Source organism: Cotesia typhae, unplaced genomic scaffold, assembly GCF_013202065.1.
Source record: "Cotesia typhae breed Kobodo isofemale line unplaced genomic scaffold, CoteBio_Ctyphae contig_69, whole genome shotgun sequence".
Lineage (NCBI taxonomy): Eukaryota > Metazoa > Arthropoda > Insecta > Hymenoptera > Braconidae > Cotesia > Cotesia typhae.
Genome location: NW_027423763.1, coordinates 1,089 through 227,236, shown reverse-complemented (window position 1 = coordinate 227,236; position 226,148 = coordinate 1,089). Strand labels below are relative to the sequence as shown.

The window sequence follows — 226,148 nt, the reverse complement described above, 5'->3', positions numbered from 1 at the left end:
ATTTGTTAGTTTATTAAATAATTGTTTTTATACTTTTTAAATAATAAAAATAATAAACACTGGCGTGCAGCTTTTATATTAAAAAAAAATTTTAATTGGTAAAAATATAATTGTTCATATCAATTAAAAATTTTATTATTTTTTGATTGCTGTCAAAGTAGAAAATTTTTTATTTTTGGAGCAGATCTGATTCAAAGCGGTCCCATCAGTACCCATATTTTATAACAAAACTTTGATAATAATAAAATTTGATTTTATTTTTAATTGATCATTATTAATTATCAATTTAATTGATGAATTTATTGAGTAATTATTTAGGAATTACGCTTATTAAAAAGTAAAAATAAAAAAATTTTTCTCGATTAAAAAATTGGACTTTAAGTTTAATTAGTATTTTAGTTTTTAATTTAATAAACTTTGGAAATTGTACTTGTACTCCATTAAATTTTTTTTTTTATAAGTTAAAGTAAATTTTTATAGATTTTCTAAATTTAAGTTAGTACTATTAATATCTATAAGTTTTACGGAATATTTATTTGTAATTTTGATTAAGAAAAAATGTTATTCAAATTCCTATACTAATTTGATTATTATTTCTTTCTAGGTAAATATACAATTAAGTATTTTAAATACTTACTCCAATTGCTGAAGCGAAAATTTCCGAAAAACTGCACTAGTAATAATAATAAAAAATGCCGCCACCACAACCACCACCACCGGACCCGGTGACACAGATGAACACCTACAGATCATACGTGACCATGTTAGCAGACCCAAACTCCAAAGACGAGTTAAAGCTGAAAGCTGCCCAAGAATTATCCGAAAACTTCGAGGTGATAATGTGTTCATCGCAGTACCCGGCGTTCTTGGACCACATGATGAAAATCTTCGTTAAAATCCTGCAAGAAGGTGAGCCGCACTTTATTTCAGAATATAACATCCAGCAAGTACGCAAGCTGATTCTAGAAATGATCCACCGCTTGCCTACCAACGAGCATTTGCGTCCTTACGTAAAGCCGATCTTGAGTTTGATGCTGAAGCTCCTCGAGACCGAGAACGAGGAGAACATTCTCGTTTGCTTAAGAATAATAATCGAACTCCACAAACAGTATCGCCCGACTTTCAACCCTGAGATCCAGCACTTCTTGCAGTTTGTAAAATCAATCTACAGTGAATTACCGAAAAATTTGAACAAAATTTTCGAACCAAGACCGCCGATCAAAGTTAAAGATCTGAGTGAGCTGAACATCGAGTCGCTGTTGCGTGAAACTTTCACGATAACGCCTGTTCAGAGTGAAAAAAAAGCAACCGATGGTACTATTATAACATACAACCTCATTCCCAAAGCCGTCTTGTCACTGAAAGTGTTGCAGGAGTTACCGATAATTGTCGTGCTGATGTATCAGATCTACAAGCAGAATGTCCATCAAGACGTCGCTGACTTTATACCATTGATAATGACAACAATAACTCTGCAGCCGAGTTTGCAACATCGAAACGCTCCTGGCTTCAATAAAGAAGTGTTCGTAGACTTTATGGGCGCGCAAATCAAGACAATTAGCTTCTTGGCTTACATAATCCGGATTTACCAGGACGTTGTCGCGACGCACAGCACCATGATGGTGAAAGGGATGCTGGGACTGTTGACGCTCTGTCCTATTGAAGTAACACACTTGAGACGTGAATTGTTGATCGCTGCTCGTCATATTTTGGCAACTGATTTAAGAATAAAATTTGTACCTTACATGGAGCGTCTTTTCGACGAACAAGTATTGCTCGGCAACGGTTGGACTACTTACGAATCTCTGCGTCCATTAGCTTACTCAACTCTAGCGGACTTGGTTCACCACGTTCGTCAATTGCTGTTTTTGCCTGACTTGGCACGTGCCGTTCATCTGTTCAGTAAAAATGTCCACGACCAAAGTTTGCCTACGTCAATACAAACAATGTCTTGCAAACTGCTGCTGAACTTGGTCGAGTGTATTCGAACGCGCAGTGACACTGACAACAGTAATCAAGGCCGAGAATTGTTGATGCGCATGCTAGAAGTGTTTGTTCTTAAATTCAAAACTATCACCAAGTTACAGTTACCTATTTTACTGAACAAAGCTAATAACGCAAAAGCCATTGCTGCGGCTGCTGGAACTGGAGTTGCTGCTGGGTCAAGTACACCTGGAACTTCAGCTACCGGAGCGACAGTTGAAATAAAAACAGAAGACAACAAGCCTCCGTTGCTGCAAGAAACGGAGCAAGAAAAAGAAGCCAGCAAATCTAAATTTTTAACTCCTCAAAATCAGGCGTCATCTCTGGTAAATTGCAACGTCTCTGATTACCGCAGTTTGATAAAAACTTTGGTATGTGGTGTCAAGACAATAACTTGGGGCTGCGCTAATTGCAAGTCGACCAACAGCGCTGGTGATGTTATTCAGTCAAAACAGTTTCAGCCTCGTGAAACATTGGTTTTTATTCGTCTCGTTAAATGGGCGCTTCAGGCCCTAGATATTTATACCATTGGACCGCTAATGACAAATCCAACTTTATCGACCCAACAGCACCAATACCACGTGAGAGCTGGCGCCCAAGCTCAGCCTCCCCCACCACAGACTGTCAGAACAAAGGAAGAAAAAGAAGTGCTGGAACATTTCAGCGGGGTGTTTTCAATGATGAACCCTCAGACTTTCCAGGAAATATTTTCTACTACAATCGACTACATGGTTGAAAGGATATTCCGCAACGGAGCGCTGCAGATTGTTGGGAATTCATTTTTGGCTAATCCCACGACATCACCGATTTTCGCAACCGTTTTGGTTGAATACCTATTGGAGCGCATGGATGACATGGGCTCCAATGTAGAACGCAGTAATCTGTACTTACGGTTATTCAAACTAGTTTTTGGCAGCGTGTCGCTCTTTCCAGCAGAAAATGAACACATGCTACGCCCGCATTTACACCAGATAGTTACGCGCTCAATGGAACTAGCGATGTCCGCTAAAGAACCGTATAATTACTTCTTGCTACTGCGAGCACTGTTCCGCTCTATCGGCGGTGGATCGCATGATCTACTGTACCAAGAGTTTCTTCCACTTCTTCCAAACTTACTCGAAGGCTTGAATCGCTTGCAATCAGGTCTCCACAAGCAGCACATGAAAGACCTGTTTGTTGAACTGTGTCTCACAGTGCCAGTGCGGTTAAGTTCGTTGCTGCCCTACCTACCGATGCTGATGGATCCGCTGGTATCTGCGTTGAACGGAAGCCACAATTTAGTCAGCCAGGGCTTGCGTACTTTGGAGCTCTGCGTGGACAACTTGCAGCCTGATTTTCTCTACGAACATATTCAGCCAGTTCGTGCTGACTTGATGCAAGCGCTTTGGCGAACTCTGCGCAATCCAAATGACCAAGTAGCGCACGTTGCATTCCGCGTGTTGGGTAAGTTTGGTGGTGGAAATCGTAAAATGATGATAGAACCCCAACGTCTTGGCTACAACGACCGCGATGGAGTCAATGGAAATGAATCGCCTGCGATTATCATTCATTTTCCGGATTCACCAACATCGTCTGTAAAGTTGCCCATCGAAATGGTCATCGAAACAGCTTTTACAGCTTTAAAATCAAACACAACTGACTCATTCTACAGAAAACAATGCTGGCAAGTAATCAATTGCTATCTAGCAAGTGTCCTGCAATTAAATTCTGATACAACTACTGATAGCTCTGATGCAACTGATGAAGCGACGCGTCTAGCGCTTAATAAATTATTCACATCTCTCAGCTTCAAGGAAAATAATCTTCCGTCTTTGCAACAGCAACAACAGTCCCAGTTGCAGGAAATTAATTATAAATACGAGAATGTTGTTGCTAGAAATGTTTTGCAGACAGCATTGACTGGGTTGTTCGTAGCCGCGGCTATCAAAGAGCTCAAACAATCCGTTATAGCAACGATGGTTTCATTAGTAAGACATTACACGATAATTGCAATAGCTCAGCAAGCTGGACCCTACTGTCTGACTGCAGACAAGCAGCCGAATGGCTACATCAATCGTTGCCAAGATCCCCTGGTGCTAATAGACGCCCTGGCGACGATAATGGGCCACGAAGAAAAAGAACTTTGTAAACCCGGGCAGTTAGCACTTATTTTGACCCTCGAAACCGCAACTCAGATTCTTGGTAGCAAAGAACGTGCTTGCCAATTGCCAATGATGGAGTATCTGGCTGAAAAAATGTGTGCGCTCTGCTACGAACGCGCTTGGTACTCGAAACTAGGTGGTTGTATCGCTATTAAATTTTTGTTTGAGCGCATGGCGACCAAGTGGGTGTTGCAGCACCTGTTTCAGTTTTTGAAAGCGCTGATGTACGTGATGATGGATTTGACCGGTAAGGTTTCAAATGGAGCCATTGATATGGCCAAGGAAAATTTGGAACAAATGTTACGTGTGTATGTGCATCCTGATATAATTACCGCGACGCCAGAGCTTCTGGATGTACAAAACAAAAGCATTCATGACGTGACTCATGAATTGGTACGACAAGTAACGTCACCGCATACATTAGTGCGTGAACAAGCAATGTCTTCGCTTAGATTGTTAGCGGAGATTCAAAATAAGAGCGTCACACAAGTAATGGAACCTCACAAAGATGTTCTAGCTGATATGATTCCACCAAAAAAGCATTTGTTACGACACCAGCCTGCTAATGCGCAAATTGGTCTGATGGATGGTAACACCTTCTGCACAACTTTAACTCCACGGTTGTTCACAATCGATCTGAATATCCATGAGCATAAAGTATTCTTCCATGAACTTCAGGCTCTTTGTGATCACGAAGACTCTGTTTTGCACAAGCTGCCTTGCTACAAATCGGTGAGTAATTTAATACCACTTCGTAAATCGGCGCTGAGAGCGCTAGCGGCCTGTCATTACATAGTTAGTCTCCGAGAAAAGATCTTCAAGACCTTGTACCACACATTTGAACGGCCAAATCCCGAATTGCAGCAAGCTGCTTTCGAGTGTATGCAGAAATTCATCGGGGGCTTTCAAATGGACATGGAAACTGTTCATACAACGATGCGTCCGATGTTACTGATGCTTGGTGATCACAGAAATTTGAGTTTAAACTGCGTCAAACGATTGTCGTATCTGACCCAATTGTTCCCAAGCACTTTCAGCATCACATTGTGTGAACAATTGCTTCTACATTTGAAGAAACTGCTCGAAAACTTGATCCAGACAAACCAAACAACGCAGCAGCACAAGACGACTACGAATAGCATTAAATTCGACGACGATTGTAAGGAAAAAATATCATTAATAATTGGAATTTTCCACTTGATTCCTGCCGCAACGCCTAAATTCATTGATGTCCTGTGCAGATTAGTTCTGCAAACTGAAAAGTCATTGCTGATTGAAGCCTCCAGCCCGTTCCGACGGCCACTGATGAAATTCTTGCTGCGCTACCCTACGGAGACGCTTACGCTATTTTTGCATGACAACAATATCAAGGACCAGCAGTGGAGTCGGTATCTTGAATATCTAATCAAGCAGCCTGTTGATGGCAAAGCGTTCAGAGACGTTCTGTACATGAATACAAACTGCACTGGAAGGTTGATAACAATGCTACTAGCAGCGATTGCTTCAAACTCATCACTGTCAATGACACTAACAACTTCTGCTACCAGCGCGAATTTGACCGCTGCAGACAAATACGAACTCCAGCATCAGGCAATCAGAATAATCTCCGTGCTTATTAAATACGACGAGCAGTGGTTGTCCTCTCAAGGCCAAATTGTCGCGGCTTTGAAACAACTGTGGTATCAAGACGGGTATCTCGACATACACAAACGGGTCGAAAACGTCGACTTCAGCCGCTGGAAGGAACCTAAATTAGTTGTTAAGATTCTTCTACATTACTTCAGCCATCATCCAACGGACATTGATCTTCTGTTCCAACTGCTACGCGCAACTTGCGACCGATTTATTCCAGACTTCCAATTTCTGAGAGATTTCTTGGAGAACACAGTAGCGAAAGAGTATGGAGTCGAATGGAAACGCAGCGCATTCTTCCGATTCGTCGAGCATTGCCCTGAAGTAACATCAATGTCCACAGGAGTTCCCAGTACAGCATCAACATTGTCCGAAGAATTAAGAGCGAAAATACTTCAGCTGATAATAATCCCAGCGTTTGCAATAAGCTTCGAACGCGGTGAAGGTGTTAAGCTAGTCGGTGGTGCGCCAATGCCCTATCAAGACAATCCAGAGAATGTCGTCAGTGTATTCATAACCCGAGTCATCGATCCTGAGCATCCTTTCGTTTCTGCGGATTGCCTACGCATTTCTTTGCTGCAGTTCTCGTGTCTTCTAGTTGAGCAAGCGTCTCAGCACATCCACGACGTAACCAACAAACGACAGGGCAACAAATTGCGACGTCTGATGACTTTTGCCTGGCCTTGTTTGCTGGGCAAGAACTGCGTCGACCCTGCAACTCGCTACCACGGACACTTGCTGCTCTCTCACATAATTGCCAAATTTGCAATCCACAAGCGAATTGTTTTGCAAGTGTTTCACAGCCTGCTGAAGGCCCACGCAGTTGAAGCGCGCAGTGTCGTAAGACAGGCATTGGAAATTCTTACCCCAGCGATGCCAGTTCGCATGGAAGACGGCAACACTATGCTGACTCATTGGACAAAGAAGATAATTGTTGAAGAAGGACATTCTATGCAGCAACTGATTCACATTCTGCAGCTAGTTGTGCGTCACTACAAAGTTTACTACCCGGTGAGACATCATCTGGTGCAGCATATGGTTAACTCAATCCAACGCTTAGGGTTCAGTCCTAATGCTACTTTGGACAATCGACGTCTTGCCGTTGAATTGGCAGAAGTTATCATCAAGTGGGAGCTGCATCGCATCAAAGACGAAGCCGCTGGCCAGCCAATGGACACCAGCGACCCGAATCTCACTTTGAATGAACTGATGGCCAATCCAGTGAATAGATTCCCTGGAGAACCTAGTGCTACTAAGCCAATTGAACGCAATCACGCTGATTCTATTCTCAACTTCTTGCTGCGTCTTGCCTGTCAAGTAAACGATGGAACTTCTGGAATTGTCACCGCTGCTGGAGCCGCTAGTGCTGCTGGTTCGGCTACTTCAACGGCAACACCTGCTGCTACAGCTGCTGCTATTCAGTCCTCAGGAAATCCTGGAGAGCTGCTGTCCCGTCGCTGTGTAAATTTACTGAAAATGGCACTTAAGCCCGATGTCTGGCCCAGTTCGACCCAGCAACAGCAACCTCCGCCAGATTTGAAGCTAAACTGGCTGGACAAAGTGTTTGCAAGTATTGACAGCGCGCAGCCTAATTACGGGAATATTTGTACAGCTTTGGAGCTGCTGACATTCTTGCTAGGCGTGATGAAGCGCGAGCAAATTTTAGCTAACTTTAAACTGCTCCAGCGAGGTCTCAGCGCCTGTCTGACGTCAAATAATACCAAGGTAATTCGTTTGATGCACGCGTTGATGTCTAGACTGATGTCAATCTTCCCAACGGAGTCAATTGTAGCTTCAGGAGTAGCGACTCCAGCTTCGAAGTACGACGAATTGAATACCTTGTACACCGCAGTTACTAATTTCATAACCGAGGGATTGACTGCTTATGAAAAGAACACCGGGTTGCTGTCTAGCACCACTGGTACACCAGCTAGCAGTATTTCTACATCTTTATTCGGAACTCTGATGATCCTCAAGGCTGCTTGCATCAACAATCCGAGTTATATTGACAGATTCATCGCACAATTCGGCCGTGTGCTTCATCGAATGACCAAAGACCACTTACAGCTTAGCAGCACTGGTGTGACCTCGGAATCAACAACTTCAACTACTCTCGCAGACTCAAATCCAGTGAACAGTGAGCTGCTGATACTAAGTTTAGACTTGGTTAAAAACAGAGTCGCTGTTATGAGTCCTGACATGCGTAAGTCTTTTATCTCGTCGATATTGATCATCTTAATTGAAAAAACTCATGATATTAAGATAATGAAAGCGATAACGAGAATGCTGGAGGAGTGGATGAAGAACAAGAACCCAATTGCTGTAAATCAGGCGCCTAGTTTGAAGGAAAAGTCAATGCTGCTAGTTAAAATGATGCAGTGCGTAGAGAAGAAATTCCCCGATGATCAAGAACTCAATGGACAATTTTTAGAGCTTGTTAACTATGTCTACCGCGACGAAACCCTGAGAACAACAGATCTAACGTCCAAATTAGAACCTGCGTTCCTGAGCGGATTGAGGTGTACACAACCGCACATTCGCGCAAAGTTTTTTGAAGTCTTTGACAGCTCAATGCGCAGAAGATTGTACGACAGATTGCTCTACATTATTTGCAGCCAGAGTTGGGACGCAATGGGGCCTCATTACTGGATCAAGCAGTGCATTGAGCTTGTAATTGTAACAGCCAGTGCATCAACGCCAATGAAGCTTGCGAATCAAGACAATTTGTTGCCATCATTGAATTCTATTATAAATACATCAAGATTCGCGTCAACATCGCTGATTTCAAATGACGAAGCCGACTTGTTCTTCACGAGGATAAAAAAAGAACCGGGCCTGGATGAAGAAATGACTGATGACTTTGTAGGAAATTTGGACTCTCTGGTTTCTATTGTCAAGGACGATCTTATGGATATGGATTTGGGTACAATCAGCGCAGACATCAGCATGGAAATCGACAAGAAGCCTGTAATTGAGACGACAGAGACGATAAACCAGTTGATAATCAAACAAGATGAATTCTTACAGACTGCCAGGAAAGTAAAGACCGAACAATTTCTTTTAGCAGCAGCTCAGCTCTGTCATATGGATACTAATTTAGCGGAGAGAGTGTGGTTGGATATTTTCCCTAGACTTTGGGGTATTTTGGATGAAACGCAGCACGCAGCTCTGACAGCAGAAATAGTTCCATTTGTTTGTTCTGGCGCCCATGTTATTCAAAAGGACTGCCATCCGTCAGCAATAGCGACTTTTGTCGAAGCGATTTCACACTGCGACCCTCCAGTACCGATTCGGCCACCGTTGATCAAGTATCTTGGACGCTCGCACAACTTGTGGCACCGAATGACACTCACTCTAGAGAAGATGGCTTTTGAGAACGGAGACTTGAATAACGGGAGTGATTCTGGAGTTGGTGCGAATAACAATGCCAGCGTGAATGCTAATAGTTCTAGTCTTTTTAGCGACAAGCGTGATATGATTCCAACACAATCAGCGTTTGACTGCTATGACTTTGAGCCTGCAGACGCAGTGACTGCAGCGAACAATCCGCATGCTCAGATTCTTGATTCTCTGGCGGACATGTACGCGCTGCTGTGTGAAGAAGACATGTGGTGCGGATTATGGCAGAAACATGCCCACTACAAGGAAACGATTCAGGCGACTGCATTGGAGCAGCAGGGATTTTTCGAGCAAGCTCAGGTGGCTTACGATCAAGCGATGACTAAATTCAAGCAAGATTACATCAGCAGTCCAGCGCCTTTCAAGATTCAAAGAGAGACGTTGCTGTGGGAGCAACACTGGATCAGGTGTGCTAAAGAGTTGAACCAGTGGGACCTTCTCTTGGAGTACGGAGGCAAAAAAGCTGAAAGAAATCCATTCCTGGTGCTAGAAAGCTCTTGGCGTGTTCCCGAATGGGTCCAGATGAAAGAAGCACTCGCTCAAGTTGAACACAACTGCCCGAAAGAAATGGCTTGGCGTGTGAACCTCTACCGAGGGTTCCTCGCTATTTGCCACAACGAAGATCAACATTTGAACACAGTAGAGCGGTACGTTGAAATGGCGTCCAGTTTGTGCATGAGAGAGTGGCGCCGTCTGCCGCCAATCGTCAGCCACATTCACTTGCCGCTTCTGCAAGCTGCTCAGCAGATAATGGAACTTCAAGAAGCGATGCAAATCCATCAAGGATTGCTGCATGGACGATCAACTGCTTCGTCTCTGCATGACATGAAAGCGATTGTCAAAACTTGGCGCAATCGGTTGCCAGTTATTGCTGATGATTTGAGCCACTGGTCCGATATATTCACCTGGCGACAACACCACTATACCTTCATTTCCAGCCACTATGACGCCCAGCAGCAGCAGCAGCAGCAGCAGCAGCAACAGCAACAAGACCCAGCCAATCCTCAAGCTGCCGCTGCCGTCACTCCCACTGTGACAACCAATAACCATTCAATGCTCGGTGTCCACGCGTCTGCTCAAGCGATAATTCACTTCGGAAAGATAGCGCGCAAGCACAATTTAACTGGCGTCTGCTTAGACTCCTTGTCACGGATCTACACAATTCCAAGCGTACCAATCGTCGATTGCTTCCAGAAAATCCGACAGCAGGTCAAGTGTTACCTCCAGATGGCAGCAGTCAGCGGAAACAATGAACTTCAAGAAGGCCTGGAGGTTATCGAGTCGACTAATCTGAAATACTTTACCAAAGAAATGACCGCTGAATTTTACGCACTCAAGGGAATGCTTCTCTCTCAAATCGGACGCTCGGATGACGCTAACAAAGCTTTCTCTGCCGCTGTACAGCTCCATGATACTCTTGTAAAGGCTTGGGCGCTCTGGGGAGACTACCTCGAGCAAATATTCACCAGAGACTCGCGCCAACAAATCGCTATTGGTGTTTCAGCGATTACTTGTTTCCTCCACGCTTGCCGACACCAAAATGAATCAAAGTCCCGGAAATACCTGGCCAAAGTTCTCTGGCTTTTGACTTACGACGACGAAAAGAACTTGCTGATGGACGCAGTTGAGAAGTATGCCGTTGGAGTACCGCCGATCCAATGGCTGCCTTGGATTCCACAGTTACTGATGTGCTTGATCAGGCACGACGGCTTGGTTATTCTGAATCTGCTGTCACAAGTCGGACGTATGTTCCCGCAAGCAGTTTACTTTTCTATTAGGACACTTTACTTGACCCTGAAGATCGAGCAACGCGAGCGGTACAAGAGCGCGGAATTACAGCAGCAACAATCGGGTACTTCTTCGAATATGAGCTCGAATCAATTGAATTCATCTACTTCAACGGAAACTGGTCCGATTAGAGCTACTCCTCCGATGTGGAGATGTTCTAAGATCATGCACTTGCAAAGAGATATCCATCCGACTATTTTATCCAGTCTTGAGGGGATTGTTGATCAGATGGTTTGGTTCAGGGAAACCTGGTACGAAGAAGTTCTTAGGCAGTTGCGTCAAGGTTTAGCCAAGTGCTACGCAATCGCTTTTGAAAATCGAGGGGCTGTTTCAGAAGCAACTATTACGCCTCACACACTTAACTTTGTCAAGAAATTGGTTGCTACTTTTGGAATTGGAATTGAAAATATTTCTTCCACGTCCTCGCAGGCAACTCCCCAGACTTTTGGATCAGCTGCGTCTGAATCGTTGGCAAGGCGCGCTCAGGCGACGGAAAAGGACCCGGTTTTTAAGAGCATGAAAGGTAAGTTCTCATCAGACTTTGATTTTACTGAACCAGGAGCCAAGTTGCTGCACAATTTGATCAGCAAACTGAAGAAATGGATCAAGATACTGGAAGGCAAGACGCGTCAGTTGCCCAAGTCTTTTCTTATTGAGGAAAAGTGCAGGTTCTTGAGTAATTTCAGTTTGAAAACGGCTGAAGTTGAGCTTCCAGGTGAATTTTTGCTGCCTAAGCACTCCCACTACTACGTGAGAATTGCGAGATTTATGCCAAGAGTTGAAGTAGTCCAGAGACACAACACTGCTGCGAGAAGACTGAGGATTCGCGGGCACAATGGAAGACTTTATCCATACCTGGTTGTCAATGACGCGGGTCTAGGAGACGCAAGACGCGAAGAACGTGTCCTCCAATTGCTCAGGATGCTCAACTACTACTTGGCCAAGCAGAAAGAGACTTCCAGGCGGTTTTTGCACTTTACTGTTCCGAGAGTCGTGGCAGTTTCGCCGCAGATGCGACTGGTAGAAGACAACCCTGCATCTACCTCACTGCTGGATATTTATAAGCTTGGCTGTGCTAAAATTAATAACGGAAGCAATGAAGGAATGGAACATGATGCACCTATTGCCCGTTACTATGAAAAACTGGCAGTGATGCAGGCCAAAGGGGCTCAAGCGAGCCATCAAATGCTCAGAGATATTTTTAAACATATTCAGTCAACCATGGTGCCCAGGACTATGATGAAGTCTTGGGCAGTCAAGACTTTCCCGGTCGCTACTGACTACTGGACCTTCAGGAAGATGTTTACGCTCCAGTTGGCTCTTGCGTGCTTCGCTGAGTATGTTTTACATCTTACGAGACTTAACCCCGATATGATGTACATTCATCAAGATTCGGGGTTGGTTAATATTGCCTACTTCAAGTTTGATGTTGATGATATGTCTGGAGAGTTAGACGCACAACGACCAGTACCATTCAGACTTACTCCAAATATTTTGGATTTCATCATGACAACTGGTAAGTTTTTTTTTTTTTTTTTTAATTGTGTAAAAATGTAAAATCTGATAAATATTTCAGGTGTATCAGGCCCATTGACAGCATCAGCGATAGCAATAGCTAGATGTCTAGTCCATCCTTCCTTTAAAGTCCACACAATTTTACGAGCGATTCTGCGCGATGAAGTAATTGCTGATCACAATCGAAAGCAGGAAGACATCGAGAACGCGTCTCAGGCACCAGCAGACATGAAAGGCGAATTACTAATTACAATGGTGACACGCGCAGTCACTGCTATCATGACAAGACTCAACTCTCTTGCCAATTTTGCAGACAATGGCGAAGGCAACAAAGTCACTACCCTCGTCGCTGCAGCAAGCAGTCACGATAATCTTTGTCGTATGGATCCATCTTGGCACCCATGGCTATAATTTTTTTTCTACATATTTCTTCTGTATATAACTTTAATTAATATTGATTCAGTATAAGTTTTATGAATAATGATGTAAAAGTATTAATTCATTTTTTTTTGTAAATTAGATATTTTTTATTGTGTCCAATAAAAATTAAAATATAAAAATATATTCCATATTTATCAATATAATTTTATTAATTATGTTTATTGAGGCTGAAATTCAAATATGAAAAAAAAAAAATCAAAATTTTCAAAAGAAAATTTCATTAAAAAAAATGAAAATTAAAACGATGGACCCTACACGGAAAGAACAAGATGACACTGGATATCATCCCAGATTACAATGAGTATAATCCAGATTACAACGAGTATAATCCAGATTACAATGAGTATAATCCAGATATTACCTAGTACAATCTGGATTATACTAGCTACTATCTGCAAATTTTTTTTCACCACAGATATCACTGAGTATAATCTGGGATGATATCCATTGTCATCTTGTTCTTTCCGTGCAATTGTAAATAATTACCAAAAATTTTTATAAAAAATATGTACTTGACAAAAAATTTTAAACTAAAAAAAAAGTTAATTTGAATCTCATTTCCTCAACCACTAAAAATTATCATTAATGCATATACTCATACTTATAATTACTTAACGGAACAAAAGTTTCTTTGATAGCCTGAGGCGACGACCACCTGTGTAAATAAATAGGTCCACCAGCCTTGTCATTGGTTCCGGACTTGCGATGTCCACCAAAAGGTTGTTGTCCAACGACCGCACCAGTAGACTTGTCATTAACATAGAAATTTCCCGCAGAATACTTGAAGTGTTCAAGAGCTTTGGCAGCCCATTGAAGATCTTGGGCAAAAATAGCGCCTGTGAGGGCGTAGGGGGTGCTTTTTTCCACGAGCTGCATCGTCGCATCGAGATCGCAGTCCTGGTAAACAAAAACAGTGAGCACGGGGCCAAATATTTCTTCCCACATCAGTTTGTCCATGGGATCAGTCGTGACAATGATAGTGGGACGTACAAAGTACCCGGTGGAGTCATCGTAAGTTCCTCCAGCGATCACTTGGGTATTTGGAGAAGATTTGGCGTAGTCAATGTACGAAGTGATCCGCTTGAAGGCTGCAGCGTCGATTACTGCGCTGGTAAACACTGAGAAGTCATCTGTAGGTCCCAGCTTTAGTTCCTCTGCGACGGAGACCAAGCGCTCGCGGATTTTCGGCCAGAGAGAGTCAGGTACGTACATTCTGCTGCATGCTGAGCACTTTTGCCCACTGTACTCGAAGGCGCTTCTTATTGTCGACAGTGCCGCGTGTTCGGGTTCGGCTGATGGGTGAATGAAGTGATAATTCTTCCCACCGCATTCTCCGGATAACTTTGGGTAATTGTTGTAGGCCTGGATATTGGCGCCTACTTGGGACCAGAGTCTGTTGAAAGTTCCCGGAGACCCGGTGAAGTTGATCCCGGATAAATGTCGAGACTGAGTGATGGTGTCTCCAAAATCAGGACCGTCGGCCGGAATGAAGTTCACCACTCCAGCTGGTACTCCAGCTTCCCGGCAGATTTTGAAGATCGTCCAGCTGGACAGTATCGCGGTGTCTGAAGGCTTCCACAGCACTGAGTTCCCCATCAGAGCTGGGGTGTAAGCCAGGTTCCCGCCAATAGCAGTGAAGTTGAACGGCGAAATTGCCGCGATAAATCCGTCGTGCCCTCGGTGCCTCAGGGTGTTGATCGACTCGTTTGTTGAGATTGGACGGTACTTCAGCGACTCACGGAGAAAGTACGCGTTTATACGGAAGAAATCCACCAGCTCAGCTGCACTGTCTATCTCTGCTTGGATCACTGTTTTACTTTGGCCTAGTATGGTGGCTGAATTCAACTCTTGGCGGTATTTGCTGGACATTAACTCCGCGGCTTTCATCCAGATGTCGATTCGCTTGTCCAGCGGAACTGAGTCCCAGACTCGCTGGGATTTTACGGAGGTTTCTATGGCTTTTTTTATGAGATCAGGACTGGCGTGATAGAATTTGACGATTTTTTTACTGTGGTTGTGAGGCTGTAAAATAAAATTCCTATTATATTTTTTTTCCATGTTTTTGATGTATTTTTTTAAAAGCACATAAAAAAAAAAAAAAAAAAAAAAAAAAAAAAGTTTAATCACAATTTTCTAAAAATTTGTAAAATTTGTTTAAATTGTGATAATCAACTTTTTTTTTTAATTGTTCATTTTTTTTTAGGTATTTTTCAAAAAAAAAAAAAAAAAAAAATATATCAAAATTTTCAAAAAAAAATTTCGTTCAAAAAAATTAAAAATAAAATTGTGGATCTCACTTATAAATAATTACCTACCGGAATTTATAAAATTTTAGTACCAAAATTACACTAAATTTTATAAAAAAAATTTCCCAGAAAATGTACAAAAAAAAATAAAATTTTTCACGAAACATTAATATTAATTCAACAGTTTTGCCTTGTATTAAAAATTAAAGATCTTAAGTGTAAATTTTTCAAAAAAAATCTATCAATTATAAAATTGTTGCCATTTAAATCTAATCTTAAAAAAAATTCAATTACCATAACTTGATACTTGATTCGATCGGTGCGTATTTCTTCGTCGCCAATAACAATAGGTATATCTTGACATTCTGCCGATTTAGTTTTCAACGCTTCAATCAAATCATTGCGTTCCTTACTATCTTTTTTATAACTCAACATAGGTTCATTAACTAAAGGTATTTCCCTAACATTAACATCCTGAACAATTGATAAATTTTTTCCTTGACTTAGACATCTTGCTCCGCATCTGAAAAAACAGTAGATTAATCAATAATGAAAATTAGTTACAAAAATATTCAACATTCATACTCAAATTTATGCGTGGGCGGATGCCATACGACTTTATTTTTAAATGCGAAAAAAAATTAGACAGAAATTTTTCAGTTAAATTAACACTATAATTATAAAAAATTAAAGATACTTACTTGGAAACAAAACAATTAAGAGAATGTTTAACACTCAACATTATAAAAAAAATTAAATACTTTCTGTAGATAAAACTAAAAATTTCAGCGGTGCCGGTAAATTAATTAAATATTTGCATACGGGATACGTCGAACAAACACTTGTACAACAGTTACATGTTTAAATATATAGTATAATTTTATTCCACGCAGCCGTCACAATTTTTTTTTTAAACTATAGTAATTTCATAGACAAATTCCAGACTACCAGTATAATATTGAAGATGAAAATTCTTGTTAAATTTAAAAACAGAATTTAGTGTGTAACGTAACGGCACATCAAACCGGTCCCTTAGATTTTAACCCAGCGTTGCTTACAAATGACTTAAGAGACCTTACACATACACACACATAAATACACATGATTCTTTTATTTTATATTTATGTTTAGTAGAAGCGTTCACGGTGCGTATGAGAGGAAATCAAGAATAATAAAAGAGAAAGATGAAACGTGGCAAGTAATTTAAACGCCAATGACTCCAATTGTCAAATTAATTTTATCCTTGTGATAAATAACTCGTAAAAAATTATTTTAACTGAGCGATAACTTGAAATTTCTAAAACTTTAAAATCAATAAATTTTTTTTACCAAAAAATTTCTTAAAAAAAAAATTCTCAAATATTTAACAACTTATAATTAAAAAAATCTAATTAAAAAGACATAAATTCTTAATAATTAAATTTATTGACATCTAATAATTAAAGATGAGCATGATAAAAAAAAATCATCTTCCATGACATAATAATTATTTATAAATACAAATTTAATTGTCTTCCTGCTGCATTTGTAATTCCCTCAGTAATTGAGCGCGTTTGTTCTCCAACTCATCTTCGGACAGTTCCTGGTGTTGAGACACTTCCTTGTGCCCACCATTAGCAGGAGCTTCAACAGCAGCAGCAACCGCAGAGCCAGATCTTGCCCGCTTTTCTTCCTTCCTCTTGCGCTCACTGGGCGGCGTGTCTTCCTCCGAAGACGGCATCCTCGAATGGGACCTAGAGTGACTGCGAGCGCGTTTCTTCTTGCTCTTTCTAGGACGCTTGGACCTCTTGCTGCTGCTTTCAGCAGTGGATTCCGAGCTGTCCTCAGACTTGCTCTGAACACTCAGTGACCTGGACTTCATTCTCTTTTTCTTCCCCCGCTCATTATCATCATTAGCAGCAGACTGCTCGCTGTAAGGGCTCCTGGACCTGGACTTCCTCTTGACCTTCTTGGGTTTCTTCTTCTTGCTCCTGATATGGTGATGACTGCAGCTTTCCTCCAGCTCATGCTGGTACTCCTTGAATATCCTCAGTCTTTCGCTCTCGCTTCCCACAGCTTTGAAATCAGTAGAGTCTTCAATCTTGGGCCTGACATCGTCTTCCCAGCTCATCTGGTAGTCAACCGGTAGACTCTTCAGCAGAGTTTTAAAAGCAGCCTCCAATTTCTTGAACTTCTTAGTTTCTTCTTTAACCCGTTCCTTTTCCCTTGCCTCGGCCTTCTCCAGCAGCAAATTGTAAGTCAGCTTGACATTCCCGGCATCGAGAGTCGCGGATTTGCGGTCCTCGCACACGACAGTCGCGAATTCTTCAAAAGTAGTGTTAACCTGAACATCAAAGCCCTTGTCCTTGAGTATCTCACGAATGATCTTCTTCTCATCATGGAACCTTGACTTCAAATCCTCGACATAAAATTTGAACAAGTCCAGCGGCGTTGATCCAGGTTGCCCGAGCATCGTCGAGAACCGAAGATCTGCCGACAGCATGGGATATAACTCCACCCAGAGTGACATAGAAGTAAGCTTACCTTGCTCATGAAGCTCATCGAGCAAACTGATGAACCCATCACGATTTTTCCGCTCCTGGCGTTTTCTCCTTTTTTTCTCGCGCTCCTTTTCCTCCTCCTCGTCCTTCTCCAGCTGCCTTATATGATTATCAAAGACCTGGAGAGCGTCCTCCTTGTCCATCTCCAGCAGATGCGCGTCTTCTGCAAAAGGCGAGTATTGCAGCAGCAGAGCTTGAGCTTCTTGCCAGGTTGTGCGATAAGTAACATCAGTCATAGTGTCCAAGACCTGGGCCAGCTTCTTGATGTTCCGCTTCTTCAGCTGTTTAGCTTCCTCTTTCTCACGCTTGGCCAGGTTGAAGACAACGTCCTCATAGATATCGCGTCGGTCTGGATCACCAACAGCACGCCATATTTCCATCCCGCCGTACATTTCTTCGCACTTGTAGTACTTAGTGTAACTAGTCATCTTGTCGTTGTCTAGCAAAAACTGTTCGAGGTCTTCCTTGGCTTTTTTGAGTCTTAGTCTCTCCTGCTCCCGTTCTTCCTTCAGCTTCTGGGTCTTGTAAGCGTTAAAAGCCTGCTTACGCTCATTCAGCTTCTTCATTTGCGGATATCGTGGGTCGTTCTGGATCATTTTTACGGCCTGCTCCCAGGTAGCATTAGAAGGAACATCGCGTTCTTTGAGAAGTTCTTTGAAAGCTTCGATCGCTTCCTTCTTGTCTTTGAACTGCAATTTAGGTTCTGGAGTGCTCGTGCGACTCCCGGCACCGCTGGCTCCGTTGGCAGAACCCTTGGCAGAGTTATTGCTGTCCTCATCTGCAGCTACTAATTTACTAGATGGTGCAGTAGAAGTCGTGGCAGCTGTCGTTGAATTAGCTGTTGTTGTGCTGATGGTATTCGGAGGCGTGGGAATATCTATGGCGGCTAAGGTTGCTTCTATGGCTTGATCAATAGCTGATTTATTACCATTGGTGCTGTCCTGGCTGAACTTACTAGTCGGCAGCGGTGCGTCTCCATCAATCACTGGCGCTGATTTTGTACCAGCGTTCGCTTCGTCGGCGATTATTTTGTTCTTCAAGTCTTCCAATTCGCTCGGAATCGTCCATCTTGACTCTTTTGTCGCGACATTATGGTAATAGATCTTACCATTCTCGGATTTGTACTCTTTCCAGGGGCACTGGGACAGCAGAAGTTCGTTCGGAGTCTTTAATTCGTCTGGTTTTTCCCACAGAGATTGCTTTGTGGTTGCGTTGTAGTAGTAGGTTCTGCCGTCTGGTGCTTTGTGTTCAGACCAGTCCCTTTTTTTGACTGTTGCTGGTACTGATGAGTCTGGAACTGCTACGACGGGAACTGTTGCTGGTACGGAGAGGTCAACTGCTACTGATGGTGCTACAGGATTTACGATCGCGCTTGGAGTTATTTGTGGAGCTGGAAATTTTTTAATTGCATTTTTATTAGTAACACAGTCATTTTTATTTATTTGGGTATTGCTGCGGTTGAAGAATATTTTGAAATAATTTTTAAATATTTGGATAAAAATAAAAAATTGGTTAGATTTATGGAGTTATAATTTTAAAGCAAAGATTTACAAAAAAAAATTATTTAATATCATTAATTAAATTATTAAAAAAAAATTTAACTAAAAAGTTTCACATGTAAAAATTAATAAAAATTATAAGTGAAAAATTTTAGAAGCATTTTTTTATTATAATTAATTTGTAAAAAAAATTTTTTTAAATTAACAGCTGACCGCTAACTTCAGTATTATAAAAACTTAATAAAATATTCTCTTGGCACTAATTTATTTTAAAAATAGTTGTGTCTGCTGATTTCAATATCACCATTTGTCTAATCAAAAACCTAAGATTGACCACAGCAATACCCACGAATTTACTAAAAATAAAGCATACCTATAACACCAGCTTCGTGATGATGAACATGGTGAGGTGTTGCGCCCATCGGGAATCCGTACGCAGGGGGCGGAATCGAATACTGCGAAGGTATGATACCCGTAGGTCCAGAGGTAGAGTGAAGCGACGGTGGAATAAAAGACGCTGCGGGTATCATGGGCGCTACAAAACTCGGAGTTGCTGTCGGGAACCCAGGAGGCTGTGGTATCGCGGCTACAGGAGCAGGATTCGGAGATATGCCTTCACTTGACGACTGAAAATAAATGCTATTGTAATTTTTTTATAACCTATAACTACAACTGGTACTTGACATAATTATTTTTCTAACAATTAGTCCGTAGTTTTTAAAAATAAATCAAATTTTAAATACTCACCATTTTTTTCCAATTATTAGCTAGGAAGTTTTAGTCAAAACATTTAAAATAAATAAATAATCTTTATTTTAAATAAAATATATTCAAGTTTCTCTCTCTGGGTTGTTTTTGTAATTTGTACTCACGGGGTCCCCACGCTTCAGATGTCACTAGGGTCTAGGGAATAAAAATATGAGATCACACTGAAGTTAACAGATATTAAAAATTCTTTTAGAATTTTATAGCAATTAAATTATAATATAAAAAATTTAATTAAAACTTTTACCTGTGAAAATTGATGATATTTAAGTTAGCTGTCACTTAACCATTTTTTTATTTTATTTAACAAAAAAATTCGTTTCGAAAAATTATTTTTAAAAAATTGCATTTTTAATTTATTAAAATTTTTCTAATTGTCCATTTTTTTTTTTTTCATTTTTTCAATGCAGTAGTTTATTTATTAGAAAAATTTTTATTTTAAACATCTGCTAAATTAATTTTCATGAAAATTAATAAAAATTACAAGTAAAAATTTTCAGAACCATTTTTTTATTGTAACTGATTTGTTATAAGAATTTTTAAAATTGACAGCTGACGGCTAACTTCAGTATTATGATCACACTATAGATAAGTTTGTCATCAATATATCAAACTACTTATTAAAATTATTCTTATTATTATTATGATATGGGTATAGTCAATATCAAATAGTTATTTAGTTTTTTTATAAAACTGTACTTACGTACTCTAAATTAAATAATTGAAATAAGTGTAATGAAAATTATTATTTTTTTTTTATTATTTTTAAATGTTTTAATTTTTTATACTAAAAATATATATATATGAAGTTATTTTAAAATTTTGTTATTGTTTATTTAATTGTTAAAATAATTACAGTTGTATACGTGTAATAAATGTATGTCAAATCCCACACAGCAGTAACGATAATTTAGATAATGATTTTTTATATCAGTTTTATGAAATAGCCTTTTTAATTAACACGAAATTAATAGAACACCACCGAGGATCAAAAACTAAGTGTTGATAAAATAAATAAAAATGTTTAAAAAATTCAAAGACAAGTTAACTGAAGAAATGAAACAATCGCCTGCTAGATTTCAGGCTGGTATGCAACATTTAGCTCAGGTAAATTAATTTCAGCTTACAATTTTATTAGTTTTTAAATTATTTCAATTTTTGTTTTTATTTTTCAGGCGGTGTCACCAGGTATATCTAACTTGTCACTTACTGGTTCCGGAGATCAGGCGTCCTTTAAAAATTCTAATGACAATTTTAGTCTTACTGACACTGATGATCTTGTGACACTCACTGACGATCGTAAGCTACTATTACTATTGCTATATTGATTAATTGGTTGGTAATTTATGCGGGTAGATTGTTGATATAATAGTTGGGTTGATTTGTCAGTAGGAGCAGCCAAAAATAATAATAGTCCCAGGGAAAATTTGAATTTTCAAAATATTGATTTAACATCACTGTCATCCTCGTCATTGTTGTCTAATAATACCACTGGTTTGTCGAGATCATCCAGTGTCAACAGTGTTACCAGCAACGATACGCAGTCGGGATTGTTTCCGATTTTTGAAAGCCCTGGAAATATTTATCAATTACAGGTTAGTGTGTTATTGATTATTTTCAGTTGAATAAATATATTTATTTTTATGCTCTGTTTTTTTTTTTTTTAAATTTTGAGATGAAAATAAAATTAAAAGACATTTGAAAATTTTTAAAAATTTCTTATTAAAAAAATTAATGGAAGAAAAATTTGACATGTAGAAAATTTGAAAAACTATAAGTGCAATTTTTAAAAAATGTTTTTTTAGTTTTAATTTAATTAATAAAATATAAAAAAAAATATTTAAAAATTTTTCAAGTGAATTTATTGAAAAAATTGATCGTATAATATTTTTATAGTTTTAAAAATTTTAAACGAAGCAAAAAAATTTTTTTCTTAATAAAACATTGTAAATATCAATTAATTATTGTTATTACAGTCAGACATGGATCAATCGGCGAGTGAAGCTGATGATACTGTGACGAATCATCAATTCGATGAGCTGACAAAAGAAGAAATTTATTCAGCTTACCGTAAATCACTTAAAAATACCACAAATATCGCGGAAGATTCACAGATTTAGTTAATCACTACCGCGAAATGGAGAGAATAAAAGTTAAATTAGAAACATTGCTGGTTGAAACTCAGAACAAAGCATTGAAGCGAATTGGTAATTTGAAAGAGCAGTGTACATTGGAGCAGCAAGCTAAAGCACATCTTGAAGAAGCTTTGAGAAATGATATGGAAGAGAAAGATCATATTATTGATACTCTTAATACCAAAGTAATTTATTTAGATTATTGTAAATTGTTAAAATTATTTATTTGATTATTTCTTTTTTATTCATTTCAGATAAAATTGCTGCAGGCTAATGGAAGTAAAATAGATTTGATGCAGCTAGAAAATGATCCTGTAGATAAAAATGAAAACGAGTCTAATTCTACGGATCAAAGTGAGGTCGAATTGTTGAAGCAACAACACCAACAATTGTCAGCGGAGAATGGTTCGTTGAAAAATAAAGTAGAAAAATTTGAAACTTTGGTTGCTAAGTATAAAGAAACTTTGAAACGAAGTAAAGAAAAAATCGGCGAATTGGAGCAAGAAAAATTCACACTTGAACGAGACTTTGAATCTATACAGAATTCTAATTATGAAAAGATAAAATCTCTTGAAGAAAGTTTAGTCATCAAGAACGACGAAATTTCAAACTTACAGAGTCAGGTCACTGCAATTCGTCTGCGTGAGGAAGAGTCTGCTATTTCGTTGGCAGAAAATAAATTGGCTATCCACCGGGAAATGGAAATTAAAGAAGAGCAAATAAAACAACTCACGGAAAAATTAAAAGACTTACCTGTTGTTGCTGTTAAAAACACACAAGAGTTTTCAGTGCAAACTGATGAGCTCGTCGATCCTAATGATAAAATTATTGAAGAGTTTAAATTGAAGTTAGACAATACGCAAAAAGAAATTGTTGCTCTGCAAACAGAACTCAGTAATTGTAATTCTATTATCACTGAAATTAATAACAAAAATGTTTCTTACGAAAATGTCATCAGTAGTTTGAATAATGATAAAAAATTAATTTCAAATTGTATTATTAATTGCAGAAAAAATATTGGTAGCTTTAAATCTGAACACTTTAAATTAAAACAACAGTTTGTTACTGATTATAAAAATATTATTGATAATAATATGTCCAGTGTTTCGCAGTTGATTTTAGAAATGATTTCTAATTGCGGTGAACGTGAAATTGAAGAAAGAAACAAAATTAAAGAAGAATTTGAGGCTAAATATAATGAATTGAAACAAGAAACCGATAAATTGTACTCGGAATTAGAACAAGTCAACTTTGAATTGTTTGATTATCAAAAATTGTGTGGCGAAACGCAAAAAAAACTAGAAAAACTTGAAGAAAGTAAATTAATTCAAGAAAAAAATTTTAATGAAGACTCGAGTAAAGAAATTGAAAGACTAAATAAACTGATTGAAGAATTAAGAGAAGAAATGGTTTTTTTGAATGAAAAATGTCAAAAAAAACAAGAACAGCAATTAGAATGTATAGCTCATAATGATTGTATAGATATTATTGATATTAAAAATAAATTTGAGGCATTAATGGATATAATTTCCGCTAAAAATGATTTTATTGAATCATTAAAGTCGAAATACCGCGAGGTGCTTTGTAAAGATAAAATTAAGTGTAAAAAGTGTTCGGATATTAAAGTTAATAATGATCTGGAAATGTTAATGGACATTATTTATACTAAAAATGATTTAATTGAACAATTAAGATGTAGAGTGAGAGATAATTGTTCTGTTATTGATAAATTGAATGATAATATTAACGCTTTATGTGAAAGAAACAAAGTTGTAAGTGAAGAAGACAATTCGCTCAAAATTAAGTTGGCCGATTTAGAGAAAATTTTGTCCGAACTTAAAAGCGAAAACGTTAATTCGGCAGAAGAAAATGATCATTTGAAGAGCAGTGATGATGACCGTGGAGAAAGAATTAGAGAATTGGGAAGAGAGTTGATCGATTTAAGAAATCAGAACGAGGAATTGAAAACAGTAATTGGAGGACTGGAAGAAAGAGTTGGGGAGAAAGATGTTTTGGTTTTAAGGCTAGAAGAAATTGAGAAAGAGAAAGCATTGGTTGAGGAACATGTTAAAAAATTAGTTGATGATAATGAGAGTTTGAAGAAATCTTTGGAAGAAGTTAATGACAATTTGAGAGTAACTTATGAAGAGATTAAGAAATGTAATGGAGTGATAAATGCGCTAGAAGTACAAAGTCAAAAGTATAAGGAAGATATTAAACAACGGAATGATAAAATAGAAGCGCAGGCTGAAGAAATGCAGACGAATTTAAATTTAGTTAAGAATCAAAGAGAAGAAATAAATAAGTTGTCTGAAGAAGTAGAGAGAAGAAATGAAGAAATAACGAAAAGAGATGATATTATTACTAAGAGGGATGAAGAAATAAGAATAAGAGATGAAGAAATAACGACTAGAGATGAAGAAATAACAAAAAGAGATTATGAAGTTATGAAAAGAGATGAAGAAATTAATAAGTATAATGAAGAAAAAACAGATTTACTTATTAAAATTGATGAATTGCAAAGTTTATTAAAAGAACATTCCAATGAAAAAGTAGAATTAAAAGTACAAATAGAAGAACTAAATAAATTAAATAAGTCTTATGACGATAAAATAAAAGCATTTGAGAAGAAAATAAAAGAAGTTGAAGAATCAGCAAACAATAATAACAGTGTTGAGCTTGAAAATTTGAAAAAATTAGTCAAAGAACTAGAAGTTAAATTGAATGATGCTGAAGTAAAATTACGGGATGCTGAGAGGACGGTGACGAATTATAAAACCAACGAAGCACAAATAGAAAATATCAATACGGACTTGAAAGATGAAATGGACAAACTGAAAGATCAGTTGGCGATGGGCGAAGAAGAGCAGCGGGTAAGAATGAAGCAGTTGGTTAAAGAATTTCAAGCCAGGCTTGATGATAAAGATCTTGAGTTGCAAGCTGCGCTCGATCAGAAATTTGGTATTTATTTATTTTTTTATTTATTTATGTACTTAGGTAATTAAGTAATTTTTTTAAATAATTTTTTGGTTGTCTTTTTGTAGATCGGCAGAAAAATTATGAAAGTGACTTGATCCAGCAGTACAAAGAACAGCTGAAAGACTTTCAGATAGAATTGACAGCCAAGTCTGAAGAGATTGAAAGCTTAAGGACTGAACAGCATTTATTGGTCGACGCAAAGAGTAAACATCATGATGAGGTGAGTCGGTTGCAAGAGACGATAGATAAGCTGAAAAATGATGCTGATCAGATGAAAGATAAATACATTCAGGAAAAAAATAAAATTATTGAAGAAAGTAAAAAAGTTCATGTAAGTATAATTTATAAATCATTTTTATAAAATGAACATGTTTATTCATACGTATAAGAGCTCCTAATTTTTTTTATATTAAAAAAAATTATATATATTTACAGACCGAAAATACTTTAAGTAACTCTACAACCGATTCATTACATCATATGCAAAATACCTTAGTAGCGCAACGTCGCGAGCTAAGTGAACTACGTAAACTCGTTAAATTCAGATGTGAAACGTCATCTACCTTAGAAGATTCAACAGAAATCGAGTACCTAAGAAATATCCTCTACGAGTACATGATGGGTAAAGAAACCCTTGTACTAGCTAGAGTAATTGCTGCCGTAGTTAAATTTGATCAAGAACAAACTCACAAAGTTCTTGAAAAAGAAAAAGATAAATTAACATTAGTGAGTACTATTAAATATTTATTTATATTCATTATAATATAATAATAATTGAATAATAAATTTATTTTTATTTCAGTTGGGTTCGCTGGGACTAACGTCATAATTAGCTAATGTGTAAAATAGAGTGGAATTAAATTAATTTACCTTTGTAATTGTAGATTTTTTTGTAATTTTAATTATCATTAAATACAAATATTAATATATACTTTTCGTTGATTACTTAAAACTTCAAGCTCTAATAAATTATTTACAGATTTTTATAAAAATAAAATAAATTTAAAGTTTATCAGCCGAACTATGGAATTGCTTAACAATATCTTCGAAGAAAAATTTTCTCTGAGTATAAGGCAGGTGTTTTTGACGGAAGAATGAGTAGTCGTTACCCATGGCGGTGTAGAGTTTGTTGCCTCTCTCACCGAGCAAACTCCTCAGAGCAGTATTGCGCTGCAAAGTCTTATCATAAAATTCAAGTCCACCTCTAACGTACTCTGAACCGAGTTCAGATAATTTTTTGTCAGCAGCAAACTCGTAGTGCCGAGTCAAAGCATCTCTCTGCATGGCCCAGATTCCCCAGTAAAACGCAGCAAAGCAAACGTAAAAAAAGGCACGAATGCCAAAAGGCTTTTCCAGGAGATTCCTAATTTCATTCCATTTGGAAGCAGTATGATAACACGCAAAGAATAAACCACCGTTAGCGGCTGACTCTAAGTAAACAAATCGATTATTGACCATCATTATTTCACGGGCCATCGCGTACTTTTTGGCCTCGTCCGACAAGATTAGAGCATTCAGCAACTCTTTGGCATCTTTGCGAGTCCAGTCTACTGGGTCATCGTTGACGATTATACTGTCTTTGTCTATAGAAGACACATTTTCGTAGACGAAGTTCGTTGGAATTCCGACTAATGCTCCAAAGCGAGAGTACAGGCTTCCGGCGTGCCAGGAATCGTATCCGAAGACCATGAATGGACGTAAAAGCTCTTTGTGGTAATCGCTTATTTTTATATCTGTTAATACTTGGTTCCATAGTTTTTCGAGGTTTGATGTTAACGGTATTGGACTTCCCAGTCTGGTGAAAAAAATTATTTGTTTAGTTTTTGTAGCTTAACTTAAAAATTATTTATTCAATTCTGAGACGTTAATTTATTTATTTATCAAATTTTTGTTTCTTTAAAATTTTTTGTCGCTCATAAAAATACTTTGTTTGTTCATATTTAATTGACAAAAGTCATTAAAATAAAGTAATTAATTAAAAAACAAAATTACCTCCGCATTGTAACTATTTCAAAGTATTTATTTAATCCCAAAGTATGTGGAACAAATTGCAAACCAAATAATGCAACTGTTGTAAAACCTGCTGTGCCCATCATAAAAATTCGTCCTCTTTGTGTGACGAACCAAGAAACTGAAGTCTCCTTGCGCATTTTTTCGAATAATCCGATTCAGATTAATAATTAATTTTTAATTAAATATTTTAATTCAACAAATTTACTCCAATCGGCAAGATTAACAGAACATAACCATTCGATTTTTTTAGACTGATTTAAAATCCAAGATAGAGGGCGCGCATAAAATTTAAGCGGCAAATTCAAATTTTCATTTTTTCCCAATCTGAAAAAAATAATTATTTATTTAAAACAAAATATATTTTACTAACTAATTATTTAATAAATAATTATAAATAAAGTACTTTATTCAGTAATTAATAAATTGAAGTAAAAAAAAATAACCAATAGCAGGAAGCATTTAAAAAGACGCAGCCAATAGAAGCGCGAGCTTATTTAGCAGCCAACAGATGAAAAGTTCCAAGGGACGAACCAATGCGCGGTTATTTTACAAACTCAGTAGCCAATAAAAAAAAAGATATTGATATATTTAGACAGACCAATCGATGGTGTCAAAAAAAGACAATTCATTCTCCGTCTCTGTCTTTGTCAATCTCCTCTACCCCCAGTCGAGTCACTTCGTCATTGCTGTACAATTGCAATCTTGCGCATTTATATACTGAGTACACAAAAACAACTTCACTAAATTGAAACGTCATTAAAATTATACTTTTTGTTATTAACAGTGAATAATAAAAAAAGTAATTGCATCAGATTAAGTGCGAACACGGAGAGTTAATTTTTGGGTTGCTAAGTTTTAATATTATTTGTTGATAAAATGAAATTTCAGTATAAAGAGGAGCATCCATTTGAAAAGAGAAAGGCTGAAGGTGAAAAAATACGTAGGAAATATCCTGATCGAGTTCCAGTGAGTATACGTCATATATTTATTTATTTATACTCATATTTATGTTGGTTCATCAAATGGCTGTCATGTTGAGAAAAGAGTTTAATTTTTTAGGTATAACATGGGTGACAACAAATCAAATGACTTTTAAAATTATTTAATAACCATTTTTTGTACACACCTACATACTAGTGACGACATACTTGTATATATAATTATATATATAATTACACTACAAATATACTCAGGGTCTTATTTTTTTTACGCACTAATCTGTTTATTATTATTGTTGTTATTACATTTTTATTGATTGTCATCCTCGATTTGGTGAAAGTTATTTAGCAGAGATGTTTTTATATTAATAGTGTATAATTGCAGGTGATTGTCGAAAAAGCACCGAAAGCTAAAATCAGCGACCTTGACAAGCAGAAATACTTGGTGCCTTCAGACTTGACTGTAGGTCAATTTTACTTCTTGATCCGCAAACGCATCCACTTGCGTCCTGAAGATGCACTGTTTTTCTTCGTTAACAACATCATCCCACCCACAAGTGCTACCATGGGCTCGCTTTATCAGGTAATTCGCGCTACATTTATTTGTTTTTTATCGCTAGTTTTTTTTTTTTTTTTTATGTTTATTGAGTGTAGATATTTTCTTTGTCGGGTTTAAGTGTTTAATGATTCATTGTAGTAGTAATATAATATAATGATAATAGTATGTAAATATGTATAACTGTATTTGATTAATCACCAGACTTTTATCGAAATTTTAATAGATACTTACCTGTAAACTCGATAAATTTTTTTCTATAAAATATTTTCAAGTTTTTAATTAGCTATGGATTAATTTAAAAATTTTAATAACAAATCAATTACAATAAAAAAAATGCTTCTAAAAATTTTCACTTGTAATTTTTATTAATTTTTACATGTAAAATTTTTTAATCAAATTTTTTTTATAATAATTTAATTGCCATAAAAAATTCACTTATTTTAATACATTTATATTGAATTTTTAAATCAGTTATTTAATTGTAAAATTTTAATGAAAGTTATTTGAGTACTTTTTTAAAAAAAAAATTTTTATAAAATATACATAATTTACTACAAAAAGTCGTACATAAAGTAAAATATTACTACAAATAAAATCATAAACTTAAAATTGTCATAAAGTCTTGAAAAAAAAAATAACTACGGAAAATCAGCTGTTGACATCTAATAATAAATTAAAGTCCCCTCAAACAAACAGTAGTTGGTAAATAAAAAAAAAAAAGTTGTGCTTATCTGCTTACATCACAAATTTTTATCAAAATAATAATCACGTACTTGATTTTAAAGAGTTCTTGAATTTTAATTTTAAAAAAATTATTAAAAATTTATCAAAAGTTAACAAAAAAACATGTAATAAATTTTCACTTCCAAATAACATAAGCCGCTTCGCATTTTATTTTTTGAGGTCAAAAAATATTTAAATATATTTGACATCCTTCAAAATGAAATAATCTAAAAATACTGGATCATTTTTCGCAATTTTTTTCATCACAACTTTATTTATTGAAGGACACTTTTTAAAATATAAATTACTGGGATTTTAAATGTATAATAATTTATTTTTTTTTGTCCAGGAACACCACGAAGAGGATTGCTTCCTTTACATAGCGTACAGTGACGAGAATGTTTACGGGAACCATTAAAGAAAACCAATTATAACTACTCAACTCTATTATAATTAAATGTTCACTGAGAATGTATTTCTCAATAGAATTCACAGATAACTAAAATTATATGAGACAAAAAAAAAGTAATCGAATCATAAGAAAGAACATTTTGACAGCAAAAATAAATAATAAAATAATAATAATAATAAATAACAATATTATTAATATTAATACTGCATAACATTATCATTCCTCGTGGATGTTTAAAGCATACTTTATTATTTTTTATCTATCTATTACGTTTTATTTAAATAGCTCGAATTAAATATAAATTCCAATGTTAGTGAATTGTTAATCATAATTGTACACGCCTAAATAATTTTCCTGTTTCTTTGATACAAGGATCAATTTCCCGTGGAGTTTTTGTGCGATGAATTATTGAATTTATTAGTAGCTTGCCTTTGTGTAATCATGAATTTAGCCAAGCGGTTTTTTTTTTTTTTTTGATCGGGTGATTATTTATTATACTAAATTATGTTTATTAGTAGACTAATGTGTATCGATAAATTATTATATTAATTAAGATGTGCAAAAATAAAATTTACGTCAATAAAATTTAATTATTATTATCGATAATTTAATTATTGTAATCCACTGCAAATTTTTACTGAAAAAACTCGTTTATTTTCAGATATAACTTCGGGGAGGTCTTCAAATTATTTCTTTAATTTTTTTCTTGTCTTCTTTTGAAGTATTTTACAGCAAATAGCACCAGAAAAAACTAAAAATACATAAAATCTTTCTACGCATTACTAATTCTCTTTGAAGACGATATAAAAAAATAGTAAACTGTACTAAGGAAGAAGATTATCAATTATTCTGTTTGTTATTCACATGAACACTGTCATGTCGTGCTTGCAAGCCTATTTGACAATTAAATATTAACACAAGTTTATCTGGGTGGTTTAAAAAGACAAATAATCGTTCACTCGTAACTTGTTCTTTTGCTTGCATTCACCTCTGCTCATGTAGCTGAGTAATTTAAATATTCTTCCTAATGGAAACCGCGAGCCCTAATGACAGTGACACATCAAATGGAACAATTTATATAAGTTCGCAATTTAATATCGGCAAGGAAGACAGCACATGGATAGTGAGCAACTCCTTCATCATCTTCACAATGCAAACAGGATTCGGAATGCTGGAATCCGGGTGCGTTTCCCTAAAAAATGAAGTAAACATTATGATGAAAAACATCGTCGACATCGCGCTGGGTGGACTTACTTACTGGATTTTTGGTTTTGCGATGAGTTTCGGGTACGGACCGCCTACTAATCAGTTCATTGGTACCAGTGGATTTTTCATTGATCCCACAGTTGATGATCAACTTATGGGTCCTATTTGTGCGGCATTTATATTTCAGTTAAGCTTTGCTACTACTTCTACGACAATTGTCAGCGGTGCTATGGCAGAAAGGTAATTATGATGATATATTGCGTGACAAATACCAAAAAATTAGATGATACTGAATTTAACAGACATATTTAAATAAATTTCAGATTTTTATAACAATAAAATTATAATAAAAGAAATTTAGTAAAAAAATTTTACATCTAGAAATTTTAAAAAAATTTTTAAATTCCTTGAGCCAAAAGGGCGGGAATTTTTAGATATACGTCCTTTTGACTTTTCAAAATTTTTTTTTCATTTTTAATTTTAAAATATATTTGCCAAGCAATTGTAAAAAAAAATTTTTGTAAGCCTTTTTGGCTTACCAAATTTTTTTTTTTAATTTTTAAGCTTAATGATAATTAAAATAATTTTTTAAAAACAATTATTTTATTGTCAAAAAAAATTTTTTCTTTACACCCTTTTGAAATTTGTCACGTGATATTTAAAAAAACACTTTTTTACTAGTTACCTACATTAAATTTCCCCAGATGTAATTTCAAGGCTTATTGCCTATTTTCCTTCCTCAACACCATCGTGTATTGCATACCAGCAGGATGGGTATGGGGTGACCACGGTTTCCTCTATAACTTGGGAGCCGTCGATATCGCCGGATCAGGACCAGTTCATTTGGTCGGTGGAATATCAGCGCTAGCTTGTGCAATAATGTTAGGACCTCGTCTTGGTCGCTACGACTACGGTCTGGATCCTCTACCGTTGGGATCTCCAGTGAACGCGATCCTGGGACTCTTTGTGCTCTGGTGGGGCTGGCTAGCATTCAATAGTGGAAGCACTTACGGTGTTACAGACGACAAATGGAAGTATTCAGCCCGCGCTGCTGTTTCTACAGTCATGGCAAGTATTGGCGGAGGAATAGTTGGACTATTTTTCAGCTTGTCCAGTTCCCAGGGAATAGACATTCTCAGCCAAATAAATGGTATCCTTGGTTCTCTGGTTGCGGTGACAGGCGGCTGCTTTTTATACAGAGCCTGGGAAGCTATAATTGTTGGTGGAGTCGGCGGATTTATTACCTGCTTCTCCATGCCACTGTTTGATAAACTGAGAATTGATGATCCTGTTGGCGCTTCGGCTACTCACGGTGAGTTATAAAATTTACAATAAACTAACCAAATTTTTAATTTTCAGCGGAAATGCCCAAACTAAGCTTCTGCTAAAAAATTGAACAAATTAATATAATTTTAACAATAATTCAAACTTTTATTTCTTTCAGGCATTACTGGCATGTGGGGAGTGATTGCAATAGGCCTGTTTGCTGATAATCCATGGCCTCTAACCACAACAAGCGGCAGAAGTGGACTTTTCAAAGGCGGTGGATGGTATTTATTAGGAATCCAAAGTTTCACTGTTCTATGCTTAGCAACGTGGTCCTTTTTTTCTTCAATTATTCTATTGTGGATTGTTGATAAAATAATACCTTTAAGAATGTCGATGCGTGAAGAACTACTGGGTGCTGATTTAGTTGAGCACAAAATCAAACATTCAAAGGTAATAGGAAATTTTATTGATTTAAATTATTAATTATAATTTAAAATATTCAGTCAGTTAATATTGTTTTATTAATTTTTATTTTTTACTTGGTTATATAGATTGGAGTGAGCAGAGCAATGTCGGCATTAAGACCTTTTACAGGAGAAAAAAAATTGACTGATATTTTAGACATTGGTGTCAATCCAGGACATGATTTTTTTGTTAATAATTATCGTAAATCTAAACGTATGAACAATTTTATTAAAATAATGGCCCGCAAAAAATCTAATCGTTCACCATTGGCGGTTAATACTATTAATCAGACGCCAGTTATTAATACTCTAGCATGGGTTAATTAATTAAGAGCTTACTATTGAGTATTTTTAATTTTTTAAAACTATTAATATGAATATTTATAATTTAATAATTAACAAAAAATAATCTAAAAGTCTAATTCTACCAAAAATTTCTAAATATCTTTATAATAAAAGCAATAAATAAAATAATACTAATAATAGTCTAGAAGCATTTTAACTAACGAATGCCCTGAGTATACATCACCAATTACTAAATTAGCAAGGTGATTAAATATCAACATTGTCTTCAGTATAAAAATGTATTCTTTTTTTAAATAATAAAATAAATAATATTTACTTAGATTTAATTTTAATTTACAAGGTATTATTGAAAGTGACCCATTGCGACACTTCTGTCGGCAATCCAGGGTAATTTTTAGCAGCTTCAATAATTTGTTGCGATGTGACGAGTAACTTGAAAAATTGATACTCTTTTTCGGATTTTAAGTAACTTCCGACACCGCTGCTGTTGACTGGAGTAAGTAACTGGAGATTCTAAACAAAATTTATTTATTTATTTATTTAATTAAATAAAAATCTTTTTGTGATGATAGTCAAATAAAAATTTCAAAATTACCAATATTCTTAATAAATAATTACCTTAATATGTTCAAAAGCCTTCATAATAACTGGCCTCTGTACGGAGTGAATCGAGGACAACTGATTAGCAAATTTAACATAACGATTTAAAATCGCCTCGAAATTAAACGGCTCATCGTATATCTCAGTTTCATGTTTCATTGCAATGATCTAAAAAGGAAACACAAAAAAATTATCAACAAAGTCAAAACAAATATATAAATCCATATATTTACCAAACTGAACTCCAGCACAGAGAGACCTTGCAGCATCAGCAGTTTATCATCCTGAACAAATATTTTGCTGGCGTCAACAATATCATTAACGACTATCTTGCAATGCTGATCATTGAGCCCCGAGACAATAACAAACAACAAGTTTTTCAGCAGACGCTCTCCAACATCAAGCTGGTAGAATCTCTGCAGCAACTTTTGTACCGCCGGGTTGGCTACTAGACTGTCAATATTTTTGTTCCAAGCAGCTGCAAACTGCTTGTCGATTTCTCCATCATCACTGTCATCATCATCATCATCCGTGATACTCAGCAAGTAGTGAAACAGTTTAACAATGTTGTCATTACCTCCTTGCTCCTTGGTCTCGCTACCAGCAAAAATGAAGATCTGGCGATGCGAGAACCGGGACTTTACCCGTTTCTCCAGCAGCTCGATGACATCTAGCCGGCAAGTTATTCCTAGGACGCAAATTGGAGACTGCGCTGACTGAGCAATGTCGAATAAATTGTACAGCAAAGTCTGATTGTGATGCTGACAAAACAAGTCAAACTCGTCTATCAAGAATATACACGGCTTGGAGGTTTTCTTGTCCCCGGACTTGAGACACTCCAGCAAAAAGTGCAAGTTTTCAGCGAAAGTACCAAACACTTTGTTTCCTACCACGTTCTCTAGCTGCATCTGTCTGGTTGCGTCCCTGAGTGCCAGCCGATCATCAGTGTGGATCAGTCCGTTGAGATTGACAATCAACGCTGTTGATTTAAAGTCCTTTAGAGAGCTGGACAGTTCGTTTAGAACAGAGTTTATCAAGGACGTCTTGCCAGAGCCACGTGGACCTATCAATAAAGCTGAGTTACTCTCACCTGATTCTACAGTGCGACGAATTAAGTCATAAATATGCTGTCTTTCTTTCGTGTAGTATTGATTGTTGATGTAATACTTATCATTTGTGTTCATTATTTTCTGCTTTAGATATTTTTTCGTCCGCTGGATCATGGTGCTCTCATTGATCTCTTGGTTAAACAAGATGTCCAAGTTTTTTTTACGGCTCATTTTGGTAGGCCTTGGTTTTTGCTTTTTGGTCACTTATTTGGTGGTTATTTTCTTTCAAAACAAATGTTTTTTATAACTAACTGCTTGTAATTTTTGTTGTTTTTATTTTTATTAATTTTTGGAGCGTCGCACTTGCTGTTTACTGTTTATGCGGACATGACAGCTGACTTGCGCGGGAAATTTTGTCATTTTATGAAGATGGCGTTACAGTGAGATATTTAAATCAGAAAAATTCTGATAATTTTGTTGGATTTTATTAATAAATTAGTAAAAAAAAAAATTTCATGTAGAATTCTTACAAAATTTTTTTTTTGCAATCCTAAAAATTATTAAATTTTTTTGTACTTTAAAAATTTCATTTTTATTATTTAAAATATTTAAGAAAGCACAGTGCAATTTAACAAAAGTCATTATTTAATAAAGTAAAAAGAAAATGTCCTTTTTTTATTTAAAATTTTGAAATAAAATATCAATAAAAATAGAAAAAATTATTTTTTAATAATTATTACAGAAATTTTGATTAAATAGTGAAAATAATCAATTAAAATAAATAAAATTTGAATTTCTCAAAATTTCCCGCCATTAATTTAGCTACCCCCTGGCGTGAAAAATTTAAAGCTCTCCACCCGCCGCCATGTTAAATTATAAAAAAGAAATAAAGATGTCGACGTCATTGCATCTAAGACCAAGACGATAATTTATTTATATCATTGACTGTCACTAAACATATTTTTCAGTACACGCTTGGTTGTCATTATGACAAGTTACATAATTACTTATTAATAATAACGTGCTCGCTTAATTTTTAACGAAAAAAATACACGTGTAATACTAATTGTCATAATATTTAATGTATGTTCATAATCTTTTTGTACTGCATAAACAAGCAATCAAGAATTTTTTTTTTTTCACAAAAAAATAAGACGAACAAATGGATTTAAACCGCAACAGGCGATTTTGACATATGATTCAGTATTAAAAATGGTGGTTAAACAAATTTTATTTATTTATTTATTCAATCATAATGTTTAAATAATTATGTTTTAAACTAAATAGTACGTAGTTATTCGTATTATTTATTGTAATTAATTTTTATTAATATGGATACAAAATGTATTTGCCGTCTCTGTGGTAAACAAGTATCAAAAACACTTGTTAATATTTTTGATCCTGATAATAATTTCGACAAGCAAATAAACGTACTACTGCCAGTTTATGTAAGTATACATTTATTTTTTTACCGGGTACTTATAATTGTGTGTGAGAAAATTTTTTTTTAATTAACATAAAATTGCAAGTGTCAATAACTGGGTCTTTTATCTTATGTGAAATTTTATATTTTATAGAAAGTTGGATGGTTTACTGAGAATGTCTATGGTGAAATCTTTACAAGTTACCGTATTACTTGATATCTCAGAACTACAAATTGTCAAGAAATTAAATTTTTCAAAGCAAAATCAAAATATTCTCTAGAGTTGATTTTTTACTAAAAAAAATTGCTTTTTTTAAATAATTCATTTCAATTACTTGTTACGAAAGATATTGCAGGAGTTTAAAAAAATTTGCAATATTGACTCAGCATATTTTTTGGAATTAATTGATATCTACCATTTTTAAAAGTAAAAAATTTTTAAAAATAAAAAAAAAACTTTTGACTTGATTTAAATATTTTATTATTTAAAAAATGCTTTTATAAATTAAAAAAAATTTCATCTTAGTAATTTTTGAAATATAGATGCTAGTTAAATTCATAATTTTTTAATTTTTTTCTAAACGACAATTTACTTTAAAAAAAAAAAAAAAAAAAAAAAAACGCAAGGATAAAAAATTTAATAATATTTAAAAATTAATTTACTGAAGAATTTTGATTTTCAGGTCCACGAAGATGATTGTCTTCCAAAATACATGTGTAACGATTGCCACGACAACGTGCTAAAATTTCACAAATTCTACCTGACAACTTTAGAAACAGACATCGAATTAAAAAGCCAACTTCCATGGATGCAGAAACAAGTCGAGGAGACACACGACGGCATTCCGATGGTCCAGTACCTGAATAGCAAGACTCTAGCGATAGCAACAGAGTTAGAAAATTACAACTGCTATAGCACAAAACTTCCAGAGTTCGATTTGATAAAAACAATAGATTCAAATCTTGTATCAGTAAATTCCTGTCCATGCTCCTACTCGTGTTCAAGCTGCCTGCATGTTAACATCGAGGACCCTAATGCTTTTGATTCGAATATCGACGAGCTTTCTGATTCCAACAATGAGATCGCGCTCGATCCGCTGGCTCCAGAGATACCGGTCGATGTCAAAAACCTTGGTCCTCCGAATAATGTTATTTGTACCGAGAGCAAAGTCGATGTTGAACCTCCCGACGTGAAACCAACGGAGAGCTTTCATCGCACTTTGAGACCTCGCCAGAAATCAACCGAATTACCTCCGAAAAAATCGTCGTTCAAGTCTAAAGTACGTAAGGGCAAGAGAAAAGTCCATTTTTCTATAAATTCAGTGATACAAAACAATTCCAAGGATAAAAATTTAAAGATTGATAGCAAAGTATGGCAAAGAGTTGAGATTAAAACAGAGAGACTGGATAAGAATTTCAAGTTTGATGATAAAAATTTACGTAGAAAAAATAAAACTGAATCGCTGGTAACAAATAACAGTGTAGTCAAAGTTAATGGAACAGTCAACTGCGAGGAATTGAAATTAAAAAATGATCTTGATAACGAAAGAATAACGAATCATGGCCATATAAATAAATTATTTGAACGCACTGATAGTCTTAATAAAACGATTCTTAATGATAGTATTATTAATAGTAATAGCAATGATTTGACGGTAAAACCAAACTTAACGAACAAACCTATTATTATTAAGAAAGAATGTATGAATGAGTTGAATTTAATGGATGTTAGTGTAAAGTTAGAAAAAATAAATTTTAAGAATGTAGACGATAAACGAGAGTTAGAAAAGATTCGACGACCGTCAGTTGAAGTTAAAAGCAATTGCAAAGAGGCTAAAGTCGCTAGAAGAAGTTCAGCTGGCGGGAAAAAGCGCAAGAGAAAGAGAAAAAAACTTAACAAACAATTGACTAGTAATAAGAAAAATATTGTTAAAGTAAATATTAATAATTTGTATGAGACTCTTAATTTATCTTCGTCTTCCGGGAGAGTAGAGTGCGATCTCTGTAAAAAATCATTTGCTACTCGTGAAGTATTTAATTTACATTATTGTTGTAATAATTGACTCATCGAGATTAATTAATTAATTTGTTGTTAATTGTACGAAGCTTTATTTTTTTGGACAAAAAGTTATTTTGAATTGCATCAAGTGCTTTCAAAGTTTATTTTAAAGTTTCTCAATGAATTTTTATTTTAATGTTTAATATAAGGTATACTTTTTTTGTGTACAAAAATCAGAACGCAGGTGATGAAATATATAATAGACGAGTAGAGCTCGAGTACGGTTAGATTGTTACGAAACATGTTTTTGTACGTAAAATAACACCTATTTTTTTTTCCTTAGTTATGTTTATTAAAAATATTAATTTTAAAATTAATAGTTAATAATTTATACTTATAACAAGCTTTATTATATTTCTGCTTTATTTACTTGATTTAAATTTCTGTGATGGATATTTTTGTCGAATTGTTTTTATTATAAAATGATAATTAAATCTTTCTGTTAATTTGCATATGTATCTAGTAATAGTTAAGGAATAATTATTTTGGCATACTTATTTTTGATATCATTGATTGCCATAACAACTTGGTGAATTTTGTGAATTCACTTATAGAAAAAATTAAAAATGTCAAGTTTTGATGATGTATGCGAAGAGTCACTTTGTAATTTAACTGATATAACCTTTGAACAAGTGTATAAAATTACCGAGGTATAATGTTCTACTTGCTACATTAAATTCTATTAATTTTTTACTTAACTTCAGTGTTTTTTTTATCCTATTCATTGTAGGAGTATTTATTTATTTTAAGAGATTAGTCATTACTTATTAACTTATTATAAATAGCACAATATGTATTCTGAGTAAAATAATATGATTTTATTTATATAATTGTTTAGCTAAGCTATAAAAAAAACTATCAAGCGAGTGCAATAATTTTTTTGCTGACATTGACTTTGACAAATGTTCTACATTACTATAATAATCTAATCCGTAATTTTTACTAATTATTTCAGAATTTTTTACACACAAGCGACAGATTTCGATCCAATGTTTTGAATTTCGGGTATGAAATGTTTAATCGCAATTGCTGAGCAAGTTTTAGCGTAAAATTTAATACAATTTATTATTTATCTGGAGTATTAGCTTTCATATTATCAGATCAAAATGATATTCATATTGTATGAGGCTATTGAATTGCTGATAAGAACGATGATCCTCACAAATGATGAGCCGTGTGGGCGGTGAAAGGTAATGTAATCCACACTGAGAAAAAAAAAATTAATAACAAAATCAGCATTTTTATAACGAGAAATTAATTCGTTGAAAATTTTATTTCTTAGCTGAAGAAATAAAAACTTTTTAATTTTTAAACAAATCAATTTCTTGTTACAAAATTGCCTATTTTTTCAGGCAAACAAACTTATTCAGGCTTTCTTATTCTATCTGCAAAAATGTGCTTTAAATGTGTTTTTCACATTTAAAAATTAATAAAAGAAAATACGTTATTTTTCTAAAATAAATATTTCTAAGAAGAAAATATCTAAAATATAAAACTCAAAATTTTGTAACTGGGATTCATTTTTGCTTAGAGAATCCCATAAAATCAGTAAGTACAAGCGAGGGTTGTTGATCTGTAACAGAGATAACATTAGCTAATAAGAAAGACAACAATGTTACAAAATATATTTTTGAAGATGATCATTCGAAAGATATAGTTTGTGCTATAGCTATCCTTTTCACTCGATAGTCCTGTTTCTATCACAAACTATCGCTTATTCGCTTTCACTCATGGTTATCTTCTTTTACTTGGCTAGTTTATCGATCATTTCTGAGGGACTATGTTGCCAAGGGTCTAAATTATTTAGAATTATTCTATTTTAATTAGTCTTTTTTGGTATTTCATTTTTAAAACGTAATAAACATCCTTAGAAAAACTTAAACATAAAAAGTAAAAAAATTGTAATTGAAAATTATAATTTTTATCTTTATCCAAGTAATATTAATTTTATGACATGTTTAAATAAATAATCAAGGATTAAGGTAAAAGACTGTTATTGACACGTGCAATTTTATTGAAATTAAAAAAATAAAATGTTCTTTAAAAAACAATTTTTTAAAATTTATATTTGTTGATTTATTAGAGTTAATTTTTTTTTTTAATGACAATAAAATAATAAGTGTCAATAACAAGGTTTTTCATATTGTCTATTAAACACACAGAATCAAATGGTTGAGTTATAATTTCACTTAATTAGTTTTTGTGCAGATTAGGTATGAGTTTAATTCTAGATATTTAATTATAATCATAAGATGAGTAAATAATTATTAATTATTACTGGCTAGCTGTTTAGGATTTATTAGATATTCAAATATCTGTCCTATCAGAGAAATACAATTAAACATTTACAGAATATAAAGCATGATAAACTTTATAATTTTTTACGTATTGAAAAATTTGGTGGCCCTGAAAAGGGCCGTTTGATTTAATAAAATTGTTATCTCAATGTTATGAAATTTGCTTAGAGCTGGTGTACTTAGTTACGGCCTTGGTTCCTTCACTGACGGCGTGCTTGGCCAATTCACCGGGCAACAGAAGACGAACAGCTGTTTGAATTTCCCGGGATGTAATGGTGGATCTCTTGTTGTAATGAGCCAGTCTTGAAGCTTCAGCAGCAATACGTTCGAAGATATCGTTGACGAAGCTGTTCATAATGCTCATGGCCTTGGAAGACACACCAGTGTCAGGATGAACCTGCTTCAATACTTTGTAGATGTAGATGGCATAACTTTCCTTCCTCTTCTTCTTGCGGTTCTTCTTGTCAGACTTGGTGATATTTTTTTGGGCTTTGCCAGATTTTTTCACGGCTTTTCCACTAGTTTTAGGCGGCATAATGAGATTTGGTATGAATTTTTACCAAGATAATCAAGTAGGAGAAATAACGAGATATGAGAGTTGAAATGCGACTATGAGCTGCCGGAGGTTGGGTTTTGTTTTAAAAGAGAAAGGAAGGAAATTGACCATGCGTGGAACGCGATGGCAGCAAAGTGGGGAGAATATACGCGTCCTAATTCATCCGCGGTCTTCGATCATAATAACAACAATCGTAACGCCAATTGGAGCTCCCGGGCCAATGAGATTAGAGTCATGACTCCCCTCTTTTTCCTACACTGTTCGCTCAAGCGCGAGCTCTGATGGAAAACGAATATAAGCATTGACTCGGAGTGACTAGGTTATAATACCTCTCGGAGTTCGCTCTAAACTTTCAACTTCTTACCGTCAATACTTTTACTTACTCATCATGTCTGGTCGTGGCAAAGGAGGCAAAGTTAAGGGAAAGTCAAAGACCCGTTCAAGCCGTGCTGGACTCCAGTTCCCGGTGGGTCGTATCCATCGTATGTTGCGTAAAGGAAACTACGCAGAACGTGTTGGCGCTGGTGCTCCAGTCTACCTCGCCGCTGTTATGGAATATCTGGCTGCTGAAGTCTTGGAGTTGGCTGGTAACGCCGCTCGTGACAACAAAAAGACCAGAATTATCCCACGTCATCTTCAGTTGGCTATCCGTAACGACGAGGAATTGAACAAACTTCTCTCTGGAGTTACCATCGCTCAAGGAGGTGTCTTGCCGAACATCCAAGCAGTTCTCTTGCCTAAGAAGACCGAAAAAAGCAGCTCTTAAATTCTTAAATTTATTTAATTCAAAACAAACGGCCCTTTTCAGGGCCACCACATTTTTCAATACGTAAAAAATTTTAAGTAAATTTGTGTATCCTAATATTAAATTACAGGTAATTTTAATTTTCACTTCCATATTCTTCAGTACAATTAATATTAATCTTATAAGGTTTAATTAAGAAATTATATTGATTATTAAAGTGAAACTTTATCAGTGTATGAGATAAATTTATAATGTAAAAATTTTTCTTATGTTTGTAAATTGACTAGTCTTTAGATTAAATAATGACAAAAATGATGATTCCATGATAATTGATCCCTGGACAAAATATCTACAATAATTGATATTAAACAGACAGAATTTATTAATAAAACCATATTGTAATCGTCTTGCGCCCTTTTAACATGGTTTTTGTATGTGTTATTCGATATTAAATAAACGCAGACGCTTTTAACCTATACTATATGTGTATATAAGATTCCAATAATAATTGAGATCTTAACAGCCGATTTAATTTTTTTTACCGTTATCCCCGGCGAGAAACGGTACTACTGTCCTTGTTGCACTCGTGATAATAAATTTTATTTTTCTTCTAGAAAAATTCGGATTTTGAAAGAAACGTTCAGATTTAAAATAGATTATTAAAAAACCAATTACGTAGCAAAGAATTGATTTTAAATATTGTTTTAACGAAACCTTAATAAGATTTTTTTTACCCACTTTTCCCTAGTCACAAATATTAAATATATATACATATTGTCAATATTAATCTAGGTAGAATTCTAAAATAAATTAAGGCTCAACGATGGATATAACTTGATTATAATTTGAAAAATAGTAAGAATAAAATATAATTATAATAAAAAAAAAAAATTTTGGTTACTTAGAAGATTTGAAAAGCTTCAATTATAAAAATAGACTTTTAAATTTTATTAATAATAACCAAGTATCAGTCGTGTGAAGATTAATTGTTATTTAACTTAAATAATTTTCTTAGTATAAAAAATTTGTGGCCCTGAAAAGGGCCGTTTGTTCAAAAAAAAAAAATAATTCATAGATGATATTTAAGCACGTTCTCCTCGGATACGTCGAGCCAACTGAATGTCTTTAGGCATGATGGTAACGCGCTTAGCATGGATGGCGCAGAGGTTGGTGTCTTCAAAAAGACCGACAAGGTAAGCCTCACTGGCCTCCTGAAGAGCCATCACAGCTGAGCTTTGGAATCGCAGATCGGTCTTGAAGTCCTGGGCGATTTCACGGACGAGACGTTGGAAAGGCAATTTACGAATCAACAGCTCCGTACTCTTTTGGTAACGACGAATCTCACGGAGAGCAACAGTTCCCGGACGGTAACGGTGAGGTTTCTTAACTCCTCCAGTCGCTGGTGCGCTCTTACGGGCGGCTTTGGTAGCGAGTTGTTTGCGAGGAGCCTTGCCACCAGTTGACTTACGAGCAGTTTGCTTGGTTCTTGCCATTACGACTTAGTAAACTCTACAGTTGACTTGTCAGCACTAAAGTTGCAGCAGAAATGATAACTTTCCCCGCAGACATCGACTTTTTGTCAACTTTGGAACAAAGTGCTCCCTGGTGGGAGAATTTTTGTGACTTTGGAGGGGGAAAGTTACAATTCTAACAATCTGATTGGTTTGAAATATAAAAAAGAAGTGGGTAGAATTGTTCTATCCAAAAGAACTGATCTGATTGGTTTAAAATACAAGTCAGTAGTGGGGGTAAAAAAATTTTAGTGGAAGGAGAAAGTTCAAAAAAGTGTATAAATATCTCTACTCTAATCAGCAAACAGCATATTCGTCTGAGTTCTCGTCGAAGTCGTTTTAAACCAATTTTAAACTTTTCAACATGACTGGTCGTGGTAAGGGAGGAAAAGGATTGGGAAAAGGAGGAGCCAAACGGCATCGTAAAGTTCTTCGTGATAACATCCAAGGTATCACCAAGCCAGCTATCCGTCGTCTGGCTCGTCGTGGTGGAGTCAAACGTATCTCCGGTTTGATTTACGAAGAGACTCGTGGTGTCCTCAAGGTCTTTCTTGAGAACGTAATCCGAGATGCCGTCACCTACACTGAACACGCTAAGCGTAAAACTGTCACCGCCATGGATGTTGTCTACGCTCTGAAACGTCAAGGCCGTACCCTTTACGGTTTCGGAGGTTAAATTTTTTCGTTCCGTCTCTTCCCAACAAATAAAACAAAACGGCCCTTTTCAGGGCCACCATATTTTTCATACTAAGAAAATTATCCTGTCAATATTCAAGTGACTGGTTCATTTAACAAATTTTATTATAATGTTTAAAATTCTAAAACTTTTGTCTTTGTGATCGTAGAAATTATTTTAAATTTTGTATTCTGTTACTTGAAACACTTGATAAAAACTTATATTAATAATTTATCTAAATTTTGATTTTTGTTATCAATCATATTCTTTTTTTTTTATCAAGGTAATTAGCCCCAGTACTTTCTTAGGGATCAGTGTCTGTTAGCTCCATGTATTTAAGTACCTATAAGCTATATTCACAAATACAGATAACCAATTCATTGGATGAGCAGGTAGTAAGTACATTCTTATCTTATCGTTACTATTGTACAGCACAGAATGACAATGTCATTAAAAAAGAAAGAAAATAAATAATAATTTAAAAAAAACTAAAAAAACACGCTTCTTATAGAAAATCGAACTACAAAATTAAGTTTTAATAAATTTAAATTAAGAATAGTGTTAAAAATTTCAATAAGAATAAATTAACAATAGGGTAAATAAAAAAAATGTATTTTTTTTTCTTAAGGCGTGGGATGCATGGGTCAATAGATATAAATATTCTATTGACAAACATGAGTAGAGTGATTATTATTTTTGTAATATCTTAAAAAGCACCATACGCTTTTTTTAATTACCTGAATCACTTCCTGATTTAATTAAAGTTATTAAGTAATTTTGTACTGAGTTGTACTAAATACAAATGCAAACCGATGTAATAAATACAGAATTATTTAAAGGGTTTTTTCACATTTTTTACCCAAAAAACTGTATTGAAACATTAAATAAATCAACATACAAACTACATACTAAGAAACACAAATTAAACTGCGTAAATTGTTTAAATAAATAGGAACAGATAAAGTAAAATTGTAACACATGTAAAAAACAAAAGATAAATAGAGATTTTTAAATTAAAAAAAAAAAATTAGATGGTTTTGAGGGAGCTTAGATTCTAGTCAATAAAATTTTTCATCTGCTCATCTATGATAAAAAATTTTTTAAAATAAATAAATCAAATTAAATGTAATAAATAAAATCTAATTAAAAGAAATCAATATGATTTAAATGAAATTTGAAAGTGTTTTACGTATAGAAAATTTTGGTGGCCCTGAAAAGGGCCGTTTTTTTTTTTTTTTCAATGTTAAATGATAAAATAAAAAGATGTTAGTCAATTTATTTTTTAGCAGCGACTTTTTTAGCGGGAGCTTTTGCGGTTTTAGCAGCGACCTTCTTAGGCTTTGGAGACTTTGGCTTAGCTGTTGGTGCCTTGGTAGCTTTTTTAGCTTTGGGAGAAGCAGAAGCTTTCGGCTTAGCAGGAGCTTTGGCAGCGGGCTTCTTGGGTGAAGCAGGTTTCTTCACAGAAGCTTTTTTGGGTCCAGCAGCTTTCTTCACCGGAGATTTGGGCTCTCCAGGAGTCTTCTTAGCGGCTGGTTTCTTCACTGCAGCTTTCTTGGGCGCAGCTTTCTTCTTATCAGAAGCGGCCTTAGGCTTCGGTTTGGCAGCAGCTTTGGCGGCTGCAAGCTTGAAGGACCCAGAAGCTCCCTTTCCTTTGGTTTGGACCAAAGTTCCCTTGGTAACAGCCGACTTGAGGAACTTCTTGATAAACTGGGCCTGCTTCTCAACGTCAACTCTGTAAGTTGAAGCGATGTACTTCTTGATGGCTTGAAGTGAAGATCCGTGACGTTCAGCGAGGTGTTTGATGGCTGCCGTGACCATGTCAGAGGTGCTGGGATGAGTCGCCTTGGCTGCTGGTTTTTTAACCTTGACTTCCTTTGCTTTTTTCGGAGAGTCGGTCCTTGCGACGACCCTCTCTTCAGCTGGAGCAACTTCGGTGTCAGTCATCTTGGCGATTGAATAGCTTAAAGTTTTTTATTGTACAGATCAAGTAGTTTCAATAACGACCGTTATCAAATGATGGCGCCAACACCGTCTCGCGAGGTATACCGCGGTTCGCGCGGACCGCGAAGAGAGACTGCTCTACTTGTTACCTAAATCTTGTTGACAAATTCTACGCACTGGTGTTCGAACATATTTTTAATAAAATGTTTTTTAACAATTCATCTCAGAATTTATTAAAAAAAATTATTTCTTCTTGATTAAAAATGTTTGAAAATTACTTTAAATAAATTCTTAATCCAAAAAATTCTAATCTACTTACTTTTATTCGCGTTTTTTCAAGACATTACGGCGCGAAAAGCCATAGATGTATCAACATTATTGTTAATAAACAATAAAATAATCATTTTCTTCTTGAAGAAATAATTTTTTACAACTCTTTAATCTTCATTGCTTCTATTAAAATTGAAACATAAATTTAATTATTGTTTATTTCCAATGTATGTCGGTTTTTATTCAGGTCGCTCAAGCAAACTCATGGATTTTTGCCAGTTTTGTGTCGTTATAACAAATTATTCGTTTTCAATAGTGAAAAGTATCATCAATAATTTTAATAATTTTTTTAAACGTTTAAAACTGAAAAGTATCACTAAAAAAATCGCAATTATTGTCGAAGATTCTTTTACAATTATATGCGTCTCTTTTAGCTGGTCTGGCGCTCTAACGGAGACTACTTCTGTATTTAGCAAAATTCATTGATTTAATTTTAAATTTAAGTAGATATTTTTTTTTATTTATTAAATATTGATTTTTTTATATTTTCTTATGTTTAATCATTTATCAAAAATATCTTTTTCAATTCTGATATTTAATCAACTTATTTTCTGGTGGAAAATATTGATAATTGTTTAGTTTTACAGTCATCTGGTTTTATTAAAATAAAAATAGAGAAATCCAAATTTTTAAACTTTTTTTTATTTTATTTCACGGCGGATTTACAATAATAATAATAATGGAAATAAATTTTTGTAACTGAATTCAAAGCTTTTAATGTTAATGAAAATTTTATAACGACAAAAAAAATGTTTATAAAGTTTTTATACAGAAACTTTGTTGATTTTGTAATATTTTGTGTTTAAATACAAATAATTCGAAAATAATTTTTTATAAATTTATCTAACAAATGATTTTTTTTTAAATTTATTCTAATTTTTATGATATTGAAGAAAAAAGTATTTTTTCATAATAAAAAACATGTGAAATAAAAATTTAATAATTAAATAAATAAATAAAAAATTTAAGATAATTTTTAGACTAAAAATTTAGAAAAATAAAAATAAAAATGAAGAAACATTTTAATGTACAAAAATATCAATATTTATTTAATTATTTATTCAATCCATGTGCCAAGAACTAAGTGACAAAAATACATAATAATTTTATTATCACATTAGTAAAATGATTGATTAATATCAAATTTAATTAAGTAATTTAGAGAGAAAGAACTATGAGTGATCAAATTACATTAAATTATTTACAGTTTTAATCTTTAAAAAAAGGAAACCTTTAGTATCAAGTTAAATCAATATGATTCGATATAAATTTAATTGACTAATTTATTTATTTATTTATTCATTCATTTATCTAAGAAATGCATAAATAAAGAAATTAAAAAAACCGTTGAATTTTTATTCCTTACTGCGTATTTATGTTAGATTTTTGTACGCACATAACAATACACAAGACCCGTAACTGCGTAGAAATCATTCGTTAGAGTGGGGAACGAGCCCGACGTTTTTAACGGGCATTCGATCTTTTATTTACATTTGTTATGATGAAAAAAAAAATGTAAAAATGTATATAGTGACATTTTAGAATAATAAATCTTAAAATGTCTTCCTAAAAATTTCTGGCCTTTGAAAAAATTTTTTGTCGATCATATTTTAACGCGTTCTAGAGGATTAGTTACAATTAAATATTTTTACAACTTTCTTTCTTTCTTTCTCTGCAACTGACTTTTTTTTTGTCCAATTTTCAGCCCTCAACCGTCAGCACACGTGCTATGAGATTTTTATAAAGCATCAATGAACGCTGCAGGGTTAAATGCTTATACCATATGATAATACGGTCAAAAAATTTCGGGAATAAGAAAAAGAAAAAAAAGCATACGTAAAAAAATTTGCACGTAAAAATAAATTATTATTAATTAGATGACTTAAAAATTTAATTAACAATTAAATTAACGATTTTTTATTTTTAAATATATTGAAACAATAAAAATATACACTATGTGAAGTTAATGTGTTAAAAAATTGTTAAAACGTAAAAAATGTATACAATACAAAAATTAATTAGTCATTCTTCAGGACAGCTCTATGATAACTGAAGCTTATTTACTATTACCTATTTAAAAAGAGATTTAACACCCTCACTCTTACTAATTGTCGTAAAAGAGATTAACAGGACTGTTAATTTGGGTCATAGCAGGTAAAATTTTAACACTCAGGTCAAAATTGCAGGTATGGCGCCGGCGTCTTACCCGAGTTTTATTTGAGAGCCGTAATACCCGTAATGGCTAATCCTCAGGTATAATTTCGAAACCTAAATAGAGCCTTTTACTTACTTTTCTTTAAGAAGTCTTAAAAATTAAATAAATACATATACATATTGTTAACATTAATTTATATAGAGATCTAAACTAAGTTAAAGCCCAACGATGGACCAGGAATTATTAAATAAAGATTTATAAGCTGATTATAATTGAAAAATGTAAAGAATCAATAAAATATAATTATTAGATATAATTTTAAATAATTAAACTGAGAAATATTAAATTTTCTTTTAATACTGAATTTAACAGACTTCGTACAGCTATGTAGATTTTTATTACAATTAAATTATTGTGAAAAAAATTCCACAGGTAAAAATTTTAAATAAGTTTAAATTGAAAAAAAATTTTTTTTTATAATTAATTGCTTATAAAAATTCCAAGAGTTGTCCGATATTTACCAAAAATTTTTCAACTCCAAATTTTCAACATATTTTGTCTTGCATTCAATCATTTTGAAAAAAATTCTATTAAATGTTGTCTAACTTGACCTTAAAAATTAAAAAAAAAACCTAGCAAATCAATAAAACTATAATCTAATTATTCCGTCAAATTTCTATGATGCGTATGAATATTTTTTACTCAGACAATACACAAAAGACTTGGATACAACGACTCAGAAATACTTGGTTTGGAGAATAGAAGGGGAAAATCCGAACTTGTGGTAAAAAGTCGAACATTCCCGACTTGTTATTTTAGTGTTAAAAAAATGTAAACAGTGTCTTCCTAATATAATAGTAGTAAAGTATTTTTCACCATTAAATGACCAATTATTAACAGTAACTTTTCTATCTATAATAACTCTTATCAAATGAGAGATAAGAAATAGTAAACATTTTTTATTAAATAAAATCACTCAGTGATAAGTTATACGTAAAAGAATTTAATAATATAACCTAGCGCTTTTATTAATGAAAAAATTAAACAATGGATCGTACACGAAAACGTAAGTAATTATTATTATTATTATTAATTTAAATGATTAATTATATTTGTTAATAATAATTGATTTTAAAAATTTTTTTAACAAATTAATTACAATAAAAAAATTCTAAAAATTTCCACTTGTAATTTTTTTTCAATCTCTAAACTTGTAATTTTTTTATTAAAATTATTTTACAATGATTTATAGTATATATATTACACACCGAGGGAAGTAAAGTAAGAAATGTCTCAGATCACATGTAATTGTTGGCCGAGGCGAAGCCGAGGTCAACAAACATGTGATCTGAGGCTTTCTTATTTACTTCCCGAGGAGTGTATGCTATTTTTTTGCTCGACAAAGGCAGAAAGTGGCAACTTCGTTTAGCGCAGCGGGCCGAAAGTTGACGCTTTCTGCCCGTCGAGCAAAAAAATTAATTTTACAGACAATCATTTAGACATATCAGAAAGTGGAACGTATGCGTACTTGTCAATTTGTTCTATTTCTCTATCGGAGCTGTTTCCTGGTGAATGGAACCACGAATTCAACATAAAATATATAAAAGGTCTGTGCAAGCACCTAAATGCTTCTGAAAAAGTAGCAGCTGTGATGTTGGTCTTGGTTGACGGTAACTCTGGACATACGGTTGAGCCTTATATTGAACTTTTACTCCAAGAACCAAATTTAAATAAAAAACCTATTCTGATTGTCCAAGATGCTGTACTTTATGCTGTACAATGTGGTAAGGATGAATAATCAATCGATTTATTTATACGTTATATAATTTATGATTAATTAAAATTAAAATTAATATAATTACTATTCGTAATGAATACGACTTCCAGGAATGATATCAGGTACAATTTAAAAATTATGTAGATGTCACGAAAAACTGTAATTTAAAATATTGATCTTTATTTCAGGTGAATATGACGCACGACAGAGAGTCCTTGCTCGTCGATTAGCGGAATTATTAAATGTTCCATTTGATTTGATAGAACTGTATGAACATTCGTTGGTTGAATTATTGAGTAAAGATGATAGCGATCGTGCTGAGTAAGTTTAATCAATTATTTTTACTGTTTTTAATCAATAAAATATACGGTTTGATGTTCTGTATAATATGAAAAGAAGAACAATGTAGGAATTACAAGACAAATTATTTAAAAAATTTTTAGGCTTCTATAGTAATATTAATTAGAATTAAATTTATGAAATTATTGTATTGATTTACAATGTCAATTAAATCAACAGGGAAAATGACGCAGAGTCAAAGAGACGGGACAAGATACGTAAAATAAAACGGTACACGTCAATAGGAATAGCAACGGTTGCAGGAGGTACCTTAATAGGACTAACTGGTGGTTTAGCAGCTCCATTCATCGGCGTAGGAGTCGGAACAATCTTGGGAGGTGCAAGTGCAGCTGCATTGACAAGTACTGCAGGTGTAGCAATAATAGGTTCAATTTTCGGAGTCGCGGGTGCTGGACTAACCGGTTACAAGATGAACAAGAGAGTAGGAGAAGTTGAAGAATTTAGTTTCGAGCCACTGTCACGCTTCTGTGATACGGACCAACAGTTGCACGTCGCGATAGCTGTGACAGGTTGGTTGAAGACTCAGGACATCGATAACGTGAGAAAACCCTGGAAGTGTTTGGCTATTTCTCGGGAACAGTACGCGCTGAGATACGAAACCAAGTATTTAGTTGAAATGGGACAAGCGCTGGAGTACATACTGAGTATGGCGGTGTCATTTGCTACCCAGGAAGCTCTCAAATACACAATACTCTCGGGAATAATGAGCGCAATAGCTTGGCCAGCTGCTTTGCTGTCAATCGCTTCAGTGATTGACAATCCTTGGTCTGTTTGCTGTCGCAGAAGTTCTGAGGTTGGTAAACATCTTGCTCATGTCTTGCTTTCAAGGGAACACGGCAAACGACCAGTTACTTTGATCGGGTACAGTCTTGGTGCCCGGGTTATTTTTTACTGCCTCAGAGAATTGGCTGAGGTCGGAAATGCCGAAGGAATCATTCAAGACGCCATCATGTTGGGCGCCCCGGTGACTGACAAATCAACTCAATGGGAAAAATGCTCACGGGTCGTCGCTGGTAAAATTATCAACGGGTATTGCAGCGTTGATTGGCTTCTTAGATTTTTGTACCGCACTTTATCCATGGCCACAGGTGTTGCTGGTCTTGTGGAAGTTAAGTGTCCAAGGGTCACCAACATCGACCTCACCAGCATTATTTCTGGACATACTGAGTACTCGGATAAGTTGTTTGAAATAATGGAATTTGTTGGTGTCAAACCCCGGTCTGCTGATGTTTTAGATGATGAAGGCGTTCTGAAAAAGTCTACGTCTGATTACACTAAAATGGGGCGTTCTTGTAAAAGTACTTACAGTAACACGAAGCTTAAAATCAGAGCTTCGAAATCCGATGAGTGCCTCAATATCCTTCCAATGTGAATATTTTTATATAATTGTTTTTATATCATATTAACCCTAGACTGGTCAACAAACAAATTTTTTTTAGCAATTTAACATTTTCAAAGATGTTTGAAAAAATTATTAGTATATTCTAAAATGTTCAAGGAACAAAGTCAAATTTTTTTGAATAATTTTAGTAAATATTAAAGATGTCATAAAAAAATATAATTGAGCGCAGCGTCACGCTTATACTTTGACCAGTCTAAAGTTAACAATGTCTTTTTGGCCTTTGTTAGTGTTAGAATTAAAAAGAGACTAAGTACCTTGATAAGTCCGTCCTCGATAAATTCGTATTTGAGGATTTTGGTATTCTATCGTGATAGTAAATTGCTTCATAGCAAATACGTAAATGACCAATTTATTCACTTTTTTAAATATAAAGAGAATTAATTAATTATTGTTATTTATTCGAATATTTTAATTTATCCGCTGGCGGTAATGCACATTGCGATATATTTATGAAAAATTTTTTATATAATAAACATCACAGTTTTTATTATTAATTGAAAGTATAATAGATTTATTATATATAATATATTACATATATTTTATGTATATTGTTAAAATACTGTATAAAAATTACATTATTCCAATGTATAAAAAAAAAGCTACTGACTTTTTATTTTATAACTTTTATCACAGTATTACATCGATTGTATAATAAATAATCTCTTAAAACGAATTTTTTATGTTATTAATGATTCCCGTGTAGAAAAATGCTGAGAAACTGCTCACTTTAATTATAAAAAACTGCTTTTTTAATATTGGTTTTTCCTGTAAAGCAATAGTGTAAATTTTCTGACAATTACAGGAATCAAGCCTCAAATCAACTTCAATTACCGTTTTATATATTGCTTATTAAATTTAAACTAATTATATTTATTCTACACCGACTTATAATCAGTTACAATACTCTTCAACCAATACTTCATTGTGTAAATTAATTATTCTGATAGTAAAAATAATGAAACCGAAATCAAGACATCTTACAATTTTTTACATTTTTGTAGCAAATTATTGATGATAAAAAAAAAATGTTTTAAAATTTGCACTTGTAATTTTATTAAATTTCTTCATGTGGAATTTTTTGAATAAATATTTTTCATAATAATTTGTTGTAAAAATCTAAAAAATTATAAGATGTCTTGATTTGAGTATCATAAAATAAAAAAGCCAGCAGTTTCTTCCAAATAAAATATATAAATACTAATTAAATTATAGAGTAGTTGATGTTACTGCATTAAGCCCATGAACAAGAATAGTAGGCGGCAAATCAGCCGTCAGTTCAGTAAGAATTTGTAGATACTGTTTGTACAATTCATCTTGATTCCAGTTATTAGTAACCGGAGGTTGAGGAAGATACAGAAAAGTAGCAGCCGTTTTAGCAGAACTGTCCCGAATCAGTTGATTGACACCCAGAATATAAGTCTTGGCCAAGTTACTCAACTCCTGCGGCGTGTCCTGGGAATCAAAACTTCCCGTCTCGATGATAGGTCTTCCCTTCAACCCAGAAAATTGAGCTCCCAGTCCAGGAATTTTCTGTATTGTCGCGCTTATTCTCAGCATATTCAACAACTTCTTCAGACGATATTCCGTAGACGCGCGAGGAAACTCAATGCTGGTTGAGCCCTGGGACTCAGTGATGCTCAAGCTCGCGGAGTTGTCCGACATTTCGCAGTAAAAGACTCTTAACTTCAAGTTGCTCCACCCACGCACCATGTTTATAATACAAGCCAACTGCAGCATAAACAGCGACGTAGTATCAAAGGGATCTTGATCGCTCGGCTGGAAAAAGTTAACCGGCCACACGTCGACAAATTCAACATTGGAATTTTTGTTTATCGATATTTTATCAAGGGTTGAAAAATGCCGGCAGAGACACAAGTTCTTCTTCATCCTCAGCACATCAATACACATTCCTACGTACTGATGGGCATCGACAATTTTTCCTTCGTTTTGCCTCAACGTGAAAGTCATTCCTCCTCCATTTATGCCGCTGTTATCATCGAACATAGCAGTCGCATACTTTGACTCGTGGAAAAAATCTCTAGGCATTTCGTCATCGTAAAATCCTAGAATAATAGTATTTGGTTTCATAGCACCCATCCCCGAGATACGAATCAAATGCTGCAAGCCTTCTCTCACAGTCTTGGTGATTGTCAGTTCAACGAAAGCTTTTACTTTCAGGTGGTCAACAAGACTCAGCCACTGCGGGTACTCGTCCAACGTCGGATCCAATGTTTGTCCGGTCTGGTTGAAGTCTCCAACTTTAACATGTCCTATAACAAACAGCCCGCCTTTCTTCAAATTATTTATAAAGTCTATCAGCGGACATGCCGATCTTGGAGACGCGACCATCAGTAACATCTGTGGTCGCCAAAATTTAACGTGGTCTTTGCGCGAGTCCAGCATCAGCAGGTACTTTCTCACTTGATGGAATATCAAAGCCTGGGAAATACTGCCCCAGGCGGCATTTTTGCTCGGGGAAAACAAATGTAACACAATTATTAAAACTAAACAGACTATAATACTTATTGAAGCGTAAATACTGTTTATGACGAACATCATTACCAGAGTACCCAGCAAACCAATTGTAGCGGTATGCCAAGTGAAGTAATTGAATGTTGGCCTGAAGTTGGGCGCGCTGGCCAGTTCGAGACCCAAGCAGGCGAGATTCGTCGCTAAGTAACTCAGCAAAAACAGTACAGAGTTTATTTGTGCGATAGTGTTGAGGGATCCGATCAGCAGGATTATTTGCACGAGGCACCAGGAGGTACAAACGGCGGCTATGGGGTTGCCTTTCCAGGTTCCTCGGCAAATGAAGTTGAGACCTGATCCGAAGATATTATCTTTGGCGAGAGCTTCCAACACGCGGCTGGAGCCGATCAAGTTGCTGAGACTGGCGCTGAATGTTGCTGTCAGTATGCCGACGGCAACAAACGGTGGCCAAAGATTGATGGGCATCATGTAGATGAAATTGTTCTGCAGAAGAAATCTGCTTGATGTCGCTGCGGTGAGAATTGAAAGAACGATGTAGCAGATGAATGTGAACAAAACCGCTGACAAAGTCCCCCGAGGAATGTTCACACTTGGATTCTTCAGCTCTCCAGACATGTTTGCACCGGCCATTATTCCGGTCACGCCGCTGAAGAGGACACCGAAGACACTGGCAAAGTCTGACATCCGTCCATCGCTCGAGTAGTCGGCGGTGTAATTTGAGTACAAGTTTCCTTGCAAGGTTGTTGCTCGCAAGCCGGTGTAAGACGCGTTTAGCTGCTCGGTTACGTTCTTGACGAGAGTGTTTGCGTCGGGAATAGGAACATCCATGGGCTCTTGAGTCAGGAAACTGAGGAACACACTGCCCAGACAGATGCAGACTGTTGCGAAAATCGCAACGCTGGTTTTTGCGAACATTGAAGCGCCTATCAGGCAGACTAACAGGTTTGCTGTGTTCAGGACCGTGCAGTAGAGAAATCGCCACCAAGGACTGTCTGGGAAGACTGAGGCGCTGCCAACCAAGTATCCGTTTGGCCCGAAATTTTCTACTATTCCTTCAGCGCAACCTGTGATACACAAGGCGCTTGATACTATGTTCGCCATGAAAAATAATGTTCCGATTGAACCGCCAAATTCTGGACCCAGCGTACGGCTTATCATGACTGAGTTTCTAGTTAAGGAATTTTTTTTGTTTTGTTTTTCGTAACTATTCAACATGGAATAAAAAAACAAACTTATGAATATTAGACATATTAATTTCTTTTTATAAGTTAAAATTTAAGTTCATTTTTTAAGAAAATTTTGTAAAATTACTCTCGTAAGTAGTAAAAGCCATTAAAAAATTTTTTTTCTAATTAATTATTATAAAATTCTTTAAAATGACACTCTTATTTCAGAATTTTTAAAAGAATAAAAAAAAAGGATACAATATGCGCCTCCACCTTCAACAGCTCCATTTGTCGAAATAGCACACACAGACGCTACCGTGAATACTAAAATTCCATAAGCTATCATAAACTGTGTCAGCGTTACAAGTAATCCAGCGTTACCCACAATATATCCTGCAAAACAATACTCATTAAAGATTAATCATAAAATGATGATTTTTTAAACATTAAATTATTAATTGATAAAAATGAGAATAAATTATTAAAACAAAGAATGAATGTCTTACCCATTCGTATAAATATTAAGGCACTGAACATAGACAGAGTAACTGGACTGAATACGCCAGCAAAGGTACCAAGTGTCCGGGTATTGTCAACCCCGAGGCTGCTAAACTCAACATACCCATCGGTTTCAGCATTCGACGACTTTCCCATTCCAAAAAAACTTCCTAGTCTACGGAAGACACTTCTTCCGTTAATCAAGGGTGCTTTTTCGCTGGATATCCTCACGCTAACTCGATCCGCGTTCGTCGAGCCCGTATCCGGAGCTATCATAGTGAGCTGGAAAATATTAATGAGTCACTTGGAACTTTATAACTCATTTAAACTTTATTAGATAATCAAAGAAACAAAGAAAGTTATCTCAGGAAAAGAATAAAAATTTTAATGATAACCTCTTGAGAATAATTAATATAATTACAATAATTACTCACGTCTTTGATGATGTTGAGTGTCTATGATGAAGTTTTTTAGATTTTGACAGCTGAAAAATATGTAGGCGGGTTTTTTCAATGATAAGTTTGTGTTGATGTCATATATGGAATGGTGAATTAAATAGTTTTATGTTTACTCTAAAATGTCAAATAAATACATTAAATATGTTAATAAATTTATATAGAAGCTATGATGTACATATGTTATAAAAAATACTTACACATACTTGCTTCTTGCTTGTATTTATACAAAAGTAAAATAATTATGACACTGAAGTTAACTGATATTAAATAATACTGAAGTTAGCGGTCAGCTGTTAATTTTAAAAAATTTTTTAGCAAATAAATTATTATGAAAAAAATTCCGTATGTAAAAATTAGAAAAAAAATTTTTTTAAAGTATTTTTATTGTTGTAATTGATTTGTAATAAAAATAAAAAAAATTGACAGCTGTCAGCTAACTTCAGTATGATAAAAATAATTACAAATAAAAACCCGCCTTTATTTGAATGCACGTGCTTGATGAAAATTAGCCTTTAACTTGTTTGTCTCAAATCCTCTCAACTCAGATGCACTTCATGTGTGTAGTTAGAGGTTATATGTAGTGTGTATAGATGAATTAAGTAATCGAATAAGATTAATGAAAAAGAACTAACAGTAAGCATTAAGGTTCAAGTTGACAAAAGAAAGTTATTAAATAAGTATTTGTTATTATATTATCTATTTTATTGAATTTCTACTGTTGTAACTGAACTTTACTGTTATTGCGTCCGTGCCAAATATTAAGTTTTATAAGATTATTTTATTCGATATTATTACATTTTAAATTTATTGTAATCATAACTATTATTATTATTATTGTTGTTGCTGTTATTATTATTATGGATACTGTTAACGACAAATGTAAAAAACGTATGTCTAATACGTACGAAGATGAAGAAGAGCGAAAACATTTTCAACGAATTGTTTCGGCTTTCAAACATTATAAGTAATTATATATATATATATTTTTTTATATGTCATATTTGATTGTATTATTTTTTATTTTATATAGGTCATAAGTTGATAAAAATGTATACTTTTTACTTGAACCGAATTTTATTTTTTTTTTTCAGAAATTTTTTTTTATATGTTGCTAATAAATTAAAAATCTTTAAAAAAAAAAAAACTTTAGCCTGTAATTAATTAAAATGAAAAATTTGTAATTTTTTATTTTTATTAATTTATAAAACTAATACTCAAGACTTTTTTTTTAATAATTAATTTTTTTTTATAAAAATTTATAAAAAATAGAATAAGATAAAGTAAAAGTTTTTCTTTTTAAATGTCAATTTTTTTTATATATCAATAAAAAAAAAAAAAAATTACCATTAAACTTTTAGCCGATACTAAAAATCATTTTTCATTTTATAATATACCTACAGCCTTTAAATTAAATGAAATTTTTTTACAGACCGCATTCATTACAACGAGTCCGTAAGACAGAGAATTATTTATCAACGTTACCTCAGCACCACCAAAAATTTCTTATAAATTACCGTGAGCATTTGCAACAAGTTAAAGTTTGTATTGAACACAACGCTGAGATAATAAAACTGATAACACGTGGTGCGTCGAGTATTTTTGAAAATGTAAATCCACTTGATGATCACGATAATGTAAGAACAATTTCAATATACTATTTTTATTTTTTAATGTTTGATAATTTGTATTATTTATTACTAACACTAATAATTAAAACTTTTATTTTCATGGATCTTTGTTTAATAGATTCCTAAAATAATAAAATAACTACAAAAAAAATTTCTTGTCACATTGACATACATAGGTCGGTCTAATTGCAGACATTAAATTCACGGCCAATTCTAGCTGATCAAGAAAAAGTCCAAGCAACTATCAAGCAGCTGATCCGTGATTGGAGCATACATGGGATTGAAGAAAGAAAAACATGTTACCAGCCAATTATTGATGAAATAATTCATCAATTCCCTTCTGACGAATGGTAAAATTTTTTTTTTATATAATCAACACACTTAAAATTATAATTATCAATAACTGCTAAAATGAATCTCAATTACTTTAGTGATCCTTCCAAGATAAATGTCCTTGTACCTGGAGCTGGATTAGGACGACTAGCATACGAAATAGCCAAGCGTGGTTACACTTGTCAAGGAAACGAGTTCTCGTTATTTATGTTGTTCGCTTCATACTTTGTTTTAAATAAGTAATTGCATACCATATGTCTCTATTAACTTTATAATTAATGATTTGAATTTAAAATTATTTTATTGTTTATTTTTTTACAGGTGCAGAGAGGTTAATTCATTTAAAATTTATCCTTGGGTGCATCAGTATATGAATAATTTATACTCCTCGCATCAGACGCAAGATGTATCATTTCCCGATGTTAATCCAAGCGACTTGCCAGAGAATGCACAATTTTCCATGACTGCTGGAGATTTTTTAGAAGTAATTTTTTCGGTTAAAAAATTTTAAGGGGCACAACTAGTGTGACTACTCTTTAAATGGCTGTAATTTAAAAATTATTTAAGATATCGATTAAAAATTTTAGTATGTTATTTTTAAAGGTATAATCTATCGAAATATGAAAAAAATTAATTTTTTGAAAATTTCACACTAGTTATGCCCCTTAAACCGCGGTTTTAAGAGCGATTTTGATACTTTAATATGTCAAATAGGTTTATCATGAACACGATCATTGGAATTGCATCGCCACATGTTTCTTCATTGACTGCGCGAATAACGTAGTCCAATTCATTGAAACAATCTACAAAACTTTAAAACCCGGTGGAATATGGATAAATTTGGGTCCACTTCTCTATCACTTTTCTGACATGCCTAACGAAGATTCAATTGAGCCCAGTTATGAAATCGTTAGACAAGTTATTTTAGGCTTTGGTTTTAAAATCGAGGTACGGCTAAAATTATTAATTATAGTATTTATTTATATATAGTTAAATAAATTAAATTAAATTTGATTTCAGAAAGAACAAACGCAAGTTAAAACTCGTTACGCGCAAAACATCAACAGTATGTTGCAATGTGAGTACAACAGCGTGTATTTTGTATGCAGAAAGCCAAATAAGCAGCTAATAGTTGATAGCAAAAATGATATGTTAGATATCAATGGACAGTCCGACAACATTAAAATCGATTGTGATAATGATCATTTAAACAACCATGATACTCACGAAGAAGCAATTTAACATAAATAAACATTTTTTTAAATCTCTTATAAAAAAAAAATTTTTTTTTTCTTTTTATTTGATTTGAAACAGTATAATTTTTTTATTTCAATGAGATTAATGCTTTAGAAATTTTCTTAAGGTCCGAGTAATTATTATGAAAGTAATAATTAAAAAATGGTACAAATTAAAAGACAAATTTACTAGCGTAGACAGAAAATTAATTAAATATAAATTGTAATATTTTTTATTAAGTAAATAAAAATAATAGTGCCTTCATTTATTTAAAATTCCGGTGATTGTGCAGTTTAGACAACTGCTGTAGTCATTAAAATTTTTGCTGAAGTTCTTTTGTAATTTTTAAATTTAGGCGCGTTTTAAAGTTGATAAGAAAAATATTAAAATTAATTTATGTTCTCAATTCTTGACTCAAAAATTTCATAAGTTAACTGAAAAATATTAACTTGAAATTTTTGTTATAAATATTTTTTTCATTAATTTAAAGATCAAATAATTTTTATTATAAAAAATAATTATTAAATTGCATAATTATTTAGAGTATAAGTAATTGAATATTATCAGTTTATAATTGTGTAATAATTAGATAAATATTTTAAATGTAAAATTATTTACAAAAAAAAATTGTAACTACAAATGTATTAGAATAAGGAGAACTATTAATACTTAGACTGAAATATTGTGACAACTATAATAGTTATAAAGTACAATTTTTTTTTAATAATTAAAGTATAATGATAATTTTATTTACAATAGAATATTAAATAGTTTATAATTGGAAAAGTAATATGTAATAAAGAAAAATCAAACTCTTTGTAATTATAAAATATGTTAAATAATTTTTATTTCGTTGAATTAAAAAATTATCCTAAAGTCAATTAGTAATTTTAATCATTATTAACAATTACATATTTGAGTTGAGGTATTTCACAAATAATAAAGGAATTTGATCCACTTCAACGTGGTGCATTTTGCTGTAAGTTAAAAATTGTCTCCGTAAACGATTTAATTGACCAGCATTTGCCCCTTGGTCGACTGACAGGTTAAATCGTGAAAGCTTAATGTCATTTGTAATTCCTAATTTTTCAGCGTTAATTATTTCCTTAAAAAAAAAAAAAAGGATGATACTTCATCACTAATCATAATTTATATAATTAAATGAAAAATTCTTACGTTTATTATTTCCTGTGATATCCTATCGAGTTCATACAAGTAATTCGTCGATGAAACTTGTGGCTAGAAGAAATGATTAAAATATATCAATTGAAAAAAATTTAGCTGTCTAGAATTTTTAAAAAGTTTGAAAAATTCAAAAGTGCACGCCTTATAACTTATTTAATTTTTAAGGAACAAATAAATAAGGCAATTTAATTCTAGTTTTTTATTAATTACAATTGAGGCATGCAATAAAATAATATATATATTTATTTATTTTTTCCAAAAAATACTTACTATCTGAGTACTCATATTAGGTTTAGGTGGTTTAACTAGGTACAATGAATTATAAATTTCTTCTAATTGTAATTTGTCTTCTTGCGCTACTGAAAATAATGGAGAATCCCATCTATTTTTACTGTCAGGCATTTCATACCTTAAATAAAAACCAGCAAAATTAATTTCAATATTTATCAATTATACTGAAATTAACAGACATCTGTCAGATTTTTGGATTTTTCTAACAACTTAATAATTATTAAATAATTTAAATAAAAAAATTCAACATTTAGAAATTTTAAAAAATGACAAGTGTAAATTTTTTTTTATAATTGATTCAGATTAAATATTAAAAAAGTTGTCAGATGTTTGTTGATTTAAGTATAATTATTTCTCAACAATAACTGAAAAATAATAAAGAAATTTTTTAAAAATTACCTCATAACTAGTGCGTCAAAAATTTCTTGTGAATACTTATCACAATCTGGTCGCTGTTGGTTCAATAACCAGGCACGCTCAACAGGAATATCACAGTAAACAGTGCATTGTGGTGTTTTAAATGATTTAGACAAGCAATACAGTTCATATCGATATCCTTTTATGTAATTACTTCCGTCAAGTATCAATATGTCGTTTGAATTTAGGAGATGCTGAGTACTGGATCTTATGTTATTTCTTACCGCTTTTTCTTTTTTTGAATCTGTAATAATATTAATTATAATAAATTATCCTAAAGTTAACAGACATTTGTCAATGACATTCAAGTTAGCTGTCACTTGATAATTTTTTAATTTTATTTAACAAAAAGATTTATTCCAAATAATTATTTTTAAAAAATTGCATTTTTTATTTTTTCTAATTTCTAGATGTCATTTTTTTTTATCTTCTATAATTAAATTACTATGGAAAAATTTTAACGAAAAAATTCCACATCTAGAAATTAAATAAAATTACAAGTACAAACATGATACTGAAGTTGACAGATGTTAAAAATTTTTTTAGAATTTTATAGCAATTAGATTAATATAAAAAAAAATTAAATTAAAAAGTTCCACATGTAAAAATTAATAAAAATCACAAGTGAAAATTTTCAGAAGCATTTTTTTATTATAATTAATTTATTAAAAAAATTTTTAAATTAACAGCTGACGGCTAACTTCAGTTTTATGTGCAAACTTTTTAAAAACAGTTTTTTTTTATAAAAATTAATTTAAAAGTCAGCTGATTAATTAGATATTTAAATATTTAGTTATTATTTATTATTAGTGATGAAAAATAAAACTGACCTGCATAAAATGTGTTTTTATCATAACCTGCTTTAATAATAGCCTGAGCTTCACTTATTATTTCAACTTTTTTATTTTGAACACTTTCAAAATAATTTTTTAATTCTGTTGCTCGGGTAGTTTTTCCACTGTTCGGTAAACCTGTTAAAATAATTAACGGCATTTTTCTACAAATAGATAAAAAAAATTACGAGTTTTGATTGTTAGTACACTCCACAGGTTAGAGTCAAATATATAAATAAACACGTGTGAACAGAAAGAGTAGAAAGACAGAGAAAGACAGAGTGGTAAAACAGTTTACTATTTTTTGACAGATCATTTTTTTCAAAAATTTGAGATATCTTCTTTTTCAAAATTATATTTTAATAAATTTATGATAAATAATTATTACAGAATTTTATTAAAAATTTCTTTTAATTGTATTTCGGATACTGTTTTTTTAAAAACTTTAAAATCAGTTATTTATTAAATATCTTATTTTTTTTATTTTACACATAATTTTTTCATGACATTAAAGTTAACAATTTTTTAATTTGATTTATCAAAAAAAAATTGTTCAAAAAAATTATTTTTAAAAAATTGCATTTTTATTTTTTAAAATTTTAACATGTCAATTTTATTTTGCCATAATTTGTTATAAAATTTTTAAAATTATTAATTTTCATAATTTTTTCTCTCATTTGGTGAAACGAATTTTTTAATAATTTTATTCATTATTATTTTAATGGATTTGACAGATATTTAAATTGATTGAAAAAAATTAAAAAAACAAAAAAATTGATTTTTTAAAAAAGTTAATTTCAAATTTGAAAAAAAAAAAAAAAATTTCATCATTTCTATGCATTTAAAGTAAAAATACGTTGTTTCTCGAAAAAAATTTTTTTTGTGCGCCCTTGTGCCTTTTCAAGGGTATTTTTTTCGGGATACGCCCTTACAGCATCAGTAACTTGATAAAATTTGTATTCGCAAAAAATTTCCATCACTCACAACAAGGAATGTCATTTTGTTGCATAAACCAATATAATTCTGTTGATTACAATTCGCTGCGTATTCTTGAATTTATTTATAACTGCAATTTTTATTTTTTTTTTTTTTTTTCATTGCAAAATTGACTTGGCTGAAACATTTTTAAAACATCATAAACGACCCACATCCGTCAATTTATCATTAAAAATTTTTTTCAAAGTGTGAAGAAAGAGGGTCACTACCTATTGAGTTATCATAAAGCAATAAAACGTTAATGACACTGAAGATTAAAAAAAACCGATTGTACAATAAAAAATCTTTTAATAACAAGTAGATAAGAAATCGATTCGAGTGTGATCACTTCCAATAATTTAAAAAAAAGGCCTCAAGGTCTAAAAATTATTCAATCAGCAAAAAATCTCTGGCAGTATAACACAAAATTAATCAATTTCAAAAATGTTCGTACCAGTGATAACAATTGCCTTAATAGTAAATTCAGTCAACGCATGTTCTGACGACACTAATAGATTTTTGGACCGAAGCCGATTTCTGTCGAATTTTCCAAACAATCATAAGCTCAACAATGTATCGCTAATTGGCACAATCGGTTCAGAAACGTACGTCCGTCTAAAACACGAAAGAACTCAGTCTTTGAATATCAAACAGCAATTGAAGCATGGTGTTCGTGTTCTAGATCTGGGATTAGCTGCAAAGTCGAACTGATTTGCTCTGCACAGCGATCCGATTAATTTAGGATTGCATTTCGATGATGTTATGAATAATGCTGAAGATTTCTTAGACAGAAACCCACGTGAGTTTGTGATTATACTCGTCAGAGAAGAGTATGCATCTGCGGAAGACGTTACGATGGACAATTGCAAAATAATGGAAACTTATGTGAAGAAATCGAAGCGGATTGTCACCAATTGGAAATTGAACAGCATTTTCAAAAAAATTAGGTAATTACGATGGTAATTACGGTGTAATCAAACGGAAGCACTTGTATGAGTATTTTTTTTTTTTTTTAATGTTAATTGCTAGTTATTATTGATAATAATTATGTATTTTTCTTATATTTATAGAGCTTGAAATTTTTTACTGTATTGATTGGCGAATAAAAATTTTTTAATTTTAAACATGTCTTCATACTTTTTTTGCTATTTTAAAAAATTTTATTTCTATATGAAGGTAATGAATAATGCTTTTAAATTTTTATTACACTTATTCTATTAATAAAATTTTCGGTGGTCCGCTAGACCACCGGATCCCTTCAATAGTAAAAAAAATAATTATTTAAAGGAAATTTTGTTTTTTAAGTAATATATCATTTTGCACATCGCTAATTTTTTCTACTCCATAAAAATATGCTGCCGTACGACGTTCTATGGCTTGTTCATCGAGAATTCAAATTTTTTATCAAACATTAATGATTTAAAATTTCTTCTCAGAAATAAAATTATCTAAAATTTTTTTCCGGAGAAAAAAACAATTGGAAAAATTTTTTTTTGGTCTAATTATTACATCAAGTTACAATAATGAAAATTAAACTTAAAAAATCACAATAAAAAATTTCATTGTGTAGAGTGTTAAAATTTGTGTGAAGGATATTACACTCTAGTGTGTAAAATTTAACATTTTCTTTTTTTTATATTGCAAAGTAAATTTAATATTTTAACTCTTATATCTTGCAATTAAAATTTCTAAAAGCTGCTCTAAATATTTAACACGTAACAGAAAGGGTCTGTTTATCTAAATCAGCGGAAGTTTCAATAAATAAAAACCAATTGCTCTCAATTGTTACATAAATTTATAACTAAATTTTAATTCTCAAAAATCGTCTAATATTTTCAAAAAATGATTAATATTTTTTTAAAATCCAAGACAACAACTTCGCCAAGGATATTTTGAAAAGAGAAAGTATTGAAAGTAACATTTTTTTTTTTTTCCCAGCATAACAGGTCTTTCTCCCTCTTCTCTTCTCAGGAGCAGTCAATTCAATTCATTATCGTGAGTAAAGTCTACTGAACTCCGTTATCTCGTAAAATTTATACACAACTCATCACAACGCCAATGAAAATAACGTCTTAGATGTTTGTTAACATAAAAATTTCTTTTCAATGATAAAAATAAATCCTCGCATGTGATAAAAATATAAATTAACAATTTTTATGATTAAGACTGATCTAATATTTAGTTCTTTTAATTCTTAAGTCAGTGGCTGTGTGAGTCAAGTGCGACAAATATTGAAAATTAATATAACTTATCAAATAAATTTTCTATTTATCGCATCTGGTTATTTATTTGTTAAGAAAACAAACAGTCATTGAAAATGTATAGATTTGTCATCATTCTGTGTGCGATTGTTTCTTCACTAGCCATTCGAGGTATGCAAAAATTTCATTGACCTTTAAATGTTAGACTTTCTATCTATTGATAGAAATATTAAGAAAAATTTTCTTTTATTTAAATTTAAAGTTTTTCTCAATTTTTCCAATAAACTTTTTTTTTCTCTTAATTTGTCACGCTTTCTTTATATTTTTTATAGAATCTTCAAGGCCAAGACACGACAAGATTGTTGCTTGTTATCTAGCGTCTTGGGCCCAATATCGTCCTAGTAAAGGTCAATTCCAATTAGACAATTTACATCCTGAACAGTGCACTCATATTATTTACTCATTTGCTGGGTTGAATGCGACCTCGTGGACTATCAGGAGTTTGGATCCTTGGGCTGACTTGGAAGAAAATTATGGTAATTTTTTGGTACTTTTCTTCAACGCATAAATTTAAAAAAAAAAAAATTTTTTTTTTTTTTAATAATCTACTTGTACAAAAAACTAAATTTAAAAAATTTTTAATAGAAGAACAATAATCTGTTGAGATAAATCCAGTAAATAAATTTACCGTAATCTTTGATAAAAAACAGATAAATTTAAACTATTAAGAGTTTCTCCGAGTGTAATTTAGAACTTTTGCGACAAAAATATTATTCTTATCAATAATTTAGAAAGTTTATCTTGATACAATACTGAAACTAAATTTTGTAATTATAAAAACAACTTTTATTTAAAAAAATAGAAGAAATTTACCCTTTTTATAAAAAATAATTCAATATGATTTACAATGTCAATTATCCATAAAAAAAAAATTCAAAAGTTTTTAAAATATTCAGAAATTTTGTAAATAATTTAAATTTCGTTACTTCCAATACTTTTTAGTTAGTTTTTTAAAATTAGGGATAATGTAAACGTTATGTAAACTACAATTAAATTGAATTAAAAGTTTTTTTACCCACAGATGAAGACAATGTGTATAGGTAGGATATTTCACACCGTTTAACTCTGAAATAAAAGAAAGTAGAGTTGTTTTATATATAATTCTTAGAAAAAAAAAAATTTTTTTTAATTAAAAATGATGTACTCTTTTTTTTTTTTTCATACAGGCGTTAATTTTTATAAAATTTTATTATACTTTTACAATTTTTGCAGATACGAGAATTTATTTTTTTTTTTAATTTATAAATATTTAAAATATTGAAAAAAAAATTCGAAAAGATTTAAATAATTTTTTTTTTTCAATTTATTATAATAATTAATTAAAAAAAAAAATTATCTGATACTTTCAATTTCATGAATTTTTAATAATTTATTTTTGTTATAAATTTTTTTTTTTAAACAGAAATTGATCATAAAAATAAGAAAAAAAATATTTGAAACATTTATGACATGAAGCTTATATTTATTTAATAATGAAAAAAAAATTCATCAGTATAATAGCAAGAAATAGTGAATAATTTAATAAATAATAATAATTTTTTAAAATAAATTTTCATAAAAATGTTTTACAAAAATTATTATGAATTTTTTTTCTGTAAAATAATGTTATTAACGTTAATATAATTATATTAACGATAACGACAAAATTACTAACGTGAGCATCTAAAATTACACATCAATATAAATTATTGTTCTAGTAGAATAAGTCGATTAACCATTGTAATAACTTACAGGTAAAGGTTCTTATAAAAAAATAACAGAACTCCGAAGAACAAGTCCAGGATTGAAAGTAACGCTGGCAATCGGTGGATGGAATGAAGCCAGTGCAAATTACTCAGCTTTAGCATCTTCACCAACGCGCCGAAATGTATTTATCACCAGTGTGGTAAACTTCCTAACGTAAGTTAAAAATTACGGAATTTAAAAAATCAGGAAGAAATAAAAATAATTAAAAATTCATTTCAGAACTTACAACTTCGATGGTCTCGACTTAGATTGGGAATTCCCAGGAAAACGCGGCGGGGCGCCGTACGACAGGAAAAACTTTGTGAGCTTGGTTGAAGAATTGAGCCAGGAATTAAAACCGCGTAATTTATTATTAACCGCAGCTATTAGCGCCGATAAAGCGACGATCGACACAGCTTACAATGTGTCAGAAATATCGAAATATCTGGACTTGATTCATGTTATGGCTTACGACTATCACGGAGCTTGGGACAAAAAAGTGGGCGCCAACGCACCCTTGAAATGTTTAAACAATGACAATCTTTGCGTTGAATCTACGATTGATTATTTAATACAATTAGGAGCTCCAGCAGATAAACTTGTCCTGGGGTTACCGATGTACGGACGTACTTTTATTACCACTAGTGTTTTGAACGGCACTCAGAGCCCGATGGGCGCCGCTGCTTTGGCCACTGGGTTCCAGGGGAATTTCACTCGAGAAGATGGGTTCATGGGCTACAATGAAATTTGCAAGGAGTTAGTTGTCAATCCAATGAGCTGGAGAACTGGCTGGGATGATGATACTAACACTGCTTATGCTGTTCATGATGATAAGGTTGTTGTTTATGACAATCCCAAAAGTTTTATGAAAAAGGTATTTATTTTTTTATAAAGAATTTTTATGTGAAAAATTATATTAATTCTACCTGATTTTGTCTCATAGTAGGCTACTATTAAACCAATAGAATTATAACATTCGATGCTTGTAAAGATTAACCATCTTGCCCCACCGTTCATCTTACGGCTTAAAATAAATTTTATTATTTTTATAAAGAATTTTTATATGAAAAATTATATAAATTATAGAAAAAACTATTTATGGTTTATGTAATTGGTTAAAAAAAAAAAAAGAATGAAAAATTAATTCTTCATAAATGAAGAAATTAAAAAGTATTCCTTAAAAAATTTTGTGTCATTGCGTATTGAATATTTAACACTTTTTTGTGTTAATTTTCTTAAATCAACACAAGAAAGTGTTGAATTAAATGTTTAATACAAATTTAATCAGAGGTATCAAGAATAATCCAAATTTTGTCATTTTTAATACTTTTGAACTTTTTTTAAAATCACGATAAATTTTAAAATTAATTTTTTGACCGGTAAGATTAAAAATGTAACTTTCTTCTTATTGGTACGATATCTTCTTTTAGTATTAATATTAATTTCAATTTTACGATTTTATAAACGAAAAGTTAAAGAATTTTTAAATTTCTAAATTTGGCGTTTCTATTTTTTTTTTACCATAGTTGGGAGGTTTTTTTTTTGGAAAAAAAAAAACAATGTAGATTTTTATCTAAAATGGTATTTTCTAAATCTACTGTAGTAAAAATTAACATTTCTTCAGCTAAGAAATAAACTAGTTTAAAATTTTCAAAGAATTAATTTTTTGTTACAACAATGCTTATTTTTTTTCAAATAAATTTTTTCTCTGTGTATTGAAAAATTTCTTTCTATAATTGAATTCAGTTTTTTTTTATTTCTTCATGTTGACTATTATTTATTACAATTGACTTTTTTCACTATTTAACAAAAATTTCTTCTTTGAAAAATTTTATTATTTCTTCAATTCGAGTTCAAATATTTTGAATAAAAATTAAAGATTGTTCCGACTTTTTTCAATTTAAATATTTTATTATAAATAATTATTTTTTTTTAATTTTCAGATTGAATACGTAAAACAAATGAGCTTAGCCGGTGTAATGGTATGGAGCATCGACACTGATGATTTTCGAGGTGACTGCAAATCATTGCACACCGAGTATTTAGATCCATTACTCGGGTCAGAGTATCCACTGATGCGAGCCATCAACCTTGCCTTCACCAAGACACAAATAGAAGACAATAAAATACCGAATGTTCATTCATCAGCTTCATTTATTAATTATTCTGGTCTTTTATTATTACAATTTATTTTTATACTTTTAAAATAATAATATATATATTTATTTTTTTTCTATTTGTTTTTAAATTTTCAAGAATTTTAATAAAAAAACAGCTTATTCTACAAAAAATTTTTTATAAATTTATATAGCAACATTTTAATAATCTTAAGCACTTTTTCTAAAAATTTAAACGCTTTATTTTTCTACAAAACATTTTGTTCTGCATTTTCAATAGTTTAGCCACAAAATTGAAGTTTAAAAAAAATTTTAGTACAGTTCAAAATTTTGCAAGCTTTAATTTTTATTTTTTTATTTTTAACTTCAGGAAAAAGTCAAAAAGACTTCAGGAAAAATTTATATTCAGAAAGTTTAAAATTTTTTTAACAATAAAGAACTCGATAATTTTTTTTGTAAATATTGATTTAGACATATAGAATTTAAAAAAATGATTTAAATTATTTGATACAATTTTTAATATTTTAAATATATTAGTCAACAAATATATTTACTGATAGTAGATATATTTAACTGTAATTATTATTTACAATATATTACGAGACAAAAATATATTGCGATGGAATTTGCTTTATATTTGGTACTTTAGGCCTTACTTTATTTAATGAACATATAAGTTTGTTTTAATAATTTCTAGAGGAATGTTTGAACTTTTAAATGATAACAATAATATGAGATATTAATTGAACATGTTAAATGATATTATTTCAAGATATGCTTTAGGAACTTTTCCACGTTGCAAGCCTCGGTATCCCATAACATAATCTTCATCTCCTGGGATGGATGTTACACATATTACCTAAAAAATTTTTGAATTTTATGCTAAATTAATTTTATTTTATTTAGTGTAAATTTTAATATTTATAAATTGGCAATTTTTTTAAAATATGCATACTAAAATTTCATGCAAAAAAAAATTTTAAAGAATTATAAATAAAATTTTTTCACAATAAAAAAAATTATTCATTAAAAAGTTAAAATTAAAATTTCTTTATTGCTTAAAAATTTGAGCTTTAAAGAAATAAATGAAAAATTTTTTTACGATTGTAAATAAATTTTTTTTAAAGTTCAATTTTTTTTTTTTCTAATTTAAAATAAAGAAAAAAAAAAGAAATAATTTTATTACTTAGTCTAAACATGCAAAAAAAAAATTGGAAGTAAAAAATAAATTAAATTAAATCTACTTACAAAATATACTCCGATAATTATATACATCTATACAATCAACAATGACAAAAAATAAAAATATCCAAGCAAACTTAAAGTATAATATTTATTGACTTAAAAATAAAAATACATGCACATAATATATATAAATATTCAATAAAATAATTTTACAGTTAAACAAAATTTAATAATAAAATTTACAAGTAAAAAAGATATATTCTATTGAGTATAAGTATTTAACGCCAATAAAACGATTATTTATTTTAATTACTAGACTTAAAATTTTAAATAGAAGTAAAAAAATGATTGCTTTTAATAATGTATTCAAGTGTAAAAAACTAACGTAAATTTTAATGAGTAATTTATAAATTAATGCATTTTGATCGTTAATTGATAATAGTTTACAGTTTTTAATTTCTGTAAATATTTTTTTTAGTAAAAAAAAAAAATTAACATACAGTGTAAAGTAAAATGAGTATAAAAAAAAAATTCAGGCGTTAAATTTCAAATTTATTTACCTCATCTTTCATGAGATTAAGCTCACTTGGATCTCGTGGTTCGTAATCACAAACAACGCGGGCTTTTTCTTGATCACTATTATTTACCGGTTCTGTATTCTGTTGATTAGTTCTATAGGAAGAAAATAAATAAATAAAAACAAATTACACATTTTCGATGAATTAACAGGATGAATTAACAGGAAAGAAAAAAATTTTTTAATACGTGATTAACTCACAAAATAAAAATAAAAAAAATGATAAAAAATTTTTTAGACTTCAATTAAAGCACAGAGTAAAAGGAAAAATATTTATTAACAATAAACATGCATAGTCCAACACCATTATATCTAAAGGATATTTATTAAAACTAATAAGCTTAATTAATAAATAAATGTATTGATATAATTAATATTTATTATAATATTTTAATAATTAAATAACAATAACAACGACGGAATACTAAAGCCTATATTAGCGCTTAATAAATAAATAATATTAGCTCTGTTTAAAATATTTAATTATTCATTAAAATTCTATTCACTATCAATTGCGTTGATAGAATAATTGACTATTGACTATAGACGAGTGGATAAGTTTTCAATAAAAATAAGAATCAGAATTAGAATAAAGATAATAACAAAATTATTTTTTATACTTTTGAAGTATCGTTTGTTTCAAAAGTAGCTGTTACATAGTTAGATGTCAAAGACTGATGGCTAGGTGAGTTTTGTGTATTTGTTGATGAAGGAGTTAATTCAATGACGTCTTCACTGTTGACTCTTAGAAGAGGACTTGGTTGACGTTCCCTGTAAGCCCACAAATGTGTGGATATTCCATTGGATATTTGTAACAAACTTACTTTAGAAATTTATTTTAATAAAAAGGTTTAAGCAGAAAAATAACAAGCATTAACAATTAAAATTACTACGAAAGCTCTTATATACATAAATCAATTTAGGATAAGATCAAGTTAATTTTTAAATTTGATTGCCAAAAATGAGTAATGACGCTAAGCATCTCTTCCAATTACATTTACGTTTTTGACTAACAAATTAGGATGCATTAGCAAATCATTACTCACTTAAATCACCAATCGAGAGTTGGATAGCTTGTAAATAAATAAATAAATAAATAAATACATTTTCTACGTGTGACAAGTACTTTAATGAAGTCTAAAAAATGCTTTTTTATTAATTTATTAATTAATTAATTAATTATTTCAATATATTTTTTATAGTAAAGATTGTGATTAACTTACCCAGCTAATTCACGTTGCAACTCTTGCATTATTGCATGACATTGAGCATAATGACGGGCTTGGGCTTCCACAAACTCATGGAGACAGCGTAAATGTCCAGCTTGCGAGCTTGCGACTCCTTCTAATAGTAATTTTGTTATCTCAGCTTGTCTATCGAACTCTGACTGCGCAACTCTCAACTCCCTCTCTGCCTTTTGGTTTTAAAAATTTTAATTATTATTAATATTCTATATATAATTTTTTCGAGTAATTATTTAGTTTTTAAAAATTTTTTTTAAATTATTCTATTTTTAATTAACTTAAAAAAAAAGGCCATTTAAAATGTTAACGAAAAAATTTTTGATCATTTTTAAAAATATAAAAAAATTCAAAATGAAATCCTTAAAAAAATTTACCAACCCTTTGGCTTAAAAAAAAAAATTATCTACGTGAATTTTTAATTCTAAACTTAAATATAAATAACTGTAATACCTGATCAAGTAAAACTTCTGGTGATACACCAGAGTCCTATTTAATGTAGCATTAAAAAATAATTTTTTTTTATTATAATATAGAATTTAATAAAAAATATTTAATATAATTTATTAACTTACACTCTGTTGTCCGAGCATACTTCTGGCTTTTCTTACACGATTTTTACAAGCATCCAAGTCAAGCCTAAAATTAAAAAACTTTTAGTGCTGGATAATTATTTTTAAACAAAGTAAATTTTTTTTAAATAAACCTTTTGGATTCTAAAATATGCATTTCTTTGCTGACGGTCTTCATTTCTCCTTCAAGGAATTTTCGGAGTGGCTGAATATAACAATTAGCCGCTGTTCCAATAAAATCACGCTCTATTTGACCCAATTTCTGCTGGCACTGGCCAACTTTTATTAAGGCACTGCCTAAAAGCAGATAAAATTGTTAATAAAATTACTAAGAAGTGTTGATAATAATAATAATAATAATAATAATAATAATAATAATAATAAATAATTGGATATAGTATTTACCATAAGCTACGCCAGAACCGAATTCATTCCCCGCTTCGATCATATCGATACCAACGTACTCCAAATTACTCAAACGATTTGGTTTCTTCTTGTCGATTTTTTCGTAAAAGAAATCTTCGATTCTGTTACCTAAATTTCAAAAAAAAAATGTAACTTCAAATATTGGATATGTTTAAAATCTTTAACATAGCTATTGGCTCTTAAAGAGGATAGCCATAGATAAATTAAAAATTTTTTTTTTTATTAAATAAAAGTTTATACAATAAAAAAAATGTAAAAAATCATTTTTTATCCTTTTTTTTTTAATTTTAAATTAGACAAAAAAAAAAGTGAACTTTAAAAAAAATTTTTTTTAATAGACAAAATTTTTTTACAATCGTAAAAAAAAATTTTATTTATCTTTTTAAAGCTCAAATTTTTAAGCAATAAAAAAATTTTATTTCAACTTTTTAATTAATCCTTTTTTTTTATTGTGAAAAATTCAGATAAAAAATTCAAAATATTTATAAAAATTTCATCTATAAGTCTGTAAAATAAACAAAAAATATAGAATTACAATTACCAGGATTTGGTGTTAACATAGCTTCCATATTGCGTAAAATTTTTTCGGTCCACATCTTGGTAGTGTTAGCACGTTCTGATAAATGCTCAAAGTGTGCATCGAGCTCCGTTTTTTCTGATGTTCCGAGTGTTTCTTCTGTTAACTGATTAAAAAAATTATTATTAAAAAAATAGATTATACAATTTATTATATTTTGAGTATTGAATTTAAAAGTTAATAAGTACAACAATATATAATTCAGAGAGAATACGTGTTGCAATTTATAATTAATGAGTAAAGTTATAATATCTTTGAAACTACAGAACTTGCGCAAAAAGTCAATAGAAACTTTTTTAGTGAAAAAAATTTTCTATAAGAAAGGTCGGAATGAACTTTTATGTAAAATCAATAGTTTAAAAGTAATTTTAACTTACGCATACTAATAAATTAAGTAGCTTGAGTCATAATGTTAATAAAAAAGCAAAACTTTCTTAGAGATAATGAAATTTTGCAAGATAATTGCATGTAATAATGTGTCATAGACGTTAAAATATCTTCAGTAATTAAAATAGAATATTCATGTTTTAACTTGAATAATACTGTACTCTTAATTGATCTAATTAGCAAGAGTAATTATTTGAATTAGTTTTTACTCACAGCTTAATTTAAAACATTAGATATAAAAATATTATTTTTAGAAATTTAAGATACTAAAATACTTTTGTAAGTTTTAAAATTTCAATAGAAGTCATAATTTTTGATTTTTTTAATATTATAAACTACAAAAATGTTTTTTAATTGATTATACATTTTAAAAAAATTTTCTAATAATTATTAATCTGTCAAATTTCTATAAAAATAAATTTAACAGACACTTGATAATTTTTTTTTAACAAATAAATTATGGCAAAAAAAATTAGAAAAAAAAAATTGACATTTAGAAATTTAACAAAAATTAAAAATGCAATTTTTTAAAAATACATTTTTGGAACTAATTTTTCTGTTGAATAAAAATTAAAAATTCTCTAATGACTGCTAACTTTAATGTCGTCAAATTGCTTCTTATCAAAAATTTATTCAAACATTTCTAAAGATTTTATAAAAAAAAAAAAGCTAACAATAGTGACAGCAATTAAATTTCATTATGATGATTATCATAGTATGGGGTCAATTTATCTTAACCTTATTAAAAAAAATAATTTATCTTATAATTATAGTTAACCTCAAGAAAAATAAATTATATAAATAATATTAATCACAATGAAATAATAATAAGAATATTAATATTGATATTAATATTGACGATAATAATAATAATGAAAAAAAATGAAATAACACGAAGCCCTATGAACATAAATGATACATTAATAAGTCATAAAAATAATAATTTCATGATAAAAAAAATGTAAATAATAATAAAATACCTGGACAACACGACTAAGCGCAGCACCAGCATCTTTAACTAATTTTTTAACATTAAAATCCATTTTGACAGTATAAATTTAATTACTAACAATTTAATGTTTATTTATTCAAACTCATTGGCTGAGGCTGACTAATGTCTAAGCTATGAAACACACCGAATAACAATAACAGTAAAATATAATGATAAATTTTCAACGAATTCCTACTAGAAAATTTTTCTAATAACTTCTAACGTCAGCCACCAGTGGCGCTAGTGTTGATTAATAATTATGGAAATTATAAAAATAATAAAAAAATTATTTCAAGATCACAGTGCTGCCATCTTTGAAAATATTTAAAAATTTGTGAATTCATTTTAATGATAATCGATATTTTATTTTTTTCTTTTTTCACAAAAATTAAAAGTAAAACTATCAAAAAATTTATTAATAGTTTCAACTATAATTAGAAGAAATAAGAAAAATTAATTTTTTAAACAATTGTTAAGATGAAGATGATTGACACAATTATTACCTGGACAACGCGATTGAATGCAGTTCTCACTCCTTCTTTCATCAGTTTCTTCACGTTGAAATCCATTTTTTGTTTAATTCACTAATTGTTTTGATCAAGAAGATGTTTATTTTAATTATAGACTAATTATTTATTAACAAATTCATTTATTCATTTATTCGCCAACAACTCGAATTTTACACATAATAACTTATCAATATCGATTACTATTATTTTAAAAGGTGACCGTCAGCGCTGGTGGTTGAATTAGATCTGAGGTAAATGTGGCCAACCTTTACTTATAAATATGCAAATTTTAAAATGTTTATAAATTTATTTATTTTTAATTATTGAAGAAATTTTTAAGAAGAAATAATAAGAAATTATTTTATTTATTTAAGTTAGCTGATAATTGTCAAAATTCTCATAACAAAATAACAATAATAAAAATTTATCCTAATAATTGTTTTTAATTTTCAGATGCAGGATTTTTTTATTCAATTTTTTTAATAATAATTTCATTGCTAGGGTAAGTGTGCGTATTACTGCAATTTTTTTATTTCAATTATAAATAAAATTTTTTCTGATTGATTTAATAAAATTCAAAATGATTTTTTTAAATCAAGATTTGTGTTTCAAAAGAAACAATTTTTTTAAATAATTGATAAGTTTATTTAAAATTTATAAAAATTAATAACAATTTGTCATGAAAACTCAGGAACATTTTTTACAAAAATATACCTTCAAATAAATTTTAAAAGAGCAGTTAAATTTGACTAAGAAAAAAAAATTTATCGTGACACAAAAGTAGAGATGCTTTGATATCGATCATTTTTAAAAATGTATGATCTTGTTTACATACTTCGTCAGATTTTAATGACTAATCTCCACTAACTTAACTGATAAATAATCTCAAAAATTAACAGTTGATCCTTAAATAAACCAAGCATAAATATGAATGACTTTATTCCCATTTATTCCACCAGTTTTATGAATAAGTACACAACTTATTATTGATTAAAAGTAAATGCAAGTCTGAAATGAATGAATAAGCACCCCAGGGAGATGGTATGGTCAATGCAGAATGCTGATACAAGAACATTTTTCAGATAACCGTGTTTAAAGTTATGACTAAGCCCAAAAATACTTTAAATTTGATTTTTTAAGGTATAGCAAACAATTTTAGATAATTTTTTATTTTATACAGAAAAAAGAAAAAATTAGTATTTTTTCTTTGAAAGAAAATATTATTTAATACAAAAATAAATTTTCATAATTGTAAAAAAATTCTAAAATAAAGAAGAAATAAAATAAATTAGAAGAAGAGTCAGGAAAATTTTTTAAAATAATTATTTGAGAATTTATTAAAAATATAATTTTAGATAAGAATTATGCAAATACGCGTGCGCAAAAAAAAAGCGGGAAAAATTTCTATTTACCGTTAAATAGTCTTTATTTATTTATTTACGGTAATTAGTGAGTGATTAATATAAAAAAGAAGTCTATTGAGAAAAATTTAGGTTGAAAAAAGATAAAAGGATTCTGGTACTATTTTTTTAACGGTTTTAAATTGATGAGTCACGGACCTTTAAAACGGTAAGACCTTCGAAATACCTCAATGTCATTATAGTTTTCCCGGAAAGAAGACTAAGTTTTTCTAAGGCATAAAAGATTTTTAGAGAAAGTTTTTAACCTGACGTTGACACATGAATCCTTAGAGAGAATGAGATCCTTTTATTTTTTCAGCTCATGAAATTTCGGACACGTGCAAGATGAAGATGAAACCGGTCAGTATTTAAAGGTCCTCTGGTGGGTCAACATCTCTGCGCGCTTTAGTTTTTTTTCTTAATAAAAATTTATTTCTTCAACGAAAAATGTTTGAAAAATTATTATCGGTAATGAGAAGACTAAATAAAATAAAAATAAAATTTTTAATTTGGATTTTAATGTTTTTAATTGTGTTTTAGTTTTTCAAAAATCTGAGATTAAAAAAATAATTCACTGACGCAATTAACGCTGGATGAAAAATGTGAGCTGAAGAAATTGCAGTCGGTCCCTAACTTAAAGGATTACGGAAAAAAGCATTGTAATTTTTATACCTTTGTACCCATAAGTTGTACGGGTAAGTAATATATTGTCACTAAGTAAGCGCCTGGTTCTTTCATATTCTCATAGTCAAATTTTGGCTCTCTGCAGGTACAAATGACGGTTACGATGAAGCGATAAGCGACGAAGAAAATGTTGTGGACAATGGGATTCGTAAAAAATAATAACCGACGGTCTATGTAAAATTTGCTTGGAGTCTCTGCAGTTGAGGAGAATATTTTCTTGTATTACGTGCAACAAAATGGTCTGCGCTAATTGTTTCAGTAAATTGCGACATTGTCCGTATTGTCGCAATCCAACTATTTCAAAACGCGAAAGAAATCTTGAACAGTTTATTAATTCTTTGGCGTTGCCATGTAAGAATTTTAGGTTTGTTTAAAATTTTATAAATTGTTTATAAAAATGTATTGTTTGATAAAAAAATTTTTTCATAATTATTTTTTCACAAAAAATCGGTTATTTTTTATTGAACTAAAGTATTCGTGAGTTTAATTAACATAAATAGAAATAAATTAATTTTTATAAATATTAATGAAATTTAAGTTGAACATTAAATCTTAACTTGTGATATTTTTTCTTTAACATAAATTAGATTCAAAATTTAAATAAGATTTTATTGAAAAATTATATTTAGACTTTAAATTGTTTTACAAAAATTTCTAGACAAAAAAGATGAAATTAAATTTTTTTAGTTATAAAATTTAACTTTTACTTTGATAGAAAAATTAATTTAATTTAAGAGAAAAATTTTTATCCAAGAAAATTATTTTTAATAATTTTATTGTTTCAAAAATTTTTTCCTAGATTTGAATTTATTAATTATACATAATAATTTGAATTTTTATAAAAACTTTATTTGTAAATTTAAATGACATTTTTATTGAATTGAAATTCGCTCAATATTTTAAATTGATTAAATTTTATTTGACTTTTTTATTAAAAAAAAAAAAAAAAAAAAAAAAAAAAAAATTAAGTTAAAAATTATACTTGGTTAATATTTAAATTATTTACACTGCGCACATGTGTCATTAAAAAAACTTTTTAATTGCCAACAATAATTTAATAATTTAATTAAAAACATAATAAAAAAATATTGATTTACAGCAATGGGTGTAATAAACTTATAAAAAGCAATAACCGCAAAAGTCACGAGTCAGCTTGCCGGTACAACGACTTGGGCTGTCCAATTGGTTATAAATCATGTAAATGGAATGGAATAACTACCGAATTGTTGTCGCACTTAAAAGAGCAGCATCTCATTACTCCAACCAACGGCTATGGTTTAACGATAGTAATAAATGATTTTGGAAGAAAATGTCATTTAAATCAGACATTGAGCACAAATTTTTGGAATGCTACAACCAATTGTTTTACTTAAGATTAACATACCAAGGAGGCGTGCTAAGTACGTCCATAAAAAAACTTATTTCAGTAAAAGAAACTTTGAAACAATTCAATGTACACGTGACAATAAAAACAGATAATACTAAAAAATATGAACAATTTTACCGGATAAAAGACAAAAGAAGCTCTAAATTTTTCATTGATTGCGGACGATTGCTAGCCGATGATATTTTTGATTTTATTAAAGTTGAATTTAAAATTTTGTTGACTGATTAGCATTTTAAGAAGTATATAGCTTTATTTAATTGATTGTCTTTATTGAAAAGTCATACACATATTTAGTATTTTATTGATACTTTTAACTCACATTTAATGTGAACATCCTAGGTATTATTGTTATTATTATTATTAAGATTATTATCAGCAATAATTATTATGTATTAAATAGTAGATTAAAAAAATAAAAATATTGTATAAAAAATTCATTCACGTTATTAAACAATAAATAGTCATTATTTAATTAAATTAATTCACGTAAATATTTTTATAAATAATTAAGTAATTATTGCTTCATTTAATTCATGTTAGGGAATTTTAAAAATAATTATTTCGAGTTTTACTTTTTTATTGTCTGACAATACTATTATGTTTATGTAACATTATTTTAAATCGATATAAAAAATAGTGAGAATTCAAACTAATTTAAAAAAAAAATCGGAATACTTTTTTCTTAAAATTGAATACATCAATTCTTCATTAAAATTAATTTTTTTATTTTTTCTAACAACTCAAATTTATTAAATCACAACTAGTGTTTTCTGTCCTATGTAAAGATTAAAATTAAATTTAATTAGGAAGCCATTTTTTAAAAAAGTAAAACTCGAAAAAAATCATTTTCAATTACTTAATTCCCTAAGTAAATTATTTTAACATTAATAGTCAACAAAAATCTTATAAAAATGACAAGTTAAATTTAACTTTACAATATTTCAATCTATTTTTCAATAGATTTAAAAACTTCAACTTAGATTTTTAAAAATCTCTAATAACTGCAATTATCAAAAAAAAAAAAAAAAAAAAAAAAAAAAAAAAACTCTAATTTTTAAAATAAATAAAAGTGTCTTTATTTATTGTCGGCCCACTGGGCAACCATCAGACGTCATTGTGATTTCATAGAAACTAGTTTTCTTGAGCGTGCTCTAGCCTCTGTTCTTATGTTCGTATACTCGAACCACAACACATTTGGTATCAGGGTTGAATCACGTATTAATAAAAATTCAGACAATCGCCTTAAAATAATTTTATAAATTAATAACGATCTTAAATAATTATAGCAATGAATATTTTAATGGTAAAGAGACTTACCACGACACAATAATTGGAAAAATGGCGCTAAGACTAGATGAGTTATAAAAACCATGTAACACCCATTATAATTCCTACAACAAAACCACATAGTACCTGTGATATTGTATGGTATTGCAAATAAATACGACTATATGACACTAAAAAGGCAACTGTTGTACAGCCACCGATGATTGTCCATCTCCAAAATTTTTCTACAACTGTACTGTTATTGTTTTGATGCATTCTGTAAATAAAAATGTAAATTATAATTATTATAACAAAATAAAAGTTTTAAATATTTTTAAAAAATTCAGAAAGGTCGAAAAAAAATGTATTATTTTTTCAAACAGCCGTAATTTAGCAAAAAAAATTTTTTTCTCCCTTTTTTCTTAATTAGTACTATAATATAGATTATTTTATTTTTAATTATTTTATTTATAATAATATAAAATAATAATATTTTATTTAAAAAATGTTAGATTATTATTTGGCTGTTAATTTATGAACATTTTTTTATTTAAACAAAAAAAAATTTTATTAATTTTAAATTTATAAAAATGAAAATTTTGTTTCATTTTTAAAAAAACTCTTAATTTTTAATAACTTTGGTATCATGTACCAGTTAGAATTTTTAAAAAATATTTAATTAAATCTTGATCATATATTAATTCGCTGATTGTTCGGCTAACTCGGAACAGATCTATTTATTAAAAATTGAATTGAAAAAATTTCCAGAAAATTATAAAAAATAATTACCTCAAGCATACAAATAACGCAGTATAAGTTGCAAAAAACCACATCAACAACGAATGTGTCGACGGCATTCCATATTCAACATAAACAACATCACGTTTCATCGGTCTTGCTTCTTTGATAGTATATTTTAAAAACAAACCAACAATATCCGTGACAATTACTCCGATAAAAAAGCATATCTATAAAAAGAAACATTTTGTTTTTTTATTAACAATTAATATTTATTATAAACTAAACAAATAAAAGCGTTCATTCACCTACCGTATGTAAATCACGTCGGAAAGCAATGAGAGTGATAAATCCTACTATTAACGCTAATGGCATCAAACTTATCAGGGCTAACCCAAGTCCTAATGAGTCTCCTGAAAATAAAAATAAAAATAAATAAATTTATAAAAATTTGCGGGATGTTAAATCGAAAATAAAAATATTTATCGCTACGTCGACAGTACCATAACCTCAAAAATTGAACGTAAGTTTTAGTTTGTTATTGTGATATTAATTTGTGGAAACAAGTGATAAATAAATAATACTGACCTTGAGGATACTCGACAAGTGATACTGACAATGGAATCCATTTAATATTTTGTTGGTAATTGTTATTTACAATATTTGACGATACGTGATGTAAATACTCGTCATCAACCGCCGCCATTATTGTGCGTTAACGTTTTATTATCATAACATAATGGTTGGTTTTTCAATATTTTAATTTATAATTAATTGAGTTGGTAGAATTGCTTTTTTTTTTGTTTTACACTAAAATCAGCTGACCAGCTGAGAACTGATAATTTCTTAAATTTTTTACAATAAATCAATTATGATAAAAAAAATATGACAGGTATTTGAAAATTTTTGACACTGAAGTTGACAGACAAAAATTTTTTTAGAATTTTTAATTTATGAAATTATTATAAAAAAAAATTTCAGTAAAAAATTTCACATGTAAAAATTAATAAAAATTACAAGTAAAAATTTTTAGAAGCATTTATTTAATAATACTGAAGCTAAATAAGATAGTTGATAATCTTAAGAATTTTTGGAACAAATAAATTATTGCAAAAAAAAATCTACAAAAAAAATTGACATCTAAAAATTAAAAAAAATTAAAAAATGCAATTTTTTTGGAGCAAATTTATTTGTTAAAAAAAATTAAAAAATTGTCAAGTGACAGTTAACTTTAATGTCATTGAAGTTATCGGTCAGCTGTCAATTTTCAAATTTTTTTTTAACAAATTAATTACAATAAATAGTAAAATTCTTTGAAATTTTTTTTTTTTTTTTTTTTTTTTTTTAGTAATTTAATTTATTACAAAAATCTTAAAAATTATATTTGATCTGTCAATTTTACTGTCTTTATTTTTCTCATTAAAAATTTGTTGGTTTTTGTCACATAATTTAAAAGTTTTTAAAATTCAGTAAAAAAAAAAGTGTTGTAGGTAATAAATGGAGAAATTAAAAAAATTAATTGTCAAAACAAAAGATTGTTTCTGCTCAGGTTCGAACTGAGGACCTTCTGCGTGTTAGGCAGATGTGATAACCAACTACACCACAGAAACCAATGTGGGACGCAATGATTTAAAGAACTCTATGAACTTAGACTACATCCTTTAAATTACTTGATTTAATTTAATATTAATTAAATATTTTTTGTTTAAAAATAAAGCGGGAAATTTACAATTTCATTTTCAGAAAATTGTTTTTAAATTGCAAAGTTTTATAAAATATTAACATAAATTAAAATATCAAAATTCAGAAGAAAATAAAAAAAATTAAGATTAGAATTATTGAAAAAAAGCATAATAAAATATAATTATATCTAATAGACTGCAAATAAACATAAACAAACACTAAAAATATAAAAAACAGCACATGAATTTTATATTTCATCATATGAAACATTAGACCAACTGTGTTTTCGTGGTGTAGTCGGTTATCACATCTGCCTAACACGCAGAAGGTCCCCGGTTCGAACCCGGGCGAAAACAGTTTTTTTTCCTCGACAACTTTTTTATTTCAGACATACTTGATTAATTCACCCAAATAATTTCAAGTAATTATTTTTATTAACTTCAGCCAAAAATTCTGACATGAGGACCAATACAATAGTTAGATTTCTATAAAATCTAGTAAAAACGTGAGTTTTTTTAATTTTTTTAAAATTATTTTAATAATTCAAATTTTACAAATATCTTAAAAAAAAATATTTACAATATTTGAAAATAATTTTCTACTTTTAAATTTTGTTTCCCGCTAAAGCGTACTTTTTAGTTATTTAAATATTATTTATTATTTAAAAAATGTAAAATCCTGACGATTTATTGGTCAAGAGAAGAGATTTTGTGGACACATATTGTCAGCGATCAAACGAGTGTTTGAGTTGCATTTACAGTGATAATCAACACAAGAGGAATTTATAATTGTAATACATTGTGTGTCAGCCCAGCACAGTCCGCCGATAAGTGGTAAGCATGTTGATTTGTCAATAAGCATACTTTTTGTATTATAACCATATTTTTTATTTTCCAAGCATTTTGAGTACCATGGATCTCCACAATCTGTATCAAATTTACACGAGAATAATAAATCATCTGAAACAAAAAGTTTAGATTAAAAAACACCCTTATAATTCTACACAGTAAAAAATTTTTGTGTTAAATATTGAACACAAAAAAGTGTCAAATATTTAACATAAAAATTTTTAACACAAAATTTTTTGACGCAAAATTTTTTACTGTCTGGAGAAAAAAAATTAATTAATACTAACTTTTCACACACACTGTAAATGGGACACAGCTGAAAAATTTTTTTGGCATTGACACTGATTGTCTATACATACTGAAGAATGTACTATGCAATCATCATCATCCCTACATGATTCATTTATAGAAGGTCCGCATGAAAATTCAGCATTTAGCATTTTTTATTGTGTCACAATCTTTATGAAATTTACAAGGTGCGCCCAATATCATTGTAAAAGTATCAAAATGATAAATAATTAATTTTTTTAGAAATAAATTGAAAAATTACCACACTGAAATTAAAAAAAAAAAAATTAGTAATGTAATAAGAAGTTAATTTGTTGAGAATTTTATTTTTAAGCTGAAGACATCAAAATTTTTCTAGATAAAAAAAAAAAAAATTTCGATATATTTTTTTCAAAATCAAAAAAATTTTTTTCAACAAAAATTTTTATTTCTTCGGCTTAAAATAAAATTGTTTAAAATTCCAAGATTATTTTTTTGAGTTAAGAATTTTTCTCTTGATACAAGTTAATTTTTTTTTCTGTGTATTATTAAAAATTATTTACTTTCAATGCATTTTATGTTAGAGACCGCTGTAAAACCAGGAGTGCATTGACACTTATTGTCTACACAGTGAGAATTTTGTGAGAAACAATCCGCGTTTTCAAAGCAAATCCCGTTCAAAATTGGAAGACATCTAATTTTATCTATTGCAGTTGTGTTGAACGAACAATCACATTTTTTACTTTTTGTACATTTTGCAAATTTAACTTGTAAACAAAATTTATCATCGTCACAATTTTCACCAATAATATCTGAAAAAGAAAAAAAAATATTTTATCAGTTGTGTTAAACAGGATTTTTTTTAAGGTGACCCTTATTAAGAAAAATAATTAAAAACAGTTTGCATGGATTGAATCATTTGAAAATTGTTTTTCTTGGTACCGGCTCTTAAAAGGTGTAATCTAGTTGGTCACTTTTAAAAATTTAATTTTTTTTTTTACATTTTTCGAATGTACCCGTGTAAAAAAATCGTTTTAAAATTGTCGTTTGTTTAAAATCTTAAATGTAACACAAACCAGGACTTTTTTAAGACGCAGAAAAAAATTTCTGAGAGCAGATTTTTTAAATTTGATTCTCGAATTTATTATGAAAATTAAGTTTTAGACAATTTTACGACTTTCTAACCGCTACATTTTTGAGTACGCTCTTTTTAAATTGAATTTTAAATTGTTGAAAACTTATTTAAGACTTTTTTAAAACGTTCCGTTTAATTTTAATATTCTGGGGCTCTGTCGCTGTTAGCTCATCTTAAAATAGTCTCGAAAAAATTTTTTTAAACTTTTTTAATACTATTTTAAGATTTTTTTTAAGACTATTTAAAAATTTTTTTAAAACTATTTTAATATTTTTTTCAGACGATTTTTACACTATTTTAAGACTCTCTATAATACTTTTCCGTCAACACATAAAAGTGTTAAATTAACACAAAAAATTGTTAAATATTTAACACAAAATTTTTTGACGCATAGACGCAAAATTTTTTGCTGTGTAAAAAATCCGCTAATTTTTCAGCCGACAAACTACAACTCTTAACAAGAGTACTTACTTAACATGCATTGATTGTCGGAGAACTGAGAATAGCCATTTTTACATTGACACTTAAGGCTAATGCATTCGGAATAAAGGGTTGCACAACTTTGATGATTATGCCAACAAACACCTCCTAATATGGGTAAACATTTATTATTCCGATAAATGTTTTTCGGCTTGCAAACACATTGTTCGTCTTTGGAACATTCTGCATGAAGCGTGAGCACATTTTTGTTTTTTGGTTTTACTATTTAAACTGATAGTTTGTTGGAAAATTAAAATTAACGCAATAAAAAGAAAAATATTAATTCTTCTAGCCATATTTGAGTAAAGAGTAAAAGAAATGTTTTATAAAAAAAATATATTTTTTTAAATTGATATTTTTAATTATCTATTGCATGAAATTTCGAAATCATTTGAAGTTGTAATAAAATAAAAATAGTTACGCTATATTGAGCGATGTTCTTTCCAAACTTTCCACAATCTTATTTAGTAATTATATAATTATTACTCTAAAGTGGGAGTCCACCTATTTTTGGCAATAAAAAATCATTAAATTTTGTTTTTATTCTTTCCAGCCGCGTGATTTATGGATCTATAGAAGTAAACTCATAAAATTAACTTTTGACATAATTGTAATATTTTTTTCTTTAATTGTTTCATTTTAGATTAAATTTCAGAACAAAAATATGTTAAGAAGGGTTTATATCTTCTCATACTTGTACAACAAATGGAGTCTTAATTATCTATCGAAGAGCGAAGCGTTCTTATTTTATACATGAGCAAAACACGTTTGAAAATTAAAAATGATCAAATCAATTTTCGATAATGAAAATTAAGTGAGCTGACATCTAAAAATTTTTAGAATTTTTTTTTTTATTGAAAAGATTATTACAAAAAAATTTTTTAAAAAATTTCATTTGTAAAAAACTTCAAAAATTATAAGGGTAATTTTTTTTTTTAAATATTTTTTAGTTATAATTTAATCAATGATAAAAAATTAATGTCGGCTTTCTTTTATTAATAGTATTTTTGTTATTGTCAATAGAAGAATTTATAATTCTTTAGTATATGAAAAAATTAGGGATTAGATTTTTTTAAGGCTTCGAAAAAATTTTTATTTTACAAAAAAGGTTTTTCAACTGTTTAAGGTAGTTGGGGTCTGTAAGGAATATTTCTATAAAATTATTTATTTATTTATTTAAACACCAATCGGCAATTATACAGAATAGTTACATATAATAGTGTAAAGTGATATAAAGAACCAATATCTACACAACAGAACTCGGAATCCACATAAACAAATTAAAAAAAAAGAAAAAAATAAATTTAAAAAAAAAAAAAACAAATTAAAAAAAAATTTTAAAAAAAGAAAAAAAATTTTTACTTTAATTATTTTTATCAATCAATTAACTAATAATTGTTACCAAATAACCCATGTTAATTTATAGGAAGTATCAAAAGCATGAGTGTCATTATCTTTTATCCAGCGAAGAAGAAAAGGAAGAAGATATCAATTGCAATACCAGAATCAAGCGAGTCCCGATAAACAACAACTCATTTACATTCAAACACAAAATACTAATACCTAAGATGTATCACAATAATCCTTCATCAACTTGCTATTCCAAACAGATTGACTTGGTTTGGAAAGAGTCCTATAACGATGTTCAATACAGCAGGAGCTCCAAAACAATATGCATGGAATTTGTGGATGATGATGAATTTATTTACATAACAAAATTATCGTTAACGTTGTTTAAACACAAAGAGTTGACAGCAATCAAGAGGATAATATTTATCACATCATCTACCCGGATTGTGTCGTGGTTCGGCAAGTTTTTGGCTTGGAGATTGCAGGTTCCTAGTGATATTGTAAATTTGTATAGTCTTGATAACAATAGAACAGCTGATGACTGGAAAGAGTGGAAACTCAATGGAGGTGTTTTCTTTGTTGATTTTAACGCTTTTTAACGGAATCAAACTGAACTACCCTTGTATAATCTTATCAATAGCCATAGTCCGGATTTACTTATTATTGATTTGAACCTTATTCCACTGGATGGTGATGTGCCTGAGGATATTAAAAATATTATTAATGATATGTTCTGTTCGCTTAAATTAATATTGCAGACTAGTGTAAATAGCTCATTCATTAATAGAAAAAAAATTTCTTTTGAAAAAAATGAACAAAGTTTTAATAACGAATGAATTTGTTCAAAATTTTAAACAAATTTGTTTCTTAGCTGAAGAAATAAAAGTTCTTCTCACCGTAACTTGTTGAAAAAAATTTTTCTAGATTTGGTGAGTAAAAAGTTTGGATAAAAACTCGCAAGTTTTTTTATGTAAAATTGATTTTTTTTCTAAATCAAAAAAACATTTTCTTTTCAGCAAAAAATTAAAACCGTTTAAAATTTTGAATTAGTTTCTTGTCACAAAAATACTCATTTTTTCTCTCAGTGTAATTGAAACACTTTTTTTAAACTTTCTAGTTTTATTCCTTACTCTCGCATTAATTTTTGAATTTATCAAAAATAATTAGATATTATTTTAGGTTAATATTAAATATTTGTAAGATAGTAAAAAAAATTTATTTATTTTAATAATAAGCTTAAATAAAATATAAATTGATAAAAATATATTAAACAATTATATTTACAAAAAATGTTAATAAATTTATATTTTAAAAAATCTGTAATTATTTGAGGCAATTGATAAAAAAAAAATAAGAATTTGTAATTAAAATTTTTTAATAATTTTCACGCTGGCAAAATTAAAAAAATCTTTCTTACTGAAGAATATTATCAGCGTAATGACTAAAAAATTTTAATCAAAAGTGACTATTGTAATTATTATTATTTAATGAGGTAAGAAGACTTTTTTATAATTAAAAAAACTAATGAATATTTAAAAAAGTTTTCAATAAATAAATAAATAACTAAAAGATAACTGTTAATATCGATTGTAAGCATAGATAAGGTTTCAGGGCAGCCCCTGGACACATCATGAAGCCTATTTGTAAGAACCTCAACTCAGTGTGTCATATCAACCCCCCAGCTTCCCCTTCTGCTGACTTAGCACTGTCCACGTCCATAGTACAGGTGAGAAAAGTAAGCAAAAAAAAAAAACAAAACTGAAGCTAACAGAGAAAGGTTTAGTTAAAAAGAAATAACAAATATATTCACTCTTATAGGGAGAGGCCGACAAAATGTGTATGAAGAAAAAAGAAGAAAAAAATATACCAAGCATTTGAACGATAGCCAGTAGTGCATTACCAACTCGTGATTCAATTACTCACCGATATTTACTTTCGGTTGTTTTTGTTTAAATTAATCTCGATGTTGATTGTTTTAAAATTTTTTTGCACTTATGAGATTTGAGAAGAAATAAAAATAAAAACTGATCAGCCGGTTGACAACCGGTAAAAAACATCAAAAACGGATCATCAGGAGGAAGACAACAGTCTTGGAGAAGATTTTTTCCCGACAATGGATCTGAAAGCTGAAGACGATGACAATGTCGTTGAAACTCGTGAACTTTACTTAGTAAACACACCTCGTGACTCTTTGGTGACTACGGACGTTATCGTTACCGATAATATTAATGAAGATATTAACAACGACTTGTCATCGAGTACGATAGCCGGTCTTATGGCTGGACAATCAGCCGTTTGCTTTCCAACTAAATTCAGTAAGTTAATATTGTATTTATTGCTTATTGTATTAGCTTTTATTTAATTTTTGTTTTTAAATATACGTCAATAGATGTAGCATTGCAGGTAGCTGGTTTTAAAACCGTCTAACTTGTTATATTTTATCTAATTAACTAACTTTCTCCTTTACCTCGGGGCTTGATGGTACCCCAAGTTGCCAACACTCTACCCCACTCAAATTACGTATAACGTAATTTAGGGATTCAATTAAATTATTGTTAAATACATTAACTTATTGAGAAGTTAAGTTTCTCGATTGTTTCCCTTTTTTTTTATTTAAACTTTGAAAATTTTAAAGAAGAAATAATTTTTTTTCCTCTTTCTACTTTTTTTTTTTTTTTTTTTTTAATGTAATTACTTTTTAGATTTTCAGTTTTTATAGTTTAATCTTCAGTGCAATTAAAATACTGATTTTAAAAAACGCGCTTTAATTACTTAATTATAAAAAATAATTAATTGTTAATAAAATGAATTTAAATATTTTTTTTTTTTTTTGGGGGAAAAAAATTCAATTTTTTAATGAATTTTTTAAAATAAATATGTATTTATTTTTTAAATTAAACGGTTCAATTGAAATTATTTGGAATAAAATAGGTAACTTGTGCGTTATTGGATTATAAATATATAGCATAATCTCAAATCAAGGCCTTAGAACTTTGCTAGTCTAGAAATAGATATATGAGTAAAGTAAATGTTGAAAGAAGAAATATGTAAAAAATTTGATAAATACTTCCCCGTAAATATTCTTTTAAATTTTAATTATTCACTCAATAAAAATGAAAAAAAAATTTTCTGTAAGAAGAAAATTTTACTATTTTAATAAAATAGTGATTCTTCTTAGAATTTTATAAAAATGAACCATTTTCATGAGAAATTTGTTTTTTACACTGGGAAGTCACATTTTTATTATTTGCGTTAAAGTGCTTATAAGATTTAAACATCTTTATTTAAATGATTTAAAGTAAACAATCGCAATATTTAGAATCCTAAAAAAGAACTTTATAAAATTATTTTAAAGACATGTCAACTTAAATAATAATTTGATAAAAATGTTTTTGAAGTAAGACTCAACGAAAAAACCGCAGTAATATTCACACTTACCCTATTGTTATTTCTTCATTAGAATTTTATTCTGCTGGTAAAAAATTACTAAAAATATCCTCTAAATTAAAATACATGATAGTCTTGAAGTTAGTCAAAGGTCGAAACTTGGAAAAATCGGACTACGATTCATTATTGGTTCAAATTTAGGCGCGCTTTATTGGTTCAAATTTAGGCGCGCTTTATTGGTTCAAATTTAGGCGCGCTTTATTGGTTCAAATTTAGGCGCTCTTTATTGGTTCAAATTTAGGCGCGCTTTATCTTAAGTTCTAAAAGACTTCTTCAGAGTTTTTGAGAGAAAAATCCGAAAAATTTTCACCAGGGTGACTTTTAAAAAAAATCAAAATTTTGTATTTTCAAAATGCACATATATTTGAGTATATTTTCTAAAAATTTCAAAATCAATCTGAAAAAATTTTTTCTTAAAACATTATTTAAAAGTTGATTAATTTCTTTAGTAGTCTTTCGAGTAAATAAATTTTTTATAATTTTTAGATGTGGAATTTTTTAATTAAATTTTTTTATGACATTGAAGTTGACAGACATTAGAAATGATTTTATAATTTTATGGCAATTAAATAATTATAAAAAAAAACTATTTCATGTATGTTACAATGAAATTTTACAATAGTCTACCAAACAATTTAAAAATGTTATGCTTTAAAAATTTAAAAGTTACACAGTAAAAAATTACATCTTTAAAATAAGTATTTTAATTATTAAAGTAAACAATTAATTTTTTATTTAAAATAATACTAAAATTTCTAAATTAATAGCATACGATTTTTCATCGAGTCCTGGAAGCGAAGAACGTCACCAAATAACAATCGGAGTTGGAAAAAGAAAACAACGAAGGTACCGTACAACATTTACAAACTTCCAATTAGAAGAATTAGAACGCGCGTTTCAAAAAACGCATTATCCAGATGTCTTCTTTCGTGAAGAGCTGGCACTGAGAATACAGTTGACTGAAGCTAGAGTCCAGGTAAAAAATAAATTCATCATATTAATTAATAATAAATAATAAATAATAAATAATATATCTAACAGGTATGGTTCCAAAACCGGCGAGCCAAATGGCGCAAGCAAGAGAAGCAATGTAAAGTGGGCATGTCATCTCACATAACAGATGCATGTCAAGAAGTCCAGCAACATCATCAACAGTCAACACACCACCATCACCACCACCATCATCACCACCAGCAGCCGCAGAATACTGATCAATTATTGTTGGAAACTCCGCTTGGCAGTCCGCCGTCCATTTACTTGGGTATGGAGTGGGCTGGCTTTTCACCGTTTACCAACGTTACCACAACCTCGCCGCTCATTATTAATGGGCTAACTAAACCTCCAGAGAGTGATGATAATCCACTTTTAGATCCTGATTTATTGCAGCTCAAAACTCCAAGATCATAATTATTTTTTATGACTATATTAATAGTTTTTTATTAATTTCAAATAGTTTTATCGTTGATATTTATATTGAGGCTTAATGATAAAAAATTATCAATAGTTTTTTTGAATATTCCAGTAATTTTTAGAAAATTTATTTTTAAAAATGAATCTAACTTAAAATTTTACTTTGGGCGTTTTACTAAAATTTTTTTCAACCGGTTTATAAAAAAAATAATTTTGCTTAATTATTTTTCCATTTTAACTATTCTCTCAATATATATATATATATATATATATATATATATATATATATATATATATATATATATATATATATATATATATATATATATATATATATATATATATATATATATATATAAATAATATAATAATTATTATATAATAACAAATAGAATAAAATAGTAACGTTTTCTTTATTTCAATGTGCATATATTACATTTTTTTAATTGTTTATTTTATTTTAATTATTTATTATAATTAATTAATCAAACGATTAATCAATTAAATATTGTTAACTAATCAATTTGTAATATAAAATTAATGAATTAACATTTTTTTATTTATCTCTTTAAACTTACGAGCAATCAAGCATTTTATAGTACCCCGTAAATGTAAAATTATATTTTAAATCCACGATAAAAATTAAAAACTTCCCTGAATTTTTGTGATTTTAAAACTCTGAGAATGGCAGGAGTATTAATTATATCATTTTCAGTTTTATAATTTTGAATTTAAAAAAACTTAACAAATTTTAAGTTAGATGAGAAGAAATTTAACCAATATTTGATTTTTGATGAATAATAAATAATAATAATAATAATTTTGAAATAAAAAAATTATCCGTCATTATGCAACGTATGAATACTCGTCAGCACTATTCTGAGTACGTTCGATGTATTGTTTATCAATCAGTGCTTCAATACATTTTTTTATCATACTTATTGTTGGAGCAAATTTCACTTTTGATTGCCCTAGTATCTGAAACAGAAAATTTATTTATTACTAAAAATTTTACATTCATTTTAATGATACTGCAATTTATGGAAATTAATTTAACCGTCTAAAAATTAAAAAAAATTTTTTTTTTAAATAAAATGTTCATCAATGAAAATCCGACTTTTAATAATGGTTAAATTCTATAAGCTTGAATTGACAAAAATTGAATTTATCAAAATTTTTAACTTTGTAAATAATCAAAAAAAAGTTCGGAAAATTTTAATGTGCACGCTTATTTATTTTTTAAGAAAAAAATAAATTATGTAATTGTTTGGAAAAAAAAAGTAATTTCTTAGAGTATTTTTTTTTTTTTTTTAAAAAGGTCCGCTCTCAAAATATCAATTTGTTCGGAAGTAATCATTGGTACATCCAAAATGATACATCCATAAAATTTTTTTCGAAACTTTTTTTTTTTTAAATAGCAATATGTAATAATTTTAGAAAGTAAAAAATGGTATAATTTAAGAGTTTTCTCGGTGTACATCTTATACTGTTGTATAAGTGCAATATGATTGTGATAGAGGCATTTAAAGATCACAAAATTACTTGACCTTGACGAGTCAAGTAATAAAAAAATTCCTTTTAATCTTCTCAATAACAAGGCCTAAAAAAAAAGGCTTTGTTATAGGCCTACTCATAAAATTTCTACTTAATCAGTCGAGTAGAAATTTTGCTGTGAGTAGACCTGTAACACAGCTAAAAACAGCATAATAACAATTTTCATGTTGAAAAAAAAAAAAAAAAAAAAAAAAAAATTACCTCTTGAACTAACTGATTATGTCTCAACATTTTCCGACTCTTCAAAATCCTCACAATAGCAGCTTGGATGTACAACTTGCGATCATCATCAACACTTCGCCTGGTAGCTTCCATCTCCGCAGGTACGTCCTTCTGGAGGGCTCCAGTAACCCTGAACTTGGTACGCTTATTGTAATACTCTAAATTCAAAATGAGCACAGTGTCCTCTTCAAGGTCTCCTTCATCGCCAGACCTCTTGAGAATTTTGCAGTCAACCAAGCTGGCGGCGTGCTTCACCAATTGATCATGAGACAATCTGAGAGAAGCAGCGGCTTCGCGACAAGACATTGAGTCGCATTGTTCGAAGAGCAACAGTAACGCCATCTGGTAAGTCTGAACCGTAACTAAGTACGGCTTCCTCAAGTAATTGAACTTAAGTTCCCCCTGGCAGAGGGGATGAAGCCAGGTGAGCTTGCGGCCGCTGAACTGGGCGTGGTAAAAGCTCTCGAAGGCCTGAATGGAGCGTTCCAGTTGCTGTGGAACGTGGAACGGGCCCAAGGAGGGGGGCAGACTGAGCGGCCAAGCGCCAGCTTGGAGCACGTAAACGACGAACCCGATTCCCAGTTGGTTCTCGGCGTTACGTTCTCGCAAGCTGCTCGTGAACTTAGTGTTGAGATCCATCGACACCGACATGTCAGTGAACATACGATGCAGTTTATTTGTGAATTCATACCCGCAAGTTTGCTTCAGCCGGTCAATCATTGTCTCCTCCGCGTCCATTGACTGGGATTGCTGATGAATCAACCTTTTAGCCAGCATCCGGGCGTAGAATTTCTGAAAAACGTCTTTGTCGTCGACGTATTTGAATACAATTATCGACTTAGCTAATTTGTCGTCGATCTCCGACTCAGAAATTCCTTTCGCGGATTTCTTCAGCAACGAGTCGCAGTACTTGGCCAGGAGTTCTGGTGCGCGAGTTGGTTGTCGATCATGACGATGATTAACCGCCGCGGAACAAGCCTTGTCCAGGGCGGCAATGAACGCCTGGTCGCGCTTGAACACTTCTTCGATCATCCCTGAATATTTAGAGTGAACCGCAAGCATTCCTTCGACAAACTGTATGTGGATAGTGTCGCCTTGGAGGTGACCAATCGCGTTAAGACCTTGCTGGATTATGTGCTGAGTGAGCTTCTGGATCACCGGAGTCAAAGCACCTGGAAGAGGACGCAGAAGCGGATAAAGAAGCGACAGATTACGGCGATGCTCTTGCTCCACCATGGACTCGGCCTCAGTGTGGAGCCAGGTCACGTGAGCCGCGATCATCTTTTCCTCGCAGCACTGCCGGACTTTGCTGACAGAGCTGTGATGTAGGAATTTTCGGGCTCGAAGCTCTTCCTGACCGAGCCGCCAGGTGACGCGCTCCATGTAGACAGTTACGTCGGCTTTCTGAAGGTACTCTGACGCCTCGCAGACGAAGAACTCACCGGAGGCTTCCAGGAAAGGCGTCTCGAAGATCTCCTGGTACATGTCCAGCTCGCCTTTCATTTTATACGCCTCAACGCTGACAAAAGACTGGATCACCCCGCAGATTACGTCCGATGTCGTCAACTCAGCCTTTCCGATCCTGTCGGCGTGGATCCCCTCAAGCAGCAGGGTCACCAGAGACTTTCGCAGAGGAGTTATCATTTTCTTCTTCCAGATGTCCAGACCCAGCTCTCCGATCTCCATCTGCTCTTGGTACTCCGCTGAGTTTGTCGAAGCCGAGCCGTATATTATTTCTGCTTCAGTTAACTTTTGCTTCTTTATGTGCTGCTGATTTAAGTATAAGTAGAGGCGGTGGAGGTAGTTTATTCCTTGAGAGTACTCCTTCCATGCCTTATGATACGCTTGCAGGAGACCTACTTCTCCCTGATTGCTCACTTGGGTCAGTAGCTCTGACACGTGGTTGTCCAGGAATATTTTTGTTTCATTGTATAGTTGGTCTGCTAGGGGCTCTGGATATGCTACGCACAGCGAGTAGACGTCACTGTTGATAAAAATATTCAAATAATTTTTTATTTATTTATATTTTAAATTAAAAATTTTTGTTTAAATTAAATCTTAAAAACTTATTCATTTAATTTTTTATTTTTAATTTGTCAAAGATATTTTGGACGGTAAATTGATAAATATTTTAAATATTTAGCGAATTTTAACATTATTAACTTTATTTTCTGTTGTTGAAATTTTTTTAAATGATTAAAAAATCTAAAAAGTGTTAGTGAGAATTTTTATCATCAAAATTTCAATTTTTTATGTCAAAAAAATAAAATAAAATAAAAATAAACAATTACCGAAAACTTTTCTTTTTTTAAATTAAAAATTTAAATTGCTCTGTAATAAAAATAATTTTTCTACATAAATATTTTTAATTAATAATTTAAATTAAATAAAAAATTATTTTTAAAAAATACTTTAGCTATATTATTTTATAACACGCAGTAATATTAAGAGACAGCAAATTACATTTCATCCAAAATATCCTTGATTTATTTATAGCAAAAGTGTATTCAAAACTCCAGGTCAAGACCAAAAACCCTGACATTTAAAAAAATCTCAAGATATTTGAATTTTTCTTTGATGATGATGTTGACAATTAACACCATACCTAAAACGATCATTCCAAGTCGATCTCGGCACATCACCAAGTGTAATCACACCTTTCACAGTTTCCTGCAGAACTCCCCAAGTTTGTCCAAAATCAACTTTCCTCGGTTTCAAAGACATCGTTACTTTTCGGTGACCAAACTTCTAAATGCTGAAAAAAAAAAAAAAAAAAAAAAATTAAAATAACAAATGAAAAAATAAATTCAATTAATACCACCAGCAATTATTTTGATAATTGATAATAATATATTTATAAATAATTAAAACGTATTTTTTTAACATGATTTAGCATTGAACAAGCTGGCAATGATCCAAATCTTCAAATTTATACAATTCATCTTGTTATTTTATAAAAATATTAAAAATCTATTATTCATTTTTAAAATCACAAAATTGCTTTAAAAAAAAAATTTTTTTTAATTTCTTCCCAGTAATAGAAAATAATAAATAATAAATAAATAAAAAATGACAATTGACCTCGTGTTCCAAGTTAACCAGCTGATTAGATGACTCAATAATTTTCCAATATTATTTTAACTGAAAAATTTTTCTGGACACAATCAAATAAAATAATAAATTATTATGTTAAATGTTGTGTGCAAAAATTAAAAATATTAGAAAGTTCTAGAATGAAAATTTAACAAGTTGACATGTACTTACAATGAAAATAAAAAATGAACAAAACCTAATTCTTTATCTTTCAAAATCGCCAATGAATCCTTCGACTACGTGCCACTTATTTATCAAATAACAGCACATTACTTATTAGAAATAAATTAGACATTTATAATTTAACTTCTTCACTCCCATGCATTGTAAATTTGCAAAATAATAATATGTATTATTTTATTTATTATTTTTTTTCTTCAGTTGAAAATTCTTTAAAGACAGAACGACCAATTTTTTATTGTATGTTTATTATTTTATCTTCCAAAGATTGTTAAGAGTTTTTGTGGGATTAGTCTTATTTATTTGTTGTTACGATTGTTAATTTTTATTTTATTGTAAAATATTACTCGCTGTTTATTATTTATTATTTATTATTATTTTTTTTTTAGTTAAAAACACTGATACAACCTTTAGTGCAAGAGTTGTCTTACGTTAGAAATGGACAATAACATGCGGCCATCTTTTTTATGATGGTAAGGAAGATATTTTAACAATAAAGAAAGATATAGTAGTAATTTTCATTGCCGGTAATATAGAGTATCAAAAATAACTAGAATTTGAATTTGCGCGCGCTTTAATATAGAGTTTAGATATATTTTCATATTTATGATATCTGAAATTTTTTCTTTTAATTTTTTTTAAAATAACTTTTCAATAAAATAAATTATCAAAATTTTTAAATGTCGGCTAACTTAATTAATCTCTCAGTGATATCTGTGGTAAAAAAAATTTTCAGATAGTAGCTAGTATAATCCAGATTACACTAGGTGATATCTGGATTATACACATTGTAATCTGGATTATACTCATTGTAATCTGGATTATACTCATTGTAATCTGGATTATACTGGGTGATATCTAGATTATACTGGGTGATATCTGGATTATACTCATTGTAATCTGGATTATACTAGCTACTATGTGAAATTTTTTTTTCACTCAGTATAATCTGGGATGATATCCAGTTTTATTATGGAAAAAACATTGAAAACTATTCTAGCCTTCGGTTCTGGAATTTATACGTTAGATTGAATTTTTTTTTTTTTAATAATAATAATCAAGTCATATAATTTTAGTATCAATAAATAACATTTTTAATTGTTGATTAAGGAAAAACTATAAAAAAAAAATTCCAATAAAAGATGTTTACAAACACGTTAACTGAAAAAATTGTTTTTATTTCCGTGAATATTAAATTTTTACATTAAAATTTAATAGAAATAATTATTTTGTTTTCGTAGAAATAAAACTTATTATTAGATATAAAAATTAATGATGTAATTCTCTTCTTATCAAATAACTAGTGCTGGATATTTTTTTTTTCTTAAATGATAAAAATTGAGTTTTCAAGCTACCAATTAAATATTTTTAACAAATTTGAATTCTAATTCATATCAGTCGATTGCCACATTGCTTGGAGTACATTTGAGCTTAACTAGTTGAATAAACTAAAGAAAAAAAATTATAGTTTCAATAAAAATTGAAATGAAGTCATTAAAGTTAATAATTTTTGTGGCGATTGGTATTGCAATGATAAGTGTAATACAAGCTCAATACTGTAGTGATAAAGGCATGACGGTATGTATCAGTAATTATATAATTTATAAATTTTAAATATTAATTAAAATAATTAAATTAAAAAAAAATTTTTTTTCATTTTTCTAGTGTACGGTTGATCGAAGCAGTAAATGCTGCTCTGGTTTGTGCGATTTCGAACCTGGCCAATCTTTCTCACTCGCATGGAAATGTCAATAAAAAATAACTATAATTTAAATAAATAGTATTTAAAGAAATAAAATTTTTAAAATTATTTAATCTATTTATCAATTTTTCATATATTTATATATATTATATATATATGTATATATGAAAAATATATAAAAATGCATGTGGGTACTCAAATGAAAGCTCTTGATGAGTGTAACATCAAGATGAGCTTAAATCTTTAAAAACTTCAATATTTAAGAAAATACAGGGCATTTTAATAAATATCTCATGAATTATTGAAATTTTTAAAGATATAAGCTCATCCCGATGTTACAGTCATTAAGACCTTTCATTTGAGTACCCACATCAATTTTTCATATATTTTATATATTTATATATATTATATATATGTATATATGAAAAATATATCAAAAATGCATGTGGGTACTCAAATGAAAGCTCTTGATGAGTGTAACATCAAGATGAGCTTATATATTTGAAAACATCAATAGTTAAAAAAGTACAGTGCAATTTAACAAAAGTCATTATTTAATAATCTATTTTAGAAAATCATATGAAACATTGAAAATCTATAAATTCAGGTCGAAACTTTTCTAATGATACTAAATTTAATTAAAAAAATAATTTATCACATAAATACACCGGCGGCAAATTTTTTATTCTTTTAATCATGTAGATAAGAGACAATATATAATCATTATTTAATTACTAAAGTAAAATCAATATGTAATCATTATGAAATTACCAATATAAAATTTCAATTTACTAATCGATGGACTTGAAAAAAAAAAGTTAAAACAAATTAAAAAAACTTTTTAACTTAATAATCCTCCTTTCCTTGGTCGCTAAATAAATAAATTAATAATAAATGTAAATAAATATTTTATTTAAAATTACATTTTTTTTCCAAGTCATTATTTTTAACAAAATTAAAAAAAAAAAAATTTAGTGCAAATATTGCTGTCAAATAATCGATCAATTTGATAAAAAAAAAAATAATTTATAAAACTTTATAACGACCGCGGGACGCAGTATGAGCGCCAGAGGATTGCAGTTTTATCAATTCTTCCTTGATTAGCCGAGATACTTCAGCTTTAGCTTTGCTGACGGCCAATTCACTGGTGGACTCGATGGCCAAGTACAACTTCCTTTCACCCTCCGGTGGGCTTTTTCCAGGCATAATGTAAGTACCTCGTACAGTTAACCCAGCCTCGGAGTACTCTGATATTTGTGCAAGCGCTTCCTTGCTAGTAACTCGCCAACGCGCTTGCTGTGGGAAGTCATTTATTTCCAATTCTTCCTCGTATTTTTTGAAAGTCTGCTCGCCGATTTCACCATCACCGTCTAAAAGATCTTCTTCACGCGGTTGGTAGTTTAGTTTGGTATTGAGCTTGGCTGCCAGTTGCTCAGCGACAGTCTTAGCCTGTAAAATAAGAAAATTAATTAATTTTGTTTATTTAATAATCAAAAATTAAAATTAAAAAATAATCAAAATTTAATAATCATTTCTTCAATAAAAAAAAAAATTTTTTTTCTCAAAAATCTTTATTTTTCCAATCAGAGATTAATTTTTCAAAAAAGTTGGAAAAAAAAAAAAAAAAAAATTTTAATTTCTCCAAAAATTAATCTCTATGATTGAAAGAATTAACTCAATTTTTTCTGACCGCTGCAACTGCCTTAGTTTTTTATATCCCTTAATTTTTATGACAAGTGTAAAAAATAAATTTTACATTATTGCCTTTTAATAACGTGTTTTTTTTTTCAATATTTAAACAAGAAATCTACCTATCCATTTGGGGTGTAGCCGAATGGTTTTTTTTTTTTTTTCAATGTCTGCCATTTTGTTATTCAAATAAAAAATTTTGAGTTCAGTAAAGAATAAAAAAAAGAATAAAAAATTTGAAAAATAAAATGAACTATACTTACAGTAATAAGATTAGTAGGTCCGGCGCCTTTGAGGATAGCTTCAGCAGCCTGCTGAGTGGCACCTTTAGCTTCAGCGCCCAAATTCTTAGCAATATTAATTTTGGACGCCAACTTCCTAGCCAATTCCAACTTGTCAGTAGCACTGGGCTGGGGTTGACTAGTGAGACCGAGGCTAGCAGCGGCAGGCCGGGTAATTTCCTTGATACTCCTCTTGGGAGCAAGCATGATTTCAATCTGCTGATCGATGTCATTCTCAATATCCTCATCATCAGAATCCTGCAAGCCTAGTGCAGCTTTTTGGAACTTCTTTTTTTCATTAGCCAGCGCGGCTTCGGACTCATCAAACTTAAAGCCCTTGCCACTGAATCCACCTCCAGTGTGGACTTTCTTGCCATCAGCAGCCAAACGGGCCCGGTAGCGATCCCACAAGATTTTTAATTTCTCAGGAATCGGAACGCCAGCGAGTTCATACGCGCGAATAATGTCCCCGGCGTACTTCTCCTGCTCTGGAGTGATGAAGGTATACGCGTAGCCTTTGTTACCAGCCCGACCAGTGCGACCACACCGATGGACGTAGTCTTCATAGTGATTAGGACAGTCGTAGTTAATCACCAGAACCAGCTGCTTGACATCGAGCCCTCTTGCCGCGACAGAAGTCGCAATCAGGAGCTTGGTCCTTCCAGCCTTGAAGTCCAGGATCGTCGAGTCGCGGTCACACTGGTCTATTCCTCCGTGCAAAGACATGCAAGAATACGAAGCCTTCATCAAGTCCTTCAGCAGCGTGTCAGCGTTCTCCTGCTTGTCTACAAAAACAATTATCGAGCCTTTGTCCTGGTAATGCCCCAGAATCTCCAAGAGTTTATAAAACTTCTGGTCCTCTTCCAGGACAACAACATGCTGCTCGACGTCCTTGCAAACTACAGACCTGCCTCCTACCTGGACCTCCACTGGCTTGGAAAGGATTCGCCTGGCCAGAGCTTCCATTTGCCTCGGAAAGGTAGCACTGAAGAGGACCGTCTGTCTTCCAGGCTGGACATTCTCCATTATCCGCATCACCTGAGGCTCGAATCCCATGTCAAACATCCGGTCGGCCTCGTCAAGCACCACATAGGTAACTCTCTTTAAATTGGTGACCCTGCCGCTGTTTGCCGCCAGCATGTCAATCATCCTACCTGGAGTACAAACGATTATTTCAGCTCCGCGTTTCAGCTCCGCAATCTGCTCTGAAATTCCCGTCCCTCCATAAACACAGACATGACTAAGACCCAGAGATTTCGTGAATTTCTTCGAGTCACGGCCAATTTGCATGCACAGCTCGCGAGTCGGTGTCATAATCAGTGCAATGGGTCCATCGCCGTCGGCTAGAGGAGGTTGGTCGAGAATATGCCGGAACATAGGCAGCAAAAATGCCAGAGTTTTTCCACTTCCCGTTTTGGCGATTCCTATTAAATCACGACCGGACATTATCGTGGGAATAGCTTGGCACTGAATAGGAGTCGGTTTTTCGTAGCCGAGCCTTTTCAGCACCTCAAGCTCTTTCTTTGTGACTCCACACTGGGCCCAAGATTTAATCGGCTTGGGACTTCCTTTGCCCTTAACTCTAATTCCCTCCAGCTCTTCTTTGTACAACTCAACTTCCTCGTTGGTCATTCTCGCTATCTCCGGAACTTCAACGTAAAAAGATTTACGGAACGGCAAATATTCGGTGTTTGCATGATCGACTTTAGCTAATTCGCGTTTCTGCTTATTAGCAATTCCTGCTGCGGTTTCGTGCAAATTTTCGCTCTCTTCTTCACTGGAATATTCAAGCCCGTCCTGATTCTGTTCTATCAGCTCTCCCTTCTGTTTTTGAACCTTCTTTTTGGCGACTCCGGTGACGATAACGACTCCGCTACTAGAATTAGAGGTTGAGTTACCATTGGTGGCAGACTTGGCCTTGGGATCGACTTTGTTGACCTTCCTAACTTCTTCCTGGACTCCAGCCATGTACGCATCAAGAGGGTCGATTTCTTCTTCGTCTAAAGAAGCTACTGGCTTTAACTCAACGGCTTCTTCTTTAACGTCGCCCTCCTCACCCTCCTTGGTGCCAGTCGTCGCCACGGGGACAGTTTCTTCGTCGCTGTCATTCTCCAAAGACCACTTCTTCATCGGCAACTGGAGATTCGCGAGAATTGGCTTTCCGTCTTTTTTCGTAGCTTCCAATTCGTTTTTCTTCCGCTCAGCTCGCCAGCGCTCGATTCGCTCACGGCGCTTCTGCATTTCCAGCTCCAGCCGCTTCTGCTCCTCTTCTTTGTCCAGTCTCGTGTGGTCGAATGGAAGATCCTCCTCATTTTTCTCCTTGTCCTTCTTTTCTTTAGAACGCGAGCGCTTGCGGTCTTTCGTCGAACGCGACTTCGATGAATCCGAACGCTTCTCCTTGCTGTCACCGCGCTTTCGGTCCCGATCTCGATCGCGGCGATCTCGGTCCCGGTCTCGAGAACGGCTTCGTCGGTCCCGGTATCTTTTTTCCTTGTCACGCTCACGATCGCGGTCACGATCTCGGCTTCGGGAACGCCGACGTTTTTTTTCTGGCGTTACAGACCGCGATCGAGACCGGGATCTTGATCTTCTTCTGTGATGCCGGTCTCTGAAAAATATTATTATTTATTAATATATTATAATTTAATTTTTTAAGTACAGAATATTTATAAGAAATTGGAATGAATAATAATTAGCGGTGGTTCCTAAAATTTTTTTCAAGATCATTGCTTGCAATAAATAAAAAATGTCTTACAAATTATAAATATAATTATTATATCTTTCATGTAGGGGTCGTAGTATAATATATAATAACTAGAATCATTAGTCGTAAAGTAATGACGGCTAGCTAAAGAAAATCAATATTTGCAGTAAATGATAATTTTTAAAAAATGAAAATTGTAATTTTTTTAATTATTTTTAATCTTTTTTATATAAAATAAATCAACTCATTAAATGCACACAAGTTGCATGCAATTTTTTGTTTAATATTTATTATCTAAAAAAAAATTATAAAAAATTATTAATTATTAAAATAAATTACAGAAAGAAAAATTTAAAAAAAATTCTATGTTTGGAAGCTTTAAAAAATTATAAATGAGATTGTTTAAAAATAATTTTCTATGCTTAAACTATTTTTCAAGAAAAATAAAAAAATGATCAAGTATCTGCAAGCTTCAGTGTCATCAACTGTTAGAATTTTAACAATTTGAAATTATATGAACTTTTTCATAACTATTTATTGAATTTAAATAAAAAATATTGATTTAAAAAATAAAATTTTTGGAGTTTATTAAAATGCCCTTAAACGTCAAATTGTTTTAAAATTTCAGTAAGTGTTCTTATTTTTTCAATTATTAAACCATTTTTACAATAAATGATACATCTAATTAACAAAATAAACATATTATTATAAATATACATATGTTTACTATAAATATAAACTTAACCTGAAAATACTCACTTATCATTACTGCGTCTCATTTTTATTGAATTAAATATCCTTTAAAAATTATTTATAATATTTATGTACAAATTTATATATATTTTGGTAAATATATGTATCATAAATTATTTAAAATAATACAGATTTACCATCTGTATTATAAATTAATATTTGATTTCAGATCACAGAATTACATACACATTCGTTTACAATTAGACATTTATTATTATGATTATTATCATGGCAGAAAGTATAAATTTGATTGGCTGCGTCGAAGCTATGAAAACCCGCCTAAAAGTACACCGCGCCATCTATAAAAATAAATGGCGTCTTTAACTTTGAGAGCGGCAAATTTGAAGTTTGTTAAATTATAAATAAATTTTAAAATTGCCGCTAAAAAATAAAATATCATTTGCGTTAACCATTAATTAATTATAAAAAATAATTGGGATTAATATAAAATAAATAAAAACAATGAAATAATGTTTATTGTAATTATACAATTTATTTATTGTTAATAAATATAATTTAACATAAAAATATAATTATTAAACTACAACAATAATTAGCAAGCAGAGACAAATTTGTTTGAATTACTTAACACAGTTATCAACTGATTAATTAATAAATAATTTATTTATTAGTTTCATTTTGTCGCTGGAATGTTTCAAAGTAATTTTATTCATTTAGTTTATGTTTACCATCAGTTTATTTAAATAGTTTTTGCAGTCCTTAAATATATACTTTTAATGACTAGAATCAATTACTGAATGTTCTTTATTAATAATTAAATTCAGCTTTTAATACCATAATCCATAATAATAATAATAATAATAATAATTATTAATTAAAAAATGTCAGGTTTTATCCTTTTTGCATTCATTGTTTGGTTAAGTATGTTACCGTTCGGTTTATGGTAACCATAACCTCTTTTGGAACAATGCTAAATGTTCGAGCAATTGAAGCTTTAATACAAATTGTTTGTTAACATTAATTATTACATTGTAATTGATAATAATTTAATATAACTATCAAACAATTTTGACTCTTGTTATTTTTAAAGAAACAAAAAAATTTATCATTGTTCTGTTTGAGGTTGTGATACAATAAATTATTGTTCGCATTTAAAATTATATCATAGAAAATTATTCTTATATAAGTTAATAAATTTTCAATCAATTGTAAGGGTCAATTGATAATATTTTTAAAATTTCATCACAATTAATTACCATTGTTCTGTTTGAGGTTACAGTACGATCAATTATCAAAATTTAAGGTTACAATGTAATTAATCAATACTTTCATGAAAATTATACTTTATTTAACCATAAATTTTTCAATTTTGCAGAACAATAAATTTTAAAAAATTTTAGCGCAGTTAATTATTGTTCTGATACAAGATTACAATGCAATTAATTATCATTCTAATTTCAGCTCAAAATCCAATTAATTATTTATAGTTTTACATTGAAATTACCTCACAAACAATCTTTACTCAATTTATAACCTAATTAAAGGTTCTAGAAACAACCGTTGTCTACTTAACCTCAATCAGGGCCCAAACAAAGTAACTTCTAACTAAAACCTGAACCCATAAAAATTTAATTATTAATTATTATTACTCCTAACAAAAAATAACAAAAAAGCGTGCTTATCTTTTTAATCTTAGAATCTATTCAATTATTATTTTTGTAATAATCGTCTTAACGTATTAGTTGTTGTTGTTGTGGTTGTCTTGTCACTTTTTTTTTTTTTTACCATTTTCATTTATCATTTTTTACTTGTTCATAATATTAATAATTAGTTTTTCAGTTAATTATAATTTATTATTTAAATATTTTTTAGTATATACAACTCTAGACTATATGCGATCTGACATTTTAAAAAGCCTCGATCTCTTCATTGTTAATTTTAAAATTAAAATTAATAATAATAATAATAATATAATTATAATTTGTTATTTTTTCATAAATATCACTGTATATGTCGTGTTTAATATATTAATTTTTTTTTTCTGTTCATTTCCAGCAATTATGTCACGATTAATATGTATCAGTACTGCAACACACAAAATTGTTTTTGTTGCCAGTTACAAAACAATAAAAAAAAAAAAAAAAATTAATAAAAAAATTATTTATACACAAAATGGATGAAAACAAATTATAAATACCCCTATCTTAAATTTATCAACATAAATAATCATCTATGTAATCAACTAACAAACAAATAAATTGACATATTTACTACATAACAACTACAATAAAAAGCTCTTGTATTTTTTTTTAATTATTTATAATAAATTAAAAAAAAAATTTTTTTTTTCTTCATCCAATTGATTAGATATTTTTACACTTTTATTGCGTTATTTTTATCCATCCAATAAAATTTAAAGATTTATATAGGTTATTTTCAAGTAACTCGTCCGAAGAAAACGCTTTTTTATTAAAACGTTCGGAGAGTTAATAATTTATGATTAATAATGTATATGTTTATACTTTAAAAAATTATTCAAAAAAGATGGTTAGTCGAAATCTACAGTCATCAGTAGGTTGGATAAAAAAAAATTTATGTTTATTAATTAAATCCTTGGATTTATTAGTGACCATAAGTAAGTACTGATTAATAATATCCGTGACTCACTTATTATTATTATGTCCTTGATTATCCGTTGACGCTGAAATAGATGTCGTGGTGGTAGTTGTTGTTGAGGTTAAAGATGACGTTATTAATGAAGTTGATAAATTGATTGCGGGATTATTGGTTATTGGTAGTTTTCGTGCTAACTTAGACCTTATTTGTCCGGCTAAAAGAGGGTTTATTGCATACAGCCAATCGTACACTTCTTTGTCGCCCAATGTTTGCAGTAAGTAACCGCGATGTTTTGTGACAACGCTAAAAAATAATTTAAGAAGTTTAGAATTTAAATTTAATTAATATCTAAAAAAAAACAACGTACCTGAATGTGTTAGGTACTTTAACCATAGCAAGCTGATCTTCGGAGTATTCAACTTGTGCTGTAGCTAAATTGATCAGTGCCCTTTCAACTGGGTCTTTTTCTTCTCTGAATATGAAAACATACGGTCTGCGAACAGCCTGTAAAAAGAATCAACCAGTAGATTGAAATCCTAAATTAAAATTAAATAAATAAAAAAAAAAAAAAAAAAAAAAATAGAAAACACTTACCACCCATCGTTTCTTCCATCCATTGGTTTTGTGCTCCAGGACATTGAGGTACCCCTTGCGTGCGATCACCGGGCTGATGCGAATCTCCTCGACCTCAGGAACGTACAGCACCAAGCTCTCCTTCAAGGGGGAAGTTGAACCCAATGGAGCCGGTGCCAGAGAAGACTGGCCAGACTCTCCGGCCATCATGCTCTCCTGTAGCTCGTGGAGTCTCGCTCGCTCAGGAGAACTCAACCTAAATATGCAGGACTTAGAACGTCGAACAATAATCCCGGCTGGCTGTAAGTAACACTCGTTTTTTACCCGTAAAACGTTACCTAATGCGGTTATCCTTCATGTTAAAATAATAAAACAGAAACAAAATAAAGAATTTTAATTATGCAAGCCGCGGATTATAATCAAAGACTAGCATCGCATCAAGCAACAAGCGTCAATTGATGAAGGTGACGTGGACAACCGCTAGTAAGCGTTTACAGGCATACAAGTGTTACCTGGATCTCACAGCTATTAGACAAATGTGTTACTGACTCTTGGGATGAAGAAGACATCACCGAGGACATCATCGAAGCTGACATGTCGGTCGCAGTGTCTTCTCCAGGAGACACGTCACTCAGGACCATTGGCTCCTTGCTGGGAATCCTGCCCTGGATCAGTTTGATGTACTTGGTGGCGATCTCCTTTTCGCGCTCAGTCATCTCCCAGGGCTCATAGACGTCCTTGCTTATTGATTTCTTTAGCTTCACCGGGCTCGCGTGCGGTTCGTTGGTCGCCTTGGCCACCATGTTGCAGACTTCCTGGATATCAAAAGTTCGAAACTATTGACGTCATTACTCGTTTTGTTAAAGTTAGATATATTAAAAGTTAGGTGGCTGATTTCAATCGCCAGGCGGTATCCCGGCAAAGGTAAGGTTCTTTAATCGAAGATTATTTCTTTAGTTTAGTAGTATTGAATTTGGACAAGATTCTTCAGCAATATACTTGAACATCATTTTGGTTAAAATTCGGACAGTTCTTAAAGTTTACCAAGATTCAGTTTCTGCAGCAATTCTTTGATAATTTCATTTTATGTGTCCTATAAATTGAATTTGTTGATCAGATTATAAACAAGATTTCAAATGATTACCTGTCTTGACATAGAATCTTGATTAAATGCCTTGCTCAAAAATTGTCCAATTCTTTACAAAAAACTTTGCAAAGTACTCAAGTAGTCAAGAGTCTTGTCTCAGATCAATATCACTAAAGGGCTAACGAGACAAATTAACCCTATTAGCAATTTGGTTCAAGTCTTGGGTAAGTCTGATTTAAGTATCGTGATAAAGTATCTGTTTAAAGATTTTTACAATTCTGAGATAAGAAACTTACGGTAGATAATTCTTCAAGAATCGTTGAAGAATCGCTCCAGATATTTGACCAGATTCTTCAGCAAGACTGGGGCCAAAATTTGTCCAGAAAATGGCCAAAAATGGTGAAGCTCTCCACCACCACTTTTTCATTTCTCGCGCAAGTCTGGACAAATTTTGGCTAAAGACGTCACTAAACTCGCCCAAGATTCTGTTTTAAAATCTTGTCCAAGTCTGAACAAATAATCTTGACTAACTGTCTGGCTAAAGAATTGCCTGAGTCAATTTTCAGGGGTTAGTCAACTATCTGACTAAAGAATCTTATCCAAAACCAATGTAACTAAGGTTAGATTAATGTTCTTCAACCCGGATACCGACTGTCGATAAAAAAGCCACTGGCCGTGTACAGAAATGAAAAAATGACGTGAAAACACAGTCGATGATCGCATTAGTGCATTAAAAAACCTACCAAACAATTCCATACCTTCTCGCTCTTAGTGAAATCACACTGTGTCTTATTACAAACGGGAACTTTGTCAATGCCAAGTTTCTCCCTCAGCAGCAGAGTATGCCGGATTTTCTCAACCTCTTCAAGACGCGTCAGTTTCTCGAGCTCCCACTGGTGGTCGAAAATCAAGCTATCGCCACGCGGCCGCCATCCGTGAAGATTCTCCTCCCCGCGAACATAGGTGGAGCTGGTGTCCAGAACTCGTCGCTGACGACGTTGGACTCCAGCTTCGGAGGCGCGCCTGAGGACGAGCTCGTAGACGCCGCTCAGCCGATTCGCCTCCTGGTTCCTGTAGCTCCCGCTAAAGAGGTGCTTGAGCGAACGCGGGCCGACGCGGGCGTCCCTACCGTAGATTATCATGCTCAGATCCTTGGTGACGATCGCAGGTCTTCCGCAGTTCTCCAGTTCCAAATACGCGGAAATTGTCATGAAAATCTGCTCGCCGTAAGACGTCACACGGTTCAGCAGCGGGGAGTTGTGGAGAGAGCTGTCCCAGGCGGCTTCGAACCGGTACATGCACCGGTCATCTCCAGGAATCTCCAGATACTCTCCTGGGAAGAGTCCCAGGGATAATACTGATGAGTCGTTGTCTTCTTCCTCGGGCTCCGGAGTGTTGCGAATTCGTCCGACTACCAGCTCACGGACGTCTTTCCAGCGCAGCTCCTGGGCGTGCTCGTGGACAATCGTGATGCGGATACGACGTTGAATACCCTGGTGCAGGAGGAACAGCCCGCGACAAGGAAGATCGTCGCTGTGGTCAACTACTGAGGGAACGTACTCGCCGTTGGGCGCCAGTTCGCAAATTTCGAACCAGACCAGGACGTCGTACTTTGCGTGAATGTGGGAGGAGCACGGGGATGGTAATACTGAACCGAATTTAGGGGATCGCACGGGTTGGCTGATTGGGATTGACGGTGGTAGCATTCGTTTTGGTGGTTGTCGAACGCTGGAAGGTGAACAAAGTTTTTATGTTTTCAACAATTTGTTGAAAATTTAAAACAATTTTAATTTTTAGCTTCTAAATGAAAAAACTAAAAAATATGTAAAATAAACAAAAAATTAACTTACTAATCGAGTTTAGCATCTTTGTGCAAAGGATGCTGCTGATAGTGTCCAAAAACTTCGAAAACAATCGGCTGAGACTTCAAATAGTCCAGGAATGACTTAGTAACGGTGACTGTGATATTCTGAACGTGATAAAACCCAGGTGGGTTTCCTTTTCCAGTGTTTTTGACTGGTTCCGTAGAGAAAGCTTCATCATGGCGATGCAAGAAGTTGAACTGACAGAAAATGTCCGCGTACTCTGTGGAAATTCCCATCGCCTGGAGAACAGTAACTCGGAAAGTGAATTCTACCCCAGGTTGGAGGTGATCTGGCAGCTCTTCCTCTTTCATGTCGCTGGCAACGGAGCTATCTCCACGTCCACTGTCACCATCACAGACTTCTTCCTCGTCTTTGATGTTCTCCTTCCCGTCAGTCTGGCCCTCCACCACTCTTTCTTCAAGCATAATCATCTGCTGGCTCTTTTCCATGTTGGTTAGTGCAGCTCGTTTGCCGTGCCGCTGGTTGTTACTGCCGAACAGGTCATCTTTAAAGGATATACGAGCTGATTGACGGACTCCGCTTGAGTATTCACTGTTTTCCTCTTCTAGAACAAGGATTGGTCAAACAAAATCTCTCCAAAAAAAGTTGTTTGAAAAATATAACAGAGATGTCGCTGTCTTTATTTTTCAGATTCTCTAAAAATCTAATTATTTAAAATCACTGTTCTAATTTTTATCACATTTAAATTTGAGCAGAATTTGAGCAGAAAAATTCTTGAACTAAAAATTATTTTCTTGGTTCAAGAATATTTTTCTTAATTTTTATTCAAATTATTTTTTTTTTTTAGTGCATAAATTTTTGGTAAAAACAATTGTCATATATCCAGATTCAAAGAATCCCAATAGAAAATTTTAAACGGTACGTACCAATAACGGCTTGAACGGCGACACGTAGATAACCTTTAACATCTCCTTTTTCATTGACAATGGCAACTTTATGTATGAGTGGCACCGGGTACATAAGATTGCTCAGATAAACGAATGAGCGTCCAACCATGCGGAACCAGGGGAATCGGTCGTAAAATGGATCACCGCCTGTTATGCTCTCAATGTTGTAATCCGGGGATGTTGGTGATAACTCGGCTTCATTGTGATACATTTCACGCATCAATTCGAGACGTTGTCTACATCACAAATTTTCAGGTTAGTTTTGGATTAAGTTTTGTCATCAAGAAACCTCTACCTTTGGAAAAGTTTTCATTGTTGCAATAAAAAATGTCTATTAAAACTTAAATGATCAAGTTAGTACTAAGTTACCGTAAACTATTAATCGTGATGACATCTGGTGTCATGTTCTGCAAGACTTTATGTTGTTTTAATTATTTTAATTCAATTTTATAGGTTATAGTGACAATTTTAAGAGGTTAACTAGGTAAATGTTAGATTAACTACTTTCTTCAATTTTTATAAATCAAAAGTAATGAAATTTTTACTAAATTAATAGTTATCAAGTCTACAATAATTTATTGAATGAGTAGAAACGAATTTACTAATTTTCCACAATTAAAAAAATATGTAAATTAATAATATTGAAGTTAGCCGTCAGCTGTCAATTTTAAAAATTTTTATAACAGATCAATTAATGACACTGATAGTAGCAGACGTCTCAAAATTTTGTATTAATTAAATTAAAACTAAAAAGATATTTCTAAAAAATTACACTTCTAGTTTTTCAAGTTTTTTACAGGTGAAATTATTTTTTTAATTGTTTAATTGAAGTTTTTCCAATAAAAATTTTTTAAAAATTTTCACTTGTGATTTTTACTAATTTTCACATGTGAAATTTTTTAATTAAATTTTTTTATAATAATTTAATTATTAAAAAACTCTAAAAAATTTCTAATGTCTAATGTAAATTAATGATAACTAAAAATGTATATAAACTTTATATTAGTTATATATCTTGAATCAAGAAGTAAAATTCAGGGGATGAAATTTTTTAAGCGAGACAACCGGTTATGAAAATAACTATTTTTGTCTTTCCAAAGATAGTGGTTGCTTTCAGTTTGAAACAAATAACTTGAAGTTAAACATACACTTAATAAAAACATTGTCAAGGAAATGTGCAAGCCGTGCACGACAAGACATAAGCTTGATAATATATAAATATATATATTTATAAGCCTGGATTTATATATATTTGTAATATTTGTTATAAATGGGGAAAACGCGAACCGAAAACCAACCTCGAAGGCAAAAGATTTGCGAGTGAGAACCTCGAATACAAATGGAATATATCATCCTCCGGTGGCAGAGTCTCGGGGAACAGGTCTATGCTTACATCTTCATTGTACACGTGACGCATCAATTCCAAGCGCTGTCTACAATTTCATTATACAATATTTTATTCATAAGTTGCTTATTTTTTTTTTCTATACCAATTAAGCTTTCCCATCAACCCTAGTCCTATCTTTTGCCTTTGAGATTATCAAAATTAGAATTCAAGTTATATCACACCACACCATGTTCTACCAAATTCTAAAGGTTTTATGTTTAAAGTCGGCTACTAAAAAAAAAAACCCAAACCAGAAAGATAGTTACCGAAGTTTGTCCAGAGTCCAATAGTGAGTCGCGCCATTTTTAGTGTCTTGAACTTCAACGGCGACGATTGTTCGCGGGAACGGCCGTTCTTCGTCTTCTTCGTCGTCCGCTGGTAACAAATCGGGAGGCAGAGGTGAGTAGAGAGCGTCTGTTAGTAGAGTAAATTGAAATTGAACCTAAAAATAATCTTTGATTAGTGATCGAATTTATTTTACAAGCGTCGAACCAAACTCAGGTGGAAAAAGTTTGGTAAATTCAAATATTCATGCCTTAAGCGCTCGTGTCCGGCATAAATTTATTTTTATTAATAATTTTAATGGTATTTTTAATTCTTTAATAATTTTACATCAAATGTAGTTAGAAAAAAAATTATATAATGTGTATTAAAAGAATAATTTTAATAATTTATATTATTAAGAGAATTGAAAGGTTTAAAATTTTCCCGCGGAAATTATTTTTTGTTTTACAAATTGAATGTTCTCTTCTGTTTTAATGTGTAAATCATAAAAAAAAAAAAAAACAATCAAGGATAAATAATTAAGTTACATTAAAAAATAAATTTTTGTAAATGAACAAAAAATTTCTCCAATTTTCAACCGAAAAAAATTAATTATAATTAAACAAAACAATATTATGCTGCAATTTATATTTTACAACTTTTCATAAGGCCGATGAAGAGATACTTTTGCGCTCGCGCTTAAAGCATGTAATATAATTATTTCAAAGATTACAATCATTACCTTCTTCTTAAGCTCGACAGAAATAGCGTTAGCTTCTTTGAGAAATATAGCATTGCCCCATAAATCATCCCGTAGACTTGTGAACTGATGATACTTCCATTTGCGAAATGCCCAACCTGCCAGCTGGAATTCGCGCTCGCTCCAGTTGCTCTCTGCGTCAAACAATGGGTTGACTGAAATGACAAGTCATAACCGGGCAAATAATGTAGCCAAGCATTGTTATTAATTTTTTTAAGTATGTTGTTGTTATTTTTTTTTTCATTTTGCGAGGTTGTAAGCAAAGTGAGGATTGTTGGTGACTCATTCAATTTTAGGATAGTAACTCACCGAAAATGTCTTCCTCGATGTTGTTGAAGTCTTCAGGGGTGTAACTACTGTACATCGACATAGTCATACTTTGCTCTTCAACTTGTTTCTGTAGGGCGTCAATTCGAGCTTCGAATTTCTGGAAATTTGAATTTTTTATCTAAATACTTGATTTAAAGATTATACAATAGTTATACGAAATTTTATCTTCAGAAAGTTTTTATGAAGGTATTACGGTCCACCTTATGGAGCCCGCAAATTTTTTTAGCTTCAAGTTTTATAGAATAAAGAAAAAAGTTGGAAAAAATGAATCTATTAAAACAAAAAAAAAAAAAATACTTAAAAATAAAAAATAAAAATTTTTTATAAATTTTACAATTGGAAGCAAACAAAGAAAAATGTTACCTTGCGCTCTTCTTCGAACAATTGATCAGCAGTTTCCTTTTCCTTGCGGAACTGTTCCTCGAGAACCAACAGACGTTTCTCCATTTCAACTTTAAGATCAATTCCTTGTTTTTCAAGTAATTCTATTTGTGCAAAGTTCCAGTCGACTGTTTCTCCATTTCCTGGTGTCTCTGCAGGGGAATTCTTTTCACGCCTTACTCTTACTGTAAGTAGATAAAATTATTGTTAATTTATTGTTATAAGTGTACCAATATCTTCAGTAATACAAAATCTATTGAACAACAAAACAATACAAACCTTGGTCAGGGTGATTAAATCTGAAGACATGGTTGCGGCCGAGGATTACACGGGATCCCGTTTTCAGAATAATTGGCTCAGAAACTTCGCGACCGTTAACATAAATCAGAGCACCAGCAGTGGGGATTAACTTGATAATCCCCTCGTGGTTCTCAAAGATACAATGCTCGCTCAGAATGTGCGGTCCGCATAGCTGTATGTCCTGGGGAATATTCGCCTCAGCGGAGCCGACTCGCGTGTACCCGTCTTTTATGTAATAAATCAAGCACTCGGACATCAAAGGATCTTCGTTGAGGTTGACGAGGTGAGGAGTCTTTTTCGGTGAAAACACGCCGACAGTTACGCCATCTTCTTTTACAGCGACTCCCATTTCGGCGAACACTGCTTCTCGTTGCAAGCGTATTGATTCTGTTCGCTTTAATTTTTCTTCCCATGTTTCGTTCAATTCTACAAAGTTTCAATTTAAAAACAATTTTTAATGAAAACCTCTATAATTCATTTAGGCAATTAAAAGTTAAATTAGACCTTCGATGCAGTCCAAGAAAGTATAAAAAATTTAGATAAATTTCGAGAGTTGAAATTTAATAGTGAATTAACATTAAATTTGTTAATGTTAAAGAAATTTTTAGGGGCCTAAGTACATAATAAATAGAATTTTTTAAAGTCTAGTTTTAAACAGCCCGCCTCGCTTGAAAGAAACTGTACATTCCGATAGAAATGTACTACCGCGCCACCTTCTGGTCGTTTCGAACAATACAACTGATCGAAGGGTAGAAGGTTGGGCCTTATTGCCGGAAGAAATATATTTATTATAATTGAACAAAACAATATTGAGCTAAGATTTTCGAAAGGATTCTCCGCAGTGATCAGACGAAAAAATTAAAAAAAAAATTAAGGTAAAAAATCGGATTTTTAAAAAGTTGCACTGTTTACAAGCCCATTAATTTTTGAGAAATCAACGTAGTGGGTTTTCAAAATAGTTATTTTGTACAAAATCTTAATTAATTGATTCTGAATTTAACTTGAAGATAAATTAATGCTTTTATAAAAATAAAATGTAAACAGTTTGAATTTATTATTCAGATATTAATTAAAAATTAATAAAAATCTTACCTGCAATAAGTTTCTCGGATGCTTGCAACTGATCAACGGCTTCCTCCGCTGTCTGATGTGAAGGAAGTCGTTGGCGTACTTCTTTGAGATCTTCTTCGCGTTTCGAGGGCTTTATTATCGCACCTTCATCTCCTAAAAAATTAATTTGCAAAATTAGATTAGCTTTTTCCGATCAATCTTTAGATATTTGAAAAACTCGAGTTTGTTCTTGATTAAATTTGTTGGTTAAGCCGAAGCTTAGTGTAAAGCTAGATGCTTTCATTAAAAAAAGCTCTGCGTGGTGATATTTGAATTTCGTTTGAAGCTTTCTGTGCAAATTTACTGCAAAGCATTCTTAACTTCGTTTGTATTAAGATAGAGGTGCTACAAAAAAAAACTTTGACGATTTCGCGTATATATATATACAAGTTTTACACCCGACCGCCATTTTTTCGGCCCGAAAATTCGATTAAAAAGACCAACGAGAAAAAGCTCTGCTGAGATTGCAATTGAGAGTGAAATTCAATCAGAAACTGTCGTAAAAAATTTATAGTCTTGTTATCCACGAGGGCTATAACACAAAAAGCAATCGAATTTTCTTGTTCCGTGTGCCGTGAAATCTCTACATATCATTTTTATTGCAAATGGTGGCCAGCGATTGTTCCTGCGACATGCGAAAAGCTTCAGATCAAGCAGCAGGACTAAAATTTATTTTCTTATTGCAAAGCTCCGGAAGTTAATGAAAACTTTAACGAATCGATTAAACCTGGACGAAAAATAGAAAATTACGTTTTCAATTTTTTGTTACCAAAAAAATAAGCTGAAGCTTCGACATACTCGTGATGCTTTTACCCAAGCCGTGCTTTTAAAGCACTTGTGTTTTTACATTCAATTTAATTTAATAAATGAACTGATGAATAATGGATGGACTGAGAGAAAAGTTTTGTCAGAAAACTGCTTGCAACCCGAACTTTAAAGATTGTTTAATGACGTATTGTTGATAGAATGGCGCGCAGCTGCCATCTTACGGATAAATTTAAAACTGGGCGCTTGCATGATGGCGGACGCAACTGTGAACAGCTGTTTGTTAATAATCACTTAATACATCAATTTTATTGTTTTTTTAATGTTTATTTATAAAAAATGAGTTAAAAAGGTAATTATTTAATTGTTGCAATTTTATTATTGCTTTTAAAAAATTGTTATTTTATAAACCTGACATTTTTTTTAGGTAAATAAAGGAGATCCAAGTACCCTCCTAGTGTAAAGAATGTCTATAAAAAATAACACGTGGAAATACTTTTTTTTAAGCATCTTAAAATTAATTAATAACTAATTAACTCATTAAATAATTATTTACATTTAATTGACTAATAAAAAATATAGCACTAAATATTTATTCTGACAAAATTTTTTTCTCCATTTAAATAAAAATGAATTAATGGACGACTCAAAATATTAATGTGTTATTTGTTTTCGCGTGTCTATATTTTTGTTCTGTTGTTTTGTTCTTTTTGAATCTTTGTCTATTACTTACTAGATTCTTTCTTTTCATACGAAATTTTACCATCGGGGCCTACGTTAAGCATAAAAAAATAAATTTTTTCTATAAAACCGACCGATTTCCAAAATATTCATTTTTTCGAAGGATTCAAAAATATTTACACAAAATATTTATACATATAAGTTACAAAAACAAAAAAAAACAAAAAAAAAAAGAACAATTACCTTCTTGGAAGTCGATTCCTTCCTGCTTAAGCAGCTCGCGGAGCTTCTGGATTTCTTCTTTGAGCTCGCGGATGAGTTTCGCGTTGGCGTCCTCGTTTACCACCGCCTTGCAGACGATCTGTTTCGCGCGGTCTGCATATCTCAAGGTCGAAAGTGTCTCGTCGTAATTAATGTCCGCGGGACTGACGGCCGCAATCATCGCAGTTTTTGAATTGCCGCCCAAATTTTCTCGGAGCAGCCAGGTTAATACTGAGTCACGGTACGGAATGAATTCTGCTTTTTTCTTCTTTTTCGTTGCCTGTAATTTCGAATTTTAAATAGTTGGTAAGTTATTACTTGTCTAAAATCAATTTTTGAAAATTTTATTTTGGAAAAATTCTTACCGCCTGTTCCAAAGATTGCAGGACAAAAAATTAATTATTAGAGAAATTTATTAAAAATTTGTAATTTTATTTTAATAAAAATTAACTTAAATTTGATTAAACAACATGAAAAAATTTTTTCATCTCTTAAAATAAAAGCATCAATTATTAAAACTAAAAATAAATATTAATCGGTTACTTATCGTCCAAATTATTAATAAAATTTTTGAAATAAAAATTAAAAGTTTGAATTTTTATAGCAATTTTTAGATCTCTAGTTGCCGTAAGGCTTGGTATAACATTTTTTTTTTTTTTTTATTTTAAAATTACAATCATTTAATAGATTGTAAATATCTAATTCTATTCCTTTTATAAATTAGCTTTATTTATTAAAAAAATTTTAATGTAAATTGATAAAAAAATTAATGAAAAATAAGTGTTTGAAAAAGATTTTTATCTCATAAAAATAATTCGTGAATTTGATACTCATGAGCTGTTTCAATTACTTTTGCAAGTTAATTTTTCTTTTTTTATTAATATTTAATATTTTTCATAAATTAATTTTTTTTAATAATTTTGATAATAAAGATTGTAAAAAAAATACGATGTTAATTAATATATTAAATTAAATAAATTTAAAAATAGAATAGGGTGTCAATAATTCTTGACTGGAAGAATAATTCTTGGTGGAAGAAATTTTTTTTTCTGTGTAGTTTAAGCTCCTATAAAGCAAATATTTTTCTACTGTAGTCAATAAAAATAAAAAAAAAAAAATTTATGATTTTTTATAACTAGGCTCAAGTTTTTTTTTTTTTTTTTTTTTTTTCGTTAAAAATTTTGGTAATTTAAAGAATTGCAAAAGTTCAGGCTTTATTGGTGAGCATATAATTATTATTTCAAAAAAATACTCACAATCTCAGCAAGAGCGCTGATGACCTTCCCGAGAGTAGTAAGACTCTTGTTAATATTAGCGCCCTCCTTCAACCTGGTGCCCTTAGCGCCAGTGGAGTCAGCCCTCTCGCTACCAGCCAAGTCCACCAGGGAAATCTTGCTGACCTTCTCGGTGGCCAAGCCGGTGGTGGGATCGTATTTCTGCTGTGTGAAGAAGATGGTGAAGACCGCGTGAGACCTGGAGGAAGTCTCGTTCATATTAGTGGCAGCAACGGTTCTGGCCTTATTTCCCTCATCGATAAGGTCGTGGATGTCCTCGTAGGACATGACAGCCAGCTTTGACAAGTCCTCGACGTAGGGCCCCAGAAGAGGATGCTCGCGGACCCTGAGGTTCCCCTTGTTCTTGGGGTTCAGCAGATCTCTGACCCTTTCGCAGTAAATCTCCATGTAAGAGACCTCAACCGAGTGTTTAAGGGTGTCACTCGAGTTCTTCCCGATCTTGCGGAACAAGTCCTTGCAGATCTGCGGGATTATTCCCTCCTGGCCGTCCTCCTGCTTGCCCATCATCGTGTAGGACTTTCCGGCCCCGGTCTGGCCGTACGCGAATATGCAGACGTTGTAACCTTCGAAGGCGTGCAAAAGCATCTCTTCACCGATGTCCTTGTAGACCATTATTTGGGAGGAATAGTTATCGTCGTTCGGGTCCATTGAGTGGTAAGAGTAATCGTAGTTGAAGCTTTTTATCGCTTCTTTTGTGTTTGGAGGAGCTTTTGGGTTTATTATCGAGGTTGTGTTGCCGGCCATCTCGATTATACACTGCGCTTCACGCAAAATTTCGCGGTTGTTGAAGGGCCGAACCCTCACTGCTACTTTTACCGACGACATCTTGATTAGATTTTGTTACGTCGCTCAGAATTTACCAATTTTTTCTGGAAGAAAAGAAGGAAAATTTATATTTCAATTTCTGAAAGGTACAGTTTTTATTACTTCACGAGTTTACTTCTAATTTTGTAGCAGTTCTCTGAAAAAAAAATTTTTTTTCTAACCAGAATACAAAATATTTCTATCCAAGTTTTTTTTTTATCCAATATACATTTTTTAATATTAGAAACTCGTATTTTTTGTTTGTTTACATCATCGAAAAGTTGGGCTGATTTATTAATATTTATATTATTTTCATTTTGATAGATTAAGGATTATGCACACGGAAAAAAGAAAACTCGAAAAATTACAGTATAAAATGTAAAATCAGTCCCGTCGTAATTAAAACTAGAAAAATTACAGTTTGAAATAACATTTTTCTAAATTCAATTTTTTGATTTAATATTCAGAGCTTTCAATGTAAATATTACATTCCACAATAAAATACTTATAAAATCTGTAATAATTACATTTGAAACTGTTATCATGAAGCGCCACGTTGCATTATATCCTGTAATTTTTCGAGTTTTTTTTTTTTCGTGCAGAAGTAATATCTTCATTACTTTTGATTGTACAATAGCAGAATTTAATTAACATTTCGCTTCATATCATAATATGAATTTGGTAATAAGAACACGTTTTTATAAAAAAATAGATAATCAAAAATTAAATTGAACATTTCTTTAAATTTAAAAAATTTTAGTGACTTCATCATTGGATAAGAATTATTTTGTGATTTATTATTGTCAAGAAATTACATAAAATGTGAAAAAAAGCGGATTAAAAACCAAAAAAGGGAAATTTATGTCAAATTCCAACTTTGGATATCTTAAAAAAAACTTCGCGGTGTTCAATTTAATTAAAAATAGCCAATAATTAAACTTTGGCCACAAATTAGTTTTTAAGTTTAAAAAAGGAAATAAGTTCAGTGTTAAAGTTCAAATTGCCACGATATTAATATTAATGAACTAAATTTTTACAAGCTTTTTGTTTCGTTTTAAACTTTTTGTTAGGAACATTATAAATATCTCCAGAAAACCAAATTAGTTAATTAGTTTAATTAGTTAATCTGCGTTTCAATAAAATAAAAAAAATTTTTTTAGCTTACGATAAAAAAATATACAAAAAAAAATTTTCAATTCCAAATTTTTGGGTCAATTAATAATAACTCCTAAACCTTCAACCCGATTGAAAATCCCGCAAGCTCACTTGTAATATACTTCATTGCGGTCCCATCTACCGAAACCATATTGAGCTTGCAGACTTTGCCTCACACAAGCTCAATTACAGGTCATGCAAAATGGAAACAATTCCAAATAGCAACCTACAACAATGAACAGTGAACGACTCTCGAAACAATATCCAAAATTAGATCTTCAATAATCAGAGATCGAATATTCAAAAAGCTCAGTGACGCTATAGTTACTGACGCATGAATTCTATCAACTATCAACTATCAATACATCCCACGTGTGACGACTCGATAATATCAACCATAAATAATTCAAGCTTTGTTCTCCACGACTGAAAGCTCCGATACCCGAGCTTGCGATGAATCCCTAATATTCCAATAATTATTGAAATCAATGCCGAGAGCTTTCGCCCCGAATAATTTCGTGAAAGCTCGCAACCCATTATGCAGAGCTAGACTTGTTTTTCTGATTCATCACTTTTTCGTAAATTATTCATCTCCTCCCACGTGTAATGAGCTTGCAAATATTTGCTCAAGTCTCACAAGCTCTAAAAGGTTCACCCACACCTAATGGATTTTTCTACGTCCTAACTGATGTATTGATACGTCGTAGAGCTTGCAAGTAGCCTTCAGCCATAAAAGCTCCCTTTAAAAAAGAGCCACTAAACAATGCTTTTGTTGAATTGATAATAATTGTCACTATTTAATTATGTCAATATAAAAAAATCAATACAAGACAAAGAATTAGTTCAAGGATTTCCATTTGAATGAGAAAAATCCTGTGCAGCTTTGAACACAAAGCTTGCGAAAGCTCCAGCGATATTGAGCCAATTGGTCGCCAAATTAAGGAATTTTGAAAATTAACTTTAATTTTTCCTTACAAGCTCACCAGAAGAACTTACCTATTAAAGCTCTTTGTCCTTCTAGAAGACTATTAACTCAACAATCACCAAATAGAGTGTTGACAATACCAAAAAATCTCACTGCACAAATTATTAGTTTTTATAAACATTATCACACACACACAAAATCATATAAATAATCGTCAATAAGTTTGTTATTCAAGGTAACCCAGCGATTGATGACAAACTACTATTGGAGCTGCCTGAATTTTTACATACGAAACTTGCGACAGAAGCGCCACCACCGGAGCTTCTCCGTGCAGGTAGTATAAAATCGCGGTGATTCTGCGCTGTTAGTCACGTGACGAGTATAGATGGTGAACTGACGACACGATCAGCCAATTGGAAACTTTAGTATACTTGTATATGGAAAAATCAATACGCAAGGTGCCGCTGTGACGTCATGTGGCAATACGATCGACCTATACAACCCACGGGCGGCGCCGGCCAATTCCACGTCTCACTCAATCAATATCATAAGAAAAAGTTACTCTTGCACTAGGATATAGCCTTGTCCTTTGCAACTATTTTTCTTATAATTTTGTCGATAATTGTAATTTTTAATACGGAGCTTTTTTGTAAAAAATTTTACTTTTTATCGAGTGATAAACTAAAACATATAAAAAATGATAAAGTACACGAGCTTGCGGATTTTTTTGCCCGAGCGTGCAAGCTCTCGTTCAAAATTTCTCAGCGGGCATATTTTAAATCATAACTTGATCGCAGAAATAAAAGCTCGGATATTGGACTCGGAAATAACAGAAAATAAGCTGAAAATGGGAAAAAGCTTTGTATAGAAAAATCGATTATGCTCTTCCAAGCTCGGAAATTTAGTATGTATAATCGTATTATCCGTGTTCTACGATTGGAATGAAATCGAATTGGAAAGTGAGTCACGAGGGAATAATTCGTGGTTCGAATAAAGCTTTTTTGCGTCAGAGCTTTTGAAATAGGTAACTGACTATAAAATTACTCCCTTGTGCAGGATTAGTAACGCAACTATCCGTCAACTAGGTGATGAGTAAGAAATATGAAAGTTTAATTGGAGAGTCGGGGTGACTAAAGCTCCGAGCTTGTATAATAGATTACAGTGTAGAACAAAGTGGGCTTAATGGACCAATGTCTAATCCACGTCATAGTCAACACGACGCCAGAGGTGAGCCGTACGGCGACGAGAACTTTTATTAAAGCTCGTTAGCTCACGTAATGATATTCCGGTTTAGTTATCGAATTAATTTCGTAGAACCGCTATTAATGGTATTATCGTTAACTAGCCTGTCTAGAAACAACAGCGGAGCTTTTTAGTTATTTCGTGAAAGCTCAATCAACAATGGCTTTTTTACGGCAAAGTAGTAATAAGGGAAAAGTTTACCGACTATCATCTACCGGCATCTGTTCGATGGAAATTGAGGGAATAAAAACACGCAATGAAATTTACAGGAATGACTTTTTACTTACGTAGCAAACACGCAATGTACATCGTTGCAAGCTCGATTATAAACTACTGGTTTTACAGACCGTAAATTTAATTGAACTTTGATCTCCGGGTTTTATGTTTCCCATCTAAATCTAAAACCGCTTTTATGGATTACTCAATTGATAGCTTTTGTCCACAGAGCTTTCATGCTTCACAATAAAAATTCGACACGGATACTTCAGGTTATGAAACGTTTCTGTGACATAATTATGCCCGGGAGCTGTGCCGTGTTAGCAGAAAATAATTAACGGAGGATGTATATTGGAGGAAGCTCGCTGGAGATAAAATTTTATGCAACTAATGATCACGCAACCTTGGTTTAAAAAATTCGATGCATGTAGTCGCTAATTAAGTTCATTGAATTCGAAGATATTGTCAAGCACAAATTGATACGACTATTTTAAGCTTGCGGTTGAAAGCTCACCGGTGATATAATGGTTTAATATCCTAGCTATCCCGAGAATCTGTTACATATTCATCACTAGAAACATTACCGCACTGTGGAGCTTAAAAGCTTCGATTAAAAATGAGTTTCCTTATTATCCCTGCATCATATTTATGCTTTCAAATATTTATTACGACATATTCTTAATGTTCAGTACAGGGAGAGCTTTCGAGTGGCACGTCCTCGGCATAAGACAATTTATCGTCAGAACACGATCCAGCAATATCGTACAGCCAGTAATATGGCCACGGAACTTAATACATCAACTTGCAAGCTACCACTGCAAGCTCGTATGATACGCAGTATGAACGCTTTTATACTCTATACCCATGCCTGAAAAAAAGCTCCACAAATTACAGAAGAATATTCTTTTGCCGGAGGGTGAAATGCTGAATTTTGCAAGCTGCAAGCTCGGGGGTTTTTTTGACGTTTATTTTTCCGAGTTGAAGTCTCTCACTCGGGAACTTTGATGCTGGATAGATTAAAAACCGAGCTTTCAGTTCAGATTCCAAGCTCGGGTGTTTTATTGATTTACTTTATTTAAATTTTTAGTTTACCACTTCCATTAGCGTTACTACGAAAGTTATGCTGGGAAAATTGCGTTTAGGCGCAGTAAGTAATGAGCAATAGTCAGATAATTTGGAATATAGGTCAGAGCTTTCGGCGAAGGACAACAGTGCGAGGGTGAAAGAATGAATAATAAATTAAAATACTGTTCCAGCAAGGGCGAAAGAATAATACTGATACCACAAATATGTTAAAATATCTTCTCGGAAAATTTTTAAACGTAAATTGAAAGCTCAAGACTTTACGACCCGATACTAGAAACATGTAGCAGGACACCTGAATTATTAGAAAGTCTTTGAGTTAGTAATTTATTTCTTTCACAGTTAACGTAAAAGAGGGGGAGATTTACTGCTTCGCTAGTCGATAAAATAGGAAACAACTTAATAAATTCATGAAAATTTCAAGCTTCAGCGTAATATAGCTTACAAAAACGGAAAAAAATTTTCAAGTGTAATATAATTAATATTGATAAAAAGCTCGATCAATTAATTTAATAAAGCTTGATTTTAATCAAAACTAAAAGCTTCGATCTGACAAAGGCTGAATAAAAGAAAAAGCTCCAAATCTCCGGAGAGCTAGAAAGCATCTGTGGTCGCCGTGTTATGAAATTACGCTGTGCTGAAAAAAAAATTACACTTGTCCTTTGGAAGCTCGGGGTCGAGCTTTTGACATGGACGTTCAGATTTTAATCAGCGGTTGAGTATTTTAAAAGTTCATGTTATGAGCTTTAGTTTTATTTCTAGAAAAAATTGAAAATAAAAAGAAATTTTATGTGGATGATAGTTTTGAAAAATTTTTTTTTAAGTGCTAAATTTTATGCGAAGGTGAGAGAATTTTTTAAAAACATCGGCATTAATTAAACCATCTGTTTTCATTGAATAGCGGATAATTAATTGTTGCAGATAATTTATAGTGATTGATAAATGATAGGGAGATTAATTTGATCAGTTTAAAAAAAGGAATCTTATCTCTGAGTGTGTTTGAATAGAAATTAAATACTTTTGTCAATAAATAGAAAAAAAAATATTTTTGATGAAAAAATATATAAATAATGAATTCTACAGTAAAGATAAAACCATACGACACCTAATATAAAGCAAGTGAAATACCGTGTAGCAAAGATCGATGACGTCTGGGACATAGCAAAAGCTATCGTTACTTGACGCCACTTTATTCATGTTCTATATTACTTTTCTATCTACATCCACATCTACGTACAACCACATACATGTATATTTATAGATATTCAAGCGCTTAGAGACAATGAAACATTTTTATTAACTCTATATAGAAATTAGTAAAATAGCAGGTTAATAAAATTTGAGTTTTAAGTATTAAAAATTTGCATGCTTCAAGCGTAAAGGCGAAAGGATTTCTATTATCGCCTAGAGATCAAAATTTCAACATTTTGTCTTTTTAAATTGCACCTGACTATCATAATGTAGATATAAACGAAACAAGAACCACAATGATTTTTTTTTAAATCGATTGATTAATATTTTTACATAAAAAATCGGTTGAATGAATTGGGAAGATTTTTTTAATTTTTATCGAGGGGGTTAACAAGATAACTTTTTGAAAAATTGATTTTTTAGCTCAATTTATTTTTTAATCAATTTAAAATTTGGATTGATCTCAAAACTAATTAATATTTGTGTCAAAATATGAATTTCAATCTTAAATTCATTTTGAATCAGAATTTTTTTTGCATGGGGAAGTTTCAGATTAATAATTACAGCTCAATATTGTACACTAAAAGAAAAAAATTAATTTTTAAAAAAATTAATTTTGTGACAAGAAATAAATTTGTTAAAAATTTTCAATAATTTAATTTCTTAGCTGGCGATAGTCTAAGTTGATGCTTTTTATATAATTCACGGATTGCAACGAAAGAGGGCGTTGAATTCATATTTAAAAAGTACTATTTGCGGGAAAATTTAAACGAGCTTTAAAATTGAATTGTAAAGTATTAAAGTAGTTGGTAAAATTTTTTCTTTTAACCGATTGGTTAATAAGAGTGATTAATAAAAATAAATCTACTGATTAGTCGATTACGTACTATCCTGAGGCTGGGTCAGTGCAGTTTCTTTCGGTTGGGCGCCAGTTTAGGGACAAAAAAGTTAATTTCAGTTGAAAAGGTATTTTATCTATTTCTGATATTCTCTTGAGGAGAATTAGACTTAGTGTCAGAATTACCACGTATATAACCAACTTTTTTACGATAAAATACATAAATAGTTAATGTTTTATGCATGAGACATCAATAGACAAATATATATGAATTTCGTTGTGAAAATAAAGCAAAATTGGATTTTATATTTGAACTGGTGTCGATGTGAGAGGTCGATGTCTCGGGAGTTTTTATAAATATAAGAATATATTTATTTCTCTCGAGGGCATCAATCTAATTATAACTTATCAATAATATCGCATTGGAAATAACATTAAAATTATAGTAGAAAAATGTGACCAATATTTTGAATTTTTATTTACTTGGTCTATTTTAGTTATTTTTTAAATAAAATATCAAATAAGTAATGTGGCTTTTAATTAAAAATATTAATTAAACAGTAGCACTCAAGAGAGCTATAAAATGTCGGGTTTTTGTGATGGGGTGAAAAATGAAATTAAATATACAGCTAAGGTTGCTAATGACTTGTTGGAGGATTTTTAAATAAATGTTTTTGTGTAATTAATTTTACGTTTAATTATTTACTAAATGGAAAAGTAAAAAATGAGGGAGATAATAGATTTTTATTCTTTTTTGGTGTTTGGGATTCTGTGACCCAATTAAAATTAATTAGAGGAAATTTAATTGGAAAATTTGTAAGTGACAATTTTTTTGGCAGAAAAAAATTTAACTTCAAGAAATTTTCAATTTTCTTTAAGATTTTCTATATCACCAGGCATTAATCCTATCTCTTTTTTCTCACCTTATGTACAGAAAAATATTTTTGTCTCTATGGGAATCATACGTAGTTATTTTGTACGACTATGTATGTAATTTTGGGAAGTAAATAAATAAATAAATAAAATTTAACCAAATCATCAAATCTAGAATATTAAAATAAAAGTTTTAATTTTCCGACGGACTTTTTAGAGAACGTTGCTGTTTCATTGATTATTCACATGCATTACATGGAACTTACAATATTAATAAGCCCACCTAAATGAAAATCTATTTATCAAGATAATCTGGAAGAAATATCAAAACTAAGCTACAAAATTCGTTCCTTGAAAAAATCAATGATTTTATGAATGACACTGATGATTAATTTTTTATTTTAACAAAGGGCTGAAAACTAAATCAATAAATCTCAGAAAAATTACTTGAAAAAAAAAAAAAAGTATGTAAAAATAATTTTTAAGGTTGCAAAGAAGAAATGTAAAATTTGAAATTCGACGAAGAAATAAAGAAGTATAAATAAAATTAAAAATTGTGGATAACAATGACAATAGAATCGATACTGAGATATTTATATTACCGACATGGCGTCCAGAATATAAATATAAATATTAAAGTGTGAGTTAGTTTCAGTATAAAAAAATTACATGAAGAATAATCTGTCACAGTTAGAGCAATAAAAAAAGAAGTAATGATTCAATTTGTGAATGTAAGTAGACATACTTAGAAATAATAATTAACTTATTAATCAGAAGTATCAACGATAAAACGTCGGAGAAGTAAAGATGACCGCGGTGTCAAATATTCGAATGTTATCTTCTTGATAAATGGCGAACGGTGAATAAAAATGAAAAGTAAAACAAACATAAAGCATAATGTGTGAACTTTGACTTACCAGATATTAGACAGGAGTAGAAAGAGCCGTAACACAACAGCCATACTACTGTTTTCTCTTTCACTCGTTCACTACGTGGCTACGCTCTCGTCTACTCTGTGTTTCTCTTTTCTCCCTCTTTCTTTCTCTTTATTATTATTGTCTACTACCGCACTAGTTCCCTCTACCTTTTGCACTCAAGATTATATTCATTGATTTCTTATCATACTCCAATTTAAATTGTTACTTGGACGTACTACTTATAAACTATTTATTTAAACATATAGGTATCTCTATTCATTAAATTACTCTAATAAGAAATTAAGATCGTGGATAGTGATGTTATTTTTAAGAGTTATTATTCAATTCAAAATATAAGATAATCATCTTTTTTTTCTTTTAATTGAATAATAATAATAATAATAATAATAATAATAATATTTAGAGAATATCTAAAAAGCGAAATTTTTTTCCAGTTTCTGTTTGATGATCTCAACGAAGAGTCATATATTTATAATGATTTATTGAGAAAATAAAATTTATTATGAAATTAAAATTCCAAAAAAAATATTACGGTAATAAAAAATTATTTTCAAGGAGACCGCAGCCTGTAAAATGAAGAAAAATTTATTTTAGTTAGGATAAAAATGTGCTGGGTGTTTGAAGATTTGTCGTGCGAAATGATTTCGACTATTGTTTGTTTGATACTTTACATATTTTTCAATTCTAATACTTGAAATTTAGTTTTATAGAATCCAAAAACTGACGAAGATTAAAACTTTCAAAACCAATCGTTCAATATTTAAATATCACCATTATCACTAGTGGTAATATTTATAATTTTCTGCAAAAGTTTTTTTATAATTCAAAGTACTTTATCTGAAAAAAAAAAAAAAAAAAAAAAAAAAACGGATAATTTGTCAGTAACCTCATGAAAAAAAATTTTATCTAACTAGTTTTTAGTTCAAGTTGAATTCAATACTAGTAGCGCTGGATACCTGCTTAGAGTAAGTAAGTCCGCCATTTTGAATTATAACTCTCACCAGAAAAATTATTTCTCTAATAATATTTACCTTCTAATTTATAGCAAGAATAATTACACATATTTCGAATCTACTCGGTGGTAAAATTATAACCAAGTTCTCAGTTTCCTGATCAGAAGAAAAATAAAACAATAAAATTACCACAAAAATTGACACTCTACAATAACCGTATCAGTTAAAAAGGTAGAGGGCGCGACCTAATCTAGACATTAAAGTCCTGAGATATTTTTGACGAAATCTCACAGTGGGAAAAAATTTTTAAGCTACTTGAAAATTATTTGTAAATAATTAAAAATTTCTTCTTTCAAAATTTTAAAATAATTTCATAATTTTTTACCTTCACTAATTTTATTCAAATCTATAAAAGTTTATCATGGTATATAATATTAGTATTAATAAAAATAAAAATAATAATAATAATAATAATAATAATAATAATAATAATAATAATAAAATTACTTATGAACCGCCAGCTTGCTTAAGTCTAGCACTGACATCATTCCAATTAACGATATCAAATATAGCTTTAACGTAATCCGGCCTGACGTTTTTGTACTGCAAGTAATAAGCGTGTTCCCAAACGTCGATACCTAGAAGCGGGACCAAGCCAGTGGTGGCTTGCAGTGGATCTTGATTAGCACAAGTCGCTATCTGGAGCCGTTTTTCCTTTTGGTTGTATCCAAGCCAACCCCATCCGGAGCCCTGAATAGCGACTGTTGATTCAGACAAACGTTTCTTCATTTCGTCTAAGCTCGAGAAGTCTGCTTCGATTTTCTTCATCAGTGCAGCTGCAATTTTTATTTATCATTAATTATTACTTCGGTAATTTATTTATTAGCTTGGAATTGAAATTTACTATCGGGCTTGCTGGAACTGGGTGATAAATTGTTCCAGAAGATAGAATGATTCAAGTGCCCGCCTCCGTTGAATTTAATAGCAGGAGCCAATGCTATTTGGGTGTTAACGTCTCCCTTGGCAACCGCTTCCTTTAATTTTTCTTCAGCGACGTTCAGATTGTTAACATATGTGGCGTGGTGCTTGGAATGGTGGAGCTGCATTATTTCTGCGCAGATTATTGGCTCGAGTGCTTTGTAATCGTATGGTAGGTCTGGTAATGTATGCTTCTTTCGTAAAACTATTCCTGTACGCCTGAAAAAAAAAATTTTTTGTTCCAATTAATAAAAAAAAAAAAAAATAAATAAATAAATAATAATAATAATTATTATTAATATAAAAAAAATAAAATTTATAAAATAAATGTTAATTTAAGATTTAAAAATTCTTCTTAATTTTTTAAAAAATTAAATAAAAAAAAAAAATTGAACAAGTAAATTTTTTATCATTTTAAGGTTAATTACATAATTCATAATTGAGTAACTATCCGTAAAATTATATTTTAGGATATTTATAAATGATTACTTACGGAATTGCTGCGGCAATTCGTTTAATTGCGAACATCTTTATTAAATTCAAAATTTCTCCTCAAAAATAATAAATTGATTATTTCTTTTCTCCAACCGGTGATTATTTCTCTCGACTTCCACCAAAGTATTGTTATTGTTTATAAAAAAAAAAATTCCCTAAACAAAAAAGTCCCTATGATTATCTTTCAACGGTAAGTTATCATTATACTGATACTTCATAACCGACGACTGATAACATAGTTTCTAATTTAAAAAATAAAATTTATATAAATTTTTTTTTGCATTTCTGCTTATTTCGGACAGAAATACGTAAATTTCCGAAAAAAAATTTTTTCATACGCCCTTATGGCTTCCCGGAGCCACCTTGGATGCCATAAGGGCGTATAATAAAAATTCTGTTTTTTTTTTAAGTTCAAAAAAAATTTTTATATAGAAAAAAATTTTTTTTTTCATTTCTCTTAATAAAATATAGTATAAAAACTTTTAGATGTCAGCTAATGAAATAAAAAAAAATTCCCACCGATTGAAAAATTAAAAATGATAAAACAGGATTCTCATTCCAAAATTTCTTCATCTATATTTACATTTTATAATCTGTAATAAAAAAAAATTTTTTTAAATACTTAATCTTTTGTTTACTTGTGAGTATTTACATACTCTAGTACATACCGATAATTACTACGACAATCATCTAGCATGTAAAGCAAGTATTTGGATGATAGTCAGTAGTCAGTTGTGAGTCTCATGCTCGACAAGATGGAGGCATCCGGAGAAAATGGAAGCGATTCAATTTCAGCAGAAAATAATTCCGGGAAGACGCGAGTATCGTGTGATCACCGACGTTTTTCATTAACGAGTAACAAAAGTAATATCAACGATAGTTTTGCATCCGCCAGATTAAAAAATGGTGAAGTAAACGCAGACACCACGGCGCTGATCTGCATGCTGCAGTCGGTGGGATTCCAGCTGAAAAAATTTGATAAAGTTTCGAGTGTTAATGAGCTGAAGAAAAGCAATTGTAGTAATGAGCTTGTGCGTGTTACTATTGAGTGCGAGGCCTCGGGAATGCGCGCGGACCTGGAGTACAGAAACCCTCAGTGCACGTGTCCGAAGGAAGATACCAAAGCGTCTTTGTGGAACGTCAGCGGGAGCGGTACATTTCATACTGGAAGTTCCTCGAGCATCAACAACTTGGTCGCGGATGAAAAGTTCATCGAGTCGGGAAGTAATTTGCTGCCTCCGCTGGACAAAGAGACGGTTTCGCAGCTCAGAGAGTCGATGGCCCTCTTGATATTCTGGGTCAACAATCACGGAAAGCACGCTCGACAAGATGGCGAGCTTGAGGAAGATGGCGGCCAGGCTGCAGAGACATCTCTCGGGTTTCAGAGTAACTTCGATGGCAGTTTTCAGCAGAGTTTTCAGGATTTGTCCTGGTCTACTGGTGTAACGCGCTGCTATACTCAGCCGGAGTTTTGCATCAGCGATGAAGTAATTTCTATTAATAGTATAATCATAATTGATAATTGGTAAATTAAAATTGAAGTAATTTTTTATACTTACTTGCAGGTAAGAGACAGAAGATTTTCCCTAAACCCATGCGTGCCGAGAGTTCTGAAAACTCAGCCGTCCGAGGAGAAATCTGCTCCAGTGCTGATGAGACAGTCAACTTTTGAGTTCAAGGATGCTTTTGGAGAGCCGAGGAAGTCGCCGCCGAAGATTTCGAGCTCGCCGGTTACTGTTTGCTCTTCTTTGGGCCAGCTTTCTTTGCCAAGCGACGAAGAAGATGCTGGAAATTACAAGATAGGGAAATGTCTTGAGAAAGCTGGGTTCTACTTGGAAAGGGCCCGCAGGTTGTACTCTACTAAGTACATCAATGATGAGTGCTCGCCGATTGAATTCAACAATTCGCCGAGAGGTTTGTGTTTTTGGTTTTTGATTGAAAATTGAAGTTACCTCAATTTTTTAAATTTTTTTCTTCAAATTTCTCTTTTAAAAATTATTTACTTGAAATTTTTGATAATCTTCCTTATAAATTTCTTTCTGAAAAATGTTTTTCAACATTTTTTGTCTTAAAATTTCTTCTTTAAAAATTTTTTTCTTGAACTTTGTCTTTAAAAAATAATTTTTTAATTTATTTTTTATAAATTTCTTTCTTCAAAATTTTCCTTGGCATTTTTGAAATTTTTTAACTTAAAATTTCTTCTTTAAAAATTTTTTTATTGAAATTTATCTTAAAAAATTATTTATTTAGAATTTTTGAAAATCTTTCTTTAAAATATTTCTCAACATTTTTTAACTTAAAATTTTTTCTTGGAAATTTTTTTCTTGAAGTTTGTCTTTAAAAAATAATTTTTTAATTTATTTCTTATAAATTTTCTTTCTTAAAAATTTTCCTCGGCATTTTAAAAATTTTTTAAGTTAAAAGTTCTCCTTTAGAAATTTTTTTCTTGAAATTTGTTTTTAAAAAATAATTTTTATAAATTTATTTCTTCATTTTTTACTTAAAATTTAATCTTTTAAAATAATTTTCTTCAAAATTTGAAATGATTTCTTATAAAATATTTCTCAAAATTTTTGTTTAATGTTTAACTTAAGATTTATTTTTTAAAATTTATCTTCTAAAAATTTTTTTTAAAATTTTTTTCTTTCAAAATTGACTAATTATTTAAATTTCTTCTTTTTATAAACATACCACTCTCGCAAATAAAAAAATAATAAAAAATATTTTTTCAGACGATGTATTTGTGAGACCACGGGATTTGTCACGAAGCTCATCAATATCAAACAGACACAAGAGCCCAGTAACAGTTCGCAAAAAGAACCAATCCGTTAGCAAGAGTCCTTCTGTAGCAAAAATTTTAACAAAGTCAGAAATCCGTCGCAGCCTGAGCAGTACAACAACAACCTCTTCCTTACGAAAGCCAAATTCAGTGTCGTCCGTCGGGACGGGAGTATCTCCAGTAACATTGGTTCACATAAATCAAAATACAACTCCGAATCTACCTCCAAGAACACGCAGCTCAGGAACACCCTCACCGACCCAGAGGCAAGCTCTGGAGTTCGCTCAAAAGAGAACGTCACAGGCAACTTCCAGTAAGTTGGCTGCTCCAGGAACTAGAACTCTGTCCAGGCCGACAACGTCTGGAGCTAAAATAGCTGTTCCTGTAGGACCTAGAATCTCTCGTCTTGCTAATCAATCAGCTACTGCTTCTACTTCTGCTGGGGCTAATGAAGAGAAGAAATCATATCTTCCTTCTTATTCTCAAGGTCTGAGGAAGAAAAACTCAATGAGTTTTATTGAAAGCGATTCATTAAAGAATAGTAACCCTCCTTCTGTCAAAGATGGCGGCAAAAAAAGTTTTAGTTACGCGGCAACTTTTGGGTTGAAGAAATAAAAGTTTTTTTACTATTTCTTCATTCTAGCTATAATTAATTGCTTATAAAAAAGCTTATTAATAAAAAATGATTGAGTTTTTTTTTTTTTAGATAATTTATCGTGAATTTTAGAAGACATTTAGTAATTTTTTATGAAGATAAATATTAAACCATAATTGTCAGATTTATATTTTTATTTTTACATACTTTTTTATACAATTTTAATTAACCAATTTTCTAGATGGAAGAATGAAACTATTGGACAGTATTGTAAAGTTATGAACATGCTTTTTGGATTTTCGTTTTTTATAAATTGCAGATAGTATTAATCTTCCGCTTAATGTAATTATGTACGATTGCTGTAATTAATAGTTTGTAAGTTATTTAAAAAAATTTTGTATTTTCTTGATTGATAAATAATTTAAATAAATTTAATTGTATTATTAATAAGTAGTTATTGTATCTGTGAGTTAATATTACTTATATTTTAAATTTTATCATATTTGAAAATTTTTTTATTTTATTTCTTTTTCTAATCTTCGATTAAATTTTCTTAAAATATTATGAAATTCAATTTTTCATTAATTTTACCCAATTAATTTATGATTTTTAATTAAATTTGATAAAAGAAAATTTTTTTTTATAATTTTTTCACCAAAAATTTTTAAATGTCGGTTAACTTAATTTTTATTAATAAAAATACTTACAACAAATTTCACAAATAATTTTTTTTCATTTTCACATATGTCAAATTTTTTTCTAGCAATTTTATTGTCATGAAATTATTAAAAAATTTTATGACATTAAAATTAGCTGTCACTTGACAATTTTTTGATTTTCTTTAACAAAAAAATTATTTAAAAAAAATTGCTTTTTTAATTTATTAAAATTTCTACAAGTCTATTTTTTTTTTTGCTATAATTTATTCGTTAAAAAAAATTAAAACAATTGTGAAGTGACAGCTAAAAATTTTCAATGTCTATAAACTGCAATGTTATGTTTTTAATAATAGATTTTTAATAAAAAAATTAAAAAAGTCAGATGTCAGCTGATTTCATTATAAAAATTCTATTGGATAATTTAAAAAAATTTTCCCACATTTAGTAAGCGCCATTTTGTAAGCGCTAGTTTCCAAGCGAGCAGCACGCAAGCGGCATCTCTATGAAAATAGTAAACGAAATTTTTTTCCGGTGAGTCGTTGATCTTTCGCTCACAATAAATGTGGTTATTTTTTCAGTCCAGTCCAAGTGATAATTTCAATAAATCATAATAAAACAATTAAAAAGTGATAATTAACAATAACCACCAGGTAATGTCAAATTGAATCTCAATAACTTAAATGATAATCCAGTCTTGAATAATTTTTTTCATTCATTCACCTATCATTATTGGTTTAAATTCACCATTATTATTATTGCAACCATCACGGCACATAATGTAATTAAATCCAATTGTTTCTTTGAATGATCACAGTGAATTAAAAACTACGTCTAGTCGCTATCAATTTAGATTAATCAGTCATACAAACAATTTGTTCTTACCAAATACATAGTTATTAATCCAGTTAATGATTACGAGGCCATTTTGAAATTATGGCGTCTCATTTTTTTTTTTTTCGATTTATTGTTTATCGTTAATTATTATTAGTAACAAGTGACTGCTATTGAGATTTTTACTTTAATTAAAATTATTACACTCAAATTTCCAGACACTTGATAATTTTTTTTTTTTTAAATTTAAAAAATAAGTAAGTACTTGCAGAATATTTTTAAATAATTGTTTTTATAGTTTTTTTTACAATAATTTATTTTCAAAAATATTAAAATTAATTTAGCAGATATTTAATAATTTTAAAAAATGTTAAAAAATAAATTACAGCAAAAAAAAATTTACATGTAGAAATTTTAATTAATTAAAAAGACAATTTTTTTAAAATTATTTTTCAAATCAAATTTGCTTGTTAAATTTTATAAAAAATTATTTTAAACACTTGAAGAATAATTTTTTTAATTGAAAAAAAATTTTTTGAATTTTATACAATAATTAATTTTCAAAAAATTAATTGAAGTTTAAATTTAAATTTTTAAGACATTAAAAAAATTTAGATTTAAAAATAACAATTTTAGAGATTATATTATTATTATTATTATTATTATTATTATTGGTAATAATAATAATAATAATATTATATAATTTTTCTCAAATAAAAAATATTTAATTTTAAAATTAAAAAAAATTTTTTTTTTTTTTTTCATAAATAATTTTTTTTTTTTTTAGGTCAATGTTAGGAAATTAAAATAAAAAGGCTAAGTAAAAAAAGCCTTAGTGGATCAATCACCAATTGCTTAAACTACACCACAATTGGATAATTAAACAAAAACAATGGCTGAAGAGAGCACGGGGGACAGTAAGCAGGGTCAATTGTCACCACGAAGTCCTTCGGGAGCTGGAGTTGCCGGTGGAGTGGTCAATAAGCCGACTAGTCCAAGATCACCGGCAGCTAAGCCGACGAGAAGGGTCAGGTTGACGGAGCAACAGTTGGAGGCTGCCAGCAAGGAAGAACTTGCTGGAAAATGGCGTGAGCAGGAATCCTATATTGAGATACTGGAGGCTCAGGCTTCTGCCCAGGAAGGTACTGATTTTATTTATATATACTGGTAATATTTTAGAACTGTTATTAACTCAATATGTTTTATTTTTTCAGGAGAATTGGCGAGCTTAAAAGAGTCTGAAGAGAAATTTCGTCAGCAGTTTACAGAAGCGTCTTACCGTGAAAAAATTTTAGTAAGAAGACTTACGTCCAAGGAACAAGAGTTGCAAGATTATGTTGTAAGACTTGGTTTATTTAAAAACTTTTATTTTATTTATTTAAAATAATTTTATCAATAATTACAATATATTTTATTTAGAGTCAAATAACAGAATTAAAAGCTGCTCAAGCACCATCAGTATCTTCATTGCGATCAGCGTTATTGGACCCAGCGGTTAACATTTTAATACAAAAGCTTCGCCAAGAGTTGATAACGACCAAAGCGAAGTTGGAAGACACGCAGAATGAATTGAGTGCATGGAAATTTACTCCCGATAGGTAAGAATTATTATTTTTTATCTATAAATATTTTTTTTTTTTTTATTAAGAGGCACAACTAGTGTGACTGTCTAAAAAAAAGGCGATTTTTAGGAATTAAAAAATTGACAAAATGGCGGCATTTTTGAAAAAAAAATTCTATCATTTTATTTGAATAAACCAAAGCTGTAAAAAATTAAATAAATTATAGTTTTATGTAAATATTTACACTATATAAAATTTAATAAATTTTAATTGCTATTTTACAGTAATACTGGTAAGCGCTTGATGGCAAAATGCCGTCTGTTGTATCAAGAAAATGAAGATCTAGGACGCATGATTTCAAGCGGACGAATTGCAAAGCTAGAAGGTGAATTAGCGCTACAAAAAAGCTTCAGTGAAGAAGTCAAAAAATCACAATCAGGTAAATCTATATTATTAAGAGATTAAAAAAAATTTTGTCTTCAAAATAATCATATAAACGTCAATAGTTAAGAAAGTACAGAACATTTTAACAAATATCTTGTGAGCCAATGACATTTTTAAAGATATAAACTCACCTTGAAATTATAATCATCGAGACCTTTCATTTGAGTACCCACATCAATTTTTTATATATTTATATATATTATATATATGAAAATATGAAAAATATATGAAAATGCATGTGGGTACTCAAATGAAAGGTCTTGATGAGTGTAACATCAGGATGAGCTTATATCATTAAAAATGTCAATAGTTAAAAAAGTACAGTGCAATTTAGTAAAATTCATTGTTTAAAAAAAAAAAAATTATTTATTTATCTTTAATTATTTACTCGATAAATAAAAAAAAAAATTATTTTTAGAACTGGACGAGTTTCTCCAAGACCTCGACGAAGACGTCGAAGGTATGCAGTCAACCATATACTTCCTGCAGCAAGAGCTGCGTAAAGCTCGTGAGTCAGTGACACTGCTCCAGCAAGAGAACTTGGCACTGAAGTCGCTGCCGAACGAGAACAATCTGTCAAACGGATTGTCCCCTCACACGCCGCCGATAATAAAAAAAGAGGAAGAACAAGACGAGCTGGAGAACGAAGTAATAATGAGCAAATCGCTGGCGATTGAGCCGGAGGAGTACAAAGAGGTGGATGAAGATGGAGCTTGCACCCCGCCGCTGAAGAACCAGGTGGCGATCCCAGCGACTCAGGAGAACGACGAGAGCTCCAGTGATTCCGCGGCTTTGATAATAAAAGTCGAGAACGAGGAACTGACTGATCGTGAGAACGAGGAGGATGAGAGTAAAAGTGGGAGGACGTTGAGAAGGACTAAGGGTGCTAAATGTTGTAGTAGCGGTAGTAGTAGTAGTGCTGGTGATAAAACAAATGGTGATGACTCGACCTGCTCTAGGACTACTAACGCCCTCAGGCTAAGAGACAGGGGTGATTGCCGGACCGTTGACAGTAGGGGGGACCGGGAGAGGACTAAACGCGATAAAAGTGCACATAGTAGTGATGAAGAGCAGCATCACCAGATCAGAGACTGCGGTAGGTTAAAAAAGAAAAGACGTGAAAGTATTTTGTCTATTGATTACAATGACGCTGACGATGATGCGATTGTTTTAACAAATGGGGAAACGTTACAGAGCGATCCCGAATAGTTCTGTTTAAATTATATTCATGGAATTCTTAGGTAACGCCCTCTACTTTTTAACTGATACGGTTATTGTAAAGTGTCAATTTTTATGATCATTTTATTTTTTTATTTTTCTTCTGATCAGGAAACTGACAACTTGGTTGGAATTTTGCCACCGAGTAGATTCGAAATATTTGTAATTATTCTTGTTATAAATTAGAAGGTGAATATTATGAGAGAAATAATTTTTCTGGTGAGAGATATAATTCAAAATGGCGGACTTACTCACTCTAAGCAGGTATCCAGCGCTACTAGTGTTGAATTCATCAACTTGAACTAAAGACTAGTTAGATAAAATTTTTTTTCATGAGGTTACTGACAAATTATCCGTTTTTTTTTGGGATAAAGTACTTTGAATTATGAAAAAGATTTTGCAGAAAATTATTAATATTACCACTAGTCGTGCTTCGAGTGAATAAGTAATTGATAATTTATAATAATTTTTAATTTATCTACGTTAGTTTTTTTTAATTGGTTGTTTGAATATTGTAATATAGTAGTATTTCGATATTTAAAAGTGAGGGCGTTGTCCAAGAATGACTTTTAGAAACTGAAATTCAAAATGGTAGTTTTTAAAACATGATTGATTATTTTTTTGTTATGACTTTGGAGCAAAATTTTTATTTTATTGATTGTTGAAAAAAAAATTCGTGAATGTTTTGTAATAATATAAATTTTTCTTTTATTTTAAATTTTAATAGTTGTAAGTTCAATTTTTTTTTTTTTTTACTGAAGTGAGTTTCGTAGGCATGAATTTTGCAGATTATAATTTGTAAAAATTTGTTGAATAAGTAATTTAATTTGTCTAAAAAAAATTAACTTTTGCAAAATAGCCTTTTGAATTTCAGATTCTTAATTATACACTTCCAAATTATAAAAGGAGACCGCAAGCTTTTAAATTTTGTCAATATTAGGATAAATAAAAACAGATAAAAATTTTTTCGACTGGTGATGATTTAAATATTAGACGATTGGTTTTGAAAGTTTTAATTTTCGTCACTTTCTGGATTCTATAAAACTAAATTTAAAATATCAGAATTCAAACAGCCAGCACATTTTTATTCTAACTAAAATGAAGTTTTCTTCATTTCACAGGCTGCAGTCTCCTTGAAAATAATTTTTTATTATCGCAATATTTTTTTTGTAATTCCAATTTCATCACAAATTTTATTCTTTCAATAAATCATAGATATATTGCTCTAATAAAATTATCGTCATCACCATTTTTTATTTTTTTTTTTGATAATTGCTACTTTTGACTGGAAGTCTTGAAATGTAAATTTATAAATAAATATGAGATTAAATGATAATATTACATAAATTTTCAATTATATGTATAATAAAATTTATTGAAAAAAAAAATGATACTGTATGATAATAATTATTAATTATTAAAGTTAATTAAATAAATAACTAATTGATATTAATGTATAAAATTCGAGGGCAATCAGAATAAAAAACTACTTATTAAAAAATTAATTAGTTAATTAAAATGAATGATTGCAATTTTAATTATTGCGATTTACTAGTTTGGTGTATAGTAAAAAATTATCTCGACGTGAAGATTGAAGTAATTAAGTTTATAAATTTATCGTCCATTTGTAATTTTGAATGAATGAAATTTTTGAAAGAAAAAAAAAATAATTTTTTTCCTTTCAAAATCAATTTTTTTTTTTTTTTTTTTTTAGTTTTTGTGTGTTTCGATTTTAAAGATCAAAGAATGTACAAAATATGTAAATGCATCAATTTTATAAAAAAAAAAAAAAAAACGTAATTAAAAATTTTTTACTTGTTTTTCTTTTTTTGCATGTTATATAATTTTATAAATTCAATTTTAATTATGTAAATGATTAATATTACCCAACCGGTGTTTTTTTATTATTCTACTAATTTTTTAAATTTTTTTAACAAGTCAATTGTTATAAAAAAATTTTTTTCTTAAATTTGCAATTATTATTTTTTTAAATTTCAGTATGTAGCATTTTTTTGCTATACTTTTTTTTATTGTAATTTAATTATTATAATTATATCATTATTATTATTATTTAATTATATAATTATAAAAACGATAATACTTACAAAAATTAAAATAAAATAACACTCACAGTTTTTTAAATTTTTTAGAAATGAAATTTATTTTTTTTAGTTTTTTTGTAATAATTTTTTTCAAAAAAAAATTTGTAAAAATTTTGAAATGTCGGCTGCCTTAATTTTCATTCTAAAAATTTTTTTCAATTTTCATATGTGAAATTTCGCGCTAATAATTTGATTATTAAATTTTTTTAAAATTTCTATTTTTCAATTTCAGTGTCATCCATCCAGTCTTATAATTTAGATGAAAAATATGAAAATATATCATGTAAGCAAACTATTGATAATGTGATTGGTTAAATATATCATAAGCATAAAAATATATGCAAACCCTAAAATTTGCGCGCGCAAATTTGAATTCTAGTAAAAAATTGATTTAAATTTCTACGCATGCGGAGTCTAAAAAAATTTAGTAAAATGGCCACCTAGCGGCGCTGTGTTTGAAAAATCATAACCTACAAACAACCAATAATCAAAACAATTTAAACTCTACTTCTCTAGTGAACCGTGACAAAAAATATCTAATCGTCTTGTAAAAAATGTCTCGTGCTCTGAGTAACTTGTTTATAAGAACCGTGAAAACTAATTCCGTGTACAAAAAAAGTATCTCGCGTGATTTCAGTAAATCTTGTCAACAAAAAGGACGCGCGTTGATTTACACCGAGTACGGAGATCCTGCAGAGGTTCTAAAATTAACAGAAGTGCCTGACAAGAAGCCAGAAGCTAACCAAGTTGCTGTTAAATGGCTTTTGTCGGCGGTAAATCCGGCAGATATTAATACACTGCAAGGTAAATACCCAAGCCGTCCTTCCTTGCCTGCTATCGCGGGGAATGAAGGTGTCGGAGAGGTCGCTGAAGTCGGAGGGAATGTTACTGATTTGAAAGTTGGCGATCGCGTGGTTCCTAATGCTAACAATATCGGTACTTGGGCCATCCGCGGGACCTACGAACCTGATGTTTTGATGAAGGTTTGTAGCTTTTTTATTTTTGGTAATTTTACAGTGAATTTTAGATTTAAGTTCACCCGTTTTTATTACTTTGAAAAATAAATAATCCAGGTAATACAATCTTCGTGAATTTACATTCAGCCAATTTAGTGAACGTCGATATGGCGTAATATTTATTATTATAAAATTTGAATGTATACTATATATTGTATGTATTAAATGTAATTTGGAAGGCCCCGAGGGGCTTAGACTCCATGGTCTATAAATAAAAAGATAATAATGTTCATCACGTCTCAAATTATAAATGAATATAAATTTGCTTTCAAGTCTTTTAGATAAATCTACCAGGACAACTGAACAATAATCAATAATTTGAATTTCATCATTTTTAATTCTTTTCAATCAATATTTTTAAACAAGATAGTATCGTGGCAGAGACAATTAATTTGTACAATTAGCCTTTCTTTATTCCATTCTTATAATTTAGATGAAAAATATATCATGTAAGCAAACTATTCGTAACGCGATTGGTCAAATATATCATAAGCATGAAAATATATGCAAACCCGAAAATCAGGCGCGCGCAAATTTGAATTCTAGTTTCTTTAAAATTCTTACTGGGAGCAAATCTTTTTGATAAGTAAAAAAAAAGTATAAAGTGTCAAAAATTGGTACTGATAATAATTTATAGCGGAAAAAAAAATTCTTAACTTTTAAAAATCGATTAAAAAAATGGTAATTATTTAAGGTCTATTACCGGATTATTCTTAAAAGTTGAAGGATGAATAGAAGTTCAAAATAGCAAATTTTTAAAAAAATCGAAAAATACACAAAATTTTAAAAACACGATTAAAAACTTAAAACTAAAAAATTTCGATTAAAAATACTTTGAATATTTTTTTTATCTCTTTTTCTGAAAAGGAAATTTAAAAACGAAAATTTTGAAAAAAAAATTGAATTTCAACCATTATTAAAGAAATTACGAGCAAAAAATTAAAAAAAAGTTTATACGTTGTTAATAAACCGTTTAGTTAAACAAAAACAACCATTAGTAAAAGCGAATAAGGGATTGGTCTATGAGAAAGGTAGCACTAGCGATTGAAAGTGAAAGAAATAGCAAAGTATAGTCTTTGGCGTGATTGAGCTACCTTACTAATGAAATGAGTGGTTTTTCTTCAGATTCCCAAAACTTTGGGCGCCGTTGAAGCTAGTATGTTCATCGTAAACCCTTGCACTGCCTACAGAATGTTAAAAGACTTTGAAAAACTCTCGCCAGGTGACACTGTGATTCAAAACGGTGGAAATTCCGCGGTTGGCCAACTGGTCATCCAGCTTTGCAAGGCTTGGAATCTTAATAGCGTAAACGTTGTCAGAGACCGTGAAGATATCGAAGTTTTGAAGAAAGATCTCAAGGGCATTGGGGCCACTGAAGTTCTGACAGAAAGCGAATTGCGGACTACAGATCTGTTCAAAAGTAAGAAACTACCCACGCCAAAATTGGCCCTCAATTGCGTCTGTGGTCAGAATGCTGTTGATGTTCTCAGGCATTTAAGGGCTGAGGGCACAATGGTCACTTATGGAGCTATGTCCAGAGAACCGCTTACTGTTCCTGCTTCAGTGTTGATTTTCAAGGTGACTTTTGTTTTAGCGTTTTGATATTAAGAAACGCGAGGTTAATTTTAATTTCTTCTTTTAGAATATTTCGATTAAAGGATTCTGGATGACGGCTTGGAAAAAGGCGCATGGAAACTCGGAGGAAAATACTAAAATGTATGAAGAAATAGGAAAATTATTTGAGGCTAAAAAGTTACAACCTCCGCCGTATAAAATAATTAAGTTGTCCGACGAAAAAGCTATCGCGCAGGCGCTCAAGATGGACGGAAAAATTGGGGTTAAATTTATTATTGATCTTACGGCTTGATTAAGTACTTTTATGACAACTTTTGTAATTAATAAGTATACGATAAGTTATTTTTTAAAGACGGATTTTGAAGAGACATGAAAATAATTATTTTGGTTTATAATACTTGTTATTAGCCAATACAGATTTAAGGTTATATAGAGACAAGTTGTAAAAGGTTATTGCATTTTCCGTGTAGAATTTCATTTATAAGTGTATTTGTTTTTTATTATGAAAAATAAATTATTGAAACAATAAATAAAAGGTTTTAAAAATTATTATTTAAGATTTTTTATAGGGATCAAGCGTCTAGAAAAAATATTAAACCCTAACATGTGATTTAATGTTGATTAAACAGTTAGTGCACGACCCCTATTACTGTTCTCTTTAACCCTTCAATGTATGAATTTTGAAGTTTTTTTTATATATATAATGACCCTATATACTTTATTGTAATATTAAATATATTTTCTTCATATATTTACCATAAAAAATACAATTTTTTATCACTTTCATTAATTAGTATGAAAAATTGAAGAAATACTAAAGATGTATTAATTAACTGCAAACATAAATTACTAGTGAAAGATATAAAATATAACGAATAAAAATGAAGCAGTTGATAAATAAAATAATAGAATAATACTGATTGACAATAAAATTGAAGTAAAGTGGATAAAAAATTAAACAATAAAACCAACTTATTAATCTCAAAACAAAAAAAAATTAAACACTCTGATTAATCATTGAGAATTTTCATCAAGAAGCTGCAAAAGATTTACTTTGTTCTCGATACCGTCTTCAGTGAGAAAGTCCGCGCAGATATTCTCCAATTTGTTCTTGTACTCATCGTTAATCTTTATCATATCATTAATTTCGTGTTGGTCATCATCTTCTTTAGTGTCAGAAGTTTTATTGCCCTGGTCCTCGGTTTTCACATCAATATCATCGAACAAATCGAGGCTGAAGGTCCTCGTAGAAGATGTATCCTCAGTTCCCAATTGGGCTGCTAGCATTCCAAGTTCAGCTTTGGTTCCCTTGTCTTTTATGAACATCTTGTTCCTGTTAGAGGGCGGTAATTTCTCCTTCTGCGGCTTTATTGTTACAAATGAGTAGTTCATTGTATATCTGTAGCCGAAAAATCATGATTAGGTAATATAGTTTTCAAAAAATTACAGTACCAATTAATCTGAAATAAACTACTATACTACTCACATATTTCTTCCTAAAAATGTAACGCGCTCCCCTAGTAGTTGCAAAGACCCGACTCTTAAATTCTGCGGAATTTGCAGCAATTCAATTGACCCTAACTCTTTGCTCATTAGATCAAACTTTTCGTTGTAATTCCGTGCATTAATGTTAAAACTCGTGTCCTCATTCTGCAGGCCCAATTTCATGAGAATTGACACACGGACATTGATGTCACTCAGTAAGTCCAAGCACTCATTTCGCGCTTCCCATATTTCGTTGCAGGTTAATTTACCGTACTTCTACATGAAACAGTTTATTAATTAATGTCATATATCAAGGCATCAATTTCAATAATAAAAACTGCTAATCCCATAATAAAATTGAGATGAAATGTATGTGACATCAAACTATTCGTAACGTGATTGGTCGAATATATCATGAGCATGAAAATATATGCAAACGCTATAGTAAGGCGCGCGCTTGCGCGCGCAAATTTGAATTCTAGTCTTAATATTAAAATAGAGATTAAATGTATGTGAAACCAATTTATTCGTGATATGATTGGTCGAAAATAACTATTCTTATTGTGATTGGTTGAAAGTGAATATAATATACATAAATTACATATAAATATATCATGACAATAAATATGAGGCGCGCGCTTGCGCGCGCAAATTCAAATTCTAGTCTAGCAAAAATTTGTCCAGATGGTTGGTAAAAAATTTTGAACCAGACTCGCGTGAGAAACGAAAAAGACTAACAGAAAAACTATCTTAATTATTTAAATCAGTAATAATTATTACCTTGATAATTAGTTCGTGGACGGCAGTGATTTTTTCGTGAACTCCATTGCGAGAAATCATGTTTCGTAAGGCATCAACATGGTTTAATGTTAACAGAATGACTTCTCGAGGTCCCGTAGCTATTGATAACTGAAATTTCACCATCATCATCATCAAGTCAAACAGTTTGTTCATACTGTCCTGGTCCAAGCGCATTATTGAGCATAAAGCAATCTTCTCCAAAGTCGAACGAATCCAACTTAAACTTGAAATCGGCGAATCGGTGAATATTGCTGATATTATTTTTGGGTCAACTAATGCAGCTGTTATGTCGTCTATAACTAAATAAATAAATTGACGAAAATATATATAATTTCTTATGGACTAGAAATTTAAATAGCGCGCCTTAATTTCAACCAATAAGGAATCAGGTCCCATTTTTTTGAGAGTTTCGACTATTGACTAACTTCACACACTCATGCATTTTTATTGTCGGGTAAGTATACAAAATAAATTACAAAAATTAGATTTAACTGTACTGAAAGAAAGAGAGTGAAAAACTTAAAAATTTTAATGACTTTATTAATTTTAATAATTGGGCCTGAAAACTCTACAGTTTTATTTAGTTGAAATCTAAATTGAAATGGGAATCAAAAAATTTATTTTTGAAAATCTCGATATCAGCCGCACGCAATAAGTCAGCAGGATGTTCTTCCCATAATCGTATAGCAGTAACACATAATAAATTATTATAGTAATGTATAATAAGGAAAATTTTTTCAAATTTATTAAAGATTTTTGATTTTTGATTTCGACAATTGTAATTATTACATAATAGCACACATTTTTTTTCTTTTTTACCTGTAGAAGTTTTGCGTGAATTTATTTTCTGCGCCTTTAGCCTTTGTTGCAGCACATATAACATTTCACCACCCATATTCAAATAAATTAACGGATTGCAATGGAGAGACATTTTTTTATTAATTTTTGACAACAACGATAAATTTCTTCTATTAAAACGAAAAAATTGTCTGAATTTTTAGCCGATTAATATATTTTGACTCTACGAATTTTTAACAATAGCGTCACAGTTTTGGAAGTTAATTTCATTATGACCTAAAATATCAAGGAAAAGAAAATAAAGAATTGATTTGTTGTTACTGTTATTACTATGGTGACTTGTAGCGACTATGCGCATGAATTGCTTCGATTCAACGATCAAGGTCTTTATGGACATACGTGCGCATTAAGTACACGTGCTATTTAATAAATTGTTTTGATACAATGGATAGCTATCGTCGCCAGCTGTTGGATAAAATTTTAAGAGATTGTACTTTAAAAATTCTGTAAAATTTTACTGAATTCAAGAATTATGATTTCGTAAAATTTCACCGAAATTTTGATAAATTCGCTAGAATTATTTATTAAAATTTTATAAAAATTTCAGTTAATTCGTTAAAATTTTCTCTGAAGAAATTTTCGGGAAAAAATTTCTTTGGATCAAAAAATTTGATCGGTTTTGAAAAAAATGAAATTTTTTTATAATTCAAATTTTTCATTTGAATTTTGACATTCAAAAATTTATAGTCAAAATTTTTTGAAGCACCAGAATGAATTTTATCATCAAAAACAGTATAAAATTTTAATTAAAATTAGAAAACAAAACAGATAGTCCTACAAATCGATTAGCCAAAAAAAAAAAAAGATCAAAATTTTTGCCCGAATTTTTCCGAAAACATAAATATCATAAATATTTAATGAAGAGTTTTTCAAACTGAAAAAAAAAAAAAGATCGAAAATACTTTAAGTAAATCAAGAACGTTAAAATTTTTTTACAACTTCGACCAGATCATCAGTTCCAGATTATTAAAGTTAAAGTTTTAATTTTTGAACCGGGAATCTTGTAAAACTTTTAAAGGCTATTTTTTCGTAACTTTTTTTCCATAGAATATCGATAAAGTATTTTAAATTACAAAAATTCTATCCCTTAAAATGAAAGGAACTATCTTCATTCCCATGGCATAGAATAAACATCTTACACTTTAAATTTAGACATTAAAGTCTCCCGAAACACGTGTGTCCCATCGCAAACGTTGTTCTAAAAATACTTAACGTCAAATCTCTCGAGCTTCAGTAAGTCAGTCATCTGTTTCGCTGCCAGTTTGGTACAACCTACTCTCTACGTACGATCTTTAAAAACTAAAATTTTTCCAAACGCGATGATAAAATGGACGGAATCCTTGAAGTGTTGAGTAAAAAATTGACCGATAAAAAGAAGCATGGTGAGTGTTTTGAGCGTTATTCCCAGTTAAAAACCGACGAAGAACGCGTAATATTCACCCTAAACTTGCTGATAGACTACAATATAACTTTTTCTATAAAAAGTGAAGAGAAAAACTTGTTTCAAGCCCGTGAATTCAACACCAAAGCAACCAAATTGCTGATAGACAACCCCTTGAATTGCGACTTCGACCTAATAATCGAATTATACACAAAAAGCATCGCGTATGCGCCCGGGTCATGTGAGTTGTCTCTGGCGTACGCCAACAGATCGGCTACACTGTTCAAGGCGCATTTGTATGAAGACTGCCTTCGCGATTGTGAACGCGCTTTGAAGTTAAACTACCCGGACAAGTGGAAGGCGAAGTTATTCGCGCGAAAAGCGCTATGTCTGAGTTACCTAGCGGGCCCTGGTGAAAGCTCAGACCCAAAAGTAGCGGAAACCTTGGAGCAGGTGCGCTTGTGGCTGCCCAAGATGGACGGAAAGGACTCGGGAGTGAAGTTGGTCGAGAAAACCCTCAACAGCTTGCATCTGATGAGTCAAAGTGAGGCTGCGTTCATCAAACTTGAGGACGAGCGCCATTTACCGAGCATCAGTGCTGATAATGAAGAAATCTGCGGAGCTACATCCGCGGTAGCTGTGGAATTCTCTGAGCAGTATGGAAAATATGTTCGGGCTACTCGAGACATTAAAGTTGGAGAAGTTTTGGCTGTCAACGAAGGCTATGCGACTGTTTTGATGCTCGATAAGATTTACACGCACTGTACGCATTGCTTGAAGCAGACCTGGTCCGCCATTCCGTGCAATTTTTGCGTCTACGCGGTGTTTTGTAACGAAGAGTGTCGGAGAGACGCTTGGGAAGGGTACCACCAGGTGGAGTGTCGAGTCACCGGCCCGATTGTGGCTATGGAGATGAACCACATGGCACTTATGGCTCTTAGGTTGCTGGTCTCTGCTGTGAAGCAAGCTGGAGATCTTCAAGCTCTGAAGGATTTGTTGATAGGAATTGATTTCCAAACTGGTAAGAACTTTCTGGTTGTTATTGATTCTGACTAGCTGGATGGAGACTGATTGTCCTGGGCTTTTCAGATATCAGGAAGAATGGGTTCACAGATGGTAAGCTAGATGGCAGCAAGTATGCTAGTGTCTACACCTTGGCGAGGAATACTGAACGAAGGTCAGTGCCTGATTTATTTGGTAGGTCGCTCAATGCAGCCTTCATTACGTATTTATTGGCGACGGAGAGTTCTATCCTGGGGGAGCACTTGAAAGGCGGCTTGCCGGAGGTTTTGAGTCATCCATGGGCCACTTTTGTTGGCGGATTGGTCATGAGGCACCTCCAAATTATTCCTAGCAACGTTCACAGTGTAGGTTTTGCACGCCTCATAACGCGAAACAATTAAGGTAGTGGTTTACTCCTTTGTAATGATGATTTATGAATTTTAGGTGACTGAAGATAACTTAGATCAATTACCAATCGACAGAGCAGCTGCTCTCATGCCATTTTACAGTCTTTTTAATCATAGCTGCAATCCGATGGTCGACAGACGATCGTTTGGCAAAAAAATTGTTATGATTGCTATAAGCCCGATTAAAAAAGGCGAGCAGGTAATTTTTACATTGCCAATTAGGGTTTAGAATTGAAAAATTAATTTTTTTTTCCTTTCTAAGATTTTTGACAATTACGGCCAACATTATGCGATAACTTTGAAGGCTAAAAGAAGACAGAAATTGTTACAGCAGTACCATTTTACTTGTTCCTGTCAGGCTTGTACTGAAAGTTGGCTTCTCTACGGTAGCTACAAATCTTACAAGGTATACACCATGTTTATTGTAAAAATTATTATAAAATACACAGTTATGAAGATAAATAATTGATGAATAGTTTGAGAAAGTTTGTGAATTGATTAATTGAAATTTTGAATCTTTTACAGGATCAAGAGCTGTCAAAGACCGTAAAAAAAGAAATTTCAAACGCATTGACGAAATTGGATGAATATTACGCTCTAGCGGCTAGAGGAGACGTCGAAGATAAGCCAGAAATTATTGACAACTTAGGTAACATGCTGAAAATTCTCTACAAACACGTCAAGTTACCCTGCACGGAGGTTAACAACGTCGTAGAAATTTGGAAAAAAGTTTACTCTTTGCTCGGCAATCGCTTGCAATCGCTAAATAGTGATACCATCACCACTATTATCAATATTTAAATTCTATCATCGATATTTATAAGACGCACTTACTTCTAATGGAGATCTTATCGATAATTTGTATTGTTTTTGTATCTAAAAATTTTTCAAATAAAAAAGTCATTTTTTCATAGATAAATTGAGTGATAATCTAATTCCTACACGGAAAATAGTACATTACACCCCTGGGGAAGGAAAATAAGAAAAGCTTCAAATCACTTTTGTCCCGCTGCGCTAAACAAAGTTGCCGCTTTCCGCCTTCGTCCGACAAAAAAATAGTATACAGTGTAATATACTAATTCTTTCCTTACGTAAATATATCCAACACAGAACATTATTCAACAATAAATAAGTATTTTAAAAATCTGATTCAACATTGGATGTTACAACATACACTGATCTTTAATACGCTTTTTATATAGCTGCATAAAATATTTTGTAAAATATTAGTCATAAACATCGTCTAAAATCAAGCTCTCAAAAATATGGCAATATGATCTTCAAAACCCGGGACTCATGGTAAGCCTATTTATATAATAAATAATCTTCAAATCGAAAACATTTATTTTGTTGAAGATATTTGGTAACCTTTTAAAGTTATAATTTAGAAAAATAATTGGAAAAGCTATTAGAGCTTTACATAAATCATTATATTAGATACTTTTAAGCCATGCGCTAGACGCAATTAATTCTTTACTTAAATTTACTCGAAAAAATTTTGCCTGCTAAGCAACGCTCATTTAGTTGGTGGAGGGGGTATCCGGCACGTGACCGTCCATGATAAAAAGATGGATAAAACTTGATTAGATTTGGGATTTTTGTGACACTGCGTCATCAAATTTCCTAGTTTAAACCAATGATGATACAGGAAATTGTATGTACTTATCACCGAATATTTTTGGTGCGTGTAGGTATTTTCAGTATGTGTCTTGAAAAAACAAAATTAGGAATGAAGATAAAGGGATGAAAATTTATGATGTATGAGCCTGCGAAGCTCCCTGAGGTTCTTTATAGATACAAACATCTAAGTCTGATATCTAAGTCAAATATCTGATTTGTATAGGAATCTATATGGGAAGGTTTCATGAAGAAATCAATGAGATTCAATGTAGAAAAGTATACATTTATTTATAAATTCACATACGAAGATAGGAAAATGATCAGCAAAGCTATTGGCGTGTGTCAAAGATTTGAGACTCCATAAGTTAAATTTGATGTAAAAATTATCAATACAAGTTCCTCCTGAGTCATTCGGTCTAGTTACACCACTGAAATACGGAATATAACCACCATCTAGAAAATTTGATAAGAGATATTTTCTTGATCTAAGAATTTATTTTGGAAGACAAATGATTATTTTGCTTTAAGAATTTCTTGTCTTGATTTAGATTTTCTTGGCTTAAGAGCTATATTATCTTCAATCGATAAATTTAGTTTTTGAACCAAAATAACATTATCGTTTAAAAAACTTAAAATAATTCATCAAAGTATATTTCAAAAACTAAATAGTCTTTAATTGTTATAGCGAAAAAAAATTATTTCTTGGAAATAAGTAAATTAATGACTCAAAAAAAAAAAAAAAGCCATTCTTAACACAAGTCGGTAACATCTTGAATCAATGTTATCGCCTATCTTGAACCAAGAGACAAAAATTCTTGAAAGAAATATATCTATATCTAGTTTCAAGAGTTCAAATTTTGAAGAAAAAAAGTTTCTTGAACCAAGATTGTTTTCTATTAGTGTAGACATCACAAAGACTTCTTTAGTCACATTATGACTACGATACCCACCCGATATTTAAGAAACTTTATCATCACTGAGTTTGACCTTGGCAGAAACAATTTAATGCAAATGATTAAAAACAAATTAATTTTGCCAATACTAGAGTTTATTGACTAATACTTATCAAATATTAGGACATCTTACACTTGTATTCTTTAGATAAATAACCTTACACTATTTAATATCAACGATTCTTCCCTCAGAACCTTAGGAGTCTAACTTAAATCTATAGTAGCCTCAGTCAGATCTAAGTTTTGTTTTCTGTAGTCATAAATTTATCTACTGTGATAAAAGTTTGATCTGCACTATCTTTTTCTTGGGTAGCTTTGCGCGGGACACAGTACATTTTATATAAAGTGAAAATAATGACCAATAAAATAATATCAAAGATTGATATGACAATACTTATCGTGCATGAAGTAGCTTGATCAGCGCTTGCAGCTTTTTCAGTGGCATCTTCGTTTGCAACAGTAGTCGATGCATATGTTTTTCTTTTCTCATTAGATAGTGTCTTATTTTCATTATGTGAGCTTGAATTATAATTAGTAGATGATGAATTTCCGTGATTGTCGGTTGCATTCCACTCCGCAGAGTTTATTTGAGTCGTTGTGTTATTTGTTGTGTTCATTCTAGCTTCTGAGTCATTGCTGGAGGGATAAAAGTTCCCGCTTTGATGGATAATTGGCTTCAATGCGTCTTTGTTATTTTCTATCGATTTCGGATAAGTATTGTTAGATTGATTGATAATAATTGCAGGAAAGGTTTCATTTTCGGGATTTTCTGAGTAGGTATTACCAGTCTGAACGACTACACCAGTGTAGATATCATTTTTCCCAGGATGCTCAGGATATCTGTTACCAATTTGCGTAACTCTAGCTCCGTATTGAGCACTTTTATGTTTTCCTCGATAGGTGTTATTCTGCTGTACGAGAATAGGTCCATACACATTCGTTCCATTAGGATTATCAGAATAAGAATTGCCAGTATTGACGTCTCGGGATCCATATACTACATCTTTATCATCAATTCCCTCATAAACGTTGTTACTTTCGTAGGTACGGGAACCAAAATAATTTACTTGTCCAGTTTTGTTCGAGGGAATGTCAAAGTGCCTTAATTTTTCCTCGAGGCTCTCCCTAGAATTATCAAAGTTGGACAAGTCTCGTCGTAACCTAATCCCGCTTTGTGATTCTTCTACATGATTTTTCTGTTTTACGTATGATTCTGGAACAATGTTGAGAGTGTCTCTTTTCTGTAGTTTTAGGGCTTCAATTATATGTTTGTTTGTATACACGGATGTCTGGGTTTCACTGAATTGCGATTTTCGGTCTTCTTGCTCCTCTGCTTGTATCCCTTTAACAAAAAAAAATATTAATTAGATTTTTTTGAAACAAAAAAGGACAAAATTTCGGTAAACAAACAATACAAAGTACTTACTTGAAATAACATTACTAGTAATGAGCAACGTTAGTATAGTAATAGACGACATGCCGGCTACAGTGTGCCTTCTATACTGCAGTCTTTCTATGCCAGCGCCGCTTTTTATAGAGGCAACTCCCACATCGTGCGCATGCGACAACATTCTGTGGACTGTTTCATGGAATTAACAGTAAAATAAATTAGTTTAATGATTCATTATACCAACTGCGTGTTGATAATTATCCAGTGATCCCACGTGACGTGTTTACGCTCCCCATGACTCACCCAAAAATAATAATCGACATGGTAGTGACGTCAATGAACACACGAGAACGAACTCGTGACGGCTTCAGACGGTTAGTACTACTAATACCTACAGATTGGTACTTAACCGTCTGAAGCCGTGACAAGTTCGTTCTTCTGTGTTCACTGACCTAACGCATGTTCGAATGATGACTATCCGTAGGTATTTATTCGTTGTTATTCAGTACATCTGTATCAAACAAAAGAGGAGTGGCATTCAAGGTCAAAGACTCATTGCTGGGCCATATCGGATCACGTGATGATAATTATTATTATTATTATTATTATTAAATTTTTGGGTGAGTCATGGAGGGCGTAAATACATCACGTGGGATCATTAGATAATTATCAGCAAGCAATTAGTATAATGAATCATTAAAATAATTTATGTAACGGTTTATTCCATAAAACAGTCTGCGAACTCATTTCGCATGCGCATGACGTAGGTTGCCTCTATAAAAAGCGGCGCTGGCATAGAAAGACTGCAGTATAGAAGGGACACTGTAGCTGGCATGTTGGCTCTTACTATATTCACGTTGTTCATTACTAGTAATGTTATTTCAAGTAAGTACTTTGTATTGTTTGTTTACCGAAATTTTGTCCTTTTTTGTTTCAAAAAATTCTAATTAATATTTTTTTTTGTTAAAGGGATACAAGCAGAGGAGCAAGAAGACCGAAAATCGCAATTCAGTGAAACCCAGACATCCGTGTATACAAACAAACGTATAATTGAAGCCCTAAAACTACAGAAAAGAGACACTCTCAACATTGTTCCAGAATCATACGTAGAGCAGACGAATCATGTCGGGGAATCACAAAGCAGTATTAGGCAGCGACGCGACTTGGATCATTTCATGTCCGACTTAAGTAAAATGTGGAGTTCCTCTAACATGGACTCGACCAAGACTGGAGGAGAAATTTCTTATGGTTCACAAGTCTATCAAAAAAACAACGTTTATGCCGCAGATGATAGGAACGGCGCCGTCTATGGAGTTGATGACGTGAATGTTGGCAATACTTATTCTGGCAATTCTAATGGAACGAACGCATATGGACCTATTCTCGTACAGGAGAACAACATCTATCGAGGAAAAAATAACAATGCTCAACACGGAGCTAGCGTTACGCAAATTGGTAACAGATATCCTGAGCATCCTGGGAAAAATGATATCTACACTGGTGTAATCGTTCAGACTGGTAATACCTACTCAGAAAATCCCGAAAATGAAACCGTTTCTGCAATTATTATCAATCAATCTAACAATACTTATCCGAAATCGATAGAAAATAACAAAGACGCATTGAAGCCAATTATCCATCAAAGCGGGAACTTTTATCCCTCCAGCAATGACTCAGAAGCTAGAATGAACACAAAAAATAACACAGCGACTCGAAAAGACTCTGCGGAGCGGAATCCAACCGACAATCACGGAAATTCGTCATCTACTAATTATAATTCAAGCTCACATAATGAAAATAAGACACTATCTAATGAGGAGAGAGACGCAAATACAGGGAAGCATACTCAACCTAACAGACAAATGAGTTTGTCATCTAATATATCTTACTCAGTTTTATATTCTTTGATAATATTGCTCAAATATTCTTTATTCTAGTATCTAACACTGAGTGTTATTTAAAAGTTTATTAAATGAAGCTTTTATACCTTAATACCCGTTGAATGTTTTCATTTATCCCTCACACATGTCCTTTTTACACGGTAAAAAAAAAAATCACGTAAAAATTACAATAGTAACATCGTAATCCAGGACTAGATTTTCAATATCTTGATTTTTATAATTTTAGAAGTTAAAAAATACTATTTGCTTATGAATTTTCACGATGCGAACATTGTTATTTTAACAAATAATGTAAGTAATAAATAACATAAAAATTCTTACGATGCCCTGCGATTTACAGAATACAATTTGAATTATTTGAAATTACGACTTTATTTAGTAAATTTTTTTTCCGTAAGAGTAAGTGAATAGAGACGTATGCTATCCACTGTAAAAGTTGGACCCAGAGACTTTTACACCGCCGTGTATGTGTGAAATGTCAGTGTAAAATTTAGACGAGTGAAAATTTCACTCGGAGAATGACGGTCTGTATAAGACAAAAGAAAAAGACTATCACCTGTTAAAGACACAAGTAAAATCAAAATTGTTGCTTATTTTTTCCCAGGCAATTAGATTTTTTAGGTACGAACTTTCTGACTTGAAGACTACTGATGTCCCAACTTATCTCTCAGCTGATAGGATTTTATAAGTTTCATTAAAATCCCTATCTCTTCCAAGTTTACCGTAAGGAACTTTGTTCTAAAAAAAAGTCATATTATTTTAAAAATAAATTTTTATTGTTTCATCAAAATACAAAACTTTTTGCAGTTTAACAATAAAAGTTGTATGTAAGTTTATCCAGTTCAATTGATTACTTATTTAAGTAACGAGATGCATAACTATTCATTTGAATCATCATTTTCATATGGGTTACAATTCCACTCAATCCTCGTATTGTGAATCCATGGTTGATCCAAAATAGTAGCACTACAAGCTTTGTAAGGACGACTTTCATCTAGCTTGCACCTTGGACTGAGCTTATTTTTCCGACAATTGCTCTCACCAACTCTCAAACGAAGGTAATACTTGATTCCGGCGACAGCTTGGTACTTTCCTTCTTCAATTTCGACTAGAATTAACGATCTTTCACCACGATATTCTCGGTTTATCTGCCTCATGATGGTATCAGCGGCGTTTTTTACCTCTGGATCGTCAACCGAAATCGACTCCTTTCCTCCCACGAAACTGTGTCTAGCTTCTGCTGCTCGCAGTGCCAGAGCAAGGAAAAGAATAAACAGCATTCGATATTCCTTGCACATTTTGTCAGAGAATAATAATTATTATTAATATTTAGGATTTGAATTTAGTAAAACTTTTTACTGAAGTTCGATACTTGTAAGTTAGTTCACTGTTGGCGATAAAATATGAGATCCATCTTCGAGTGGTGCCTTTTATATGGTTAGATCATCGGGAAATACATATACGTCACTGGCGATGAAGCATGTGTTCATTGCGTGATCATCACAGAACAATCACGTAATGGCGCAGGAAAACAACAAACTGCGTAGTATTTTTGGTATGTTTTTTCCTCAATTACATCAACACTGAACTATCATTAGCTTATTTTTCATGCTTTTAATATTTAACCATCAGTTTAGGTCATTTACTAAATTAAGTTATCATCAAAAGAGAGAGCAATTATATTGTAATTCATGCTAATCATTCAACTTATCAAAGGTCAAATGGTTAATTAAACTGTATATTTGGAATTGTATATTGAGATTGTAAACTATTTCTGTAATTGATAACAAGTAGACAAACAGTCGATAGCCACTGTTGCAATTCACCCATAAAATGTCGATTATCATAAAAAAATTATTTTTCTTTCAAAAGGCGCTGAGTAAAAGAGCAACCTAAGCTTCAAAAATAACACATGTTTTTAGCGGAACTAGGAGTTCAAGACGAACTTTTAGGTATCTTAGGTACTTCTTGAATCATCTATGGTTGTTAATAGTGGAAAGCGCTTCATGAAATATGTAATTCTGTACCACGTATTGATTACGAATTTTTAAATGATCAGTAATACTCGATTACCATGATATAGAGCTATGGAAAATTTCATGACTCACGAACATTTTTTTTTTGTTTATCTTGGACATTTGTTCACTACTTCAGTTCATTATTCGAAAAGCTATTGAAATAAGTTGTTTAAAAATCATTGTTTTGGTTGTTTTCTTGACTTGATGATGAATTGGCGGGAAGTTGCAAGGATGGCCTTCAGGGTCAACCGTTTTCCTAATTTTTTTTTTTAATATTATCCAGATCGATTGAATTTAGTAGCTGATCTAATTGAGATCTCAATATGGTTAAAATCATTGTTAATCAATTATAGAAAAAATAATATATAGCTTTCTAAATGATGAACAAAAATAGTGAACAACTCTCCACAACATGTCAGTATTCAAGATTAGGAAGGAAACATTTTATCATTCACTTTAAGGAGTGTTTAATGTTACCTAATGTGCTAATAATAATAAAGAAACAGGAAAAAATTATAGTTGTCCCAGAAACTATGACTAACGTCGGCTTATATTAAACGTTATAGCAACATATTTATATTTCCTTTCAACATATTTATATATTACTTATAGAGCCGAATAACCAGTGTAATTTTAAAAACAGAACCGATTGATAATAAACAATGATATTCAGTCATGTTGCCTGAATGTATGAATTTTGAATACAACTATCATAAGGTATCACACACATTGTTTGCAATTGAATATGATACGAAGGAGATGTGTTGGGGATAAATAAAAAATTTTCAACAGGTATTTAAGTACAACTGCCTTATTTAATAAACTTTTTTTTTTTCGTGTAGGAAGAACATGTTTGTGGGATTAATGAAAACTTTCAACGGGTATTAAGGTATAAAAGCTTCATTTAATAAACTTTTAAATAACACTCAGTGTTAGATACTAGAATAAAGAATATTTGAGCAATATTATCAAAGAATATAAAACTGAGTAAGATATATTAGATGACAAACTCATTTGTCTGTTAGGTTGAGTATGCTTCCCTGTATTTGCGTCTCTCTCCTCATTAGATAGTGTCTTATTTTCATTATGTGAGCTTGAATTATAATTAGTAGATGATGAATTTCCGTGATTGTCGGTTGGATTCCGCTCCGCAGAATCTTTTCGAGTCGCTGTGTTATTTTTTGTGTTCATTCTAGCTTCTGAGTTATTGCTGGAGGGATAAAAGTTCCCGCTTTGATGGATAATTGGCTTCAATGCGTCTTTGTTATTTTCTATCGATTTCGGATAAGTATTGTTAGATTGATTGATAATAATTGCAGGAAAGGTTTCATTTTCAGGATTTTCTGAGTAGGTATTACCAGTCTGAACGACTACACCAGTGTAGATATCATTTTTCCCAGGATGCTCAGGATATCTGTTACCAATTTGCGTAACTCTAGCTCCGTATTGAGCACTTTTATGTTTTCCTCGATAGGTGTTATTCTGCTGTACGAGAATAGGTCCATACACATTCGTTCCATTAGGATTATCAGAATAAGAATTGCCAGTATTGACGTCTCGGGATCCATATACTACATCTTTATCATCAATTCCCTCATAAACGTTGTTACTTTCGTAGGTACGGGACCCAAAATAATTTACTTGTCCAGTTTTGTTCGAGGGAATATTAAAGCGCCTTAATTTTTCCTCGAGGCTCTCCCTAGAATTATCAAAGTTGGACAAGTCTCGTCGTAACCTAATCCCGCTTTGTGATTCTTCTACATGATTTTTCTGTTTTACGTATGATTCTGGAACAATGTTGAGAGTGTCTCTTTTCTGTAGTTTTAGGGCTTCAATTATACGTTTGTTTGTATACACGGATGTCTGGGTTTCACTGAATTGCGATTTTCGGTCGTCTTGCTCCTCTGCTTGTATCCCTTTAACAAAAAAAAATATTAATTAGATTTTTTTGAAACAAAAAAGGACAAAATTTCGGTAAACAAACAATACAAAGTACATACTTGAAATAACATTACTAGTAATGAACAATGTGAATATAGTAAGAGCCAACATGCCGGCTACAGTGTGCCTTCTATACTGCAGTCTTTCTATGCCAGCGCCGCTTTTTATAGAGGCAACCTACGTCATGCGCATGCGAAATGAGTTCGCAGACTGTTTTATGGAATAAACCGTTACATAAATTATTTTAATGATTCATTATACTAATTGCTTGCTGATAATTATCTAATGATCCCACGTGATGTATTTACGCCCTCCATGACTCACCTAAAAATTTAATAATCATAATTAGCACGTGATCCGATATGGCCCAGCAATGAGTCTTTGACCTTGAATGCCACTGGTCCTTTGTTTAGTACAGATGTACCGAATAACAACGGGCAAATACCTACCGGTAGTCATCATTCGAACATGCGTAAGCTCAGTGACCACCCAAGAACGAACTTGTGACGGCTTTAGACTGTTAAGTACTACTCTGTAGGTATTTGCAGTATAGACGCAATGAATAAGTCAAAAGAAAAGGACTATCGCTGACGGACATAAGTAAAATTAAGATTGTAGTCGACTATATCCAAGGCACTTGGTTGTTTTAGGTATGAACTTTCTGACTTGAAGACCGATGATGGTTCATGTTATCCCTTAGGTGATAGAATTTTGTAAGTTAAACTTACTTGACGTGCCGATGATGAGAAAAAATAAGAAGATTTAGTTTTTAGCGATTCGATAAATTCTAATAGTCGACAAATAATAGATTCTCTAATGCAAGATGTCATCATCCTTTTTAGCCACGTGGCAATGAGTGATGATGTATAAGGATCAATTCCCGGCAAACTCACAATAAAATCTACATAAAGCGGTTCGGTGTAACGGGAACTCAATGACGCTCAGGATAGGGTACGAAGAGGCCATCTTTATGTGCCAAATAATAAGCTTAAATAGTTTGTTGACCGTGTTTTCCAATGCCTAGATGTCGGCGAAATGATATTACTTTCAACAGAAACCGATTTATCAATAATAAAATGTTGCGTCCGTTAGATAACACTTGGTACATCTGTCTGTCATCGGAGATGATGTAAACTACTTTAAACAAACACTCGAACTCTACAGTCAGCTGAATATTGCCACGACGTTGTCTGAAGATGGATATAAAATTGGTGCCACCACCAAATTGAGTAATATTATCGATATTCTCGAAAATAAAATTGGCGCAACGGTGGGAATTGACTATATTCACCATCAAGTAAGTATTTACAATACTTTGACGTCATCATATTTTCATAGATCTTGAGTATCAATCAATGTATATTTATTGTTTATTTATTTTTTTTTTTTTTTTAGCACACTGGAGAAAACTATTTGATGGAACTTTATGTTTGCTATGACATATATCTCAAAGTAATGGACTGCCCAAATGTACATCTTTCTGATGAAAGATTGGAGATAGACATTAGGTATTTGGATAAGCTGCCACGCGCGTAAAACATATCGTTCTTTTTTTTTTTATGTGATTTTCGTTCCAAACAAGTATTGGCAAATAAATATAATTTTATACGATTAATTATTAATCAACCGTAATTTTATTATTGACTTTTAAAAAATGAGTGCGTATAAGCATGAAAAGATGTTGAGATTATGCTATTATTTCTACTAAGGAACGAAATGAATTAAAGTCGTTAATTGAGTTTAAAACTTACATTTATTCGTTTGTTAAAATAAAAACTTTTTACAGTACATAAATTATAGTTTATACCAAGTAAATTCATAGAAAATTTCTTAAAAATTAATTACATTATTCTAACATCTAAATTTTACGTTCGATCATTAGCTAATAACAAATATTTATATCGCAAATACACAATGGAAAGTATGTGCGTTTTTCATAAGTTACAATTATGTATTCGTACAACGAAGAACATATTTAGACTATAAACAGATTCAAAAAATTCAATATTGAGCAGAGCAGAATCAATTATTTTGCAAACGACTCAAAATTGTCTTGAGAATTACAAACTAGCATTATGCTTCAATTAAACCGGTTATTACTTTGAACCAAGGTTGATCCATAAGAAATTGAACCATCTATATTATAATTACGATAACGATTGTTTTTGTTGTTAGTGACGGATCCGTAGATTATTTGACGTTTGCCTCCAGATTGTTGATTTGAATTCGAATTAGGCATGATATTCTGAAGCAAATTCATGACCGATCTTATACCATCGACTGTCATTCCAGGCATCTTCCCAGGCCTTGCGTATGCAAGCCCTGTTGAAGTACCATTTGGAAACATTATGAAAGAAAAGTGAATCTTAATAATGATTGCTCACTGATACTGTCTATTGCGTCAGTCCCTGAATCGACCACTTGGCAGAATAGCATACGATGAATATTTAAATTATAATATCATTGAAGTGAACAGTTTTCATATTAGAAAATTCTCAAACACAAATATTTGATGATATTGAAACTTACTTAACGTTCCGATGATGAGGAAAAATAAGAAGATTGACGTCTTAGTGTAAACCATGGTTGTCAGCTTGTAAAGAATGATTGAGTGACTGTGGATGTGAGCTCTATCCCTTCTCGAATTTAAGTGTGTCATCAAATTTCATCATTGGTTATATACGGCTCGTGACGTATGTGGAATATTCAGCCAATCAGAAGCTATCGTCTCAACTGGGGTTTTCTGGACATTTTCCGGTTAGATGTGGTTTTATCGCAATGCGACATTTCATTATCACGTATGGTGATCTGGCGATGACGTTTATTTACCTATATGGGTTAATTTCCATAGAAAAATATCGAATTCAACACATGAACAATAACAGGAACTGATAATAAAGTGTATATAAAACGATTTTGTCCCAAAGGAGCATTTTTACGCTGAGGACAGCGTAAGAAAAAGTCGTCTTTGAGTGGCAAATCATAAGTTTATATAATTTGCTTATTGTGTTTTTCAAATAAAAATGAAGTGTCACAAGCGGTTATTAGTATTTCTGATATTTCAGGCATTACTGATAATCAGTGAAGCTGGAAGGAATTCCAAACCGAAAAATCCCAAGTTTTCACTCCCGAGGTAAGTAATTTTGAAGCACCAAATGTTCGTAGTTATCAGCAAAACCTTGATGGCAAGAGATTATTCTATAACACAATGCTTTTTCATTTATGTGCAGGTCGGATCATGGTACTAGAGGAACTAGTCCAGTGCGATCTAATTCTGGTAGAGTGAGCCCTACTCAAATTAATGGAGGAAATCAATTTTCAAGTGCATCACACCCAAATAGATCTCCAGTCCAACCCTCACCAGTTGGGGCTCCATCTCGGTTCAACTCGCAACCTCCTGCTAGATTATCCTTGAATAGACCTCAAGCTTCTGGTCCTCTTGATTGGTCCAAGCTGCGATTTCCAGGAACTGGATCCCAGGTCAGACCTCATCATCCTGGAACTGGATCCCAGGTCAGACCTCATCATCCTGGAACTGGATCCCAGGTCAGACCTCATCATCCTGGAACTGGATCCCAGGTCAGACCTCATCATCCTGGAACTGGATCCCAGGTTAGATTTCAAGCTCCTGCAATTGGGCCCCAGATCAGACCTTATAATTCAGGAACTGGAGCCTGGTTCAGATTCCAGACCCCAGGAACTGCACTCCCGGCCAGACCTGATCATTCAGGAGCATCAGTCTCACGTGCACCACAAACTCCAATACACTCTCCAGCTGGTTCTCCTTCAATTGGTTATTCCCAATCTTCTTCAAACATGAATTTCCCTTCACTAGCATCAAAGCCTACTGATTTCGGAGCTGAGATAGGAAAATTAGACAGATCGCCTTCAACTTCCAGCTCAAGTTTAGGATATTATTCAGGTAGTAGATCATCGATATCTTCAATTGGTAGTACTAAGGTTGAACCCGTTGGTCTAGATGCTCCTAAAAGTACTGCAGTCATGAAATCAGTTGCGCACCCAACAAAGTGTGTGGATAACATAAAACGGACGCCACAGACTATTGCACCTGCCGAGCACTGCTTTGACTACTTTAACTTCGCTGTATCTTGGAATCCAGGCATGGCGTACAAACTACGGGCCACAAACTACAAAATTCGTACCGATAGAATTCGCCCGTCATGGGTCATTCACGGTCTGTGGCCAACGATGTTTGCAAGATCTCAGCACCCAATGCCTGGATGTCAGCGATTTGATGTTACGTTTAATAAGTACCGATTTGTTAATCATAAAATATTGGGTGTGTTAGACAACGTTTGGGACACGGCTCTTGATAAAAAATGGAGCGACAATAAGAAATTCTGGGAACACGAGTTCTATAAGCATGGAAGCTGTGCTTCTCGTTCGAGTATCATTAAAGATGATGTGGGCTATTTCAAAAGATCACTCGAACTATATGCTCAGCTGGACATTGGTATGACGTTATCCCGAAGAGGAATTAAAATTGGTGCTATTACGACATTGGGAAATATTATTAATGTTATCGAAAACAAAGTTGGCGCAAAGGTCAAAATTGACTATGTTCAGAATACAGTAAGTGTTTACAATACTTTGACGTCATTATATTTTCATAGATCTTGGGTATCAATCATTGTGTATTTATTTATTTATTTTTTCAGCAAACTGGAGAAAATTATTTGTCGGGACTGCATATCTGCTATGATACACTTCTTAGAGTGATGGACTGCCCAAATGTATATCTTTCTGATGAAAGATTGCAGACAGACATCAAGTACTTGGAACACCTACCAAAAGTGTAAAACATATCGTTATTTTTATTTCTTTGTGCATTTTTCTGCGTTTTTCGTTCCATACGAATATTTCTAAAATCCTTCATGTAAAATTATTCTATTCAGTGTAAATCTTTTTTGATGCAATAAATTTATTTTCAATTATGATAAGTTATTATTAATAAATAGCAGCGTTGTTTCCATTTTTTCCCACACACTAAGAACGTTTTGAATATCAGCAATGATCAAAATTTGAACCTTTTAACCTTTGAAATTGAAATGATTTCACAATTCAGAGCTTTGATTCACACATCAGCAGTGTAGCGTTTCAAATGTTCAATTGATTTCAACTCAGAAATCTATCTTTTTGGATGAGTTTGTTCCCGAGACTTGTTGGGCTTAATTTTACTCTTATCTAATCAAATTTCCTGCGGAACATGAACTGTTATGTTAAAGTCGACTATTTTACAGTTAGTTTTAACTATAACATGCTTTTTTAGTTTTTTTACATCTGCGCTGGGATTTATTATCGCAAGAAATTATTGTAAATTCTTAAACTTCATGCACAACCTTTTTGGTACCGAAAACCTTAGTACCATAAAAACTTTTTGAACCTAATAAAGTTTTGTATTCCTTCGCATTAAATTGTAAGGTTTAAAATAGCAAGTCACTGTTGTTCATAATGAAAAACTCCAAATTATCGATCATGGAATACGAAATCATAATGCCAACATTTATTATTAGCTATCTCATGAATAGGAATGAGGCAAACCGGTCTTATTGAGATAGCCTACCATATAATGACTCACAGATAAATTTACTTTACATTAGTATTTGAACAACCGGTCAGCGTGTTGACTTCAAGTCAAAATGTTGAAAGTCGCTTTTACCTCATTTCAGAATCAACGTTATTGTCAATCGCAATCAAAACGGTATCTCTGAAAGTATACTTACGCATTACGTTTCATGACCTTCTCCCACTCTTTAGTTTCAAGGTCACCGTATTCTGTTTAATACGGCTTGCACGCCTGCGCACGCCTCATTCAAAGTTGAACCTTCAAGTTAATACCACTTATTTATTCATAAAGAAATATTGATACATTACAATAATTAAATCGATAAATTTTTTATTAACCGAAGTATTTATAATTGTTTCAGATGAAACGGAATAATAACTTTAGGCGAGCGTTTTATGTTGTTCAGTTCATAGAATTACCTTTTGAAGGTATTGATGATTACGTATGCGTGCCGTGCACTTGGCTGATACAATTTAATACGATAGATCAAAGAGCTGTCGTCACGTACCCTAAAGACGAAGATCCTTTTAACACCAGAGATCGCGTTAAGAGAAAAGAAAGATACAATAATGAGTGGAGATTTTATATGGCAACAGTCAAATATGAATCAGGTGAGTTTAAATCGATGTATTAGTTAATTAATTACGCATAGTATAGTCGAAGTTTATTTGGATCTAGATAGTCTCAGAAATTAGGAGAAAGTAATATTTTTTTTTTATTTCTTTCAGATAGTTACAGAGATGCAGAATATTGGATTGCGACGAGAAATGATTATGGACCTTTAGTAGAAGAAGAATTAAAAACAATAGGTGAGAATTAAATCACTTCATTAGTTTCAACGATTTAATTTCCATTGTGAATTTATTCACAGATACCACTTATTTCAAATTTCAAGCCTTTCAAATAATAACCAAACTTTTTATTTCCAGATACAGAACCAAAGTTCCCGTTAAACAAGAAACTGCGCATTGCCAACCGAAACCATTCATCGAAATTAAATAATAATCCGCGGAAACGGATGAATCTGGATGACGCTGCTCAGTCATCTAGCACTGTTGTTACAAACGTTAATGCAGAGCCCGGATCTTCAAGACAGGAACAATCGATTATAGTCCAAGACAATCAACCAATAGAATCTGCTCAGACAGGAACAACTGCTAGTGATTTTAACCGTACATCGAGTTCCTCTCAGCAGAAAAATGAAAACCTCCACGAGTCGTTACCAATACAAGAGCAACAAGAATTGAGTATACCGCCCAGAGACGTAGAAACACCAACCCTTGTTATAGACGACGATGAAGAAGTCCAACCTACCAGTATCGAGGAACCGCCGGTACCTTCTAATCAAGCTACCTCACAATTTACGGAACAATCGGAACCTGTTCGAGAACCTCAAATTTTAGTGGTCCCGTCAAGAGAGATGACTAGCAATAATCAAGGATCCCAAAAGGATGACATCTTAAATAACGGACTTACTTCGCATCAATTAGGAAATTCACCAAAAATTTCTGCTCAACTACATCGTCAAATGAACGAGGCACGGCGTTTAATACCGACTCAAAAACCTGTTGAGAAAAAAATACGTCCAATGAATAATACAAGAAATTTGGCCATTGCCGAACAGAGCCCATTAAATTTAATGGACCAAACTGGATCTTTATTGACGCGCTCAGTGCCAACTCAACAACGACATCACACGTCGTCTTATCAGAATCAATATCTACCGATTAATCGAAATAACTTTGAACAAGACTTAGTTAAGAAATCTGCAGAGTGCAACAATTACCAACAGCGATCTAACTTACGAGATATCAGCATGAGTACTCCATCTATTGGACAAAATTCAATTAATCCTTCCAACCCGTTTTATCAGACCTCCGAGCTTCCACAACCGAGACAGTCGCGGCCAACTCAACAAGACTCACAACAGCAACGACAACGACATGACCTCGCTTCCACAACCGAGACAGTCAAACTCAACAAGAAACCGAAAATACATATTGGTATTTCTATTAAATCAAAAATACCAGGCAAGAACCTACTCTTCAAGGAATCACGAAGAAAGCGCCACCACCTATCTTGACAAAGGTTTTAAATTCGTCACGACAAGCACTATCAATTACTCATAACCAATATCTTCTGAACAATCAGCAATTTCAAGAAAATCAAAGTGAACGTGCACCTGTTAATGGAAATCATCTGAACGAAATTGATAATACGATGCGAACAGATGAGTGGGTGGAAGAAGAAACTCCGTCATTGCATCATGGGGCAAATTCAAATTCCGATACTGTTAGCGATCATGAAGGAATCTCGGGTCATCAGATGTCTGCAGATGAAGCACCTATTGAAAGAACGAATAAATTTTATGGCACTGGAATCACATCTGAAAGTAGCTACGCAAACAGACCGATAGATGCACAAAATTCTGCGAATCATCAGATGCATTCTAAAGTTGTATTGGAGCAACAAATGTTGGACAACTTCGGTGAGCTTTCCACTCAAATGGGGTCTACTTTGCGTTATACATGTGATATGTACAACACCTTACGGAGTTCGATCCTTGACACTGCTCAAACATACAAAAATATATTGGGTGCAGTCGAACAATTTAACTCAACGCAAAATTCAGCCGGCAGTGGATCGTTTTCGATTAACTTGAAACCAGGAGTCCGTCAGTCTCCTAAAGAAAGACAAACTGAAGTAACAACTAGTACTAATTCTGGTACTCAGAATCAACAAAGCAATGACGATGCTAACAAACCACCGAAGAAAAAACATAACTCATGGCGTTTTGTTCTACCACCGGAATATGATCCTCATGATACTAGATGGACATTGAAGTATCGAACAAATCTGCCAGGACTCGTAGAACTTATGCCTCAAAGTGGTGTTTACGTCAGCTACGGAGACTTAATATACTGTCAGCAAGTATCAAAAGATTGCCAATCGTTAGCGCGCCGATTATTATTAGCAGTATTCAACCGAAAAGCACTGAGTGTTTGTTCAATAATAACTGAGAAAGCGCAGGCTTCTGATGATGTTAGATCTAATATAACGTCAGAATTAGATGGTCACGCGTGGTCGGCACTGTTACGTTTTGTTATAGAGCACGGATTCCAACGCGGTTGGAATGTTGATCTAGAACCTATCCTCAGCACTTTATACAGTAAGATTCAAGAGATTCGGTTAAAATACGGTGTAGTAGTTCAATGTTAACCATTGTGGTTATGACTTATTAGTCATGAGTCAAGTTATCTTATGTTTTCCATCATAGAAACTTATTGCATTCCATCTTTAACGCTCAACAATTTTATATTATAGTATTTAGTTCTTTAGAAAAATGTATAGTACAAATATCATGGCGAGCTATTATTTTTAGTGAAAAGTGTCTCTGTCCAACTATTTTTAAGATTTAACTATGTATTATTTACTGCAGAATTATTTATCATAGCAGAATTTAGGTTGATGATAGTATATTAGTTGAATTTTTCGGATTTTTTACGGGTATTAATTATTATTATTTTCAAGACTATAAGTTGAGTATTACAACAATATTAAGATGCAACTACAGGTATAATTAATATAAGAGAATTGTTAATAAATCTTTTGTGTTATTCATCAGCCATTTTTATTGATTGAAAACATACATTAATGTCTCAAACCTTATTCAAGAGCAACAACGATTTATTTTAAGCCTCTGTTGGGCTTTAAAAATATATTATGAAGCTGTTCTCTTGTTTTTGGAAATACCACAATATTTTCGACATAATAATTGATCTAAATGAAATTACATTACGGTTAAAATTATTGTAAATCATTAACAAAAATCATAAACTAATAGCTTTCTTTTTCCAACAGAGTATTAAGTTCTCTGTTTATTATTATGTCACAGAGCTTGTAAGCCACGTGACGAATGATGTCATCACGATTGGAATTATATAATTAGAAATGAATTAATGTTACTGTTAAAATTATTGTAAATCATTAACAAAAATCATAAACTAACAGTTTTAAATAATGAACAAAAATTGCGATTAACTTGCTAGAACCTATCGCTTTTTTAATTTTCACACAAGACGAACTGCATTGAAAATTGTAAAATGAATCAAAATTCTGTTACAGACGTGACGTATGTGGAACATTCAACCAATCAGAAGCTATAAATTTGAACTGGTTATTACTGGATTTTTCCGGTTAGATTTCGTTCTTCCCGATTTGATGAATTCCACCAGTCGATAAACAATGGATTTTCCAATGGACGATTTCATCGTCACGTGGCGATGACTTTTGACCTATATGGATTGATTCTCGTAGGTACATGTCAAGTTCAACACGTGAACAACAACAACCGGAAACATCGAATTCTGTCGTTGATTAAATACGATAAGACGTGACGTTTGTGGAATATTCAACCAATCAGAAGCTATAACCCAACTGATTATAACTGGGTTTTTCCGGTTAGATTTGTTTTTTTTTTTTCCAATTCGGCGATTTCCAACAGTCGATAAACAATGAATTCTCTGAAACAACATGTTGTTGTGCATATATAAAGCGCTCTAGTGTCCCTGGAGCTTCATAACGTTCAGGCTACCATACGAAGAGGTGGTCTTTGTGTGACGAGTAATAAGTTCATATAGTTTTTTTTTTTGTTTGTTTTAACGTTAAAACAAAGTGCAGTTAACGGTTATTAGTTACAAACATTGCTAATAATTATTGAAGCTGAAAAAAAATCTAAACCAAAGAGGACCACAGTCTCTATTCCCAAAGTAAGTAATTTTGAAGCATCAAATATTCTTAGTTCTTGATAAAAGTTAGATAGTCAAAGAAATTTTATTAACAGATTGCCTTTTCACTTGGTTACAGGTTGAGACCCGGTCATTGACGATACAGCCCTAGATAAGTCAATTTTGGTCGACTAAGTTCTAGCTCAAGCAATGTCGGAAGAAAAGCAGATTGTGGTGCATCGATACCAAACAAGGCTCCAGTCTGCCTTAGACAGCCAGAGGTTCAAGCCTAGCTCAACTCTGAACTTTTCGATACCGTCGCCTTACTTGGATCTCATGCTCCCAGTATTCCAACTTGGTGCAGGTTCCAAACTCCAGGAATTCCGTCCCGACTCTGAACTTCGTCTCCAGCTCCAACATCAGAAACTTGATTCCGAGCTCCAACACGAGGAACTTGAGCGTTATTTTTTCCTCGAGCTCCAAAAACTTCGTTTGCAGCTTGCACTCCAGAAACGTCATTTCGTCATTCAAATTCATAAACTTCGTTCCCAAGTCGGACACCAGAAATTGCGTTGGTGTAGGCTTCAACGTTCTAAGATCAAACTTCAAAAACGTAATTTCCAACTTCAAATCCAGCAACTCAAACTCAAGACATTGATATCTAAAATTGGAATCGTACTGTTAAATGGTAAACATACAATCCAGCAATTTCCTTTGAGCCTCCAAGATGAATAGCTTCGTTCCAATCTCACACTGAAGAAACTTTGTTGAGCCATCAATCTCTTAACCTCACTTATTCTGAGTCTGAGAAGCAAGGGATTGAAATTTTTAAATCTTATGTTCAAGCTATATAAGCGGGGAAAGTTCAAGGACACTTAATATTTGGAGCCGCTGCCAAACGTACAAAACATGTCATTTTTTTTTTTTGTTTTTTTATGTATTTTTCATTGCAGAGAATAATCTGTCTGTATAATAATTTTACTTAGTGTAAGTGTTTTTATGTAAATAATTTATTTAAAATTATGATTAGTTATTAATAAACTGTTATTTTATTCTTATAGCAGCGTTGTTTCCATTTTTAGGACACACACCCAAAAAGTTATAAATACTACCTCACTCTGAATTTATGAACTTTTTGACAGTTTTTTTAGAAAAAGTATATATTTAAACCTAGTTTTGATTAGAAGATTATATATTGGTATAATAAACTGTACTAGCATGGGTATTCTCTGTGGTTTCCCCATCGCCACTATTCCAACAACCGATCGAAAAGGGTGAGGAATAGGATAAATGCAGTACAGAAAGCACAAGTCGGTCCACAGCCGCATGGAGAATAATGAAAGATATGTGCAGGTATTTGAAAGTGAGAGCAGATATGTGATTATAAAAGAAAAAAAGACGTTTAATGTTGTGAATATGTTGATAATAAAAAAGTGGAGAATATATGGGTCGAACTCTATAGCCATGAAAGTGATAACTTAAACAACTGATAACAAAGGTTCCGATGACTTCTCTGCATTAACGTTTGTAACAACAGTGCTAGATGACGGAGCAGCGTCATCCAGATTCATCCGTTTCCCATCAAGTTGTTTGTTCGGTTCTGGTCGCTTGATTAATATTCTCGACAGTGATTTCCGAGGATTATTATTTAATTTCGATGAATGGTTTCGGTTGGCAATGCGCAGTTTCTTGTTTGACGGGAACTTTGGTTCTGTATCTGGAAATAAAAAGTTTGGTTATTATTTGAAAGGCTTGAAATTTGAAATAAGTGGTATCTGTGAATAAATTCACAATGGAAATTTAATCGTTGAAACTAATGATGTGATTTGATTCTCACCTATTGTTTTTAATTCTTCTTCTACTAAAGGTCCATAATCATTTCTCGTCGCAATCCAATATTCTGCAGCTCTGTAACTATCTGAAAGAAATAAAAAAAAAATATTACTTTCTCCTAATTTCTGAGACTATCTAGATCCAAATAAACTTCGACTATACTATGCGCAATTAATTAACTAATACATCGATTTAAACTCACCTGATTCATATTTGACTGTTGCCATATAAAATCTCCACTCATTATTGTATCTTTCTTTTCTCTTAACGCGATCTCTGGTGTTAAAAGGATCTTCGTCTTTAGGGTACGTGACGACAGCTCTTTGATCTATCGTATTAAATTGTATCAGCCAAGTGCACGGCACGCATACGTAATCATCAATACCTTCAAAAGGTAATTCTATGAACTGAACAACATAAAACGCTCGCCTAAAGTTATTATTCCGTTTCATCTGAAACAATTATAAATACTTCGGTTAATAAAAAATTTATCGATATCGTCAAAAAAACGCCAGTCACGTCACTCTACAAATAGTCATCACCCAAGCGGGCCCCATTCGTCCACAGACCTGCCGCGTGGAGTTTTCCATTCATTATTCTACGGTATCATCATTTGTATATAACCTCAAAAAAATTAATTCTAAAACTTACCATTTTGATCTTTGTATCTATTTCATATATGAATTCCAAACATTTTCACCATTATCTTATCTTTTTCGTAAATAAATTAGCCAATTTCTTCTACTTTTTACCCATTTAATCTTCGAATAGATAAGTTGTTTCACGTCTACAGCTAATATTTGAATACCGTGTACGCCGTTGCGCATGCTATATTTAAAGAAGTCTGGTGACCTCGAAAATCGAGAGAGGGGGAATTCTACTTTGCGTGACATCTATACGTGTTATTATTGTACCGTCACGGTTATTATCACTGTAAATCCAAGTGTTTTAAAAGTGACTACAATGCTTCTAGATAGAAACAAAACACTTGGATTTACATGTGTATTTCTTAATTATTGACATTTTTAAAAATATAAGGTCATCTTGAAGTTAAGCTCATCGGAAATGTTCATTTGAGTACACACACGATTTTTTTCATATATTATATATATATGATATTTCTCATATTTGTGAAATTTATAAAATACATTTAAAGTTCGTGTGTGTATTTAAACGAAAGATTTCGATAAGTGTAACTCTATGAAGAGCTTTTAACGTTAAAAATATATCATCAATGCAAAAAATACAACTTCATTACTTAATTATTGATATTTATGAAGATATAAGATCATCTTGATGTTGCGCTCATCGAGACCTATCATTTTAATACCCACACGAATTTTCTCAAATATTTTATAAACATTTTCCATATTTGTGAAATATATAAAAAACATAAAAAATTTCTGTGGGTATTCAAATGAAAGCTGAATAAAAATGTTTTTCGCAGATGCATTGGGAATTTTACTCCATCGGGATCCTGGGTTAATGGGATTATACCGTTAATGGGATTATTTTATTAAAAAAGACTATATGTGGAGACGCTGAGACAATCAGCCTTGTAAAAGCCAGAAATGGTATACAAGTAAAACTTATAATAATAATAATAAATATTGGCATAATATATATAAGAATTGTACTATAATTCTGTTTTCGTTTACGAAATAATGACTTAAAATGTCATTTCTTGCAATTACGTTAGAATCAGATGATAAGTTCAGTAATGTTCTTGTTATTTATGGTTATCATTATCTAGAAAGCGTTATTGATGCCACGTTAATTGAGGAGTTATAGTGAGAAAAAAATGTGTAGACAATAAAACACTATATTTGTCAAACAGTCTGTTTATTTCCTGATTTTACAGAATAATTACTCTTATTATTACTTATTGTTTTTTGACCATGAAGTCATAAGACTTTGTTGGTCTTTACATCGGATGACGTAACGTAACAAATATTATACTTACTACAAACATAAAAAATTTATCAAAAAATAACGATAATAATTGAAAATATAGATTTCACATTCAATAATTAGCTGATTAAAAATATCCATATTGGAAATGAAAGTATTTACATTTTTTATATGATACAATTATTTATTTGTACAACAAAAAACATAAGCTATAAAAAATTGATTAAAATTATTATTCAGAACGTCAACTTTGATAAAAAGTTGAGATCCATCATAGTGCAAATAGTGATAATAATTCTACAGTGGAGGTCCATCTAAAGTGACTGAGTCACCAATATTCTTATTAAAATAATCGTTGTTTTCGTTGATAGTGCTTGCTCCGTATATTATATAAATAGTAGGGTCCTGGTTGTTTCTGGGTTGGTGAATCGGTCGATGCAAAATATCTTCCATGGTATTGTAAAGGTTTAGTCCATTCCAAATAGTTAGTAAATTTACAGATTTCGCGTATGCAAAGCCGATTGAACTACCATTTGGAAACACTATAAAAGAAAAGAGTATCTCATTAAAGATTGCTCAACGATACTGGCTCATACGTCAGATCCTGAATCAACCATTTGGCAGAATAACATAGATCGAATTGTGTTCGAATTCGTTTTAACTGTGATCGTTGCAAAATGTACAAGAAAAAATCATAATATCACTGAAGTAAATAACTTCCATACTAGAAAGTTGTAAAACACAAATATTTGGAAATATTAGAACTCACTTGATGTGCCGATGATTAGGAAAAATAAGAAGGTTGACATTTTGGTGTAAACCATGGTTATCAGTTTGTTGAGGACGATTAAGCGACTATGAATGGTAGCTCCGTCACTGCTCGGATTCAAGTGTGGCTCATCGAATTCCGTGGTTGCTTAAATACGATGAGACGTGACGTATGTGGAATATTCAACCAATCAGAGGCTATAAATTTGAACTGGTTATTACTGGATTTTTCCGTTTGGATTTCGTTCTTCCCGATTTGATGAATTCCGACAGTCGATAAACAATGGATTTTCCAATGGACGATTTCATCGTCACGTGGCGATAACTTTTGACTTATATGGATTGATTCTCGTAGGTACATGTCAAGTTCAACACGTGAACAACAACAACCGGAAACATTGAATTCTGTCGTTGATTAAATACGATGAGACGTGACGTTTGTGGAATATTCAACCAATCAGAAGCTATAACCCAACTGATTATAACTGGGTTTTTCCGGTTAGATTTGTTTTTTTTTTTTTTTTTCCAATTCGGCGATTTCCAACAGTCGATAAACAATGAATTCTCTGAAACAACATGTTGTTGTGCATATATAAAGCGCTCTAGTGTCCCTGGAGCTTCATAACGTTCAGGCTACCATACGAAGAGGTGGTCTTTGTGTGACGAGTAATAAGTTCATATAGTTTTTTTTTTGTTTGTTTTAACGTTAAAACAAAGTGCAGTTAACGGTTATTAGTTACAAACATTGCTAATAATTATTGAAGCTGAAAAAAAATCTAAACCAAAGAGGACCACAGTCTCTATTCCCAAAGTAAGTAATTTTGAAGCATCAAATATTCTTAGTTCTTGATAAAAGTTAGATAGTCAAAGAAATTTTATTAACAGATTGCCTTTTCACTTGGTTACAGGTTGAGACCCGGTCATTGACGATACAGCCCTAGGTAAGTCAATTTTGGCCGACTAAGTTCTAGCTCAAGCAATGTCGGAAGAAAAGCAGATTGTGGTGCATCGATACCAAACAAGGCTCCATCTGCCTTAGACAGCCAGAGGTTCAAGCCTAGCTCAACTCTGAACTTTTCGATACCGTCGCCTTACTTGGACCTCATACTCCCAGTACTCCAGCTTGGTGCAGGTTCCAAACTCCAGGAATTCCGTCCCGACTCTGAACTTCGTCCCCAGCTCCAAATGAAACTTGATTCCGAGCTCCAACACGTGAAACTTGTGCATAATTTTTTCCTCGAGCTCCAAAAACTTCGTTCCCAGATTGAACTCCAGGAACGTCATTTCCACATTCAAATTCATAAACTTCGTTCTCAAGTCAGATACCAGAAATTGCGTTGCAGTAGGCTTCAACGTTCTAAGTTCCAACTTCAACAAAGTAATTTCCAACTTCAACGCCAGCAACATCATCTTGAACTCAAAGTCGAGAAATTGTTACCTGAACTTGAAATCCTAGAGTTAGATATGAAACATATAATCCAGCAACTTCCTTTGAGCTTCCAAGACGAATAGCTTCGTTCCAATCTCACACTGAAGAAACTTTGTTGAGCCATCAATCTCTTAACCTCACTTATTCTGAGTCTGAGAAGCAAGGGATTGAAATTTTTAAATCTTATGTTCAAGCTATATAAGCGGGGAAAGTTCAAGGACACTTAATGTTTGGAGCCGCTGCCAAACGTACAAAACATGTCATTTTTTTTTTTTTGTTTTTTTATGTATTTTTCATTGCAGAGAATAATCTGTCTGTATAATAATTTTACTTAGTGTAAGTGTTTTTATGTAAATAATTTATTTAAAATTATGATTAGTTATTAATAAACTGTTATTTTATTCTTATAGCAGCGTTGTTTCCATTTTTAGGACACACACCCAAAAAGTTTTAAATACTACCTCACTCTGAATTTATGAACTTTTTGACAGTTTTTTTAGAAAAAGTATATATTTAAACCTAGTTTTGATTAGAAGATTATATATTGGTATAATAAACTGTACTAGCATGGGTATTCTCTGTGGTTTCCCCATCGCCACTATTCCAACAACCGATCGAGAAGGGTGAGGAATAGGATAAATGCAGTACAGAAAGCACAAGTCGGTCCACAGCCGCATGGAGAATAATGAAAGATATGTGCAGGTATTTGAAAGTGAGAGCAGATATGTGATTATAAAAGAAAAAAAGACGTTGAATGTTGTGAATATGTTGATAATAAAAAAGTGGAGAATATATGGGTCGAACTCTATAGCCATGAAAGTGATAACTTAAACAACTGATAACATAGGTTCCGATGACTTCTCTGCATTAACGTTTGTAACAACAGTGCTAGATGACTGAGCAGCGTCATCCAGATTCATCCGTTTCCCATCAAGTTGTTTGTTCGGTTCTGGTCACTTGATTAATATTCTCGGCAGTGATTTCCGCGGATTATTATTTAATTTCGATGAATGGTTTCGGTTGGCAATGCGCAGTTTCTTGTTTAACGGGAACTTTGGTTCTGTATCTGGAAATAAAAAGTTTGGTTATTATTTGAAAGGCTTGAAATTTGAAATAAGTGGTATCTGTGAATAAATTCACAATGGAAATTAAATCGTTGAAACTAATGAAGTGATTTGATTCTCACCTATTGTTTTTAATTCTTCTTCTACTAAAGGTCCATAATCATTTCTCGTCGCAATCCAATATTCTGCATCTCTGTAACTATCTTAAAGAAATAAAAAAAAAATATTACTTTCTCCTAATTTCTGAGACTATCTAGATCCAAATAAACTTCGACTATACTATGCACAATTAATTAACTAATACATCGATTTAAACTCACCTGATTCATATTTGACTGTAGCCATATAAAATCTCCACTCATTATTGTATCTTTCTTTTCTCTTAACGCGATCTCTGGTGTTAAAAGGATCTTCGTCTTTAGGGTACGTGACGACAGCTCTTTGATCTATCGTATTAAATTGTATCAGCCAAGTGCACGGCACGCATACGTAATCATCAATACCTTCAAAAGATAATTCTATGAACTAACGATATAAAACGCTCGCCTAGAGTTATTATTCCGTTTCATCCGAAACAATTATAAATACTTCGGTTAATAAAAAATTTATCGATATCGTCAAAACAACGCCAGTCACGTCACTCTACAAATAGTCATCACCCAAGCGGGCCCCATTCGTCCACAGACCTGCCGCGTGGAGTTTTCCATTCATTATTCTACGGTATCATCATTTGTATATAACCTCAAAAAAATTAATTCTAAAACTTACCATTTTGATCTTTGTATCTATTTCATATATGAATTCCAAACATTTTCACCATTATCTTATCTTTTTCGTAAATAAATTAGCCAATTTCTTCTACTTTTTACCCATTTAATCTTCGAATAGATAAGTTGTTTCACGTCTACAGCCAAAATTTGAATACCGTGTACGCCGTTGCGCATGCTGTATTTAAAGAAGTCTGATGACCTCGAAAATCGAGAGAGGGGAAATTCTACTTTGCGTGACATCTATACGTGTTATTATTGTACCGTCACGGTTATTATCACGTATCATGATACTTATCTTTGTAACGTAGGCGATTCCTCACAGTGTAAGTACAATTGATGCGAGAGTAATGTCCGCGCCCTTTGAAAAAACTCTGCTGAACTATCACTGACGATAGTGTTGATATTGATGTTAGATTAGATTGACTTTGAACATTCCTACTTGAAAATATAATTAATTTTTTTAGGCATAAATGATCTTACCTTGCCTGATAAGGGCATACCAAGTCACATCAGGAAATATAGGGACATAATAAATTTTGATACAGCCAAATTTGGGTATATCAAAAAATTTTTTCGTGAAATCTTAAATAGTATAGGAATAGGAAGTTTCAAAATGAAAGAAGTTACAATTATAATTTTATATCTACTTTATTTCAGTGATAGATACTTAACATATTGCCATGAGTCACAATTATTCTAGTGGTATTAAAAACAAACAACAATGTCACTTTTAGTAAGTTGTTGAGACACTTAAAAACTAAAACACATACTAAACAGTTAAATTAATTAATTATAAAACTAATCTATAAGTAAACAGTTATTCCATCGAAGAATGTTGACAATCTTCTTTGGCATTCTTCCACTCATTTAACTCTTAAAAATAAAATTCAATAGTTTACGATACTGATGTCATTTGAATTTTCTGTTCGATATGAATTTCCTTTTGAACGATATGCTATTATATATGCTATTTTAAACCTTATAATTTAATGTAGAGCGAAGAAACACAAAACTTTAGTAGGTTCTAGAAGTTTTTATAGTACCAAAAAAAAAAGGGTGACGTAAAGGGTTCAAGGTTACATCAGAAATAATACAGCATGTTGTGTATGAAATTAAGGAATTTACGATAACGTTTTGCAATAATTAATCTATGCGCAGGCGAAAAAAAATAAACAAGCATGTTAATGTTAAAACTAACTTAAAAATAGTTGACTCTTGCATAACAGTTCGTTCCGCTGGATATTTGATCAAATAAGAGTAGAATTGAGTCTAACAAATCTCAGGGATAATCTCACGAAAAACTGTAGATTTCCGAGTTGAAATCATTTGAGCATTTGATCGATTCACAGTTGATAACTAAATATAAATTTATAACATAAAAATGCATAGAAATATTAATTTAAATATTTTTCTTTGAAACAAAAAAAAACATAAAGAAACAAAAAACGACGAAATGTTTTACCATTATGGCAGCTTATCCAAATACTTGACGTTAATATTCAAATCATCATAACGTCGATGAAGCACGTCTGGGCAGTCCATCATTCTGAGATGTGTATCATAGCAGATAAACAACTCCGACAGATAGATTTCTTGGGTATTCTGAAAAGAAAAAAATTAATGAACACATAGTTACACAAAATATATGAACATGTGAAAGAGTCAGAGTATTGTAAATGCTTACGTCATTTGTAACAAGGTCAAATTGAATTTTTGCGCCAATTCTATCTTCGATAGTATTGACAATATCTTTCAAGTTGACGGTGGCTCCAACACGAATTCCATTGGCGTATAATATCGTGCCGATGTTAAGCTGATTGAATAGTTCGAGTGTTCTTTTGAAATAGTTCACATCATCTCCAATAACACTCGAACGAGAGGCACAGCTTCCATGCTTATTAAACTCATGTTCCCAGAATTGATTATTGTTGCTCCATCCTTTAGCAAGTACCGTGTACCAAGTGTTTTCTAACGGACCCAATATTTTATGATCGACAAATCGGTTCTTATTAAACGTAATGTCAAATCGCCGACATCCGGGCATTGGGTCTTGATATCTTTGAAACATCGTTGGCCACAGACCGTGAATGAACCATGATGCGTGGATTCTGTTACGAATGTGTAGGCCCTTTTTCCGTTCCTTGTACGCGAAACTTGGAGCCCAACTTACAGCCAACTTAAAGTAGTCAAAGCACTTCTCGGCAGGTGCAATAATCTGTGGTATCGTTTTTGTCTTGTCTTACACGATTGTCGGCTCGCTCTTGACGTCATAGATGCTGTACTTTTAATAACATTCAGGCCAATGGGTTCTGGTCGGTTCAAACTGCTGCTGGAACCGGAAGAAAAACTACCCGATGAAGTTATTGAAGATCTACCACTACCCGAGTTATATCCCGAATTTCCGCTGCTTATAGAGGTAGAACTTGACGATTTAAGAATTTCTGATCCTCGTTTCGCAGCATCAGCATGAGTGAACTTTGGTGTTGCTAATGTAGGAAAATGATTCCTTGTAGAAGGTTGAGCATGATCAACGGAAGATTGAGGTCTGGATGGACCTGCATAAACAGGAGATTGATGTCTCAATGAACCTGGATTAAGAGGATTTTGAGGTCTTGATAAAAGAGCTGTAGAAACAGGTCTAGTGGAAGTTCCTGGAGCTCGAAATCTGAACCAAGGTGAAGGAGCAGAAGCTTGAGGTCTATTCAAGGGTGAAGTAGCAGGAGGTTGCGAGTTGGCCCAGTGCCCAGCTCTAACTGGCGGGGGTTGGACTGAACCTCTATGTGAGTGCGATGGACCCCAAACGTGATGTCCTCCGACATTGGCTTGAGTAGGACTCACTCTACCAGCATTACTTCGTCCTGAACTAGTTCCTCTAGTACCAAAACCCAACCTGCAAATGAACAAAAAAAATGTGTTACAGAAAAATCTTTTGCCATCAAGGTTTTATCAAAAACTAAGACCAATTGATGGTTCAAAATTACTTACACCGAGAATGGCGACTTTCGACCGTTTGGTTTGGAATTTCTTCCAGCTTCACTAATTATTAGTAACGTTTGAAACATCACACATACTAGTAACCGCTTACTACACTTCATTTTTAATTGAATAATACAATAAGTAAATTATATAAGCTTATTATTTATCCCACAAAGACGACCTTTTTGGACCTTATTCTGAGCGTAGAAAAACCTCCTACGACACCAAAACGCTTTATATACGATATATTATCAGTTTTTCCGATTGTTGGTGTTCACGTGTTGAACTTGACATGTACCTACGAGAATCAATCCATATAGGTCAAAAGTCATCGCCACGTGACGATGAAATCGTCCATTGGAAAATCCATTGTTTATCGACAGGTGGAATTCATCAAATCGGGAAGAACGAAATCCAACCGGAAAAATCCAGTAATAACCAGTTCAAATTTATAGCCTCTGATTGGTTGATCATTCCACATACGTCACGTCTCATCGTATTTAAGCAACCACGGAATTCGATGAGCCACACTTGAATCCGAGCAGTGACGGAGCTACCATTCATAGTCGCTTAATCGTCCTCAACAAACTGATAACCATGGTTTACACCAAAATGTCAACCTTCTTATTTTTTCCTAATCATCGGCACATCAAGTGAGTTCTAATATTTCCAAATATTTGTGTTTTACAACTTTCTAGTATGGAAGTTATTTACTTCAGTGATATTATGATTTTTTCTTGTACATTTTGCAACGATCACAGTTAAAACGAATTCGAACACAATTCGATCTATGTTATTCTGCCAAATGGTTGATTCAGGATCTGACGTATGAGCCAGTATCGTTGAGCAATCTTTAATGAGATACTCTTTTCTATTATAGTGTTTCCAAATGGTAGTTCAATCGGCTTTGCATACGCGAAACCTGTAAATTTACTAACTATTTGGAATGGACTAAACCTTTACAATACCATGGAAGATATTTTGCATCGACCGATTCACCAACCCAGAAACAACCAGGACCCTACTATTTATATAATATACGGAGCAAGCACTAACAACGAAAACAACGATTATTTTAATAAGAATATTGGTGACTCAGTCACTTTAGATGGACCTCCACTGTAGAATAATTATCACTATTTGCACTATGATGGATCTCAACTTTTTATCAAAGTTGACGTTCTGAATAATAATTTTAATCAATTTTTTATAGCTTATGTTTTTTGTTGTACAAATAAATAATTGTATCATATAAAAAATGTAAATACTTTCATTTCCAATATGGATATTTTTAATCAGCTAATTATTGAATGTGAAATCTATATTTTCAATTATTATCGTTATTTTTTGATAAATTTTTTATGTTTGTAGTAAGTATAATATTTGTTACGTTACGTCATCCGATGTAAAGACCAACAAAGTCTTATGACTTCATGGTCAAAAAACAATAAGTAATAATAAGAGTAATTATTCTGTAAAATCAGGAAATAAACAGACTGTTTGACAAATATAGTGTTTTATTGTCTACATTTTTTTCTCACTATAACTCCTCAATTAACGTGGCATCAATAACGCTTTCTAGATAATGATAACCATAAATAACAAGAACATTACTGAAAAATTATCATCTGATTCTAACGTAATTGCAAGAAATGACATTTTAAGTCATTATTTCGTAAACGAAAACAGAATTATAGTACAATTCTTATATATATTATGCCAATATTTATTATTATTATTATAAGTTTTACTTGTATACCATTTCTGGCTTTTACAAGGCTGATTGTCTCAGCGTCTCCACATATAGTCTTTTTTTTTTAATAAAATAATCCCATTAACGGTATAATCCCATTAACCCAGGATCCCGATGGAGTAAAATTCCCAATGCATCTGCGAAAAACTTTTTATTCAGCTTTCATTTGAATACCCACAGAAATTTTTTATGTTTTTTATATATTTCACAAATATGGAAAATGTTTATAAAATATTTGAGAAAATTCGTGTGGGTATTAAAATGATAGGTCTCGATGAGCGCAACATCAAGATGACCTTATATCTTCATAAATATCAATAATTAAGTAATGAAGTTGTATTTTGTGCATTGATGATATTTTTAACGTTAAAAGCTCTTCATAGAGTTACACTTATCGAAATCTTTCGTTTAAATACACACACGAACTTTAAATGTATTTTATAAATTTCACAAATATGAGAAATATCATATATATATATAATATATGAAAAAAATCGTGTGTGTACTCAAATGAACATTTCTGATGAGCTTAACTTCAAGATGACCTTATATTTTTAAAAATGTCAATAATTAAGAAATACACATGTAAATCCAAGTGTTTTGTTTCTATCTAGAAGCATTGTAGTCACTTTTAAAACACTTGGATTTACAGTGCAATTTGTAATAATATAGATAAATTCAAATGTCGATAATAAATATGTTGGTGAAAGCAAGCTCGATTTTCTAGTATTCTATTTTCTAGTTTCCTTATTTTGAAAATAGTAGATCAAAGAATGTTAAATTCTCCCTGAGGCACGCATTTATCAGCCCGCATGACAGATCCAAATTCTTCGAGCACGGTCATGTCAATAACAAAAACAATAGCTTCTTCCATTCTTCATCAATATTCTCTGGGGAATCGGAAGCTTCCTCTTCATCTTCTTCATCAGCTAACTCGATCTCAAGCCTGCCGGACTCAACTTGTTAAATCTACATTTTAGACTATATGTGGAGACGCTGAGACAATCAGCCTTGTAAAAGCCAGAAATGGTATACAAGTAAAACTTATAATAATAATAATAAATCTTGGCATAATATATATAAGAGTTGTACTATAATTCTGTTTTCGTTTACGAAATAATGACTTTTCTTGCAATTACGTTAGAATCAGATGATAATTTTTCAGTAATGTTCTTGTTATTTATGGTTATCATTATCTAGAAAGCGTTATTGATGCCACGTTAATTGAGGAGTTATAGTGAGAAAAAAATGTAGAAAATAAAACACTATATTTGTCAAACAGTCTGTTTATTTCCTGATTTTACAGAATAATTACTCTTATTATTACTTATTGTTTTTTTACCATGAAGTCATATGACTTTGTTGGTCTTTACATCGGATGACGTAACGTAACAAATATTATACTTACTACAAACATAAAAAATTTATCAAAAAATAACGATAATAATTGAAAATATAGATTTCACATTCAATAATTAGCTGATTAAAAATATCCATATTGGAAATGAAAGTATTTACATTTTTTATATGATACAATTATTTATTTGTACAACAAAAAACATAAGCTATAAAAAATTGATTAAAATTATTATTCAGAACGTCAACTTTGATAAAAAGTTGAGATCCATCATAGTGCAAATAGTGATAATAATTCTACAGTGGAGGTCCATCTAAAGTGACTGAGTCACCAATATTCTTATTAAAATAATCGTTGTTTTCGTTGATAGTGCTTGCTCCGTATATTATATAAATAGTAGGGTCCTGGTTGTTTCTGGGTTGGTGAATCGGTCGATGCAAAATATCTTCCATGGTATTGTAAAGGTTTAGTCCATTCCAAATAGTTAGTAAATTTACAGATTTCGCGTATGCAAAGCCGATTGAACTACCATTTGGAAACACTATAAAAGAAAAGAGTATCTCATTAAAGATTGCTCAACGATACTGGCTCATACGTCAGATCCTGAATCAACCATTTGGCAGAATAACATAGATCGAATTGTGTTCGAATTCGTTTTAACTGTGATCGTTGCAAAATGTACAAGAAAAAATCATAATATCACTGAAGTAAATAACTTCCATACTAGAAAGTTGTAAAACACAAATATTTGGAAATATTAGAACTCACTTGATGTGCCGATGATTAGGAAAAATAAGAAGGTTGACATTTTGGTGTAAACCATGGTTATCAGTTTGTTGAGGACGATTAAGCGACTATGAATGGTAGCTCCGTCACTGCTCGGATTCAAGTGTGGCTCATCGAATTCCGTGGTTGCTTAAATACGATGAGACGTGACGTATGTGGAATATTCAACCAATCAGAGGCTATAAATTTGAACTGGTTATTACTGGATTTTTCCGTTTGGATTTCGTTCTTCCCGATTTGATGAATTCCGACAGTCGATAAACAATGGATTTTCCAATGGACGATTTCATCGTCACGTGGCGATAACTTTTGACTTATATGGATTGATTCTCGTAGGTACATGTCAAGTTCAACACGTGAACAACAACAACCGGAAACATTGAATTCTGTCGTTGATTAAATACGATGAGACGTGACGTTTGTGGAATATTCAACCAATCAGAAGCTATAACCCAACTGATTATAACTGGGTTTTTCCGGTTAGATTTGTTTTTTTTTTTTTCCAATTCGGCGATTTCCAACAGTCGATAAACAATGAATTCTCTGAAACAACATGTTGTTGTGCATATATAAAGCGCTCTAGTGTCCCTGGAGCTTCATAACGTTCAGGCTACCATACGAAGAGGTGGTCTTTGTGTGACGAGTAATAAGTTCATATAGTTTTTTTTTTTGTTTGTTTTAACGTTAAAACAAAGTGCAGTTAACGGTTATTAGTTACAAACATTGCTAATAATTATTGAAGCTGAAAAAAAATCTAAACCAAAGAGGACCACAGTCTCTATTCCCAAAGTAAGTAATTTTGAAGCATCAAATATTCTTAGTTCTTGATAAAAGTTAGATAGTCAAAGAAATTTTATTAACAGATTGCCTTTTCACTTGGTTACAGGTTGAGACCCGGTCATTGACGATACAGCCCTAGGTAAGTCAATTTTGGTCGACTAAGTTCTAGCTCAAGCAATGTCGGAAGAAAAGCAGATTGTGGTGCATCGATACCAAACAAGGCTCCAGTCTGCCTTAGACAGCCAGAGGTTCAAGCCTAGCTCAACTCTGAACTTTTCGATACCGTCGCCTTACTTGGACCTCATGCTCCCAGTATTTCAGCTTGGTGCAGGTTCCAAACTCCAGGAATTCCGTACCGACTCTGAACTTCGTCTCCAGCTCCAAATCCAGAAACTTGAATCCGAGCTCCAACACGAGGAACTTGAGCGTTATTTTTTCCTCGAGCTCCAAAAACTTCGTTTCCAGCTTGCACTCCAGAAACGTCATTTCGTCATTCAAATTCATAAACTTGGTTCCCAAGTCAGATACCAGAAATTGCGTTGCAGTAGGCTTCAACTTTCTAAGATCCAACTTCAACAACGTAATTTCCAACTTCAAATCCAGCAACTCAAACTCAAGACATTGATATCTAAAATTGGAATCGTACTGTTAAATGTTAATCATACAATCCAGCAATTTCCTTTGAGCCTCCAAGATGAATAGCTTCGTTCCAATCTCACACTGAAGAAACTTTGTTGAGCCATCAATCTCTTAACCTCACTTATTCTGAGTCTGAGTCTGAAGCAATTGATTGAAATTTTGTTTTCAAGCTATATAAGCTATATAAGGGGGAAAGTTCAAGGACACTTAATGTTTGGAGCCGCTGCCAAACGTACAAAACATGTCATTTTTTTTTTTTTGTTTTTTTATGTATTTTTCATTGCAGAGAATAATCTGTCTGTATAATAATTTTACTTAGTGTAAGTGTTTTTATGTAAATAATTTATTTAAAATTATGATTAGTTATTAATAAACTGTTATTTTATTCTTATAGCAGCGTTGTTTCCATTTTTAGGACACACACCCAAAAAGTTTTAAATACTACCTCACTCTGAATTTATGAACTTTTTGACAGTTTTTTTAGAAAAAGTATATATTTAAACCTAGTTTTGATTAGAAGATTATATATTGGTATAATAAACTGTACTAGCATGGGTATTCTCTGTGGTTTCCCCATCGCCACTATTCCAACAACCGATCGAGAAGGGTGAGGAATAGGATAAATGCAGTACAGAAAGCACAAGTCGGTCCACAGCCGCATGGAGAATAATGAAAGATATGTGCAGGTATTTGAAAGTGAGAGCAGATATGTGATTATAAAAGAAAAAAAAAAACGTTGAATGTTGTGAATATGTTGATAATAAAAAAGTGGAGAATATATGGGTCGAACTCTATAGCCATGAAAGTGATAACTTAAACAACTGATAACATAGGTTCCGATGACTTCTCTGCATTAACGTTTGTAACAACAGTGCTAGATGACTGAGCAGCGTCATCCAGATTCATCCGTTTCCCATCAAGTTGTTTGTTCGGTTCTGGTCACTTGATTAATATTCTCGGCAGTGATTTCCGCGGATTATTATTTAATTTCGATGAATGGTTTCGGTTGGCAATGCGCAGTTTCTTGTTTAACGGGAACTTTGGTTCTGTATCTGGAAATAAAAAGTTTGGTTATTATTTGAAAGGCTTGAAATTTGAAATAAGTGGTATCTGTGAATAAATTCACAATGGAAATTAAATCGTTGAAACTAATGAAGTGATTTGATTCTCACCTATTGTTTTTAATTCTTCTTCTACTAAAGGTCCATAATCATTTCTCGTCGCAATCCAATATTCTGCATCTCTGTAACTATCTTAAAGAAATAAAAAAAAAAAATATTACTTTCTCCTAATTTCTGAGACTATCTAGATCCAAATAAACTTCGACTATACTATGCACAATTAATTAACTAATACATCGATTTAAACTCACCTGATTCATATTTGACTGTAGCCATATAAAATCTCCACTCATTATTGTATCTTTCTTTTCTCTTAACGCGATCTCTGGTGTTAAAAGGATCTTCGTCTTTAGGGTACGTGACGACAGCTCTTTGATCTATCGTATTAAATTGTATCAGCCAAGTGCACGGCACGCATACGTAATCATCAATACCTTCAAAAGATAATTCTATGAACTGAACGATATAAAACGCTCGCCTAGAGTTATTATTCCGTTTCATCCGAAACAATTATAAATACTTCGGTTAATAAAAAATTTATCGATATCGTCAAAACAACGCCAGTCACGTCACTCTACAAATAGTCATCACCCAAGCGGGCCCCATTCGTCCACAGACCTGCCGCGTGGAGTTTTCCATTCATTATTCTACGGTATCATCATTTGTATATAACCTCAAAAAAATTAATTCTAAAACTTACCATTTTGATCTTTGTATCTATTTCATATATGAATTCCAAACATTTTCACCATTATCTTATCTTTTTCGTAAATAAATTAGCCAATTTCTTCTACTTTTTACCCATTTAATCTTCGAATAGATAAGTTGTTTCACGTCTACAGCCAAAATTTGAATACCGTGTACGCCGTTGCGCATGCTGTATTTAAAGAAGTCTGATGACCTCGAAAATCGAGAGAGGGGAAATTCTACTTTGCGTGACATCTATACGTGTTATTATTGTACCGTCACGGTTATTATCACTGTAAATCCAAGTGTTTTAAAAGTGACTACAATGCTTCTAGATAGAAACAAAACACTTGGATTTACATGTGTATTTCTTAATTATTGACATTTTTAAAAATATAAGGTCATCTTGAAGTTAAGCTCATCAGAAATGTTCATTTGAGTACACACACGATTTTTTTCATATATTATATATATATATGATATTTCTCATATTTGTGAAATTTATAAAATACATTTAAAGTTCGTGTGTGTATTTAAACGAAAGATTTCGATAAGTGTAACTCTATGAAGAGCTTTTAACCTTAAAAATATCATCAATGCACAAAATACAACTTCATTACTTAATTATTGATATTTATGAAGATATAAGGTCATCTTGATGTTGCGCTCATCGAGACCTATCATTTTAATACCCACACGAATTTTCTCAAATATTTTATAAACATTTTCCATATTTGTGAAATATATAAAAAACATAAAAAATTTCTGTGGGTATTCAAATGAAAGCTGAATAAAAAGTTTTTCGCAGATGCATTGGGAATTTTACTCCATCGGGATCCTGGGTTAATGGGATTATACCGTTAATGGGATTATTTTATTAAAAAAGACTATATGTGGAGACGCTGAGACAATCAGCCTTGTAAAAGCCAGAAATGGTATACAAGTAAAACTTATAATAATAATAATAAATATTGGCATAATATATATAAGAGTTGTACTATAATTCTGTTTTCGTTTACGAAATAATGACTTTTCTTGCAATTACGTTAGAATCAGATGATAATTTTTCAGTAATGTTCTTGTTATTTATGGTTATCATTATCTAGAAAGCGTTATTGATGCCACGTTAATTGAGGAGTTATAGTGAGAAAAAAATGTAGACAATAAAACACTATATTTGTCAAACAGTCTGTTTATTTCCTGATTTTACAGAATAATTACTCTTATTATTACTTATTGTTTTTTGACCATGAAGTCATAAGACTTTGTTGGTCTTTACATCGGATGACGTAACGTAACAAATATTATACTTACTACACTACATAAAAAATTTATCAAAAAATAACGATAATAATTGAAAATATAGATTTCACATTCAATAATTAGCTGATTAAAAATATCCATATTGGAAATGAAAGTATTTACATTTTTTATATGATACAATTATTTATTTGTACAACAAAAAACATAAGCTATAAAAAATTGATTAAAATTATTATTCAGAACGTCAACTTTGATAAAAAGTTGAGATCCATCATAGTGCAAATAGTGATAATTATTCTACAGTGGAGGTCCATCTAAAGTGACTGAGTCACCAATATTCTTATTAAAATAATCGTTGTTTTCGTTGTTAGTGCTTGCTCCGTATATTATATAAATAGTAGGGTCCTGGTTGTTTCTGGGTTGGTGAATCGGTCGATGCAAAATATCTTCCATGGTATTGTAAAGGTTTAGTCCATTCCAAATAGTTAGTAAATTTACAGGTTTCGCGTATGCAAAGCCGATTGAACTACCATTTGGAAACACTATAATAGAAAAGAGTATCTCATTAAAGATTGCTCAACGATACTGGCTCATACGTCAGATCCTGAATCAACCATTTGGCAGAATAACATAGATCGAATTGTGTTCGAATTCGTTTTAACTGTGATCGTTGCAAAATGTACAAGAAAAAATCATAATATCACTGAAGTAAATAACTTCCATACTAGAAAGTTGTAAAACACAAATATTTGGAAATATTAGAACTCACTTGATGTGCCGATGATTAGGAAAAATAAGAAGGTTGACATTTTGGTGTAAACCATGGTTATCAGTTTGTTGAGGACGATTAAGCGACTATGAATGGTAGCTCCGTCACTGCTCGGATTCAAGTGTGGCTCATCGAATTCCGTGGTTGCTTAAATACGATGAGACGTGACGTATGTGGAATGATCAACCAATCAGAGGCTATAAATTTGAACTGGTTATTACTGGATTTTTCCGGTTGGATTTCGTTCTTCCCGATTTGATGAATTCCACCTGTCGATAAACAATGGATTTTCCAATGGACGATTTCATCGTCACGTGGCGATGACTTTTGACCTATATGGATTGATTCTCGTAGGTACATGTCAAGTTCAACACGTGAACACCAACAATCGGAAACTGATAATATATCGTATATAAAGCGTTTTGGTGTCGTAGGAGGTTTTTCTACGCTCAGAATAAGGTCCAAAAAGGTCGTCTTTGTGGGATAAATAATAAGCTTATATAATTTACTTATTGTATTATTCAATTAAAAATGAAGTGTAGTAAGCGGTTACTAGTATGTGTGATGTTTCAAACGTTACTAATAATTAGTGAAGCTGGAAGAAATTCCAAACCAAACGGTCGAAAGTCGCCATTCTCGGTGTAAGTAATTTTGAACCATCAATTGGTCTTAGTTTTTGATAAAACCTTGATGGCAAAAGATTTTTCTGTAACACATTGTTTTTTTTGTTCATTTGCAGGTTGGGTTTTGGTACTAGAGGAACTAGTTCAGGACGAAGTAATGCTGGTAGAGTGAGTCCTACTCAAGCCAATGTCGGAGGACATCACGTTTGGGGTCCATCGCACTCACATAGAGGTTCAGTCCAACCCCCGCCAGTTAGAGCTGGGCACTGGGCCAACTCGCAACCTCCTGCTACTTCACCCTTGAATAGACCTCAAGCTTCTGCTCCTTCACCTTGGTTCAGATTTCGAGCTCCAGGAACTTCCACTAGACCTGTTTCTACAGCTCTTTTATCAAGACCTCAAAATCCTCTTAATCCAGGTTCATTGAGACATCAATCTCCTGTTTATGCAGGTCCATCCAGACCTCAATCTTCCGTTGATCATGCTCAACCTTCTACAAGGAATCATTTTCCTACATTAGCAACACCAAAGTTCACTCATGCTGATGCTGCGAAACGAGGATCAGAAATTCTTAAATCGTCAAGTTCTACCTCTATAAGCAGCGGAAATTCGGGATATAACTCGGGTAGTGGTAGATCTTCAATAACTTCATCGGGTAGTTTTTCTTCCGGTTCCAGCAGCAGTTTGAACCGACCAGAACCCATTGGCCTGAATGTTATTAAAAGTACAGCATCTATGACGTCAAGAGCGAGCCGACAATCGTGTATAGACAAGACAAAAACGATACCACAGATTATTGCACCTGCCGAGAAGTGCTTTGACTACTTTAAGTTGGCTGTAAGTTGGGCTCCAAGTTTCGCGTACAAGGAACGGAAAAAGGGCCTACACATTCGTAACAGAATCCACGCATCATGGTTCATTCACGGTCTGTGGCCAACGATGTTTCAAAGATATCAAGACCCAATGCCCGGATGTCGGCGATTTGACATTACGTTTAATAAGAACCGATTTGTCGATCATAAAATATTGGGTCCGTTAGAAAACACTTGGTACACGGTACTTGCTAAAGGATGGAGCAACAATAATCAATTCTGGGAACATGAGTTTAATAAGCATGGAAGCTGTGCCTCTCGTTCGAGTGTTATTGGAGATGATGTGAACTATTTCAAAAGAACACTCGAACTATTCAATCAGCTTAACATCGGCACGATATTATACGCCAATGGAATTCGTGTTGGAGCCACCGTCAACTTGAAAGATATTGTCAATACTATCGAAGATAGAATTGGCGCAAAAATTCAATTTGACCTTGTTACAAATGACGTAAGCATTTACAATACTCTGACTCTTTCACATGTTCATATATTTTGTGTAACTATGTGTTCATTAATTTTTTTTCTTTTCAGAATACCCAAGAAATCTATCTGTCGGAGTTGTTTATCTGCTATGATACACATCTCAGAATGATGGACTGCCCAGACGTGCTTCATCGACGTTATGATGATTTGAATATTAACGTCAAGTATTTGGATAAGCTGCCATAATGGTAAAACATTTCGTATTTTTTGTTTCTTTATGTTTTTTTTTGTTTCAAAGAAAAATATTTAAATTAATATTTCTATGCATTTTTATGTTATAAATTTATATTTAGTTATCAACTGTGAATCGATCAAATGCTCAAATGATTTCAACTCGGAAATCTACAGTTTTTCGTGAGATTATCCCTGAGATTTGTTAGACTCAATTCTACTCTTATTTGATCAAATATCCAGCGGAACGAACTGTTATGCAAGAGTCAACTATTTTTAAGTTAGTTTTAACATTAACATGCTTGTTTATTTTTTTTCGCCTGCGCATAGATTAATTATTGCAAAACGTTATCGTAAATTCCTTAATTTCATACACAACATGCTGTATTATTTCTGATGTAACCTTGAACCCTTTACGTCACCCTTTTTTTTTTGGTACTATAAAAACTTCTAGAACCTACTAAAGTTTTGTGTTTCTTCGCTCTACATTAAATTATAAGGTTTAAAATAGCATATATAATAGCATATCGTTCAAAAAGGAAATTCATATCGAACAGAAAATTCAAATGACATCAGTATCGTAAACTATTGAATTTTATTTTTAAGAGTTAAATGAGTGGAAGAATGCCAAAGAAGATTGTCAACATTCTTCGATGGAATAACTGTTTACTTATAGATTAGTTTTATAATTAATTAATTTAACTGTTTAGTATGTGTTTTAGTTTTTAAGTGTCTCAACAACTTACTAAAAGTGACATTGTTGTTTGTTTTTAATACCACTAGAATAATTGTGACTCATGGCAATATGTTAAGTATCTATCACTGAAATAAAGTAGATATAAAATTATAATTGTAACTTCTTTCATTTTGAAACTTCCTATTCCTATACTATTTAAGATTTCACGAAAAAATTTTTTGATATACCCAAATTTGGCTGTATCAAAATTTATTATGTCCCTATATTTCCTGATGTGACTTGGTATGCCCTTATCAGGCAAGGTAAGATCATTTATGCCTAAAAAAATTAATTATATTTTCAAGTAGGAATGTTCAAAGTCAATCTAATCTAACATCAATATCAACACTATCGTCAGTGATAGTTCAGCAGAGTTTTTTCAAAGGGCGCGGACATTACTCTCGCATCAATTGTACTTACACTGTGAGGAATCGCCTACGTTACAAAGATAAGTATCATGATACGTGATAATAACCGTGACGGTACAATAATAACACGTATAGATGTCACGCAAAGTAGAATTTCCCCTCTCTCGATTTTCGAGGTCATCAGACTTCTTTAAATACAGCATGCGCAACGGCGTACACGGTATTCAAATTTTGGCTGTAGACGTGAAACAACTTATCTATTCGAAGATTAAATGGGTAAAAAGTAGAAGAAATTGGCTAATTTATTTACGAAAAAGATAAGATAATGGTGAAAATGTTTGGAATTCATATATGAAATAGATACAAAGATCAAAATGGTAAGTTTTAGAATTAATTTTTTTGAGGTTATATACAAATGATGATACCGTAGAATAATGAATGGAAAACTCCACGCGGCAGGTCTGTGGACGAATGGGGCCCGCTTGGGTGATGACTATTTGTAGAGTGACGTGACTGGCGTTGTTTTGACGATATCGATAAATTTTTTATTAACCGAAGTATTTATAATTGTTTCGGATGAAACGGAATAATAACTCTAGGCGAGCGTTTTATATCGTTCAGTTCATAGAATTATCTTTTGAAGGTATTGATGATTACGTATGCGTGCCGTGCACTTGGCTGATACAATTTAATACGATAGATCAAAGAGCTGTCGTCACGTACCCTAAAGACGAAGATCCTTTTAACACCAGAGATCGCGTTAAGAGAAAAGAAAGATACAATAATGAGTGGAGATTTTATATGGCTACAGTCAAATATGAATCAGGTGAGTTTAAATCGATGTATTAGTTAATTAATTGTGCATAGTATAGTCGAAGTTTATTTGGATCTAGATAGTCTCAGAAATTAGGAGAAAGTAATATTTTTTTTTTATTTCTTTAAGATAGTTACAGAGATGCAGAATATTGGATTGCGACGAGAAATGATTATGGACCTTTAGTAGAAGAAGAATTAAAAACAATAGGTGAGAATCAAATCACTTCATTAGTTTCAACGATTTAATTTCCATTGTGAATTTATTCACAGATACCACTTATTTCAAATTTCAAGCCTTTCAAATAATAACCAAACTTTTTATTTCCAGATACAGAACCAAAGTTCCCGTTAAACAAGAAACTGCGCATTGCCAACCGAAACCATTCATCGAAATTAAATAATAATCCGCGGAAATCACTGCCGAGAATATTAATCAAGTGACCAGAACCGAACAAACAACTTGATGGGAAACGGATGAATCTGGATGACGCTGCTCAGTCATCTAGCACTGTTGTTACAAACGTTAATGCAGAGAAGTCATCGGAACCTATGTTATCAGTTGTTTAAGTTATCACTTTCATGGCTATAGAGTTCGACCCATATATTCTCCACTTTTTTATTATCAACATATTCACAACATTCAACGTCTTTTTTTCTTTTATAATCACATATCTGCTCTCACTTTCAAATACCTGCACATATCTTTCATTATTCTCCATGCGGCTGTGGACCGACTTGTGCTTTCTGTACTGCATTTATCCTATTCCTCACCCTTCTCGATCGGTTGTTGGAATAGTGGCGATGGGGAAACCACAGAGAATACCCATGCTAGTACAGTTTATTATACCAATATATAATCTTCTAATCAAAACTAGGTTTAAATATATACTTTTTCTAAAAAAACTGTCAAAAAGTTCATAAATTCAGAGTGAGGTAGTATTTAAAACTTTTTGGGTGTGTGTCCTAAAAATGGAAACAACGCTGCTATAAGAATAAAATAACAGTTTATTAATAACTAATCATAATTTTAAATAAATTATTTACATAAAAACACTTACACTAAGTAAAATTATTATACAGACAGATTATTCTCTGCAATGAAAAATACATAAAAAAACAAAAAAAAAAAAATGACATGTTTTGTACGTTTGGCAGCGGCTCCAAACATTAAGTGTCCTTGAACTTTCCCCGCTTATATAGCTTGAACATAAGATTTAAAAATTTCAATCCCTTGCTTCTCAGACTCAGAATAAGTGAGGTTAAGAGATTGATGGCTCAACAAAGTTTCTTCAGTGTGAGATTGGAACGAAGCTATTCGTCTTGGAAGCTCAAAGGAAGTTGCTGGATTATATGTTTCATATCTAACTCTAGGATTTCAAGTTCAGGTAACAATTTCTCGACTTTGAGTTCAAGATGATGTTGCTGGCGTTGAAGTTGGAAATTACTTTGTTGAAGTTGGAACTTAGAACGTTGAAGCCTACTGCAACGCAATTTCTGGTATCTGACTTGAGAACGAAGTTTATGAATTTGAATGTGGAAATGACGTTCCTGGAGTTCAATCTGGGAACGAAGTTTTTGGAGCTCGAGGAAAAATTATGCACAAGTTTCACGTGTTGGAGCTCGGAATCAAGTTTCATTTGGAGCTGGGGACGAAGTTCAGAGTCGGGACGGAATTCCTGGAGTGGAACCTGCACCAAGCTGGAGTACTGGGAGTATGAGGTCCAAGTAAGGCGACGGTATCGAAAAGTTCAGAGTTGAGCTAGGCTTGAACCTCTGGCTGTCTAAGGCAGACTGGAGCCTTGTTTGGTATCGATGCACCACAATCTGCTTTTCTTCCGACATTGCTTGAGCTAGAACTTAGTCGGCCAAAATTGACTTACCTAGGGCTGTATCGTCAATGACCGGGTCTCAACCTGTAACCAAGTGAAAAGGCAATCTGTTAATAAAATTTCTTTGACTATCTAACTTTTATCAAGAACTAAGAATATTTGATGCTTCAAAATTACTTACTTTGGGAATAGAGACTGTGGTCCTCTTTGGTTTAGATTTTTTTTCAGCTTCAATAATTATTAGCAATGTTTGTAACTAATAACCGTTAACTGCACTTTGTTTTAACGTTAAAACAAACAAAAAAAAACTATATGAACTTATTACTCGTCACACAAAGACCACCTCTTCGTATGTAGCCTGAACGTTATGAAGCTCCAGGGACACTAGAGCGCTTTATATATGCACAACAACATGTTGTTTCAGAGAATTCATTGTTTATCGACTGTTGGAAATCGCCGAATTGGAAAAAAAAAAACAAATCTAACCGGAAAAACCCAGTTATAATCAGTTGGGTTATAGCTTCTGATTGGTTGAATATTCCACAAACGTCACGTCTCATCGTATTTAATCAACGACAGAATTCAATGTTTCCGGTTGTTGTTGTTCACGTGTTGAACTTGACATGTACCTACGAGAATCAATCCATATAAGTCAAAAGTTATCGCCACGTGACGATGAAATCGTCCATTGGAAAATCCATTGTTTATCGACTGTCGGAATTCATCAAATCGGGAAGAACGAAATCCAAACGGAAAAATCCAGTAATAACCAGTTCAAATTTATAGCCTCTGATTGGTTGAATATTCCACATACGTCACGTCTCATCGTATTTAAGCAACCACGGAATTCGAGAGCCACACTTGAATCCGAGCAGTGACGGAGCTACCATTCATAGTCGCTTAATCGTCCTCAACAAACTGATAACCATGGTTTACACCAAAATGTCAACCTTCTTATTTTTCCTAATCATCGGCACATCAAGTGAGTTCTAATATTTCCAAATATTTGTGTTTTACAACTTTCTAGTATGGAAGTTATTTACTTCAGTGATATTATGATTTTTTCTTGTACATTTTGCAACGATCACAGTTAAAACGAATTCGAACACAATTCGATCTATGTTATTCTGCCAAATGGTTGATTCAGGATCTGACGTATGAGCCAGTATCGTTGAGCAATCTTTAATGAGATACTCTTTTCTTTTATAGTGTTTCCAAATGGTAGTTCAATCGGCTTTGCATACGCGAAATCTGTAAATTTACTAACTATTTGGAATGGACTAAACCTTTACAATACCATGGAAGATATTTTGCATCGACCGATTCACCAACCCAGAAACAACCAGGACCCTACTATTTATATAATATACGGAGCAAGCACTATCAACGAAAACAACGATTATTTTAATAAGAATATTGGTGACTCAGTCACTTTAGATGGACCTCCACTGTAGAATTATTATCACTATTTGCACTATGATGGATCTCAACTTTTTATCAAAGTTGACGTTCTGAATAATAATTTTAATCAATTTTTTAGCTTATGTTTTTTGTTGTACAAATAAATAATTGTATCATATAAAAAATGTAAATACTTTCATTTCCAATATGGATATTTTTAATCAGCTAATTATTGAATGTGAAATCTATATTTTCAATTATTATCGTTATTTTTTGATAAATTTTTTATGTTTGTAGTAAGTATAATATTTGTTACGTTACGTCATCCGATGTAAAGACCAACAAAGTCATATGACTTCATGGTCAAAAAACAATAAGTAATAATAAGAGTAATTATTCTGTAAAATCAGGAAATAAACAGACTGTTTGACAAATATAGTGTTTTATTGTCTACATTTTTTTCTCACTATAACTCCTCAATTAACGTGGCATCAATAACGCTTTCTAGATAATGATAACCATAAATAACAAGAACATTACTGAAAAATTATCATCTGATTCTAACGTAATTGCAAGAAATGACATTTTAAGTCATTATTTCGTAAACGAAAACAGAATTATAGTACAATTCTTATATATATTATGCCAATATTTATTATTATTATTATAAGTTTTACTTGTATACCATTTCTGGCTTTTACAAGGCTGATTGTCTCAGCGTCTCCACATATAGTCTTTTTTAATAAAATAATCCCATTAACGGTATAATCCCATTAACCCAGGATCCCGATGGAGTAAAATTCCCAATGCATCTGCGAAAAACATTTTTATTCAGCTTTCATTTGAATACCCACAGAAATTTTTTATGTTTTTTATATATTTCACAAATATGGAAAATGTTTATAAAATATTTGAGAAAATTCGTGTGGGTATTAAAATGATAGGTCTCGATGAGCGCAACATCAAGATGATCTTATATCTTCATAAATATCAATAATTAAGTAATGAAGTTGTATTTTGTGCATTGATGATATTTTTAACGTTAAAAGCTCTTCATAGAGTTACACTTATCGAAATCTTTCGTTTAAATACACACACGAACTTTAAATGTATTTTATAAATTTCACAAATATGAGAAATATCATATATATATAATATATGAAAAAAATCGTGTGTGTACTCAAATGAACATTTCCGATGAGCTTAACTTCAAGATGACCTTATATTTTTAAAAATGTCAATAATTAAGAAATACACATGTAAATCCAAGTGTTTTGTTTCTATCTAGAAGCATTGTAGTCACTTTTAAAACACTTGGATTTACAGTGATAATAACCGTGACGGTACAATAATAACACGTATAGATGTCACGCAAAGTAGAATTCCCCCTCTCTCGATTTTCGAGGTCACCAGACTTCTTTAAATATAGCATGCGCAACGGCGTACACGGTATTCAAATATTAGCTGTAGACGTGAAACAACTTATCTATTCGAAGATTAAATGGGTAAAAAGTAGAAGAAATTGGCTAATTTATTTACGAAAAAGATAAGATAATGGTGAAAATGTAAAAATGTTTTTCGCAGATGCATTGGGAATTTTACTCCATCGGGATCCTGGGTTAATGGGATTATACCGTTTTAATGGGATTATTTTATTAAAAATATATGTGGAGACGCTGAGACAATCATCTTGAAAAGCCAGAAATGTATAAAGTAAAATTTTTAATAATAATTTCTATTGGCATAATATATATAAGAATTTGGATTAAAATCTGTATGGACCTTTACGAAATAATGACTTAAAATGTCATTTAGTTTCAATTAATTTCCATTGATGAATTAATATTTTCAGATACCATGTTCTTGTTATTTCATGCCTTATCAAATCTAAAAACTTTTGATTTCCACGTTAATTGAGGAGTTATAGTGAAAAAAAAAAATGCGCATTGAACAATAATTCATCACTATATTTGTCAAACAGTCTGTTTATTGTGATTTTACAGAATAATTACTCTGGGAAACGGATGAATCTGGATGACGCTTCCGTTTTTGACCATGCAAGTCATATGACTTTGTTGGTCTTTAGATATCGATGACGTAACGTTACAAATATTATTCCAACTTACTAACGCAAACATAAAATTTATCAATAAAATAACGATAATAATTCAAAATATAGATTTCACATTCAATAATTAGCTGATTAAAACTTGTCCATATTGAAATGAAAGTATTTACATTTTTTTTCGATATGATACATATTATTTATTTGTACAACAAAAAACATAAGCTATAAAAAATTGATTAAAATTATTATTCAGAACGTCAACTTTGATAAAAAAATTGAGATCCATCATAGTGCAAATAGTGATAATAATTTTACAGTGGAATCCTAAAAATGGAAAAAGTGACTGAGTCACCAATATTCTTATTAAAATAATCGTTGTTTTCGTTGATAGTGCTTGCTCAATATTATATAAAATTATAGTAGGGTCCTGGTTGTTTTCTGGGTTGGTGAATCGTCGATGCAAAAAAATCTTCCATGGTATTGTAAAATCTTTAGTCCATTCCAAATAGTTAGTAAATTTACAGATTTCGCGTATGCAAAGCCGATTGAACTACCATTTGAAACACTATAAAAAAGAAAAGAGTATCTCATTAAAGATTGCTCAACGATACTGGCTCATAAATTCGTCAGATCCTGAATCAACCATTTGGCAGAATAACATAGATCGAATTGTGTTCAATTCAAAGTTTTTCACTGTGATCGTTGGAACGTACAAGAAAAAATCATAATATCACTGAAGTAAATTTCCATACTAGAAAGTTGTAAAACACAAATATTTGGAAATATTAGAACTCAATTGATGTGCATGATTAGAAAAATAAGAAGGTTGACATTTTGGTGTAAACCATGGTTTGAAGTTTGTTGAGGACGATTAAACGACTATGAATGGTAGTCCGTCACTGCTCGGATTCGAAGTGTGGCTTCGAATTCCGAAATGTTGCTTTCTACGATGAGACGTGACGTATGTGGAATATTCAACCAATCAGAGGCTATAAATTTGAACTGGTTATTACTGGATTTTTCCGTTTGGATTTCGTTCTTCCCGATTTGATGAATTCCGACAGTCGATAAACAATGGATTTTCCAATGGACGATTTCATCGTCACGTGGCGATAACTTTTGACTTATATGGATTGATTCTCGTAGGTACATGTCAAGTTCAACACGTGAACAACAACAACCGGAAACATTGAATTCTGTCGTTGATTAAATACGATGAGACGTGACGTTTGTGGAATATTCAACCAATCAGAAGCTATAACCCAACTGATTATAACTGGGTTTTTCCGTTAGATTTGTTTTTTTTTTTTGTCCAATTCGGCGATTTCCAACAGTCGATAAACAATGAATTCTCTGAAACAACATGTTGTTGTGCATATATAAAGCGCTCTAGTGTCCCTGGAGCTTCATAACGTTCAGGCTACCATACGAAGAGGTGGTCTTTGTGTGACGAGTAATAAGTTCATATAGTTTTTTTTTTTTTGTTTGTTTTAACGTTAAAACAAAGTGCAGTTAACGGTTATTAGTTACAAACATTGCTAATAATTATTGAAGCTGAAAAAATCTAAACCAAAGAGGACCACAGTCTCTATTCCCAAAGTAAGTAATTTTGAAGCATCAAATATTCTTAGTTCTTGATAAAAGTTAGATAGTCAAAGAAATTTTATTAACAGATTGCCTTTTCACTTGGTTACAGGTTGAGACCCGGTCATTGACGATACAGCCCTAGATAAGTCAATTTTGGCCGACTAAGTTCTAGCTCAAGCAATGTCGGAAGAAAAGCAGATTGTGGTGCATCGATACCAAACAAGGCTCCAGTCTGCCTTAGACAGCCAGAGGTTCAAGCCTAGCTCAACTCTGAACTTTTCGATACCGTCGCCTTACTTGGACCTCATACTCCCAGTACTCCAGCTTGGTGCAGGTTCCAAACTCCAGGAATTCCGTCCCGACTCTGAACTTCGTCCCCAGCTCCAAATGAAACTTGATTCCGAGCTCCAACACGTGAAACTTGTGCATAATTTTTTTCCTCGAGCTCAAAAACTTCGTTCCCAGATTGAACTCCAGGAACGTCATTTCCACATTCAAATTCATAAACTTCGTTCTCAAGTCAGATACCAGAAATTGCGTTGCAGTAGGCTTCAACGTTCTAAGTTCCAACTTCAACAAAGTAATTTCCAACTTCAACGCCAGCAACATCATCTTGAACTCAAAGTCGAGAAATTGTTACCTGAACTTGAAATCCTAGAGTTAATATGAAACATATAATCCAGCAACTTCCTTTGAGCTTCCAAGACGAATAGCTTCGTTCCAATCTCACACTGAAGAAACTTTGTTGAGCCATCAATCTCTTAACCTCACTTATTCTGAGTCTGAGAAGCAAGGGATTGAAATTTTTAAATCTTATGTTCAAGCTATATAAGCGGGAAAGTTCAAGGACACTTAATGTTTGGAGCCGCTGCCAAACGTACAAAACATGTCATTTTTTTTTTTTTTTTTATGTATTTTTCATTGCAGAGAATAATCTGTCTGTATGTCGTTGTTGAGTTGGCACTGAGCGCGTCAATAAAGATAATTTTTACTTAGTGTAAGTGTTTTTATGTAAATAATTTATTTAAAATTATGATTAGTTATTAATAAACTGTTATTTTATTCTTATAGCAGCGTTGTTTCCATTTTTAGGACACACACCCAAAAAGTTTTAAATACTACCTCACTCTGAATTTATGAACTTTTTGACAGTTTTTTTAGAAAAAGTATATATTTAAACCTAGTTTTGATTAGAAGATTATATATTGGTATAATAAACTGTACTAGCATGGGTATTCTCTGTGGTTTCCCCATCGCCACTATTCCAACAACCGATCGAGAAGGGTGAGGAATAGGATAAATGCAGTACAGAAAGCACAAGTCGGTCCACAGCCGCATGGAGAATAATGAAAGATATGTGCAGGTATTTGAAAGTGAGAGCAGATATGTGATTATAAAAGAAAAAAAGACGTTGAATGTTGTGAATATGTTGATAATAAAAAAGTGGAGAATATATGGGTCGAACTCTATAGCCATGAAAGTGATAACTTAAACAACTGATAACATAGGTTCCGATGACTTCTCTGCATTAACGTTTGTAACAACAGTGCTAGATGACTGAGCAGCGTCATCCAGATTCATCCGTTTCCCATCAAGTTGTTTGTTCGGTTCTGGTCACTTGATTAATATTCTCGGCAGTGATTTCCGCGGATTATTATTTAATTTCGATGAATGGTTTCGGTTGGCAATGCGCAGTTTCTTGTTTAACGGGAACTTTGGTTCTGTATCTGGAAATAAAAAGTTTGGTTATTATTTGAAAGGCTTGAAATTTGAAATAAGTGGTATCTGTGAATAAATTCACAATGGAAATTAAATCGTTGAAACTAATGAAGTGATTTGATTCTCACCTATTGTTTTTAATTCTTCTTCTACTAAAGGTCCATAATCATTTCTCGTCGCAATCCAATATTCTGCATCTCTGTAACTATCTTAAAGAAATAAAAAAAAATATTACTTTCTCCTAATTTCTGAGACTATCTAGATCCAAATAAACTTCGACTATACTATGCACAATTAATTAACTAATACATCGATTTAAACTCACCTGATTCATATTTGACTGTAGCCATATAAAATCTCCACTCATTATTGTATCTTTCTTTTCTCTTAACGCGATCTCTGGTGTTAAAAGGATCTTCGTCTTTAGGGTACGTGACGACAGCTCTTTGATCTATCGTATTAAATTGTATCAGCCAAGTGCACGGCACGCATACGTAATCATCAATACCTTCAAAAGATAATTCTATGAACTGAACGATATAAAACGCTCGCCTAAAGTTATTATTCCGTTTCATCTGAAACAATTATAAATACTTCGGTTAATAAAAAATTTATCGATATCGTCAAAACAACGCCAGTCACGTCACTCTACAAATAGTCATCACCCAAGCGGGCCCCATTCGTCCACAGACCTGCCGCGTGGAGTTTTCCATTCATTATTCTACGGTATCATCATTTGTATATAACCTCAAAAAAAATTAATTCTAAAACTTACCATTTTGATCTTTGTATCTATTTCATATATGAATTCCAAACATTTTCACCATTATCTTATCTTTTTCGTAAATAAATTAGCCAATTTCTTCTACTTTTTACCCATTTAATCTTCGAATAGATAAGTTGTTTCACGTCTACAGCCAAAATTTGAATACCGTGTACGCCGTTGCGCATGCTGTATTTAAAGAAGTCTGATGACCTCGAAAATCGAGAGAGGGGAAATTCTACTTTGCGTGACATCTATACGTGTTATTATTGTACCGTCACGGTTATTATCACGTATCATGATACTTATCTTTGTAACGTAGGCGATTCCTCACAGTGTAAGTACAATTGATGCGAGAGTAATGTCCGCGCCCTTTGAAAAAACTCTGCTGAACTATCACTGACGATAGTGTTGATATTGATGTTAGATTAGATTGACTTTGAACATTCCTACTTGAAAATATAATTAATTTTTTTAGGCATAAATGATCTTACCTTGCCTGATAAGGGCATACCAAGTCACATCAGGAAATATAGGGACATAATAAATTTTGATACAGCCAAATTTGGGTATATCAAAAAATTTTTTCGTGAAATCTTAAATAGTATAGGAATAGGAAGTTTCAAAATGAAAGAAGTTACAATTATAATTTTATATCTACTTTATTTCAGTGATAGATACTTAACATATTGCCATGAGTCACAATTATTCTAGTGGTATTAAAAACAAACAACAATGTCACTTTTAGTAAGTTGTTGAGACACTTAAAAACTAAAACACATACTAAACAGTTAAATTAATTAATTATAAAACTAATCTATAAGTAAACAGTTATTCCATCGAAGAATGTTGACAATCTTCTTTGGCATTCTTCCACTCATTTAACTCTTAAAAAATAAAATTCAATAGTTTACGATACTGATGTCATTTGAATTTTCTGTTCGATATGAATTTCCTTTTTGAACGATATGCTATTATATATGCTATTTTAAACCTTATAATTTAATGTAGAGCGAAGAAACACAAAACTTTAGTAGGTTCTAGAAGTTTTTATAGTACCAAAAAAAAAAGAGGGTGACGTAAAGGGTTCAAGGTTACATCAGAAATAATACAGCATGTTGTGTATGAAATTAAGGAATTTACGATAACGTTTTGCAATAATTAATCTATGCGCAGGCGAAAAAAAATAAACAAGCATGTTAATGTTAAAACTAACTTAAAAATAGTTGACTCTTGCATAACAGTTCGTTCCGCTGGATATTTGATCAAATAAGAGTAGAATTGAGTCTAACAAATCTCAGGGATAATCTCACGAAAAACTGTAGATTTCCGAGTTGAAATCATTTGAGCATTTGATCGATTCACAGTTGATAACTAAATATAAATTTATAACATAAAAATGCATAGAAATATTAATTTAAATATTTTCTTCTTTGAAACAAAAAAAAAACATAAAGAAACAAAAATACGAAATGTTTTACCATTATGGCAGCTTATCAAATACTTGACGTTAATATTCAAATCATCATAACGTCGATGAAGCACGTCTGGGCAGTCCATCATTCTGAGATGTGTATCATAGCAGATAAACAACTCCGACAGATAGATTTCTTGGGTATTCTGAAAAGAAAAAAATTAATGAACACATAGTTACACAAAATATATGAACATGTGAAAGAGTCAGAGTATTGTAAATGCTTACGTCATTTGTAACAAGGTCAAATTGAATTTTTGCGCCAATTCTATCTTCGATAGTATTGACAATATCTTTCAAGTTGACGGTGGCTCCAACACGAATTCCATTGGCGTATAATATCGTGCCGATGTTAAGCTGATTGAATAGTTCGAGTGTTCTTTTGAAATAGTTCACATCATCTCCAATAACACTCGAACGAGAGGCACAGCTTCCATGCTTATTAAACTCATGTTCCCAGAATTGATTATTGTTGCTCCATCCTTTAGCAAGTACCGTGTACCATAAGTGTTTTCTAACGGACCCAATATTTTATGATCGACAAATCGGTTCTTATTAAACGTAATGTCAAATCGCCGACATCCGGGCATTGGGTCTTGATATCTTTGAAACATCGTTGGCCACAGACCGTGAATGAACCATGATGCGTGGATTCTGTTACGAATGTGTAGGCCCTTTTTCCGTTCCTTGTACGCGAAACTTGGAGCCCAACTTACAGCCAACTTAAAGTAGTCAAAGCACTTCTCGGCAGGTGCAATAATCTGTGGTATCGTTTTTGTCTTGTCTATACACGATTGTCGGCTCGCTCTTGACGTCATAGATGCTGTACTTTTAATAACATTCAGGCCAATGGGTTCTGGTCGGTTCAAACTGCTGCTGGAACCGGAAGAAAAACTACCCGATGAAGTTATTGAAGATCTACCACTACCCGAGTTATATCCCGAATTTCCGCTGCTTATAGAGGTAGAACTTGACGATTTAAGAATTTCTGATCCTCGTTTCGCAGATCAGCATGAGTGAACTTTGGTGTTGCTAATGTAGGAAAATGATTCCTTGTAGAAGGTTGAGCATGATCAACGGAAGATTGAGGTCTGGATGGACCTGCATAAACAGGAGATTGATGTCTCAATGAACCTGGATTAAGAGGAGTTTTGAGGTCTTGATAAAAGAGCTGTAGAAACAGGTCTAGTGGAAGTTCCTGGAGCTCGAAATCTGAACCAAGGTGAAGGAGCAGAAGCTTGAGGTCTATTCAAGGGTGAAGTAGCAGGAGGTTGCGAGTTGGCCCAGTGCCCAGCTCTAACTGGCGGGGGTTGGACTGAACCTCTATGTGAGTGCGATGGACCCCAAACGTGATGTCCTCCGACATTGGCTTGAGTAGGACTCACTCTACCAGCATTACTTCGTCCTGAACTAGTTCCTCTAGTACCAAAACCCAACCTGCAAATGAACAAAAAAACAATGTGTTACAGAAAATCTTTTGCCATCAAGGTTTTATCAAAAATAAGACCAATTGATGGTTCAAAATTACTTACACCGAGAATGGCGACTTTCGACCGTTTGGTTTGGAATTTCTTCCAGCTTCACTAATTATTAGTAACGTTTGAAACATCACACATACTAGTAACCGCTTACTACACTTCATTTTTAATTGAATAATACAATAAGTAAATTATATAAGCTTATTATTTATCCCACAAAGACGACCTTTTTGGACCTTATTCTGAGCGTAGAAAAACCTCCTACGACACCAAAACGCTTTATATACGATATATTATCAGTTTCCGATTGTTGGTGTTCACGTGTTGAACTTGACATGTACCTACGAGAATCAATCCATATAGGTCAAAGTCATCGCCACGTGACGATGAAATCGTCCATTGGAAAATCCATTGTTTATCGACAGGTGGAATTCATCAAATCGGGAAGAACGAAATCCAACCGGAAAAATCCAGTAATAACCAGTTCAAATTTATAGCCTCTGATTGGTTGATCATTCCACATACGTCACGTCTCATCGTATTTAAGCAACCACGGAATTCGATGAGCCACACTTGAATCCGAGCAGTGACGGAGCTACCATTCATAGTCGCTTAATCGTCCTCAACAAACTGATAACCATGGTTTACACAAAATGTCAACCTTCTTATTTTCCTAATCATCGGCACATCAAGTGAGTTCTAATATTTCCAAATATTTGTGTTTTACAACTTTCTAGTATGGAAGTTATTTACTTCAGTGATATTATGATTTTTCTTGTACATTTTGCAACGATCACAGTTAAAACGAATTCGAACACAATTCGATCTATGTTATTCTGCCAAATGGTTGATTCAGGATCTGACGTATGAGCCAGTATCGTTGAGCAATCTTTAATGAGATACTCTTTTCTATTATAGTGTTTCCAAATGGTAGTTCAATCGGCTTTGCATACGCGAAACCTGTAAATTTACTAACTATTTGGAATGGACTAAACCTTTACAATACCATGGAAGATATTTTGCATCGACCGATTCACCAACCCAGAAACAACCAGGACCCTACTATTTATATAATATACGGAGCAAGCACTAACAACGAAAACAACGATTATTTTAATAAGAATATTGGTGACTCAGTCACTTTAGATGGACCTCCACTGTAGAATAATTATCACTATTTGCACTATGATGGATCTCAACTTTTATCAAAGTTGACGTTCTGAATAATAATTTTAATCAATTTTTTATAGCTTATGTTTTTGTTGTACAAATAAATAATTGTATCATATAAAAAATGTAAATACTTTCATTTCCAATATGGATATTTTTAATCAGCTAATTATTGAATGTGAAATCTATATTTTCAATTATTATCGTTATTTTTTTGATAAATTTTTTATGTTTGTAGTAAGTATAATATTTGTTACGTTACGTCATCCGATGTAAAGACCAACAAAGTCTTATGACTTCATGGTCAAAAAACAATAAGTAATAATAAGAGTAATTATTCTGTAAAATCAGGAAATAAACAGACTGTTTGACAAATATAGTGTTTTATTGTCTACATTTTTTCTCACTATAACTCCTCAATTAACGTGGCATCAATAACGCTTTCTAGATAATGATAACCATAAATAACAAGAACATTACTGAAAAATTATCATCTGATTCTAACGTAATTGCAAGAAATGACATTTTAAGTCATTATTTCGTAAACGAAAACAGAATTATAGTACAATTCTTATATATATTATGCCAATATTTATTATTATTATTATAAGTTTTACTTGTATACCATTTCTGGCTTTTACAAGGCTGATTGTCTCAGCGTCTCCACATATAGTCTTTTTATAAAATAGATCCATTAACGGTATAATCATTAACCCAGGATGGATGGAAGTTTTAGAATCTGCGAAAACTTTTTATTCAGCTTATAATACCACAAAATTTAAGTTTGATACCGTACAATAATGTTTCATATGGAAAACTCCACGCGGCAGGTCTTGGAAATGAGGGGATCGTTTAAGCACGCAACAGTGATGACTATTTTAGAGTGAATGATGGGTATTAAAATGATAGTCTCGATGAGCGCAACATCAAGATGACCTTATACAAATTCATGGCGTTGTTTTTACTATTTGATAAAATTTTTATTAACCGAAGTATTTATAATTAGTTTCGAAAACGGAATAATGGCTTTTATAAATTTCAGTATAGAATACTCATGAAGGTATTAATATTATATGTGTGTTTGCTTTCTTGGCTATTCAAGATGACATGATTTTTAATACATTTTGAAATACAGAAATCAATTTAATAAAGACATTTGAAGTCACTTTCATTTCCAGAGATCGGTGAAATAAGAAACGATACAATAATAAGTGGAGATGTTATAGAATTTCTCTCTACATCAAATAGAATCTCTGTGAGTTTAAATCGATTATTAGTTAAATTAAACTGTGCATAGTATGTCTTTAACTCAAGTTTTTCATGAAATTTAATATTTTTTTATTTCTTTACGGAGAACAAGTTACAGAGATACAGTGAATTTGACAGACGGAAATGATTATGACTCAAAATGTGAGTAAAGAATTGTCACGTTAAATAAAACAATAGGTGAGAATCAAATCACTTCATTAGTTTCAACAAATTTCCATTGTGAATAATCATGGCAAGATACTACTTATTTCAAAAAGCCTAAATAATAAAAACTGATTTCCAGATATGAATCATGTTCCTGTTGCCAACTAAACCATTTTATAAATAATTGTAAATATTAATGAAGCGATCCGCAGAACCGAACAAACAACTGTGGCGTTATGAATTATCATATTTAGCACTGTTGGAAAACGTTTGCAGAGAAGTCATCGTGAACCTACATTTATCAGTCATCAGCTTTCATGGCTTTCTACGATATTTTTATAAATAATTCAAGTCAAAGACATTCACTAAAAATTAATTTTTCGCAAGATACATTGCATTTTAAACGAAAACAGAATCATTACGGGTTGTAGATAATATAAAAACCATTATTATTTATGCAAAATTGATTTATTATTATTTTCAAGTTTTACTTGTATACAACATATTTGGGCTTTTACAAGGCTGATTGTTGAGCGAAATATTTTACAAAAGTCTAAATTATATTTAAACACTGTCAAAAAGTTGAAAATTAAGAACAGGTAGATAATTAATAAAATGGAAGAGAATTGTTTTTACAATTAATAAAAGTCTTTATTTTTCATAAAAACACTTATTCATTATTATACAGAAGATTTTTCTCATTGATAATTAATGCGTAAATCACAAGAATTTAAAATACACATTAAAACATGAATAGTAGATGAAGTTGAACTTTCAAACATATTTGAACATAATTTGACAATGTTTATTCTCAGATTGAACAATTCAGCAGAGATTCCAAAAGTTTCACTTCAAGTTGTTTTCCGAAAAATCTTGAGTGATAGCAACCAATTAACAGTTGGATTTAACGCTTGAAATACGATATTTCTTAAATCAGTTTACAACATTTAAAAATATTTAAACCAGCTCATCTGTTGGGAAATTTAAATTTTCCAATTTGGCTTATATTATGATATGAAATTTACCATCAGCAAAGACATTTTATCAACTCAAGCTGTGTTGGAACAGCTCGGATGAACCAGTTTAAAAACAGCTGCATTTCAGCAATTTTGGAGCTGAGTTTGCAACAAAATTTTTGTCAATGATTCAAAATTTGAATTACTGTAGTTTGGGCTTGATATTTCTTGAAGCTACAGATTACTAGGTCATAATCTTTCATTTTCCTGTACACTGAATTTTCTTCAAATGATTTTATAAACTTATTCGCAAATTTGTAATTATTATTATTAAATGAAACTGTCACATTGAATTTTATCCATCGCCTTTAAGCCAATGGGGATTATTTGTTTCGGAAGAACTATATCTTGATTAAGACCTGAACAATCAGCTTACTTGTAAAAATCCAGAAATGGTATACAAGTAAAACTTATAATAATAATTGGTTAAATCTTGGCATAATTATATAGAATGTTGTAACTTATAATTCTGTTTTCGTTTACGAAATAATGACTTTTGTGCAATTACTAAATAAATCAATGATAATTTTTATGAGTAATGTTCTTGAACGTTATGAATCATTTATGAATTTATTGTTGATTTCAGGAATTATTGTGAACTGTTGAAAAATAACCGCACTATTTTGTCAAACAGTCTGAAATAGATTCCTGATTTTGAATATTACTCTTAATTACTTATTGTTTTTAATCAACGACATTTGAAGTCATATGACTTTGTTGGTCTTTTGATCGGATGACGTAACGCCTAACAGGAATTATACTTATACAAACATAAAAAGCATTTATCAAAAATAACGATAATATTGAAAATATAGATTTCACATTCAATAATTAGCTGATTAAAAAATCGTATTGGAAATGAAAGTATTTACATTTTTATATTGAAATTCCACAATTATTTATTTGTACAACAAAAAAATTCGATTTTATAAAATTGATTAAAATTATTATTCAGAACGTCAACTTTGATAAAAGTTGAGATCCATCATAGTGCAAATAGTGATAATAATTCTACAGTGGAGGTCCATCTAAAGTGACTGAGTCACCAATATTCTTATTAAAATAATCGTTGTTTTCTGTTGATAGTGCTTGCTCCGTATATTATATAAATGAGGGTCCTGGTTGTTTCTGTTACGGTCGATGCAAAATATCTTCCATGGTATTGTAAAGGTTTAGTCCATTCCAAATAGTTAGTAAATTTACAGATTTCGCGTATGCAAAGCCGATTGAACTACCATTTGGAAACACTATAAAAGAAAAGAGTATCTCATTAAAGATTGCTCAACGATACTGGCTCATACGTCAGATCCTGAATCAACCATTTGGCAGAATAACATAGATCGAATTGTGTTCAATTCGTTTTAACTGTGATCGTTGCAAAATGTACAAGAAAAATCATAATATCACTGAAGTAAATAACTTCCATACTAGAAAGTTGTAAAACACAAATATTTGGAAATATTAGAACTCACTTGATGTGCCGATGATTAGGAAAATAAGAAGGTTGACATTTTGGTGTAAACCATGGTTATCAGTTTGTTGAGGACGATTAAGCGACTATGAATGGTAGCTCCGTCACTGCTCGGATTCAAGTGTGGCTCATCGAATTCCGTGGTTGCTTAAATACGATGAGACGTGACGTATGTGGATATTCAACCAATCAGAGGCTATAAATTTGAACTGGTTATTACTGGATTTTTCCGTTTGGATTTCGTTCTTCCCGATTTGATGAATTCCGACAGTCGATAAACAATGGATTTTCCAATGGACGATTTCATCGTCACGTGGCGATAACTTTTGACTTATATGGATTGATTCTCGTAGGTACATGTCAAGTTCAACACGTGAACAACAACAACCGGAAACATTGAATTCTGTCGTTGATTAAATACGATGAGACGTGACGTTTGTGGAATATTCAACCAATCAGAAGCTATAACCCAACTGATTATAACTGGGTTTTTCCGGTTAGATTTGTTTTTTTTTTTTTCCAATTCGGCGATTTCCAACAGTCGATAAACAATGAATTCTCTGAAACAACATGTTGTTGTGCATATATAAAGCGCTCTAGTGTCCCTGGAGCTTCATAACGTTCAGGCTACCATACGAAGAGGTGGTCTTTGTGTGACGAGTAATAAGTTCATATAGTTTTTTTTTTTGTTTGTTTTAACGTTAAAACAAAGTGCAGTTAACGGTTATTAGTTACAAACATTGCTAATAATTATTGAAGCTGAAAAAAAATCTAAACCAAAGAGGACCACAGTCTCTATTCCCAAAGTAAGTAATTTTGAAGCATCAAATATTCTTAGTTCTTGATAAAAGTTAGATAGTCAAAGAAATTTTATTAACAGATTGCCTTTTCACTTGGTTACAGGTTGAGACCCGGTCATTGACGATACAGCCCTAGGTAAGTCAATTTTGGTCGACTAAGTTCTAGCTCAAGCAATGTCGGAAGAAAAGCAGATTGTGGTGCATCGATACCAAACAAGGCTCCAGTCTGCCTTAGACAGCCAGAGGTTCAAGCCTAGCTCAACTCTGAACTTTTCGATACCGTCGCCTTACTTGGACCTCATGCTCCCAGTATTTCAGCTTGGTGCAGGTTCCAAACTCCAGGAATTCCGTACCGACTCTGAACTTCGTCTCCAGCTCCAAATCCAGAAACTTGAATCCGAGCTCCAACACGAGGAACTTGAGCGTTATTTTTTCCTCGAGCTCCAAAAACTTCGTTTCCAGCTTGCACTCCAGAAACGTCATTTCGTCATTCAAATTCATAAACTTGGTTCCCAAGTCAGATACCAGAAATTGCGTTGCAGTAGGCTTCAACTTTCTAAGATCCAACTTCAACAACGTAATTTCCAACTTCAAATCCAGCAACTCAAACTCAAGACATTGATATCTAAAATTGGAATCGTACTGTTAAATGTTAATCATACAATCCAGCAATTTCCTTTGAGCCTCCAAGATGAATAGCTTCGTTCCAATCTCACACTGAAGAAACTTTGTTGAGCCATCAATCTCTTAACCTCACTTATTCTGAGTCTGAGAAGCAAGGGATTGAAATTTTTAAATCTTATGTTCAAGCTATATAAGCGGGGAAAGTTCAAGGACACTTAATGTTTGGAGCCGCTGCCAAACGTACAAAACATGTCATTTTTTTTTTTTTGTTTTTTTATGTATTTTTCATTGCAGAGAATAATCTGTCTGTATAATAATTTTACTTAGTGTAAGTGTTTTTATGTAAATAATTTATTTAAAATTATGATTAGTTATTAATAAACTGTTATTTTATTCTTATAGCAGCGTTGTTTCCATTTTTAGGACACACACCCAAAAAGTTTTAAATACTACCTCACTCTGAATTTATGAACTTTTTGACAGTTTTTTTAGAAAAAGTATATATTTAAACCTAGTTTTGATTAGAAGATTATATATTGGTATAATAAACTGTACTAGCATGGGTATTCTCTGTGGTTTCCCCATCGCCACTATTCCAACAACCGATCGAGAAGGGTGAGGAATAGGATAAATGCAGTACAGAAAGCACAAGTCGGTCCACAGCCGCATGGAGAATAATGAAAGATATGTGCAGGTATTTGAAAGTGAGAGCAGATATGTGATTATAAAAGAAAAAAAGACGTTGAATGTTGTGAATATGTTGATAATAAAAAAGTGGAGAATATATGGGTCGAACTCTATAGCCATGAAAGTGATAACTTAAACAACTGATAACATAGGTTCCGATGACTTCTCTGCATTAACGTTTGTAACAACAGTGCTAGATGACTGAGCAGCGTCATCCAGATTCATCCGTTTCCCATCAAGTTGTTTGTTCGGTTCTGGTCACTTGATTAATATTCTCGGCAGTGATTTCCGCGGATTATTATTTAATTTCGATGAATGGTTTCGGTTGGCAATGCGCAGTTTCTTGTTTAACGGGAACTTTGGTTCTGTATCTGGAAATAAAAAGTTTGGTTATTATTTGAAAGGCTTGAAATTTGAAATAAGTGGTATCTGTGAATAAATTCACAATGGAAATTAAATCGTTGAAACTAATGAAGTGATTTGATTCTCACCTATTGTTTTTAATTCTTCTTCTACTAAAGGTCCATAATCATTTCTCGTCGCAATCCAATATTCTGCATCTCTGTAACTATCTTAAAGAAATAAAAAAATATTACTTTCTCCTAATTTCTGAGACTATCTAGATCCAAATAAACTTCGACTATACTATGCACAATTAATTAACTAATACATCGATTTAAACTCACCTGATTCATATTTGACTGTAGCCATATAAAATCTCCACTCATTATTGTATCTTTCTTTTCTCTTAACGCGATCTCTGGTGTTAAAAGGATCTTCGTCTTTAGGGTACGTGACGACAGCTCTTTGATCTATCGTATTAAATTGTATCAGCCAAGTGCACGGCACGCATACGTAATCATCAATACCTTCAAAAGATAATTCTATGAACTGAACGATATAAAACGCTCGCCTAGAGTTATTATTCCGTTTCATCCGAAACAATTATAAATACTTCGGTTAATAAAAAATTTATCGATATCGTCAAAACAACGCCAGTCACGTCACTCTACAAATAGTCATCACCCAAGCGGGCCCCATTCGTCCACAGACCTGCCGCGTGGAGTTTTCCATTCATTATTCTACGGTATCATCATTTGTATATAACCTCAAAAAAATTAATTCTAAAACTTACCATTTTGATCTTTGTATCTATTTCATATATGAATTCCAAACATTTTCACCATTATCTTATCTTTTCGTAAATAAATTATTGCCAATTTCTTCTACTTTTTACCCATTTAATCTTCGAATAGATAAGTTGTTTCACGTCTACAGCCAAAATTTGAATACCGTGTACGCCGTTGCGCATGCTGTATTTAAAGAAGTCTGATGACCTCGAAAATCGAGAGAGGGGAAATTCTACTTTGCGTGACATCTATACGTGTTATTATTGTACCGTCACGGTTATTATCACTGTAAATCCAAGTGTTTTAAAAGTGACTACAATGCTTCTAGATAGAAACAAAACACTTGGATTTACATGTGTATTTCTTAATTATTGACATTTTTAAAAATATAAGGTCATCTTGAAGTTAAGCTCATCAGAAATGTTCATTTGAGTACACACACGATTTTTTTCATATATTATATATATATATGATATTTCTCATATTTGTGAAATTTATAAAATACATTTAAAGTTCGTGTGTGTATTTAAACGAAAGATTTCGATAAGTGTAACTCTATGAAGAGCTTTTAACCTTAAAAATATCATCAATGCACAAAATACAACTTCATTACTTAATTATTGATATTTATGAAGATATAAGGTCATCTTGATGTTGCGCTCATCGAGACCTATCATTTTAATACCCACACGAATTTTCTCAAATATTTTATAAACATTTTCCATATTTGTGAAATATATAAAAAACATAAAAAATTTCTGTGGGTATTCAAATGAAAGCTGAATAAAAAGTTTTTCGCAGATGCATTGGGAATTTTACTCCATCGGGATCCTGGGTTAATGGGATTATACCGTTAATGGGATTATTTTATTAAAAAAGACTATATGTGGAGACGCTGAGACAATCAGCCTTGTAAAAGCCAGAAATGGTATACAAGTAAAACTTATAATAATAATAATAAATATTGGCATAATATATATAAGAATTGTACTATAATTCTGTTTTCGTTTACGAAATAATGACTTAAAATGTCATTTCTTGCAATTACGTTAGAATCAGATGATAATTTTTCAGTAATGTTCTTGTTATTTATGGTTATCATTATCTAGAAAGCGTTATTGATGCCACGTTAATTGAGGAGTTATAGTGAGAAAAAAATGTAGACAATAAAACACTATATTTGTCAAACAGTCTGTTTATTTCCTGATTTTACAGAATAATTACTCTTATTATTACTTATTGTTTTTTGACCATGAAGTCATAAGACTTTGTTGGTCTTTACATCGGATGACGTAACGTAACAAATATTATACTTACTACAAACATAAAAAATTTATCAAAAATAACGATAATAATTGAAAATATAGATTTCACATTCAATAATTAGCTGATTAAAAATATCCATATTGGAAATGAAAGTATTTACATTTTTTATATGATACAATTATTTATTTGTACAACAAAAAAACATAAGCTATAAAAATTGATTAAAATTATTATTCAGAACGTCAACTTTGATAAAAAGTTGAGATCCATCATAGTGCAAATAGTGATAATTATTCTACAGTGGAGGTCCATCTAAAGTGACTGAGTCACCAATATTCTTATTAAAATAATCGTTGTTTTCGTTGTTAGTGCTTGCTCCGTATATTATATAAATAGTAGGGTCCTGGTTGTTTCTGGGTTGGTGAATCGGTCGATGCAAAATATCTTCCATGGTATTGTAAAGGTTTAGTCCATTCCAAATAGTTAGTAAATTTACAGGTTTCGCGTATGCAAAGCCGATTGAACTACCATTTGGAAACACTATAATAGAAAAGAGTATCTCATTAAAGATTGCTCAACGATACTGGCTCATACGTCAGATCCTGAATCAACCATTTGGCAGAATAACATAGATCGAATTGTGTTCGAATTCGTTTTAACTGTGATCGTTGCAAAATGTACAAGAAAAAAATCATAATATCACTGAAGTAAATAACTTCCATACTAGAAAGTTGTAAAACACAAATATTTGGAAATATTAGAACTCACTTGATGTGCCGATGATTAGGAAAAATAAGAAGGTTGACATTTTGGTGTAAACCATGGTTATCAGTTTGTTGAGGACGATTAAGCGACTATGAATGGTAGCTCCGTCACTGCTCGGATTCAAGTGTGGCTCATCGAATTCCGTGGTTGCTTAAATACGATGAGACGTGACGTATGTGGAATGATCAACCAATCAGAGGCTATAAATTTGAACTGGTTATTACTGGATTTTTCCGGTTGGATTTCGTTCTTCCCGATTTGATGAATTCCACCTGTCGATAAACAATGGATTTTCCAATGGACGATTTCATCGTCACGTGGCGATGACTTTTGACCTATATGGATTGATTCTCGTAGGTACATGTCAAGTTCAACACGTGAACACCAACAATCGGAAACTGATAATATATCGTATATAAAGCGTTTTGGTGTCGTAGGAGGTTTTTCTACGCTCAGAATAAGGTCCAAAAAGGTCGTCTTTGTGGGATAAATAATAAGCTTATATAATTTACTTATTGTATTATTCAATTAAAAATGAAGTGTAATAAGCGGTTACTAGTATGTGTGATGTTTCAAACGTTACTAATAATTAGTGAAGCTGGAAGAAATTCCAAACCAAACGGTCGAAAGTCGCCATTCTCGGTGTAAGTAATTTTGAACCATCAATTGGTCTTAGTTTTTGATAAAACCTTGATGGCAAAAGATTTTTCTGTAACACATTGTTTTTTTTGTTCATTTGCAGGTTGGGTTTTGGTACTAGAGGAACTAGTTCAGGACGAAGTAATGCTGGTAGAGTGAGTCCTACTCAAGCCAATGTCGGAGGACATCACGTTTGGGGTCCATCGCACTCACATAGAGGTTCAGTCCAACCCCGCCAGTTAGAGCTGGGCACTGGGCCAACTCGCAACCTCCTGCTACTTCACCCTTGAATAGACCTCAAGCTTCTGCTCCTTCACCTTGGTTCAGATTTCGAGCTCCAGGAACTTCCACTAGACCTGTTTCTACAGCTCTTTATCAAGACCTCAAAATCCTCTTAATCCAGGTTCATTGAGACATCAATCTCCTGTTTATGCAGGTCCATCCAGACCTCAATCTTCCGTTGATCATGCTCAACCTTCTACAAGGAATCATTTTCCTACATTAGCAACACCAAAGTTCACTCATGCTGATGCTGCGAAACGAGGATCAGAAATTCTTAAATCGTCAAGTTCTACCTCTATAAGCAGCGGAAATTCGGGATATAACTCGGGTAGTGGTAGATCTTCAATAACTTCATCGGGTAGTTTTTCTTCCGGTTCCAGCAGCAGTTTGAACCGACCAGAACCCATTGGCCTGAATGTTATTAAAAGTACAGCATCTATGACGTCAAGAGCGAGCCGACAATCGTGTATAGACAAGACAAAAACGATACCACAGATTATTGCACCTGCCGAGAAGTGCTTTGACTACTTTAAGTTGGCTGTAAGTTGGGCTCCAAGTTTCGCGTACAAGGAACGGAAAAAGGGCCTACACATTCGTAACAGAATCCACGCATCATGGTTCATTCACGGTCTGTGGCCAACGATGTTTCAAAGATATCAAGACCCAATGCCCGGATGTCGGCGATTTGACATTACGTTTAATAAGAACCGATTTGTCGATCATAAAATATTGGGTCCGTTAGAAAACACTTGGTACACGGTACTTGCTAAAGGATGGAGCAACAATAATCAATTCTGGGAACATGAGTTTAATAAGCATGGAAGCTGTGCCTCTCGTTCGAGTGTTATTGGAGATGATGTGAACTATTTCAAAAGAACACTCGAACTATTCAATCAGCTTAACATCGGCACGATATTATACGCCAATGGAATTCGTGTTGGAGCCACCGTCAACTTGAAAGATATTGTCAATACTATCGAAGATAGAATTGGCGCAAAAATTCAATTTGACCTTGTTACAAAATGACGTAAGCATTTACAATACTCTGACTCTTTCACATGTTCATATATTTTGTGTAACTATGTGTTCATTAATTTTTTTTCTTTTCAGAATACCCAAGAAATCTATCTGTCGGAGTTGTTTATCTGCTATGATACACATCTCAGAATGATGGACTGCCCAGACGTGCTTCATCGACGTTATGATGATTTGAATATTAACGTCAAGTATTTGGATAAGCTGCCATAATGGTAAAACATTTCGTATTTTTTGTTTCTTTATGTTTTTTTTGTTTCAAAGAAAAATATTTAAATTAATATTTCTATGCATTTTTATGTTATAAATTTATATTTAGTTATCAACTGTGAATCGATCAAATGCTCAAATGATTTCAACTCGGAAATCTACAGTTTTTCGTGAGATTATCCCTGAGATTTGTTAGACTCAATTCTACTCTTATTTGATCAAATATCCAGCGGAACGAACTGTTATGCAAGAGTCAACTATTTTTAAGTTAGTTTTAACATTAACATGCTTGTTTATTTTTTTTCGCCTGCGCATAGATTAATTATTGCAAAACGTTATCGTAAATTCCTTAATTTCATACACAACATGCTGTATTATTTCTGATGTAACCTTGAACCCTTTACGTCACCCTTTTTTTTTTGGTACTATAAAAACTTCTAGAACCTACTAAAGTTTTGTGTTTCTTCGCTCTACATTAAATTATAAGGTTTAAAATAGCATATATAATAGCATATCGTTCAAAAAGGAAATTCATATCGAACAGAAAATTCAAATGACATCAGTATCGTAAACTATTGAATTTTATTTTTTAAGAGTTAAATGAGTGGAAGAATGCCAAAGAAGATTGTCAACATTCTTCGATGGAATAACTGTTTACTTATAGATTAGTTTTATAATTAATTAATTTAACTGTTTAGTATGTGTTTTAGTTTTTAAGTGTCTCAACAACTTACTAAAAGTGACATTGTTGTTTGTTTTTAATACCACTAGAATAATTGTGACTCATGGCAATATGTTAAGTATCTATCACTGAAATAAAGTAGATATAAAATTATAATTGTAACTTCTTTCATTTTGAAACTTCCTATTCCTATACTATTTAAGATTTCACGAAAAAATTTTTTGATATACCCAAATTTGGCTGTATCAAAATTTATTATGTCCCTATATTTCCTGATGTGACTTGGTATGCCCTTATCAGGCAAGGTAAGATCATTTATGCCTAAAAAAATTAATTATATTTTCAAGTAGGAATGTTCAAAGTCAATCTAATCTAACATCAATATCAACACTATCGTCAGTGATAGTTCAGCAGAGTTTTTTCAAAGGGCGCGGACATTACTCTCGCATCAATTGTACTTACACTGTGAGGAATCGCCTACGTTACAAAGATAAGTATCATGATACGTGATAATAACCGTGACGGTACAATAATAACACGTATAGATGTCACGCAAAGTAGAATTTCCCCTCTCTCGATTTTCGAGGTCATCAGACTTCTTTAAATACAGCATGCGCAACGGCGTACACGGTATTCAAATTTTGGCTGTAGACGTGAAACAACTTATCTATTCGAAGATTAAATGGGTAAAAGTAGAAGAAATTGGCTAATTTATTTACGAAAAAGATAAGATAATGGTGAAAATGTTTGGAATTCATATATGAAATAGATACAAAGATCAAAATGGTAAGTTTTAGAATTAATTTTTTTGAGGTTATATACAAATGATGATACCGTAGAATAATGAATGGAAAACTCCACGCGGCAGGTCTGTGGACGAATGGGGCCCGCTTGGGTGATGACTATTTGTAGAGTGACGTGACTGGCGTTGTTTTGACGATATCGATAAATTTTTATTAACCGAAGTATTTATAATTGTTTCGGATGAAACGGAATAATAACTCTAGGCGAGCGTTTTATATCGTTCAGTTCATAGAATTATCTTTTGAAGGTATTGATGATTACGTATGCGTGCCGTGCACTTGGCTGATACAATTTAATACGATAGATCAAAGAGCTGTCGTCACGTACCCTAAAGACGAAGATCCTTTTAACACCAGAGATCGCGTTAAGAGAAAAGAAAGATACAATAATGAGTGGAGATTTTATATGGCTACAGTCAAATATGAATCAGGTGAGTTTAAATCGATGTATTAGTTAATTAATTGTGCATAGTATAGTCGAAGTTTATTTGGATCTAGATAGTCTCAGAAATTAGGAGAAAGTAATATTTTTTTTATTTCTTTAAGATAGTTACAGAGATGCAGAATATTGGATTGCGACGAGAAATGATTATGGACCTTTAGTAGAAGAAGAATTAAAAACAATAGGTGAGAATCAAATCACTTCATTAGTTTCAACGATTTAATTTCCATTGTGAATTTATTCACAGATACCACTTATTTCAAATTTCAAGCCTTTCAAATAATAACCAAACTTTTTATTTCCAGATACAGAACCAAAGTTCCCGTTAAACAAGAAACTGCGCATTGCCAACCGAAACCATTCATCGAAATTAAATAATAATCCGCGGAAATCACTGCCGAGAATATTAATCAAGTGACCAGAACCGAACAAACAACTTGATGGGAAACGGATGAATCTGGATGACGCTGCTCAGTCATCTAGCACTGTTGTTACAAACGTTAATGCAGAGAAGTCATCGGAACCTATGTTATCAGTTGTTTGTTATCACTTTCATGGCTATAGAGTTCGACCCATATATTCTCCACTTTTTATTATCAACATATTCACAACATTCAACGTCTTTTTTCTTTTATAATCACATATCTGCTCTCACTTTCAAATACCTGCACATATCTTTCATTATTCTCCATGCGGCTGTGGACCGACTTGTGCTTTCTGTACTGCATTTATCCTATTCCTCACCCTTCTCGATCGGTTGTTGGAATAGTGGCGATGGGGAAACCACAGAGAATACCCATGCTAGTACAGTTTATTATACCAATATATAATCTTCTAATCAAAACTAGGTTTAAATATATACTTTTTCTAAAAAACTGTCAAAAAGTTCATAAATTCAGAGTGAGGTAGTATTTAAAACTTTTTGGGTGTGTGTCCTAAAAATGGAAACAACGCTGCTATAAGAATAAAATAACAGTTTATTAATAACTAATCATAATTTTAAATAAATTATTTACATAAAAACACTTACACTAAGTAAAATTATTATACAGACAGATTATTCTCTGCAATGAAAAAATACATAAAAAAACAAAAAAAAAAAATGACATGTTTTGTACGTTTGGCAGCGGCTCCAAACATTAAGTGTCCTTGAACTTTCCCCATTATATAGCTTGAACATAAGATTTAAAATTTCAATCCCTTGCTTCTCAGACTCAGAATAAGTGAGGTTAAGAGATTGATGGCTCAACAAAGTTTCTTCAGTGTGAGATTGGAACGAAGCTATTCGTCTTGGAAGCTCAAAGGAAGTTGCTGGATTATATGTTTCATATCTAACTCTAGGATTTCAAGTTCAGGTAACAATTTCTCGACTTTGAGTTCAAGATGATGTTGCTGGCGTTGAAGTTGGAAATTACTTTGTTGAAGTTGGAACTTAGAACGTTGAAGCCTACTGCAACGCAATTTCTGGTATCTGACTTGAGAACGAAGTTTATGAATTTGAATGTGGAAATGACGTTCCTGGAGTTCAATCTGGGAACGAAGTTTTTGGAGCTCGAGGAAAAAATTATGCACAAGTTTCACGTGTTGGAGCTCGGAATCAAGTTTCATTTGGAGCTGGGGACGAAGTTCAGAGTCGGGACGGAATTCCTGGAGTTTGGAACCTGCACCAAGCTGGAGTACTGGGAGTATGAGGTCCAAGTAAGGCGACGGTATCGAAAAGTTCAGAGTTGAGCTAGGCTTGAACCTCTGGCTGTCTAAGGCAGACTGGAGCCTTGTTTGGTATCGATGCACCACAATCTGCTTTTCTTCCGACATTGCTTGAGCTAGAACTTAGTCGGCCAAAATTGACTTACCTAGGGCTGTATCGTCAATGACCGGGTCTCAACCTGTAACCAAGTGAAAAGGCAATCTGTTAATAAAATTTCTTTGACTATCTAACTTTTATCAAGAACTAAGAATATTTGATGCTTCAAAATTACTTACTTTGGGAATAGAGACTGTGGTCCTCTTTGGTTTAGATTTTTTTTCAGCTTCAATAATTATTAGCAATGTTTGTAACTAATAACCGTTAACTGCACTTTGTTTTAACGTTAAAACAAACAAAAAAAAAAAACTATATGAACTTATTACTCGTCACACAAAGACCACCTCTTCGTATGGTAGCCTGAACGTTATGAAGCTCCAGGGACACTAGAGCGCTTTATATATGCACAACAACATGTTGTTTCAGAGAATTCATTGTTTATCGACTGTTGGAAATCGCCGAATTGGAAAAAAAAACAAATCTAACCGGAAAAACCCAGTTATAATCAGTTGGGTTATAGCTTCTGATTGGTTGAATATTCCACAAACGTCACGTCTCATCGTATTTAATCAACGACAGAATTCAATGTTTCCGGTTGTTGTTGTTCACGTGTTGAACTTGACATGTACCTACGAGAATCAATCCATATAAGTCAAAGTTATCGCCACGTGACGATGAAATCGTCCATTGGAAAATCCATTGTTTATCGACTGTCGGAATTCATCAAATCGGGAAGAACGAAATCCAAACGGAAAAATCCAGTAATAACCAGTTCAAATTTATAGCCTCTGATTGGTTGAATATTCCACATACGTCACGTCTCATCGTATTTAAGCAACCACGGAATTCGATGAGCCACACTTGAATCCGAGCAGTGACGGAGCTACCATTCATAGTCGCTTAATCGTCCTCAACAAACTGATAACCATGGTTTACACCAAAATGTCAACCTTCTTATTTTTTTCCTAATCATCGGCACATCAAGTGAGTTCTAATATTTCCAAATATTTGTGTTTTACAACTTTCTAGTATGGAAGTTATTTACTTCAGTGATATTATGATTTTTTCTTGTACATTTTGCAACGATCACAGTTAAAACGAATTCGAACACAATTCGATCTATGTTATTCTGCCAAATGGTTGATTCAGGATCTGACGTATGAGCCAGTATCGTTGAGCAATCTTTAATGAGATACTCTTTTCTTTTTATAGTGTTTCCAAATGGTAGTTCAATCGGCTTTGCATACGCGAAATCTGTAAATTTACTAACTATTTGGAATGGACTAAACCTTTACAATACCATGGAAGATATTTTGCATCGACCGATTCACCAACCCAGAAACAACCAGGACCCTACTATTTATATAATATACGGAGCAAGCACTATCAACGAAAACAACGATTATTTTAATAAGAATATTGGTGACTCAGTCACTTTAGATGGACCTCCACTGTAGAATTATTATCACTATTTGCACTATGATGGATCTCAACTTTTTATCAAAGTTGACGTTCTGAATAATAATTTTAATCAATTTTTATAGCTTATGTTTTTTGTTGTACAAATAAATAATTGTATCATATAAAAATGTAAATACTTTCATTTCCAATATGGATATTTTTAATCAGCTAATTATTGAATGTGAAATCTATATTTTCAATTATTATCGTTATTTTTTGATAAATTTTTTTATGTTTGTAGTAAGTATAATATTTGTTACGTTACGTCATCCGATGTAAAGACCAACAAAGTCATATGACTTCATGGTCAAAAAACAATAAGTAATAATAAGAGTAATTATTCTGTAAAATCAGGAAATAAACAGACTGTTTGACAAATATAGTGTTTTATTGTCTACATTTTTTTCTCACTATAACTCCTCAATTAACGTGGCATCAATAACGCTTTCTAGATAATGATAACCATAAATAACAAGAACATTACTGAAAAATTATCATCTGATTCTAACGTAATTGCAAGAAATGACATTTTAAGTCATTATTTCGTAAACGAAAACAGAATTATAGTACAATTCTTATATATATTATGCCAATATTTATTATTATTATTATAAGTTTTACTTGTATACCATTTCTGGCTTTTACAAGGCTGATTGTCTCAGCGTCTCCACATATAGTCTTTTTTTAATAAAATAATCCCATTAACGGTATAATCCCATTAACCCAGGATCCCGATGGAGTAAAATTCCCAATGCATCTGCGAAAAACATTTTTATTCAGCTTTCATTTGAATACCCACAGAAATTTTTTATGTTTTTTATATATTTCACAAATATGGAAAATGTTTATAAAATATTTGAGAAAATTCGTGTGGGTATTAAAATGATAGGTCTCGATGAGCGCAACATCAAGATGATCTTATATCTTCATAAATATCAATAATTAAGTAATGAAGTTGTATTTTGTGCATTGATGATATTTTTAACGTTAAAAGCTCTTCATAGAGTTACACTTATCGAAATCTTTCGTTTAAATACACACACGAACTTTAAATGTATTTTATAAATTTCACAAATATGAGAAATATCATATATATATAATATATGAAAAAAATCGTGTGTGTACTCAAATGAACATTTCCGATGAGCTTAACTTCAAGATGACCTTATATTTTTAAAAATGTCAATAATTAAGAAATACACATGTAAATCCAAGTGTTTTGTTTCTATCTAGAAGCATTGTAGTCACTTTTAAAACACTTGGATTTACAGTGATAATAACCGTGACGGTACAATAATAACACGTATAGATGTCACGCAAAGTAGAATTCCCCCTCTCTCGATTTTCGAGGTCACCAGACTTCTTTAAATATAGCATGCGCAACGGCGTACACGGTATTCAAATATTAGCTGTAGACGTGAAACAACTTATCTATTCGAAGATTAAATGGGTAAAAAGTAGAAGAAATTGGCTAATTTATTTACGAAAAAGATAAGATAATGGTGAAAATGTTTGGAATTCATATATGAAATAGATACAAAGATCAAAATGGTAAGTTTTAGAATTAATTTTTTTGAGGTTATATACAAATGATGATACCGTAGAATAATGAATGGAAAACTCCACGCGGCAGGTCTGTGGACGAATGGGGCCCGCTTGGGTGATGACTATTTGTAGAGTGACGTGACTGGCGTTTTTTTGACGATATCGATAAATTTTTTATTAACCGAAGTATTTATAATTGTTTCAGATGAAACGGAATAATAACTTTAGGCGAGCGTTTTATGTTGTTCAGTTCATAGAATTACCTTTTGAAGGTATTGATGATTACGTATGCGTGCCGTGCACTTGGCTGATACAATTTAATACGATAGATCAAAGAGCTGTCGTCACGTACCCTAAAGACGAAGATCCTTTTAACACCAGAGATCGCGTTAAGAGAAAAGAAAGATACAATAATGAGTGGAGATTTTATATGGCAACAGTCAAATATGAATCAGGTGAGTTTAAATCGATGTATTAGTTAATTAATTACGCATAGTATAGTCGAAGTTTATTTGGATCTAGATAGTCTCAGAAATTAGGAGAAAGTAATATTTTTTTTTTATTTCTTTCAGATAGTTACAGAGATGCTGTAGTATATTCACAAATACCACTTATTTTAAATGGAATCCTGGAATAAGCTGCCAGGAATAAATCCCGGATGCACTGAACAAAGTTCGAACAAACAGGCATTTGGGAGCATTATGATCAAGACTGGCGCTTCAAAAGTAGCAATAAATAATAGTCATCGGAAATCACTTTGTTAAATCATTATTAATCGCATGTGCCCAGACCTGTTCTCAATCTTCAACATAAACGTTTTTTTTCTTTTGCCAAACTGATTTTCAAATTCCTGCATATGCTTTTAATTCTATATGGCAATAATTTATAACACTGTTGTAATTACAATGGCAATGCCAGGGAATGCCAACTGGTTTGTTATGCAATATATAATCTTTCAATCAAACTTTGATTGCTATAAAAGTTCATCCACAATTAGTGTCTGAGTTATTATCTAAAAGTAGGAAACAACTCAAAAGTAATTTTAATATTATAATAATCATAAAAACGTCTTTTTCACCAAAAAATGTTACATTGATTATCTCGCACATAAAAAAAATACCAAATGTGCTCAAAAATGTAAGATGTCCTTGAACTTTCCCCGCTTGATATTGCGTTCCTGAACAGTATAGATTTAAAATTTCAATCCATGCTTCTCGAACTCAGTATAAGTGAGGTTCATTTGAAGGCTCAACAACGTTTCTTCAGTGTGAGATTGGAACGAGTAATTTCATCTTTGGAGGCTCAAAGGGAAATTGTTGGATTGTATATTTTGC

At 32.1% G+C, this 226,148-nt stretch overlaps 45 protein-coding genes, 2 long non-coding RNA genes and 2 other non-coding genes across 69 annotated transcripts; 24 read left to right on the top strand and 25 right to left on the bottom strand.

Annotated features, from left to right (window-relative positions):
- Positions 1-604: 604 nt before the first annotated feature.
- Positions 605-13,020, top strand: Nipped-a (Transcription-associated protein Nipped-A). The gene is made up of 2 exons (XM_074251478.1): positions 605-12,459; positions 12,520-13,020. The coding sequence occupies exons 1-2, from the start codon at positions 693-695 to the stop codon at positions 12,867-12,869; spliced, it is 12,117 nt and encodes a 4,038-aa protein (XP_074107579.1). The 5' UTR covers positions 605-692; the 3' UTR covers positions 12,870-13,020.
- A 154-nt stretch (positions 13,021-13,174) lies between these two features.
- On the bottom strand, positions 13,175-16,410 carry P5cdh1 (delta-1-Pyrroline-5-carboxylate dehydrogenase 1). Its single transcript, XM_074251491.1, has 3 exons — positions 15,847-16,410; positions 15,440-15,668; positions 13,175-14,921 (listed from the first exon to the last, which is right to left on the bottom strand). Exons 1-3 carry the CDS (start codon positions 15,885-15,887, stop codon positions 13,482-13,484), a joined length of 1,710 nt encoding a protein of 569 aa, XP_074107592.1. The 5' UTR covers positions 15,888-16,410; the 3' UTR covers positions 13,175-13,481.
- Positions 16,411-16,551: 141 nt separating this feature from the next.
- Prp40 (pre-mRNA processing factor 40) lies at positions 16,552-20,085 on the bottom strand. The gene is made up of 3 exons (XM_074251489.1): positions 19,932-20,085; positions 19,558-19,810; positions 16,552-19,075 (listed from the first exon to the last, which is right to left on the bottom strand). Exons 1-3 carry the CDS (start codon positions 19,932-19,934, stop codon positions 16,650-16,652), a joined length of 2,682 nt encoding a protein of 893 aa, XP_074107590.1. The 5' UTR covers positions 19,935-20,085; the 3' UTR covers positions 16,552-16,649.
- A 569-nt stretch (positions 20,086-20,654) lies between these two features.
- On the top strand, positions 20,655-25,994 carry LOC141532890 (uncharacterized). Its single transcript, XM_074251488.1, is given in 9 exon segments — positions 20,655-21,056; positions 21,125-21,248; positions 21,342-21,544; positions 21,926-22,028; positions 22,031-22,269; positions 22,339-25,045; positions 25,129-25,394; positions 25,499-25,789; positions 25,866-25,994. Coding segments are annotated over 9 exon segments (4,047 nt in total). The 5' UTR covers positions 20,655-20,969; the 3' UTR covers positions 25,893-25,994.
- On the bottom strand, positions 25,787-27,382 carry LOC141532897 (transmembrane protein 177). The gene is made up of 2 exons (XM_074251495.1): positions 27,056-27,382; positions 25,787-26,858 (listed from the first exon to the last, which is right to left on the bottom strand). The coding sequence occupies exons 1-2, from the start codon at positions 27,211-27,213 to the stop codon at positions 26,066-26,068; spliced, it is 951 nt and encodes a 316-aa protein (XP_074107596.1). The 5' UTR covers positions 27,214-27,382; the 3' UTR covers positions 25,787-26,065.
- Positions 27,383-27,752: 370 nt separating this feature from the next.
- Positions 27,753-30,307, top strand: Atg8a (GABA type A receptor-associated protein autophagy-related 8a). The gene is made up of 3 exons (XM_074251503.1): positions 27,753-28,042; positions 28,400-28,597; positions 29,646-30,307. The coding sequence occupies exons 1-3, from the start codon at positions 27,953-27,955 to the stop codon at positions 29,712-29,714; spliced, it is 357 nt and encodes a 118-aa protein (XP_074107604.1). The 5' UTR covers positions 27,753-27,952; the 3' UTR covers positions 29,715-30,307.
- A 117-nt stretch (positions 30,308-30,424) lies between these two features.
- Amt (Ammonium transporter) lies at positions 30,425-32,974 on the top strand. Its single transcript, XM_074251492.1, has 4 exons — positions 30,425-31,154; positions 31,619-32,226; positions 32,359-32,633; positions 32,735-32,974. The coding sequence occupies exons 1-4, from the start codon at positions 30,736-30,738 to the stop codon at positions 32,972-32,974; spliced, it is 1,542 nt and encodes a 513-aa protein (XP_074107593.1). The 5' UTR covers positions 30,425-30,735.
- Positions 32,975-33,104: 130 nt separating this feature from the next.
- Orc4 (origin recognition complex subunit 4) lies at positions 33,105-35,001 on the bottom strand. The gene is made up of 3 exons (XM_074251494.1): positions 33,787-35,001; positions 33,572-33,721; positions 33,105-33,466 (listed from the first exon to the last, which is right to left on the bottom strand). The coding sequence occupies exons 1-3, from the start codon at positions 34,831-34,833 to the stop codon at positions 33,287-33,289; spliced, it is 1,377 nt and encodes a 458-aa protein (XP_074107595.1). The 5' UTR covers positions 34,834-35,001; the 3' UTR covers positions 33,105-33,286.
- Positions 35,002-35,495: 494 nt separating this feature from the next.
- On the top strand, positions 35,496-38,782 carry LOC141532702 (uncharacterized). Its single transcript, XM_074251144.1, has 2 exons — positions 35,496-36,050; positions 36,709-38,782. Exons 1-2 carry the CDS (start codon positions 35,934-35,936, stop codon positions 38,086-38,088), a joined length of 1,497 nt encoding a protein of 498 aa, XP_074107245.1. The 5' UTR covers positions 35,496-35,933; the 3' UTR covers positions 38,089-38,782.
- Positions 38,783-40,480: 1,698 nt separating this feature from the next.
- Positions 40,481-41,001, bottom strand: LOC141532946 (histone H2B-like). The gene has a single exon (XM_074251584.1). The coding sequence runs from the start codon at positions 40,914-40,916 to the stop codon at positions 40,533-40,535; it is 384 nt and encodes a 127-aa protein (XP_074107685.1). The 5' UTR covers positions 40,917-41,001; the 3' UTR covers positions 40,481-40,532.
- Positions 41,002-41,259: 258 nt separating this feature from the next.
- Positions 41,260-41,751, top strand: LOC141532947 (histone H2A). Its single transcript, XM_074251585.1, has one exon. It carries the CDS (start codon positions 41,326-41,328, stop codon positions 41,701-41,703), a length of 378 nt encoding a protein of 125 aa, XP_074107686.1. The 5' UTR covers positions 41,260-41,325; the 3' UTR covers positions 41,704-41,751.
- A 955-nt stretch (positions 41,752-42,706) lies between these two features.
- Positions 42,707-43,233, bottom strand: LOC141532945 (histone H3). Its single transcript, XM_074251583.1, has one exon. It carries the CDS (start codon positions 43,173-43,175, stop codon positions 42,765-42,767), a length of 411 nt encoding a protein of 136 aa, XP_074107684.1. The 5' UTR covers positions 43,176-43,233; the 3' UTR covers positions 42,707-42,764.
- Positions 43,234-43,501: 268 nt separating this feature from the next.
- Positions 43,502-43,923, top strand: LOC141532948 (histone H4). The gene has a single exon (XM_074251586.1). The coding sequence runs from the start codon at positions 43,558-43,560 to the stop codon at positions 43,867-43,869; it is 312 nt and encodes a 103-aa protein (XP_074107687.1). The 5' UTR covers positions 43,502-43,557; the 3' UTR covers positions 43,870-43,923.
- A 149-nt stretch (positions 43,924-44,072) lies between these two features.
- LOC141532944 (histone H1.3-like) lies at positions 44,073-45,887 on the bottom strand. Its single transcript, XM_074251580.1, has one exon. The coding sequence runs from the start codon at positions 45,811-45,813 to the stop codon at positions 45,145-45,147; it is 669 nt and encodes a 222-aa protein (XP_074107681.1). The 5' UTR covers positions 45,814-45,887; the 3' UTR covers positions 44,073-45,144.
- Positions 45,888-49,146: 3,259 nt separating this feature from the next.
- On the top strand, positions 49,147-51,817 carry LOC141532723 (transmembrane and coiled-coil domain-containing protein 4). 3 transcript variants are annotated; one of them, XM_074251185.1, is made up of 5 exons: positions 49,147-49,361; positions 49,795-50,079; positions 50,183-50,194; positions 50,261-50,393; positions 50,592-51,817. In XM_074251185.1, exons 1-5 carry the CDS (start codon positions 49,343-49,345, stop codon positions 51,802-51,804), a joined length of 1,662 nt encoding a protein of 553 aa, XP_074107286.1. In that variant the 5' UTR covers positions 49,147-49,342; the 3' UTR covers positions 51,805-51,817. The 3 variants fall into 3 exon arrangements, with proteins under 3 accessions (XP_074107286.1, XP_074107284.1, XP_074107285.1); XM_074251183.1 differs by having other exon boundaries at positions 49,783-50,079; XM_074251184.1 differs by lacking the exon at positions 50,183-50,194 and having other exon boundaries at positions 49,148-49,361; positions 49,783-50,079.
- A 1,213-nt stretch (positions 51,818-53,030) lies between these two features.
- On the bottom strand, positions 53,031-56,662 carry LOC141532722 (solute carrier family 12 member 9). 2 transcript variants are annotated; one of them, XM_074251182.1, is made up of 5 exons: positions 56,644-56,662; positions 56,423-56,560; positions 55,997-56,270; positions 55,749-55,883; positions 53,031-55,484 (listed from the first exon to the last, which is right to left on the bottom strand). In XM_074251182.1, exons 3-5 carry the CDS (start codon positions 56,262-56,264, stop codon positions 53,041-53,043), a joined length of 2,847 nt encoding a protein of 948 aa, XP_074107283.1. In that variant the 5' UTR covers positions 56,265-56,270; positions 56,423-56,560; positions 56,644-56,662; the 3' UTR covers positions 53,031-53,040. The 2 variants fall into 2 exon arrangements, with proteins under 2 accessions (XP_074107283.1, XP_074107281.1); XM_074251180.1 differs by lacking the exon at positions 56,644-56,662 and having other exon boundaries at positions 56,423-56,639.
- A 301-nt stretch (positions 56,663-56,963) lies between these two features.
- On the top strand, positions 56,964-60,326 carry LOC141532724 (carnosine N-methyltransferase). The gene is made up of 7 exons (XM_074251186.1): positions 56,964-57,410; positions 57,876-58,080; positions 58,267-58,424; positions 58,506-58,646; positions 58,729-58,891; positions 59,122-59,355; positions 59,428-60,326. The coding sequence occupies exons 1-7, from the start codon at positions 57,304-57,306 to the stop codon at positions 59,647-59,649; spliced, it is 1,230 nt and encodes a 409-aa protein (XP_074107287.1). The 5' UTR covers positions 56,964-57,303; the 3' UTR covers positions 59,650-60,326.
- A 132-nt stretch (positions 60,327-60,458) lies between these two features.
- Positions 60,459-62,598, bottom strand: LOC141532725 (protein KTI12 homolog). The gene is made up of 5 exons (XM_074251187.1): positions 62,367-62,598; positions 61,519-61,780; positions 61,099-61,237; positions 60,820-60,882; positions 60,459-60,748 (listed from the first exon to the last, which is right to left on the bottom strand). The coding sequence occupies exons 1-5, from the start codon at positions 62,527-62,529 to the stop codon at positions 60,551-60,553; spliced, it is 825 nt and encodes a 274-aa protein (XP_074107288.1). The 5' UTR covers positions 62,530-62,598; the 3' UTR covers positions 60,459-60,550.
- A 2,786-nt stretch (positions 62,599-65,384) lies between these two features.
- LOC141532740 (putative chitinase 2) lies at positions 65,385-69,893 on the top strand. The gene is made up of 5 exons (XM_074251204.1): positions 65,385-65,716; positions 65,878-66,081; positions 67,339-67,504; positions 67,571-68,204; positions 69,274-69,893. Exons 1-5 carry the CDS (start codon positions 65,662-65,664, stop codon positions 69,538-69,540), a joined length of 1,326 nt encoding a protein of 441 aa, XP_074107305.1. The 5' UTR covers positions 65,385-65,661; the 3' UTR covers positions 69,541-69,893.
- Positions 69,894-70,050: 157 nt separating this feature from the next.
- Endob (SH3 domain containing GRB2 like, endophilin-B) lies at positions 70,051-76,107 on the bottom strand. 7 transcript variants are annotated; one of them, XM_074251205.1, is made up of 9 exons: positions 75,907-76,104; positions 73,990-74,131; positions 73,428-73,556; positions 73,157-73,319; positions 73,026-73,089; positions 72,904-72,939; positions 72,433-72,623; positions 71,193-71,304; positions 70,051-70,306 (listed from the first exon to the last, which is right to left on the bottom strand). In XM_074251205.1, exons 1-9 carry the CDS (start codon positions 75,970-75,972, stop codon positions 70,187-70,189), a joined length of 1,023 nt encoding a protein of 340 aa, XP_074107306.1. In that variant the 5' UTR covers positions 75,973-76,104; the 3' UTR covers positions 70,051-70,186. The 7 variants fall into 7 exon arrangements, with proteins under 7 accessions (XP_074107306.1, XP_074107307.1, XP_074107308.1 ...); XM_074251206.1 differs by lacking the exon at positions 75,907-76,104 and adding an exon at positions 75,393-75,552; XM_074251207.1 differs by lacking the exon at positions 72,904-72,939 and having other exon boundaries at positions 75,907-76,093.
- Positions 76,108-76,122: 15 nt separating this feature from the next.
- LOC141532743 (E3 ubiquitin-protein ligase siah-1-like) lies at positions 76,123-80,421 on the top strand. Its single transcript, XM_074251212.1, has 5 exons — positions 76,123-76,163; positions 76,366-76,414; positions 77,632-78,007; positions 78,082-78,360; positions 79,096-80,421. Exons 4-5 carry the CDS (start codon positions 78,233-78,235, stop codon positions 79,367-79,369), a joined length of 402 nt encoding a protein of 133 aa, XP_074107313.1. The 5' UTR covers positions 76,123-76,163; positions 76,366-76,414; positions 77,632-78,007; positions 78,082-78,232; the 3' UTR covers positions 79,370-80,421.
- A 19-nt stretch (positions 80,422-80,440) lies between these two features.
- Positions 80,441-82,123, bottom strand: LOC141532738 (dolichyldiphosphatase 1). The gene is given in 7 exon segments (XM_074251202.1): positions 80,441-80,624; positions 80,701-80,722; positions 80,725-80,748; positions 80,751-80,926; positions 81,439-81,617; positions 81,700-81,800; positions 81,976-82,123. Coding segments are annotated over 7 exon segments (750 nt in total). The 5' UTR covers positions 82,094-82,123; the 3' UTR covers positions 80,441-80,494.
- Positions 82,124-82,923: 800 nt separating this feature from the next.
- On the bottom strand, positions 82,924-82,997 carry Trnav-aac (transfer RNA valine (anticodon AAC)). Its single transcript has one exon. It is a non-coding gene; the product is annotated as a tRNA-Val (tRNA).
- Positions 82,998-83,352: 355 nt separating this feature from the next.
- Trnav-aac (transfer RNA valine (anticodon AAC)) lies at positions 83,353-83,426 on the top strand. Its single transcript has one exon. It is a non-coding gene; the product is annotated as a tRNA-Val (tRNA).
- Positions 83,427-85,862: 2,436 nt separating this feature from the next.
- Positions 85,863-88,051, top strand: LOC141532739 (uncharacterized). The gene is made up of 2 exons (XM_074251203.1): positions 85,863-85,994; positions 87,227-88,051. Exon 2 carries the CDS (start codon positions 87,369-87,371, stop codon positions 87,747-87,749), a length of 381 nt encoding a protein of 126 aa, XP_074107304.1. The 5' UTR covers positions 85,863-85,994; positions 87,227-87,368; the 3' UTR covers positions 87,750-88,051.
- A 469-nt stretch (positions 88,052-88,520) lies between these two features.
- LOC141532766 (uncharacterized) lies at positions 88,521-92,234 on the top strand. Of its 2 annotated transcripts, none has more exons than XM_074251257.1 (4): positions 88,521-88,876; positions 88,969-89,465; positions 91,365-91,573; positions 91,639-92,234. In XM_074251257.1, exons 2-4 carry the CDS (start codon positions 89,264-89,266, stop codon positions 92,002-92,004), a joined length of 777 nt encoding a protein of 258 aa, XP_074107358.1. In that variant the 5' UTR covers positions 88,521-88,876; positions 88,969-89,263; the 3' UTR covers positions 92,005-92,234. The 2 variants fall into 2 exon arrangements, with proteins under 2 accessions (XP_074107358.1, XP_074107357.1); XM_074251256.1 differs by having other exon boundaries at positions 88,521-88,885.
- A 167-nt stretch (positions 92,235-92,401) lies between these two features.
- Positions 92,402-97,453, bottom strand: Cul2 (cullin 2). Its single transcript, XM_074251413.1, has 4 exons — positions 97,048-97,453; positions 96,389-96,538; positions 93,763-95,767; positions 92,402-92,985 (listed from the first exon to the last, which is right to left on the bottom strand). The coding sequence occupies exons 2-4, from the start codon at positions 96,505-96,507 to the stop codon at positions 92,854-92,856; spliced, it is 2,256 nt and encodes a 751-aa protein (XP_074107514.1). The 5' UTR covers positions 96,508-96,538; positions 97,048-97,453; the 3' UTR covers positions 92,402-92,853.
- Positions 97,454-99,649: 2,196 nt separating this feature from the next.
- Prp5 (pre-mRNA processing factor 5) lies at positions 99,650-104,345 on the bottom strand. The gene is made up of 3 exons (XM_074251324.1): positions 104,192-104,345; positions 100,711-103,336; positions 99,650-100,207 (listed from the first exon to the last, which is right to left on the bottom strand). Exons 1-3 carry the CDS (start codon positions 104,209-104,211, stop codon positions 99,785-99,787), a joined length of 3,069 nt encoding a protein of 1,022 aa, XP_074107425.1. The 5' UTR covers positions 104,212-104,345; the 3' UTR covers positions 99,650-99,784.
- A 308-nt stretch (positions 104,346-104,653) lies between these two features.
- On the bottom strand, positions 104,654-128,435 carry Unc-104 (kinesin family member unc-104). 9 transcript variants are annotated; one of them, XM_074251546.1, is made up of 18 exons: positions 127,974-128,435; positions 118,691-119,598; positions 117,417-117,714; positions 117,226-117,264; positions 115,710-115,841; positions 114,597-115,043; positions 114,300-114,502; positions 113,916-114,033; positions 113,589-113,761; positions 112,849-113,024; positions 111,175-111,431; positions 110,273-110,852; positions 109,166-110,150; positions 107,848-108,150; positions 107,357-107,635; positions 107,130-107,266; positions 106,814-107,065; positions 104,654-106,231 (listed from the first exon to the last, which is right to left on the bottom strand). In XM_074251546.1, the coding sequence occupies exons 2-18, from the start codon at positions 119,552-119,554 to the stop codon at positions 106,216-106,218; spliced, it is 5,259 nt and encodes a 1,752-aa protein (XP_074107647.1). In that variant the 5' UTR covers positions 119,555-119,598; positions 127,974-128,435; the 3' UTR covers positions 104,654-106,215. The 9 variants fall into 9 exon arrangements, with proteins under 9 accessions (XP_074107647.1, XP_074107655.1, XP_074107650.1 ...); XM_074251554.1 differs by having other exon boundaries at positions 107,357-107,591; positions 107,885-108,150; XM_074251549.1 differs by having other exon boundaries at positions 109,181-110,150.
- An 889-nt stretch (positions 128,436-129,324) lies between these two features.
- Sod2 (superoxide dismutase 2) lies at positions 129,325-130,567 on the bottom strand. Its single transcript, XM_074251557.1, has 3 exons — positions 130,419-130,567; positions 129,852-130,144; positions 129,325-129,783 (listed from the first exon to the last, which is right to left on the bottom strand). The coding sequence occupies exons 1-3, from the start codon at positions 130,451-130,453 to the stop codon at positions 129,455-129,457; spliced, it is 657 nt and encodes a 218-aa protein (XP_074107658.1). The 5' UTR covers positions 130,454-130,567; the 3' UTR covers positions 129,325-129,454.
- A 575-nt stretch (positions 130,568-131,142) lies between these two features.
- LOC141532921 (uncharacterized) lies at positions 131,143-134,244 on the top strand. The gene is made up of 3 exons (XM_074251556.1): positions 131,143-131,907; positions 131,986-132,334; positions 133,153-134,244. The coding sequence occupies exons 1-3, from the start codon at positions 131,164-131,166 to the stop codon at positions 133,812-133,814; spliced, it is 1,755 nt and encodes a 584-aa protein (XP_074107657.1). The 5' UTR covers positions 131,143-131,163; the 3' UTR covers positions 133,815-134,244.
- Positions 134,245-134,952: 708 nt separating this feature from the next.
- On the top strand, positions 134,953-139,742 carry Fl(2)d (Pre-mRNA-splicing regulator female-lethal(2)D). 2 transcript variants are annotated; one of them, XM_074251355.1, is made up of 6 exons: positions 134,953-135,103; positions 136,072-136,426; positions 136,499-136,623; positions 136,704-136,882; positions 137,131-137,285; positions 137,709-139,742. In XM_074251355.1, exons 2-6 carry the CDS (start codon positions 136,177-136,179, stop codon positions 138,497-138,499), a joined length of 1,500 nt encoding a protein of 499 aa, XP_074107456.1. In that variant the 5' UTR covers positions 134,953-135,103; positions 136,072-136,176; the 3' UTR covers positions 138,500-139,742. The 2 variants fall into 2 exon arrangements, with proteins under 2 accessions (XP_074107456.1, XP_074107458.1); XM_074251357.1 differs by lacking the exon at positions 134,953-135,103 and adding an exon at positions 135,450-135,541.
- A 1,345-nt stretch (positions 139,743-141,087) lies between these two features.
- LOC141532852 (enoyl-[acyl-carrier-protein] reductase, mitochondrial) lies at positions 141,088-143,736 on the top strand. The gene is made up of 3 exons (XM_074251414.1): positions 141,088-141,593; positions 142,752-143,204; positions 143,269-143,736. Exons 1-3 carry the CDS (start codon positions 141,165-141,167, stop codon positions 143,491-143,493), a joined length of 1,107 nt encoding a protein of 368 aa, XP_074107515.1. The 5' UTR covers positions 141,088-141,164; the 3' UTR covers positions 143,494-143,736.
- A 141-nt stretch (positions 143,737-143,877) lies between these two features.
- Oscp1 (Organic solute carrier partner 1) lies at positions 143,878-146,596 on the bottom strand. The gene is made up of 4 exons (XM_074251415.1): positions 146,307-146,596; positions 145,467-145,786; positions 144,688-144,962; positions 143,878-144,600 (listed from the first exon to the last, which is right to left on the bottom strand). Exons 1-4 carry the CDS (start codon positions 146,416-146,418, stop codon positions 144,216-144,218), a joined length of 1,092 nt encoding a protein of 363 aa, XP_074107516.1. The 5' UTR covers positions 146,419-146,596; the 3' UTR covers positions 143,878-144,215.
- Positions 146,597-147,644: 1,048 nt separating this feature from the next.
- Positions 147,645-150,039, top strand: LOC141532781 (SET and MYND domain-containing protein 4). Its single transcript, XM_074251280.1, has 5 exons — positions 147,645-148,747; positions 148,816-149,093; positions 149,173-149,334; positions 149,398-149,541; positions 149,661-150,039. Exons 1-5 carry the CDS (start codon positions 147,673-147,675, stop codon positions 149,934-149,936), a joined length of 1,935 nt encoding a protein of 644 aa, XP_074107381.1. The 5' UTR covers positions 147,645-147,672; the 3' UTR covers positions 149,937-150,039.
- A 1,487-nt stretch (positions 150,040-151,526) lies between these two features.
- Positions 151,527-153,691, bottom strand: LOC141532840 (uncharacterized). Its single transcript, XM_074251378.1, has 2 exons — positions 153,135-153,691; positions 151,527-153,050 (listed from the first exon to the last, which is right to left on the bottom strand). Exons 1-2 carry the CDS (start codon positions 153,277-153,279, stop codon positions 151,945-151,947), a joined length of 1,251 nt encoding a protein of 416 aa, XP_074107479.1. The 5' UTR covers positions 153,280-153,691; the 3' UTR covers positions 151,527-151,944.
- Positions 153,692-153,830: 139 nt separating this feature from the next.
- On the top strand, positions 153,831-155,604 carry LOC141532841 (uncharacterized). The gene is made up of 2 exons (XM_074251379.1): positions 153,831-153,983; positions 154,068-155,604. Exons 1-2 carry the CDS (start codon positions 153,932-153,934, stop codon positions 155,033-155,035), a joined length of 1,020 nt encoding a protein of 339 aa, XP_074107480.1. The 5' UTR covers positions 153,831-153,931; the 3' UTR covers positions 155,036-155,604.
- Positions 155,605-155,877: 273 nt separating this feature from the next.
- LOC141532934 (cystatin cpi-1-like) lies at positions 155,878-156,297 on the bottom strand. The gene has a single exon (XM_074251569.1). It carries the CDS (start codon positions 156,295-156,297, stop codon positions 155,878-155,880), a length of 420 nt encoding a protein of 139 aa, XP_074107670.1.
- Positions 156,298-157,373: 1,076 nt separating this feature from the next.
- Positions 157,374-160,620, bottom strand: LOC141532807 (uncharacterized). The gene is made up of 2 exons (XM_074251326.1): positions 159,018-160,620; positions 157,374-158,933 (listed from the first exon to the last, which is right to left on the bottom strand). The coding sequence occupies exons 1-2, from the start codon at positions 159,067-159,069 to the stop codon at positions 157,957-157,959; spliced, it is 1,029 nt and encodes a 342-aa protein (XP_074107427.1). The 5' UTR covers positions 159,070-160,620; the 3' UTR covers positions 157,374-157,956.
- A 201-nt stretch (positions 160,621-160,821) lies between these two features.
- On the top strand, positions 160,822-163,913 carry LOC141532806 (uncharacterized). The gene is made up of 3 exons (XM_074251325.1): positions 160,822-162,091; positions 162,189-163,551; positions 163,638-163,913. Exons 1-3 carry the CDS (start codon positions 161,982-161,984, stop codon positions 163,776-163,778), a joined length of 1,614 nt encoding a protein of 537 aa, XP_074107426.1. The 5' UTR covers positions 160,822-161,981; the 3' UTR covers positions 163,779-163,913.
- Positions 163,914-173,228: 9,315 nt separating this feature from the next.
- LOC141532787 (uncharacterized) lies at positions 173,229-174,446 on the bottom strand. Its single transcript, XR_012480133.1, has 2 exons — positions 173,786-174,446; positions 173,229-173,558 (listed from the first exon to the last, which is right to left on the bottom strand). It is a non-coding gene; the product is annotated as an uncharacterized LOC141532787 (long non-coding RNA).
- Positions 174,447-174,830: 384 nt separating this feature from the next.
- Positions 174,831-176,798, bottom strand: LOC141532735 (uncharacterized). Its single transcript, XM_074251197.1, has 2 exons — positions 176,400-176,798; positions 174,831-176,279 (listed from the first exon to the last, which is right to left on the bottom strand). Exon 2 carries the CDS (start codon positions 175,192-175,194, stop codon positions 174,847-174,849), a length of 348 nt encoding a protein of 115 aa, XP_074107298.1. The 5' UTR covers positions 175,195-176,279; positions 176,400-176,798; the 3' UTR covers positions 174,831-174,846.
- Positions 176,799-178,605: 1,807 nt separating this feature from the next.
- On the bottom strand, positions 178,606-180,142 carry LOC141532933 (uncharacterized). Its single transcript, XM_074251568.1, is given in 3 exon segments — positions 178,606-179,283; positions 179,286-179,973; positions 180,033-180,142. Coding segments are annotated over 3 exon segments (1,476 nt in total).
- Positions 180,143-189,864: 9,722 nt separating this feature from the next.
- LOC141532932 (uncharacterized) lies at positions 189,865-191,835 on the top strand (the record flags this gene model as incomplete). Its single annotated transcript, XM_074251567.1, has 1 exon — positions 189,865-191,835. A coding segment is annotated over one exon (1,404 nt), but the record flags the coding sequence as incomplete, so codon positions are not given.
- Positions 191,836-195,935: 4,100 nt separating this feature from the next.
- LOC141532809 (uncharacterized) lies at positions 195,936-196,618 on the top strand. Its single transcript, XR_012480134.1, has 2 exons — positions 195,936-196,061; positions 196,289-196,618. It is a non-coding gene; the product is annotated as an uncharacterized LOC141532809 (long non-coding RNA).
- A 4,549-nt stretch (positions 196,619-201,167) lies between these two features.
- On the bottom strand, positions 201,168-204,014 carry LOC141532744 (uncharacterized). The gene is made up of 3 exons (XM_074251214.1): positions 202,180-204,014; positions 201,983-202,063; positions 201,168-201,862 (listed from the first exon to the last, which is right to left on the bottom strand). Exons 1-3 carry the CDS (start codon positions 202,427-202,429, stop codon positions 201,750-201,752), a joined length of 444 nt encoding a protein of 147 aa, XP_074107315.1. The 5' UTR covers positions 202,430-204,014; the 3' UTR covers positions 201,168-201,749.
- A 179-nt stretch (positions 204,015-204,193) lies between these two features.
- On the bottom strand, positions 204,194-205,098 carry LOC141532931 (uncharacterized; the record flags this gene model as incomplete). The annotated part of the gene is given in 2 exon segments (XM_074251566.1): positions 204,194-204,595; positions 204,598-205,098. Coding segments are annotated over 2 exon segments (903 nt in total), but the record flags the coding sequence as incomplete, so codon positions are not given.
- A 10,904-nt stretch (positions 205,099-216,002) lies between these two features.
- Positions 216,003-217,858, top strand: LOC141532930 (uncharacterized). The gene is made up of 3 exons (XM_074251565.1): positions 216,003-216,127; positions 216,654-216,788; positions 216,919-217,858. Exons 1-3 carry the CDS (start codon positions 216,003-216,005, stop codon positions 217,856-217,858), a joined length of 1,200 nt encoding a protein of 399 aa, XP_074107666.1.
- On the top strand, positions 217,859-220,540 carry LOC141532864 (uncharacterized). Of its 2 annotated transcripts, XM_074251436.1 has the most exons (4): positions 217,859-218,082; positions 218,187-219,993; positions 220,109-220,189; positions 220,310-220,540. In XM_074251436.1, the coding sequence occupies exons 2-4, from the start codon at positions 219,744-219,746 to the stop codon at positions 220,420-220,422; spliced, it is 444 nt and encodes a 147-aa protein (XP_074107537.1). In that variant the 5' UTR covers positions 217,859-218,082; positions 218,187-219,743; the 3' UTR covers positions 220,423-220,540. The 2 variants fall into 2 exon arrangements, with proteins under 2 accessions (XP_074107537.1, XP_074107536.1); XM_074251435.1 differs by having other exon boundaries at positions 217,859-219,993.
- The last annotated feature ends 5,608 nt before the right edge of the window (positions 220,541-226,148 follow it).

Bases quoted from the DNA above. Each gene is read 5' to 3' on its own strand.
- Nipped-a (XM_074251478.1), top strand. From the start codon at position 693: ATGCCGCCACCACAACCACCACCACCGGACCCGGTGACACAGATGAAC. The intron at 12,460-12,519 runs GTAAGTTTTTTT...TAAATATTTCAG, and splicing joins GGATTTCATCATGACAACTG to GTGTATCAGGCCCATTGACA.
- P5cdh1 (XM_074251491.1), bottom strand. From the start codon at position 15,887: ATGTTGAGTGTTAAACATTCTCTTAATTGTTTTGTTTCCAA. The intron at 15,669-15,846 runs GTAAGTATCTTT...CTGTTTTTTCAG, and splicing joins CTTAATTGTTTTGTTTCCAA to ATGCGGAGCAAGATGTCTAA. The intron at 14,922-15,439 runs GTAATTGAATTT...TTTATTTTACAG, and splicing joins GAATCAAGTATCAAGTTATG to CCTCACAACCACAGTAAAAA.
- Prp40 (XM_074251489.1), bottom strand. The intron at 19,076-19,557 runs GTATGCTTTATT...AAAAATTTCCAG, and splicing joins TCACGAAGCTGGTGTTATAG to CTCCACAAATAACTCCAAGC.
- LOC141532897 (XM_074251495.1), bottom strand. From the start codon at position 27,213: ATGCGCAAGGAGACTTCAGTTTCTTGGTTCGTCACACAAAGAGGACGA. The intron at 26,859-27,055 runs GTAATTTTGTTT...TTTTTTCACCAG, and splicing joins GAAATAGTTACAATGCGGAG to ACTGGGAAGTCCAATACCGT.
- Atg8a (XM_074251503.1), top strand. From the start codon at position 27,953: ATGAAATTTCAGTATAAAGAGGAGCATCCATTTGAAAAGAGAAAGGCT. The intron at 28,043-28,399 runs GTGAGTATACGT...GTATAATTGCAG, and splicing joins AATATCCTGATCGAGTTCCA to GTGATTGTCGAAAAAGCACC. The intron at 28,598-29,645 runs GTAATTCGCGCT...TTTTTTGTCCAG, and splicing joins CCATGGGCTCGCTTTATCAG to GAACACCACGAAGAGGATTG.
- Amt (XM_074251492.1), top strand. From the start codon at position 30,736: ATGGAAACCGCGAGCCCTAATGACAGTGACACATCAAATGGAACAATT. The intron at 31,155-31,618 runs GTAATTATGATG...AAATTTCCCCAG, and splicing joins AGCGGTGCTATGGCAGAAAG to ATGTAATTTCAAGGCTTATT. The intron at 32,634-32,734 runs GTAATAGGAAAT...TTGGTTATATAG, and splicing joins ACAAAATCAAACATTCAAAG to ATTGGAGTGAGCAGAGCAAT.
- Orc4 (XM_074251494.1), bottom strand. From the start codon at position 34,833: ATGAGCCGTAAAAAAAACTTGGACATCTTGTTTAACCAAGAGATCAAT. The intron at 33,722-33,786 runs GTAAATATATGG...TTTCCTTTTTAG, and splicing joins CTGTGCTGGAGTTCAGTTTG to ATCATTGCAATGAAACATGA. The intron at 33,467-33,571 runs GTAATTATTTAT...AATTTTGTTTAG, and splicing joins AGGCTTTTGAACATATTAAG to AATCTCCAGTTACTTACTCC.
- LOC141532702 (XM_074251144.1), top strand. From the start codon at position 35,934: ATGGATACAAAATGTATTTGCCGTCTCTGTGGTAAACAAGTATCAAAA. The intron at 36,051-36,708 runs GTAAGTATACAT...TTTGATTTTCAG, and splicing joins ACGTACTACTGCCAGTTTAT to GTCCACGAAGATGATTGTCT.
- LOC141532946 (XM_074251584.1), bottom strand. From the start codon at position 40,916: ATGCCGCCTAAAACTAGTGGAAAAGCCGTGAAAAAATCTGGCAAAGCC.
- LOC141532947 (XM_074251585.1), top strand. From the start codon at position 41,326: ATGTCTGGTCGTGGCAAAGGAGGCAAAGTTAAGGGAAAGTCAAAGACC.
- LOC141532945 (XM_074251583.1), bottom strand. From the start codon at position 43,175: ATGGCAAGAACCAAGCAAACTGCTCGTAAGTCAACTGGTGGCAAGGCT.
- LOC141532948 (XM_074251586.1), top strand. From the start codon at position 43,558: ATGACTGGTCGTGGTAAGGGAGGAAAAGGATTGGGAAAAGGAGGAGCC.
- LOC141532944 (XM_074251580.1), bottom strand. From the start codon at position 45,813: ATGACTGACACCGAAGTTGCTCCAGCTGAAGAGAGGGTCGTCGCAAGG.
- LOC141532723 (XM_074251183.1), top strand. The intron at 50,394-50,591 runs GTAAGTTTAATC...TTAAATCAACAG, and splicing joins GATGATAGCGATCGTGCTGA to GGAAAATGACGCAGAGTCAA.
- LOC141532722 (XM_074251182.1), bottom strand. From the start codon at position 56,264: ATGATAGCTCCGGATACGGGCTCGACGAACGCGGATCGAGTTAGCGTG. The intron at 55,884-55,996 runs GTAAGACATTCA...ATTGTTTTGCAG, and splicing joins CTTAATATTTATACGAATGG to GATATATTGTGGGTAACGCT. The intron at 55,485-55,748 runs GTATCCTTTTTT...CTAGAAACTCAG, and splicing joins TGAAGGTGGAGGCGCATATT to TCATGATAAGCCGTACGCTG.
- LOC141532724 (XM_074251186.1), top strand. From the start codon at position 57,304: ATGGATACTGTTAACGACAAATGTAAAAAACGTATGTCTAATACGTAC. The intron at 57,411-57,875 runs GTAATTATATAT...ATTTTTTTACAG, and splicing joins TCGGCTTTCAAACATTATAA to ACCGCATTCATTACAACGAG. The intron at 58,647-58,728 runs GTAATTGCATAC...ATTTTTTTACAG, and splicing joins TCATACTTTGTTTTAAATAA to GTGCAGAGAGGTTAATTCAT.
- LOC141532725 (XM_074251187.1), bottom strand. From the start codon at position 62,529: ATGCCGTTAATTATTTTAACAGGTTTACCGAACAGTGGAAAAACTACC. The intron at 61,238-61,518 runs GTAATTTTTAAA...TTTTTATTTAAG, and splicing joins TTTGACGCACTAGTTATGAG to GTATGAAATGCCTGACAGTA. The intron at 60,749-60,819 runs GTAAGAATTTTT...TTTTTTTTTAAG, and splicing joins TATCACAGGAAATAATAAAC to GAAATAATTAACGCTGAAAA.
- LOC141532740 (XM_074251204.1), top strand. From the start codon at position 65,662: ATGTATAGATTTGTCATCATTCTGTGTGCGATTGTTTCTTCACTAGCC. The intron at 67,505-67,570 runs GTAAGTTAAAAA...AATTCATTTCAG, and splicing joins AGTGTGGTAAACTTCCTAAC to AACTTACAACTTCGATGGTC. The intron at 68,205-69,273 runs GTATTTATTTTT...TTTAATTTTCAG, and splicing joins CCAAAAGTTTTATGAAAAAG to ATTGAATACGTAAAACAAAT.
- Endob (XM_074251205.1), bottom strand. From the start codon at position 75,972: ATGGATTTCAACGTGAAGAAACTGATGAAAGAAGGAGTGAGAACTGCA. The intron at 73,090-73,156 runs GTTTATTTAAAA...TTTTAATTTTAG, and splicing joins CATATTTTAGAATCCAAAAG to GCTTGACTTGGATGCTTGTA. The intron at 72,940-73,025 runs GTAAGTTAATAA...TACATTAAATAG, and splicing joins GTATGCTCGGACAACAGAGT to GACTCTGGTGTATCACCAGA.
- LOC141532743 (XM_074251212.1), top strand. From the start codon at position 78,233: ATGGTCTGCGCTAATTGTTTCAGTAAATTGCGACATTGTCCGTATTGT. The intron at 78,361-79,095 runs GTTTGTTTAAAA...ATTGATTTACAG, and splicing joins TTGCCATGTAAGAATTTTAG to CAATGGGTGTAATAAACTTA.
- LOC141532739 (XM_074251203.1), top strand. From the start codon at position 87,369: ATGTATCACAATAATCCTTCATCAACTTGCTATTCCAAACAGATTGAC.
- LOC141532766 (XM_074251257.1), top strand. From the start codon at position 89,264: ATGGATCTGAAAGCTGAAGACGATGACAATGTCGTTGAAACTCGTGAA. The intron at 89,466-91,364 runs GTAAGTTAATAT...CTAAATTAATAG, and splicing joins TTGCTTTCCAACTAAATTCA to CATACGATTTTTCATCGAGT. The intron at 91,574-91,638 runs GTAAAAAATAAA...TATATCTAACAG, and splicing joins TGACTGAAGCTAGAGTCCAG to GTATGGTTCCAAAACCGGCG.
- Cul2 (XM_074251413.1), bottom strand. From the start codon at position 96,507: ATGTCTTTGAAACCGAGGAAAGTTGATTTTGGACAAACTTGGGGAGTT. The intron at 95,768-96,388 runs GTATGGTGTTAA...TTTTATCAACAG, and splicing joins ACTTGGAATGATCGTTTTAG to TGACGTCTACTCGCTGTGCG. The intron at 92,986-93,762 runs GTAATTTTTTTT...TTTCTGTTTCAG, and splicing joins ATAATCAGTTAGTTCAAGAG to ATACTAGGGCAATCAAAAGT.
- Prp5 (XM_074251324.1), bottom strand. From the start codon at position 104,211: ATGAGACGCAGTAATGATAA. The intron at 103,337-104,191 runs GTGAGTATTTTC...AATATTTTTCAG, and splicing joins ATGAGACGCAGTAATGATAA to AGACCGGCATCACAGAAGAA. The intron at 100,208-100,710 runs GTAAGTATAGTT...CTTATTTTACAG, and splicing joins GACCTACTAATCTTATTACT to GCTAAGACTGTCGCTGAGCA.
- Unc-104 (XM_074251546.1), bottom strand. From the start codon at position 119,554: ATGTCGTCGGTAAAAGTAGCAGTGAGGGTTCGGCCCTTCAACAACCGC. The intron at 111,432-112,848 runs GTAACTATCTTT...TTTGTGATGTAG, and splicing joins TGGACTCTGGACAAACTTCG to ACAACGTCTCGAATTGATGC. The intron at 107,066-107,129 runs GTACGTTGTTTT...ATTATTTTTTAG, and splicing joins AAAGTACCTAACACATTCAG to CGTTGTCACAAAACATCGCG.
- Sod2 (XM_074251557.1), bottom strand. From the start codon at position 130,453: ATGTTCGCAATTAAACGAATTGCCGCAGCAATTCC. The intron at 130,145-130,418 runs GTAAGTAATCAT...TTTTTTTTTCAG, and splicing joins CGAATTGCCGCAGCAATTCC to GCGTACAGGAATAGTTTTAC. The intron at 129,784-129,851 runs GTAAATTTCAAT...TAAAAATTGCAG, and splicing joins CAGTTCCAGCAAGCCCGATA to CTGCACTGATGAAGAAAATC.
- LOC141532921 (XM_074251556.1), top strand. From the start codon at position 131,164: ATGCTCGACAAGATGGAGGCATCCGGAGAAAATGGAAGCGATTCAATT. The intron at 131,908-131,985 runs GTAATTTCTATT...ACTTACTTGCAG, and splicing joins AGTTTTGCATCAGCGATGAA to GTAAGAGACAGAAGATTTTC. The intron at 132,335-133,152 runs GTTTGTGTTTTT...ATATTTTTTCAG, and splicing joins ATTCAACAATTCGCCGAGAG to ACGATGTATTTGTGAGACCA.
- LOC141532852 (XM_074251414.1), top strand. From the start codon at position 141,165: ATGTCTCGTGCTCTGAGTAACTTGTTTATAAGAACCGTGAAAACTAAT. The intron at 141,594-142,751 runs GTTTGTAGCTTT...GTTTTTCTTCAG, and splicing joins AACCTGATGTTTTGATGAAG to ATTCCCAAAACTTTGGGCGC. The intron at 143,205-143,268 runs GTGACTTTTGTT...TTCTTCTTTTAG, and splicing joins CTTCAGTGTTGATTTTCAAG to AATATTTCGATTAAAGGATT.
- Oscp1 (XM_074251415.1), bottom strand. From the start codon at position 146,418: ATGTCTCTCCATTGCAATCCGTTAATTTATTTGAATATGGGTGGTGAA. The intron at 145,787-146,306 runs GTAAAAAAGAAA...TTATTTATTTAG, and splicing joins TTCACGCAAAACTTCTACAG to TTATAGACGACATAACAGCT. The intron at 144,963-145,466 runs GTAATAATTATT...TGTTTCATGTAG, and splicing joins TCCACGAACTAATTATCAAG to AAGTACGGTAAATTAACCTG.
- LOC141532781 (XM_074251280.1), top strand. From the start codon at position 147,673: ATGGACGGAATCCTTGAAGTGTTGAGTAAAAAATTGACCGATAAAAAG. The intron at 149,094-149,172 runs GTAGGTTTTGCA...TATGAATTTTAG, and splicing joins TTCCTAGCAACGTTCACAGT to GTGACTGAAGATAACTTAGA. The intron at 149,335-149,397 runs GTAATTTTTACA...TTCCTTTCTAAG, and splicing joins CGATTAAAAAAGGCGAGCAG to ATTTTTGACAATTACGGCCA.
- LOC141532840 (XM_074251378.1), bottom strand. From the start codon at position 153,279: ATGTTGTCGCATGCGCACGATGTGGGAGTTGCCTCTATAAAAAGCGGC. The intron at 153,051-153,134 runs GTAAGTACTTTG...TTTTTGTTAAAG, and splicing joins TACTAGTAATGTTATTTCAA to GGATACAAGCAGAGGAGCAA.
- LOC141532841 (XM_074251379.1), top strand. From the start codon at position 153,932: ATGTTGGCTCTTACTATATTCACGTTGTTCATTACTAGTAATGTTATT. The intron at 153,984-154,067 runs GTAAGTACTTTG...TTTTTGTTAAAG, and splicing joins TACTAGTAATGTTATTTCAA to GGATACAAGCAGAGGAGCAA.
- LOC141532934 (XM_074251569.1), bottom strand. From the start codon at position 156,297: ATGTGCAAGGAATATCGAATGCTGTTTATTCTTTTCCTTGCTCTGGCA.
- LOC141532807 (XM_074251326.1), bottom strand. From the start codon at position 159,069: ATGTTGGCTCTTACTATATTCACATTGTTCATTACTAGTAATGTTATT. The intron at 158,934-159,017 runs GTATGTACTTTG...TTTTTGTTAAAG, and splicing joins TACTAGTAATGTTATTTCAA to GGATACAAGCAGAGGAGCAA.
- LOC141532806 (XM_074251325.1), top strand. From the start codon at position 161,982: ATGAAGTGTCACAAGCGGTTATTAGTATTTCTGATATTTCAGGCATTA. The intron at 162,092-162,188 runs GTAAGTAATTTT...ATTTATGTGCAG, and splicing joins CCCAAGTTTTCACTCCCGAG to GTCGGATCATGGTACTAGAG. The intron at 163,552-163,637 runs GTAAGTGTTTAC...TTATTTTTTCAG, and splicing joins TTGACTATGTTCAGAATACA to CAAACTGGAGAAAATTATTT.
- LOC141532735 (XM_074251197.1), bottom strand. From the start codon at position 175,194: ATGATGTTGCTGGCGTTGAAGTTGGAAATTACTTTGTTGAAGTTGGAA.
- LOC141532744 (XM_074251214.1), bottom strand. From the start codon at position 202,429: ATGAAACGGAATAATAACTTTAGGCGAGCGTTTTATATCGTTCAGTTC. The intron at 202,064-202,179 runs GTGAGTTTAAAT...TATTTCTTTAAG, and splicing joins TACAGTCAAATATGAATCAG to ATAGTTACAGAGATGCAGAA. The intron at 201,863-201,982 runs GTGAGAATCAAA...TTTTATTTCCAG, and splicing joins AGAAGAATTAAAAACAATAG to ATACAGAACCAAAGTTCCCG.
- LOC141532930 (XM_074251565.1), top strand. From the start codon at position 216,003: ATGAATGGTAGCTCCGTCACTGCTCGGATTCAAGTGTGGCTCATCGAA. The intron at 216,128-216,653 runs GTTATTACTGGA...GTTCATTTGCAG, and splicing joins GAGGCTATAAATTTGAACTG to GTTGGGTTTTGGTACTAGAG. The intron at 216,789-216,918 runs GTTAGAGCTGGG...CTGTTTCTACAG, and splicing joins GGTTCAGTCCAACCCCGCCA to CTCTTTATCAAGACCTCAAA.
- LOC141532864 (XM_074251436.1), top strand. From the start codon at position 219,744: ATGAAACGGAATAATAACTCTAGGCGAGCGTTTTATATCGTTCAGTTC. The intron at 219,994-220,108 runs GTGAGTTTAAAT...TATTTCTTTAAG, and splicing joins TACAGTCAAATATGAATCAG to ATAGTTACAGAGATGCAGAA. The intron at 220,190-220,309 runs GTGAGAATCAAA...TTTTATTTCCAG, and splicing joins AGAAGAATTAAAAACAATAG to ATACAGAACCAAAGTTCCCG.